Source organism: Passer domesticus, chromosome 2 (assembly GCF_036417665.1).
Source record: "Passer domesticus isolate bPasDom1 chromosome 2, bPasDom1.hap1, whole genome shotgun sequence".
NCBI lineage: Eukaryota > Metazoa > Chordata > Aves > Passeriformes > Passeridae > Passer > Passer domesticus.
The window spans coordinates 63,362,385-63,632,806 of record NC_087475.1 but is presented as its reverse complement, the minus strand read 5'-3'; the positions used below and the strand labels follow the sequence as shown (position 1 = coordinate 63,632,806).

The window sequence follows — 270,422 nt, the reverse complement described above, 5'->3', positions numbered from 1 at the left end:
AACCATGTTTCTGCTTATCTACTATGAAATAATACAGTTTAGTGTTGTATATTTATGGTTCACCCACTTTTGATCAAACAAACTCCTCTTACTTGAGGCAAAGAGAAAAGTCTATTAAACACAGATATGGACAAAAAAAGACTTGTGAAATTTGTCTTTTTCAGCAATAATGTTAAGAGTGTGGAGCCAAAACTTCATTCAGAGGCTGCCCTGAGGCCCTTTGAGGTTACATTTTTTTAAAAAAACAGCCAATAACTCTCGCCTCCAGAATGGCAAAACTCATTTCACTGACTCATCTTTCCAATAACAGTCACGTCATCCCTTTAAAAACAAGCAAACCCAACAACCAAATCCAAACAATTTCCCTGAATGGAATGTCAGGGAGAGACTCAGCTTTTATTTTACCTACTAGCTCTACAGTGACAGTCAGAGGTGTCTGGTGGGCACCTCAGGGGGTGAGGGAATACACATGAAATAAAATCATTGTAGGTGCTACCTTATGGCATTAGTATCCCTATACCCTTAAGCAAACCCTGCTGTTATCACAGGGAACTTTTGCTCTGCATTGCCCAATGCATACCATTTGCATTCCAAATAGCCATTGCATAAATACTTGTCATCCTCACTTGTTTTGCCAGAGCTGGGTAAGCTCTTTGGGGCTGTGCCTCGTGATCTGGACACTGGGTTCATTTAGCTGTGTTCTGGTCCACTTCCCATTGATTTCTCCCGTGACTTCTGACTGTTAGTGAAATTTCTCTATACTACAGCTCAAGACTTATAAAATAGGACCCAGGGCTCTCGCTGGGAAAGAAAAAGCCATTAACCCCTATGAGGATGTTGCACACCCAGATAAGGGGCTGTATCCAGAGGATTTTGGAAGACCCGTAGAACTGTTAGAATAAAGCACTGACAATGTTGTGTAAGGTCAGACACAGCCCTCTCTGACTGGGTGTGTCCCCTTCACCAGGCACACACACAACCACATGCAATGAGGAAAAGGATCTTCAGTTTCTCCCTACAAGGATATGTACATGCATCAACACTTACCTGTAATACATTTAATAATAATTAATACACATACTTAACATTAATACATACCTACCTACCTGATCTAGTGGAAGATGTCCCTGCCCATGACAGGGGTTTTGGAACCAGGTGATCTTTAACATCCCTTCCTACCCAAACCATGATTCTATGATTTCTCAGCTGTCTTTAAAAAAGTTATAGAAATAGACATTTTCTATGGCTCCTGTCATCCAGTTAATATGGTTCTGAATGCTATAAAATGCTCACGGTTATAAAATGCTCCAGATAGAGATACTGCAAGTTAGATATAAGGTATAAGAGGTATGAGGTTGCATGCTTTTTTTTTTTGCACAGTCCAGTATACCTGAAAGAGCATCTTTAACCAAACAAAAGGTTCACATTTACCACAGGCAGATCAGTAGATGTGTGGCTGACACGTATACATAAGGACAAGCTGCTACATCACAGGAAAGATTTAAGGCTCTTTGTAATCTGGTCATGTTAGTATAATTTGCTCTTGGCCTTGTGGAACTGAATAATAACTTGCCTTACAGAAAGGATGCTGTGAAGATATGCTGTTTTTTAACCACCTTCACTAATGCATATGAAAGATAAGATGATATCTCCCACTATCATTGTAGCAGAAATCAATGAACTTACATTTCTTCACTGCGGTATCTGCTAGCACCAAAATACAGAACACAATTGTTACCCTCTCCTGAGCTGTGTGGCCATTTTCACAGTGATATTCCTTGAGAATAGAGAAATTATTTTCAGGGTATTGAGGTCTTTGTCATCATTCTTCTTTTCCTACAGATTTTTCTTTGAATTTTAAGTTCACAAAGTAAGGTATGAGAAGCACCACTGGCACACGGAGAGAGCAAAGGCATTACTTTTTCAGTCTCAGGGTCTTTCTCAAGGTATTTTAAGAACAAGATATTTTCAGTACATGGCAAAATAATTGGAGGTGAAGTTTATAATTTTTAGAAATTTTCAATGGGCCCTGGCTATTTCCATAATGCTTACTTTAGAACTGAGCCAGTTCCATGCAGAAGAAAATTTAAAATAAATTTTTGTCTCTTTTAAAAAAAATGTTTGTCTCTTTTCTCAGTGCCTATTCTTTTTTAGACTTCAGGGAGGGTTGGCTTGAAACATAAGGATTTTGCAAATGGCATGAACATTATGTCATCATTGTCAACAGCATATGATATCATTGTTCCTTGTAAGGGGATTTTTTGGGGCTGTTTGTGTTGCCTTGTGGTGCCCCTTAGTCCCCACCCACACCTGGTGCTATGTCTGCTCTGAGGGATGGAAAGATTGATTTTGTCTAATTTTACCACCCACTCTGAAATTGTCATAACCTCTGCTGAGTCTCTCTGCTTCATGCCAGATTTTGTGAATGGCAAAGAAGCCTAAAAGCCAGCTTTTATAGTGTTAAGCCCCTTTGTAGGAAATTCCTTACAGAAAATCAAACCAATCACTCCCCGAACTCACTATATGTATGGTGGTGGCCTATATGGTTTATTTAGTTTTCCTTTTTTTTCTATCCCTGCTCACACATTTGTATATATGCACATGCACATATACATAAACACACACATTTTGAGGACTAGCAGAGCAATTCAATGTTCTCATTTTTTATCCCCTCTCTAAGGTGTGAAATTGTTAACAATGTCAATTAAGTCAATATCACAGGCATCTGACTGGGAACCACTGAAACTGAAACTCAAAAACTCTAGTTTGGTGCTTCACAAGCTCCTTCTCTTTCTGTATCAGGCATCCACATGTCATACCTTGAGGTCATTCCAAAGGCACTGCAAAGACAGGACTTGCTTTTTAGAAAAGAAAATAATGCAAGAGTGTTTTTGAAAAAACCATTAAGTTTACTTGCTAATGAAATAAAAAGGCAGAGGCTGGAGAATCTCTGTAGTATTTATCCGCATCCAGGTCCTGTTCTGTGTCCCTTGGGAAACAGAGGTCGTGTTGTGTTTCCTGAAAGCATGCACCACACTGAGTACAATAACATTTCAGCCTAGGTAGGAGCTGCTTGTGTGTGTCTGACTCTCAACTCCAGCAGCCCTGCTCCCTGTGCCCTCCCTTGCTCCAGGGCAGGCTGCCTCTGGCTCTCTGCTGCTACCCTGCTGACATCACTGCAGGAATCCCCACTCTGCCAGACCTATGTAACCCTAGAAATGAATGAGAAGGGAACAGAACAAATCCAGAGCTTGGTAATCTGGGTCCCATTCAGCCTTGCCTTTTCCTGGCTGAATATGGTTCGGTTCCAAATGAGTTTATTACAAGTGTCACAGGATGTTTAAAGGGCAAACATTAGTCATACTAGTGTGGAGCAGTGTGGTGAGACTAATATGAGGCTTGATTCATAACCTGGATTAACTGAGGATACTTTTCAATGGGAAGGTAAAAGGGGGCCACTCTAACATGAAAGAGTACATAACACTTAACAACTCTTCCTCTCCTGCAGAGAAATCAATTTGTGGTATATGAAACTGGATTAAGATGAGAGTGCCTGTCCTCATGTGAAATAACATGTGACTTGGTGTTGACAGTTATCTCCATCAAGGACAGAGTCCTCATACGGATGTTCTCTGCTTTATGGAAATCTCAAAGCATGTGAAGTTGGGGAAGATGTATAAAAGTCTCTTGCTTTGCAGAGGAAAGTTTCACGCTAGAGCTGTTGGCCTGAATGAGAGACAAATAATAAAAGTTACTTGTTTCAAAGCTCTAGTGTGAAAAATGCAGTAACAGCTTTGCCCTGTGCTTTGACCAGTTCTACAATGAATGGTGACATTTGACAGTCTTCTCACTGTGAAGGGAAATTTAACACAACTGTGCTGGTGTCTTAAAGGTCAACTGTCCCTCTCCCACATTCCGTTCTTTAGTAAGAGAGCTGGCATCACTGCATGTGGGAACAGTCATGCTCATCTCAGGGTCTGCCCCTAAACAGCCTGCACTATTGTGCACAGTTGCATGAGTCCATTAACACACCCCTCTCAAATGCCCATCATTTTAATTTCAAGATCATTTGAAGGTCAAGTATATTTTAGTCCCATCCAAATCTTCATTCCCTTTCATTTTTAATGTGGAAAATTATTTGCATTGGAAATATACTGAGATTGCAGGAAGAGCTCACAGGATCATAGAAATGTTGGTTGTGAATGGCTCTAGTCTGACCAACCACTTAAAGCAGGAATATCATTGATGCTGGGTCACATGAGAAGCAGGTTTGTACAGTCAAGTCTTGAAAACCTGCCAGGCTGGAGATGCCGCGGGGTGTCTGTATCCTTGTTCCAATACTGCTCTACCCTCCAAAGGAAGAAGTTCTTTATGCCAGAGGCAAGAAATTCCATAGCAATAGAAGTTTCCCTTGTTAATGGTGTTTTTGATTTGTCACATGGCTAGAGTCCTCCATTTGGCACACAGTCAGCTGACTGGTATGAGTCGATGTTTCCCTTCAACAGCGTGAATTACAAACCTGTTATGAACTTAGATGACAAAATTCATGCCTGCAATGATTTGTAGCAAATTAGCAGTGCAATGACGTCATTAAGCCACACTGAGAACTTCTGTTGGCTTTTCACTGCCTAAATAGGTGGAAGTCCTTGGAAGAGAGCATGGAATGCAGTAACTTTCTACAGTGTGGAAAGCTTAGGCTGCTGCTGTTTCTGTTGCAGGGGGGATAGGAAGGCACCTGACTCCCTGTCTCTTACTCAGACCTTTCACTGGGCCAGTGTTTCCCTACAGAGCAAAAAGGTGCTTCTTCACACAAGTATCTAACCAGGACCCTGCGCCTAAGCCCCTTGATGGCTTCACTGGTCACCACATACCAGCTGGGCTGCCATCATCTGTGCACATGGCTTCATACGCATGATGTTGTCATCTTCAGCCACCACGTGATGGGATCCAGTGGCAGCTACTGCTGGGTGGCATTACTTGCCATGGGGGTAGGCTATGAGCACTCTGTGGTGTCACAGCGCTCCTGCTGCACTGTGGTGTGGGGAGGTGCTGGTAGCCCTACTGGAGATGCTGGTGGGTCTGCTGGTGGGTTTACAGAAGGGTGTTTCATGTCTTGTCTGTGGTTTTGGAGGAATATTGCTTGCACTCTTAAACAGCTGCAATGCAAGAGGGCTGTGTGTCAGTGGTGAGTGAGAGCATCTCTTTGTGCAGCTAAATCTTGCCAAACGCTGTGGAGTTTGTCACAACACTTAATTGCTACCTTACACAGACCAGTTACTCAGCACAGTCCATGGGTGATTAAATTCAAAAGTTCCCTAAATACTTCACCTGGTCTGACTGGGGGAAAGAATCAAGAGAGCGCATAAAGCAATGTAGTATCACTGCATGTTATATAAATCTTCCCTGTCTGATGCACAAAAGATCTCAACAATCTTTATTTGTTGCTTGCTCGCATCTATACAGATGCTTCTGCTTCTCTGTTAGGGGAGGAAGTGCCAAACTTCTTCCCCTGCCTGGCACTTCCTGTTTATTCCTGCACCTCTCCACAGAGGAGCTGGTGCAAAATTTCTTCTGAGATGTCAGACCTGGGGTTTTGCACACATAAGATTTGCAAGTCTTACTGTTTGTAAAGAGCATTAAGAGTTGCTATGATTTAGCCATCACAGAGCTCAAACTTTACAAGTTTTCTCGTAGCTTGTGCTTTAATGCTCTGTTGAAGGACTGTGCCTGCTCCTGGAGCCATGTGTGCAATTCCTGTTGACTTTAATAAAAATTGTACTGGGTATCTGAGACAGAAGTAATTTCATCATATTGTTTTCCTTTCTGCCCCATATTGCTGTATCCTGTAGCATCTGTTTAATAAACTTTCTCCCACTGGAGATTCTCTTCAATCCACAGTGGACTGATGACTGCAAGCCAACTGACTTTTTTCATTTGAAGTATTTTAGCTGAATATTTGAGTCACAAAGAGTGAGATCCCAGCCATGATTTTGTTTTTTAGATGCCCACCTGCCTCCACTGAATTCTTCACCGGATCCAGCTTGCGGTGGTCACCTGCAAAGTTCATGTTGTCCTTTTTACTTTCTTTTTTTAATGGCAGGAGAGATGGCTGCATCCCATTTAAAGGTGAGTTTTAGAAAAGTTGCTTATGAGATGAAATTCCTCCATGGCCACACCACGATTGCCAATGTAGGCTACGAACATGGGCTGTGTGGAAATTGTGGGTTTGCTTTCCCTGGGAGCATGAGACGGGATCACAGTGGTGCAGGTGTCACTGTGATGTAGAATGCTCAGAGATGAAAACAACAGCCCCTGTGCCTTGACCTCTGCATTTGTCAGGGAGCAATGGGGTGTCGAAATGGCAGGGACACATGGCCAGGGTGGCCACACTTGCTGGAGATTAGAGCCTTGTCACACTGGGCAGCCTCAGCTCTGCAGCCGCTGTTGGGTGGTATTTGTGCCCTAGGCATGCAAGGAGCGATTGATTATTCCAGTATTGAGTAGGCAGCTGAAAAATATTTCAGCCAAGATTTCAGTTGGAACTTCTTGGTTGTTTTTATTTTATTTCCTCCATTTATGAGCACAGTAATGCAGATGTTAACTTTCAGTCATACATCAACCTGAACATGAAGTTTTAAGGGTGTTTGTGTGCTCAGGCTTGTTTGTTTCTGCTTCCCTTCTGTCCTACCCTTCCTCCAAAAAGTCTGCTCTCCTTGGGAAGACTGAGGGATTTTCCTGGGCTTCCTCTAGAGGAAATGTGTGTAAAATCATAGAGATATAAGCACTCCCTGGGACCGATCTCTGCTAATTCAGCTGTCACTTTCTTTAGATAGCAGCTCTTTCTGGGTTGTTGTCAGGGAACCAAGCATTTCCTTCCCTTTCATCTCTTCCCTGCAGACCCACTGGAAGCAGATGATGACTACAGGCTAACAGAAAGCTTTTCAAAGACAGGTGCTTGCTGCCCTGGGCACGAAGCAGGCTAGATTTCACTGGAGGCTTTACTGATGCTCACAATGAACAAAAGTTCAGTTTGGAGGAGGCTTTCCTTCATATATAAGAAATTGGCTGCTCTCTAAATTGAATTTATTTTGTATGGAAATGTCATTTCTGAGGGTGAGTGGCTGATGAAGCCTTTTCATCTTCCATGACTAATCCTAACTCTGCCCACATCTGTTGTGACTGAACATTCTACCAAGTCACGGTTGCTCAGTGACTTATTTTAAAAGAGTGTAGGTGACTCAGTTCTAGCGACCTCATGGTGAAAGGTTATGCCATGGTTAGCCTCAATTAAGTGAAATACAGCAGGGGTGGGTGTATCTTTTGGAGTAAGACCTCCAGTCATGGGCTACAGGGGCCAGCCAGGGCAAGCCAAAGGAACTTGTGGTGACAGTATTAATGCCAGATCACCACGGTAGTCCAGGAGATGGTGGTAATCCAGTGTCTGCCATATGCATTGCATCCAGCTGAAATGATGAGAGAAAAAAAAAAAACTCTTTGGAAGGACTTTTGCTGGGTAGCACAAGACCAGGGATTCTACAGGAATGAGTCTGTGTTCTCCTTCATCTCTCTTGAAGCCTCATGGAAGCTGCTCATGCCAGCTGTTTGCACTTTTCCATCAGAAATGTGAATCTGTGCACTTTTCCATCAGAAATGTGAAGCTGTGAGAAATACAAACCTCTCTCAGCTTCTGTACCAACTGCATGCCAGTTAGGAGTACAGGGAAGATTTATTTTGCTGTGTATGTTTGAAGATTGTTGTCTTTGTTTAGAAATAAATGAACTTACAAGAAATAGATTTTAACCTATGGGACAGCTGAGATATTTATTGAATGCTCCATGATTTACTCTACTTCGTCATGGGTAGTTTTTCAGAGTATTTCACAGTTTAAATTCATAACGAATGGAGAAAAGCTCTCATGAACAATGTATGTGATCAACATGCACTGAGGGGGTGGAACACCTTCTTAGCACCCTTTAATCCCAAAGAGAGGTTAGGAGTCAGAGGCGATCCACAAGGCTTCACTGCTGCTAGCAATGTAGACAAAAATAAAAGCTTGCAGGTCCTACTACAGAGGGTAGAAAGGAAAGGTGTGCTGCAGATACTTTCTGGTGGTATACTGGGAGTTGAAATCACAGGCAGGAGGAGAAGGAGGACAGGAAAACAAGGAATAGGAGGCCCTGAGCTGGGAAATGCAGAATTACTGCATGTGCTGCTCAAGGTCAACATTCACAAGCAGGACTGAATTGTGCTTTAGCCTAAAAAATTATCAACACCCACATTCAACTCTGTAGCTGACTGCAAGCATTTGTAAGTTAAGGTTATCATTCTATCAAGATCATATGGCCTGAAGATCTAGGCTGGTCCTAGCTTCAGCCCCATATTAGAGTGAGCAATGCAAGGGTGCATGGGGCTCTCTTATTGGGCAAGGCAAGTCCCTAATATGATAGTTCATAATATTTTAGAGATGGAATAATAGCTATAGGACTTTGCCTAAGATTTGATGTTGTTGAGAAACATGTTTATCTAATTGCTGTCAGGCAAACTTTTGGAATATAAGGGAAGTCAAATGAAACATTCCCCTGCTGACATTCCAACTGTTTAGCTCTTGCCCTGTTATTATCTAAATTTATTTTGTAACCAAAGCAAAGCCATTGATTTTCTTAAATCATTCTCCTGACTAAGGGGCTCTCTTATCTCAGAGCCAGGGAAGCATTCTGTCCGTATCCATTCTGGACAGCGCAATGATTCATAGACATCATAAAAGAGAAAAAAGCTCAAAGTGAGCAAATTAAGTTAAATTCACAGGAATCAGGCTGAGCTAGCTGCTTCAGGTCGCTAAGGTGTTGATGTGTTGCTCTGTGTTACTGAAATAATGGATCACAGCTTTAAAGCTTCCACATTCTCCTAATTTTGTCGTTCCTCCAAATCAGAACCACAGGTGACTTCTTTGTAATGGTTTCTGGTAGAGCTGCTGCAGAATAGGTGTTCAAAGTGCAGAACTAACTGTACAGCTCAATGCTGTGTTTAAGATCTAGCTTTTTAATAATCTGAAAAAAAAGCAGTCTATTTATCTACAGACTCTAAAAGGCTTGAAATCCACCTTAAAACAAGTATCTCAGTTTTGTAGCTCCAGCTTCTTCCTGACATGATCTCAAAAATTGCTGTTTGGTAATTATATTGCATGAGTAGCATGATGGGGTTTCCTTATTACCCAGAATGTCTACGACCAGATGTGTTTCTTTCGTTACTTGATTTTAATTGACTTCACATTAGGAACAGGACTCATGTGAATTTGCCCCAGGCACTTGTAATCTAACTTGGGTGTCACTGCTGTGACACTTACAGGATGTGGCAGGAGCATAACATTGACTTACATGAGACACTCCAGGGAAAAGACATGGAGGAGACTTTCATAGTGCCCAGCTTGGAAAGGCAGAGTCTTCACGTTGTCTCATGCTCCATGGGCAGCACTGAATCCTCTCCTCAAGTCATCTCCTGGTGCTGTCAGGATGTGCTCACTGGATTTTTCAGCAGAAACCATGTTGGTTCAGAAGAGCCAGCTACAAGTCGCCTTTCCTGTCTTAAAGGTCAGCAGGATTCTGAAAGCTGAGGAGTTGTAGACTCTTGACTTTGAATGCCCCCTTTTTCCCTGCATAGCCCTTGGCAGAGACTTTATCCTGAGATCTGTATCCACTCAGGATGGCCACAGACTAGGTGTCAAAACCCTGCCTGTTTCTACACCAGCTCTACAGCTGTAACATAGCAGGACTCAGAAGTCTGTACTAGGTTACAGCAGCAACCAGAGATTTCTTCTGCTTCTAACACATTTCCTGCTTCATTTGAGGATGGGTAAAACAGGGATTTCAGCTTCCAGGGGACCATATACTTGGGTGTTTCCTCCTGTTTTTGAGGACCAGCTTTAGCCATGGACCCATTCAGTAAGGGCCATTCTCAGGACTCCATCTAGAGTGAGGAGCTGGCCAGACCAGTAAAAGAGGAAATATTTGATCCAGCTGATCTCTTTCTCCCTCTCTTGTGATCATGGTTCAGATATGTCTCTGCCAGACAGAGCCCTGCATTCCATTTCCCCAGTAGCTTGCCTAGTAAAGGCAGAGAGGAGCATCTTTGGGCCCCCATACCCTCCATATGCAGCTTGCCCTGACTATGAACTGCTCCAGCCAAAGCCATAGGTGTGTTAATTAGCACAGATTCACTCCTGAGGTTTTGCACCTGGGACAGAAAAGCTTGTGTGACTCTCATGATGAGGACTGTGGCTAGACAGCAGCTCACCAGAAGTGGACCCCAGGCTGAATATGTCATCTGTGTGCCCTTGCAGAGACTGATGCATACTGGAATACACAGAAAGAGAAGAGCATAGGCAACAGACCAAGGGAAGAGACTAGTCCCCTCTATTTGTCACCACTGAGATTGCATACTGATTACAGTGTCCAGCTTAGGGACACTGGTGCAGGAAAGATGCTGAAAAGGTGGAGCAAGTCCAGCTAAGGACCACTAAAAAAACCCAGAGGGATGAGATTAGGCTGGAGAAGAAAAAAGCTACAGACTATTTTTTAACCTGAAAGAGAGCTACATGTAAGATGTGTCCAGACAGCTCTCTGGGTACACAGAGAAAGATGAAAACCAAGCTGCAGCAAAGGAAATTCTGACTAGACATAAGGAAAACTCCTTCAGTGGGGATGGTCAAACACTAAAACAGGTTTCTCAAAACCCCCACAAATTCTTTGTCTTTAGAGGCATTAAAAACTTCACTCAACGAGGCTGTAAGCCGGCTGACTTAACTTTGGAAACAGTCCTTGGGGTGTAAAGAGAGTAGAGGTCACCCTGGGTGATTTCCAGGGTGACACTCCAACCTCCATTCTTGCATGATTCTATGGGTTTTTTTCTCCTTCCAATGTCCTGGCTGCACTCGTGTGCTGTGTTATGGAGAAGTGTATATTTAGGCAAGCTGAGTGCAAACTCCTTGGAAAGTAGCATTCCCACAGTGCAAGGGAGAAAAGCCCCATTCATTTCTACAAGAAGCTCTCCACTGTGCTGAGGAAGGGGGAACTTATGTCATTCTCTCCCTCATCCTCTTCTCTGTAGCTCTCTAGCACAGTAATGCTTATGTGCTAAGTTTGAAGGTAACAGGAAAACTTGTTCTTATTTATTCTAGAAAGGTCACTTCAGACCTCGCATCTGGATTCTGGGAGGTCCAGCCATGACTCAATCATGCAGCCTAGCTGATTTAGGCAGCAAGGAGCCAACTGCATTGCTCATGTTCACACATCCAGCATGAGTCAGAAGTTTGGCTTAAAGTTGTAACTGCAAGCCCCTGGCTGCCAGAGCTTTAGTCTTTCACCTGAGGCCTCTTTTTTTGGTTAGACTTCACCCTGGTCCTAACTCAACTGTCAGAAACCAGCTGTAGCAGTGTGACCTCTAACATAGTAAATCTGCACGTTCCCAGTGGCTGAAGAAAATTCTGTAGAATTGCCTGGCAGGGTGTCTGTCCAGCATGCACTGACAGCCCATTCTCCATCAGCCCCTGAGCACCAGGCTGGCTTGCAGGGAGTAAAGGTGAGCCAGTGCCCTCACTGGCAGCGGGTCCAAGCAGATCTGGAGAGCTCAGTTCCAACCACAAGGTCTGACTTGAGGAGAGCAGTCACATCTGGGATAAGACTCCACTGAAATTTACAGTAGAATTTATTTGTTTGTCATGCATGGTCCTTCCACTGTGCTTTCTAATGAGCAATTACAGCCTGGGCATGATCCTTCAAGACATGCTACTTGCCTGCACAGCCCTGACCTGGGCATGTTGATTTGGGCTGTTTTCTAAGGTCATCTGATTTGTCTAGTCAGGAAGAGTTTCACGATGAATTAATGTTTATATCTGCAAAACATATCCTGAAACACTGATTTTGTCAAGGCAATCTGACTCCTTGTGAAGTAGAAGATCACTGTGTCCAGCCTTGGAGTTTTTGAAAACAAACTTTTTAATATCCATTCATTTGTCCAACCTTGGAGTTTTTTGAAAACAGATTTCATATATTTAACTTTTTTTTTTTTAAATGAGCATTGTGTGGCCAAATTTTCTTATGTCCTTTTCCCTGTTTCTGTTTGAGTAGCTGGGAGGGAGGGATTGCCCTGCAGTGCTGACTAGGGATAGGTTCAGGATTAGGCTTCTGGGGAAGCACAGCTTCTAAGATCCATGCTGGCATGGATGAGGTTGAGAAGTCATTTGACTGGACACATTCCCGTGTTTAGCCACTGGTGTTGCTCCATTTGCAATGGGCAAATAAAACAATATGTGGCTAGGAAAGGCCTATTTTGGATTTTGTTTTACAATCCAAACCCTCAACAACAGTCACATGCAGTTTCTGTTTCTTCTAAGTTAGCACAGTTTTGGAAAATGAAAAACTTGCAGGTTGGCACAGTGAATGTGAGAACATCAGTTATATTCTTCCTTTACAATTTTTCTTTCAAAATAGTCTGCCAGAAGAGATGACCTCCCACTACAGCTTCAAAATCTTCCATTTACTGGGTTTAGATGACTTTTAACCAGATCATGTTCTGCAACCCTCCCTTAAGTCATCCTCTATCTGCACAGGCTGCTGTCTCCTCTTGTGAAGGGCTGGTCTCCCTGATGATTAAACAATAAATATCATTTTTTCATAGACTGTGTAATTGTTGTGCAGCAATGGAAAGAATAGAATAAAATGGAATTATGACTCAGTGCTTGGCAGGCTGTGGAGAAGAGGGGTGTACAAGAAGTGATTAATATTTTGAGGATTTCTGCACAGAAATTCAGTTTTTTAAATACACACTTAGATGATACAATTAATTAAAAGATAAAGTGTTTAAGTACTTGACTAATCTATCTGGGACAAGGGAATAAAGCAGTCTATATTTCTTTAGAAGTGTGCAAGTCAAAATAGCAGTATCTACCACCACAGATAAATGCCTTGGCAGAATTCCTGCGATAACCCAGATTCCTAAGGCATTCTAAGTCAGCTCTTTTCCTTTCTACAGCACATAGTCAGCTGATTCCTCTGTTTTTAATGTGAAATCCAATTTTAATTAATCCATCTTTCGTTTCTAAGAACTACCAGACACATGTTTCCTCAGGTACACAAGCATAATTCCTGTTGATTTTAATGGCAGAGGACAATTAGGGAACTGAGAAAAATTTGGTAGCATGTATTTGCAAAAAAAAGCACAACAAAAATCCCTGTACTTTGAGAATACTGTGTCTAGACAAGGCTTCCAAAAAAGTGCTTTGTTCACAGAATTTCATCCCCAAAGTTAAAAATCTTATTTTCTGAAATAAGAAGACAGTCACTGGCAGAAGCATTTAACTCGCTGGCTGACTTCATTACTAAAGAAATGAATGCTTCTCTCAGAAATTTTTCCCACCCTGCATAAAAGACAAATGCCTCCAAGAAAGCAGCTGACAGTCATTTTCCTTTTCCATAGAGCCACGACTAGAGTTGGTGCCTTTGTATCCCTATAGGAGAGTTCTGCCAGTGACAGAGTTCCAGGGCAACAGTAAGTGAGAAGATGAAGACCAAGGATTCAAATCAAAACAAAATGTACTGCTGGCAAACTCATAATGAATCGAGTTAAAGTAGAAAGGCTGTGTGAGTCGGTGAGGAGACAGATTAAATATTAAAATTTAAAAATTAAAGGCTCGCCTATAAAAAATACCTGGAGTGGTAGATTCCGTTTGTTGTCTTAAAGTCATCTGCTCATGAAAAGTTACTTGCTGTTTGGGTAGCTAGAGCTCTGGGACATCTCTTCCTTCTCTGTCATTTCCTGGGATGCTTCAGCTTGTAAGATTTATTGGGAGTGTCTACCTGGCTCATGAAAATGCCTTGCTTGTGCCCAAGAACAAGTATTTGTGTACCAACCCAATGGCTTGAGGTGTGGAGCTAGGCACATTGTCCTTCTAAGTTCACCATGAGTCCCAGGCTGAGCCTCATGCAGCCACAGAAGAGGAAGAAGATCATCTGTGAAGGGCCTGGACTAGAGATAATTTCAAACAGCTTCTCTTCAGGGATGAGGGACTTGTGTCTCCTGGTGACCTTGTGTGTCCTTGACCCTTGGGGGCAGGAGGGTGTACTGCGTCACTGCAGTCACATTAATTGGCATAATTTGTATGCACTGCTCCTGAAGTTCCCATACACTCACTGTTCTGCTCTCATATCAGTTGTATTATACTCCTGATGTCACCCCTACATAACTGGGCAGTGCTCTTATATCTTTCCCAGGGTGCCTGCCCCTGCTTCCAGTGGATGTGTATCTCCTTCTTGCCCTTAAGTTTTACCAGTGGGTCTAGACACAGCCATGCCAATCTCTTGCCTTTCTTTCCTGATTTCTTGCACCTGAGGATCAGTGATTCTTGTGCTCTGTGGAGCTCTCAAGATGTGCCATCTCTGTTCTGCTCTCTTGTTGCTGAGGGCAGTTCCCCAGGTGGCCCTACTGACCTACTCCTTGAAGAGCTGGAAGTTTTTCCTCCATTTCAGGAGAGACCTGACTTTACTCTTTGCCTGACCCACATTCCCCAGGACTGCCAAGCTCACAGTGCGTGATGAGTGCAGCCACACTCTGGTCACTGGATTTGTCACACCAAGGGTCAGTAATGGCAGCTGTGAGCTACCTTTCCAGCAGCACAGTGGCTTTCAGTCCTCCTGTTTGCTGTTTGTGCAGTGTGCACTGGTGAAGAGGCACTTCAGCTGGGCTGTTGAATGTGCCACCTTCTTAGAGGAATAACCCTTAATTCTTTTGAGGTATTTCACTGGTGTTTCCCTGCTGGCTCCTATTACCAAAGGAGGCCCTGGCTCATCTCCATAAGATCTCAAGTGTGCTCCAGTCTAGGAACAGGCCTAGGGCTCTCACTAGCACTCTGCCCCTAGAAACTTGCTGTGGATATCCCCACAGCTTTTCAGGCAAGCCTCATATAATCCCCTTCAAGTCTGCCAAGGAGTACCTCAAGCTTGTGAGCAAAGATTCTCTTCCCCCGTCAGAGAGGCGGATCCCATCTGACACCTGTGGGCCTGGTGCTGTGCAGGTCAGCCCAAAATTGTGGTGGGGACATCAGCCACAGAGCCATGTATTTAGTAGACTGGGCCTGTCTGTTTCTTTCAATGTTGGTGCCCACAACTGGAAGGAAAGAGGAAAAAAATAACCTGGACTCCTGATTCCCTTGCCAACTGTCCTAACACTCTGGAGACTCTTATCATCACCCTTGGACTTCTTTGCCACCCAGATGAAGGAGTAGTAATAGCTAAAAGTCTGAGGGCTGTGCCTGTCTGGGAATTTTCTTAATGACATCTTTAACCTAGGTCCCAGGGAGGTAGCAAGTGAATGTACCTAGGTCTTTTTCCTGGGATGGGATGTCTACTTCAAACCCATTTGTATAGTAAAGATGGTGTGAAAATGTGTTTTGCATTGTTTATACTGAAATTTAGTTGGAATAAGCTTGGTGCTGCCTTTGCCCACCACAGAATCTATTTGAAGGAGGCAGCCTTTATGAACCTTGAGCTATGAGAACCCTTCTGTAATCTTTTGGCATTGGGTTGGCATTGCTGCTGCTGTAGTGTTTGCAAGAACTGTGAATTATATTGAAACACAGAGGGCTCATATGCCCCTTATAGCCTTAGTGACTTCAGTAAGGTTCTCCACATCATATTTGTATTTGTCATGTGTCCCTCTTATACTGAGAACGAGGAGTGTGACATGATGGAGCTTATTTAGGTATTTAGCTCTCTAATATTGAGAATAACCTGCTTCATAGCTCTGTTGTATAAAACCAGTCAGAAGAAAAGACCTCTGGTTTAGGGGAATTGTATGACTTATAGCAGCAGCTGTTTACTTTTTCTTTGTGTAAGCTCTTGTGACACACACTATAAAAAACACAGGGAAAGTCAATTTTTGCTGGAAAGTGCTTGGAACAGGACTGCGTGTGTGGAGGGAGCAGTTACTAGCATATATGTGGGCACTGCCAAAATTTTCTAAGACATTATAAATTTCCAATCATTTCCATCTAGAATAAAGAAGTCAGAAGGGTGGATGAGACTGAAATAGAATTGTTACTCTTGACAACAAAGTCCCACCAAAACACTGCTTAAGGAAGTGGCCAAGGCTGCACAGACATCAAAGGGGCAGGAGTCCTTTCCTTCTCTGTAGTTTCCAATGTTTGCATGCTGCCTCATAGTAAATGTTGGCAAGACTGCAGCTTTTGACAGTGGTACCAGTGATGTGTTTCATTTTTTTTCATTACAAGTGTGAATATTCCTAGTAAATGCATAGTGACTTGAGAATTTAATATGGGGAAAGATATATCTGTGTTCTTCCTGAATGACACACACTTATCCTTTAATTTCACTATGGTGTATAACAAACTGTGTTTTAATGGTGCAGGTGTGCTGATCAATCCAGATTGGTCTCTGTGGCAAGCTTTGCCCTCCCCATTACTTGTCTTCCACATTACTTACCTGTTAGTCAGTGATTGGCTTAGTCACGACATTTGCCAGCAGTGACTTTAGATATCTCCAAATCACCGTCACAGATTCTAAATAAATAAATAATGAAATGAAACTGCCACTGCTTTGCACAGAAATGTATATCTGTGCTCTCTCTCCAAGATGTTTATTTTCCATCTTTCCAAAGGAAGACCCTAAGAAGCTTTAAAATGGGAGAAAAACATCCTAATAATCCTGTCCCTAAATTAGGCTTTCCAGGAGATGTTTCCGAAAACATCAAAAGGAAACAGAAAAACTTCATGCTGCAGCCTAGAATTTTTCCCGAGGGATGACACCTTTAGGTCGGTACATTAGGAAAAAGAGAAAACCAGAAGCACTCTTTTTCTTCTCTGTAAAAGAGTTTGATCTCTGAGCTAAAGTACAAGAAGGCCAATTCCAGTCCAGTCCTCAAGAGGCTCTCACAGAATGTTTTCCAATCTCTGTGAGATGGAGAGAAAGAAAAAAAAGAAGTGAGAAACAAATACTAAAAAAATGGAAAGAAAATTATTTTCTAGTTTGATATCTTCTGAAATAATACCTAGCAAAGTTATACTTAGCAATATTAACACCTACAATGTGCTAATTTCATTTGTTAATCTCATTAACATTATATTTTCTCTCTATGTCAGTTAATTAAGAAGACAGACTTGACCTGAGAATGGTCTCCATGGTGCGTGTAATCACACTTTCCTAAACTATAATACACTGCTATTTGTTATCATATTTTCTTAGGTTTCCCATTGTTTTTGAAGACATTTTTCTCAATTGAATAAGAACTGATAGGAGATAACATGCCAAACAAGATTGTGTGAGTTTTTGCTTTGAAAGCAGCAGTAGTGAGAAAGGCATCATTAGGTAAGATTGCTGGGCAAGGGTTTCAGATAAGTACTTAACTGACAAAACACAGGCTGATGAGAACTAAGCTGACTGCAAATGTATAGAAAAAGCCAGAGCTGTCATATCTTGCAGAAAGCAAGGAAAATCATTGCACTGATCTTCTATTCCTTTAATCCAACACAGTAAGAAGTGGCTTTCCAATTTGGGTCCTGATGTATTTGCTTGCGTCACTGTTTACAAAACAAATCAAGCAAAAAGTAAGGGAAAAGATCTCACTGTTAACCCTCACAGCCTTGCAGTTTTTCCTTGACTGATTGCAAAGTGCTTTTCAAACACTAATTAATCATGTTATAAGGCCACCACATATACTGATATTCTGTCAGTTTTCAATGCCAAATATCATTGCAGCCAACTGACAAGCAGAAGTTAATGAATAGAAGAGATTATATACAGGAATAATTCAACTGGTAAAATGATGAGCAAGGAGAAAAATGAGTTCCTCTAAGCAGAGCTAAAAAGAAGGAGAGAAATGAGTGATTTTAGTTTATGTCCAGAATATTTCAGGTAGCATTATGGCTAAAGTACTTTTATTAAAAAATAAATAGGTCCCCACCTGAAAAAAAAATAAATTAAACTTCGGTGAACTAGACAAAAGAGAAGAAAAATTCACTATTAGTAGTGTGGAAATTCCCAGTGTAAAATTTCGTAAGCTACGTATGAAAGGCAATTTAACAGTGTGGCTTTGACTCTGGCTCTGTATCAGAGATATCCTGCAAACTTACAGAATTAATGAGCTATAAAAAAATCCAGGCTGGAAAGAGCCTCTGGAAGTCTTCTTGTCTAATCCCTCACTCAAAGAGCATCCAGTTACAGCAAGTTGTTCAGGGCTGTGTCTGGATGAGTTTTGAATATCTCCAAAAATGGAGATGCCAATACCTGTATCAATATTTTGCTGTCTTAACGGTGAAAAGATGTTTTCTAAAATCTGATTGAAATTCCTGGTTTTGGAGTTTGTGTCTGTTGCCTCTCATCCAATTCCTCTACACCTCTAAGAAGAGTTTGCCTTCTCTGTATCACACCATAATGTACTTGTGCTCAACAATGAAATTACTCCAACCTCTCTCTTCCTCAGGCTGTATAAGCCCAACTCCATCTCCTGTTCCTCATATATCCATGTTCTTCTGGATATCTGCATTCTCAGATGAATAGAGAGTAACTTAGACTCCTGAATTAGTTGTCTAAACACCAAGAGAAGGAGTCTGTGTTAGCCAAAGGAGAGGGCAAATCCAGCAGTGTGTGACCATAATTTGAGACCTGTGATCAAAAACTGTTTCAGAAGCCCCAAGGTGAAAGAACACATGACTGACCCAAAAGAATTCTGTGTTTCATGGTGACAACAGAATAAATTCTGGATGAGCTGAAGGGGGTTATCCAAACTAAGTTTATCTGGCAGTGAAGTCTTTTGCCTACTTAGCAGAATACCCCACTCTTGGATCATTTTGTTGGATTCAGATGGCTAAGGCAACCACCAGTGAAATGGTTAACTCTGAAACAGAAATCTTAGCAAAAAGACTTTGTATTAACAGCATTAGGAGCTCGTGACTCTTGGACAGCTGTTGCTTTTGTCTGTATAAAGATGTTGTATCCAGAAGGCTGAAGAATCGAAGAGAATTAAACTCAAACAGCTTCTGAAAAAGCTGAATTACAAATGTGTAATGGGAAACACAGCTTAGGAAAACAATTCACAGTCATTCTTTCTGAACTTGGTAACTTTCTTATAATAGGGAACAGACTGCAGAACTGAAACCAGTGGCTTGTCTTACTGAGATCTGCTCTGACAAATGGCTATGTACACTTCTTCCCACTATATGACCAAAAGGTCAGACTGATCTTGTGGAGGACAGGTTTTGAGAAGAGGAAATGATCACTGTCCAAAATACCCCATGTCATTGCAACAAAAATGTGATGAGAGAATTAGAAGCTGGTGATCAGTCTAGGGGTGAGGTAATGGGGTTAGGCAATAGCCAGATTATGCAGCATGTTTTTTTCAAGTGACAGCTAATGTACAGTCCAGCATGATTTTTCCCTCTCCACCTTTCAGTCCCTGGCAAATGACTCATGTGATGCATCAAATGATGAGAAAGTGGGAATATGACACCAAGAACAGATTTGCCTGTGACCCTGAAAAGCTTCTCATAGCTCTGCAGAGGGAACTTCATTTCAGGCATGTGTCCAGCCATCAGCAAAAATGGAGTTGTGTATGCTGTTCTGATGGAGATACCTAGTACAAATTAAAATGGGTCCTCTTAGCAGCAATTTATCCCATTTAAACTGAAGGAGAATTACTAGTTTGTTAAACTGTACAGGTCTCTGGGGACTGAGATGTTTCAAAGTCCACAGAGAACTGAATTTAAAACTTTCTCTCAAAGAAATGATTGACTACAATTTTCAAGACTCCAGACTGAGGTCCGTTATACAGGAAAATTCCATAGAGGACATTTAGGTCCAACATGGTTAAAAGTGCTATGTCCTAGCTCTTCCAAGAACTTCAGAGGGGTACAGCAAAACAACTAGTTTATGTACATTTTCACTTCTTAAAAAAGGTTAAGTGAGTTCACTTTAACACATCATAGCCTGCGCTTTTTCAATCACAACGAGCACTGACCATCCTTGTGCACAATGCTTTATCTGGGCTTGCATGGGGACAGTGGAAGGAAGTAACAGAGAAAGAGATTCTCCTTTTTTTTTGAAGTGGGTGAGATACAGCAAGGGTGATTTGAAAGGGGAAAATCTGGCACAAAGAGAGAACTGCTTGTGCCTCCGTTCTCGATGGAGTTTTGAGTCATTCATGCAGTGCTACTGCTAGGGAGCCTGAGTGACTCATACATTGCTAACTATGGAGAAAAAAAATTTCTGAAACATTCAAGCATTACTCACATTTTCACTTAGTATCAGCTGATTCTAGTAGCCTTATTCCACCTTTTGGGATTTAGTATAATGGGTTATATAAAAGACAGATTGGGCTCAAGCTTCCTTTTAAATGATGTGCTAAATATGGCATCAGACACCTTGCCTAGATTAGTAAGTATTTTGAATGCTCCTCAGTTCCACATGCCACTTATTATCTTTAACAGGGAAGAGCTGGAAAAATTGCAACATTCACATTAGAGTTGACTTCAAAACTCTTGATAATTATCTTAACTTACATGCTGTGATTTTCACCCCAAAGTCTTCTCAAATGTTTGGTAACTGGTAAACAGAGCCTATCCAGGGATTTATTACCCACTGTTAAACTAGCACAATTGCTAGGGTCTTCAGAACCCACAATCACAAAAACATAGGAAAAATTTGGGTCTTTTACAAGATAAAGAAGCCCAGCTCTCTCAGCCTCCCCTCATCTGCCATGGGCTATTCACCTGGTGAATAGCTTGGTGGATCTCCAGTGGGATTGTTGTACTGTGCCCAAGCCTTTCAGTTTGGGAGACCCCGAACTCCAACATAGCATTTTGTCCAGGTATGGTCCCACAAGTGCTGAGTAAAGGGCAATGGCCTCTTCCCTTGACCTGTGAGCCATGCCTTTGCTACCACAGCCCAGTGTTTGCTTGGTCTTTGCCCTAAGGACCCACACTGCACAAGAGCACTCAGCAGTGACAGGCACTCAGTGAAGGCACATCATGTGGCTGTGCAGCACAAAGATGCCCAGGAGATGCACATGTGTCAGGAGATCTGCATATGGCCATGCTGTCCATGATTTCATCTACTTTCTGAGAGACTGTGTAGACTATTTGGTAGATCCCTGGGAGTGAGACCAAGTTTGACTTAATTAATTTCCTGATTTATTAGATAAAAAATGAGTCATTTGGAAGAAAAGTTAAATGATATAGACCTGTTTTGCAAATAGTTTTGAGGTTTATGTAGAAGTGCTGTGTAAGAACCAGACACCATTTTGCACAGTTTTTTGTGAATGCTTGTGTGAGGTAGGTCCCTGGTACAAAATTCAATCTACGAGTTCAATGAGTTCTGGAAAGGCTGAGGATACTAAATACAAAGCATGTTTGTACTCTGAATGAAGAGGAGGAAAAAAACCATTCCTGTTAGAGTATTTCCACAATGGTCCAATTTAATTTTGTGCTTCTTCCTCTGAAGTCCCTGATAGCCCTTCTCAGGACTACGACATTGACATCAGACTGGGAAGGTTCAAGATTTCTAATGCTGAGAGACTGAACTATTTCACCAGACCACTGACAGCCTTCACTTGTGGCTGAGACTCAGGTCGCGTGTACTGTGGGTTGCCCACATAAGAAACAGGTGGACAGACTGATGCTGAGCTCTCCTTAGCATGCCTTCTCCAGCCCTGGTGTCCCTGGTGATACCACTTTTGTAGCTCTCTGAACTGTTACCTTAACCCTGATGGAGGCTTGGGATTGACACTGATGTCCCTGCTACCATGAGTCATCAAGATCAGGAAGTTGTGCACAGAGCAATGTTGGTGCAGTGACGTGCTCTCCTTGACGTGCCCTTTTCAGCCCTGGTCTGTGGATCTTGTTAGCATGGTGGTTCTACAGATCCATACCCTAACCCTTAACCCTAATGGCAGCTTTCTGCTGAGGCTGAGGTGCTTGGACCAGGGGTGGCCCAGATAAGAAATATGTGGAGAGGTCAAAATTGGTGCAATGCTGTGCTCTATTTGGCATGAATTTTCCCAGTGCCTCCCTATGGCCCCTTCCTCTACTCAACACTACTCAGCAGCATTTTCCTGCAGTTGAATGAGGAAGAACCAAAGATTTTGAGATGCTGAAGCACCAAAAAACATGGATTTTTCTCTTCCGATTGCCTAGTGGAACACACAGGGAAATATGGGCATGGATGCGGACGCAGCAAGCTCAGTCTGGCTCTGTACTGTACCAGGTTAAGTTAGATGGCAATCAGCAGGGCTAACACAAAATAAGCCTAATTCCAGCTCATGATGCATTTGCTTAGATGCCATTCCTTTTCCTGATAGATAGATAGATAGATAGATAGATAGATAGATAGATACATACATACATACATACATACATACATACATATGTACATACATTGATACATCAATTTTTTGAATTTAATTAATAATTTCTAATGGATTGGACTCCTTTTAAAGTCTGGGTAACATTTGTTGAAGCCAACAGGTTTCTGTGGGGTAAAATAGTGCTTCATCCTCAGTGTGGTGATCTCCAGTGCTCAGGACTGTCACAGGGGAGGCATAGGCAACACCAGGGTTTAGTCAGGCATGTTCTGCAGTGTGCATATTTCAGCTAGAGACAGATGGTTGTTTGCTCACTAGAAATATGTAGGTTAATTCCATAGAGGAATGCTTATATCTTTACCTGATTGCACTTCAAGGGAAATTTGAGTAGAACAACTTCAATGGGAATTGTGGGAAGCACTGAAAAGTCAGGTCACATTTCCTGTGGACTGAGATGCAGTATTAGGCAATGCAGTTTGAAACTGTTAGCCAAGATGTGAGATAGTGCTATTTCAAAAAGACTTAAAGATTTTTTAAGGTTATTGTTAGGAAATGAGTCATGAATAGGCCAAAACCAGTTATGTTACTAAGTAATGAGTAGTCCAACTGTGAATGCAGCATGCAGTGGTTTTCCCCCATCTCAGAGCTAGAAAATTTCCAGAGAAGGATATAAGTATAAAGTGCTTTCCTGACTAAAAGAAGCAAAGTGGATCAGGAGTCTCCACCTTGGGTTAAAGGCAGCTGAGGTTCTGTAGAGGTCTCTATGTCCCGTTGGGGCCTATTGAACTTGGGATGCCGTAGACAAGGGTGAAAGAAGTAAAGATCATTTACTATTTCTCACCTTGTAAGAACTAGAGAGACTCCAGCCATCAAGTTTTGTACAAAAGTACAAAACAAATACTTAGAGTGCTTTTTCCTTAGAGTACCTATAAAATTATGGAACTGGTTGCTGTACAAATTGTGAAGGTGGAAACCACACAAATATTCATGACAGACTGAACAAATTACCTCTGACTGTGATTATTAAGAATTATATTGCAGATAAAATCTCCAGCTCAGAAGATCCCTAATTCCTTGCAGTGGGTTTGCACTGGCCAGATGACAGGTGTTCACCTAAGTTGCACCACTGCTTCCCTCCTCAGCTGGGCAGGGAAGAGAAAATATGATGAAAGGCTCAGGGTCAAGATAAGGACAGGGAGAGGTCATTCAACAATTACCATCATGGGCAAAACAAATTCAGCTTGGGGAAATTAATTTAATTTAGTGCCAATCAGATCACAGTAGGGTAATGAGAAACAAAACAAAATCTTAAAACGACTTCCCCTCAGCCCTTCCTGGGTTCAGCTTCACTGCCAATTTTCTCTACTCTCTTCACCCCAGAGCTGAAGAAGAATGGGGAATGAGGACTGTGATCAGTCACCACATGTTTTCTCTTCTGTTCCTTCTCAAGGGAGGACACTTTACACTCTTCCTCTGCTCCAGTGGAGGGTCCTTCCCACAAGAGACAGTACTCCATTAACATTTCCATCATAAGAACTTCCCATGGGCTGCAGTTCTTCACAAGCTTCTCCAGTGTGGGGAGTCCTGATGGTGGTGGAACATAGTGAAGGAAGGATCACAGGGAGTCAAGGCTCCTTAGGGCACTCTGGAGAGGGACAGCCTTGCAGGTGTTGTGGAATGGCCCAGCCATGCCCCTGTGCTGGCCCTTGTCTCCCACTCCTTCTAAAGGGAGCTCACATCTCTTTCATGACAGGGAAAAGGTTTCCTGCATCTGAGGACATTCAGCTCCCCATCCTGCTCAGGATCCCAGCGCTGGTGTAGCCAGGGCTGTCCCACCGTGCAGGTCTCCAGCAGTGCTGAGCAGTAGCAGAGACCAGGACCAGTGCTGCCAGGACCTGCACTGTCCTTGCAGCTTCTGCAAACCCAGCTGATGGCAGTGGCACTGGGGACACCCTGCTCGTGACTTACCCTAGGGGCAGCTGTGCCCCGAGAGTGACCAGCCTGCATGCCCCAAACACCCCAGCCATGGCACAGGTCACCTCTTTATCCATAGCCTCCATTTTCCTTCTGCCTCTGCCCTGCCTTATGCCATGGGCCAGCAGGGATGGACATAGCCAGGAAAGGAGCTGTGCAATGGTCCAGGCTTTGCTTTGTCAAACGTCACCATGCACACGTTGGGCAGTGCTGTGCAATGGGAAAAGGAGGGCATCCTCTCATTGCTCCCAGCCTCTTCATCACATTAAGCTTCTGCTTTACAGTGGAAATGCTGGAGTACACTCTGCCATTTCCTATTATTCTGTGCATGACTTGGCACAGTAAAGCCCTCTGTGGCAGGTCTCCAGGAGCTATTGTAACTCTGTATGCACCCTATACATTCTGGAGGAACCACCGGGGAATTAACACTGCTGTTTTCAGCCTGCTGTTGCAATGCATGAATAATCACAGAAAAAATTTGCATTCATTCAACAGTGTGTGGGAATGTTTAAAATATTAAACTCACTTTAATTTAATTAAGGGGGAAACAATACCAACAAAAAAATCCTCCTTTTTGTTAGATAGTCTGAGATCCTTCATTTGCTTTAAATGAAAAGGTCAATGTCAGATTAAGTTCAGTCTAGAAAGATGAATAATTTGTTTGATCACTTGAGAAACAGAAGATCATGTTGCCCAGTAACTTCTTATTATATTTCAGCGATAGTGTCTTTACTCGAGGTTAACTAGAGTTACAGAACTGACAAAGCACTGAACTGCTGTATCTCCAGCTTCACATCCTGTGATAACTTCTGCTGAAGCAGAAGATGTTCTCACAATGAGACACAAAAATATGCAGGAATAATAAAGGAAAAACTTTCTCTTCAACCTCTGTAAAAAAATTTGCATTTATGTGAATTGGCTGTATTTCTTATTAAAAAAAACCCTAAAAATGACAATGTAGGAATTCACAGTGGCCAATTATTTCTTGGAATCGCAACCTTTTGATCTAAGAAAGACCTTCAGGGAGTATTTTCATTTTTCTGTTAATGGAAGAAGAGAATCTCATTAATATGGAGACTGTCTTCTCCTCTTGCCTGTACAGTATAGGTCAGTCACATCCTCATCCTTCAGCTGGAAAATGCCTTAGATAGAGGAAAATCCCAGATGTAGGGTTTTGGGTTCCTCAGACGTAAGGTCTGTGACAAAGTGATGGATGTGCAGCTCTTGCCAGCCCATCTGCTGACGTGTCAGAGCTGTGGGACCCCAGTGGGGAGGGTGCTGCAGGTGTGGATGGTGGCAGTGGACACAGCTGATGCTTACCGAGGACCTCTCCTTCTACCTTTCCTGAGCAGGATTTGTCCATCCACTCCCTTCTTGTCAGGCATAAGTGCAATTGTAGGCTGCAGTTCCACTCCTCCTAAGGTAACCCTCTAAATTTGGACCTATTCCACTGCAAAAGCACTGCCTGTATCCCAGGAGAGCTGTGGGTGATCACCTCATGCCCTCTCAGCAAGCAAGGAGTCCAGGGAGTGTGTTCAGTCCTGCCTGGCACTTTGTGTGCTGCCAGCAGACACAACATGCCCTGAATTGGACAGCCTTTTTCCTGCATATGGCCTGGTCAGCCTGGCATTTACAGCTGCAGGGGAGAATGATGCCAATGGGCAGATCCAGACACTGATGTGCCCTTTGTTCACCTCTCTGAGAGCCCTTCACACCCAGGTGATAATTCCCTGATGCGTCACTGCAGCCCTTCTCCTCCATCCTGCCATGCAAACAAAAGTCATTCTGTGAAAGGTCATGGTTTTCTCTGGGGATCTGTGCACAACTGCTCCCTCCACCCCACTGCCTGCTGCCAATGTTGCCACTGCTCCCTGTGCTTATGCTGCTGGGACATAGAAACAAAGGACTGGGTCTTTTGTTTCTAATGGGAACTGCTGGTTTCTGGGAAGCACATAGAGTGTGCTTCCTTACCAGAAGCAGTCATCGTGGTCTGGGGAGGGACTGCTGCTTTAGTCCTAGGCATTTTATTAACTAGAAGAGAATTTGTATGAAGACCTCAGGCTGTGGGCAAATCTGGATTTGTATCCACTGGCGTATATCCACTGTATCCAATGAAGCAGGTCCAGACTGTGGCTGGTGTAGTCATGGGCTCAGGAGGACTCTTCAGGCCTTCTCCTTCATGACACATCCTTTTCAGGATCCTCAGGCGACTTCTCCACCCTGGAAAGGTCCTCAACTAACACAGGACCTACTTGTCATACCTAAACACTCAGGAATCCTTTGTTCATACTTTTTCTTTTTAAATAATCCTCCCCAAGTCCCCCAGCCTTAGGATATGGATACTACTCTGAACTTTCCTCTTTCTCCTTATCCAAGTACTGCAATTAGAAAAAATTAGTCCCTCTGCTCCTGCTCCTATGCTCTCTCTTTGCCATTTTCCTTTTCATAGTATTTCACCCATCTGCAGTGCCTGATGTGTGCCCGGTGAGCTTTTCACAGCACAGACTATATTTGGTTTTTTGCATCACTTGCTAGAGAAGCTCCTTCAACCTGACCCTTTCCTCCACAGGCTGCTGCAAAACAAACTGCTGTGAAGTGTAGGAGGAAAAGCAAGGTCCAGCTGTGTAGGTGGACCAAAGGTGCCTCACTTGATCCACACCCAAATAAATACAGGTTGGTGAAGCTTGTGCATTCACTGCGCAGCGTGGATCTAGCATGCAGTACTGGGAATTTTCTGACAGCCTGCAGTCCCATCCTGGGGCTGTCTCCTCCAGGCAGCAATGTCAGGACTCCTACACAGCACTAACACATCAGCCCTGTTGTTGCTGTGGATTTCAGGTGGAGTGGTGGCTGTTGTATGAAAAACTGCCACTCAAGAAATCAAGTGGAGGCTGATAAGGAAAGTCATTGCACAAAGCTGTACTTCCTAGCACATAAAAAAATATTTTCTGGTTGTCTTTTCAATGCTATTTCACCCTGAGCCTCACTTTTCATTTAAGAAATGTTGCAACAATCAAGGATTTTTGAACAGTAAAATGGTCTTTTTTCCTACTCCAGCACTATTCAGAACAGTATCTCACTGCAGAGCAAAGGGTTTGTGAACTCTAGAAATAGCATCAGTACCAGGGAAAATGAAAGGGTGAAAACCTCAAACCAATGTTTGTGAGACTGGGCTTCAGAAATTTGGGTGGTAGTCCAGCTTTGGCTTCCTGAACACATTGTCTAAATGTGTCTGAATGTGTCTGAGAGGTGTTACACAAACATGGAGAAACGTCATTCAGATATATGTAAACCAACAGACTTCTTGCAGTCAGTCTTTTTCAAACACTTGTCTCGGCTCTTCTATAGCTGGCATTATTTTTCCTGACTTCATAATTTTCCTTTTAGCTTAAAATTCATTGGGTGCATTCTAAGTTTCAGTGAAGTTATCCAAGAAAGTAAAACAAATTCAGCTAGAAGTTAGAAGGATGTGACCAGATGAATAAAGGGTAACTAAAGCTTTCCATTGAGTAGGTGGAATGAAAGAGCAAACCATCCTTAAGGATGGTGTGTGAAAGGAGTAACACAATGCAGTTGCCTGAGATAGCCCAGGCATCCTTTTAGGCCCTATGATTCACATGCATCATTGACATTTGTGCCTTATTCTCAGCTTCTCAAATATTTGTCTTTTGCTGCTATTATTTTTAGCTTGGTTTGCTAAACAAACAAGGCTGATGATGCTGCCCATCTGGCTGTCTATTGCTCTCACCTGCCCATTCTCCCCAAACCCCTGTGACCCTGTTTCATTCCAGTCTGATGGTAGGATGGACATCTCAAGGTGAATTATTCTACCCGTACCATGAAAATTGGCTGCTCCTCAGGGAAGGATGCTGGAGATAAGGGCAGAGTGAATCCAGTTGTTGGTGTCCTGTCAGTCACAGCATCTGGGTGGGTGCTGGGCATGTGCTTATTTTTCAGGCCACTGGGGCACAGAGCACTTGAAGCCTGAAACACATCATGCTGTCTCTTGCCTGTGGCAGGGTGTCCTAAAGGCCACAGGACAGCTGGGTTACTGACATGCAAAGGCAAGGGGATGAAGGGCACATTTCCCCAGATAAACAAGACTTCCCCGCGTCTGCAGCTCACTGAGCAATTTCTGCGTCCGTAACCCTGGGTAACTAACGGCTAAAGGATTCAGCTCTCGGGATGCAGCTGATTTTGAGTGTTTGCTTGTTGTTTGCTGCTTTGTGTGAATTGCTTCAGACATATATTTGATGTGACTCCTGAAGCTGTGCATGCCTTGTTTACACCACACACCTACTCTAGTGGGAGAGGAACGTGAGGTCTCTTTGGGGAGTTTGCCATCCATGCAGGAGCACTGAGTGATCAGTCCCAATTCTGGATTGCCAGAGATGCTGACTAGACCACCTTTCACATTGCCAAGGTGGCATTTAAGCCCGCAAACAGATATGGTAATGTGGCAGAAACATAAATGTGTGCTCAGATTTGTTCGATGGGGCTGCTCTGCCTCTAACGTTAATTGCGTGTCTTTGTCACACAGAACGAGACTGTTCTGTGTGACAGTCTCATGCCTCTGAAAGCTTTCAAGATTGTTTGCATTTCCTTTACCAGGCTGTCTTAGTCGTCATTCTTTCAAAGCCACATTTCTTTTTCTGCAGGGCATTTCCTTCCTTCTCAAGTTTTGCCTTGGCTTTTTGCAGATATGAAGGAGCACCCACTCAGGTGCTCCCAGGATCCCTGCGTGACTGCAGACAATGAAAGATCTTGTTTAATTTTCATGCTTTTTTGCTTCAAAGTGACTCAACAGCCTCTGCAGATCCTCACCTCCTCAGCCAAAGGGAGCTTGTCTCCTTTCCATGCCTTTTTAAACTTACCAAAATTAAGTCCACATGTTTAACAAGGAAAGCAGTGCAGGGTTATGTCCTGGCAAGGTCACTAATAGCAGAGGCAGGATCTGGAGAGAGGGAGGCAGCTTGTGCCCTGCTCCTTTTTTGCCACTTCCATTAGGATCCTGCTCTGTAAATGTCACGCTTAGTGTTTTGATGCCTAAGTTTCAACTGCAGCCACATGATCTGCTTATCTATAAGCAAAAGACTTGCCTTGTTTTAAAATATGGATTAAAGTCATGAATTCACCCTTGGCTAAAGTGCATGTTTATTCCTATACTATGAACTCTGCTCCTGCAGAGAGGAAATCATTATACACGTCAATGCCCCCAGAAGCGGGGGGGTCTGAGAAGGAAGTAGCACAAACATCAGGAAAAAAGCCTAATGTGGTTGTTATGAATAAAATATCCAGCCCAGCTTTAATCACGGAACAGAACGGCTCCAAATGGCATTGGAGGCCTGGTTTATGAGGCATAGGACTGATACTTCCCCCTCCTGCCATAAGAGTTTTATCTTAGGTGATAAAAAATAGTGAAAAGTCAGGGTAAAGTGGAAGGATGCTTTGCGGCACCCGTGTCAGTTCTCATCTGTGCGGTGTGCCGCAGAAATGCAGTTTCACCGCAGTCTGACCTCGCTAAAGCTCCATTCCCAACCCGGGCTGTGCTGGCACTCAGGAAGGAGCCGCTTGCAGGGGCTGGTGAGCCCGCTGTGCTGTGCTGGGCAGGCACAGGCTGCTGGGGGATTCTGCTGCTCCCTCCTCCTGTAGCCATCCCTGCGCAGAGAGGGGGCAGGTGTGGAAGGCAGCGCCCTGCAGTGCAGCGGAGCATTCCCAGTTGTTGGGGACGCCTTCAGCAGTTTCCTTCCTGGCGCTGCTGGAGGACGCATAGTGACTGCACGAAGCATCCGTGGGTCACCAAAATCTCCTCCCTCACACGACAGGCTGACAAGGACATGGCTCCAGAGGACATGGCTCAAGAAGACACGGCTGACATAAGAGATCCTGAGCCCTCTCTTCCCTTCCAAGGGTCAGTTTTATTTCACCGGGAATTGTTGTAAAAATACCTTGGAAGTGTCTTTCTGCACACCAGCGTCCGTGCACCATTCATAGCACTGAGTAGCATTTACGCCCTGCATCACAGCAGTGCTGTTTGGAGTGTCTCTTCCCAACCACATCTGGGTGGTGATAAAGGCTTGGGGCACCTCCAAACAGATAATTTACCACTGCCATTCCTCAAAGGACAAACAAGGGGGATTCCTTCCATTCTGGTTCTTCTTCTAAACTGGCATTTGTTCTATGGCAATCTCCTTTATTGTGTATGAAACTGTAACCAGCTTTGATAAATGACTTTAGTAATCCAGCTCTTGTTTTGTTTTAGGGTTTAATGTAACAACTATTAATTACATTGCCTACAAAAACCGTTTACCCTCTTATTAATTATTAGTGTGAAGGATAAACACTTTTAGGTTTTCAGCTCATTATTTGGTAGGTTTCTGGTGAGCAGGTTTTCCTCAGAGTCACCACTGGGTTATGGGGAGATATTATGGAACTGGGACAAAGTCTTAGGCCAGCAGCAGCCCAATAGCAATGTCCTTCAGTGTTCACTTAACATCACTGGCTGGCCCTGAGTTCTTTCTTATCAATAGAGAGAGCTGTAGCAACACTGAACTATGTCTGGAATCAAAACTTGGAGCCTGAACTGTTGACCTCTCTGTAGCACCATTAACTTGCCCAGTTTCCATCAGTAAAGCTCTGCTACAGCTTTCACCACAGTGAGAGCAAATCTATTACTGTTTTCTTCTTTTTGCTGTCTTCAGGTCAAGAGGAGTCAAATACAGCTTTTGTATGGAGTTGAAAGCCCATAAGGACTTTTGCACCTGCCTTGCAAAGGATAGACAAGGCAAGGACTTTGCCTTGGCTATCTGATCCTATCCAGGTGCTGCCTTTGGGAAGACCTTTTTGTCTTTCTCTTGGACAGTCTCTGGGGTCTCTTGATTTCTGATACCTGCATGATTCCACATGTCAGTCATTTTGGGAGCAAGAGGAGGGCAGGACAGTTTTCCTTGGAGCACACCGTACAATTCGCTGGCTGCAGCTGTGTACATTTAGCAGCATGTTGAACTGGCTGGAGCAGCATTCCCAGATCACATTAGTTCCTGAAGTCGGCAGCAATGGCACAATTCCCCCTACAGATCTAGGAGCTGCCAAAGAACTTGAGCTCAATGCATGCTTGCCTGGTCCCAGCTTGCTGCTGGCTTGCTGGCTGGAAGGGCAGAGATTCAGCTCTTAGTTGAAACATGCCCAGTTGTGCTAGCAATTTTCTTCATGGATTTAGCACATCCACAAATGCTATGATCTATTTGGATGAACAAACACATCACCCATGGCTGTCCCCTCACTGGTTTAATATCTGTCTCTTGTGTTGGCAATAGCAATGATGGGACCTGGCCGAAATGCTTCTGAATTTCTCAATCAGCTCTGGCAGACCTCAGATCAAGGATGCAGGAACCCAGCAATCCACAGACAGTTTTACCACTAAGGGAAATAATTTTTCTGGACCAACAGTACCACTAAATACCTTGAATCTGTGCAAAGTCTTGGATTTATTCAAGGTACTTAATAGAGAGAGGCCTGAAAAGTGAGTAATGAGCATCTCTGGCAGCAAGAAAACTTATAACCATGTGTCTAAATCTGAAAGTTGGCAACTGTGGAGACGGGGCCCCCCTTCACCATGCCTCCTCTGCCACAGAGAGCCAGCAGGGCTCTCTGCCACCCTGTAGTGACCACTGGGATGGAGCTGCAATGCTCCACCTCTGGCTCTCCCATAGGTGTTGCTGCAAAGAACTCATTGACCCTCACCTCACTGTCAGTACTGCACCTTCTGAGACTTCTTACAGGTCATCAGCCCACTTGCATTCAGCTTTCCGCCTCTCCTGCTCAGTATTTTGCCTAGCTGTCAAGCTGGGGGTTAATATATCTCAAATTAGCTGTAAAAATTAATATGAACATTAAGTTCTTTAAACATCCTGTTCTAGTATTTCCTTTGTTTACAGTAAAATCCATTTCTGGCCTTCTTTCAGATGTCAAGTGTTCCATGTATAGCATCCTTCTTCTTCAGTGTAATATGCAGGGAAATCCTGTCCCATACCATCAAGTTTTCTTGTATTTGCACTGTCTTTTTTTCCCGTGGCAATCTTGTGCTTGGATTACTGAAATGATTTCTTACAATTTCCAACACAGGGAGATAAAATTGGTGCATAGGTTCAGCACCCTGTTTCCCAGCCTCCTGCCCTTCTGTAGGGTGACTTTCTCATGCACATGTCCAAGTTACCAAAGCAGCTCCCAAGGAGATGACTCCTGCCACTTGGCACTGAGTATTTGCTGAAGCCTTTATTAACAACACAGAGAGAAAACTCTTTCCTGTCTGGTTGGGTGTGAAAAGAGAATTGCTGGCATGAGAGAGGGGCCACTTGTCCAAATAAAGGGAGCTGGTACACACCAAAAGCAGTGTGCCCTGCCAGACCGAGCAGGGGCAGAGATATGCCCTGATACTCTCCTGGCTCAGGGAGTACCTTGTCCTTTATCCTTGAGGAACTGCTTTTCAAGTAACTGGTCTGTAAAATAGGGATAAACCTGCCTGTCATAGCCATTCCCAAAAGTTCCAGTAGTGTTTTCCCCAGTATTTTCAGTATGTGGCAGTCCCTGGGGGAACTCAGGGCCTTGCTTGTGATAACAAAGTCCAGCTCTCCCAGCAAGACCTTCAGCTCTGACTTGGTGTGACTCTGTGACTCAGCTCTGAAACTGTGGTTTTCCACTGATAATTTTGATAAGTATAACCTTAAACTGGGCTGCATTACAGATGAGAACCCAAGAACATTTTTAATCTCCTGTTATTTACTGGTAACATCACGAATCATAGCATTTCACTGTGTACATGATATTCTCTGATGGTAAAATTACAGAGCTCTCTGTATACTGTGCTTTCTTAATTCATTGTATTCTACATGCACCTTTCAGCAAGGCATGCTCTAGTTCTCAATATTACTCAGTTTGAGACTAAACATGGGAATTGAAAACAAGACTCCAGATATCCCAGCCATGTCACAATGGCCGTGTGTCTGCTGTGTTTCCCAACCTCACTGTAGCCTTTGCTCTCTTCCCACACTCACTGGATAGTTACAGGGTAGGTGCAGCTGTACTTTAGAATGTGTGACTGGAGCTTGTTCTCAGCCTTATCACCTGGGTTGTGTTTGCATGATGAAAAATACCTCTGTGGCTGTTGTCAGTTGCTTGTTCTTGACTGGGAAGGTCTCAAAGTTGTGTGCTGGCAGTGCTGGGTAAGGTGGGGAGTTGGGTACCTCACTGGTGCCCTTAGCTCCCTCCTTGAAGACAGATACATAAAAAATTGTGAGGAGTACTAAAATAAACGATTTCCCACCATGCCTCCACACATTGTGTCCCCTAAGGTTAATCGGGAAGTGAAGTTCAGGGGCTTCACAGACTCAGGGGCCTGGAACTGTGAGTGTCCAGGGCAAGGAGAAGCTTATTATCCCATCTCCAGGCATGACAGACTCCATCAGGATAAGCAGGGTTCATGTCCACTGGACAAGCTCCCATCCCTCCCCAGGGATTTCTGCTCTCAGACCATTACAACTGATCTGGATGCTGGTTCTGAGTTCATCCAGCACCTTCACCTTCTCCTCCACCGCTATTTCCCAACTCATATTTCTACTGTGAAGTTTGTCAGAAAGAAGGACAGCAGCCTTTCCAGGTCCAGGGTGTATGGTTCCTCATCTGAGGCTAGTTCAAGAAAAGCTGAAAGTGCTTGTTGAGGCTCAGTGTCGGATTTAAATGCTGCTGGTTACTGAGCTGCAGTGGGTTTGCCTGGAGAAGTGCCCTTGAAATTCCAAGCAGCAGCATATCCAGAGCCTCCTCCAAGTGTGAAAGTCAGAGGGGCATCTGAATCTGTGTTGAACAGGAGCCAATCTGGAACACTTCCTGCAAATTCCAGAGAAATGTCATTTGCTGTGGTAACCTTTGCTGAATCAAGCATTGATGATTAAACAGCACTCCAAAACCCAGGCCTTTATCCCAAGCTTTCTTAAAATTGTAAATGAATTGTTGGACTCTATGATATCAAAGATCTTTTCTAACCTAAATGATTCCATGATTCCTTATCTGCTGCATTCCCAGCTCTGCCTTAGCTCTCCCTTTGGAAGTTAAAAATACAAAGGTTTGCCCATAATCTAATTATTTCTGTGCCTCCAAACCTTGCAGGGAAGATGCCAGTGATTTTCTAGATTTGTCCTCTCCACAGTTAGCCAACACCAGCTGCTGCCTTGTCACTGAGGGGCCACAACCACCAAAAAGGTGAGTAAACAAAGAGTAGGCCATCAGCAAACTGCCTCATGGGTTCTTTCCCATTGAGAACCATATCCTACGAAGCCTTGGATTTCCTTTTTTTTTCCTTGCCTTCTCCCACATCTGATTTTCATACTTACGAACATGCAAATGCAACAGGGAAATTTAGGAAATCTGTTACTAAGGCAACTGATTAGGTGATGATGCAATTACCTTGTTATTTGAAAGTCAGGGTGCTGTGTGTTGCAATAAGCTCCTACCAAAAGGGGAGAATAAAAGTTTTCATGATACTTTCTCACTCAAAGGCAGCACAGCCCTAAAAATTACTTGCCTTGAGGCTGCACCAAGAATACCAGAAGTCAGCAAAATCTGGCTGCCTTTGTTGTAACAGGAGCTGAGGCAGAATCTTCTCCTTTCTCCAATGCCAACAGGACTGAGGAGGGGGTGACTCACTTTCAGAAGGTGTCAAGAAGTCCATGAGAAAAAGCACTCATGTGACATGAGCAATTAACAAGACATCCACCATTACATTTAATTATGAAGGAAAGAAGTCATAGCAGCAAAGATTTAGGTCTTTGAACACAAATGTTGTACCTAAATGCATTTATAGAGATGACATTGGACTCCAGCACCTCAATGCCTTCTTTGCAGTGAGCAGCCCAAAACTGGACACAGGATTCAAGGTGTGGCTTCACAGGGCCAAGTACAGGGGACAATCGCTGCCCTGTGCTGCTGGCCACACTATTGCTGACACAGGCCAGGATGCCACTGGCCTTCTTGGCCAGCTGGGCACAGCTGGCTCATGTTCAGCTGCTGCTGACCAGCATCCCCAGGTCCTTTCCTGCTGGGCAGTTTTCAGCCACTCTGCCCCCAGCCTGCAGTGCTGCAGGGTTGTTGTGACCCAAGTGCAGGACCTGTTACTTTTGCTTCTTGAACCTCACACAATTGGCCTCAGCATATGGAACCAGCCATGCAGCTGAGTCTGGCCTGGTTCTGCTGTTTCAGACCCTGTCTTTCCCTGGTTTGACCTCCTGTGGCTCTACCACAGGCTCCTCTCCTGCATTTTCCTTCCCCCTTCCTGGTGTCTCCACACACACTGCCTCCCACCCTTCTACCCAGTCTTGGGCCCATGCAGCACTTCTTTCACGTGACTGGTGCCCAAAGGTTCTGTCTCTGCATCAAATCCTTGCCTTTGCCCTCAGCACGCATTGAGCTGGGGACAGAACGGCCAGGAGGCAGCACTGGTGATGGGACCTGGTCAGCCCCCAGGTGAGCATGGTATGTCCTTCCTTTTCCTCCATGCCTGTCCTTAGTACATTCAGTCTCTTCACTGCCTGCCACACCAGGATTTTCAGGCCAGGTACCTGCTGCCTGTGCTGATATTCCTCACTGGACGAGTCACCTCAGGTCTGCTGCTTGCCTTGGGACCCCACTCAACCCAGTGACGCATACAACTTGGCTGCCTCTGCCAACTCCCACTGTGAGTTTCCATGTTTCTCTGCACAAATCTGGCTCCTTCCAAATGCCAGGAGTCACATTCTAAGCCTTTTTTTTTAACCTCTGTTTTCAATGTTTTTCTTAATAAGTCCTCACAGTACTCATTTGCTCACAGGAAAGCCACAACTGTTATTTCTGGGGACCAAGAAAAGGTGGTGGAAGAATCAATAAAAGTCAGCAGATGTAAATTTGAGGTGGTAGATGTTGGGAGGACTGCTGGGGTAGCCAGAGGCAGGGAACCTATGCTGTTGGACAGTGCATGCTAAAGGGAAAAAAAAATAAGATAGGGAAGAAAGCAAGCCTGCCAATTTTAGTCCAAAATACCAGGAATCTTATAAAAGAGCAAGAGATGTTGACCTGCTCTTCTGGACTCAACATCACCTCTTTAGCCCACATTACTGCCCTTCTGCAACTGCACAAGTGCATTTGAAGTCATTGCTTTGAATAGCTTCAGAAGAAAAAACACACTTGAGTCAGGGCATGCACAGCAAGTCTGGTATCACGAAACACCACATGGGTCCTGAGATGTGTGTTGGGGCATCAGGCTAAAAAGCAGCAGGCTAAAAACCACAGGCATTGCTTGTCCTGCCAGAGTGCCTGGAGGTGATGGTATCCAAAAACACTGTGGAGAAACCCCTTCAGTGGGACCAGGCTGGAGGAGGTGCAGAGGACCTGTTTGCACTGCTTTGCTACCCAGCAGCTTTCCAGGGCCAGACCAGAGTTCAGAGGATGCCACAGCTGTGTCTGCACCATAGATCTCCACAGATGTCAACTTTACCCCTCAGAGCACTGCTTGCTGCTCCCTTTCCTTGACTACATCGTCCTGGTCACCTCTTGTCTTCCAGGTGTGGTGCTGAGAGGGTGCCAGAGCTGGCAGCACCCATGGGCTACACCGTACCAACACATTGCTTCTGTAGGCCATCAGTCTTGGAAGTGGTGTCATGGTCCAGGAAAAGCTGCTTTCCCAAGGACAGTGGCTGATTTAAAGATACAAAACATATTGTTCCTCCTTCTCTGTTGGGAAGGTGTCCCACAAAAGTGCCTAAAAAGCATAGGACAGAACTCAAGAGGGCTGCATACAGCCTTCAGACTTAGGGAATGTGCCATGGCTAATGCCAGCAGAGGAGAGCTACTGCATGATCTTCTATCAGCCATTTGAACTGAGGCCTGCATTTGGCTAAATCCACCATCTCTGGAATTAATTTGCCATTGAGTCTTCTTCTTACGGTGGAAAGGCAAAGCCTTGGTGGGAATCCCTTTGCATGAAGACTCCTTGCATGATGCTGCAGGCACCTGATTTGTGGGTGCCCTCTGTCCCCATCCTCTGTTCAGGGCTGGCACTGGCCCCTGCTCTGTGTGTGTGTGTGTGTGTGTGTGTGTGTGTGTGTGCAGCTCTGTGCTTACTGCAGTGATTTCCCAGTGGGCCAGGGAGGAAAAATGAAAAGGAAAATGAAATTGCAAAACCACGTCTGCTCTGTGGGAAGTGCTCAGGTAGCATGAATTGTCACAGAGATGAGGCAACCCCCTACCACTTCCTAAATAGAGACAGCAAGGGTATGCAACACTAGTAAAACTAAAATGATCATCACCTTCCCCTTGAAGAATTCATAGACTTCTGAATTTATCCTCCTGATTGCTGTAAAAGATGCTCTTTTTTTCCTTTTATTTTTATATTTGTTTGTAAATATAGTAAGTTGTACCACCCTTTTACAGTTTTATAAGAGAAGGCATCTCGACCACAAGTCATTGTGTGGGTGCTGAAATCCCATACAGCAGGCAGGGCCACGGCAAGGTCCTGTGGAGAGAAGCAGAAGTGAAAAAGTCAGTGGAAAGTGAAAAGGTAGTGAAAAAGTGGGGGACGGAACAAGGTTGCCTGTGGGAAGTGGTCCCATGCAGGCAGCCTCCTTGGTGTTTGCTGCTGTCCAGGCAGTCCCTGGGCTCATGTATGAGACATTCAGATATGATCCCCTTAACAGCTTCGCTTCTCAAAATCTCCACACCTCTAACACCATGCCCCCACCAAGGATTTACTTGTGTTTCTGAAATGCCTTTCCTCTGCGACATCCTTGAGGAATAATATGGACTTCACAACATGTGAGATGAGAGCAGCTGAGTCATGTCTTCCCTCTGTGCTCCCCAAAGTGGGAAGCTGCTCAGGCCCGGAGGCAAAAGCAAAATTTGGTTTTAGCTGCCTGAAACAAACCTGTTTTCCCTCCTTGCCCGTGGTGTTTACTGAGAGTTCTATGCCAGAGGAAACAGGGTGCAAGGCCACGACCACACCAAAGAGTTCCCCCTCTCTGTTGTCCTGGGAGTCAGAGCAGCAGCGACAGGGGCTCACTGGAACGCTCCTGCTGGGGTCTCATGGGCAGCTGGAACAGCCACCAAGACCCACAGCCCCCAAGTGTTCCACCCACCCCATCTTGACAATGAAGGGGAGCACCCCAACCCTTGAACCACAGGACCCCAGCACAGCTTGGAGGACCACTTCCACCTATAGGCAATGGAAAATCCAGGCACAAAATCAGTTTAATTCAGGTCTGCAAAATGGTGATGTCAGGATGTCACGATGTCAGGATTTTCCTTCCTTTCTCAGTCCAGCTGTAGGCTCCTGCCCTCACATAACCCTCCTTAGCAAGTTGCTCCCTTAGCCTTTAGCAGCAGTGAAGAATTCACTCCTGCAGTCACTGTTCTTCCTTCCCAGAGGCAAACATGGCTTCGTCCTTTTGCATGCTTTCTGGGAAATTTTGGCTTTGGCTCAGTCAGAAGGGCTCTGTGGTGCCTTGGCAGAGTACTCCAAAGAGATGGAGATCCCCACAGTGTCCAATCAGGCCTTTATATATTTATTTTCCTGATTGCAATATACTTTTATGGCCAAAAAGAATTGGATACTTCAGGTTGAAGTCACTCTTTATTTTTATTATAGTGTTTTATATTCACAATTAATTATGAATTATGGGTTAATTATGATGGTCAGTCTGCTTTCAACTTTTTATACTTCTCCAGCAACTTCTGTAACAAATTCCTTACAAACATGGAGCCATGTTGAAGCTCACTCTGAAGAGCTTTGTAAAACTGTACAGTTACAGGATTTTTTATGTTCATTTTTATACTGTTTGGGAGTCAGGTCTGAACTGAGGGTGATCAATGGAAATTCACTGTAATTGTAATATCTTTCAGTGCTGAGCCCTTTACAAACCCTTCAGCCCACCTCTGTCTCTTCTATCATTTCATTTGTCCCTCTGTTTTTCAGTTCAGGAGTTGATATTTTCACTGGGCTTTTACAATACAGTATTGTACAATATCATGACTGCTTTCTGTGAGAAAGCACTAAACAAATACAGCCATAGAATCACATTATTGTTAAGGTTGGGAAAGGCCTCCAAGACCAGCTGTCAACCCAGCACTGTCGAGTCCACCACTCAGCCATGTCCCTGAGTGCCACATTTGTACATCTTTGTGTCTCCACACACGATGACTCAACCGATACCTCAGGCAGCCTGATCCAATACTTGATCACTCTTTCCATGAGGAAAATGTTCTTAATACCCAATCTAAACCTTCTTTGGTGCAACTCGAAGCCATTTCCTCTTGTCCTATTGCTTATTACTCGGGAGAAGAGACTGATCCTTTCCTTGCTAAACTTCCTTTTGCATAGTTCTGGAGACCCATAAAGTCTCCCCTCAGTCTCCTTTTCTCCAGACTAAACAATCCCAACTCCTTGAGCTGCTCCCCACATAACTTGTGCTTCAGAACCTTTACCTTCAGTCATGGAATCACAGAATAGTTGAGGCTGGAAAGGATGTCTGGAGGTCATCTTGTAGTGCATGAAGTCTGTCTGACAGACCAAAAGTGTGATCCTCTTCCTGCTTGTGGCAACTTAGATCTGAAGTTAACATTTTCTGTTAGCTTTATTTTCTATTGCAGACCTGTGGTTAAGCCTGAGTTGATTTCTTTGGCAATGTGCTTGGATTGTTTTGAGAGGCAAACTCCAGAACTTCCCAGAGGATATCAGAAGTAAAGCTTTGTCTGTTCCCCCGGGGCTTCCAATTAGGATAGGATCCATTTGCCCTGCAAAATACGAACTCTCATTTTGCACAGCAGGTGCAACATTACTGACTTACAGAGCCAGAGAAGTACTCAGGCTAGGTAGGGCCACTGAGGCTCATCCTTCCACCAACTTTCCACAAACGTGGGTGGGGGTGCAGTCCATCCCCTTCCCCAGGCCAGTGAGAGGCATATGAGAGGAGGATTGCAGAAAACAGGAAAACATCTCCTGAGTGTGGAGGTCAGCCTGAAGTCAGGAGGTACCTCAGTGTAGGGAAGGAGCAAACCTGAGCCAGGATTTGAAGTAGAGGCAGCCCAGCTGACAGAGCCACCGTTACCTGCATGTAACAGCAGCACACTCATCAGCTGCTGCCAGCAGTGCCAAATCCTATTTTCCAGGTCATCAATCTTACCAGTCACTGCAAAACATTATGTAACTTCACTCTACTTGATATTCAGCTTTCATCACATCTCTGTAAGGCTTAAGCCAAAGATCTGGGCAGATTTTGCAAAATCAGATCCAGTCAGTTAATGGGTGCCTCATGTTTTTGTTGTTGTGGCTCAGCGTGTGTTGCTCCCTGCCTCTGAGACACTGTGTCTCATTCACATGGGTTGTCCAAGGGCTGTCAGGCGTCCCCCCAAAAGCTTACTAAAGCGTGCTGCCGAGCTTAATGGAGTGGGCCATGCAGTTGAATGTCTGGGAGAAGCACATATCCATGTGATGACATGAGTTACTAGGCTTGGCTTTGCTGGAGTGGCTTCTGTAGAGCTGAGCCTGTGGCAGGACCAGCACTGGCTGGCAGGACCCCAGTCTCGCCCTCCATCCTCGCTGGTGGGAGAAGCACACAGTCCAGAGTGAAGAATAAACAGGGTGTGCTCAAAAGAAGGAGCTCATCACTTTGAAACCCCAGTAAAAGGCTGTGTGTCGTGTCAGCATTTCCCAGAGCATCCCTTAGGGCTGCCACACAGCCCACAGGGTTGGGTTTTTTGCTCCTTGCATCAGCATTGCCTAAAATATTAATTCACATTAATTTCTGTTCTTTCAACCCACAGTCCTCAGTCCAATGTCACCCAACCACACAAAGCTTTACAATTCCCTGTATCTCTCCTCCACCTTATTCTATTTGAAAATTTTGCAAAAGGCAGACTTTCAAGATGTGACAGACCAAGAGGTAATAAAATGAGGACAGCCTTAGTGGGCCAGACCAGAAGTCTGTCTAAGCAGGAATTCTGATGGTCTCTGGATGGAGAAGGAAGTTAATGCACGGAAAGAGTGAGAAACAGCATGGGAGAACCCATTGTACAGCTTTCCAGCTGGATAGCAAGCCTACTGCAGCTTAGATAAGCTAATATCTAAGACCATAAATGTAGAAACAATCACAAATCTTCCCACCCCCTGTATGTGAGATGCATTGCTGACTTTTTTCCTCAACATGCCATGTGGGTGTGACAACAAAAACCAATTAAAATGTTAAAGTAAACTTTCCACAAAATTCACCATAGGGCTGCTAATACAATTGTCTCCTGCAGGACCAGCTGGGGGATCAGGCACTCCTGAGAGATGTGAGTTGCTTTGCCAGGGCACCATTAGACAGCACTTGGATTTGGACAGTCATGGCCAGCCCTGCCTGGAATTCAGATGTGGCTCCTATTCACAAAATTTTTCCCACCTGCTCTTTGCTAACATTTAATATCTGTGCAGTTCATGCTCACAAACACTTCAAAACCTAGCTAGTCACCACGGGCTAACTCTGCATTTAAATATCTGTGGAGGACAAATATCCTTATCATTGTATGTTTAGGATAGGACAAATGGCTCTCTGCCTTGAGTTGGTTAGAGGGATGACTGGTTGGTATGAATCACAAATGCTGTAGTGCAATACATAATTCCAGATTGAGCACGGTGTTATGGCACATGGTTATGTTCCCTGATTTGATGGCTTATTTAACTAATCAGCACAGCAGGAGCAGTTCGTTTCAACTATTCCAATAAATGAGAGCTCTGTAATTTGCACATGCAGCTGTAATAGTTGTAATGCTTCATTCCTGCTGTGCTGCTTAGTTACATAAACCATCTAGTTGGAATCAATACTTATTTACTGTACCTAATCAGCACAGTTTGAATTATAAACTTTCAGAATTTGCATATAAGGTGAGCAGCTGAGATTTCCCCCAGGTACAAATATCTGAGAGTTTCTTAATCCGTTCAAAAGGTCAGGAGAAACGGATGTAAAGAGCAGCAGAATAACTAACAGCCCATGTGAAGGCTTTGTTAGGTCTTTTCAAGGGAAATGCAGGGGTTTGACATTCATAACAAGAGGCTGCTGGAAACCATGAAGGAAATACACAAGAGCAGCCTCTCCTGTGCTGCAGGAACTTTGACCAGTAATTTTCTGTCAGCTTTCAATTATCAGTGGATGGGCTGATGGGCTGGAAGCAGAAGGAGGAAATGAAGGTCTGGATCCCATCACGAAGCTGGTGACATTTAACAGCACCTGGGGTGGGCAGGGGCTGGTGAAAACCTCCATGCACATCAGAGCTTCTGACTCTCAGCTGTGAACCCATCCATTTCTTACCTGATATCTAACAGATAGCAGAGATTCAATGTCCCTATCTCAGGCACACAAGGCTCATCCTGTGTAACACTGCTTCTCTTCAGGCCCCCTCAAGTCTGAGCTCTTGCCAAAACTGGTATTAGCAGCAAAAGATAGCTTAAAGGATGGCTGACCACACACTCCATAGCCCATTCTGGCATCCTCCTTGAAATGCTGGCCACAGAGTACCCCCGGTGCCATTGGGGTGAGCTGTGCAGGAGGCAGAGAGGTCTCTGCTTTCATGGGCAGAGGGGCTGCTGGGCCAGCTGGGGGCCAGGGCTCTGCTGGACTCATCAAGGTGGCAGCCAGGATCTGCCCAACTTCCCCTCACAGTTCACACCTTGAAAGATTAAAAGAGCACTGTACCCTATGTCCATTTGAAAAGGAACTGGACAATTTTGATTACCAAGATAATTTTCTCCTTGTATAAAAATAATTGAAGGAAGAGAGGGGAAGCTGAAAAGAACTTCATCCTCAAAATGACACAGCTTAGAATTCCTAGTTCTCAAACAGGTTTGTCTTGTCAGTTCTGTTTTGATTTCAATTTAAGATATTTGTTTTAATAGAATATTCTCCTGGATGAATGCACAGCCAGTTTGTCACAAACATGTTTAATCAGAGCAGATGGAAGGCAAAAGCTGGTGATTGCTGTGAGCTCGTGTGCCTTCACATGGTACATCTGGGTTTGCCTTTCAGAACTGGCTCCAGGCTCCACAGTGGTCTACGCAAAACTGAGTTTTTCAGCCCAAAGCAGGCAGATGAAATGAGCTTGCCTGGGGAGACAGATTTGCTGCCCTGGCTACCCTGGTCTGGGAGAAGTTGTTGTCTCTGCTGGTGTCCCAGCACAACCCTGATCCCTTTGGGAGCAGCAAGCTGGGGAACACTGCTTCTTGTGTGTCAGTTCTTGGTGCCTCAGCCCTCCAGCTGAACACCCCTCTTAGCTCACCTGCACAGGCACCTGATTCTGCTTTCAGTGTTTCAGCACACCTGAGCTGTCTGTTTGAAATAGCTGCAGTGGCACAGGTCATGGGGCAGCAGCTGGAGGCAGGTCTGGTTCATTGGGGTATCTTACATACTCATCTTTAAGCATTAAGCACGTGTTTTAAAACAGAGGTAAAAAGAAGACATTTCCTGGCAGACAATCTGCTGGGTGTTATATTCCTGTATTTGGAAAGCACTGAGATACCCGGAAAAGCTTGTGGACTCAAAATGTTTCCCTGAAACGGGGTACCTGCACCATGGAAAAAATATCCCAGTACCATGGCACCAAAACACCTCACAGACCACAGCCCTCTGGGCATCAGCTTGCTTTGTGAGTCTCCCTCTGGCTTTTCCAGCCATGCTAAAGGAAATTACATCAAACATGACAGCCTGCTCCCCTAGGCTTAACAGGGCAGGTCCCTGTAAAGTGATAAAGGCTCTGAATGGGGGCCATCCCAGCAGATGAAGGCCAATGCCCTGATGAGGGTGGGTTTTGTTCCCAACATACTGAAAGGCTTAATGAGGCAAAGATACAGCCTCTGCATGTGCTTTCCCCAGTAAACCAGGGTGAGATCTTTTTATAGGACAAAGTGAAGTATGTGAGCCTGCAAGATCAGAAATCTGTGCTTCTAAAGCAAATGCAGCACACCAGTGAGCTACACTGGAGCTATCTTCTAGAAGATACACGAGTATCTTCTAGAAACAGTTTTAAGATCAGCATGTAGAATACTATGTCCCAGGGTTAATTTTTGCTATTATTGGAATCCGTTTACTAATAGGAATCCTCTGACATACCTAGAACACCTTCACCCCCACTACCTGTGACTGCAGAGATGGACATCTGCTCTGAAATTCAACAGAAACCCCTTCAAAGCCCACAGTGTTGTTAGCAATATTTGCATCATGGCACTTGGTTGCAGCATGCTTTTCACAGCATCCCATAACCTGAATGTATTTCCTAGCTCAGCTTCGTGGGATGCTGCACAAAAAAGTATTATTTGAGCACTACTCAGATCTCAGCTTGCCCTTGTATCCACAGTGTGCAAATCCTGTGACCAAAAGAAACAGATTGAATACAAACCTGTACAGATTTTCCACCTACAAGTCCATTCACTCTGATGGCATCTGCCTGAGCCTGGGGAAAATCTGGTTAAGTTAAGGAAATTGAATCTCAGTATCACTTTGGGCATCAGAGGATCCCCTCCCTTAGGATACAGGTACCAGCAAAGACATGCAGTTATCCTGGTGCACAAAGGTGCTGCCCAGTGTAAGGGCATACCTTTGCACATGTGTTCCCAGTACAGGAGTACCGAGGAGACCTGGACTGAGCTGCCCAGGAGGTGCCTGCCCCTCTGCTCCTCCCCACTTTGCTTATTTGCTGGGGTTGCTCTGCACTTGCCAGTTTTGTTGTTCTTTAAAACACATCACAGTTGCTATTGCATTTGCAACCTGAGTTTGTCCCAATGAACTCAGGTTTTGGCTTTGCTGCATTGTCAGGGGGTTCTGTTGGGGTGCCTGTTGCTGTGTTCAGGTTATGGGTGGAATCTGGCAGAAAAATGCAGGTGTTTCCCCCTTCACTTTTTATTTCATTCAGAATATGTTTTCAGTCATTAGTTATTCTGTGTCCATGAGAGCTTCAAATACCTGAGTAGAGGTGGATGCTCAGATGTTTGAGTTGGTGCTTGGGTTTACTCCACCACTTCAGATGCAGACAGCTGAAATACAAGACTAGGAAAAAATCAAAGCATTTCACAATGTTTCCATTGGGGTTTTTTTGTTGCTCAACAAAGGGTGTTATGTTTTCCTGATATGTTGGTCCCAGATTTTAAGTAGCTGTCTTCCCTCCTGACACAGCAGAAATTCTATGGTGTGAAAGACACTCCTTTCATTTTCATCTCACATTTCTGCCAATACCCATATATACACCTACATTTAGTCATACAGCTCTCTCCATGACAGGGAAGAAAGCAATTCTGGCATGAATATACTTGTTCACATGCTGAATTTTCATTTGCTTGAATAAAATTCCCTCTCCACACATCTGTTTATCCATCCATCCAACTAATCATCCATCCACACAAGCAGAAAAACCCATAAAAATATTTGCAGAAAAACAACCCAAAAGGGGTACAGTTGCAGCTGTAACAAACTGTAGGTAATGGAGAATCTTATTTTTAGATCTTTTTTGACAACCTATCCCTCTCTGATTTATGCTGTGCTGCCAGTATATTTATGATGGGAAAACTAGTTAAAGAAAACAATTAGTTGTTGGCTGAGTAGTTTTTAAAACTCTGCTTTAGTGCAGCTGTTTACCTTTTGAAATATTAGGAAATTATCAGGAAAGGTAACTTGGAGAGGAATTTTGCTGAAATCTTTCCTCTGGTGTGTTTTTTCAGGCAGGTGTACTAAGTAATAAGAGAGTTCTGCTTTCTGACAGAAGGCATGTAGGTTAGAAATGCAAATGTTTAAGAATGAAATTTGTTTAACCTCGAGAGGGGGAGGCTCAGGGGGGACCTTATTGCTCTCACCACCTCTCTGAAAGGAAGGTGTGGTGAGGCTGATCTCTTCTACCATGCCTGCAGCGAGAAGACCAGAGGAAATGGCCTTAAGCTGAAACAGAGGAGATACAGATCAGATACTGGAAAAAATCTTTCACTGTGACAGAGGTCAGGTCTTGGGAAAGGTTGCCCAGGGAGGTGGTGAAGTCACCACCATGCCTGGAGGTCTTTAGGAGGCATCTGGATCTGGTGCTGGGTGATGTGGTTTAGTGGTTACAGTGCTGGGTTGATGGCTGGACTGGATGATCTTAAAGGTCTCTTCCAACCCTAATGATTCTATGATTCTACTGTCATTATAATGAACATGGTACTATCGAATGATGGAGGGAAGAGCTCTGCACAGTAATGTTCAGGTAGATTTTCTGCTTAAATCTTCCAGGTGCAACTTCAGTGATCCTTTAGGAGTCAGAAATAGATGTGAAAGAGGTTACACAAAATTAAGTCTGACAAAGGAATATATCTGCGGAGAAATATTTAAATATTTTTGCTCCTTCACATTGTTTTGGCACCACAGGCAGTAGATCTTGCTGTGAAGGTATGAAAATTACTTATTTTATTCCTCTTTGACTGGTTGCAAGTTTGTGATACAATATAGGATACCCCAAGAATACCTAAGCAGTGCTAAATAAATGATCTTTGAATGAAATAGTCAATTGTTTCAGCATCCTTCACCATCTCCCCTGTCTTCCTGCATGCCTCATAATTTCCTAGCTCTACCTCCCACAAAAACATGACCAAAAATTAATGTCCACTGTCCCTCACCAGGTCTTTGTTGCTTTAGCTCCTCCTTGGGCTTGACGGATTTTGCCCAGCCATCCTCCCTGGAAAACAACATCTATCCAGCTCTGTCATGCAGTACTCTTTTGCCTTTGGGTGGTCCCTGCTTATCCCTTGGAATCCAACAGGAAAGGTGCAGTAAACAGCAAGTGAGGGAGGTTCCTGATGGGAATTTCCCCCTTGATCAGCTCCACTGAAGGGTCTTGGCCAGGTCAAACACAGAAGCATTTGCAAGCATGTGCTTCCATGGAGACGGTCATACATCTTTTTTAGGAAAACCTGACATCATAGGAACATCAATGTCAGCATGGGACATGCCAGCCTACAATCCTGAGCTTGTGCTGCTCTCTTTCCCTTACAGTCACTCAGGAGGTTTTCCATTATTTGTTCCTTACACACCAAAGCCATTGATTGATTGATATCTCCATCCTAAGGAAGTGTCTAGATTCCCTGGGGCTTTGATACCATCAATAATTTAGATTTTGCTTCAGCTGTGAGCATCGCTTCTGCTGGTCCCCAAGGACTGTGCCCTGCCCTGGCCTGCTCTGCCCTGGGCATCCTCATTATTTTACAGAGGGCAGTTCATCTATAAAAGCTATTGACAAATCCATGTCAAAGGGAAAGCAGAAAAATCTGTAGGCGATCAGATTTCGATGTCTTTGGTTTTAACATTAAGGCTGCAGTTCATTTCAACACCATGGATTTTGTTACCACTAGAAAGGTGTGTTGAAGCCTGTGGACTGAATAATCTTACAGGGTACTGGAACTTAGCCTCTAAATTAGGGAAATTGTGTAGTTCAGTTGTAAAAATGGAATGTGTTGAGCTAACACAAGGAAAGTCAATTCCCTGTTAGCTCCCAGCATTTCCAGGTCAATTTAGGGCATGCACATGACAGAACGTGACAGTGGGGAGAAAACGGGCATATTTCATTCCCTGCCTTTCAGATTCCAATAGCAATGATGAACTCTGGCCAAAGCACTTGTTTGAGAATTCATGATCAATAGAGGTTATTGGGCCTTGGCCTTAGGTCAAGCAGGTCCCTAGGGGTCATTAATATCTATTAAACGCTCTGCATCTCTTTTATTGCAGTTTAAATGATGAGTAACTGTGAGTTACAAGAGTGTTTGCCATATATCAAGTGTTTCAAGATTGCTAAATCTGAAATACATTAACAGGGGCAAACTGAGCTCTAATTAAATGTTTGTTACCATTGACTTGTACTTTCTGTCACAGACCCGATGGTTGGGCTGTACTGAAAGCTGATGTGAAATAAAACTTACAATGCTTTGCAGAAAGAAGGAAAAAGAGATACTGGAAGATACAATACAAAGTTATCTTCTGCAATGCCATTTACTAAATGAGGTCTTTAGCCTCTTCTATCTGAGATACACTTTATATTGGCAGCATGAGTCTTGGAGGAGGCACAAAGATGGGGGAAACAATGAGAGAGGGAGTGTATTTTACATACGTCTCATTTTCAGAAAAAGAGAAAAGAAAACATGAAATGAAACAGTTTCTTAATAGATAATGTATTTTCAATAACAAAAAAAAAGCATTCTGAAGAACTTTATATTAAATTGACCACAATGGACAAAGTAATATTTTCAACATGATTTGAAGGGCAAAAAAAGAACCAGTGTGAAAGAGAAGCCGCTGTGAGCCACACAGTTATTTTCTAAAATGAAAAGTCCAATACATCTCTCAGGAAAAAAAACTAAGCATTTCTGGGTATGGGAAGTGCTTCTGGCCCTAGACTAAGAAATCCATATGAAATTTCCCAATATTGGGTGTAAACCTTTGCCTGAGGCATCCATCTGCACGGTGACTTTTTCTGGTGCAGGGTTGTGTATTCATGCTGGACTGGACACAGGGAACAATTTTGGCAGCTAATATACCACTGACCTCTGCTGGGAGTAATCAGACACATTTAGCTTCTGTCCTGGGTCCTGTGCTGCTCAGATGTGGTGGAGATTCCTCTGGAAGAGGCTGATGTGTGTGCATACATATATATATATATGTATAGATAAGATATGCACACCTGTGTGTAGCTGTATGCACCCCACATCCTTCCATCCTTGCTGTCTGTCACTGCAATTTCCCAGGTGCCAAGTGGTTCAAAGAAGTAAAATCCATCCTGGACTTACAAAATGAAACTTTCTTGGCAGTGAGGAAGATTTAGACCTAAAGAGAAGAACCCCTACCAATTTTCTCTAGAATATAACATCATACACACATAAACGTACAAGATTCATGGATGTTTGAGTTCCTAAGGGTTGAAGGGCCATGACAGGATTCTAAAGGCCTGGCCTGGAACTGATGTGGCTGAAAAGCAGAGGTGTTTGTAATGATTGGCACAATTTCCAGTTTCCTGATGGACACACTGCAAATGCACTGAGAATGAGCAATACAGTTCCAGTTAAGCAAAGGTTTAAACTGGCAGTGAACAAAACAGAGACAGACTGTGCAAACAAAAGAGCTCAAATAAAGAGGTGTTGTAGAGGAATCGTCACCTTTCCCATCTATGGCTAGTACTGAATCATCTTGTAAATAAAGAAAAAAGATCTTTCTCTCTGTGACATCCATATTCAGTCAGTGGCTCAGAGAAGAACACAAGCTGGAAGCAGCCCATTGGAGAAAGTGGTTTGACAGGAAGTGTCAGAGATTATAAACTGAATTATTTTGTTCCCTTATAGAGAGTGGAACAAAGCAATTACTGTAGAGCAGAAAACAGATCAAATGACCATACAATGGGGTAGTGAAGGAAATTCAAAATACCACATGAAATTTTGTTCAATCATGTTGAAAATTGGTACTGGCCATACAATTAACAGCTCACAGAACAGGGCTACATCTAAAGTCTGCTCTGTCCATGAAAAAAAGTCAGGCTATGATAAAACGACAAATCATTCAGATTGAACAAAAAAATATAGACCAGCAGGATTTATTCCCATAGTGAAACACTCTAGCAGCATTCCAGTTATCTAGGTATTACAGGAATTTATTGTCACAAGGACAGAAGATTAATCAGGTGTTAAGACTGGAGACAGCAGTGAAAAAAGACTGATCTTGATTATGAAAAAAAAGAAATTACAAGATTTAATGAGACACGATCTAGTGTAGTTGAAGAAGAGAAAAGAGGCCAGATTACAGGACAGAGACAAGAACACAGAGTTGTCCACAGTGACAGATAATACAGAAAAGGCCAAAGGGAAGACATCTGGGTTTCATTGTAAGGAGCTTACATTTAGATGGTGAATAGACATGCATGAATGTAGAAGGAATTAAAGGCAAAGCTGAAAAAGAGAAGTTGAACTGGGTTAGAAGCTGAGCCAGAAAAACAATATCTGAAACTCTGGGAGAAGTTACAGTTGCTATTAGAGAGTATACAAGCAGAGAAAACAGAAATGAGAGGATGAATCAGGAGGGGGGAAAATATTTTAAATATATATAAGGAGAAGTATTTTTTCTTTTCTGGATGTTTGGATGATGTTTGGATGTCTGGCAATATCTTCACTCAAGTTGTCTCTCTAATATGGAGGGAAGCTGTCAGAAACAGAGGACACCAGCAAGAAAGGACTGGAATTAAAAAGATCTGGTTAGACTGCACCTCAAAGTGCAGCAGGATTTAGTTCCATTTTCAGACAGAAAATAATGAAGGTACCAGCTGCTAAACATTACTGATCAGCCATGGAGATCCATCCTGTGCTAACAAAAATTTCCATGTGACCTTCAAATAGCCACACAAAGTTGTTCAGCATTCTCCAGCTGGAAGGTGGCAGAAAAGACAACTGTGGCAAGTCCCACATGAAAAAGGAAAACCACATCCTTTGAGCTGTGCAGTCAGAAAAGACAGACGGCTATTTCTCCTTCCTTCAGGCTCTGTGGGCTGGTTTTTTTAAAGCAGCTCAGCCTTTGACAAACAAGAGCCATCTGTGGGCTGTCATTCTATCCCTCCCAGTTGCAATGGCCATACAGATGCTGTCAAACTCCCACTTTCACCTCCTGGTGGGTAACACTGGTCCACTCTCAGATAGCACAACATGGTCTTTCACCCACCTGTCTCTTCTAAAAACAAACAACAGTTCAACATCTTTATATATTTTCGGGGGTTTTTTGCTTATCTGAAGGAAAGAACACTCACTTTAATCTTCCCACTGCTTAAAATTCCTAAACATTTCTAGATAAATAATTTGGCCTATCCTTTCTGACCTTGAAGGACTTTTAGGCATGGTCATGGAGGCAGCTAGAACTAAGACTATCTGTCCTTATACAGGCCAGATGGTAGTATTTTTTTCCCATGTACATTTTTGTCATATGCCATATTAAACACATTGTTAGAGAGCTCTGCATTAGTACTGTAGCTTGTCCCTGTGCATATTTCTGGCAGCTCCTACGTTCTTATGAACATCCCAAATGAGACAGGAATGGATTTGCTATGTGAGATTGTCAGAGTCACTGGAGGAAAGATATTTTGCCAAAACCAGGTGCACAAAAAGATCTCCCACTGGGTTTTGACTGTGCTGAAATACTGAACTTACCACAGCTTTTGGGAAGTAACTTTGGAGCAAGGTAAGTAGCACAAAGTACTGGAACCAAAATTTCAGCAAAAAGCCTACAGCTTTTAAGAGCATAAAACCTGATATTAATGTGCACCCAATGTCATGCTTATTAATAACAGATATGGAAGAGTTAGCACAGAAGGAACACAGGACTAGCGAGGCAAAAGTTATTTTAGATTTGCTTATTTGATTACCTGGAACACAGTAAGGGTAGAAGCAGTAGGTGCCTTGTGCAGACAGAGCAGCGTAGGTTGTACTCATCAATATTGAAGCAATTACCTGTACAGATGTAATACCAGTGATCTGTTACAGCACTGAAACAGAAAGTGTTACTATATTGCTATTACACCTTGTTTAATGACCAGGGAAGGATCCTGGATGGGCAAATGCCAAGACCCTCTCTTCAGTCTTTATCTTAGGAGGTAATAGCTCAACTTACCAATTTGATTTGGTGGATTTCAATTTGGGAAGGAGAAAAATAAAAGTGCTTGAGTGAGCATTTTGTGGGTTGATTTGAGGCTTTGCTGATATTGATCAAGCTGTACTGGAAACCCAGGGGAAGAACTGCGGTTGCAAATTTCTTTGTGATTTAGATATTTGGGGTGGGATCCAGATCCAGCTTGGATTCCTCCACCTAGGTGTCTACGCTGCCAGCTCCAGCCGGGTGAATTTCTTCCCCTGATGCCCTCTGAGATGCCCTGTGGTCCCATGACACCTTCTCAGAGCTGGCAGAGAGGGCACAGTGATTACAGTGGGTCCATGCCCTGTTACAGCCGGCAGGAAGGATATCCTGCCCCATTTAAATCAGCACCAGGTTGACACCACAAATTGACTCTACATAAAAGCAAAGTTTTCAGCAGCTTTTCAATTCTGCTGCCACTTCATCTCTCAGGTGTGGTATGATCTGAAGCTGCAAATTCCTTAGCATATAGCAAGTTTTAAAACTAATGATCAAGTAAATTATCAACTATCCTGTTAATAATAGGTGGGTGACTTAGCTGGCTATATTGGTGAGTCTCTTTGTTTAGAGCACAGACAAATTGTTCTCTTGAGTTCTTGAGTTTTGGTCCTTGGCAGGTGGGCAGGTGTGTGTAAGCTGGAACAAGTAGAGGCATGCTGAATGGGTGAGACATATGGAGATGTGTCTGACTCCAACCAGACACCACAGATGAGAAAAACATTTTGAATTGCCACTCATGAGACCTTAGTTCTGGGCATGCATGAATGTGTGTGTGAGCAAGAGAAGGATTTGAGACCTTTCTGTACAATCCCCATGAAGAAACCCTTCCAGGCTCCCTCCACCTAACAAACCAGTGACACCCCAAATAAACAGCAAAGCATTCTGATTTTTCACCCCTTAATTCTTTACCAGAAAATCACTTTTCCTAGTACTGTGGGAAAACAAGTTGTTTTATAATAGGAAGAAACATTGAATCTCTTGTTTTTTACCACAGGACCTACAGATCCCTGTACCCTGCTCCTGTTCCCAGGGCACAAATCCTACACCCTTTTGTATACCTTACTGTAAGATAATGTTGATGCTCTAGCTGGAGGACAAGTGATGGCAGCCTTTTGCTCTTTTGGGCAGTGAATCTGGGTGACTCCTTTCTCCCCAGTGTCATTATAAAACAGACATGCCTTTGATATAAATACCTATTTCATAAAACCTTCCCCCCTTCATTGTCAAATGGGGTCATAACTGACTTGCAGAAGTCAGTGCAGGGAAATGACAAGCTGGTGGTCATTTAACTTTGTTTTTATAGTGAAGCAGGGTAAAAATACAGATGACAGCAAACACTCACTGGGCTGAGCTCCTGGGGAGAAGCAGAGGTGATGGTGGTATTGTCAGAGCAGGGCAGAAAAAAAATATTATCCCCAGAGGGGCTGCTGGGGAAACACCATCAATTCATCTCCTGGGTCCTCTGATTTCAGCAGCTCTGGAAGTTTCTGGAATGTAATCACCAGCTGCAGTAGGTGCTCAGATGCCTCATTCATCCCTCTACATCCTCTATTAGATGGGCTCATCTTTTACAAGAGGTTGCAGCTGAGGGGCACCCGTGAGTGTCTTCACAATCTTTAACTGTGAGCAGGTACCAGGAATGACCCGTGAGCAACTGAGGATATTTCCATTCAACTCCATTTCTTAACATGCTCCTTCTGCTCCTCCTCCCTCCAGGCTGTAGTTTGTGAGTAATGGGATTTGTCTGTGATAATCAATAATTCATTGCCTTATACATTTAATCTCTATATTTTCCTTGCAGAGTTTCTTTGCATATGGCTGAAAGCACCAGAAGAAAATAACCCTAGAAGTGACTGTAACAATGCATTTCTCCTCCCTGATCATTTAATTTTCTGATGAGGAGTCTTTATTCACCTGGGTGCTTTCCCAGCTAATGGGCTATTAAAAAATCCATCACTAATATAGTGAAAAATATGTTTTCTCCCTTCAGAACAATCACCAGTTTTCACATTAGCTGCACCTGGTGATGGCTGATGCAGCTAACCCTAGTTTTCCCTACAGGCAAGGTCACAGGTAATAAAGCCATAATCCTTACAACTGGTTATTATTAATTGCAGCAACCTTTATAAAAGGGTTGCCTGCCTGCCTGTGCAGCTCCATTTTCTTGTATCTGACCCCCATATTCAGTCCAGTTCTGCAGCTGTCGTTCCAGGAGCTTGAGATAAAACTGAACAGCTCCAAAAAGACAGGTGAGGGAATTCAGCCATGAAAACATCCCAGCATGTGGGGGATTTCCAAGTTGTCAGGTTCTTGTTTCTGCTGTCAGTGGGGAGCTCTAGAGATTTGTCCTCCTTTTTATGGACAGAGTCCTGTGGACCTTACCTCTGCTGTTAACCATGGAAGTCTAGGGATAGGGCACAAAGAATAAATTTCTTTATCTGTGTATGTAGGTATATGAAGTGAAAGAAAGCCTTGTCAGGCTAGGGGGCTGTCGTGTACGTAGGAGGTCATGTTATTCATGCCTCTGGCAGCCACTTCACTGAAGGACTGATTTTATTCCATTTCCATGTGAGGCAAGGCTAAAGCCATACACAACAGGACAGAGATCCTCAGAAATGGAACCTGAACATAAAAATCTCACATCTCCCAGGTTGCTGGGAAGGGTTCTTGCCTAGTCAGGTCTCTGGTCTCACCGTCTTCAGACAGTTAATCTCTTTGGAAATGCAAGCAGGTAATGAGGAAATCTGGGATTTTCAGGATACCCACAGCACCTTCACCCAGCTATTTTGGGTCCAAAATCCATGACAGCCATGGAATAGACTGCCAAGGTCAGCTCTGAAAATTTTTGCTGGATAATATCACATCATCTCACCTTCCTGCTCCTGCGCAGGACCATTTTTACAAGGCATGCTTGGATACAGCCCCTCTTCACTGAGAATTTATATGGGATAATTTTATGAAACAAGGAGCTTATAAATCCAAGCCAACACATGTTGATTCTCCTGTCCCAGCAGAACACAGTGCTCATCCTCAACAGTCATCCTGAAACATCTACATTCTCAAAATGTTTTCTGAACTTTGAATCCTTGCTGTGAATTTCAGCTCTTTTTAACTTTCTGTATGCATTGACATTTCCAAGCTTTGTGCTGTTCGAGGACTCTGATTGCTGGCAACCACCTCTCTTCTTGTCCTTTATCTGGAGTACTGGAGACTGAAAATGTGAGAGCTCAGCCCTACACTCTCAGATGTCCCAGTGCATCACCACCAGGCCATCACTGTGGAGTGGCTCTAGCATAGGAGGAGATGGAAAAGCCCAGTAGAGCATCTTGACAGGACTGGCAGATATTTTTAATTGTTTAAGATCATCACTTCAACCACCTTAAATCAGTCAGCACTGACACAGGACTATATTTGTCCTCAAATCCAGAGCGCTCTCTCTGCATTTTAATGTGTGTGCAATTTGCTGGTACAGTGTATTTTTAGCAAGAAAACAGGCTTTTTTTTGTTTGGCTCAGATAGGTGAAAGTTTACTACAAAGAGCTGGGTGGTGTCGTCTGTACCTAGGGATTTACTTGTACAAGCTTGCTCTTCTCTTGCTTATGTGATGGCTGCATTTGAAAAGCTTGCATTGAAAAAATCATGTTCAGGAATGCCAGGCTGCATGCAGTAATTATTAGCATGAAGTTGATCTAAAAGTCTACATGTTGGGGCAGGATTTGCTTCATTTTTATTTATTTTTATTTATATTTATTCACTACAAGACTGCTCACATTTTGTAATCAGTTTCACCAATAGGAATCTGAAGCACCATTGACCTCTGTGGCACTAAAGAGAATTTATACACTGGTGCAACAAGGTGAAATTATTACTACTCCCAGGGCCCTACTTTCAGCTGAAATTCTTCAAACACTCATAAAAACCTTTTTTAAAACGTCCTCACTTGCAGTTTAAGAATGGGGATATTAGAGCCACAGCTGCTGTTTTAAATCATAAAGGTGTTTGTAGTACTTGTTGCATTTTGTTTATGGGAGAATTAAAAAGCTGCACATTTAAGTGAATGGCTCAAACTCACATGATGGAGAAGTAACGGAGTTTGCTGGGGGCAGAAGAGCAAAAGGGGATGGTACAAAGTGCACCAGGACAGTTTCATCTCTCCTTATTTTAGACATCTCCACTGTAATCAGTACCCCAACCTAAACCTTCCCCTGATGTCACTGTCTGTACCTCCATAGCACTAAAGAGAACAGTGCAGGGTCTCTTATTTCACTCTGAGTGGTGCAACATGGCTTGTGCCCACATGTTAGAACTCTCTTTCTCCTTGCTTCCATGTGAGCAAACCCTTTTAGACTGGTGTCTCAGACCCTCTTGCCCTCTCTACCTCTCTACCATGCAGCCTGTCAGTGCTGAGTTGTATTGGGTTTATGTCATAGTGTGACTGATGTATATTCAGCTTTTCCATAGTACTCTAATTGCAGAATGTATCTTCCTCTCTGTCACTGAATGGCTTTCCTTCTTTGGACTTCAGCAACAAGATTTTCTTTCTCTCTCCTTTCCCCTCTCTCTTCTGTCCCTTTTCTTTTGCTCATGCATTTCCATATTGCCCAATTTTCTCCTTTTTCTCCTAGTCCTTATGTTCACACCAATATATGCTTTCCTTCCCTTTGCTTCCCTCTTCCTTTCCTTGGGTCTGTGCCCCACTCCATTTTTCTGTGGCTGCAGAAACAACAAGTTTGCATGGTGCCAGAAGTTGGCACCAAAACACAATTATAGCCATGCTCCTAGAATCAAGGAGCTTCTTTCTGTATCCATTCTGGTACAAAGATCTTACTCCTCAAGATATTCAGTTTATCAACATCATCTTTCCCTGATCCTCTTCACTGAGGCCAGGTCCTGGCCCTCTCCCAGCAGTAGCAGCAAGGAACTGGAGTCTGCCTGGCTGACTCTTCACACTTCCTCTCCTGGGACAAGCCATTCATTCCGACACTGCCACCCATTTTTCATCTGACAGAAATAAGGAAAGCCAAAGAGAACTGTCTCTGGACCCGTGAGAAAGGTCTAGGTCTGGTGCCTTAAGCTGACTCATGCTGTGATTAGTTATTCCTCTAAGTTTCTATTTCTGTTTTCTTTCCTATTTCCCTTTGTCCTCTCCCTTTCTCCTCACCACTCTTTTTTCTTGCTTCTGTTCTCCCCTGCTTCCCTCTCTTCATATTGCTTTTTTTTGGTGCATATTGGTACAGCAGACAGGAAAGTCCCCACTTGACCTTGTTGATCCTTGGGGTCTTGCCAGCAACCCCCTCCTTGCCAAATATTTTATAGACCGATCCCTGACTGGCACCATTTCAGGCTCCTTAAGTTGGTGTGATGACATTCACATGTTCTGATGTCACCAGGAAGCAAAACATTTCAGTATCTCCCTCAAGTGGGGGAGCACTTCATGACCAGCAGTCAGTACTGCTAATTAAGAAGGAGCAGAAGAGATAGAGGTAAATGAGTACAATAAAAACTAACAGATTTTTTCCTTCTCTTAAGAAAAGTCACTGAAAGCAGTGCTGGGGGAAGGGGATTAAAGCTTGAAGGACCTTCAGACCCTTCAGAATCAGAAATGAAACTAACCCTTTTTTACCTTATTGTTGACAATCCTAGCAAGTGATTGGCAAGTGATAGAGAATTTAAAGCAAAGAACTCTTCCACCCTATAAAAAAACCTGTGGGAAATGGAAGTCAGGAGCAACTTTAGTAGTGCACAACATGAAACCACATACTCTTTAAGCGTCTCCACATCACTAAATAAAAGAGAACCAGGCCAAGCCCAGAGGCTGATTATCTGCTTCTCTGCACCCTGTTATTTCACTCCCAGCTCCATTTTGGAGGATGGCAGCTGGTTCTATCCAATGCACTTCTACATGACAGTGTGGGTGGGAGCTGATCAGGGCTTCTTGGCCTCATCTTTATCCAGCAGTGTAGGAATTGCCATAAAGACTAAAGACAAAAAACAATCAAATTATTTTTCTCTGATGGAGAATAAAAAGGTGGAGTGTATAGAGGTATGCTAGGTAGCCACAGGGAAAATATGAGCCCCAAGAACCTGATGTAACCATGAGGAAATCCATTGTGGTTTGGAGATTTACCAGTCAAGTAATTTCTTGAAAAGGCAAGAAAATAGGCCATTGCTGATTTTTCTTTCATTTGAGCTGAAACACCGTGTACAGTTCTAAACACACATGTCCAGGAAGATGCACTCAGCCTCAAGTGGAGGATGATCAGGATGATCAAAGCAAATGAAGAAACTGTGCCAAGAGTAAGTGACATGTTTAACCTAGCAAAAACTAAACCAAAAATGTGTCCACTCAACAGTATACCTGGCAGACAACCTCTAGATGGGGAAAAACATCTTTGCAAAGCACAGGAGAGACTCAAACAGGAGAGTGGGAACTAAAAAGTTATTTCTTGCCATTAAAGCACTGTCACCTGGAAAAGCAATGTCAAAGAAATCTTTTCTTAAGTAGTGTAACCCTTTTCAGGCCACTCTGATTAGTTTGTGTAGATGGACACACAGTGATGTTGTTGCTAGCAAAAAGCACCATTTCCCAGAAGACCTCTTCCAGTGCTGTGCCTCTGCAGTGGTCATGAGTGACAACTGGAAGGTTTAAGATGGGCTGTGTTGCCCAAGAGTAGTTATTTCTAAGGTGGACAAAAGGATGGAGCTAATCACCCTGAGCTGCCATGAAAGGCAATGGGAATGACCTGTGTCAGGATGACTCAGGAAGCAGCTGGGGACACCTTGGCTGACAGCAGCACCGACCCAGTATCTGTCCCCAGCCAGGGATGCTTAGCTGGTGGAGCAAGCACTGCTGTGCTGCAGCAACTGCTCTGGGCAGAGATCAAGGAAAAAGGAGTCAGCCTTTGCAGGACATAGCAAAATCCTTCTGGAGGGCCAGAGCCAACCTGAAGCAGTTCTTGCAATGGGATGCACTGGGGAAATGCCAAGGAGCTGGAGCTGGTTTCCTGCACTAAAGATCTGGGGAAAATGATGTCTTATCTTGCACTGAATTCAGTGTTAAGAAATGACACCATGTTTAATGTGATGGATGTTTGCTTAAAACATACTGGGGCTTCCTTCACAGCTGTCCAGTTTGGGACATGCATCTCCAGCCAAGATTATCCAAGGTGAGTCTCCTGCACTGGAGCTTTAGAGCTGACCATGAGCAGAGGTACTTGGAATGCTTTAAGTCCACATCCTTCATTATGTGACCTCTTCTCCTCTTATGATTTCTATCTTAATATAGTTTGTGAAAAGGAAATCCTTGCTCTTCAGGGCACTGTCTTGTGGATTTCCACACAGTCACAGTTCAAAGTTTGACTTTGTTTTGACACCCATTCCATATAGCTTTACTGTACACCACAATATGGTACAGAAATATTGAGGTCTAAATAACCTGACTAATTCTAATTAATCTTGCTTAATTCAGTTCAGGAAGGTATCTGACCACACCAAGACACAACTTCATGCTCATGAATTTGAATTTCTGCAGAGTTACACTCTTCATACTCACTTCTCTTCCGACTCAGACTTAATTTTTTACAAATCTCATCCCATAGAAATTAAGATAATGATCAACATCCTTTTCTATGTTTCTTGAGTTTGGACACTTAGTTACTAAATACTCTGCTTGGAGTTTGAAAATCTAGCATCAATGTAGTTTGTATCTTATTTTATATTTTTCCACAGTTGCTAGAGGCAGCTGGTTAATCCCACAGTGCCTGAGAAAAAGTCCCCAGAGCAGCAGAACAATCTGACTCTGTTGTTACCACCTTCACTTATGGTACATCTTTTCTGAAATGATAAAATTTGATTGCTTCTTATACATTTGTGTATGAGAAGAAGATGTAATACTGTATTCTATTGGAAGATTACATTGGCCTTCAAATCAATTTTAATTTCTCATGAGTCTTCAATATAATTTTGTTTCATCTTTATTTTTGGGTATTACATTTTCATCACTTCATTCCACTTTAAAGATTGGAATTCTCCTGATGCTCTCCACAATGATAAATTAGTTGCAATTGGGAACATTGCCTTCAATGGTAGAGAGTGGGTTTAATCTTAAGTATTTTAATAGGAACCTTTTACTTTCTTTAGTGGGTTGAAGGGTTTGAATTTTGCTAGATTTCTTTCTTTTCCTCATACAAATGGAAATTCTCAGGACCCCAGCCAGTGTCCAGTGATCTCCCCAGGAACCTGTGTAGAATTTCTCAAAATGCAATGTCAGTCTTGCTGCTCTTACACTCTTGTTTATGTGTGCTGGTGGTGCTTGCACAGAACACAGACCTTAGCATCTGGGGAAGGGACATGTCCACATTTGGAAATGATGCTTTGTGACAGCTTTCTGCTTTGCTCTGAAGGTGTGAACCTTCCAATAGCACATTTAATCTGACTAACAACAGATTTGATGTTTTTTCTTACACACTATGGTCTGAGAAGAATCTGTGGAGCCCACCAGCCTGCACACCACAGGGTAAGAAACATTATTTTACTATATCAGCATCAGGCCAAAAACCTGTTCTTAATTTCACAGCTGTCAGTAGAGATTTTGAAATCTTTTCCACATGGGTTTCCCAAGTGTGAAAAATAGACAGCTTGTCAACTTCTTAAAAAAGACAGCATGTCAAAGGTTTTACCTGTCACCTCAGGCCAAAGGGAGAGTCACAATGAAACTGGAAGCAGAAATTTTCTCATAATAGGGATGTCAAGCAAAATTTAGCAAGATGTAGTACAAGAGGTATTTAGGTTTGAATTTTCCCCTGTTGAAGAATGCTCATCAGAGCATGTATGAATTTTGATACATCACTTAGGGAACAAGTTTCACTTTCTTATACTTCAGATCTACATTACAATTTCATAGTGGAGCAGAGTTAGTCCTGAATATGTTCTTTTTATAAATCCATTACTGATATATTAATGGAATAGGGTTATACAAGACATTAGTTTTGAGAGGTTTGACACTGATTCCTAAATATGTATTCATTATTCACTTGCAAATTAAGATCTGTGGTCATGTACATAAACATATAAACACATAAAAATGTTTAAAAATTATTAAATAAATAAATATGAGAGTATGTACCTGCATTTGTATATATGTATACATATATGTGTGTACATGTGTATATATATGTATATACTTAACTGTCTTATTGTGGTTAAAGTATTTTATTTTTTCTGCTACTGTCTTTAATTACTGGATGTGAAGTATAAAATCCAAGACTAATAAATCACGGAATCACAGAACAGATGGGGTTGGAAGGCTCACCTGGAGCATGTTACTCAGGATTGTATCCAGACATATTTTTAATATCTTCAATGAGAAGACTTGTACAGGCCGTCTGCTCCAGTACATGGTCACTCACGCAGTAAAGAAGTTCTTCCTCATGTTCACATGGAACTTCCTGTGTGTTGGTTTCTGCCTCTTGTCCTATTGCTTGGCACCACCAAGAAGAGCTTGGATCCATCCTCTGGTATCTCCAGGGCACTGACATCATTTAACAGCAATCCCAAATTTTCGCTGTTCTTCCCTTTGTTACTTGACTGCTTGAAGAAATAAGGAATCAGGATGGCACTCTGAAGGCAAGTATATTATAGTACTGTGTGATGGCGATGGTAATGTCTGCTATAAGCCACACATTAAATATCTTGAAATGTACTATGTGTGCAACAAAGAAAGTTCTTGGCTGTGAGACACACTCTTTGAGCAACAAAGACATAGTTCTTTGTGACTTCTGAGACGACTTCCTGGTTCAAGGAAGTTCAAAGTAGATGAATTTCTGAAATGGAGATTCGACCATGACGTTCTATCCACAGAACACAGAATCACAGGAGTTGGAACCATCCTTGAGTTGGAAGGGACCCACAAGGATCATCAAAGCTCAACTCCCGGCCCTGCACAGGACACTCCAAGAGTCACACCACATGCCTGAGAGCATTGTCCAAATGTTTCTTGAACTGTCTCAGGCTTAGTGCTCTGACCACTTCCCTGGGGAACCTGTTCCAGTGCCCAACCATCCTGTGAGTGAAGAACCTTTTCCTGATACCCAGCCTAAACCTCTCCTGACTCAGTTTCTTGCCATCCCCTTAGTTCCTGTTGCTGGTCAGAGAAGTGGAGATCAGTGCCTGCCCCTCCTCTTCCCCTCCCGAGGAAGGTGTCACTGTGATGAGCTCTCTCCTCAGTCTCCTCCAGCCTGAACAGACCAAGTGACCTCAGCTGCTTCTCACGTGGCTTCCTCCCAAGGCCTGTCACCAAATTTGTAGCCCTCCTTTGAGAACTCTGTAAAAGTTCCATGTCTCCCTTACATTGTGTCACCCAAAACTGCCCCCAGCACTCGAGGTGAGGCAGCCCCAGTGCAGAGCAGAGTGGGACAATCCCCTCCCTGGCCTGGCTGGTGATACTGTGCCTGATACACCCCAGAACAGGGTTGGCCCTCTGGGCTGCCAGGGCACTGCTGACTTGTGTTCAACTTGCTTTTCCAAGGTGCTGCTTTCCAGACTCTCATTCCCCAGTCTGTCTGTACATCCAGGTGTGCCCCTCTCCAGGTGCAGAATCTGTCACTTGTCTTTGTTAAACTTCATATAATTGGTGACTGCCCAGCCCTAATTGTCAAGATATTTCTGCAGGGCTTCTTTGCCTTCAAGGGAGTGAATAGTTCCTCCCAATTCCTGGAAATATATATAGTATAGATATACTATATATAGTATTCCTTGTAGAGCTTTCATAAGTCCCTTTTTTGCAGCTTTCTGAGAAAGTCTCTGGCATTCATGCCCTGACTGTCGGTTTCTCTTTGCTAAGTGAACCTGGTTCTCTATGAAAAATGCAGCTGAGTCAGTCACAGCCAAGCTCAGGTCAATATTTTCCCTCTGGTTCTCTGCTCATTGGACTTTCAAGGTAAGAAAATTGTCATGTATCTGTTTGAGTGGAGAGGGAGACAGGGAAGACGGGCATGTGTCAGGGTATTCTTGATGGTGAAGTAGCTCAGGAAGGATTTTTGTCATTGTCCCTTCTCTTCTGATCAGATACAAATCCTCAGTCAACGTGTCAAACTGTCTCCAAAGATACTCACATGGGCCCTCTCCTTAGATGAGGTACAGACTGTAGGGGTGGAAACAGCAAGGTGTACTAGACCAGGAGAGGCATAGGAGAGGGGGTATTTTTGTTTGGTAGCTTCCTTTTATCAGTGGGTTTCTCTGAATCGATCTTGCTAGCTTGCTTGAGTGGGTAGCTCTGTGTACACTTTTGCTCTAGAAGATGTCTTAAAAGAGCACAGTTACCTAAGTATTTTCAGTAAGAGATCCTGTGGCTTTTAAAAGCTGTTACAGATGGCTTGTTTGGGAAAAAAGGCCTTATTTGGGTAGTGGTGCTGGTGCTGGGAAAGGCTTGTTTAGATGCATTCTGTCTTTGCCTCACCACGCTGGTGACCATGGTGTCAGCTCCTTTGAGGACGGGTTAGGAGTAGCTCCACCCATGGGCATTTGCAGCGCCTAGGATTAAAGCCAAGGGACATGCCTGTGGTGGATGGTGGCTTTGAGGGCCTGATTATTTTTTTTTTCATGGCTTTGAATAATCCCAAGAAAATATGTGGGAAGACAGCAATAATACTTTTCAGTATTAAGAATGTTTTGACCTTTGTCAGTGTAAAGTACATCACTGGAATTGGTGTCTGAAGCACATCCAGCACTTCCATATTTTTTCTTTCCCACAGCACAACCCAAGGAACATGTTCTTCTCCCCACTGCCAGGCTGCCTGTGTCATGTCCTCCTGTGCTGTTGAGCTTTGCTGATTTTGAATCAGGTGTCCAGGATCCCTCCAGAAAGGCAGACCATGCAAACTCTAGATCAGATACTCAGAGAATAACAAGAGACACCACAGACTGTGCCAGTAGTCCCTGAGCTCATCTTGCTCCTTGCAAGCATGAAGATAGATTCTCCCTGTGAGAGCATGGGCTTCTAGATGCTCTGTGATGGCTCTGATAGTAAATGTCACAGTGAGAGATAGTTCTGCAGGTGGGCATCAGCTCCTTTGTCTTTGGGCATTGGCTTGAAGGTCCCATTCCTCTGAGAATGGGGAAGCATGTTCTCCTATGCCATTCCCAGCTGGGCCATATGCCCATCCACTCTTACCTTTCCCAGAGCAAACTTCACCTACATAGTCCAGCTAGCTCAGGTGTCACTAGATGTCATTAGGAATTTGAAGGGAAAGGAACTGGGAAGCACCAATCCGGAATTGTACAAGTCAGTGGAGGTGGCATGGCCAGACACATCAATTAGGCCTGTCACTCCTGCTGGTGACCTGCTGGAGCATATCCTTCCCATCTGGTCTCTGCACCTGGCTTTCCTGTCCATGGCAACCAGGACCATGGCAATAGGTGTGGGAAGGGCTGGGCTTATGCTGGTGTGGAGTCAGGTGTATCTGGACAGCTCCCAGGCCTCAGGAAGGTTCACAAACCTGGCTGGCCATGGAGCATCCTGCTGCCCAGCTCCACAGGCTGCCCCAGTGACTGTGTGCCTGGGAAAGGCTGGGCAGCAGCTCTGAGCCACGTACTCCACACACCTCCTCCACTTCTGGAGGATCCAGGTGTGCCCGTGCTGCTGATAGCAGCTTTACCAGGGAAATTCTACAAACTTCAATGTGTTCAGTGGTTAGGTGGGTGAGATTCAAAATTAGGAAAAGAAAAAACATAAGCCTATCTGAAAGTACTGTTTTTAAGAGGATAGTCTCATTCATTATCTGCATTTATTTTTTCTTTTTTAATGGTAAGGAACCACCAGAAGAGATTGCTCCAGCTGCAGTAATAAAGATCAGAAGAAGTGTGATGGCTGGCTCTTGAACTGGATTATTTTTCTCATTCCTTCTGGATTACTTGTCCTCGCAGTGGCCAACAAAAAGCTAACTTACAGCATGTAAGGAGTATCTCACCAATGAGCAAAACATCTTTAAATATCCTGAAACTCTGGTGGGAGACTGTTTGCAAGAAGAAACTAAACACGAGAAGGTATTTATCTTTTATGGAGGGCTTTTTGGGCTGGATATCAGAAGGGTCCTGGAGCTGGCCTGCCAGAGACTGTCAGGCTCCTTGCTTCCAGAACTGAAAGCTGGTTATAATGTAAGAAAAATCTGCAGAGAACAAAGATCCCCTCCTTCAGGGGTTCATTTGCCAAAATTTCTGTAATGAAACACAGCTCCATGCTAAGTGTATCATCCCCAGTTGCATCTCCCATGGCTGCTCAGAAAACATGCTATCATCCCACAGTTAGCATGATCAGCATCTCAGCTTCTGGAAATGCAGAGAGCAAACATGACAAGCAAACCTGCCAGCCACCACTCTGAGCATTCAAGCTTTGAGTGATGCAATATGAGAAATGGATTAAGGTCCAGAGCTTTATTTCTCAGCTTCAGAAGTTAAGGCTCACATTTTGCTCCTGAACAGGAATGTGACTTTTGTGACCGGGTCCCTGTGTTAGGCAGCTTCATCCTTTCAGCTGCAAAATCAAAAGGAGAAGCAGTGGTGGAATTCTGGACAGTTTTTCTGAAAGGCAGAAAAGGAAATTGGGACAAAGAAAGTTACTTAACTTCTTTGGCCTCCTTAAGCTGTTGACTGTGGATGAACAGATGTAGCTACATAACATCAGCTGAATGCAATTAAATATCCTGCTTGTCTCTGCAGATGTCCAGGAAGGTTCCTGTATGTACACAGCACAACATGTGAGAGGGACAGGACAGCATGTTGGGACAGTCACAGTGCCTGGCAGATCATGCTCGGTGCTGGCCAGGAAGCTGAAGCACATCAAACAATACTGGACTCTCTCAGGAAGTCTGTGATTGCACATCATTTACACTGTCTTTTAAATAGACCATCATTTAAACTGCCTCAGATATAATGCAAGAATTCAAAACACCAGCCCAGGGATGGTATCACTGTTGAAACAGCATCTGAGTCCTCTTGACTGTGATTACACTTGGTTGTTTTGGCTAGATCTTATTTCCACTCCTATCATCAGCAGGAGGTTTCTATCTTGCCCATCCCAAGTGACCAAGAGAAGTGTCAACACCTCTAAGATGAAGGACAAGTCTGCTGCCTGCTCTGCTGCCAGCACAGCCTGCTGTTATAGCATAAAGGAATAGGCACCTCAGAAAGGAGGTGCTGATCAGCAAAATCTGCACTCCTTTCTCCCAACACACTTAGGAGCCAAAGCAAAATATAAGCTATGGTGACATGATGTATGTTGAGAAGGGCAGAGGATGTATAATGAAAATTAGTCAGATAATGTATTGATTAAAACAAAAATAATAAAATCATAAAATGATAGAATGGTTTGGGACCTTAGAGATCATCTACTTTCAATCTCCCTACTGTGGTCAGGGATACACTTCATTAGACGAGTGTGCTCAAAACCCCATCCAGCCTGGCCTTGAACACTTGCAAGGGTGGAGCGTACACAACTTCTTTGGACAACCTGTTCCAGTGCCTCAACATCCTCACAGTACAGAATTTCTTCTTAATTTCTAGTCTAAACCTGACCTCTTTCAGTTTCAAGCCTTTTCCCCTTGTGCTAACACTACATTGTCAAAAGCCCCTTTCCAGCTCTTCTGTAGCCACCTTAAGGTACTGGAAGGTGCTATAACATCTCCCTGGAGCCTTTTTTTTCTCCGGACTGGAATATCCCCAACTCCCTCAGCCTGTCTTCATGGAGAGGTGTCCAGCCCTCTGACCTTCTTCATGGTCCTTCTCTGGACTCACTCAAACAGGTCCAAGTCTTCCTCATGTTGGAGGCCCCAGAGCTGGACAGAGCTCTCTTTGTGGGGTCTCATGAGAGCCAAGTCGAAGGGGAGGATCACAGTCATGAGATGCTCCCCTGCTCACTGTGACACCATCGGGCAATCACAGCCACACATGGTCTCAAACTGGGCTTAAAAGCTGATGTGAAGAGTGGCATTTCCTTCTGCTGCCTCTCTATTGAGAGTAGTGTAGTTTGAACTGAAAAATTAACTTTGTCTAGAAGTACCAGGGGTTCCCTGAATGACAGGAAAAATGTGCATATGAAGGTAGATCATTTGCTGCTGCTTAAGGGTCACTTAAAGACTTCATTTCCTCTTGTTACGTCTCCTTCAAGCTCACAAGTTTACTGTTTCTTTTACTTTCTATGTACATAGCTGTTCTTAGATTTTGCCTCCTAGAAATTTGAGGAAACATATCAAAGTACTTTTTAAGGGGAATATGGTCCCTTGAGAGACTTAGAGGTGTTGCAAGAAATTTAACTGTCAGGAGTTTTACATTTTAGAATAGATATGTTGATGCTTTTTTAACTACATTTTTTACTATAATACTTCCACAGTGAAGAACCCAAATCTTGAACTCCATGAGTAGAGACATGCAAGAGCAATAAATGGAGAAAAGGCAGTAAATGGGAATGTGGCATGTTATACAAGTGTTTTTGAAGCTTCATGAGAAAATCCCTAGCAAAGATGGTCTAGAATTCTTTCATAACTAAACCATAATTTTAAAATTTTATTACTTTATCTGCACCTCTGATTTTGACTCATGTTCCCCACTATTTTGTCGGCAATGTGAATAAGGCAGCAGGATGTTCTCAGACATCCAAGAACATTTCAGTCTTGTGAAATGATGGCCCACTTACAGAAACTCAGTATCTGTTTCTTGTTCCTTCTCCCCTGCACTCAGAGGAGATCCCTTGTTAGCTGTGCGATCAATAAAAAACATTTCTTCAGCCACAGGTAAATCTAGTTTATTAAAACACAGTTCTGACAGTTAATTCAATTGCCAACAAAGTGGTAGCGTGATCAATACAAAAAAAGTGACCTTATAAGTGAGATACATATATCCTTTAAATGCAAAATTGGGTGCACTGGACAGATACAGACAGAAGCATGCTGGTGAGATTAGACTGTGGTTAATTTTTTGCATTCTCTTGCAGTATTTGAAGTGGGTGGTGTTTCATGAGAAGCTTCAAGCTTGTCACTTGTTGCTGTTCAGGTTTCCTCCTGATGGGTGAAAACCACAGAAAAAGAATTTGCCCCTTCCTTCCACTTGTGTGCCTGCTATATCTGCATGGTTACCATCTCAATCAAATTCCCATTGCAAACCATTGCTAATATTACCTTTTTCATCAACAGCAGGGGATCAAGGAGTTCACGTGGCATCATTAGGTCAGCTCTCCAGTATGCTGCTGTGCTATTGAAATAAGGATTTGGAGAATGAACTTTAGTGAAGACTTCTGATAGAACTCTGTGCCTACATTAAAGGCAGCATCAAATGACTGCAACAGATTGAACATAACCCTTAGATAGCCAAGAAAGAATATGTCTTTTCCAGTGATTTGCCAAGTACTTTTCCACCTGACCAGCAATTATTTGTTTTCTGCATATTTCAGACAGAGCTAAAAATAGCTTGCTGCTGTTATTTTTGTTTGGGAGCAATAACATTCAGTTTATGGAGTTCTTTCTCCATAAAAAGTTCAGAGCATTGAGAAGTATCTTCACAGAGAGAAACCCTCCTTTCGTTGAATTTCATGGTGAGGGAAGGCTTTGAGCATTTCTGTTAGTTTTCATATAAGCCCAGCTGCTTTCTTGGAAAATAAGACTAAACTTCTTGTCTGTTTTTAGTAAAAGATGAGGTAATTAAACCCAAAATCTAAATATGGTCTAACTTAGTTTGGAGCCTGTTTTCACTTAGGTCTAGTTTTTAGAAAACATATTTTAAAAAATATTCGGAGACTTACAAATGCAGACAGCCATTTGATGAAATTTTCCAAAGTACACGCAGGAGTAGATTCCCATTGCTTCCTAAAAAAGCTCTCCTCCACCTTCTCTGTTGCCCATCTTTCTTCCTGTGCCTGGGTTAGTGCTTCCCTGTTGCATTTTTTTATGTTTGATGTAGGAAATTCAAACCGACAGGAAGTTAATCCTATGAAAAAAGGGATCAATTTCCTCCTCAGAGGAGACTGAAGATGAGTGATTGGGAATGCCTTTGGCAGCTGTTTGGTGTAAGACTGATTTACCTGTGCAGAGGAAACCACTCCCTAGCAACCTTTTTGGACCAAAATACTTTTAAAAGTTTGTCTTTGTATCCCTGCATGGGAATGGAACTGCTTAGCCTCAACTTTGTGAAAAACACTGGCAACACTGGGCATAAAAAGTGTTGCAATGACCTTGAAGGAATTGACACCACATGAAGAGCTGCAGGACGCAGCCCAGTGCTCTGGGCGCCCACATCCTGCCAGCAGTCATCTTACTCACAACACTCCAGGGCGATGCCACTTGCTTGAAATCATTCTCTCACTTGGCAACCCATGAATTGTTAACAGAATACCTTGGTGGCTGGCTCAGAGTGGAAAATTTTAAAATGTTAGTGACTTCTGGGCAGCCTGAGCCAGTGCTGGGTCCTGTTTGCGTCTCTTCCTGCTTTTTAAGTCAGCCTCAGTAGAAAGTAGTGCTTTATATTTCTTTAATGTGCAACCCCTTTGACAGTGTTTGCAATGGGAACTGGCAGGGTACTGTGAATGTGTAAGGAATCACAGTGTCTGAACCCCTGCACATGCAGGGAAATGGAGCACTGAGAGGTTCAGGCACAGACACTGAAGTGGTCAGGTGAGCAGTTTCCCTTTCAAGTCACTCAGTATTGTGAAATGAAATAAAGGGACTCCAGTAGCAAGGTGGATTCATTTCAATGGCTTGTCCTGGGGAGGGTGAACAACAGAGGTATCTCTGCTAAAGAGAAGACAACCAGGGATCATAGCCAGCCACCTGTCCTGAGATCATCCAGACTCAATTTTGGTCACACACAAAGAGCTCTGTCCCAGATAGTTCTGCTCCAGAGATGCCTGACAGTGAGCAGTAGAGCTGCAGGCTGGCCAGCAGCACAGCACACAGCCTCTGTCACTGAATAGTATGAGCCCAGTCTAGAGATCCCATCAGGACTGTATATATATATATATAATTTTTATTTTTTTTTTTTTGCAATTCTGCACCAGCTACCAGCAGCACAAACTTCTGATTTTTGCTTTGAAATTTTCAGCGGCAAAGTAATAGAGGAAGGGATCGAGGCAGCTGTTTGTGGCAGCGAGGCAGAGAGTGACCACCAGCGCCTTGTGCAGGCTGGCCTGGCTGCAGCTGCTGTACATCAGGTGGACAGTTCTCAGGATGTGATAGGGCAGGAAACAGATGAGGGAGAGGATGAGAGTGATGACAATGGTTAACAGCGCCTTCCTGTGACAGACTGCCCTCCTGCTCTGCAAAGAACTGGACTTGAGCAGCGCTCTGATGGCAAAGACATAGCAGAACACAATGGTGCAGAAGGGCAGAATGAAGCCCACGACGAGGACAAAGCTGTTCATCATGAGGAGCCTGTGCGTGCTGGAGGGGTGGAGGTCCAAGCATTTGTCTGGGTTTCTGTAGCCAGCGATTCCCTTGTTTAAGAGAGGGCTGGCAGCTACCAGCACAAAGATCCATATGGCCACACAGGTGATCCTGGCACACTTCATGTTGGTCACTTTTGCATGTTTGAATGGGTGGACAATGGCTATGAAACGAACCACGCTGAGCACGGTGAGGAAATAAATGCTGCAGTACATATTCATGTACAAGGTGTAAGTCATGATCCTGCAGAGGATGTCACCAAATATCCAATGCGATCCCAAGAGGAAATATGAGGCCCGAAAGGGCAAAGTGCTCACAAACATGAGGTCTGAAATAGCCAAGTTCTGCATGTAAATGTTTATCGAGGTCCTTTGCGAAGTCTGGAAGAAAACATAAATGGAAAGGCTGTTTCCAACAGCACCCGGGAAGAAGATAAAGATATACGTGATGGGATAAATTACTTGTTTGAAGCCGTCAATTGTACAGTTGGAGGAGCTGTCAGTGAAGCTGCCATTTAGTGCCACCTCGGAAATATTCATAGTCTGAGCCAGCATCTCCATTTTCCTGCCAAAGAGAAAAGAAGTGGTGTGAGTGCTGGGTTACAGGCTGGGCAGGGAGTTTGGCTATTTGGGACTGTTTCACTGAGGGCAGAAATTGCAAGATTCAGATGACAGTGGGAAGTAAGGATTCGTTAACGAGTAATTACTTGTGATGTCCCGGTAAATACACATCTCAAGACACAAAGCCCCAAGTAAGCTCTAATGAGTTTCAGCGCTACAGCAGCTGGTTGTGTTCTCAGCCTGTAAAAGTGCTGCCTTTTAGAGGTGCTGTGTGTGTGTTTTAATGACAAGTCTCTGATCTTTGCTGTGCAAAACAAGCCAACTTGCTGTCAGCCATTTTGTGGCAGGGAAGTTTTGAGTCCCCAGTCACCTACCATGGAAACATCAAAACCTGATCAGAAAAGAAATCAGTGCCCACTGCTAGGCCTGCATTTCAAATTAGGATGGAAAGCCAAAAGAACTGAATCTGCCTTTTGGAACTAGGTAAATTTTTCTGGTATGTTTTTGGCAGTATTTCCTGAGCAATACCAGGCATATTTTGATACGTGTAAAAATTAAGGACATTTTGACCTTAAACACTGTGCAAACACTGTGCTGATTATGCACAGTTCATTTTTTAACTCCCTCCTCGCACTGTATTTCTATTTTCTTGTAGCTTCTGGTGGCTTTCTATGTCTGTTTTTTGTGGGGTCTTTGCTCCATGTACCACTATCGTAACCTCTTTTGTGCTCAGCTGTTCTGCACCAGTCAGTCATCCATGCACACTGCAGCTTCCAGGGCAGCCCACATTTGCAGCCCTAATGAAAATGGCCTCTGAGAAAATGGGCTGTGCTCACAGAGAGAGGCATTCCTCCTCCTGTGAGGCTATAATTCAATCAAATCAAAACCACTCACCACTAAAACACTCTAAATAATATTTTTTGTCTCATTTGTGTCTATTTATTTTCTGAACTCTTGATTTCTTATCTCAGCTGTCATGCAGCTAGTAGTATTTTCAAAGGAAGGTGTCAGTATTGTTTCTTGTTTGAGAGTGGGAGCAATTCCCTCTTTGTATCTGCAAATATATTCCAAAGATGGGGCGTGGAAATTTTTAGCCTGAAAACCACAACTACATGGCATTTCCAGATGCATGGAAAAGAAGCTTTTAATTTGCCCCAGTGTAAGTGATAACATGCCCATGGTACACGACAGCATCCTACCTCTTATTCTGAACCTCACTGGCTTCACAATTTGGAACTAATTTATCTGTACAGGTGGAGCCTCCTTGGGGGTAAATTTGGCTTTACATTTGGGTACTTCGAACACCCAGCTATGCTGTGAATGGGAGCTAATTTGTGAACAGAAGCCATGGTGGGGGAGCCTGAGCTATGTTCAGAGCAGGCCATGGTATCTCCAGGGTTGTGTCCCAGAGTCTGTCTGAGTCCCTTAAATACAGCAACCAGATGTGCCCTAGCAGGCATCTTTTCATCCAGCCCCACTGGGATGGGAAGCGTGGGAAGCACAACCCCAGGCTGGTCTCCCAAGGAGCCCTTCATGGATATTGGGTCTCAGCAAAGCACTGGACTGATTAAACACATGCTCCTAAAGTTAATTTCCTCCTCCTTTGGGATCCTATTTCTTCTCAAAGGAGAAGGAAAAGATATTCTTCTTAAAGACAAATCTTCGGCAATCAAAGGACGTTTAATTGTTTTGGTTTTCTTTATGGAACAACTGCCTGATACACACATTTTCTGTATGAGATCAAATTCAGCTTTTCTCCAAAATGAATATGATCCCCCTATTTTTCAGGAAAACATTACAGCCTGAGGTACAGCAAAGGGAAGACACTTCTGACTCTGTTTTCCTGCGGTCCAAGCATCCTTGCCTTTAGAAACCCCAAAACACAAGAAAATATCAGTAAAGAGGTCTGCCACCTGTGGAAGCATTCTTGTTTTTTGTGAAAGCTATGAAGTAGAGGAATCAAATGAGGGTGAAGAACTTGGACTGTGGACAAATTCCAAGCCCTGCTCAGCACTATGGGTGATGGTTTGTGTCCAATGCTATCTGATGAAGGATGGGATTGGCAAAGAAGATTCAGTTGATGAAAAGGCCTTGGGTCCCTGCACCCTGGGGAGAGAATACAAGCACGGGGCCTGAGGCACTTTGCTCAGGCTCCTCATATGAGGATATTTAGCCAACAACTACCATTCCAGCTATTTTGTCCTCTAACTGCACAAAAGCTCCTCAATTCTCTTTCCAGCTAGACTGAGACTAAGAGTAGAATAGTGCATGTGCAATTGAGAAAATTCAGTATCCTTGATCCTAGCAAGAAAATCAGTTCTCAGACTCCTCTCCAAGCTATTCCAACATGAGTTTCAAGCTGTTATGGCATGTCCAAGAGAAAGAAGCTGGAGACCAGTCAACTGAAAGCTCTTAAAGCACCATGGTGCCTGCACTCAGTACAGGGCAAACAATAACCCATAACATTTTCATGTGTAGATGCTCCTGTTAGCTGTGTCTTGACACACAGATCAATGTGGAATGGAAGGTGAAGTGAAAGAAATATTTCATGTGGGACTACCTCAACCAACCACAGAGGATAAGCAAAGAATTTTATCCTCCCTTGAATCCAAGAACTGTTATTAGCCAGCTAAGGTTAGGAGATGGCTCCTAGATATACAGAATAAATGATCTATCTAAGGACAGGTCATAAACTTCATTTTCAGCAAAGTATCCAGATGGTCTCCTGGGTCAGGAATGAACAGGATGGGTTAAGGCTGAGACACTGGACCTACAGGAATTTTCTGTGTCTCCCAAAAGAAGATTTTTAGTAAGATCTAACAGTCCCAGCCAAAAAAAAAATAAAAAAAGGAAAAAAAAGGATGAACTGAAATGGGATTCTCTCTTCAGTGGTACTGCAAGACTCCTCTGATAGAAATTCTCTAACAGGAGATTTTTTCTATATATGAGTTTCACTGATGGAAGCTATCAAATGGAAGCAGCTGACACATGTCCTGAGGCTCTGACAATCTCCCTGGCATGAGAAAGAGAAAATCAGCTGAGAAAGAAAGAGAGCCTTTTCTGAAGTAATTGCTGCATGAATAGATTAGATGTAGAGTTTGGATGGGTTTTTTATCTTTTCTTCTGTGAAATCTTTAAAAAATATTTACAGCTTAATTAGCATGGATTTTATTAAGAAATATTTCTCTTTCCTTACAAATTACATTTATGTTATAAATTATACATATTTATTATGAATATATATTTTTCCTTTTATCTTAGCCTTGCTTGAGTGCAATTCAGGTAAGATGATAGCAGAAAGACATTCCTTGCCTAAGGTGAATTTTACATCTTTAACAAATGGATGGGTGTGCAAGACAGGTAGGCTAATAGAGCAAAAGTAAGAGGGGATTTGTTTAATTGAAGAAGATACTAAGCTAATAAAAATGCCCCAAACCTCTCATATTTTAATCTCAGGATCCAACTGCCTGCAAATCCAATAGACTGGCACATGCTATCTTGAATGTCTGATCAAAACCAAATCTTACGTGTAATTCTTCACTGATCTCAAACCTGAAAAAGAGACAGAGCGCCCATCAGCCTTGGCATGAGACCAAAACCCTGGTACAAAGGAAATCTCAGAGACCTGCAGGAGAAAGGATAATCAATAGGAGCCTGTGTTGCCATGCTACCAGCTTTATGGTAATGATACTGTAGGATGCTCAGGTGGAGGAGTGGCACTGTGCAGGAGGGACTACATAACTCACAACACTGTAAAAATATTGTGGCTAAAGAGAAGCACAACAGTGCTTTTGTAGGCAGACTTAATAATAAAAATATACTGCTAGGAATGCACTATTGAGCTCCTTAGCAAGTTATGACAATTGCCAGAGCACATTAAGTAAGGGTAGGAAGATGAAAGCAGGTAGCAATGGGAGGAGGTTTGGGGTGTCTTTATAATGATGCAATGCTGCAGTAGGATGAGATGCTATGTCCATAAGCAACAACTTCCTGATTCCTAGAATAATTAGTCCTGTAAAAAAATCAGCATCACAAGATGCCATTCTACCTTGGCATTCTACCTCTACAAAATGCCATCTATCTTTAGTGCTGCACAGGTTTTGGTGGAGGTAGCTCTGTACTGTTAATCACAGTAGAGCTGAGCTCAACAGCATTGTGGAACAGGGAAGCAGTCCCACAAGGAAGAAGCCTACATAAATTTGGGGTTTGTTTCTGGAAACAAACAGAAAATACAACAAGCCTACGTTCCAAAAGAAATAGGCATTTTAAGAAATATTGAGCCCAATGTCTATCAGTAAAATAGTTACCAAGACTACTCTAAGGAAAATATCTCCATTTGGAAAGCAGAAGGCTTGTCAAAATGGGGAGAACAGGAAAGTCTGTATCATGGCAGATCAAACATGGAGAGGAAACCAGGAGCATTAAAGAAAAAAAATTAGTGAAGAGCTTCTAATAAAGGATGGGATGTTCTGGGTTGACAGTAAGTTTTGTAAACCTACTGGAAGATGAAAAACCACTTGGGAACTGGCAGGGGAGTTTGGTGGCAAAAGATCTCTTAGGAGCAAGGTCATAGCAGGAAAACTCTGGGAATTCACTCTTCCCAACCAAAGACGCTGGGCTATTTTCAGGGCTGGTACAGTAAAAAGGACAGAGGAGCCAGCTCCACTCAACAGATGTGGGCAGGAAGTATTAAACCAACTAGATAAGTGAGAGTCCAAAAAGTAATTGAGACCAGATGGCACTCATATCAGTGTCCCAAAGGACCTCAGCCGTGAGACTGCTGGCCAAGGCACGTAACCCACCATTGCAATCAGGAGCTGTGCCAGGGGACTGATGTGTCATCTGTGCAGCTCTCATTTACCAGAAAGGCTTGATAAGGCTGATCAAGGCTGTGAGCTCGTCATCAGTCCTGGGAGCCACTGACCACCAGGACCAATTTCCTCCTCTGGGACATTTTGGGGGCATCTGTAATGAAGAATGAAGTCACTGAGCTCATTGAAATGCCAGTCTGCTGAGAAAAAGTCATTATGTCTTCTGAAAAGGGAGATCCTGTTTGGCTTACCCACTGAAAGGCTGTGATGACAATGGATGAAGGGGACCCATATATATATATGGATGTACATATATGGCTGAGGGAAGAGATTTTCCCCTCTACTTCACTCTTGTGAGACCCCACCTGAGCACTGAATTCAGCTCTGAAACCCTGACATAAGAACATCATGGACCTACTGGAGATGGCCCAGAGCAGGACCATGAAGACAGGCTGAGAGAGCTAAGGCTGTTCATCCTGGAGCAGAGAAGACCCCAGAGAGTCCTTAAAGCATGTTCCAGTACCTAAAGGGGCCCTACAAGATTGCTTGAGAGACACTTTTCACAAGGGCATGTTGTGACAGGGCAAGGGGGAATGGAATCCCTGGCAGTGTTCCAGGCCAGGTTGGATGGGGCTTTAAGCAACCTGGTCTAGTGGAAGATGTCCCTGCTCATGGCAGGGGGCTTTGAATGAAATGATCTCTAAGATCCCTTCCCACCCAAACCATTCTATGATTCTGTGATAGGTGTGCATTTATAGAGTTGCATTTGTCAAAGCCTTCAACACAGCTCTACAACAAAGGTTTCTTAAGTACTTAAGTTGCCAGAGAGCTGGAAGGCATGTTCTTTTGTGGGCTGAAAGCTGGCTGAAGTGCAGGAAGCAAAGTGGGGGCTCAATAAATAAGCAATGGAGTCCTCTAGGGTTTGGCACTCAGACTAGATTTATCCAGTGTCTCTATCAACAGCCTGGACGTGACAGCTCTCCATGTTGGCAGATGCCATGCTGGAAGGGGGGCAGGTGAGAATTAGTATAATTTAATGTAAGGTGATACATGCTGGGGAAAAAAAAAATCTAAATTGTGCCAATTTATATGAACTTTAAAGTGGCTGTTGCATTCAGGAAAGGGCACTTGGCACTGGCATCATTGACCATTTGCTAAAGTCACTTCTGCATTGGCTACAACTGCAGAAGAACCAAAATTATCAGCAAAATGAGGGGCACCGTCAAGTAGGGTATCAAACCTTGTATAAAACCTGATGCCTTCCCATAGTGGACAGTTCTTGTCTTCACACTAAAACCAGAGATTATGGAGCTTCAGAATGTGCAGAGAAGGGCAAGTAAAGTCGTCAGCAGCCCTGGGCTACCCCTGTTCTTACAGAGGGCAGTCAATCAAATGATATGGCATCCCAGCAGAGAATGGGATGGATTTCTGTGCCATGTCTGGACAGAATGACAGAGACCTTTTTAAGATGTGTTGTGGAGGGGTGCTGCTGCTGAAGGGCTAAATATGAAATCTCCACTGTCTCTAAAGGCATAAATAAACACTCCATTTCCAAACTGTTGATCTGAGATCTGCTGCTCTAAAACACTGCATTCACTATAACATGAGGAATGACAAAACAACTTCCCTTTAATAAGATGTTCTCTGTATGCAAAGTTAAATAGGGAAATCAGGCTGTTCCATCAAAATATAATACTTTGCTATGTAAAGGGAGAAATAGTTAGAACCTCTTGTATGATCTTTACATCTATCACAGTAACCTTTTGTCTAAAGAGAACCGCAGACACCTGAGTCTGTTTTTTATTTCCCAAATAGGAAGGCAATTATAATATTGCTGGTATATAGGAGCTCATTTGCATTTGCCACTGCACTTCCAAGAAAAACAGAAGTTCTCATGTTTTTTTAAAGTTCCCACTGGCTTTCTTGCTAATATTCACTTTGTGTTTCAGGAGCAGCATTACCAAGAATAAATGAAAACAACTGCAATATTTAGAATCAACACTAAATTCATCAAAACATGGCATGTTATTCACCTTTCTAAATGCACAATAATGGAGAAAACCCCAAGAGTCTGACATTTAACACCTTTTATTTTTAAAGTTCTCCATAAGCCAAATACATGTTTTTCATCTAGTTAAAAAACAAGGCTCTCTTAATCAGATCCACAACTTCATTGTTATCTTCCATCTGGCAAACAATCCTAGTTACATAAATCTACCCTTTTTTCTGCCAAAAAAATTTCTCAACACCAGCTTTGTCATAGAGAAGTTTGGTAAACTATCACTGTCTCTGGCAAGTAATACCCTAACTGCAAATACTGAGAAAGAAAAGTACGTTGTATTTTAATCATTGCAACCATTTTATCTACAGCAGAGAAAGTAAACAAATCTTGTCTTACCTCAGCTCATGGGTCTTCTGGCGTATTCAGTATTTCCTTCTTCTGCTTGCTGTTGCTCACAGACTTCAAAGTTTTTAATGAAAAGGAAACCCACAAAAACTTGGTGCAAAACCCGAGTGCTACTAATGCAGAAGCCAAAGAAAAACCATGAACAGGGTAAAGGGAAGTAAATCCTGATTAAAAGTTCTTACATATTCTTAAAAGAGAAATGTTCTCAGCTCAAGAAGTGGTGCTAGCAATCACAGGGCAGTCTTTCATTATTTTCACCCAATGAAACAGGTTTTACAGCTACATGACATGTTGAGAAGTGTTCTGAATTTCTGTGTTTGGACCCACACTTCTATATATGTGCTTTCATTAGTCAGAGTTGCCCAAAATATTAGTGGGATGCCCAAATAATCTTCCCACGAATCATGAAAGATGTTTTTGGAATTAGGGAGAGGATATTTGGTTTTGTTTACTTCCCAGAAAACATATAAATAACAAAATCGTTGACAGGCTTCTGGGATTTGGTGCATAATCTCATTCAATTCATAATTCAAGGTTGAGTTAACAAGCTGAGGGACTAATTTTCCTTGAATTTTTATAGGAACAGATAGAGCTCTGTTAGGCCATGAGCAAATGGCTGCAGTGAATGCCTTACCCCATCACAAGCTTTATACCCCTTCTTAGTGGAGCAATGCTAACTGCACAGATGGGTGCTCTGAGCCCACTGCTGTTGTAAAACTGGTTTCTATACACACTGTAGACATAAAAGCTTGATCATTTCTGTTCTTGTATGTGCTGTCAGACCAGACACGTACAAGTTCTTTCTGGTTGCTGTGCTGTATTTCACATTGGCAGCTGGTCAGGAGTCCACACAAGGCTGCCTAGCTCAGCAGATGAAGAGTCTCCAAAACAACCCAACTTTTTTGCCATTCACACTTGTTATCTATATCCCAAGGTGCTTTGGATAAAGATTCTAATCTCTCCTCTGTTTACCACTTGTATCTGTCAACTTGAGACTGCCAAAATAGCCCTTTGGGTGTGCTCCTCATGTGGGGTCATGGTGGCAACGTGCAGTGGCTGCAAAGACTTGTGTCACCAGAGCTCACAAATCCCTGGACCCGCAAACAGCTCTGTGGGTCCTCTTTTTTAGCATGGAGCTTAAAAATGACATAGAAAACTAGATTAGCTAAGAACTAGTCTAACTCGTTTGGTCTCCAAGGTGGGCACGAAAAGCGGTTTTTAACACTTGCCTGCATTTGAGTTGACAACGCAAAGTCAACTTAAAAAGCTTCCCAAGAGACACCTACATCAAGTGAATTTTCAAGGTGCAGCACGATGATGAATTAGGACCCTCTTGAAACCACTGTTTGCCAACTCTTGTGGCACCTAAGCCCATGGATAAGCATCCTCTTCCAGCTGTGGTTGTGCTGGCTGCTTTGGCTGCTGTCCTGGCTGTTTCCCTGTCTGCCAAGGTCTGGCTGCAGAGTGGCTCCTGGGTGCTCCCTAACCCCACAGAGTCATTGAGGCAGGTTCTGTAGACACCTGAAATAGAATGTGTCTTCTCACCCAGGTCACATGGACTAAAGTGGGATGGAAGTTATCCTGTGAGCATCTTTATGGACAGAATCCTTTGGGAAAGAGGCAAGACATACAACAGGGACTGAGGCCACATCAGCCAGTGAGACCACTGCCAAAAGGCAGCTTTGGCCTCAGTCTTCACTTGGGCAATGCCCCAGTAACTCAGACTGCATCTTTTCTGCAACTGGCAGACACTAATTTAGGCATTGCAGTAGCAGTCTGATGACATCCCCATCACAAGGCATGTGGCAATAATCACTTTGGGACTGATAAGCAGGCTGTTCTCAGATACAGAATCAGAGACTGAAACACGCAGAAAAGTTAAGGCATTGATCACATTTTATTTTCCTGAGCTATTTTGAGAACATCTTTTTCACCATGTGATATGACTATCTTCATTGCCTGGGTAATTTCCCACATTCACCTTCTTAAACACCCTGCTTTCTGGAGAGTGCTGCTTCCTCCCTTTTATAAAGTAATTCTATGTTTTGCTTTAAGCCTGGCTTTGAATAAATGAGGTTGGCTGCCAACTCACCCTGCACCTGATGAGCTAGATCCGGAGTGACTGCTTGGAATTTTTTAGAAACATTCGCTGTATGACTCAGCTTCCGAGGGGAGTTTATTACATTTCTTACTAATAAAAACTTCAGTAATTCTGGAGAAGACATCTCGGAATATCATGAAGAATCAAAGACTTTCATCACAAGATACTGTGTGCATATCACATATTTAACAGTTAGGAGCCTAGACTATTTCTGAATTTTGAGTCCCTAAAATGCATAGATGTTTGAGGACACAGCAGGGTGCAAACCACCCCTCTGGGCTGCAGTCTCCATCCTCCCCCTGTCTCTGTTTCCTTTTGCATTTCTGGCTCCACAACAGCCCAGTTTCAAGACAGAAACCAAGGAGAGGGTTACTCATCTTATTCCTTCCCCTTGGTCATAAAAACACGCCCTCCAGCCCCACACAGAGGTACTGCCCACATGGGAAGGCCCCAAATGTGTGAAGAAGTCAGATTTTAGTCTGAAAGAAAGTAGGCTAAGTAGAAGCAAAAATTTGGATTTTCCTTCCCCTTTTCAAAATTTCCTGTAGGCTAGTTCAAGTGTCCTTGTGGGCCGAGCACTATCTGCTGGGGGTGCCAGTCAAGGAGCCTGTGCACCACACTCCCTGTATAGGGCACCTTGGGCTTCCCAAATACACATCATGCCATCATGTGCTCCATAGGCCAGGCCCCCTCCTCCAGCCACCCTAAAGTCAGGTGAGTGCTGTCTCAGAATGGTCATCCCTACCCCGTTTTCTGGTGCATCCCTCCAGCACTGCAGTCTCGCTGGGCAGTGCTCACCTGATTCACACCTCAGCAGAGGTGCTGAGAGCACCTGAAGCCCACGTGGGTCTTGCTGGATGCACAGAGCCCAGCAGGGTCCTGGAAGCTCATCAGCTCACAGAGCATGGACAGCCTCGTGCAGCAGCTCCAGCGTCTCAGCCTCCCACAGACACAAGGACTGTGCATGGGAGACATGGCAATCCCCAGCACCAGGAGAGCTGGGTGAGCTACCAGGTCTCCCAGGCAACCCAGGTGAAGGAGCCTGCATATTTTTCCAGCTGCTCAGTCAATGTTTTGCTGTCTGGAGGCACAAAATTCTAGTGGCAGAGTTTCACTTTTTTTCCTGCCAAAAGATTCTTGGTAAAAATGGATCTGTCAAAAAACCAGAAGGGATTACCTCCATTGAAGATTTTAGCACTGCATGACTTCAACACGGCAGCTTAGCCTACTAACACATATCTATTTCCAGAGACCAAAATTACAAGCCTACATTCATTTTCTGTGCAATCTAGAAAAAAACCAGCATCCAATGTTAGTAGCTCATCTGCTGTCAGCCATAAGGCTGGATGGATGGGAAGACAAAAGTGACAGCTGCATGAAGAAGGGGGAAAAAGCAGGAACAATTTTAAAAGGAATTATACAGAAAGGAAAAGCACAGACGGTTTTCAAGCTGTTTCTCCTGCAACATTAGTAATGACATCCTTTTTAATTGCCTGTGGTCCATTCTTATTTGTTTGCAGTTCCTCATTAAAACACTGTTGAGAGTGGAGGAGCATTAATATATAGCTGGAATGGAAAAAGACATCTAATGCTGTCTTTAAGTAAAATAAACTGTTCTTTTTAACTGTGAAGCGTTAAAACTGTTAATGTGTTTGCCAGCTCCTTCAAAGGAGGCTGTGGGCCCTGGCAAAAATTTATTGTCTCCAAAAGCTGTGGAGCTGATGGCAGCTGGGAGCATTATTGCTCTTCCCAGAGAATAATCGATCCAATTCTTGATTCTGAAAAGACTGAACTGGAGCAGGACAAAACACCAAACATCTTCTAAGGCCTTCATCTAAAACCCATTGAAGTCACTGGAAAGAATAGTGTCTTTTGGGCTTAAAACCTAAGACAGACAGACTCAGAAACTGTGACTGTAAAAAAAAAAAACAACTCTTTTTTTTTTTTTTCTCCAGCTAGCTAAAAGCATTTCAGATCTAGCATGTGCAAGCTTGTCAGCACTTCAGGTATGTTCTGTCTTCTCCATGTAATGTACCTCTCAAAACCTTTCTGCAGCCATTTCTCCACCTTCAATCACCATGGTGCTGAAGTTACGTTCTGCTTGTGTTATTATTTCTGGTTTGCATGTGAAACATTGCAGGACTGCAAACTGGTGGGATAATGAAAGTGTGGAATTGAAGGATTTGGCAATGAATCTAGTTACCTCTGTCTTAAGATTTGGTTTCCCAAAGACTTGTCATTTGTATATGTTGGCACATATATGCATGCATGCACACAGTGCTGTGTTTTGGTCTGTGTTTACCACATATTAAATGTTCTGTGAATCCTGAGAATTCTGCTGAATTCTCCTTCCTCACAAATATAGAAACTCACAGCAAAACAAGCTGCCTTTTTTCTTTTTCTCACAATATCCCTGACCCAAGAGCTGGATAAAATCCAGTCACAACATTCTAAAATCAGAATGACCAGATGTAGATGCTCTGCTTCTTCTATCCAATGGCCAAACACCACTATAAGATACAACCTGCAAGACCTTCCACACAGCCCACTACCACCAAGTCCACTTTCATATCAATGTACTCATTAACGATAGTCACCAAAAACTTCACGACAGACCATAATGTCCCTCTTGCACAATGTGAGACATAAGTTCCTCAATCTTTTCACCTGAGGCTGATGGGTCCTACCTGCCAGAAGTCCCTCTCCCTGGGGCATGTGGGAAATTCTTCCTCCAGGCACTGGTTGCTGCCAACACAAAGCAAGTTTAAATTTTTGCCCTCAGTCTGGATTTTAATGATGTTCTTTCAGATAAAACTCAGATGGGATTAGATCTCACTGGATATATTTTCTATCCTACTGACTTTGGGAAACGGTTTATTGTTTGATGTTTTTTAAACCGTATTTTATAATGCCATATAAAGTTATCTATAGATATGATTCTGAAAGACATCATAACATGACCTTTTGTCCCTTTTTTTCCACTGGGAATTTCAGGACAATTTCCGTGTGTATATGATGGGGCATAAATACATTGAAAAAAAAAAAAGTCCATTTATAAATGAAATTTCTAGCCATGAAAATTGCTAGGATTAAATATTTCTTTCATAATTAATTTGCAGCTAGTGTCCCCCAGATAAAAATGAGGATTCACTTAAGCTCATCTTTGTCACAGGCTACATGTTTTTGTGATGTGATCTCGCACTCCTCATGCTAATGAGTCCACATGTTTTTTTATCCCTCTTATTAACTTTTTTTCAGACAGGAAATCTCCAGCTCTCCAGGCTGTAATCTCCTCTGCGTTTTCTGGTTACTCCATCATATCCTGGAAGGGACATAAAATTAAGATCTTTGACTCCCTCAAGCTTTGTTTATTGAAACTTACTGGGGTAAGTTTAGAAAACTTCAGGTTTTGGTGATTTAATGATCAAAGTAACAATAAGAATATGTGAAAAAGAAACTTAATTTGTGCTGGCTACAAGTGGGTGCTGCTTATGAATAATAAAACAACTCATTTAAAATTAATTGGGAAAGTTATATAATTTCCAATATCAATTCCAATATAATTTCCAATATTGGATATATTCCAATATCCAATCTTTGTGGTTGGTTGTCATCAGGTGACCTTGTTCACCAGTTCAAGCAGTGTTGGGGATCAGTCTGGGCAGCTCTGAGCTGCCTGACATGGGCTGGCTCCAGAACTGGGTAACAGTCAGTCAATCTTGCATAGGGTTTTACAGTGATGACTAAACTACCTCATGTTTTGCTTTCAGAGTCCTCAGTGCAATGTGGAGAAGCTCTGCAGAGTCTGATTGGTCTTTTTCTGAAGGAAGAAACTAAAGAGAAATACACAGTTTTATTTGGCAGAGTGTTTCTTCCACTTTGTTGCTATTGCTACAAGACCAGCACTGTAATTCTCTGGAAATATAGAGCATGCCACCAGAGAAGAATTAGCTCAATGGTTTTAGTTTTACACAACTTTCTCAACACCCAGGGACTGATCATTTAGAAGAGAATAAACAAAATGAAGTCAGCTGTTTGTTCAGCATGTTCCAACACCCATCCATCTGCTTCCTTTTGTACTCACAGTCCCTCAGCCACAACTTTTCTTATCAGCCACATTCAAAAATATGACTCATTTTTCACATAATAGACTGGGTGGAAAGTAGAGAAGTTTTTATATGTAATAAAGCTTTCTCTTGCCCAGGATCTCCTGCATTAGCTCATATTCTATTTCTCATCACAGAGAATGACACAATGAAAACGTACTCTTTCTAGCCCTAGTCAGCTGCAGCAGGACTCACTGTCTGTGCCACAATTAGCTCTTCTTGGCTCTTCACAGGACCAGGTACACGAAGCTTTGGTCTACCTAATTCTAGGACAAGGGGACTAAGTACAGCTTATACTCAGTCTTTTCCTCTCTGCACAGGCATCTTGTAAGCTCAGCTAACACACTTTCATGGCTGCAGGGCAGAAGCCACTCTGAAGCGTGAATATTGGCCAAAACATCTGCCCACTCAACTCCCTCAGGTTTTGAATCTGTGTTGCAACAGCATAAAAGCCATATCCCCAGGCAGATGAAGTGGTTCATGGGAGAGGCCTTCAGTAACCATCCCTTTTCCATGGTGTCATGTTGTACTCTGCTGGCAACAAGGCTGATCCTGGATTCCCAGGTGAAGGCTGCGTTTCCCTAGCACATTTATCCCAGCTCTTGCTTTCCACATGCTAGACCGGTTTTAACAACATCTTGCCTGGCTGAGAGACAAGAGGCAAAACACACAGCAGGCTGTCAGGAGATTTCCAGTTCAGATGAAATCTCATGGCTTTTGTCACACAGATTTTGTGCTTTGTCCCAGTGAGACCCTCATCAGACAACCACTGTTGCTGTAGAAATGTCTCACAAGCTCAGCCGATTTCCCTAGGATCAGAACATCAGTGCTGGGCTAAGGAAAGCTCTTATCAGTGTATATTATGTGTCTGACTGACAAACTGATGTTTTGCATTTCTCAGTGTTGACCAATGTAATTTTTCTTTCTTGCTACAATCACAAGTACCCATCCACAGGACAAGAGTGGGACTAAGGCCCATCATATCTGATTGAGATGCTCTAACTTTGCTAGGTCATTTTGTGATGCTAAAGTTATTACAGAGAGTCAAAGGCTTGTGTAAAGAGGAAACAAGATGAAGTTAATATGCTTTAAAATCAAGGCAGCAACTCACCTTTTGTATCTGATAATGACTTGATAGAACTACATGATGCAGACTAAAAAACATCACCGAGGAAAGTTCCACAGAACAAGACCTTTAATATGTCTTTTGCACTTCATTTGCTTCATTCCACATTTTAATTTCCTAAGCATCTCCTAAGTGCATTCAGTAGGATAGTAAGTATCATTCCTATGAGATAGCTAAATTACTTCTAGTGAATTTGTATCAGCACTTATATTGTATTAGCATCATTACACTATAATTTAAACCTTTCATTTCACCACTAATCAAAGACAATTTTTGCATATAAACCAAATCTTCTAATTTGCCTAATTCTCGTGTCTTACTTTCTTTTTTCATAATTAAGCATGGTCACTATAGTCCTCTGTAGGTAATAGAGTAGCTTCTACATATAAGCAACATTGCCTTTTGTCAAGCAAAATTCCTAGGTCTAATAGCCTCTGCTTGCATCTCTGCAAAGCAGCATTATGTACAATATCCACCAGATATAACACTGGAAAATTCTGCTTCCCTTTGACAGGCAATACTGAAAACATCTGCTGGTGTAAGCAAATTGGCTGAGAAAACTGCATGCTCCCACTTTAGGAATGTTTTCTATTCATTTTTCATCTCTCTAGTGCATAGATCCATCACTTGTATTGCTGACACATATTAGAACAGAAATTGTAACACTAAAGTGCTGGAATTATCCAAAAGACGAAAGCACAATTTTGCTATGTCAAGAGTTTGCAAATGGCTGATAGAGGCTCTTTGCTATTTGAAATGGCAAACTGTAGTAAACCTAACACAACCTTAAATATTCTAAAATGAAAACTTCCTTTGCTTCAGCACAAGAAATCTTAGCCACTGCTAAGATCCTCATCAATAAAGACACCATCTAAATTACATTTGACTCTTTCTTGAGATGCAATATACAATGTCTGCAGGCCATAGCCATAGAAACATAAATATTTTGCTTCCCTTTATGCAACTATTCAATGGAAGGAAAAACGAAATCAAACTAATGATGAAGAGCTGGTCTCTATGTATGAACTCACTCCTGGGTGACCATCAGGCCATGCTTGTGTTCGCCAGCAACAGGAGAGACTGTAGCTAGAAAGCAGGGACTGCCTTTGATAGTGCACAATAGTAACTTTCTTTAAACCATCCAGAATTATAAGCTATACAATAAGAATTAGCCTTATATCTCCACCATTTGTGTGTGCCTGGGAAAAAGCTCTTTCTGGTGTCAGTGATGAAAATAAAAGAGATGATGTATCCAACATACTGCTCCCAGCTGACTGTTAAAAAAACCAAGCTTTATTGTGAAGACCAGGTTTTGGAAGATCAAACCTATGGATGTACACACACATTCTTCACATCATTGCAAGAGCAAGTCAAATGTCAAGAAAGGCCACGCAAAATCAGTCAAGATGCTTGCTTTGCCTGGCACCCTGATTGTAACAGGGGACAAGTCAAGGATGCCTGTGGAGCAGTTCAATAAGAAACAAGTATGTAGTGATGTTTTCCTAGAATAGTCGTTCAGCTGTCTACAATTCTTGCTTAAAGATTTGCTGCAGGAGAAAAGTCTGGAGATTTAATATCCCTTGATGGGTTTTCCTTCAGTGAATGTCAGCCTTTGGCAACACAACATCTTGCACAGAAGAATTCTTTGGAATGAGTACACATCATGGGAAAAAATGTTGCAGAATTAGATCACATACATTATACACAGATGCATTAGAACTACCTGCATGAAAATCACTTCCTTTCATCTTTACTGAACCTGCTGACTGTCACCTTTCTTTGAGACTCCTTGCTTCTTCCACTGAAAAAGGAGAGGAAAAAATTGTTCCTTCCTACATGTGAAGAAAACATTGCCTGGTTCAGAATGAGGATGTACCTAGGGCAGCAACCAGCTTTTGTGTGCGTGACAAAGAAGTACAGGAACAAGGCAAACTTATATACTACTTCCCCCTAGTATTCTCCTACCTTGAAATTATTTTTCGCATGGACAATTTTGTTTGTTTATTCTAAATTATTTTTTGGCCCCTTGAGACAGAACAGAAAATCATGGTGCACATGACAGAAAGCATGCATCTTTCTGGCTTTTACAGTGGTGAGAGATTTTCTTTGATTTCCAAACTTGGTGTGAGTACAGTCAAATTGTAATCACCCCTTCCAGGCTGTAGACCTTTGACACAACTCCAGGTCATTTCTGGCAGGCTGGAGGGTCCCAGCCTCCACATTCAATCCATGCATGGAACCCAGGTTGTTCACCTTGGTCATCTTTAACTGTAAATCTTATTGGAGTTAATAACCACTGAGCAGGGGCCCTCAATGTTGCACAGAATGCAAAAAACCCTCTGAATTTACCCAGTGGTGTGCAGTAACTTGGGGGTTTTTGTCTTTTTCTGAACTCCTAGGTCTCCATACAATGAACTTTTGTGTTTGAGAGACAGATGTGCGCTCAGAGCTTACACCTTTACCTTTATCTTAGGGGTAAGAGAGGCTTCTGATGCACATCATTTTGCATCCATCTCCACTAAATTTCATGTGTCATTTAATTACTCTGTTATTCATACTCACATGGTGCTTTTGCAGCTCTTCAAAGTCAATCCTCATCTTTGCTGTTTTGCAGAACAGCAAAGTATTCTGCATATCATCTTTAAATTTTATCTCCTCATTTTTTACCTTCCTTTCTAGACTGTTTTAATCTGTGGAACAGCTAAGTCGCAGTAAAGGCTTCTGGAACACACCGGTAGCACCCCCTTTTTGCCCTAAAAATATTATTTTCTTCTACCTCACTATTAACACAAGGACCTTACCTTGTATTAGGGTAAGCACCAGCTTACCTTAACACAAGGTGCCTTGTGTTAGGCACCAGCTGCTCAGTTGTTTGAAGGGTTTAAGTTTAGATTCTTCAATATTATTTAGATATCATCAGATAGGCTGAATCCAGACCTCGTTCATTCTCATAACTTTTCATTCATAGGAACCCAATATGCTTTTAGTGACACAATCTACCACTGAAAAAGTTCTTCCTCACTAGAAAAAAGTTCTTCCTCACACTGTCTGGTTTATGCACATATCCACCATTCTCTATGGTTCTTTAAGAGCATTACTAGTCATTTGCCCAGTACACATGCCAGGTTTCCACATTAGTGGCTTAATTTTTCACATTAACTTTCTTCCATTCATTTAGTAGCAAGACAGCTCTGAGTGCAGTGTTATACATTACAGTGAGAAATGCAGCACTTTCTGCCTGGAGCTTCTTGGGTGCTCTTTGGATAAAAACCATCAAGTAATGGGGACTCATTAATGTTAATACTATCTGCTTGTTCTAAGACACTTTTAGTTAAAATTGAGATGTTCCATTGATACGTTCTCTGCAAGAAGGGGTATCCAGACTCTTCTTCAGTGGATAGATCCAAAAAGCATGAATACTTCTTTTTTTTCTGTCTGTGGCTTTTTCTTCCCTGCATGTTTCACACTCCACTCATTGAGCTACTGAAACAAACCCCTGTCAGGCTTTCTGACATGGTTTTAGGATTTATTAATTGATTTTAGTAAATAATTCCCTGGGTTATTTGAATTTGGGAGGGGGATTTAGGAGGAAGATTTTTGGCCTGCCTTGCTACACTTTTGAACTTAATTACAGCAAACAGATCTTCCCATTCACCCTGTTTGGGCACAACTTCAGCTGCTCAAAGGAAGTCTTCTTGTCTGTAACAGCATTCCTTTCTGTGGTGTGTATGTATGCTACCCTCCTTCTGTGCTTTCTCAAATCTTTTTTGATTAACAGAAAGTATTTTTTTTTCTTCCTTCACTGTGGAACTCTTACCTGGTAAAAGTTGTGTGCAGAGATTCAATGCCCTTGTAAACGCTTAATAAACACACACTCCTTTATATAGCTCCCCATTGTAAAATTTAAAAGCTGTAAGGGTTTGTCGCTTCTTTGAGAGTTCTTTCTTCTTTTGATCCTGCAAATGCTGTGAACTCATGTACATCAGGGTCACAACTACCAAATGGCTCTTCCACAGTAAGTGGCTAAATGCTAATATTGTTCCTTCATGAAGTCCCAGGTAATCTACTCCAGCTGAGGCAGAGTGACTGGACTAGACAATATCCACATGTGCCTACAACTGTGATATCATTACAATATCTGTGATATTATTAAGTAATATCATTTAATAACAATAATATACCCAAAATTAGTGTAATATGATGCTGTGATTTAACCATGATGTTGTTGGCTAAGAACAGTACAATAATTGAAATAAAGTCAAATATAGTGCTACTAAATAGCAATTGTAAGGAAAAGAGAGAATGCATAAAATGAGAAAGTAATAAAACAATACACAATACATTTACTTACTGCCCATTGACCAATGCCCAGGCAGTCCCTTGTGCAGCCATCAGCCCCTACTCTCTCCCCCCAGCTGGAATTACATCTCTGCCTCTTCTTGGCCTTGCACAATGTGTCAGGAGCCTTTTGGACAGTACAGCCAGAGAGATCCATCCTGGTACTCAGCTTCCTGCTGAACACAAGTACCAACACCTCTCCAGTATTTCCTAGAAGCTGGTTCAGATGCATTTTGAGGTTCACTTGCCAAGGAAGCCACTGCTATGAGTTCAGTTATTTATATGGGTGATGATCAAACTGGCCACTGTTACAGCTTTTCCTCCCTTCCATGGGCATCTCTGCCTCCAGAGGGTTTACCTTAAGCAAGCAGCTTAATTCTGATATATAAGACATGGGGGAGGGAAGGGAGTGATGGCAGCTACTTCATTCTGATTAGTAAGGGAAATACAGCAATATCAGGGCACCCCCGGGGAAAAATTCATCTACTTGTGGTTTCCACTGTAAAGTAGAAATATGTCAGTATTAAGTTACTCCTAAAACAGTTATTTAAGGAATTAATAAAGGACTTAATTTCTCAAATTAAAGATCAGGGGATTAATTTTAGCCTGAAAAGAATATGTCTGATGCAGGAGAATCTGTTTTTATTGAAGCCAGTAGGCCAGCTAGTAGGCCACACTTGGGTCATACTGGAAATTAAATGCCTTCCTAAGTGATATTAAAACTCCATGGCAAAAGAGGGGAAGGTTTAAAGACTGAAGATTTAACTGAAAGTCTGTAAGGGGGCTTCTTGAAGCACAGGAAGACCTAAAAGGAATCAAGGGGAAAGGGTGGTTTTAAGTTTGTTTCTTAATTTCCATAGCACAAGATTACTAACTCAGACATGTTTAGTACTTGTCAGACCATGACTGGAAGGGCTCGGAAGATGGGCAGAGATGTCTTCATCTCTCCCAGTGGCATCACTAATCAATAGATAAAGACAGGCTGAGAGCAAAGCACACAGATCAACACTAAGACCTGAACTGCCAGAGACAAGGAATTGTCTTGTGGGAATTCCGGTTTGTTCATATCAATGATGCCTGCTTACACTTGGAAAAGTATTAATGTGGACAGTAATATGTGGACAGTAACAGAATGTGGTGGATTGTTGCTAACACAGCTGTGTAAGAGTATTGATATTGCAAATGCTTGCTTCTCTCCCAGGAACTGTGCTGACAAAGCTGGGTTTGATGGAACCTTGAATACTGTCATTCAAAATAGTGCTGGGAGAGGATGAGGCCTTTGGTGCCCAGACATTCATTAGGAGCACAACTCAGGTCCTTTGAAGGTTGTCTTGGGCTTAAGCAACCAGTTGCTGCATGGCTAAAATTCAGCTCCCCAGGAGGACAAGACTCAAGGTATGCAATTTGCTGAGGGTGACTTTCTAAATCAAGAAACAAAGGAGAGTTTTGTTAACAGACTTCATCCAGTTGTAGGAAGGATATCAAGGTCTGCAACAGATAGATAGGACTGGGTACACCAGGAGAATAGAGTGAGAAAAGAAATATCCTCAGCTTCTGAGGCAAGGGAAGAGTGTCAACAGGGTCACCAGTGTACTGTGTGCACTGAAAGCTGTCCCTGGGATCATCTCCTCAAACAGAGGTGATGAGGTTCTGGCAGCAATTACCAACAACTCTGTGTATCTAAGATGTGAGATGAACAGTAAACACTAGCAGCATTTGCAGTAGAAAAAAATGCTAACCTTAGATGCTATTCCTGGAAAACCCCCCACTGAGAAATCTCATAAATGGATATTTCTAGGAAGACCACGATTCTATGGAACAGCTATTTTAAGACATGCAGGCTAAAATGAGAATAATGAAATGATACATGCCCAGAGACATTCTCAGATGTCAGAAGTGTTCCCAGACAGTCTACAGTGCTAAATGGTTAAAACAATCTGATACTGGGAATGCCAGCCTGGGGTCTCCCAATCTCTGTGTATGTTTTGGAAGTTACCAGGGTCACTATGATGGGTCATTTGGAAAACAGAGGGTCATAACATTTGAAGCAGTCAGTTTTGCAATGTGTGTATAGGCCAGTGTTAGAGGATGGTTCAGCACACTTATTAGTTTAGCCAGAGTCATGGGAATTGCAATAGGCCTGGGAAGTGAGATGAAAAATAGGAATGACTATATCTTTTTAGAGCAGACTCATCTTCCCTGCTAATTCAGAGATTCAGGACAAGAGTTGAGGCATGATCTGGTTGGGAAACAGGAAATTTCTGAGTAAATAAAATATGAGTTTATAAGAAAACAGACAGATCTGAATTGAGGGAGAGGATCCTTGGCTGCAAAACCAATTTAGAGTGGTTCCCAAAGCAGGGAAAAGACATTGAAAAATATACTAACAATTGCCTACCATGCAAAGGCACCAACACTAATTGTAATGAACTGAGCATTCCTACTTTTAATATAATATCTTGTCCATGGAGTAGATTACAAGGAGATTTTACAAAACCACTGCCACTTGGCAGGCATACGTACTGATTCAGCAATTACAGGACTTGAAACACTGCCCATTAAAGGCAAAAGAGAGAAAAACCTACGTGGAGATGTCAAGAAGAAGAGAGACTTTGCCAGACGAGTTGCTTTTTTGGGAGACATTACTAAATTGTACCTCAAATCCATGATGATGAATGAATTAGCCAGTGAGTCCCTATTCCCCTTTCCCTCAGTGCAACAAACCTGCAGAGAACATTTGGGCTATGAAATTTTTGATTCCACTGCAGCGGAGAAAACAGTATTAGAATACTGGTAGACAATATTCCAGTTAATTTAAAGGGTGACTGTTTTTATTTTGTTTCTGGTGATGCATAAACACTTGACTATTGGCATAGAGTGCTGCTTGAGTCTGGTTAAAGAATTATTTGCCTGAGCCAAGGTAATCCATGGAGCTGGGGTGTGCAAAGCCTTGCAGAAGAATGAGCAAAATGTGCACAAAGGAAAATGATGACTGGTCTTGCAACCCATCCATCTGTGTCTCTTCTGTCCAAAGACCAGGTATTCTATTGATGTAACCTTGAGTCCAGAGCAAGCCTTGAACTGATGCTTTGATGTCTCATCTTTGTGACTGTACCTCTGACAGGTGATGCAGTGATATTGCACTAAGCAGGGTGTGTGCACAAAGTTCACTTGATGCAGATGGCTTTCTTATATAAACTATTGTAAAACTCCCAAAATAAGCTGAAGGAACAGCCTGAGTTATTTTAGAGTGTATCTGACTGAGGACATGGACTATCTATGCTAAACCAAATCTTTCTCTACTGAAATTCACTTGGATATATTTCAGTTTTAAGACTGGTTGTTCTTGGCAACTTATTAGCAAAAGCAACAAAAAGCTTTCAGAAAATGGCTTAAGGACTTTGATCTAAGCAGTCAGCAATCTAAAACTACAAATGTCTAGTGCATGCACGGACGAAAAAAAAAGGGTCTTTTTCACAGCAAAATTACTTACCTATGCAATAAGAAAGGATCTTTGAAGTGAATCACTATGCATTCATTTCTGATACACCTTACAATTATGGCTTCATCAGTGAGAAAATCATGACAGTGAATAAAAGGAAAGGTTATTAATTTTGAAATAAGTTTGGGCTGTTGTCTCATTATGATTTTATGCCAGAAGAAAGTAATGTTCGAGGCACTTTGTGGATCTTGCCTATCCAGCCTACCTGTGAAAGGAACTCATTCTAAGCAACCATCTTCATAAAGGTACAGAAAATAAGTCTAGAAAATACCAAGGAACAGCTAAATTATACCAATTTAGGGAAATATCTATAAGAGATTTCACTTAGAGCTCTTCCTTCCCACACTCTGGTATATTGGTAACTGCACTGCCTACCCGAAGTGTCCACAAAAATGAAGATTGCAAAATACAGAAGTGTTACTTAAGGTACAGTGACACTGATTCTCAAACACAGTATTTTCTTTTCAATTGTATGTGTTTCTGGTTACTAGCTATGGGTAAATTATATGGCACCTAAAATAGTCCCTCTGATACTGTTCTATTGCAAGCAATGGTTGTACTGTGCCCAGCGTGTCAGCTCCCAAGCCAAGGCTTCAGGACAATGTCATAAAGTGCACCAAGTTCATTTGGTGCTTGATCTCTTTCCTTGCCAGGTGCTAACGAAGAGTGATGGGCTTCGCTGGGTTTATTGTGGCTGAGAGATGATATGCCAAGAATGATCTGAGAGGGATTTGTCACCTGTCAGAAGGGACAGAGTCTTCAAGGATTGCAGGGGTGCTGCATCCCAGGGGCTAAATACCCCAGCAGAACTGGAGTGCTCCAAAGAAACTAGACAGTGGAAATTACATTTTAAAGGGCCAAAATGTGGATGGTCCCCTCTTCAACACAGTGCTCCTTACATTTCAGGTCTCTTGTTCAGTAATATCTCCATGTGGACAGAGGAAAAAAGAAATCTGAAAAACAAGCCTGAGCAAAGAACTGAAAGCAGAGTTGTGATCTCAGAAGACACATTTTAATGTATCTGCCGTTTTATGAACCACCAAAACAAGCACAGGCAGACACTGCATTAAGAAGTACTTCAACACCCTCTACAGGAACCAGAAATGAAAAAGAAAGTAATTTATACCTGTAGTTAATTCTGGCAAAATTTAAGAAAAATACTAAAATGATTTTATATTACTCAGCCAGTCTTGGAACTCTCATTTTCCTGACCAGCTTAATAAGTGTGTTATATTCTAGAAGCTATTACATGTCTTGTTTATATCTCAGAAAATATGTTGCCTTGAAGGATACAAACCTTCCTCACCTTATCACTTGTCACTTTCTTCTTTCTTGGTTTTAGGAATGGATTGTTACCACCATGCACTTTCTGAAGAACTTTATCATGTTAATGCTTGAAAGTAAATTTAGTCCAATCAGTCCACACTGTATCTAGAAGCCAAATGTGCCTCTCAGCCAGCATCTATAAACAACATTGTAGATAGTTTCTGTGTAAAATTCTAAGCCCTAACTTATTTTGGAAGTGCTGGGAAGGATTTACTTCATTCCTCTTAAGTCATATTGTGCCTCAGCACATGAAAACATTGTTTTCACCAAGGTGGCTTCCTTCTGTCACAGACCAAGAGAGAACAAGATCAGGTGGTCATGAGATAATACAGACAGACAGACAAACCACCAGCACACTGAGGCCTTCTTCTGGCATGGGGTAAGGTCCTGAAGGCTTTCTTCCACAGAAGAAGCTTACAAGCCTCAGCCAAAAGCAGCACAACTCAGGACATGACAGACCACATGCCTAGGCCATGGGAGATGGGGATCAACTGTCCTCGGGGATTTATACTTGGGTGTGATGAAGGAGTGGTGTGTGATTTGGGAGCTTTAACACAACAAATAAGGATGCAAGCCACACACAGTCAAGCAATACACATTCCATTTCCACTTCCCCTGCCAGCCTTAACACATTTTCCTTCCTCACTCACAGACACTGCAGGGCTCTCATGGGCAGTCTCCTGAGAAAGCCCTGCAGAAGCCACACAAGCCTGGGTCTGCAGCCTTACCCCACAGTGCCCAAGGGGAGCCTGCCCAGGGCACTTTAGCAGGAGAGAAGCAGCATCAAGAGAGCTCCTGATGGCCACAGCTCCACAGCTCTCACTGTACCTCTAGTCTGTAGCACAGTGAGGCTGCCCAGAGAAAGATGCACAACTCCCTGTGTGGCCAAGTGTGGGAGAAGTCAGACACATGTACCCTCAACCCACATTCCAGGGGAAATCACCAAGGCAAAATGAGGGTTTCAGCTCTGTTGTTTGGGTTTTCTATCTCCATCTCTTTTTTAAATCGGGCCACGGGCTGCAATGTTCTGTGCCCTGAAGGTCTGTCAGTCTGTGCTGTCTCTGTCAAAATGCTGGGAGGGTGATGACACACGTTCAAGCCAGGACAGGCTGTGGCTGCAAGCAGCAGCTACTCAAGCATAAAATCTCTTCAGGCACATACCTGTTGTGAGGTAAATTTGAGTCCCTTGGCCGTGGGGCAGCACTGAGGCCGGAGATGCCATTGAGGGGTGGTGCAAGGTCTGAGCAAGGCCAGATGTGCCAGCTGTGTCCTACTGGGCAAGTCTGTCCTTGACAGCAGAAGAGAAGGAGCTCGGTTATTCTGGGGTGTGACAGCACTTGGACAGTGCTGGAATGATGCAGGATTTGGTCTGGGGTACTGCTGACAGGGTGATACCAGTGTAAATATAGGCAGAATGCCAGGACATGCAGCCACAGTGCCCACAAGCTTAAATACCTCACACAAAATTGGATAATTTGTTAGCCACAAGCCTCTTGCCCCTTCTTGTACCTGACTTTATTAGCCCCTTCTAACAGATTTGATGTGATTCAAGACATGGGATGGCAAAGCCTCTATTAGCCAGAGCTGTTCACAGTGAAGCTTCAGTTCATCTTTGAAAAGGTCAGACTTCTCACTTGCGTGTTTGGAAAAAGGAACAATTGTGTTATAGAAGAACTAAAAATACCTAAAAACTGACTTGGAATTACTTCTCAAAGAGGTGTCAATCTGCTTGCTAAGTGAATTTGTTTGAATAGGGAGAATTGGTGTGAATAGAGAGAGCAGAATTTCAGGCATGCTGGTTCTTGCAGTCTCTTAATGGATGCCTATTTGTCATATAATTTTACCATTTTCTATTTGATTAAGGGGTTTTTAAATTTTCCAGTAATCTGCTGAATTATGTGTGATCTGTGGGTGTGAGCATTCTTTGATCTCCATTTATATCTACAGAGTTAGCAAAAGTCCCTGCCAGTTCCTGTTAAAGGAAGAAAGCAAGTTCTTACGTGCAGAGTGGTTCATATGACACTTTGCAATCATCTGGATTAAAAACAGTGCCTTTTTTTTTTTCTGAAGTGGCTTTAGAATTTAAATTCCTCAATTAAGCCTTTTTCAGTCTGAACTCAAAACTTGCTTTTATATACACTTGTATTTTCTCTCTCTTCCATGTGTGTCAAAAGAGAGAGACCAGGGAGTTTTGTTCTTTCTTATGGTTGAAGCATGTGGGCTATTTTTAGGAACAGCACAGTGCCACTGCAGGATGGCAGAGGACTGCCATCTTTGTGCTTAGGATGCACAGAGAATGTTCCAAGAGGTGCACATGCAGTTCTGTTTGCAGGTCCTGCTGATGATGGCTGACATCCACTCTAATGCTGAAAGTTTGTTTTTGGGAGAAACAAAAAACACCACAGGAGAGAGAAGGGAGAAAGGGAAAACTGTCTGAGTGAACAGTCAGAGCAGGAAGAGCAGTGATGGGAACCCAGATGAGAATCCTCCTCTGGTAGCCCCTTAGGTGCCAGCATTGCATGTAAATTACTGGACAATATTCATTGAGTATGAAAATTATTTCTGTCTACTTTACCAAAAACTATATTTTGGATTTCTCTAATTCAAACTACAAAATGAGAGATAGGGAAAAAGGGGAAATAAGGAGGCAGACTCATGCCAGTGGTAATTGTCCCCTGTGAAAATACATTATAACCGTGTCTGGGTTTGCAGATACAAAACCATGAAAAGAGCATGAAATACAGCACGAGGATGAGCCCAACAAGGAAAAGGCACCACTTCAGAAGCTCTGAAATCTGCTACCACAGCAGCTGTGGCTACACAGAGGCTGTAGAGCTGGGAGCAAAATGCAGGCTGCAGGGAGGCAAATAGCAGCTCCTCAGCCCTACCAAGGCAATTGAAGGTGAGAGCAGCACCCATCCTAGGAGCTGGGCAGAAAAGCTTCATGTCCAGACACAGACACCTGCTACAGCAGGGCTCTCTCTTCCCTCTGCCACCCAGGCAGCTGCTGGCTGCTGAAACAAATCTCAGCATCAAAGCTGTGAGTCACAGACAGATGTTTTCAGTTCAAGGTTTCCAATGGGGAATGAAATCCCGAAGGAAATCAAAATGATAAAAGCTGTTTTTAACCTTCAGCTATGCCACAAAATCCTCCTTTTTCTTTCAATATTCCTACTAGAAAAGCCAGAAAATCCCAGTTCCACTGAGGGCATTTGGGGTTTTGGATGATACATGCTATAGAAAATCTTGTGACAGGTATGGATTTTGACTAGCAGAGCAATATAATAAAAAATCTGTTAGGCAGGGTGGGTAGACAAAAAAAAAGTTGGTCCAGACTTTAGAAAGCAACAACACCCTTGTACCAAAAACCCATTACTTTAAGGAATAGCTCTTTATACCTATCATCTCCTTTTCTTTGGTCTGTGTATGATTCATCTGAAAGTATAAGGCATCATCTTTTCTTGAAACAAGTAAGTGTGGAAAATCATGTTTCTTTGTAACCAGAGACATGCATCCTGCAGGAAGAACCAATTTAAATGCTTTGCCACCAATTAGGTGATAAAGCATTTAAAACTGCAGTGATATAGAGAATACAAACTGAACTGCATCAGCTACACGTGAAAGGATACCACAAACCCCCTGATTTCTTCCTCAGCACAAACAGGCTCCACTCTGCTCTTAGAGAATGTCTGTTCCTATGGGACTGCTCCCCTGAGGGCCCAGGAGCATGGAAAAAATTGGACTAACGTCATTAATCTTCTTTCATATTTCATGTTAATTGGCACGTTCCATTTAACAACAATAAGGCATAAAACAGGTGTAAAAGAAATACTAAAAAAATTAACACCTGCAGAAAATATTCCATGTCATAAAGTCAAGACTGTGTAAAAAATAATAGCCACTGGCAAAAGTTAGCAGAACAGGATGCAAACCTGGGTCTTGGCATACACCTATTTCAGTCCTTTACATAAGCAGTCATTAAAATAAAAACATAAAAAAAAGATGCATGGAGAGAGCAAGGAGCCATCTCAGTAATGAGACACTGGCGCCATCTAGAAGAGGAATAAAACACACACCTAGAAAAAGTGAGGGGGAGCCTAAAAAGCAGCTCAGCCTGGTTTACAGAGTGTAAAAGGCATTTCCCATCCACAGTATTTTTATGAATGACAAGGAGACATTTCAGTGAAAAGTGTTCTCCCCTTTTCCAACTCTCAGTGACTCTGAAAAATACTTAAAAGTGTCTTAATCCTGTTTTTATGCATATTTTTCATATGACTTAGACCCTAGATGTTTCTGCCCCATGCAGCAGGAATTCTTAGGGAATACTTAGGCAGCTCCTGTCCCCACTTTTCCTGTCACTGGGAGGGCCACAGCAAGGCTGAGAGAAGCACTGTGAATTGCAGTGGTCTGTGTGACTGTGGCTTGCTGCTGGGGAAGCTTAGGGAGGAAGGAAGGAATGATGGCTTTTTTCTTTCTTGGCCACAGCAGACAATGTAGAACAGATGAGGAACCATTTCCAGATGGGAGAGCAAAGGTGGGAAACAGAATTGGTTTTGCTGGCATGTTGAAAATTAACTTTCAGTGCTGTCCTAATTGCACTCTGGTATTCACAAACATTTTGGACATTATTGAACCTTGTAGCACAACAGTAACCACTCAGATATAGAATAGATATATGGAGTCTCTCCCTTCCTTTTATGAGGGATATGTTGCACAACATTCCTGCAAGAAGGAGATACAGCAGATGCAACTTGTCCTTTCTGCTAATAGAGCCACACAGGAGAAAGACCAGACCAGATGAGCCATGGCACAGCTCAAACTGACCACTAGGAACCAGAGGTTCAGCTATCCAAGATGTCCCACTAACTGCGAATTCCCTTCCCATGGCAACTGCCACATCTTGAAAGCATCTACCTGAGCTGTTTTTACACACACATCTCTAATTTTGCAATCCCATCTTCTTCATGTGTTGTTATACTAAAGACAAGAACTGACTGCCCTTCTTAGCTCCACTTTCCACGAAGAAACTGTTCTGTCCTTTCACTTATAAAGGACAAATCAAGGGCCTCAGCAGATGCCCTCTTTCAGGTTTAAATTCCATCTGACATCTGCCTGTGTTCAAATGACTTTTGGTTTGATTCTGTTTCTTTTGTGTGCTTGAGTCGACAAATTTCATAACTGTGGTACAGTCTCTAGCATGTTTCCACGAGACTAGACAGGCCATAATTTCTGAGTTCAAAACCTGCCTATACATCCATGTTGCTCAGAGAGTGTATTCAATCCATAAATTAGCTTAAAAAAAGGGAGAAAGAAAACACAAAAGTATTGTAATTTGTGGTTCCAGTACAGAACATTTAGATAAGATGGTACTAAACAAGGAGAGCTTTAAATGCCCATTTACCAGAAGATTTATGTGTGATTTATGTGCCTCGTGCATTCATTCACTCAGCAAAACCCAGGGCAGAAGCCCTTCACAAGAGTCACATTATTGAGTCACAGAGGTTCACAGAGTCAGCCCCTGGAAACACCAGGGACAGTTTGACCAGCAGTGCAGAAGTAGCTGAGTGAAAGCATGTGGGTATGATGCATGTGTCTCTGTGGCTGCCAAACAACAGGCTGGCCAGGGCTGTGGCTTTGAGCTGCACATTGCTGACCATGCCAGCTGGTCCCTGCTGCGGGGCACGCCGGGCTGAGACCCTGCTCGAGGTGCTCTAAGGGAAGCATCAACTATCTGTCTTTGAAACAGCAGCTCTCATGAGACGTGTAAGGTCACTGAGAGCATTCAAAATCCTAATATAGCCATAATGACATAGACATAAATCAACTGATGCTTGACCTGTGGGGAACGGCCACAGAATAGCCAGAAAATTACAGGATTTGGGCAATGGCTGAGGAATGCTTTTGGAAATGCCCCCCAAGCTCATTGCCCCTACATATGCTCTTTCTCTTCTTCTGGCCTGAAAAGCAGCTTGTGAGCATGAAAAGAATAATAAGCTAATATAAAGTTATTCTTTGTGATTTTATTTTAATATATTGTAACAATTAAAAGCATTAACTCTACCTCCTGATTTCTGTTTCACTAAGCTTCTGACTTCAGTGTTGCACTCTTGGAATGAGTTGTCCAAATCATTCCCAGCTAAAATAAGTGTTCTGTTGGCACTATGTCCAAACTCAATCTAATCAGATGTAATTCTGTGTGTTTAATTCCAAGAAAACTGAAATTACATTAAAATCCAATAGTGGATTCCAGACCTTCTGGTCTCTGAATTTTCAAAACATTCAGACTTGGATCAAGATGTTGATATGGAAAACCTGAAATGTAGGAAAGTTGTCAGTCGTGTTTGATTCTGCCTCTGAACTTTGAAGGCTGGCAAGCTCCTTTCCCCTGTGGTAAGCATAAAGTAATAGCAGTCATGACATGGCACAAAGTCCATAGGGCCAATATTTTAATGAGGTCAGGCTTTTCTTTGGATGAGAAACCTACAAGCAAAGCCAAAATGTGACAAGAAAAACTACTGCGAGTGGAAGATAATTTATCTGAACCAGAGTCTCAACTCAGTGCTGGAGCTGACCTATGCACTGCTAGATAATCTGTATTTCAGATGTAGCTTCAAATCAGAGCCAAGATGGTTGCTTAATGCCAAGACATTTTTTTTTAAGTAGCTTCCTGTAAAGAGCTATTCCTGGGAGACCCTTCCACCGTACTGAGGTAGCTGAGGAAGTTTCCTGATGTGGCTCAGGGGACTGAAAGCCCAGACTGAGGTAGCTGGAGAAGTGATGGGGGCCAAGAGGAAGGCAGACCTGGAGCAAGAAGATCTGAACTAACAGAAATTGTAAGACAACTGATGAATGAGGTAAGGGAAGGAGAAGAAAGCCATGCAGTTCAGCTGACAGAAAAATGCTGTGGAGAAGGAAGCTCTCTTTGCAGGAGACAGCATCCTGAATGATGCTGAGCAGATTGTCTACTCAAGACCACTCACAGTAGCTCACAAAGTGCATTTCTCTGGGCTTGCCCTGAATCCTGAGGTGATCTGGACTTCATGTATCAGCACAGAGCTACAGCCAAAGGCAACAAGAACTCCCTCTTAATTTATATATAATGCATAGTACATGGAAGCCAAAATTGACAGGTTTTTTTTTTTTTTTTGTTATTCAGAATATCAGCTCTCAACAGACAAGTGGGAGTTGTGTCATCCCCTCATTTTACAGGACCATGAAAAATGGTATCATTTGGTAAGCACTGAGCTACTGAACCAATATGTATAATGGCAAATCACATAGGGAAATTAACCATTGTTTGGAGAAAAGGAACAAGGCTTATGGAACAGCTTTTTTTCATCTAAACAAATGCTGATTTGCATGAAATGCATGAAATTCATTAAATGCATTAAATGCATGATACAATCACTTATTCACCTTAAACTCCCTGCTGCAGAAAGGTGAGAAAGAAATGTTTCCAGAAAGTAACTCAAAACCTATGCTGAACTGAAAAACTCTGAGGAAGCACTAATGTGTCTCCACTGACTCCAGAGGGAGCTTTGGACAACTGTCCTCTAATTCCATTGCCAGTAAATCAGGCCAAAGGCTGAAGGCTAAAGCAGGATAAAACAAACTGAGGAGCAGCTCTTGAACACGCAGCACTCTTCCTCTTTGTGCAGATGAAGGCAGAAATCCTTTGGAGGGAAAGTAACAGCTAAAGCCCTGCAAAGTCTGTACAAAGTGGGGGGATTTAAGGTTGCCTGTTCATTTTTTTTCCCTGGCATTTCTTAAATTTTTAGAGATTGGGTCCAAAGCATTCATGCTCTTTTAGCACAGCTTGGTGTGCCAGATGTGCAGGTAGCTGTCATGTATTCAGGCTGTCTCTGTTGCCACATCTAAATACATCAGTCTCAACTTACTGGCCAAAATGGCAACCAAAGACCAGTCATAATACTTGGCCTTTTTTCTTCTTGTTATCTTTTAATTTTCCGTTTTCAGTTGGATACAGGATCTCTTTGAACTTCAGGATTGCTCTGTGAATGTGTGAGCTGGGTTTTAGATCATGCAATCTCTTATTTTAAACAAAATATGCTGAGGTATATTGTAATATTCAGTATATTTAGGAGTAACATTAGGCAATAAAAACATGCCTGAGTGAAGAGGATATTTTAGAGGAAATAACAATTCTTCAGTGATGACTGGATTCTGGCTTTCCTTGTTTTTTTTTGCGAGAGGAAGAAATGTGGCTTTGACAGCCCCCTCTTCTGTACCTGTGTTAAAGGCAGCTGAGATACTCCCTTTGTGAGGCTGAGAAAGAGGTTACAAACAAGTGCCCTAATTCAACGACAGATGTTTCCAGAGAGGATGTAGAGTTCATTTCTAAAAAGCAGTGTTGAGCAGCTTTAAAGGGAGCTTTCCCAGGAGCCACAGAAAATTTCAGCCTGCAGCAGCACCACCAGCAAAATGCCTTTGGCCAGAACTGCTGGTGAGGTGCCACTTCTCATCTTCCCCTTTTCCTGCAGCTCTGGGTGGAAAAGCCACATCAGTGCATATCTGGAACATACCCAATTGTATATGGAAACATTTATAGAGTACAATTATGTGAGTATCATTGCCTTTGGATTGAATTGCATACAGTATCATTCTTCCTGTAGTTCTCCCTCCTATGGCAGTTAGCTGCTGCAATGATTTACACGACTGAATGGGAATATTTGAGTTAAACCTTTGGTTACTACTGTCATGTTAGGAAAACAGCCATGTTACAGCAAGCTACTTTGGTGAAGTTTCACTGGAATAAAAGATATTTTAGGAAAGAAGATTTTGCTTCCATTTCTAACACCTCCTATCAGATATAAGCAGACAGAGTGACAAGTTATAGCTTTTGACACATGACAGGACCCACAGACTGGTACAGCAAACAGTGCTGTGCTTCACAAAGCAAACACAGCTGCACAGTGTTATGCAACCTACCTGCCCTGCTCCTTCTTGGCTCTTCCAGGAACACAATAAGAATTATCAAATTACAGACAATCCAGAATAAAATCTAGAACCAATTACAGACCTCAGTAAAACTAAGGCTGACCTCTTCCTGTATTTATTTTCTGAATCTACTTCCCTCTATGGTCTGTCACAATTTTTCTCCACAGTCTAATTACTGGCTGATTTGTCGCCAGGAATCAAACTTCAAAACCCTTTTGCTTCAACTCAGTAATTTCTCCCTCTGCAGTAGCTCGAAGTGTTGGCACTGCTCTCTTGTTTTCAGTTATTTCAGACTGAATATCTTATTACATCCATGATCTGATTCAATTCATGCAGCATTGGCTAGGGTCACAGGAAATGTTGGATGTGCCTTTTAATTCCAAGTGGTAATTTCAATCTAAATATTGTCTTACTGTAAATTCCAAGCAAGCTGGAAGACACTATTATGGTAATACAAAAAATTAAAATTTGGTTTTGAGGTGGCGCTGTTTCCGAATTAGAATTCCTATTAGTGCCAAATTGTACACAAGTTACAATCTGTGTAGTTTTACCTATATCCCATGCTTTCTTTACAGTAAAAGGAAGTGAGCAGGCAGGTCTGAGGCAGTGCATCTGACCTAGTTCAGACATTTAAAAAGGAATCAGGCCCCAATATCACTGCTCCTCTCTAATGACTCACAGCCAGCTCAGACACAGGCATTGACACAATACAGTCCAATTTGCTCAGAGGGATCCTACACAAAAGCTTTAACTTAAAAAGTCAGTATATCAAAAGCTTACACCTACATGAAAATAAGACCTTGACTGTGCTTATACAACCTGCTGAGAGCACAGGTAGAGTGTGGGTGCAGAGCCCAGGGAACAGGAACTGGTTGCTGTCAGCAGAACTGCTCCAGACTACAAGGACATGATGGCTCCCTCTTTTCTCCTACGTGCCACAGTCACCTAGATCCCATGAATTGTGCCTTTCCATCCCTCCCTGTCTGTTTGTTCAAAATCACAGGTGCTGGACCTAACACCTTGGGCATAAATGCCACCAAACCCAATGTTTGTAATTATTTTTCACTGGCATGTGGCCTGTGAGACCAGAGATGATGAAATACCATGTGTCTGATGTACTTTGCTATGAACAAATGCATACATATCATGTGATTCTCCCTGAGAGAACAGGCTCACAAAAAAATTGAAAGCAACAACTTCCTGATTCTTTGGTTCACTTCCAACACATCTAAAATTAGTCTGCAGATTGTCTTAATTTGCAGTAATCAGCCAATGTCAGCTGTACATTGCAGGAGTGGGACATAATTCTGCCACTCCTCGAAATAAAAAGCCAGCACAAAGAGGAGTTGAATTAGGAAGCTTTCTCCATAATCTTCCCTCTATTTAAATAGGCTAATCCACACTAACTTTTTCTCCAAATTTTGCCTCAGACTTTCTTTTCCAATCCAGATATAAATTTTGAGGTTATAAACTCATTAATCACACTGTCTGCCTTGGTTCACTGCAAGTCTGGGTGTCCATCAGTCCAAACACAATGATCTGCCTTACAAGATGTAGTTCAAAACATAATTCTTTGATGGCTGAAGTAATTACAATCTATGAAACTGTCAGAAAAAAATAGCTTATTTCCATTTTTAGGAAAAAAGGCAAGTTTTTAAGTTTAAAAGTGCTGTAAGTACTCCTAGAAAAGAACAATAGGAAAAGGATATTTAGGCTTCAAAACCCAGCAGCACTTTACTGGAAGATTGTGTTGATCCCACCAGCCCCAGCCACCATCCCTGGAGGTATTTAAAAGATGTGTAGGTGTGGCACATAGGGACAGGGTTTAGTGATGGACTTGGCAGTGCTGTGTTAATGGCTGGACTCACTGTTCTCAAAGGTCTTTCCCAACCTAAACAATTCTATGATTCCTTGATTCTATGCTATTAACCAAATACCCAATTCACCCCCATACCAGATCATGAACTTTTAAGAGATAGGTTTCAGGGTCTATATGTGATAAGGAGTAAAAAACACTATTTTTGTCTTTCAGAGGCCACAAACCCATCTGAGACTTCAACAAGTAGTAAATGTAACACTTATTGCAGTGTATCCACAGTGTATGTCATTCTCTAGCACAGAAACAGCAGCCCCGATTCTGAGTTCAAGGAGTTCATGTTAAAACTTTGAGATCACAGATCACTTTTCCTGGAATTTTACATACTCTTCTTGAAAACACCCTGAAAAGCTTATTCTGAGGCAATGAACCAAGGTCAGATGGATTCTGTTTTCAGTCTGTTTGCATATTTGCACAAGTTTAGAAAGCTCTTATCAGTTCATTTAAACAGGGTAAAGTAAAGAAAAACAAACCAGAGGGCAAAAAAAGGCCCCTTCAAAGAACCTGATTCACACAAGACACAAGTAATAGGTAAATCAGATTTCTTGATTTGGGTTCCCTACTTTTATGTGCACTTAAGTGCTACTACAGTAGCCCAAATTCCCCCCAGGTTCCCTTGGAATCCTCCAAGGACCACAAAAATAGTTGCCTATGGGGACAAAGCAGTGCCATGACCTAGGTCTGCTTGTTTGTCTATCAGCAGAGCCCTTTCTCCAGCTCCTTCCTCTTCTCAGCTGTCAGTCTTCACAGATCTGGTAGGAATGTAATTATTCTGAAAACCTTTCTCCCTCTGTTTCATTTGGTTGAAACAGGACAAGAAATGTAAAAAGCATTTGTTGAGGGGATGGGATGGGGAGAGGTCAGCAAATGAAGTGGTCATATGGACTTGTACTTTTTTAGAAAAGCTGGCTTAAAACTCCAGGAAAAATTTAGACAGTGAGGAACACCCACAAAATAGGAAGGGAAAGAAATAGCACTAGGATTATTATTAGCATGACCAAAAAAGAGAGAGCTAGTCAGTGACAAGAATAGATATCAATAATTAAACCTTCAGGTTTAGGAATTTTCAGAAAGCAGTTTTCATTTTAAGTAACCCAGTACATAGTGAAACTAATAATATCCAGTATTTTTTATGTCAATGTTCTAAAGAGGTACTATTATTTTTTAAAATTATGTTGTTTAATATCTTAATTGTAATTTAAATGCCCAGAGAAGTTATTAATTTGAAATTAAGCCTGTGGGTTCAAAGAGTATGTTCAGCTTTTCCTGATGGAGTGAGAGAACAGATATTTTTTGATTCTTTTGCAGATCAGAGTAAAAAAATGTGACTTAAAATGATTTGTCTTGCTGAAAATCAACTGAAAGCATTGGATATCATTTGTAGTTCACTAAAGTGTTACACACACTGCCAAAGAGACAACTTCAAGTTCTGATGATCAAAGATTTTCCAGAATCTCAGTGCATTTCAGCAGGTTGTCATGCTGTTACTTTGTGAACAGCCATGTTCCCATGAAGGCCCATAGCCAGTGATGGATTTACCCCATCAAACAAGGACTTTTGCCAGTCGCCATCCCAAATTCCAACTATTTTAGGAGAGAGAAAGAGCCACTACCAGGATTTAATTCACCTTGTCCTACAGGAGGCATCTAAACTCAAGTAAATCACCCTTCACAATGGGGATTGTTCTTCACTGATTAGGAGGGACTCATGAGTGATTGCATAGGTCTAACCTGTGGACATCTAAAGGTAGGAAAGATGCTCCTACTGTGATGCCTGCTTGTGTGGGGACTGGATCTGGCCTCACTGAGGAACACAAACATTGCTCTCAGCTCATGTCATCGTGAACTCCAGTCCCTGCTTAAGAGATAATGGCATTTCACAGCATGAAGGAAGGAATACTTTAGATTCATAAACAAGGGAAGTCATTTACACTTCTGTGAGGCTTCTTATTTTTGGAGAATAGAGCCAGATTCCTCTTGATATCTCACATTATAAAAAGACTCACTTTTAGCCTGGCATTCTTCAAATAGATTAGCTTCTATCCATATTTATTTGCTTATGTGTTTTTTGCCCATCTCTGAAACATTTTCCCATAGGGTAGGTGGCAAAGAATGTATGTGCTGGGAAGATTAAGGTACGATTTGAACAGCACTTTTTGGTTCATATTTTAATTCCTAATTACCTTGCTTCATAGAACTCCATCCCATCAAGATTCCTGTTACTCAAGCAGAGCAATGAGCAAACTGAAGCTTCAAATATAATTTAAAGCTTCCTTAATTTAGGCTGTGATACTGAAGTTAAACTGCATCCCTAATTTAGTACTCACAAAGGCAAACCAGTTTGGTTTTTTGCTTCACTGTAACTGATTTTTCTCAGTTAAATTTCAGGTTTGATTAGCCACTTGGGTTCAAAGAAACAGGTAGAAAAAGTTAAAGTTTGCTTCCGGAAGATTGGGTAGAGGATAGAAGAGAACTTTTTAGATAGGATTGTAACTAGAGGTCTTCCTTAGAAAGAAATTCCACTAAGGGGGAATAAAAAACAAAGAAAGAGATTCTGAAGAACAATTCCCTACACATGAAGTCCTTGTGGGGGACAAAATTGCACTAAAGGAATACTTTTGATAAACTGGAGCTGGGAGAAACTTCTCTTAAAATTTTAAATAGTTCCATCCCAGGATTCTCTACATGAAGCTTGCACCCAGTGAAGAAATATCTATTTTGACCAAACCCCATTTTAGCCCCATTTTGCTTCCTCTTCTGTCCACTGAGCTGTGCTAATCTGTACCCTGCATGTTCTGTCACTTGTCAGGCAATATGCTTAGAAGTCTCCAGCCTTGCTTCAGTCCCCTGGCAGCAAGTCAACCAGTCAGCTGGCAAAGCTGGATAATTACTGCTTAGCCCTAAAGAGCTTAAAGTGTGTTTGCATGGACCTGTGTCCTGGCAACACCAAAGCATTGAACCAGAGGGCAAATTTTCCTTCCTCTGAACAATTTCTGTAAGGGAAGGAACACGGGGCACTTTCAAAGAGATGCTAAATGGTGGTTACCAGGAAGGACTACCAGGGACTACATTCTTCCTCTCTTCCTTCCTTTAGAGAAAACTGCACAGGGCTCCACTGGCCTAAAGGGTTTTTTGGGAACTGAGTTTGTGGAAGTACGTAGAAGACCTGAAAAGCAGGCTGTGGTAGATGCAAGACAGACATAGACAACAGATTACACATTCTAAGTAAAGCTGGTGTTTATTTATTCAGTGTAATTTGCTCGTGATAACTTCTGTCTTTTGAGATTCTCCTGATTGTTATTGTTGTTTTTCATGGCTGAAGCAGCTTGACTGGCTCCATGTGGAAGAAATAACACACAGGTGAGGATGATAAGGAATGTAATTATGTAATACTAAGCCACATTCAGCACTGCTCCTCTTGGCTGGCTGCTCTGTGGTGTCTGTGTACAGTGTGTAGGATGCTACACTGGAGCACCACCAGCAGCTGCAGAATGGCCACCCTTCATTTCATAGTCATGCCTGAAGTTAGGAGATCCTAGAACCACAGAATGGAAGCCCTAAAGTACTTCCTTTCTCACTAAATCATCTTGAAATTGTTGGCAATCAGGTTATAGGACCCTGCTCATGGTCTGAATGCAAAGCATTAAAACCATCTTCAGTATTTGACCTAAGGCACCCTCATGTTTCAGTTGTGCTGCTTGTAGCCACATAACTCCAGTAGCACTCATGCAGTTGCATTTGTATTGCAAATTGATAAGCACTGGTGTGAGTCAAAGCTGTGTTAAACATGATAGATGCAGGGAGAGAATTAGCAAGACAGTCTGGAGTCCCATGTAAGCACCACCAAAGTAATGAGGGGAGTTGCATCCTACCTCATTATTCAGCACTTGTCTGCAAAACCAAACTCAAACTGCTTCGGGACCAGATTTGCTGCTTGGTCACAAAAGATCTGTGGAAGTCTTCCGAAGCAGCCTAAACTGTGTGTCCAGAGAAAAATATACTGCTTGGTCAGGGGGTTCTCTGGGTGATTTTCATCCCTATAAACCAGCCCGGCTGTGCCTGACCTCTCCAAACAATTTTGGATCACATGGCTGAGTGACAAACCACTCTGTGGTCTTTCCTGGAGGAACACTGGCCTTGCTGTCAGACAGGGTAGATGGAAAGTATAAGAAGCCTTAAACTGGGATGAGAGAAGAGTAGATGTTCAGGGAGATGTTTAAGAAATGCTTTAAGCTTTGGGTTTGCAGCAGAAACATAAAGAGATCTTTGGAGGGTTTCTTAAGACTCAGAGGCTGTGGTTTGGTGTGCACCCCTGAACCTTGAGCATTAGGTACCACAACTACATTGTGCCTAAGCATCTTAATCCAAATTTATTCTTGAACTATATTCTACCTATGTCCCCTAAAATGTTAGATGGGCCACAACTCTGAGGAGATCAGAACTTATTATCTGGCAAAAAAATGGCACCCAGCATCTCAGGGATCTGATTAGTGATTTAGAGATTCTTTTCATGTTTTTATGTGGTTGTGATAATACTTAATATGTGATGTTCCAGTGCAAACTTCTCTTACAGCAACAATACCAATCACAGCTTGCAATGTTATTGTGTTTGTCCATTAACTGCACATTTCTTTTTCCTAATTCAGGTGGGGAGTTTTTTGGAAAAGTGTGCATGGGGCAGTTGAATTTTTTATGGATAAGCATCTCCAAAACAAACAAAAAAATTTTGAAAATGTGCTAAGGGCAAGTCCGTTCTCTAGTTACTGATGCACTCCCTTAAGTCTGTCTAGCAAAATAAATGGCATCTTAATATTTTTTTTGTTTACTTAGCAAATTCTGCAATCCTGATGTGATCTTTGTTCTCTTGGCTGGTTAAACTATGGTAGCAGAAACATAAAACTGTAGTGCTTCCATTGATGATGCATGGGAGGGAGTGACAAGCACTTCACTTGGAGAACCTCAGAGGGCTTAGGTACTGAAGCTGGGACTTGGATGGAATGTCAGTTCCTGATTCCACTTTGTTATGAAACCTGCCAAAAAGCCATTGCCCAGCCTCAGACATGAGTGTCCTGGGGAAGTGAACGCATCTGGATACCGGCCCTGTTGAAAGGCCTGGGTTCTCACTTGTTTATTCATCCTGACCAGCACTCATAGGGACAAGGAACAACTGGCTGGGCACAGATCCACATGGTCATTTCAGGGATTCTTTGGGTTTGCTTGGTCCATCTTATCCCAAAAAGAAAGTAGCAAGGGACATGAAAGATGAATGAAATCTGTCTCCCTGACATGAGGAAAGAGGTCTCCAGCCTGTACTAATCTGCAGAGCTCACAGTCAGACCTCCTTCACTCAGGTGCAATCACACAGGTCAGGTCTGGAGTCTGCACTGGCCCAGATGTCAGTTGAGAGAAAGCCATTGGATACACAGGCATACAGACCTGGAAATGGCATTTGGACTCTGGTTGGGAAATAGTCAAATCCTTGAGAAACTAGACATTTGTGCACTTTCAGAAGTTATTGAAATTCAAATATTCATTCTTCTCCTTGCCTGGGGAAAGAGAATGCTCCTCAGGGAGGAAACTGGTCTCATTAGAGAGCTTCTGCAGCTGAATACACAAAGAGCCGGCCTCTCCTGGCTGATGGTCATTGTCCAAGGGAGCCTTTCTCCTCACACCCTTTCCATCTGCTACAAGGATGGTGCCCAGAAAATTGGGAGTGGCTAGAGCAAGCAGCTAAACTGGGCACCACTCTGCTGCTTATCCCCTTTCCTCCAAATGAGAACTTGACACTTCTTTTACACTTGATCTTGCTGCAGCTCATCCACCCAGGCCATGGGACTTGCTGGGAAAGAGCAAATCAAGATGTGATCCAGCTGTATCCTGATGTCCCTAGAGATTGCTGTTCCTGTCTGATGGGGTTAAATAACTTCAGGGCTAACATAAACCATTATGGTGTACCCAGTTACCTGGCAACTGGAGTCCTACCATCCAGTTACATCTTAGCTTTTATACACAGGTTTTTATAATTTAATTTGGTTTTGCTTGTTTGTTTGTTTAATCTGCCCCCATTAAATTATTTCATGAGCTGTGGGCTAAAAGTGTGTTCTGCCATTAAAGTCCTCCTTCACATGAATAGAATACCTTTAGTCATGGTAGGCCTGATTTACAGATAAGAAAGGTGTGGGCATGGAGCAGTGACAAGGACAAGTCTGCCCTTTGAAAATGGAGTCAGTGGAATGCATAGCTATAAGGTGAACTTCTGAAAGTGATACATGCAGGAGCTCTTAAGGATTTCAGTGCTAAGGTGGTTGATCCCTTATCCAACTCCCAGCCTTTTACAAGTTAATATGTAGAACCAACATCTACATAACAAAGCAGTTCACCAAATGTTGATAACTCTTCTCTGAAGTTAGAAAACAAAGGAAAGACTGAACAGGCTGTACTTAAGGCATTGAACTTTCCCGCAGGAGGCCTTATTACATTCCTGGCTGCACCTGAAACCCTCTGTGATTTTGATCAATGTATTTTCTACAGTTTAGTCTCTGTATTGGATTTGAAAAAGAAGAGGAAATAGCTCACAGCAAGGATGTTTAACATTGTAGGATCTTAAAGATTTAGATAGAAGAAATACTAATCCACTGATGGAAGCTAACTTGCTTAATTTAGGGTGATTAGACTTCTTCCAGGGAATCCAAATTCAGACACATTCCTTGGATAGTCAGGACCAGTTGGGACCCTTCTGTCTTTATCTCAAACTAATGAAAGAGAGAACACCACTGACCACAAGTAAAATTGTGGTGAACACAAAACCATTGACCTCCACGACTGAAAGAATTGGAATTGACCATCCCTTGAACATTGGCCTAGGAGAGTTGTGTGCCCCAAACTTGACCCCAAGAATTGTTTATACCATACACCAGTGCTTATGCATGATGCCCAGAGGAAGCAGCAAAGAGGAGTGACATCTGAAATGGTAATTCTGTTTTGGTGCTTAATTACAGGTCTGGGCCAAGCACTCTACTGAAGAATGTGATTTACATATCAAAAGCACTTCCTGGACTCCTGCATCTATTGTTTTAACAAGTGAGTTTTGTATTGTAGAAAGGGGTCAGAGCCCTGCTTTGGCCATTTAATGACCAGGCCAGAGGCAAGATTCAATTGAAGCAATTTCACCCCATTCCTGAGATTTTCAAGAAGAAAAATACAGGAAAGGTAGGGGGTTGAGGAAAGAGAAGGGAAGGAAAACTGTTGAACATGTGGTGTTTAAATGAGCAGTAGTAATAAAAAAACATAGCCCTTAAAGACAAACAAGTGGAACAAAAAAGATACATAGTTCCCTTTCCAGGCACATGAAGAATTTGAAATTAATTATTCTGTTCCATTGCTAAACTATAAAGCATGATTTGTATCTATGACTCCAATAAATTAATTTTACTTAAAGTTTTATGACATTAGAATTAGGAAAAAATTGCCATTTTGGCAAGGCTTCTTTATTCTTCCAGCTTCTCTCACAGAAGCAAAAGCTCCCCTGAATAGCAGAACTTCTATCACCTTTTTAGAACCATCTTCATTTTTCCATGGGAAGAGAAACTGACAGGGTGACTGATGAATTGTCACACACCATGACTTGCACTTAGAGAAACATGAAAAAGCTGTGAAGCGCAGTGTGAGTGATTTCCTAGGCTACAAAAAAGAACATTGAACCTTGTGGTGATCCAAAGACTCCTGTCACTGGGAAAGATTAAGGGTTTCAGGAATATTTCAAATGAAGCTGAGAACTCAAATGGTCCATGTCCAGTTTATAGCTCCAGCTTTTTCCCCTAAGCAGCTTGTTTATTTTCCTTTCCCCATGTATTTCAAGAACTAATGGTTACACATCACTTTGGGGAAAACGAAACACAGTAGACCCAGATTTGTTGCTTAATTGATTCATCTTCATTTCAAATTCTCAGTCTATTTTTTGATGTTGCTGTTTAATAAACATGACCATCTATCTCCCTTAACTGTGGTGCTCTGTAAATCATCTGTAGAGCTGCTATATCACAGATTAGTGTAGCATTTAATGTATATCAAGACCTATATATGGAGTAGACTTCATAATGAGCATATGGTAGAATACTACAATGCTGCCAGTGGCAACAAAATGCATTCATACAGAACATACAGTATGGTTTCTTTTCAAAGCTATTTATTTCTGTATGCTTTAATATAGGAGTATATAAGACACCTTCAGTGTTAGATTTATTGTGGGTTGGGGCATGCTTGGCTGCCCAGTTGGTCTTACAGGGAATTTCCAACTTGTCCGGAATCTTCAGTCCCTCTGACCTTAACAAAGAATAATCCTTACATCAACAAACAGCAACACTGCTTCCATTAAAAACAAAACACAAAAAAATACTCCAATCCCAGAAAGCATTGAGCATTTCCTCACAGGAAATAAAAAGTGCATATCAGTGTTCTGCAGTGTCAAAAGCTAGACACATACTTCAACATCCTCTGCATAAAGGCACATAATGGGAAAAGTGCCATAAAAGGTCAGGCCTTCTAACAAAATCTGCTCTCTGGCAGTGAGTTAGAAAAGAACAGGGTAAGTAAATATGAAACTTCCTTTAAATATTATCCTAGGCTTTGAACACTCATAGCTCAGAGATTTCTCAGTGGGAGACCCTCATGAGCAATCTCAGTCAAGTGCTCTCCCTTGACTTGTTCATGCAATTTTAGTGCTTCCAGAATCTTAAAAGAGAAAGTTCTGAAAGTTGAATTGCAGGAGGAAAACTACTTTTTTTGCGTTCTTAGGATTAAAGTTGTACATTGTAACAAAAAACTCTTCTCTTGACAATTAATTTTATAAGTTCACATTTTGACGGCAATCATAAATAATGTAATGTTGCTCTGGGCTTCTGATAAAATGGGATGCTTCTATCATCTGTAACAATCTTTCCAATACACATCCAAAAAGCAATTGCTTGATTTTATGTAGCTTTTCAACAGCCCATACAGTGACTTGCAAATTATTTCCAACAGAAAAAATGCAAACTGTTTTTAAATTGTTTGCACCAAGTAATAGAAATCCCACAAAACCTGAGATATAAGTCATTACCTCTTATAAGGTTAATGTGTATGTTCCTTCCCAGAAAGATAGCTGAGAGCAATTTGCTAAAGCATTTGCTTAAAATTAGCAATTACCTTGTCTTTCAATAACACAATTACACAACTAAAGGCAATTTGGTGAAAGATGTTACACCTCATCAAACACATTCTACCATAAATTTTACATTTTTAGTACAGGAAACTGCTTTATTCCTGAGGGTCAAAGACAATGTCTGCTCTACAGAAAGCAGATGGTGATAATGGATACAATACACTATCCATAAATAGCATTCACTTTGCCTTACTTATTATTTATTGCTAGAGTCCAATAACAGAAAATCAATCTACTTTAGCCTCACCATTACTAGACTCAGTGCAACCAATTTTGTATCCTTTTGGAATTATATAAATCAAGGTTGTAAGTTCATTTTCCTGCTCCACAAACACTTCATATTTTTATACTCATCCTCAGTGAGTGACATGTATGATTACACTAATGTCACCTTCTTTCAGATGCCTTAATAGATTGTGCAGTCAGCACTGGGACCAACTCTTTGTAAAAATACTTTATTTACTCTCTTCCAGTCTAATAAAAAGCAAACAAACAAACAAACCCCCAGAAGACACCACCAGACTCTGTTTCCTTGGGTATTTTTCCAAGAATACATTCAGGATGTGCATGCAAAATATAATTATCCACAACACACCAATATATTTTTTTTTTTAATTCAACCCTATGCATGTAGGCTTTTCTCAAAGCCTTGATCTCCAGATTCTTCTTTCCTCAGGGCTTTCCAACAAACATAAAGCTTAAGGCAAAATGTTACTTAGACTCCATAAACTCCCCATGCCTGACCACTTGACCTCTGATCACCCAGGCTGCTGCTTAGCTGATTTCCCAGCAGACTTGGCCTGTGCCAACTAGAACAGTTCAAGGGTAGTGCACGTTAAACACCATTTCCAGTGGCTCTATGGATAACCCTGCTCCAGGTCTGCTCTCTACAGACTCCCTCAATGCTATCTCAGCAGGTGTTGCACCCTCAAATACTACATGCTTTCATTTAAGTGACCTAATTTATTTTTTTTTAACTGTGGAAAAGAAAACTGTGGAAGTGAAACTTTTAAACAAAAGGTACTGAACAGCCACTTTCAAATACAATGAACTGGATAAAAAACCTTGCAGACATAAGCAAGTTTTGTTTGAAGGCCAGAGGATGACAAAGAGCACAGGGGAGGTCCAGGGCCATTTGAGATGTAGTGTTGATTGGCCAGTCTGATCTTAAGGGGAATACAGCTCTAAATAATATGGACATGAGCTAGGCTATGCCTCCAGGCAGGGAGAGAGGCTGTGTCCTGGCCATCTACAGTTTAGCAGAGGCATAGCTAAATATGCCTCCAATTTTTGTGTGACTGAGAACCAGACTGAGCTGTATGATAGTGATGCTCTCACCACTCACAAACTTAAGTAGGTGGGTACAAAAATGGCAAAAGCAGATCTGCTGACTGAAAAGATATTTTGATAGCTGAAAAATGTGATTCATGTCACAATTCTTGAATGAAGTCTCCTTTGCAAGGACAATGCTTCAAAACTGCCTAGAAAGTGACAAATTTCTTCTGGTATTCTTCAGGTCAATTCAAGTCCAAGTCTGTATTAAACAACAAGATCCTACATGAAGTCCCACCTTCTCATCTAAAGTTATTTTGGAAGCTCACTGAAACCACTGGGCTCACAGCAGACAATGCTCTATTTGGAATATTGAGGAACCTCCACCCTTCTGGGAATTCCCCGTTCCCAGAATGCTGCACATTTATTGCTCCTTCATTTAGTGCACCAGACGAAGTTGAAATGAAGGTAAATGGACAATATAAACTCTTGCATGACATTATAATTAAATGGGTGACTTGTCAAAATTTTTGTTTAACAGGATGAGCACACTTAGCCAGATCCCATATGTGTGTTAATTATAGCAAGAAAGCAAACAAAATGTCAATATTTAAAACAAGTCCTACCAACAGGAAATGGTTATCAAGCTGTGATAAAATGTTTATCAGGAAATGTTTTTACACTATCCAAAACATTTCCTGTCTGTAACCTTTTTTTGTGGGAAAAGGAATATCTGTGGTGCTAGAAATAGAATCTTTGCAAAGAATTAAATGACAGTGCTTATAGAAAATGATAATAATCACAGATCTAGCTTCTTTCCTGTTTTCTTCCTTGTACATAGTATGATGTAACTCCAAAAGAAAACTGTTTTCAGAAGTTACATGGGCATCACTAAAGTTTGTACTTCACAGATTTAAAAATAATTCAAAGCAAATTTTCATAGGTAATATCTAAGCAATGTAATAATGGAGGGAGTGGAAACTTGAGCCTTTGCTCCCTGAGACTAACAATGAAATAGTATTTCTATTAAAATATCTGGAAAAGATCAAAAGAGATTAATTAGGCTGAAAATACTATTGAAGGTATCAAAAGATGATACTCAAGGGGAAGGGGAGCCAGAGATTATCTGCTGAAATGCTTACTCAAAAATCATGAAGAATTATATTTCCATAATCATGACTTTTCAAAACCAGGAAAATTCAGATTTGTTGCAAACATTATGGGTAGTGTCACAAATTTACAACAGAGCTTGCATTTAATAAGCAAATACTCGTCAGGATCAACCTATAAGACATTACTGAAAATAGAAGCATGATAAACAATTCTTCCTAGATTTTTTCTATCAGCCATACGACATCTAACTTGTAGTCTGTTATTCCATTCTTAAAATAGTCCATCCTCCCAAAAAAGAACAGTGAACTTTAATGGCTTTTTAAAGGGAATTCAGCCACTAAAATGGCTCAAGTATTTGGAAAAATTAGGTTATTGTGAAATAATCTTTTTATTAATCAACACTTATATAAAAGACATTTTGCTTTGATAAAAACTGTTATTTTTTCCTATTTTAACTGCAGGTTCTATACCTCATATATATTGGGGTTTTCTTTCTTTCCTGTACATGGAAAATGCAATGGAACTAATTTCTTGTACAATGGAACTAATGATAAAATCCTGAAAGTGGAAAGAACTTCAGCAGGTCATCTGATCAATTTTCATGACCAGAATTAGGATCAACAAAAGTTACTTGAATTTTGATCTACAATCTCAAATCATGGAAACTGCAACTTCACCGGGCCATCAACTCCCAACTTCCTTATTATCACTGTGAGAGCAGTTTTCCCTATTGCCAAAGCTGAATCTCTTTTGCTTCAATATTTTTCCTGATTTTTCCTGATCCTGATGCAGCGATCAAAAATTATCCTTACTCTTTGCAGTAGCATTTTCTCACAACCCGGCAACATTTCTTTTCTGCCTTAAGATACTATTTTTTGACATCCCAGTATGAGGTTTACCTGTTTTGATGTGATGCTACTGTACAAGCTGGACTGCCTTGCAGTGCACCATCAGTCCTTCCTGGCTTCATGTCAAACAGAAATGGAATGAGCACCATCCTAGTCATTAATTGAAATATTGGAAGGATCTACAAGCTGCTTGTAAGATGAGACAGGCACATATTAGAATCATACAATCATAGAATAGTTTTGGGTTTGAAGGGACCTTTAAAGGTCATCTAGACTAACCCCCTGCAATGAGCATTCCTTTCCATTCCAGTTCCCTTTCATTCATTGCTGCCGAGTTCTAAATTTGGCATTACATTTAGGAAAGAAGAAAAACAACCCAGGGATAGTTTAAATGAAAGGAAGAAAATGAGACAGGAGTTCAACAAATGGCATGTAAGGAAAGGCAGAAATAACTGGATCAGGTTTTTACTTGAAGGCATAAATAATGGAAGCCACTTTCCACTTTCGCTGTCAGAAATTTGTGCACCATTTCTTGTTTGAACTCCTGAGGCTTTAATATAGCTCCACTGCTTTTTATTATGGTTTTTTCATTTCCATTAAATTAAAATGCCACTCAGTACCTAATATTTTCTCATTGTAAGGAAGGCATAAATGGCAATTACCTTTAAACTCTTTCCAATAAGCTAAAAAAATAATCCCTTTAGCTGTGTCTTATTTTCAAACCATTGATCATCTTCATGCAGCCTATGCCACTTTCACCATCCCTATCCATATGTATTTGCATTATATGCAGCATCTTAATAACTGGCCTAAAATACTAATTACTAGATGCAAATTACCTTTCAATTACTGTTGATTCATGTCTTGGCACATTCATGAATGAAACTAGCCTTTTTCACTTCTACATGCTCTGGCATTCAGCTGTTGTTCACTGAACTCAATCCTTTAGCTAAATGTTTCAGAATGCATTTTGTCTGCTTGTAGATCCACATCTATTGCTTGTAGATTTAGGGACATCATCAACAGAGCAAGTATGGAGAACATACAAGTATGGGACCTCTGCTTCTTTGGTAACTGTAAGGACAGGTTTTTGTAACTTTAGGTACTTACACAAACCTCCTTTTTGGACAGCCAAAGGCTCGCATCTGAGTACATCAATCTTTAAAATGTCAAAACATCCTTATGAAGCTGTCATTCCCACAAGAAAAACTGAGGTCATAAAGAAATTGAATTTTTGATGGGCGTTCCTTAGCTCCAGAGCAAACTTTCTCCTTCTGAATAAGGTCTCCACTGCAATAATGTAACAATATCATGGATATGGCAGCAAGGGTCTCTAAGTATTTCCCACAGCAAAACAGCAGGCAATTGTCACACAAGGTAAGAGACACAACCAGGCATAACAGCCAGGTTATTGCTTTTAGAAAAACCTATCAAATGTATCTTCTTTGGGGGTGCCTAATCAAGTGTATCTTCTTTGGGGGTGCCTAATTTTAAACATAAGCCATAGGAGATAGAGAATACTTAATACCTCCTCACTTCCTTTGGGAAAACAAAAATCAAATTATTGGGGGTTGGAATAGCAATATTTGACATTCCCCTTTGACCATGTGTCTTTCCGTGTGTGCTTGACACATGTATTTTGGCCCAGGCAACAGCCTGGAACGGGCTGCCCAGGGATGCTGGAAGCACCGTCCCTGGAGGTGTTTAAGGAAAGACTGGATGCGGCACTCGGTGCCCCGGTCCAGCTGTCACAGTGGTGCCGGGTCACAGGCTGGGCTCAGGAGCTCAGAGGTGTTCTCCAAGCTCATGGATCCCGTGATTCCGAGGCGGGAAGGGGTGGTGTCGCCCTGGGCACGACTCTTCCCAGCGCAGCCATGTCACGCCCGGGGCCCGGCCCTGGCCGAGCTCCAGCCTCCCCGCAGCTCTGCCCCTCAGCCGCGGGGCCCTGCCGCGGGCCCGAGGACAGCGGCGGCCGCTCCCCGGGCGCAGCTGCAGTGGGTGGATCCTGGGAGGTGCCAGCCGCTTCCCTCCCCTTCCCCTGCCCCTGCGGGCTCGGCGGTGAGGAGGCGCCCGAGCGCGGCAGCATCTTCGCTCGGCCCGCCGGCGCGGGGGGAGGAGCCGCCGCCGCCGCCTCGGAGAAGGAAGGTGAGATGCGGAGCACGGGGGTGGGAAGGGGAGGGAAGGGGCTTGGCTCCCCCCCTTCCCTGTGCTTCCCTTCGCCGGGCGGCCGGCGGCGGGAGCGGGGCCGGGGCCGGGGCAGGGCGCGGCCGGCCGCGCTGGGCCGGGCTGGGGCTGCGCTCCGCGGGGCCTCGTTTGCCAGGCACCCGGTGTGTAAATGGCCGATAGCGGGGATGGCGGTGTGTCTGTCTGCGTGTGTGCGTCTGTGAGTCTGTCTGCGTGTGCTCCGCTGCCGCCAGGGGTCCCGTGTGTGGGGTGCCGTGCGCGCTGCCCGCAGGTGCGCGGGGTGGTGGCACTACAGGAGAGCTGAGCTTGGCCCGGCTATGGTTTTAAGGAAAAGAAGGGATGCTTTGGAAGCCAGTCACTGTTTGTTTATTGTGTGGGAGATGGAGGGATTTCATGGCGTTTCCTTGGGCAAGTGAAATTGCTGGTATCAGGCACAGTCAGCAGAGAGGTTTTACTCAGGTTGCGGGTGGGGTGAGGTCTGTAGGGAGTGATGCTTGTGCACCATCAGAAACTATTCGGGCTGATGAACCGGTGTGCTTTCAGTACGTGAAGGGAACTTACAGCAAGGACTATTTACAAGAGAATGTAGTGAGAGGACAAGGGGGAACAGATTCAAATTGAAAGGGAGTACATTTGGATTAGATGTTAGGAAAAAATCTTCACTGTGGTTGGTGACGTATTGGAACAGGTTGCCCAGAGAGCTGTGGGTGCCCCATCTCTGGAGGTGTTCAAGGCCAGTTTGGATGGGGCTCTGAGCAGCCTGGTCTGGTTTAAGGTGTCCCTGGCCATGGCAAGGGTTGGAACAAAATTGTGTGTGTGGTCCCTTCCAAGCCAAGTCATTGTATGATTCCATATTGGAGGATGCGAAAGCAAACACAGGGTAAAGGAAATGTTTAGAAGTAATCATCCTGCTCAGTGTTGATAAAATAGATAATTACTGCCCAGATATAGGAAATAAATGTGACAGAATTACGTAGGATGTGAATGATGTGATGGACCGTAAAGCAGCAGGAAGTGACTGTGGATGAAGAGAAATAGTCAAGTGTATCATTGCTTTGAGACAAGAAAATTATAACGCTTTTGATGGTGTCTGTTATCAACCACAGGAGTTGGATTTGTATAAGAATATCACTTACTGAGAGATACTGTCAGGAATTATGTCACAGATGGATTTCTGTCTTAGGCTGTAGAATCACAGAATGGTTTGTGTTGGAAGGGACCTTAAAGATCATCTGGTTCCAACCTCCCTGCCATGGGCAGGAATACCATTTACCTGGACCAGGTTGCCCCTGGCCCCATCCAGTGGCCACGAGCACTGCCAGGGCTGAGGCACCCACAACTTTTCTCAGCAAACCTTTTGTGCCCTCCCCACCATCTGAGTAAAGAATTTCTTCCTGGGGTCTGATCTGATTCTGTCCTCTTGTAGTTTAAATCCATTCCCCCTTGTTCAATCACTCTCTGCAGTGTAAAAAGTTACTCTCCCTCCTTTTTATAAGCTCCCTTTAAATACTGAAAAGCCACAGCGAGGTCTCCCTGGAGCTTCTTCTCCAGGCTGAACAGCCAAGAGATACAGATGATGGCATCATTTAGACACACAAATGATCCAGATCTTGCATACAGCTGCTGTAAGCTTGCCCAATAAGCACTGAATGGCCTTAGACTTGCTCTCAGGTAAGCAGTGTGAAAATTTTGGGAAAAGATGGTTCGTTAGTCAGCTTGTGATCTTGGATCACATTTTTAATTAAATTAAATAAATAGGAATAAAATAGGTGACTAAACAGGTTTGAAATTCTTAGTTTTAGAAGCTTGGAAAAATCAAGAGGATTAATTAGTGCTGTTTGTACAGGAATCCTGAGAGCCCTAGTAAGTAAAGAAGGTAGAAAGCTGTTTTATGCCAAAGGTAAAATCCATTTAGGATTTATGTCCAAAAAAATTTTTAAAGGTCAATTGAAAACAACTTCTAACCATCAAAAAGGATTTTAGAAATAAAGACTAGAAAAATGATAGTTAAGCAAAGTGACAATGAAAAGGTAAAGTGCCAGTTTGACAGTAAGAACTGGCAAAAGTAATTCTGAGTTAGTTACAGACAGTTGCTTTTTAAAGTTTCTTTAATCATGTAAATGGAAACAGTAATAGAAATATAACCACTGAGTGATACATTTGAGGTAAAATGGCCTTGGCATCATGATGCATATCATCTGTTTCTGTTTGGAGGTGGCTACTGCAGTGGATGTACTTAGTGTCAGATGCTCCAAATTTGCCTTGAAAGAATAACAAGGGTTATTCTTTCAAGGGTTGAGAAACCTCTGTTTGTTATGTCTGATCCAATGTTTTTGCCACTTAATGTCCAGTAGTTCCAGTACCACAAGACTGGAACAGTGCATTTGGGTATTCAACAGTATCATTTACTGGTAGAGGAAGTGGGATAATTTTCTTTCCTGTGCACATTCTATTTACTGTTTTCTCTCTCTTATGTAACATGCAGTATCTTCATAGGCAGACAGCATTAAGAGTATTAACAAAACTAATAAAATTCTTAACTACAGGTATACAGTACCTGTTTGATGGATATACCTAGGTAAATTCTGGCTTTGTCAGGCTTCCACATGCAGGAACAATGCCACCTGATATCTGAAGCTGCTACATGGTTTGTCCTGAACAACTGACCTGTTGGTGCTTCTTAAGTTCTTAAAGCTTTAATATTTTCTGTACTACAACTCCTTAACTTTTTTTTTTTTTAAAGACTATTTATTTTGCATATTTACTGCACTATTCTGAGTGGTTTTGTTCTGTTGCATGGTCAATATTTTAAAGAAAGTGTTTTGGTTTTTTTTTAAGCTGAATCTTTGGATTAATTTTGTTTCCCTAAAGCTGGTTTCTTGACCTCTCATGTTGGAAGGTCAAAATGAAGTTGTCAATTCTACCAAATCAGATGTATAGTAAATGAAGTTTTATGTCGCATATAAAGTGGGCAAGAGCCAACAATTGCATCAGTTGTATTTTATTATTTTTGTGTTTCTGTATGGATTGCAGGAGCTGAAGTGTATTTAGAGTTTGGGTAACAATTCAGCAAAGAGGAACTTTTCAAGTTTTTGTTTTTTTTAAATCTTGGGTTAGCCATATCAAAATTGCGAACAGGTGTTTTTCTTTAGCACCTCAGGTTAGATTTAGATTACATTTGATGCAGGAATGGCATCTTGTTCCCAAGAGACTGGGATTCCCAAAATGTTTGATTATTTTAACACATCTCAAGGTCTAGAGATAATGCTCATTATGTCTTTTACTTTTACTGGAGAAGTAAACCAGCAATTATGTGAAAGTGACTCTAGCATCTTCCTATAATGCTTTTCAGCACTTAAAGTAGTTCTTGCATTGTTTCCATGATCTGAAACACTTGTTTGCCTTAAAAAGGTATTTTTGCATGCATAGAAGGAAGTGTAAATACTTTTAAGTGAAAATGGGTTTTGATTGACATTTTCTTATTGGGCTTTTTTAGCTGCTGACTTAGACATTTCAGTAGGTTTATTGGTGGCTTAATTTTTTAATAAACACTACTATGTGTATTAAAGTCAAGTAGATAGATAGCCAAAGGTGTGGTATTATTTTTTCCAGATTGACTCTAGGGTTTGTAGAATGAGAAAAGGATTATTTTTTTATTTCTGCTTTAAATATTTTCTTTCTGGTGGGTGATGATAATTTTTTTTCCGGTTGCTTCCTTTCCTGTTGCTGGCTGGTCAGCAATCCACCATTCTACATCAGTAAAGGTGATAGGCATTTCTAAAGGAGGAAAAGTAAGTGGAATAGGAATGAGAAAAATGAAGAAACTTAATCTGAGCACTTGTCTTGCCATCACTTAGAATATGCATTCTGCATATGAACGTCTGGCAACTTCAGTGGGGTCATGCTGGAGCTCCCTGGAGCCAACAGGTGGAACTGGATGTTGTGCCAAAAGACAGGTGGTGTCTGACAAGGTGCTTTTGGCTGAAGTTTTACTTCTGGAGATGGAGCCAATAAAGAGTTTCTTGGATCTAGCCTCCAAACTGTGGGTTGGTTTGCTTGTGTAATGAGTAGGCACACAGTGGAACTTGCATCAGGAGCAAAGAATTCAGTCTGGTGTCATGGAGCAAGAAATGAAGGAGAGAAGATTATATTTTAGTTGGAGTTTGAAGTTTTCCAAACAACCACTTGTCAAGGTCTGCAATTTCTTGGTAATGGAAAATGCCCCATCAGTGGAAGAATAAATGATAAGCTGAGTCCTGTCAATTTATTGTCAGCACTGGGTATAGTACTGGAAGAAAGAAGATAATTTTGGAAATAGTCCTCCTAGAAGGGAATGTGACCTGTTCAAGGAGTGCATGTTGGCAGTATTGGTGATCTGATCTCTCCTGCAAAATTGCTTGGACAAGTTAGCATCATGTAATGATACTCTGGTAGGAAACTGCTGAGAAATCAGGAATGTCAGAGAAGGTTAAGTTCCTTTTCTAAAAGTCTTATCAAGTCCCTTTTCTCTGTAACTTTTGCTTTGTAAGCTTTCCTAAGCCTGTGGTTAGAGTCCTTGGGGGAGCTGCCGACAGACGTTTGAATCAGCAGATGAGGTTCATAAATGTTCAAGTTAAGTGGGAGGAAATACTAAGTGGAGTTCTGAAAATTTTTGTTTGCTTGCCAAGTTCCTAGAGAGAGAATCTACAAGAATGTTTACATTCACACGAGTCAGTGAACCTGTTTAAATATTTAGGGTTAAATGGTCTTGGACTGCTAATGAAGCTTGGCTACCAGATTTAGTATTTATGTTCCTTAACTCAGTCTTACGTGTGCTGCAGAAATGTGTGTCTTACTCAAAGACCTATCGTGGTTGGACCAAAATGATGGTCAAAGCTTCCAGTCTCCAAGACCTAAACTCAGACTGCCAGAGTATGCTGTCCAGATTCTTAATTGTACTTGGATTCCAGAGAAGAGATTTGTGGAAGCTTAATATAAATATTTTTGCATCAAAAGGCTGTGCACATCCTCAAGAAATGGATGTTTACAATAATGATGTTTTCTCCTTTAGATTTGCACTTCACACGTTTTTTTGGGAAATACAGATAGTGAGAGTTATAAAAAGCTTTCAGGCATGAGAAATATTTCTGGCTTACCTTTTTACTTTCTAAAATAAGTATTGCATTCTTCTTACATGCAGTGGCTAGCTATTTTAAAGTAATGGGTTTTGGCAATTCTGCACATATTATAAGATTTAGTAGACAGACAATCACAGTAACTTGTCGGAAATAGCTGGGATATGTTTTTCTCCTGTACCTGATTTACTCAAATATACAGGTTTTTGTCTTTTAATTTTGATGAAAATACTGTTTTTAATTTGCTTGACTGCCTTCACAATGGTTATTTTTCTGGAGAAAAATTTGTGCATAACTCATTGCTAATATCATTGCTGATATTTTAAACTTACATGGATAAGAATGGTTCTTAAACAGGCTTATTTTTTTTTTTCTGTCTTTATTTTTAGGATCCCCAGGTGGATATATTCTCAAGTCGATTACAGGTTTTTAGAAAGAACAACCTTGCAGATACAGATATGTGGCACTCGATATGTACTTTTATTAGAAGACATGAATTTGAATGAAAGAATAAACTGGCATAATTTGAGTCACCCAGTGTACTCCTGTGGGATTGCTCAGAAATAAGATGTCTGTGTTTGCAGAGCAAACTGAAAATGGAGTTGCAGGGTAATTTTCTCATAGTTATATATAAGATAAAACACGTTCTAACTTTTGAGTTGGGAGGCCATGGAACTGATCTTTGTTACAGAAAAGTCAAGGCAAAACTGTCGGGAGTCTGAAAAGTAGTGAAGTGGAGCAGTTTTTATTAATTAACTGAGGGGGTTAGATCCTAATGTATCTTTATGCTAACAAATCAACTGCTTTTAAGTGGAACTGCTTTTGTCTGAACAGGTGCAATTGAAGTGAAGTATTGGAACCTGGAGAATCATGGGTATCAAAAGGCTTGAGGAAGGAAATATGGAATTCTACATTTGTTTGAGCTAGAAAATTCAGTTAGTAATTATTCCTTTGGGATCTGAGTGTAGGCTAAAGAGGGTCAAAAAATGGGTAACATGTCAGCATTGCATGGGAGTGCTGGAACTTGGTGCTGCAAAATACTGGGTAGCCTTGATAATCAGTTTCAAAGAAGGACTGCTGGCATACTTGAAATTAAATGCTTCAGAGCAGTTCAGTAGTACAGGCAAAGGCCTTAATTAGAGAAGTTGTTTCTGCTTTAACTAGAGATAATGTACACAAAATCAACTGTTGCATTCTTGTTTTTTTAACAAGTATGTTGAAGAAAATAAGCAATTGCTTAACAGCAAGAGCTCAGCAAGTTCCCCCATTTCCATGAAGGTGTAAAGCTTGATAAAAGGCTGTGTGTGCTTATCCTCTGCTCAGCTCCACAGGCAGGACTGTCTGGTGCCATTTAGTTCTTGGCTGCTGCTCCAGCTTGGCATGGATGTGTGGATATCCCATGGGTCCTGTATCATATCTGCCAGCACTGTTTGGTGTCAGGGGTCCCCAAGGTCATCTCAAATACCAGCAGGTGCTGATGTGTAGGTGACTGAGTTAGCCCTTTTGTCTGTTCTAGTTGAAGGGGAATATAACTTGGCTTCCAGTTGTTCCAGTTTGGTTGTGTGTTTGAGCCTTAAGCTCAAAGTCACCATGGACTTTCACACATGAGCTGAATTCTTCATGTAATGTCTCAACCTAGGTGTATAAAATGCACTGTGTGTATGTGTAGATTTGTGGGTTTTGTTGAAGCTTAAGCTTAACAGTTGTGCATATTCAGTATGGTCGAGCTGCAGCAGTTGTTCAGGTTTTTATTTGTTTCAAGAAAATATATTTTTTTAAATTCAGTAGATTACATGTTGAATCATTAACATTATCATACTTAATTCATACTAATTTCATATATTTTGTGTAATTGGGTTAGGTCTTGTGGCATGAAGTCTTACATAAGAGATGTGTTTAGGAGTAAGGTAGGTAGTTTTATGCAGTTACATTTGATACTGGTTTTAATGTGGTATTAGTCTGAAAATTAGCTCAATAAAATGGTAACTTGTTTGTTGGATGTTATTCTGCCTGTAGTCAGAATTTTAGAGATGTGATTTTATGGGAGAAGTGAACAGATTTTAGCTGTGTCTGAACCAATGTACCGCAAAGAAAATGATGTGTACAGTCTTCAGCACTGTTCAGTAAAAGAGGCTGGTACAGCTTCAGAGCTGCTTCTCATTTTTGTAGTTTTACTGAAAACAGAGTTGCATGGCTTTATGTTAGGAAATAATTTTAGGATAGTAGAGTTGTGCATATTTGGGAAGAAACATCTGCGCTGAAGATCTCTTTCTGTTGATAATGTATGTCGTAGGAATTATAAAGGTAATTTACAGGGCTGACAGTATTTTCTCAAGCAGAATGAATTTTTTTAGCAGCTCTCAGTAACCTGAAAAGACAAAAATGTTTTTCTAGCATTGTTTTCTGAATGGAACTGGAATAAGTAAATTTGAAGGCTTAAGCCAGAAATTGAATTCTCTGAGCAGTGTGCTTTTTCTTTGCTGAAAGAAATCTCTTAAGGCATTATGTCAGGAAGGTTCTCAATTTATTTTTACTGCAATGAAAAGACATTGGAGTATGGTGCTCATAAAATATCTTCCTTTCCAATCACAATCTGATTAATTTTCGTATTTGTTTTAAAAACTGTTTTACCCAAGAATGAATATTTTAGGTAAGAATACAGAAGAGCAGAATCTGCCTAACTGGTCATTGTATAGTTGTATGTAAAAGCAAAACTGAGAAGGCTTTGCATTTCTTGTTTTCTCACCCCACAGAAGAAGATAGTTCTGGCTTGGTATTAAGTTTCAGAAAGTATTGTTGCAGCAATATTGTATGATGATTTTAACCACAGCTCTCTCTCTGCAGGGGGACACAAGCACAAATCCATATGGAGGATGAACCTCCTCCTCAAGGAGTCAGTGCCAAGGTCAGAGTATCGATTTGTATTGGGAATTCTGTACTGCTCTGCTCAAAAGGTTCCATTTAGCAGTTGCTTAGAATGTGCAAGTACTTTTCAAGGTAGACAGAAACAAAAGCTATGGTTAGAAGAAATTATACTAGCTGAAGAAATCATGCTTAAGTCATCCACAACATTTTAAAAGAACAGTATGTTCATATATAATGTCTGAGATTCATGTCTGAGTCTGCCTTTCATGACTTCATGCAATATAATGAGGGAACTGATCACTTACGGGATATAAATATTGGTAGGCTAAGAGTTGAAGTTGGTTTTAATATTTTTGAAACAAAATATAACGTGGAACTGTGCGAGGGGAGAAAGTCTTGAAAAGTAGAAGAATATCTTTTACTGAGTGTAACTAATAATTCCAGAGACAGGATTTAGATTATGGATTTTTTTGCCTGATAATGTTTTGGTTCTTTCTTTTATTTTTTAATCATTATCATAAGTATTTCCTTGGGTGCTTTTAATAAGAGTAGTTGGGAATTTTTTTCTTTCAGTGTATTACTTTAGTGTTAAGAAATGCTACAGTTTGGGGGTTTTTTTTTAAACCTGTTAATTATGAGGATATGACATGAGTGCTTTGTAGAATGAGGTTACAGATTAAAAACAACTTTTCTACATAAGATGAATGGGTTCTGACCGACTGAGCACTTGGAATTTAGAGCCCACATTACAAAGAAACCAATATGTTGTTCCAGTAAAGGAATCTGTATAATTGAAGGACACCCTGACTGTCCTTTTGAATTTCAGGCTTCTTCAGTCTTGGGCAAAAGCGGGATGCAATTTTTTTAATGCAGTTGGAAGAATAGTCTGCTTTCAGTATTGATTATCATATCTTAAGAGGGCCTAAAATTCTCTGTAGAATACATGGTAACCTCTTGACATAAAAGAAATTATTCTGTAAGCAGCAGATGAACGAAGACTGATTCCATATGGATTCTGGTCCTTCATCCCTGATAACCCTGCTACGTGTCACAGGGAACAGCGTCTGCTAGGATTAGCTTGGACCTACTTGCTCAGTGACTTATTTCATAACATAATGTCTGTTTGTCCAGCTGCCTGCTGCCAAGCTGATTGTGTCAGCAGAATCTTACTTCCCTTTCACTTGCAAATTTGGCTGAAGTTGGTCAGTTATTTGCTTCGAGGAGATGGGGAAAGAGCTGGTGTGATCAAAACCGCAACTTTTTTTTCCTGTGAAGATGGCCAGTCCTTCTTTCCCCTCCTCTGAAGTAAATAATAAAGAAATGGGTGAATAGCTGGTATTTGTCTAATGAATTTAATTTAGGATTAATTTAGGCCATTGGTTTTGATTTTCTAGTGTTATGTACATCCCTGTGTATATTTTTTTGTAGTCACTGATACTCATTGAAAAAACTATATTCTTATGGCTGATATAACATGCTTCAGACTCCAAACTAGAATTTATTCACATCTTTTTATAATTTGGAGGTAGAAAAAATACATACATGAAAACCAATATGCATATTCCTCAAAGATAAATGTATTCTTGGGCAGAGTTCTTTTATGGTTTCTTTTTTTATCAGCAATTTTAGCACCAAGAGAAAAATACACAGATTTCAAATTTTGAATATACACTTTATATCAGAATGCTGTCTTACAGAATTCAATGTATATTGAGTTCTGTAAGATAGCACTTATGTTGTATAAATATAGTGAATATATGACCTCATCCTTTAACCTCCTACATGGTACTTTTCTCCATTAATGTTGATCTTTTATTTCTAGATCATTATATATTTTATGTGTTTATTTAATGTCTTCCTTTCAAGTATTGTAGAATTCAAATACTGGTTTGTGGCTGAAAAAGGAAATGGTGGTGTTTATCTAATTTTTTGCTATGCAAAGGCATATATTTTTTCTGTGCAGATATTTGATAGCATTTTTCATAATACCAGGCCCTGGAGGCAACACTCTTGTCAGCCCTGAAGATGCTGGATGTTGGGAAATGGCCGATTTTTTCTCTCTGCTCCCCAGAAGAGATCAAGTTAATTCGCCAAGCCTGTGTATTTGGCAGTGCTGGTAATGAAGTGTTGTATGCAACTGAAAATGGTGAGGTAATTGTCCGGGAGTGTGCATGAACGTGACATGTTTAATCAGTTATGTGTCAAGTTATTCTGAAGGCCAGTAGTATAATAGTACACCTAAAGAAAGCTGCATGTAAAAATGTCTGATGGTTTTGTTTGCTACTGAAACATTTTCAGTTTAAATTAAAGGCTTCTTACCACAATCAGAGAACAAAGAGAAGATGGAGTTAGGCATTTGTTGCAAGTGCATAGTGACAGGATGAGAGGCAGTGGACACAAACTGCAAGATGGCATTTTCTGATTCAGTACAAGGAAAAAAATGCTCTAAGAGGGGTTAAATCCTGAAGCAGTTGTGAGATTTGTTTTCCTTGGACATGTACAAGAATCTTTTGGACATGGCCTTGAGTCAACTAATCTGTTTAGATCTTTGGTAAGCACAAGGGTGGACTGGTTGACCTTTGGAGGAGGTTCTCTGCTGCAACCTAAATTATGAGTCTGTGATTCTTTTATGACAGGTTTTTGTGCTTGGCATGAACTGCAGTGGCTGTTTGGGAACAGGAGACATGCAGAGCACTATAGAACCAAGGAGGTTAGATTCCCTGTGTGGCAAAAAGATAGCCTGTCTGAGTTATGGAAGTGGCCCTCATGTTGTTCTTGCTACAGAAGGTAAAGTATGATCTGACTATTGCTTCTTCAGAGAGTCCACTTAAATTCATCCAACAGGTGTGAAAGGTCTGGGCTGGTAACATAAGAGAGAGAGTTGAGTATTCTGGGCTGCTAAGTCAAAAGTATTTTAATTGGCAAATATGTCAGATAGCTTGTTATTTTCAGAAGTTTTTCAAGCCCTACTTTGATCTTGTTACGACTTTTGGAAGGGTTTTTTCTGTCACTTCTCAGTTAAGTTTGAAACTTCTGATTGCTCTTGAAATGCATTAGTGGCTACGTTATGCTCATATGTTCTTGTGCCAACACTGTCCTTCAGCTAAAATGCATCTTTTCCCTCCAGTACCTACTTTTTGATGTGCTTTGAAGACCCATTATGTTGCCTTCCAGCCTTCATGCTTCCTGCACTGACACTCTATTATCCTCATTGTGGTAGTGGTTTTATGTTCATAATTAAGTATGTTACACTTACAATTAGTAGTATTGTGTTCCCAGTGAGGTTCTGTTAGAGCCTAATAGATGATATTCACACTTACCTGTCTCTGTTAATGAGAGGAAATGTTTTTCAGTATTCTAGATTATGACTAAAAGTAGGTGAGGGGAATTATGTTGTAAATGTGTTCTTTTACATTCGGTTGTGTTCCATCATTTCCTCCAGTCTTCATGGTAGACCATTCTGCGTGCTTTTTTTATGTATGCATCTATATCCCTCTGATCCCACTGACACACTCATACTTGTTAACCTGATGATGAAGTACTGCCAAAGAGCAGGTCAAGAACTGATCCTGATGATTTTTACTCATAACTCCATTTGCTTTAATAGCTTTTCTTCAGCACAGCCTTTTAAACTTACCTTTTAGAGGGCTGTTATGTGTTACACAATTCCTGTGTTAATTATTGTCATTGGCACTTTGCTGTATGTTTCTGTGCCCTATGTTTCACATGTTTACTGAAATTTGTATTCACATGTTGGTGAACTGAGGAATAGGTTGTTCACTTTTGATAGGATGAAGTAATTAGATTTAACCAGTTATTGTAGAGAAGTATTGGTTTAGTGTAGTATATTTTGTTTTTCTAGTTCTGAGGGAATCCTCCTTAGGGAAAATGCATATTGTAAGGGAATGAAAGCTTATTTTTTGAATTTTCCAAAATGGGAAACAGTGCCAGGGCATAGACAAGAAATTCTGATTCATTGTCAGTAACAGAAATTGAAATTGGGACTCTGACTGTCATTTCATCCTTTTCTCTTCTGTATTACATCCCTTTTCTTTCAGCAGTATGTTTTCCTTTGCTGTCATTATGTTGATACTATCCATTTGGATTTATGGTCAACACTATGTGAGCCTGGTAGCATTGGTACGTCCGTGGGCTGAACAGCCCCATAGGTCATACATGTATTTATACACTTAAGTATGTATATTTTTACTGAATTTGGCTTTTTAGTTTGTAATTTTATTTGTGTACTCATTGGAAAAGTAGAGATTTTTCAACCAGCTCTTTACATTTTTCTTGTAGAAGGAGAAGTGTATACGTGGGGTCATAACGCTTACAGTCAGCTGGGCAATGGTACAACAAATCATGGCTTCGTTCCCTGTCAAGTCTCTACTAACTTGGTGAACAAGAAAGTCATTGAGGTTGCCTGTGGCTCTCACCACTCCATGGTGTTGACCTCTGATGGAGAGGTGAGTATAGTGGGAACCAGTCTGTTTTCTTGTAATGAAACTCACATATGTGAGAAACAGGAAAACACTCTGCACCTCTAGCATTAGACCTTGCTTCCTCCAGTCCTCACAGTGCTGATGTAACACAAATGTTTCCAAAAAATTGAAACTTGTGAGGGTGTAGCTGTTTTGAAGTGTGTGCAGAGCACTGATTTTGTGCCACATCTGCTCGTAATAACAAATTATGCTGCCAGTTCCTTCCTATGCTATACTCTACTTTAAATGCTTAGTGGCATTAAAGCTGATGTTAATGTAAATCACATTCACTGTAAGCAATTTTACCTGCCAAAATAAAAAGTTTCCTGGAATTTGCCTTGAAGTGCCATTTGTGCCACTTAGATATTCTAGTCTGAGTTCTGGAAAAGTAGCAATGGATTCTTCCAGCATTAACTGCAGCCATCATGTTTCCTCTTGCCTTTGAATGGAGGAATATAAAAGAATGGAATATCTAAATGCTTAGATTGGCATATTTTTGTTAGAAACAGTTCACTTGTAAACCTATGTGTCTTCCTAGGTCTGTAAAACAATACATCCATTTTCACATTAAAAAATTAAATTTTTTATTCATACTGTTTTTTCATCTCTTGAACATGTACTTTGAACTATAAATTATAAAGCCATCTTTGACAATTCTTTTGCAACAGGTATACACTTGGGGTTATAATAACTCTGGCCAGGTTGGATCTGGTTCAACAGCAAATCAGCCAATTCCTCGAAGAGTTACCAGCTGCCTACAAAATAAAATAGTCGTTAATATAGCTTGTGGACAGATGTGCTCTATGGCTGTGGTGGAAAATGGAGAGGTAAGAAATTTCAAGTGAATATTTGGACTGAGTTTTACTTCATATAATAACTTGACATGTAGATAATTTCAAACCTGACAGTCATGAGCTATTATTCAGGAAGCTTTCCAAACTCCCTCGAGTCTAGCTGCTTATACTGCTCATAACAATTTTTGTTATCTTACCACTGCTGTCTTTAGCATTCATAGACAAATTATTGTCTATACTAGAATCTGAGAATTCAGTGAGAATAATCACTGAATGATATTTTAATTTTCAGTGCTCATATTCACATGTCTTAAGAGAAAACAAAAGTACATTGCATATATTTTTTGTACTGGAGTACCTCTTGGATCTCTCTCATACTCTTTTTATCTTCTTTGCAAAGATACAAGGAGGTTGTAGAGTTCTAGATTTTGTTCATATGAGCTGATGATGTTGGGCACTATACATCTTGCTAGCTCTATTTCTCCAAGCACTTGAGTTTAGAACTAAGTAGCTATTGACTGCAGTAAAACAAAATGTCAGTGAAATTATCAGTACTCAGTGTTTTCCCTTTTTCTTATATTTGGCGTAAAGCTGCCTACTCAAACTGTTGTGCACAGCTTCCATTTTATAATTGTTCTAGTGTGTTTTCTGTTAGAAGATTTGGGAATGAGAAATCTGCCCTTTGAAGAAGGGAAGTATTGTGCTGGATTTACTCTGTGCTGGCAAGCAGCCATATGAGTCACTGATTTTCTGTTCTTCCTGTTAAAATATTGTAGCCCTACATAATCTAACTCCTAAAGAGAATGAATGTGGAAGTTAAGATTTCTAGATGAGTACGTAACTGGCATTTTAAAGAAAAACGTGTATATGTATATGTGTTTAGATAGGTAGGTATATGTGTGAATATGTTTGTGTTTACCTAAAACAAAAAAAGAAGTGACTAGTAGCAAGCAGCCTAAAGTGCCTGTCTCTGTTTCAAGGTCTATGTCTGGGGCTACAATGGGAATGGCCAGCTGGGGCTGGGCAGCAGCGGGAACCAGCCCACGCCGTGCCGGATCGCAGCCCTGCAGGGCATTCGTGTGCAGCGGGTACGTCTGCGCTGCTCCCCCTCAGCCCCTCCGGGAGCCTCTGCAGGAGTCCTGTGGACAGCGTGTGCTGCCTCTCCAGGAGATAGTCCTTTGTTTAAAAAGTGACATCAGAATAAAACACATGTGTCCTAAAGTGGACCTCTCCCAACAGGGGAGAAACTGTAACTCTATGGAGTTTGGTGGGAATTTTGCCATTGACTTCAGTGAGGTCAGGATTTTACTTAGAGGACTAGACCATTAAAAATGTTTCTTTTATCTTCTTCTTTTTTTTCCTGCGAAAGTTAATTAAAAATATTGCTGTTATTTTAGTAAATAACAGAGTCTTTCTAGTATATTCCATTCTTCATTAACCCCTACTTTTTTTTTTCTGGAAAAATGCTGCAGTTTAGCATTTTGTCTGTCTTGCAGACTGAATTTCATTTTAGAGCTGCACTCCAGCCACATTGACTTACTGGTGTTTGGACATCACATACTGAACAAACTGCCTCCCACTGCATTTGGCTAACATTTGGTATGATTCCACAGTTAGCCTTGACCTTTGGAGATTATTGCACTTTAGCAAGTAGCGGGGCTGCCATCAGTGTAACTAGCAAACTGATAACTTCTTTTGTATAATAAGAAATGTTTAAAGTGACTGCAGGACTGTTTCTGCAAGTTTTTAATTGATTCCTGCAAAATAGAGGTTACTGACAGGAAAGCTATTAGAAAACATGGGTTGTGTAACCTATTGAAAATTTGCAAGAGCATTTTGAACTTTTGATCCTATTTATTTCATTTACTTGGGAAAGCTATGAATTTAAGTCTTTTAAAAGAAACTTATTTAATTACATAATTTTATATTCAGAGCCTAGGATGTAGACAGTAGGTTTGCTGGTATCAACTACTGTTGTATAGTAAGATAATAAAGTATGATGTACCCCTGTATTTATTCTTCTATTTAGAGAGTGAATGCTCTAGCAAGTTTGGCTTAGATTCTATTTCCATTCACTTCCTTTACTTGATATCGATTGTTGTAGATCTCCACTCTGTAAATCACTTGATGGTTTATTTCACTTAAAGTACATCACATGCTTCATGGATGTCAGTGGAGTATATGTGTTTATGGTGTATCTTTGCAGATCATATGAAGATAGGTGAGCTAGTTATGGGCAACGTAAATTGGTTTTTGGTAGCCATCTGTCTCTGCTAAATTACACAAACTTCTGCAGACAGGACTGCTGCTGGTAGTGTTGCCTCTGTGTATCTGTCTGTATGTGGGGCATGTGCTGCGTATATGAAGTGGAATTTTTGAACAATCTGATGTGAGGAGGCAGCTCAGCAGGACCAAGGGGGTTTCCGTGAAGTTATGAATTGATACAGTTGTGTGAGGCCATCAAAATGGAGAGTTTTGTCTCTTTCCTGGCTGATTGCTCTTGTTGATAATCTTGTGTGGCTCTCAGACCACACTGTGAGAGTTTTCTTGCATAAGTTTAGAGAATTACGGAATGGTCTGAAAGGGACCCTAAAAACCACCCAGTTCCATCCCCTGCCATGGGCAGGGACACCTTCCACTGGACTGGGTTCCTCAGAGCCCCAGTGGACCTGGCCTTGAGCATTTCCAGGGATGGGGGTGTACCTCAGCAGAGGATCCTCTGAGCACGAGAGCTGGCACAGGGAGGGGGCAGTTTTGTGTGGCTGTCAGTCAGGGATGAGAGGGTCAGACAGGGAGACCTCAGCTGTTTTTCCAGTGGTGAAGCTATTCATACTGGAGCAGTTGTCCATGGAGCAACATCAATGCAAGACAGACAACCTTTTTTGCATATTGTTCAAAATTGTCATATAGCTTCCCTTCTTTCTCAGTTTCCAGCTATTCTTTTTGCTCTGCTCTTGAAATTATCTGTCAGGGTTTCCCATTGGTAAATGTTTTTCCTCAAAGTCATCTCATCTACCTTCCTTCCATTTTTAATAAACTTACCAGTATTTTTAATTTTTACACTATCCTAGAATCAATGGCATTAACCCACTGCATAAGATATATCTATCTGTTTTAACTTACCATTGCATAAAAATGAGGTTTTCTTCTTTTTATTATTCCTTGCAGGTTGCCTGTGGCTATGCTCATACATTAGTGCTAACAGATGAAGGTCAGATATATGCCTGGGGAGCCAATTCATACGGCCAGTTAGGTACTGGGAATAAAAGTAACCAGTCTTACCCTACAACAGTTATTGTGGATAAGGACAGGTAATGCTTACAGTCTTGCAATCAGACATTGGTTGACATACTCACAGAAGAACTACATAAAATTATGGTATTTTTAAACTATTTATTTTTTCAGAGAAGGAGCCTAATGTTTTTGCAATGGTTCATTTGCTAAATGTGAAGAAAATTATCACTGATAGTGCTTGAATCTGTCCCATATCCATCCCTGTGAAAGAGAAACTGAACATTCTGAGCCTGAATATGCTATTTTCTGCTTTGTCTCTCACTGTACTTTAAAGGCCTTAACTGCAGTTTCCCTTCAGTGGTGTAGTTGCATTGCTTGAAATCAACAATAAAGGCTTTATTATCTGTGAATATAAATTGTATTTTAATATGCTACTTTTGACAAGAAGTGTACTCAGAAAAAGTGAAGGGTGGACATCTGCAATTTGTGTTATTTCTGCTATTAAATCTGGTTCATAATCCAGGAGAGAGAAAGGGAGGAGTTATTTCTTGGTATTGTTGCCTAAAAATAAAGTTTAGATTTTTGCAAGTTAAATATTTTCCTCTAGGTCCTTGAGGGACAGTGGGGTGGTTGTTTCTGTTGTAAAGCCAACTATGTATATGATCCAAAATCTTGATTTTGGGCTTCTATTGTGAAAAAAAGGAAAGTGAGATGTCCTTCTTAACCCTGTGTCTGAGTACATCATTGTGAGGAAGTGGCATCTCTGCTCTGGTGATGAGACATGGCCTGATCTCGAGCATTGCTATTTCTATGTGTGTACTTGTGGTTTTGCTTCAAATGTTACTGATTTTTTCCCCCAGACACTTTTAAAATGTTACAATAAGAATTTAATACAAGTTTTAATGTTGCATGCTGCCTTTGGCTTTTGTTGGTCGGAATATGAATCCTTGGTGTCAGTGAAAATATTGCCTCACTAAAGCCTGCAAGATTTGTGCATACAGCTTTAAGCAAATTGTTTCCCTGCCATTATCCCCAGGCAGCTGAGAACACAAGTAAACAAGCAGTAGTTCAGACTGCAAAACAGCGGATTGTGTAATGCTGTACACAGTGGGAGTTTTGAAGTCCTAAATCAGTCTTGGGATTAGAGACATAGCCTAGCTAAAGGACACTTAGAAACAGCTTTAAGTGCTGTTTAGTTTTAAATTTTAGTTTGCAAAATGGAAGTCCTTTAAACATAAATAATAATAATTATATGAGTAAGAAGAAGTATGTTTAACTTGTTGGTTTATAATTGTTGCCAATGAGCAAACAGAAAAAAGAATTCCATTGTCTTTCAATTATAAGCCAAAATGCAATTTTCATTTTTTAAATGCATCCTTATTTCCTTCTTCATCTTCTCCAAGTATTTGTTCTCTACAGCTTAATACAGCTACTCCCCTCACTGCCCAGCACCACCAAAGACATTCAGAGACTTGGAACTCATCATAGCTTTGCTTGAGAGAGCTGAGGGGTCAGCAGAATATGTGCTGCATACAGGGAACAGCTCTGGCTGGTCTCTCCCAAGACGCTTTTCCAAAGAGAAACTTGGATTGCACACTGTTTGCAGAAATACTGCCAGCCCTTTCAATTTTGCTGTGTGTGTCCAGAAAGCATTCTTGCTTAAAAGTATGTCTTGCACTAGAGAAAGACAGGAGGCAGTGAGCTTATTCACTGCATTTGGTTCTTAATGAGAGCGACTTGCCTTTCTCCTTTGTGATGAATGCTTTGTGGTGTGCTCCCGGGACGAGTGGGAGATGAGAATCTCAACTCCATGTTTCAGAAGGCTGGTTTATTATATTATGATCTATATTATATTAAAATTATATTGTAAAACTATACTAAAAGAATAGAGAGAAAAGGATTCATCAGAAGGCTAGAAAGAACAAGAATGGAATGAATAACAAAATCTTGTGAGTGCTCGCAGCCTTGACACAGGTGGCTGTGATTGGTCATCAAGTGAAAACAATCCACACGGACCAATGGAAGATGCACCTGTTGGTAAACAATGTCCAGACCACATTCCACAGCCATCAGATAGTTAGTTGTTCACATTTCTTTTCTGAAGCTTCTCAGCTAGGAGAAAAATCCTAGCAAAGGATTTTTCCTAAAATATCATAGTGACACCCCTCCTTTTGTTGGCTTGTCAATTCAGGGTTGTGGAGATCGCCGCCTGCCACTCGGCGCACACGTCGGCGGCCAAGACGCAGAGCGGCCAGGTGTACATGTGGGGCCAGTGCCGGGGGCAGTCCGTGACCTTCCCCCACCTCACACACTTCGCCTGCACCGACGACGTGTTCGCCTGCTTCGCCACCCCCGCTGTCATGTGGCGCCTGCTCTCCGTCGGTGAGCCGAAACGGGTTCCGTTCCGATAAAATGGTTGCATGTGTTTGAAGCCTAAACGTAGTTTGTCACAAAAAATGTACACAGGGAAGCGTAGTCATTCATAATGGCATGTTGTATGTGTGTTTAAGTGGTAATATGGAATGGTGAAAAACTGCCAAAGCCTAATGGCAGGGCTAAATAATTTTCTGTTTTATTGATGTGGCCCATTTCTATGGGAAATGCCTCAGGTTTGGGAAGGGGTTTTTTGTGTAACCTCTGGTTGTGACTGTCCAGTGGCTCTGGGTGGAAAATCTGAGTTTGAATTTGGAGATTTGAGTTGAGAAGCTCTGAAGCTTTCTTAAGATTACTAAGAATTGAGGGATCCAAATTCCCATGTTCTGAATTGGCCACAAGCACTCAGTCTCATCACGAGTGATCGTGACCTGGTCTTCTGAAGAGACAAGTTGCTGCATCTCAGATGTTTGATTAGCATTAAGATCTGTCGTGATGGTCTTGAGTAGAAAGGGTTAAGTATGCAGCATTGGCTACCAGAGAACTCATTCTTCAGCTACAATTTAATCCCATAATGGTTTCTAATAAAGGCTCTGAGGCGTTGTTGGATTTTTTGTTTGGTTTCTTGGGGTTTTTTTTTGGTAGATTGTTTGGGTTTTTTGTATGTTTGTTTTGGCTTGTGGGTTTTGGGTTTTTGTTTGTTGTTGTTTTTAGGGGGTTTGTGTATTTGTTTATTGTGTGTTTGTTTTTTTTTTTGGGGGGGGGGGTTTGCAATATTTTGACCTTGACTTCCAGGTCATTTTGGAAATAGTGCTATAACACTGTAGCAATGTTGTACCAAAGCATAAAGTGAAGCCTTACAGAGGAAAAGGTTACTTTACTTTTAAACAAAACAAGTTGAAGATGTCCTTTCAAAGCCACTTTTTCATATGTGCCAAGTAGTCTCTTCAGCATCCTGGCACTATTTAGGAGGTCTAAACAGGTTTCCTTGTGATGACATGGAGAAAGGATGCTGGCTATCAGGCCCTTGTCATGTCTCCTGGGTTGTTTTTAGTTAGGTGACTCTGTGTGGTGTCAGTTGTGCCTTTTTGCACACTCCAGGAGCTGAGGGTGCCTGGCCTCTTCATCCTGTCCCACTCTGGCCAGCTGTCAGGACTGAGTCACTGTTGTTTGTCTTCTGATGTATGCGTGGGGAGAATCCTCAGGCAGCTGTGTCCTGGGATCTTACATCTGCTGTCTTATATGCCATGGACCTCTGCCATGCTTACAGCCCTTCTCTGTCCTTCTCATTCTGGTGCTTCCACACCCAGGCATTCTCGTTCTCTCCATGTTTGTGACAGTTCTAACATTTCTAATACAGTTCTTAGGCTGCCAAGGAGTTTTCTTGGCTTTGTGCCTTGGCAGTGGGAATGGCCTCTTCATTTCCTTCCTCAGGCTCCCCTTTCACTGCTGTAACAGATAAAAGCATCTGGTTTTTCTCTAAGAGTTTCAAAGCTGCACCCCGCTGTCTTCAGTTTTCCTCTGATGGCTGTAAAGTCAACTGGAGATGTGTCTTGTGGACACCTGGATTGCCAGTTAACTGTGAAGAATGTCACCTTTGCATTAGTTGCTAAAATGCTTACTTGTTTAGCTAGCAGAGGTCTGAATAAATAAACCACACATTGTACAAAGAACTAACAAAGTATTTTATAGTATTGTTGTTTCAGAAACATTTCTTTTTTTTTATCATCAGTATATTGGGTTTCTTTCCCCCATCCATTTTACCTGTACCTACCCAAATTGGGTATACCTGATGTTCTCTAAATGAAGTGCAAAATGACTGTGCTAAACAAAGTGTAACAGTATCAAAGTGTATGTGTGTGTGAAGCTTTTTTAGAGCTTGTGGAGAAGGTCTTTCTATTTCCAGCAGAATACCATTCTAATTCCTAGCTTGATAGACAGAACCTAGCATTTATGTAATTTTCTGTAGAGAACAACTAATTACTGACCCACAAGATCTGTCTAAACCCATAATATGTATTTATATGGTAAGAAGACAAAATGTTGTCACAGTTAAAAATGAGGTTTGGGGGTAGAGTGGGTTGTTGATTTTTTTAGTAGTATTAAAGAAGATGGTTCTCTGAGGCTATGTGATGGAGATATGGATCAGTTCAGTAGGCAAAAAATTTGTGTGCAGATAATGGAGGACTTTTCAAAGCTGTTTGGTAACTTTATAATGCAAATATCATGTGCACTGTGGGATATACAGACATATGACACAAACAGGAGTATGCAGACCTTGACACACTGTGCTTCTAGCACCATTAAGTCTAGGGAAAGCTATTCTTTTAGAAGAAACTTGTAAGTGTTGGGGACACTTTACTTTTAGGGACATTGCACTGGGCAGTTTTGCTGCCAGGCAATACGTTGTTTCTGTAATAGATTCATTTTTGCTGTAATATAATGTCTCCTTATGGGAGCATTTCAGAAAATTTTATTATAATTTTTTTATTGATCTTTTGAGGCTCTTATAATAACTAACAGTTTCAATTTGATACAATTTACTCACTAATGATTGATAGCATTTTTTGTCATATGGAGCAGTAAACTTCTGAGACTTAACTTTTTTTCTGGCCTTCTATAGTGGAGTTAGAGGAGTGAAATTCACACATTTTTTAATAGAGATATTTGCTTGGAGCAGGAAAATAGAAAGGACTGAAGAAAGCTGTCCTTTCTTTGCTTTTCTGGCCCAGACAGAACATATAGGCTGCTGGGGGGTTTTACTAGCTTTAAGGAGATGTATTTATTAAGAGTGTTAATTGCTGACAGATACCCAGAATGTTGTAGTGGGAGATATTTGTATTGCTTACTACTTTGTCTAAGTCCCCTATTTATTCTAGAGCCTGATGACCATCTAACAGTAGCCCAGTCACTAAAGAAGGAATTTGACAACCCTGAAACTGCAGACCTGAAGTTCCTAGTGGATGGAAAATACATTCATGTTCATAAAGTTCTTCTTAAAATTAGGTAAGAAACAAACAGTTTAAATTGTATAAACTAAACTGTGCAGTGTAATCCACTGTTCTGAGTCATCACTGTAAAAAAATTCTTGACTTATTCTTACAAATTCCCTTTTCTCTGAGTCAGGGACTCATCTGCTGTTTTTCACTGTTACTCTTTCTGCAATTATCAAACATGTTGCTCTACTACCTGCCTACACTTCCCTCCATCTGACATTTATCCTCCTTTGTGCTCCTAAATGGCCTCAACCTTGATTTCCAATAACCTTTTGCTGCCAAGGAAAAGGCTCACTTCCTTCTGCTGTCTTCTCAGAAGTTAACATCAGGTTTTTCCTTCTTTATGTGCTTGGCTTCTTCCACCAGAATGATTTAAGGGGGTTATGTTTATTCTTGGCACTCTTTCCTTCCACAGGATCCTTCAGTTGTTTTGGCAGCTTCTGTAGGTGCTATCCAGATGATCTTTTTTTCCCCTTTTATGACAGATTTCTTGTTATGCATGTTGTAAACATTCTTATCAGTGAGTTTGACTTTTAAGCTGGCTTTTTTTTCTGTTTTTACAACTTTTTGCAAGTTAAGACCACTTTATGGTGAGATTTTACATAAGCAGATCTACAGAATGATTTCTTTGTTATTATCATGCAGAGAAATTAATTTGTTACTGCTAGTGTGGTTTCTCCTGTGATATTCTAGAGACACTGCTTTAGATCACTTCTGCCTTGCCAACTGCTTCTGCTTCATCCTCCTCATTGTTATAATATTTTTTTCTTTGCTATTCTTTTTCCTCAAAATGCTTGTCTACCTCAGCTTATCACCACTTTCATCTTCCTGCTTTTGCTCCTGAGTCCTGTTAGTGATTTTTTTTGTATACTTCTTATGAAATTAAAATTCCCTGTTAATTCTTGTCTGTCCTTGTTTTGTTGGTTTTTTTTTTCTACTCTCCTCTTACTACTCTGATTACCTGTATTACATTTGTCTTCCCATTACTGGTTCCATTGCTTATTCATTACATTCATGCCTGTAGTCCACCCTCTTCATTTGGAATGCCATGTGTTCTCCATCAAATACCACACCAAATCTTGTGTATGCCCAAAATGTTCCTGAGGTTTGTTTTCCTGATAATCAGACTACATGTAGCTTTTTCTTGCTCTATTTTTCTCAGATTATATGGCATTCTGTGAAGGAAATGTCTAATTCTAAAATGGATTTACATATATGGTGTTACCAAAATTCTGTAAATCAGGCACAGTCTGTAAAATTAATATTTTCTTTACTGTCATGGTGCAGCTGGATCAAAGTGTGTAAAAATGTTTTGCAACATTTGGCCTGGAGCACTGTCATGAAAGCAGTGCTGCTAAAAGTTCCTTTTTATTGTTTAGTCATTTCTTTACTGCTCATGAGGACTTCTTTCCATCTTGTTCCATTCCTCTTCTTGAAGTGGATCCCATTGTTGGTGGTTAGTGGCTGGCTGGAGGAATGTCAGGAACACCCAGCTCCTGGGAGCAGCCCAAGGCCAGTGCTGCCTGCAGGAGCAGACATCCCAGTGTGGGGTGGGATTTAGCAGCTCTGCATCAGCCTGCCAGGGCTGCTGTCTGTGCTGGCTCTGCTTGGGACAGTGACAGGGAGAGACACTCCAAGGGATCAGTCACTCCAAGACACTTTGCAGACTGGAGGATGTGTGCTAACCAGTTTTTATTTTCATTTCCTTAGTTTTTCAGGGATCAGTGTGTACCACCTTGTCTCTGACTTTTGTGTGGTGCCATTGGGGCACAGGCCATTCCCAAGGTCTGATCCATGCTGCATGGATAACGTTGTCACCACTGCTTAACGTGGGGCTCTGGGATGCAAAACAATGAGGTTTTGTCTGCCTCTCCCAGTGCTAGAATGTGGTAAAAGATGTGGCAGAAGTTAAATAATGACTTTTATTTCTTTATGAATTTGACAAGACGTTCCATTATCCTATTAAAAGCCCCAAAATACTAAGGTAAAAAATTCTTTCATTAACAAGTAAAAATGTGAAGAAATTAAGTCATTAGTTAAATAATTCTTTTTCATTTGTATTTAAGTGATACTGTATTTAAGTTGTAGTTTTGTCTCAGAGACATTAAAAGGAAACCATCTTACTTTTTACAGGAAAGTTTGAGTAAAAGAACAGAAAATTCAGATGTGGGACAGTTACAAATTAGCATAGTACAAAGAAGTATGATTAAATTGTGGTTTTTGTAGGAAAAGTTATCAGAAGTGGAGATGTTCATTTTTATCAACAAAAAAATTTGAAAACAATGTGCATGTTAGGATGCTTTTTAGGGAACAGTAAGTTACAGTGAATTGTAAATTACTGTGAACTGGAAGTTGCAGATTGCAGCTACCAAAGGCAGTGCTTTGTCCTTGTTTGTATCTGTCACAAAAGTATTCAGACTTGTAAGGAAAATAAGATGAAAGATCTGAGTGAGAGTGTCTTCACTTTCAGTAATTTAGTCTTTGAATGTAATGATTATTGCTAAATTGTGTATGGACTCTGACACTGGAAAAAATGATATCTAAAATCATTAATAATTTCCTTCTTCATTAAGAAATGCTGGAGAAATCAGGGTCAAATCTCAGAAATGTCTAAGTTAATGGTAAACTTTATGTGCTATGAGACAGGTAATAAAATTGATTGTTAATGTATAATGTATTTTAAAAAATGGCATCAAAACCAGATGGATAATCCTTGTAGATATTGTAAGTAAAAATGGATTCTGCCATAAAATATTAACAACAGGAATAAAATTCTGAATTATATATATCAGGCTTATAAGGCTTAAAGAAATGAACATGTTCAAAGCAAGAAATCATGTAGCTAGAGGTGCTGCTTTTGGATTTAGTCTGTAGGACTGACTTATTTTTTTTACCAACTTCTTGCTGCAGCTCATCTTTCAAGCTTAACTCTTTGCAGTGTACAATCTTTATTCATGTTTTGTAGGTGTGAACATTTTCGCTCCGTACTCAATAATGATGATGAAATTATAGAAATGAGTGAATTTTCTTATCCTGTTTACCGAGCCTTCCTGGAATATCTGTATACAGACAACATTAGGCTCCCTCCTGAAGATGCAATAGGTATTTGCCATAAATGGAAATTACTCCAGATTATTGTTTTTGAAAAGTTCAATCTAGGTGTCATTACAGAGTAAGGAAAGCAGGGCTTGTTGGTTTTAGTTTCATTAGCAAATAAATCTTCAATTTGGCAGGTGTCAGGAAGAAAGGATGCAGTAGCAGGAAACATGCCCAAGGAGAATGAGTGGTGGACATGCAATGAGATCAAAGGTGAAAAGTTTTCAGAAAGAACTCATTGTTGCTATTACTAAGAACTTTCTTTTATTTAGAAAGGCACTAATGCCATCCTGAAAGTTTACTTGTTTGAGTAGCTGTACTGATTTTTGATCCTGAATGAAAAGGGAGCTCTTCCCTGTATGAATTTGAGAGGCTGTAAGTCAGTAATTCATGTCCAGAATGAGAACAAGAGAACAGAACACTTGCATAGTAATAAAATGGTTCTTTTTTTGATGGTTCTGTAGGGGACCTTAAAAAATGCAGACATCATCTAGGGGAAAAAAAGCCAGAGCAAGTTATTGATTAATTCAGCCTAAAACAAAAGGGCAATTGATTAATTTGAAAAGCCACTAATATATTTTGCACCAGAATAGTTGAAGCTGTATAAATTTTCACAGGGCTGCTAGATTTGGCAACGCTGTATAGAGAAAACAGACTGAAAAAGCTTTGCCAGCAAACGATCAAACAAGGCATTTGTGAAGAGAATGCCATTGCTCTCCTTTCTGCTGCTGTCAAGTACGAAGCTCAGGTAAGAACTTCTCTTCAGGTAAGCAGCTGTTTTCTGAGAAATGAAGCTGCCTAATGTAAACATGACTGTATTTAATTGATGAGGCATGATTACTGTAATTTCCCTTTCTGGCTTAACAAATGTTTCTTTTCCCCTTTTTAAGCTGTTAAATAAAAATTTTAAAACTCCCAGTTTAGTGTTTTCTTCCTGCCCTTTTGGCTTGCCCCTGTGAGTCAGGGTTTTTAATCTTCTTCCTTCCTCGTCATGTGGCACTGCAGAGCTTGGCATGCAGATTTCTCACTGCCATTTACACCTCTGCCTTTGGATTTTGCCCTTTCACTTCCTGAGTTCTCCACCTGATCATTTTGTCTGCTGCTGTCTGATACAATCACTCTGGTGCTGACTTTTACAGGCAGTGGGAGGAGTTGCCTGTAAAGTCCCTTCATATTTATACTTGTGTTTTTATTTTAAAAATCCACTTTTGCAATACTGTTTACAATGAAATATGCTGACATATAACAAATTACCTATTGTTAATACTCCCCCCATATCCTGTCATCTGGTCTGCCCATGGTTCTGGAATGAGTCACTAGCACTCAACCAGTTATCCGTGCTTTTTTGGTAAAGAAATACTTTCAAAGATATTTTTCTTTTCTCATCTTCCTAGTGCTGTGATGATTGTGGAAATAACTGTGTGGTGGGTTTTATTATTCAGAAAGTCTGCTTATGTATTTCAGATGTAGGGGACATGGTTATAAATGCCTTTCAGTTATGGGAGGCAAGTAGAAGAAACTGAAACACTGAATTAAAAATATTGCAGTAGTCCATGCAGTATGGAGACAGCAAACTACCGGAGATGAATTTGTGTAGGAGTTGCAAAGAGGAGACTGGAAGTCAGAGAGTTCTGTGCATGAAAGAGAGGATAACAAGCAATCAGTAGATAGTAAGAGTGCCAGCTGCTAGTTACAAGGCATTTGTAACCCAGGTATCTAAACGGGGCATGGATGGCTGGGTCAAAAAACGACTTGTGCTCTCAGTGTGCTGTGCTGCTACAAGCCCAGCATAGCAGGGAAAACTCTACATGAAGGCATGACCCAATGGTTTCATGCTCTTAACAGCAGATTTTTCATTAAAATTTTATTCTTTAGTTTCTCCTCTTACAAGCTTTCCAAAATGTTTGAACATCTTCAAAGCAGAAGTATTTTTGGTTGGTGGGTACCAGGTGAAGGAGTTAAAGATATGTTTAGGTGTGTTGTGAAGTAGTAAAACTAGCCTGAACAAAGTACCAGAGTTCATAAGGCCTGAGACACAATAAAAGGGATTGGCTGGATAACTAAATACCTGTTATCCTCCTCTTCCTTCTATGATTCAGTGTTTTGTTCTTTCAAAATCTGTAACACAGTTTAACACAATTGTCAGATGATGAATTGGTTCACTTGCCCTGGCTGCAGCATGTGCCAAACTCAGGAGTGGATTGTTGCCCTCCTTCCTGCACCCACAGCTCAGAAAGGTGTGGAAGTGCAGCAAAGATTTCTTTATCAAAGGAATGGGGATAACCTCTGTCTAAGGAATTGTGGAATAAACCAGGATCTTCTAGTGTACTACATTACTATAGTAACTCCTGGTTTGAGAACCATGTGCAGTGTGTCAGGACTTCAGTAGAAAACTGCCAAAGGAAGGATTATGAAAGAGGCCTCATATTTTGGAAGTTTGAAAAGATATAATTCCTTTTTTTTTTCATTAAATGTGAACGCAAGGGAAAGATTATAGTGGTACGTGACATGCCATTCACATTGCAAATTAAATGAAGGCTAACTTGACTACTGTACACATCTCTTAGGATTTAAGATGTACAAAAATATTTTTTCCTATCCTCAGAAAATACAAAGAGTTTCTGCTATAACTTATTTAAAAACCTATTTCTCGTACACACTGTAGCGAAGTTTAGACTAATCATCTGCTATAAAACAGAATAAAAAAGACAGTATTTCTTGAAACTGCAAAATCAGTGGCCAGGATTCTCTATAATCTATGGTCCTATTCATACCGGCATCAGAAAAATTAGCTGCTGATAGTTTTAACTAGCATAAAAATTCACACATTGACTGTAAAGCAGCTCAGGTTCTAACACTACCATTTCAGAAGTCTGCTGGAACTTAAGGTGCCACTGTCTTTGATTGTCTACATTTTTTATTTCCTCTGGTTTTTTGCTTCTTCTATTCTCATTCCTTTTCTACTTTCACAATAGTTGTTGATGAGAGATACTTGCTATACCATATTTCTTTAAGGATATTTTATGCTTCAGTTGATGCTTTAGTTACGTCTTGAAACACAGAATCTAAGGACAAGTTTTCAAAAGGAAATGCACAGGTAGTCTGATGAGTATCTTTCTACTATTAATCCTAGGCTGCAATGTTTGTGTAGTTAACATAGAATCAAATTTGCTGTAGCACTTGAAGAGTTTTATAGTTTATGGATCACTTCTGACTGCCTTGCTGCTGGCTCCAGCTCTGGCTGCAGAAGGTAATTAATTTTTCTTCACAGCAAGTTGTTGCATAGCAGCCAACTAAAGCAGACTGAGGCAGTGCATGGAGAGAAGGATTGCCACTGTTGTGGGGAGTTTGAGTGGGAAGAATTTGCTGTGTGCAGTCCTGGTTGTTTGGCTTGATAGCTTGTAGCCATCTTGTGCTGAACAGCTGAGCAACCTCTTACGGTGAGACCAGGACAAGACAGAACCTTTTGTGCTACATGGGACTCCCGTTAGACAGCAGGATTAAATTCCTAGGTTTACCATGAAAGACACATGCATCCTAACATGCAGTTTGTGTTCAGCAAGCATCATCCCCTTTTTCAGCATGTTTTGCTTTTATTTCCAGCATGACTAGCAGATCTGCTGTTTTTCACAGGACCACTACTGAATGCAGTGCAGAGAGGACAAGAAATGAGTTCATGATGCTCTAGTACTGTTTGGGGCAATCTGATAGTTTCATCTGTTGGTAACTTTTCTAATGAAGGTGTAGTAAATTCTGGTAAATGTGATGGAGTTCTAGAGTTGATTTAGGTGGCTACTCCTGTTTTCTCAAAGTGGGTTTATTGAATAGTTTGTATGAAAAAACTTCATCCTATCATTTGTGATCTCATCAAAAGGACTGGAAAAGGGATTGATAATGGGAACAATCTGGTATATTCTCTGCTAATTAAATGACAGATTTGAAACAAAGTAATAATGTTAATAATTTTATCAGTCATTCATATTACAAATTACTCAAATTTGTTCCTAGGACTTGGAAGAATTTTGCTTCAGATTTTGCATAAACCATTTGACTGTTGTTACACAAACTCAAGGCTTTGCAGACATGGACCATGACCTCCTGAAAAACTTCATTAGCAAAGCCAGCAGAGTGGGAGCATTCCGAAACTGAGGTCTGACTACTACCAAGCTGAAGAGCACGTCCTCTTCCCTTCTGGAAATACCTTTCCTTTGGAGAACTCCTCTGTGGTCAGAATGTGCAATGGTTTGGAAGGACAGTCTCGGTGTCCATCAGCTTAGGGAGTGTGCAGAAGTCCACTAACATGCAGGCTTTGTTGTAAGGATGGCTACAGTGTAGGTGTGTGGTGACTGTTCATTGCCAACAGCCAGAATTTAACACAAAAATCTAATGTAGTAACTACCCTTTCCCACCCAAAGTCAAGCAAATTAAGCTTGTCATTATCTAGTCTAATATTTTTTTTAAGCAGTCTGTGTTTGAATTTTATGGGACAGTGACCTCTTTGCTGCTAAAACGTTGATAGTGTATGTTAATATGCCATAATGGGCTTCTTTTTATAATCCAGTGAAGATACAAACTTATTTTTCTGGACATATGGTAAAATACCTTAAGTTCTTTAGGATGAGAAGCTTTCTGGTTTGTAGGAGGGTATGTCTCACTTGTTGCTTATTTGGGAGTTAATTTTTGAGGTGCTTCAGCAGGGTCTTACAGTTTTGAGTTCCCAGTACTTGTCTCATTGTTTAGCCAGAATGAAAAGGATCTCCCTATCTATTACACCACGCATGTCCCTGGCACCCCAATGGAAGCCCTCACCAAGTTTGTCTGGGATGTTAATTGTCATGCTGAGTTTTACTACTAAAAAAACCACCTAGTTACAAACCCAAACAAGCTTTCTTCAAGTTCTGCTTGAGGCTTATTTATTCCTGTTTTGCTATCTCTCCTCAGACAGATCAACTTCAGAAAAATGGAGGAAAAGGTGATTTTGAAGTGGTAACTTCAAATTAATTAAAGAGTGAACTGACACTATATTCCAAATGGTGATAAAGGTATCTTGTCCAAATATGGCATTTCAGATTCTCCTGTGGCCAGAGCTGTGAGGTGACCATTCCACTTTGCTGTCAGGGCTGTTCAGGAGAGAGGAGATGCCCTCTGGACACACCTCTCTCCTAGCACTGATCATCAGTGGCTAAGGTAGAGTAGATGCTTCATTCCTTACTGGCTGAAGTGAATTAAGGTGAAAAACCCACCCAGTGATGCACAGAGAGAGGTTTGCCCCATTACAGAAGATGTGGAGCTTATGGAGCATTTACTTGAATTTTCTAACAGGTAACTGTGAATTAACCCTGAGAATTTCAGATTTTGACTGAGTGAAGTGACTTCAAGTGCCTTTTGCAGTATTTTACAAATGGGGGAAGACAAAAAGCTGGATGGCCAGGCTCAGTACACTAATATAATTACGTAAGTAATCATGCAACCTTCCTGCAGGTCCCTGCTGTGCCACAGCATCCTTCAATGACCTTTTCTAATCCTCAAATGGGGTTTCTAAGAACTGAAGTCCCTTAAATTATCACATCTTCATGTCTAAGGTGGAAACAGCTGTTCTTTACTGTATTGGAGGCTCATTTCTCAAACAGCCCTGTTCTTTGAGGAAGAAAGGAGGAAAAAGAGGAAGAGGAGTAGTGAGTAGTACCCCCTTCACCCCAGGCCCTGTGTGTGTGACTGGAAAGGTGAAGCATGCAGGTAGCAGAATTTACTTAGCAAGAGGGTGATGAGCAAGTATTTTAGGAAATGCTGTGGTAAATATTTACTTGTGTTTGAGAGATTTGCCTCAGCCCCTCACTAGAAATATACTGGACTATCTACTGCTAACAAACACATTCTGCCAACCCCTCAGTGATGACTGCAACTTCCTCCAGCAGCGTTATTCTGTTCTTAGTAGCTGTGTCAGTATTTTGTATTCAAACAGAAGTGGTCAAAACCTTTCCAATACATAATGCAGATTCATCAAAAACACAGCTTTGCTGGGGGAGGAGATGAGTTTTGTTAAGTTGGTGTTGAGAAGCTTGAGAAGCACTTGACACCAGCACACAGACAGAGGTTACTGCAGACAGTGAAACAGTGTCACCGTAGGGCACAGTTTCACTGCCAGCCCTGTGTGCTGCAGCCCAGCACTGATCATACCAGTGTGGCACAAGGGATTCCATTAAGCCAAGGCTGCATATCCCTGGGTAAGCTTGAGATGCCAGATTCACCTGCCAGCACTTCCATCAGGGTAGCAGTGCAGGGAACAAGGGTGTACCACCACATCCCAGCCTCGGGGCAGCAGCTGGCACCAGCCCCTGTCCCACCCACCCCAATGGCATCACACTGGCACACATCCAGTCTCACTGGGAAGTGGAACCAGCTGGGAACCCCCACCCTTGGTGCTGGCTTGGCAGTACTGGCTTCCAGCTTTCCTAAGGTGTGTGTTATGAAAGGTCTCGCCACACGTGTCTGTTGTTTTACTCAGAAGAATCAAACAAAAAACTATAAATGTGAAATGATGGGCGTTTTTTTGACTCAACATCCGGTCAGAAACCTCTGGCTCTCTGGGGACACTACTGCATGGAATGGTAGCACTGGAGAGGGACACCACTCTCCTCCATTAGCTCAAGTTCATAACAAAGTAGTTGAACAGAGATTGCAGCTGAAATGGCATGCTGCTTGGAACAAGACATTTTTGGCTTAATAGAACAAAGTGTTATTTTTTTCCAATTTACTTCCTTCCTGCTCATTATTTCCAGCTAACCATACACATTAAAGCCTACTTGCAATTTCAGAGTAATTGACAAAGCCTGTAATTTTGAGAAAAAGCATCTCTGGACTGAATGACGGCAAGTCTAAAGATCCAGTGTGTCAGCACTGGCTTTTATTCTGTATTTTGTGACCTGGATGTCATAGTGTTACATTCATAGAAACATTTATTTATTTAATTTTTTAATTTTTGTTGCATGTGTTCAAAGAAAAACCACCCTTACTGGCTTAGGTGGTTAAATGTGAGTGCATGGATGTAAATATGTGCTTGAAACCCAACCATGGGACACTGCAGAAGAAATTAGGGATGTGTTTTACTGTGGTGAGATAGACTGCAACAACCTTGTGTTTGTGTATCTTGCAGGTTAAATACTTAATAAAGTATTGTTCTGTTTTAGGATACCACAGAAAAAAGGTATTTATTAAAAAGTGAAAATTTGGTCAAGCAGAAACTGTGTCTGGGGTTTAAATAAAAAGCAATGTTCTGCTTTCCAGAAAGGAGTCTGAAAAGAAAAAAAAAATTACATGGGTAGGATCATTTGAAGGTTCTCTTAAGTTACTGAAGCTAAAAGCCAGCACTGCCTTGTCATCTAGTATCCACCTGTAGAGTTCTGTTGCAATGCTTGGTAACAATGTAAACTGCTGCTTTTTTTTTATGATCTGAACACTTTCCATGGGCTTTCCTTGTAAAACACAGCATTTATTTGCCCCAGAGAGGCAGTATTCATTGGCCAACACCCAATGATGTAGAAAGTTTACAGCCTGATTTTACAGAAATGATTTTTTTGTTCTATATAAGCTTACCTGGTTTAATAGACCATTAATAAAATGCCATAATATTTAAAACAGTTTGAATGGGACTTTTTTCCTTTCTTTTCAGTAAAAATGAAGAAGGTTTGACGCTTGTAGACTGAATTGACTGTATGTGGGGGAAAAAAAGGTAAAGCAGCTAATATTTCACAGAGGTACCTTGAAGGCTAATTTGTGTTCTTAGGAAATCACTGTCACCAGATACCACATTTGTAAGCTGGAGAATTTCTTCAAGTGTATTTCCACCTTTAAAAGAAATCAATGTCCTGGTGACTGAATAAACTGTGATTAATAAAATGGGCCTCAGAACACCAATCATTGTTTTTTAAGCAAATGCATATTATGACAAGCTTGTTACATTTTGGAATATTTCAGCTTGTAGTCACTCCTGTTCCTGAAAATGTGCACTTGCACATTCCTTGTGGCTGTTCTGGTACCTGTGAGGAGCCTGCTCTTTAGTACACCCCCTCTGCACCAGCACTGCCTCAGCACAGAGTCCTTCACTTGCAAGTCCAAAGGCAGTGAAGAAGAAACAAGCTCTTGTGACATGTAAGAACAAACAGCATTTGGAAACAGTGCAGAGCAGGAAGAATTTAAGGTATAAAACATCAAATGAAGAGGCTGGGAGTCAGCTCATCCAGCCTCACATGGCTACAGGGCCAGGCTGATAGATTCCGTTCCCTTAAGCACCAATGGACAGAAATGGGCCTTTAAGGGATACAATTTACCTGACCTCATCTTAGACCCAGGGCTTCAGCTTTCTACAGAAATTGGTGCTTGGTGTTAAGCACCTAAAATGGCCATCACATTTTGTGCCCAGCTTCTGCTGTGATTCCAGATTTTCTTTTTTCCTGGAACAGTTTCAATATTCCATGCCATTTTTAGTACAGCAAGGTCCCACTCTTAAGAAAAGTGCTGTCAAACACAGTAATATTTCCATATCTAATAAAAAGCTCTTAGTTTCAATATGTATTTATTTGGATAGGTACCATATGAAATCACCCAATATAAGAAAATCACTCACTGTAAATCCTTTAAAAGCTATTTTATTTATCTTGAAAGGCGAGAAACTGATTAGTTGTATAAAATAATATTGTATATTTATGGAAAGCCTTCAGTCTGTTTGAATAAAAAAAATACATTGTCACAGTAAAGAAAGAATCTGTTTAGATACTGGACTCTGTATCCTCCTTCTAGCCAAAGGACTGCTGTAACAGATCTTAGTGTCAGTGCACCCCAATGTTAACATATATCCTGTCTGTAAAACTGCAAAAAGTGAGCAAATAAACATAAGGTACTCTGGAAAGTTCTGGAAATTTTTCAGTAAGGAAGTTGAAGCCATACTGAGTCTAAAACACCCCTCAATATTATTTTTAATTTAATTTACAGTTTTTGCTGCTCATAGAATTTTTAGTAGTTCTAGGGTTAGCTTTGAATCAACACAAGACTGGATCTTTAGAAAACTTCCTACTCTAAATACTCTAGGATCAGCTAAACAATCTGTAAATAAGCTCCCTGGAAGACATTGGTTTACAATGTTTGTGTCATTAATAGCATGCTTTTTTACTGTACCTGTTCTTAATTTAAGAAGCTGCAAAAGCTAAAATTAATAAAAACTGGTAATTTTAAAGCAGGAAATTGATTTGCTTATATTTTAATCCACTGGAAATAAAATATGTGCTTTTGTTAATTGGCTATTTTAAAGAAAACTTTCTTGTTGCAAGAAAAGTTCCAGAATCTGAATCAGTAGCTTACAAATACAAAATATGAAAAAAGTATTAGATGGTTTTGTTTGGGTTTTTTTGCTAGTTGCAACCATTCACAAGTTGCCCAATAAACTGCCTTTTCAGTAAAGGCAGATGGATTTTCCCAACGTGGGTTCACCACGTTCAGGTTTTTGCAGATGCAAAAGTAAGGCAAATAGGGGATGCCCTGTGCTTTTAGAGACCAGGCTGCTCTTACCTGGAACCCAGCTGGAGACACTCAGCTTCCAGCTGTTTCTCAAGCTGTTTGGCTCAGCTATAATCAGGTGAAAATTTGAAGAAATCAAGAAAATTTTGCATCATTAGAATTTTGAAATCTTGTGTGTACCAGGCAGGTATGGTTTAGGTTTGTTGGGTTTTTTGGTGGTTTTTGTTGTTGTTGTTGTTTTTGTTGGGGTTTTTTTTGTTTTTTCTTTTCATACTTGAGACTTTCCAAGACAAGAAAGGGCACATCAGTTACTCTGCATCTGGGAAGAAGCTTCAGCTTCTGGGAAGATGCAGTGTGAGATTCTGGGATGAATCTCTATGGGATTCATACTCCATGAAATTCAAACTGAGGGACAGTGTAACTGCCTTCAAAAATGACACTGGGGTGGGAGCTGGGGAAGCAAAACTACAAAATGCCAAGTGTTGATTTCAGTAGTAAGGCTATGAAATGAGTTCACTTTGAATTCAGGTTGTATTCCTGAGGTGAGGCCCCTTCTCTGCAAGGCCCCCAGCTGCTGTCCCATTTAATTTAATGGGAATTTGATGTGCTAATTATGAACAGAGATGGAAAACTTTGCAGTAATTGGCCAACCATTTTCAAAATTTGCAAGTAATGAAAATCTAATAATCAAATCTAAGAAACAAAATTAGTGCATTTCAAATCATTCTAGCTAACATTTCATCTTTAGACATAAAGAATTCAATCCAACGAGACTGAACTGGCTTAAATCAGTAATGCTGCAACAGGAAATTTAGACACTTTCCAAGACTTTTTAAAAATCCTCAAAAAATATATAAATTAAATTCAGTGGCTTACATTGTATATATGCTACATCATAAGGCAAAGTATCATGGAAAACATTTAACAATTTAAAAAGTACAAATGCTTTCAACTAGCTGTTTGGAATAAAAAGCAACTAAAAAGCAACTCTATTAATGAAGGCTGTAAAACAAAAACAATCTTAAGAGGGCCAGCAGTGCAGCCCCTGGTCCTGAGAAGTATCTCACTTTTCTTCACTGGCTGAGGTATCATTTCCATCATTCAGCTTCTGCTTTTGCATTCTTGTTCGAGTAGATGCTACAAAAAACCCCAACAAAGAAAAAGAATGAAATATTTTCTTCATAATTACTTTGGACTGATTATTGGAAAATTTTGTAAAGACACAAGGAACAGAAGTACATTGTTCTATTGTAAGCAAACCAAATCCCTCATTATAGGATGAACACCTAATTTTGTGCTGCTTCAGCCATACTTGCTCAATCTTACAGATCTTATGAAATTCCTTCCACCTGTTCACTCCAGTTCTCATTGTCTCTGTCCCCTCATTGTGTCCACTTCCATCCCCCAGGTGGGCAGATGCTCTGTGTCACATCAGGAATCTCGCCTTGCAGCCAGGCAGAAGCTGTGGTCTGAGCAGTGCCCACATCCCAGACACAGCCTGCCCAGGAATGCCTCTTCCCCTCAGTGGCACACACCAACACCTCTAGACACGAGACAGAGCTCTCCTTCTTAACCCCTGCCATAAGTCAACACTGAAACATTTTCCATGCCTTAAAATAGAGGTGCCTGGATCCACACTCTATCTTGATGAACAATGTAAGACTTTTTAATGGGCAAATCTGCTCAGCTGCAGAGCTCAGACTCTCAGAGAGTGAGAATGTCTGGCCAGGCCAAGTGTGCTCCTTCTCACAAGTGGAAAATACAACTCAGATGTGGGGTTGGGGCCTTTTTGCTTTTCATGAGCTAGATTTCACTTTCTTTTCAAAAAAGAAAAGTGATGCCATAAGATCTGAAAGAAATGCTGACCCACAGTATAAGGAAAAGCAGTCTCAGACATTTCCCTATAAAAGCAAAGCAACAAAAAACCTACATACGGTTTTCCTGGGTACATAAATTTCCATTTTGTAATCTGCATTTTCAAGATTATATGCAGGAAGTACAAAAGCTAAGCAAATGACCCAAATCACATCAGTGTTGAACAATGTTTTCATCTAAGTGGGCCCAAGCTCTCTTATCCAAGGCACTCAGTGCTCTAAAGATGATGAGAAAAGTAATACTCACTCATTTCTGCAAGCTTTTGTTGGAACTTGGACTCCTGGGGTAGGTGTTTGCTACAGAAAGAAAGCATAAGGTTATGTTAATAAAAATATCTTTTTACCTTCATAACCTAAACTTTAAATCAAGGGAGTCGCTTTTTGACATCAAAACATGTAACTGAGGAGCTTCATGCTTCCATCTCTCATTTGTTACAGCTGCTAAAGCTCACAAATTACCACAAGACAGGATATCAGGAAGAAGTCAAGATGAAGGCCCTGAGAGCCCAATACATGCAAGATCTCTGAAAAGCTCAGGGCAACCTCTCACCTTCCATCTGCCTCGTCTGTCCCCTCTATATCGAAGCGCAGCCTCTTCAGTGGCTTCGGGGCAGCAGCTCCTGCTTCTGCACTGCGCTTCAGCTGGCACTCACTGTTGCACAACATCTGGTTTATTTTTTGAAACTTTTCAGAAGTCTGAAGTGACAAGAAAATAGGGCAAGAATTGCCACCACTGAAAACACACCAACTTTCCAGATTATCGACAAAAAATTAGGAGTTGCAAAACTCTGGAGTTTTAAGGACCCTTATCTTGTGCCAAAGCAACTAAAATAAAATGCAACACATTTTGAAGGTGAAGTCTGGATATTTGAAAGAAATTAACAGACCTTCCCTATAATTACTCTATTAAATCAGGTATACTCATTGGCCTGCTCTAGAGATGTGAGCAGGCTACCCCATTCCTCCAGAAGTTACATGCACTTAAGAACAGACATCAAAGATGTTAAAACTCACCCCAAATGATTCTCCAATGGACACCAAAATTCTGCCAAATGAAGAAGAGAAGTTTAAGCTCCATTTAACAATGACAGAAGCATTGACTAATTTGCACAGGTTAGCACAAGGCATTAACAAGGTCTATTCTCCTCTCTCTCTGCGTTAACAGTGCAAATCCATACTGTGCTTTACTGTGCTGAGACATTTCTCTCTGAGCCACTGAATGCTCAATCACCAAATGAACTGAATCACACAGAAATGAAATTGTGGCTTGAAAGAATCAGAGGCCCCCGTAGTCTGTCCTGTATCAGCAAGAAGACCCTTCAGGGCTGGGTGCCCAGACAATCATCCTCTCATCTCTACCTTTAGGTGTCTGCTAATCAAAATCATGCAGGACTTCAACCCAACCCAACAACATTTAAACTTTTGTGCACAGTGGGACTCACTTGATCCTAGTCTGGAAAAGCCAGTGGAATCTGGTACATTTACTGTTATCCTCATCTGCTAAGAACCAGTAACCAACAGTATGAAACGTTCTGTTCAGCCAGCTAAACAAACATTTTGTTGCAAAAAAGTATTTTGTCTTTAAAGAAGCTGACAAAGCTCATCTGTGTTTTTCAGGAGTGTGATGCAGGGTCAAAGCCAACATTTATAGCAACTAGGTCAGGAAACTCCTCTTTGGTGGGGAGTTAAAAAAAAAGCGGAAAAACCAACAAAAAACCTCCTTGAGCACAGGAGAAAAGCATTGAATGATGACTAGATTCCAAATACAGGGAAAAAAACTATTAACCCGAAATTATATGATAGCCACAGACTACTGACAAACTAGACTGCAGTTTTTCAATTTGCTTCCACTAAAATCCCCCCAAATACCTTAAATTTAGTCAAAAAAAATGCTTGTCAACAACATACCTAGACCTTGGAGTCATCTTTGTGGGTGACTGAAACCCATCAGAGAATTTGTATGGGCTCTTCAGAGGTGAGATGTAGATGTTATTGCCAGCAGGGACACGCCGAGGAGAGTTGGAGAACTGGTACGGACTGCGAGGGATGTGTGGGATTGGTGACAGAGTGGGAGGCTATAAAAATAATAAAATAATCCTAAGCTTTTATTGCCTATATATTTCTAGTCTGTTGAATAATGGAACAGAGCTAATGGCTTACCCTGCTGGAAGCATACTGCAAAATGTTTGTTTTCAGCTTCTGCATGAACACTAAGTTGTAAAAGACTATGATGGAGTCATATTGTTCTTCTCGGATAAGAACACGTTTGAAAGTCTGCATAGAGTGAGAAAGTCATACACAGATTAAAAAAAATAAAAGGAATGAAAATTTTATATTTGACAAACTCATAAAGTCACTCAAAGTCTGTGTTAGATTAAGAGCTAGGATGGCACATGAGTTGTATGCAAGCCATTGTAACTTCTCTAAACTGCTGGAGATTTTTCCAAATGTGTTTGAACACCAGTACAAGCACCTACTTCATTAATTGGCACAGCCCTTTGGTGTGAACACAGTTCTAACATTTTCCAAATTTAAGAACTATTTGCTTTCACACACATGTGTCAAAAAGTCTAGACTACTGTGCATGCCTTGGAAGGCTAAAAAACTCATTACTGACCTGATGGGGATAAAATAGTTCTATAGGCTTGGAGACAGAAGTCTGGAGTTTAGCCAAGATCCACAAATATGCTATGAGAAATTCTGCTACTGAGAGGATGCTACAGTTCCATTAACTGTGAGGCTTTTTCTATAGATTTCATATACTGTGCTGTGCAAAAATATCAATTGAAGTTCCTGTGAAGGAAGGAGCTTCTTCATGTTAGAATTAAGCCTGCAATTTTAATACATACACAGCTGTTTGATATATAGCCATACATCTCTATTTGCTGTCAAATTGTGTTTCTGTTGAAAGCTTCAGTAGAAAATAATCTGCTTCTCTTCCCTTAATGCTCCAAGGAACTTAGACAACTCATAAAGAAACTTGTGTTACTTTTGAAAATCTTATTAGCGCTAGACATAAATTTTTCATCTAGATTCCATATACAGTCATAAACCATTGTGACGTATTTTTCAAAAGATGGAATGAAATTTTTTTTCTGAGGAGAGTTACCAAACTATTTATGCAAGATATTTAACAGATATTTAGTATTAGAGTCAGTTTTCTCCTCCACAAAATGGAGATGCAATGCAGCAGAAGTTTTCTTTTGTATGTTCAAGTGTAGTTTATTTTTATTTCAGGGGAAAATAATTAAGTTTTTAAGATTTTTATGGAGGAATAACATTTAAGGACTTTCATACCTCTTGATTTGTGTTGCAAAGCTCCTTGTATGCTGAAACTATCATTTTAAATCGAAGATCTACATTCTTTACTTTGCATATGCCATACATGGAACACATCATGATCTATTAAAGAAACAAGACAATTGAAAATTAATTCAGGTTCTTCATTTCAAGTTAAGAAATAACTTTCTTTTACTGATTGTGCCCTACAAACTAGCAGACAACTCAAATTAGAAAGAACTTCTAGAACATAAGTTAACATAATGCTACCTCCATTTCTATGTGACAAACAACTAATTGGAGCTGATAATAACCTTCTTAAACTCCTACCATTTGCTGCAATTTTAGGGTAGAATAACAAAAAAATTTATCAGCCACACATGTTGTCTTCACAAAGAAAATCACTGTACTTTTAGGCAAATGATTAGAAATTGTGGTCTGTCTTTGTTATTTTGATAAAAGCTCAAAATGGTATATGAAGGTGCCATATCAAGTAATTGCCAGTGCTTAAAAAACTGAGATGACAGACTTCAGTCTAAACTAAGGCCTCCTTTCAGTGATCAACAGATTAATAAGAACCTCAGAGTACAATTTCTAATGGCTAAGAACATACAAAGAAGATTTTGTTCAGGAGAGTCTTTTTAACTTTTTAAAACTTTTTTTTGTTCACGTTACCTGGTCCAGGTGCCTGTCTCTCATTAGCTCATACTCATTTTGCAGTGTGTGCTGGAAGAGGGTCCAGATCAAGGGCTCCAGGTCAGGATGGTCGGAGAGAAGGTGAAGGAACAGGGTATGGAGTCGACGATAGGCCAGCAGATACACTTCAGAAACAAAGTAAAATAAACTGAAATTGTTGTAACAGGGGTATACAAAATGAAAGGAATGCAATGAAGGAGGGACAGCATTGTACTGCTCACTGTTTCCAAGGAAAAAACTACCAGACATCAAGTGAAGATAGTAGAAGCCAGGCTCAAAATAAATGGAAAAGGTTTTCATACAAGAGACAGTGGACAATATGGAAGGCCACACCAAACACCAGTGCACACGTATGTCGATGTCAATTCAAACAAGCACCTGGAACATGAAACTGCTGAGAGTTACTAAGCAGACACAACACAAAAGGTTCAAATCTCCCAAGTGGGATGAAGATCAAGCCTGGGAAAGCACCAGCCATGTCTGCCCAGTTGTCCGGGTTGACATGACATCTCTTTATGGTCACTGCTGGGAAAAGGATGCTATGACAGAAGAGCCCTCCATCTGAGCCCATATGGACATTCTTACAGCCAGGAGAGGGAAGTCTTCACTTCCAACTCACAGAGTGCACACAGGAACCACCTGCTGGCACCATTTTGCCCTTTCTTCCAGAGGTTTGCCTGGTGTTCACTACAGATTCTACAACAAACTTTTCAGAAATGCTGCGTGCCAAAACCCAGAAAGGATAAACTACAAGAGATAACTTTGCAATGTCAGCACATGCAGAAGGAACAAACCTTTCTTGTAGAACAGAGAGAGGGAGGTAGATTTCTGTGGTTTTTGTGTTTGGGGGGTCACAGCAGGCTGACCATCTGGAGGGGAAGTAGCACTTAGAGGAGCCTTCTTCTTAGGAGATTTCACAGGAGAAAGATAGCTGGAGGTGCAACACATATTAAGCATTTAACATCACAGGATGAAGAAATTTCATTATTCAATTCTATATGAACAGTACTTGCAGGAACTCTTCCCTTTTCCCCATTAGAAGAAATAAATGGCTGTGACCTGTTATCTCCAATACCTGATACAGGGACTTGTTTATTCCTAGGCAAATAATGTAACAGCTTACAATTGCATATTGTATGGGGCTGGGGAAAAATATTTCAAATATTTGAAATATTTAACTTTCAATGTATAATAAATACCTGCAAATACAATGGTTTAACAAAACTTAAGTACCAAGCCTAAGAAGTAGGAAAACAGAATACAGCTGGATTTGAGTACTAAGGACAATATCAGTTTCACATTTCCCTAGACCTCAGGCATTCACTTACAGGTCTGCAGCAGTGTGGTTGTGCTGGAAAGGCATATTGGGAGTAGAAGTGGGTTCAGGCTGATCAGCTTGGCCTTCTCGCTCTTTTGACTGCTTGATAAGATCAAACAGAGGCGACCCCTGGAAAAATGACAGGAATCCTGCATCACACTAAGAACAGACAACAACTCTGAATGAATTTCATTCCATCTCTAAAACCAACCAGCAAAACGTGAACCTCAACAGAAGATTAAAGCTTTGAAGTACTTCAGAACACTCCTACTTTACAAGATGAATTTTAACCATTTAACTTTGAGTTATTAAATACATCAAATGCTTTTTTTCCTGTTTCAACAGCAGTCCATTAGATATAGGTTAACTGCAGATTTGAGACAGTTATATTAGTTGTATTCTAGAGTCCCTTACTACTTCTTATTAAAGCCATTTCTGAAAAGAAAAGCAATCAACACAAGAAAACACACAAAAGGTCACATATCAAAAACCACAGAACAATACAAACAAAAAATCCTCCCAACCACCCTAAAAAAATCCAAAACCAAACCATCCAACACCCAAAAAACAGCTAAAGGAAACCTCAGCCCATTACCTACTGTCAATCCATTTTTGCTACAACATCTACCCAATATTTTATACTTGATAATATAAACCACAGTCACTTAATTGCACTGGGGACTATTCAGTCTCTGCAGTATCAGGTTCCAGAGCCACCCCTGAAAAGAGTTAGAGTGACTCTGGATACATTAAGTCTCTGCCCTCATGGCCCAAAGCAAACCCTAATTTTGATTTGAGTCTAACTATCTGTACTTTAACCAAGTCCTCTGGAACACATCAGAAACTAAGAGCTCGAGGTAGGAGGTGAGAGAGCAGGAGCAGAGAGGATGTAAGTGGGATGGAGGAGGTTCTGACTGAAACCACCCTTCTGCTGACATTAGCAATAAACAGCAGTCCTGCAGAAACAAAATCTCAGCCTGCCTGCGTGTCACACACAATAGAATTATGCTGAGACAGCAAGAATACTGAGAAAGTATTTTGACACCATATTTATTAACAGATTTGAAAGCACAGGGTTGATGGCTTCTGTTTGTTTTATTTTCTTTAAGCAGGAGACTCATCCTTGATGTTGCCTCTCACCAGTTCAGCACCAGAATTCCTGAAGCAACAGAGAACATTTGAGCAGCAAATATGTGCCTTCTTGAGAGTGAGAGGTGAGGGAAGCAGTGCCATAAAACTCAGGATTAAGTGGGCAAAACCAGGCATGCAGCAATTTCTTCTAATGATCTTCCCAAAAGACAGCAGTAACATCTGTCAGCTCATTGCTCTGTAAACAACACACTGTCTCATGGTTCCTGGTCTGTTTGATCTTCCACATGCACATTTTAGATATTAAAATGCACTGGCACAGATGACAAATCTATAGCTATGAACAGGAGCACAGCATGCATGTAAAGCATGCAGCATCACCTGGCTAAGGCAACAAGAAATAGCCTAGTAAAAGTAGACTACATTTACTAGAATTAAAACTAGCAGTAAGACATTCCTTATTTAGACTTATTCCTGAAGAAAAGCACCTTTTTTAAGCGCATCAAATAGAAATTCAGAGTAACAAGATGAGAGTGACAAGATTTACAATTTTTCACACTGCAATTTTTAAATTATAATTTTGGCAATACTGGAGCTGTTTCATCCATAGCAGAAAAAAAAAACCAGTTAGTGATTCATAACCACATAGCTGTTTCTCCATCATTTCTCAACCAGTTCAGCTCTTGGGCTGGTTTGCATCATTTTTCCCTTCATTTAGGAGTGCATGCACTTCTCACTTGTGTCTCTCAGTGCTGCCCTTGCAGGCACATGACCTCCATTTCTCATTCTTCTGGCCACTTGGCCTTTTCCTTTTTTATTATTCCCACCAGCACTTCACTTTGCTCTGAGGAATCCGAATTTCTTTCCAGAGCAATCATTGCTGAGATATCTTGACTAAGAGTTGACATATCTTGACTAAGAGTGAGCCCTGCTTCATTCACATCACATTTTAGTGATTAATGACTGGAAAAGTATTGTTTTTAGTGAAGGAAGAAAAGGGGTTGATGAAACGGAATGAGAGGTCTAGAAAGAGAAGCAAAATTTACTATTCTTGAGTTAGCACTTGAGACCAGCAGTTCCAGGTCCTCTCTCACCCCTGCTCCAATTTTGCTCACATTATTCTGAGTGTGATCCCACTAGATAAGGTATGGGGACACAGCAGTTTGCTACACACGGAAGGGATCTGCCTATTTCTGCATCATTTCCACTCCTCTTCTACCTGCCTCAACAATCAGTCAACCTCCACAAAATTCAACTAAACCATCAGAAAGCTGACAGAGAAAGCAAACCCAGATTTAAGTCTGCTCTGCAGAGAATCACAGAGCCAGAACAAGCAGTAAGAACAGACAGGGCAGCCACACCACGAAGGCTGGGAGCAGAGCAGAACACAAAGTACAAGATGCTGTGCATTTATTGACAACAACCTACTCCATAACCTGATTAGCATGTGGAATTTTATCTGACAGGAAGGTAGAGAACTGACTGCTGCTTTCCATCAGTTAGCTGGGCTATCTTCAGCAAGAGGATATTTTTTGTGTAGAAACATCTACCCATAGAGCCCGAACAGCAAGATGCAGTGAATCCCACACATCTCTTTTGGTTCCCACAAATACTAATTGATGCTGTGGTTAAAAAGCTGGCAAGAAAAGAGGGTTCTGCAACCCAGCTGGCCCCAGCAGTGCAGAGCTGCCAGCACCAGCAATGGCAGGGTGTGAGAAAGCCCCATTCAATGTATGTCCCTGGGCAAACCACAGCCTTGTCACCTGTGCTGGCTGCACACACTTGTCAGCCCTGTGGCTGCATGAGCAGAAAGAGGTTATTTAGCTTTCAGACCTAGTGACATTTAAAGTAGGTGTTTTGTTGATCACCATTTCCACCTTCCTCTCAGACTTCAGGTGCAGCTCCCTCTGCTCTTTCCCCAGACCCCTACCACTCTCACGGGTGCCCTTCCAAGTGCACGGCCACGTAGTTGGAGAAGTAGGTGCCGCACTGACAAGACTGATGCCTCACAAAAAACCTGTGCAGAATGCAGAAACACAGAGATGTGTTTTCTCAAGTGCAACTACCCTCACACTGTAAACCTGATGGATTTAATTACAGCCGTGTCTCCTTTCTTTATACTTGAACGTGAAAAACGCTTCTATTCCACGAATTCAAAGTGCATTCTGCAGCTTGAAGGGCGTTTCCAAGCTTATCAGGGCAAATTTCAGCTTCAGTCCACAATTTGGTATTCAACACTCAAATGAGAGAAATACAACATCATTTACCAGGCAATTACCAGTCCTCTAAGTAATAATCACAAAAGAACTTTAACCCCCGGGTCCAGCTTAATTGAACAGGAATGTTTATCAGGAACTTGTTTCTAAAGCGATGTTATTCACGCTATCTTTTACAAATTTCATATTGCTTTTTAAAGCTTTTAAGCAGCACTTCAGGTGAACAGGTCACCTCCAATGCATTGCTTTAACATGAAAGAAGATTTGCAATTTTTACATTAATTTAATGCTCAGCAAGTGATTAATGTTACTAGATGCAGCCACAGAATGAATTTCAGTAATTAAGCAAAATGGTGATTTTCATTCGAGACTTCTCTGTGATGGCTACAGAAAGCCCATTTTTTTAGTGCAAAAAGTGAGAAAGCAAGAAATGAGGACTTAAAATTTCTCAGGGTCAAAAGGCCACTGGAATTAGAATGAAGAATAGGCTGAAATTTAACTCAGTTCCCTCTCAAAATACCCAGAGCTAACTAACTCTCCAAGGCTAAACTCTGTGAATTAAGTGGGGCTTTGCAGGATGCTTCCCTGCAGCAACACTTCCATCACAAGCATCTGCAGTGATTTTTTTCCCCATCTGAAAGCTCCTTTTATAGAAAAAAACAGGCAGAATTTCTTATTTGTTACTCTTTATTTGGCTACAGTTAAACTACAGGACACACAGGTGCTTCCCTGTTTCCCAGTCTTTGTATATTGGCTTTATCCCAGCTACATGTTGGATTGGACTTTGATTTCCATGAAGACTTTAAAAAACCCTAGATCCTTATATATGAGGAAGAACCACCCTGGGATTTGGGTGTATCCACAGACTACAGAAGAAAAGCTCTGAGCAGCTTCACTCTAAACAGTGCTATTAGTAGGTCACTATTTAAAAAATCTCCTTTTGTCTTTGTTTTCTATATGCTTTATGTTTTTCTTCTTGGTAGTAATTTCCTAATGTATTTTCAGGTTTTAGTTATCTGTTCACATTAAATTTTAATGCAATATTTAGCACTTAACTATGTATATATCTCAGTGCCAAGGTCCCTTGGGTGCTGGGTGGTTTTTTTGCCTCAGGCTTTCTTTTTTTCTTTTGCTTGTTTTCAAATTATTAAACCAGTCAATACAATACTATGTTGAGACATGTTCTTCTTCATAATGTCATAAAAGATGGCAGTGATTTTGTAAGGCAAAACAGAGCCAGTTTAGAACTGACACCTTTGGCATGGAAGTGCAAGCACTGGATCAGGACAAGCTATTTCCAACCCTTTTTCCCAAGGGAAAACTGCATGCCCAGAATGTTGGCTTTTGTTTGCAACCTTGTTTTCAGAAGTTTCATGTGACAATTAGTTTCCAGAATTCTGAAATAATTCAGACCTGCTAAATCAAAGTAGATGTCACAGTCTAAACTGAATTAGTACTGATCATGAAAAAAATCAAATAAATTAAGGATTGTGTCCTAATTTCACACAAGGGTTGTGTTGTATAAATTATGTTCGTACTAGGGCTTGTTTTTACAAAATTTATAGAGAAAAACAAACTACAGTGTTAATAGTTTAATTCATTTAAGAATACTGGCAGATCTGCTTTTAACTCCATACAGTGTGTGTTTGCTTAATACAAGCCCTATTCCTATCCCACCCATCTTGAGCATTTAAGAGTCATCCAGCTTTGTGAGGATCTCCTTTTATCTGGTGGTAAAAGAGTTCAAATCTCCCCAGAGAAGGAAAGCCAGGCTGCCACAGCCTGAATATACATCTTACACTTCACTGCTTTAAATGACGCTGCAAATCCATTCCCCTCACAGCTTTGCAACAATCTACTCTTCCTCAGAAGTGTCTGGAAAGACCTGGCAAACTTTGTTAGAAATCAGACATTATTTCAGAATGATCAATACCATACTTTTCAGCCCCTCTGCTCCTAAAATTACTCTTCACCAAATGAATGCCAATTAACCAATTTTCTATGATTTAGAGCATCTCTTAGCAAAGATCCACAGGACCCACCTCACTCTTCAAGAGCATCATGAAAATACCCTTCCTAGCAATGCAGAAGGACTTATGTGAAAACACTTTTTAGCCATAAAGATGATAGATCTTCTGTCAACATTGTGACTAAAACTATTGGTTATGTTCAAAAATATTACACAAACCAGTGATAATGCTTGGCAAATTGGGAACTTCTGACACAGTTACTGGTTTGTGGCTCAGCAACCAGCTCAATACTGAGGGGAAAAAACAAACCCTGGTCATTAGGACTGCTCCTGTTTGCCAAGCCTGTGAGACTAACCTTTTAAAAACCACTTTGAAAGGAATTTTGGAAGACAGTCTACAAGCAGAACTATGCTTGTATGCAACTGTTTTCTTTACACTGCTCAGGATGACCCTGGGCAGGCTGCTACTACAGGGCTTGCAGCTCTTGCCTCACTTCCTTCAGCAGTTTTTCTGCTCAAATCACACAAGTGCACATGCAGGTACAGAAAGCACTACAAAATACAGCAATCCTTGCTTTTTTATCCTGAACATTATCCAAGAAAATATAATTTTAGGCTCATTTGCCACACTTTTTTTCCCGGAATCAATTGCTGTGAGCATCTTCCAGAGGGATCTGTGTACTGCGCTGGCAGTGCTGCTGCAGAAACAATCTGTATCTGAAGTAATTAGCAAGTTTATCATCTAGCTCCCAGGGCAGCCAGGCTTCAGCATGACTAATTCTTGGAAAAATCTCAAGATTTCTGGGCAAGAGCCAAAGGTCTCAAGGACAACTGAATCAATACCAGTTTCCCGCCACTATCTGCACAGGAAGTTGTGTACAATAAACCAAAACCCACCTGATGTAAGCCACTTGACTGCTGGAAATGACAATATATCAAGAAAAAAAATCTTGAAGTTGAGAATTTTTCCAACAGCTTTAAGCTGTGAAAAAACTAAAGGGCGTAATGATTTTCAGCACAGGAAGTAGAGGAGAGATGCTTTAAGGGACCATTATGTTAACTAACATCACACAGTACTAGAAATAACAGCTCTACAGTTATTACTATGCAGGAAAAATTCTTACACTGGAGAGCAAAATAGCACTCAAGCACTTACTTTCTTCAGAGGAACTTCTAGGTCACAAAATGCCTATCTTGGTAAAGACAACTTATTTACATAATTACTATTGTAACAATAAAATTGTCATAGCATTGCCTCACATTTTCTATCAGTTTCATTTACACAGTCCCAGTCCCCAGAAAAACAATTAAGAGCAGTTCTGGGAAATATTTTCACAAGCACAAGTGCAAAGATGACAATGAAGTGTCTCTGAGACTTTCGGTTAAAGCCCATGATTCAGTTTCAAGTTTAGTGCTCTTTCCAAATTCTCATTAGCTGGACACATTTAGGTACAATGTACAATAAACAATCCTCTTAACAACCTAAAAACAGTAAGTGTGCCAAGAAACTTTGTAGACAGTGGTTTTTGAAAGAACAGGAGAATATTTTTTAGCAATGTAACCAAGGAGTCCACCAATTACAGACTGAGCAAAAGAAGATATAACAGATAACCTGCAGAGGATGTGACCAAGCGTCATACACAGAAAGAGCAATTCCCCAGAAAAGATAATACTAGCTAGGGGTTTTTACATGTCTTCAAACCATTAAGAGCAGACTGCTTGTGATATTTAAAAGAAAAAAAAGGACTGTAAATATCTTGCATTGTACTTCATATAATCTAGAAAGGAAAAATGGCACAAAATGAAGTTCCAAAAACAACATGCCATGTTTTGTAAGAAAACATGCCAACATGAGCATGAAAACCATTTTATGTCATGCATTTATCAACCAAATCTGGAAAACATTTCCATATGAAGAAAATTACACATGACAAAGAAGAAAAACCTGAAGCTGTAACAAAACTATCCACATCACAACATTCTGGGCAGAAACCCACCCTCTGAGAAGAGTTCTGATCTCAATTTAAGCCAATACTTGCAGGACTATCAAGATGAGATATCTCAAGCTCAGTTGTCTATACCCTGGTATGAGCTCAAGGCAGACAAGACCTGGCAGCCACCCTGCTGTGCCTGACTTTTGAAGCAGAAGCATATGCAGAGATTCTGAGTGCTCAGTTGGCAGAATTTAAGATGATATTTCCAATTAAGCACTTCTGCCTTACAAGCAGTTATTTAACAGTCAAAATTCAGCATAACAGAGATAAGGAAGACTGCACTGGAAATCAAATTAACAAGAGAATGTTAACAAAGGTGTTGGGCTTTTATTTAGAGTTCATTAAAAAACAAAATAAAAACAAAACATTTTTCCCAAACTGAAAATAAATAATTGAATTTTGACAATGTGATACAAAATAGTATAAAAATCACTAGAAATACCCTGAACTTTTCAATAACTTGTCTTATCAGACCTGAAAAAAAAACTGGGAAAGCACTGGTACCTATATATTTTTTTATGTTACACATGTTTCATACTCACTTTTTAGTAATTGTATACATCTATTATTTTGTCAATTACTAAGTGTTTTTCCACTCTGCTTTCTCTCAAAGAGTTGCAGCTGATTCTGACGCAGATCACAGAATGAGTTTGGGTTGGAAGGGATCTTAAAGGTCATCTAGGGGTCCAATCCCCTGCCATGGGCAGGGACACCTTCCACTAGACCAGGTTTCTCAGAGCCCCATCCAGCCTGACCTTGAACACTTCCAGGGATGGGATATTCACAGAATCTCTGAGCAACCTGTGCCAGTGTCTCCCACCCTTACAGTAAAGAATTTCCAACTAATATCTAATCTAAACCCAACCTCTTTCAGTTCAAAGCCACTTCCCTTGTCCTGTCACTACAACCCTTGTTAAAAGGGATAAAAGATACTACAGAGCTTTCTACTAAAAAAAAAAAAAAAGAAAGAAAAAGTATTGATCTCCTTACCACCCCAGCTTTTTTCTGGTGTTTCCTTCATGTCTCACCACTAACCTCAAGGGTAATTTCACTGATCTACAGCATTAGATGGCTTCCATAACTACAAACCATAAATTTGTATAACCATAGGAGAAACAATGCAAGAATTACTATGTCAGCAGAATTACTAGGTCAGCATTACCTTTGCATAGATCTGAAGCAGACAAACAACTGTAACTATTATTATCAAATGTAAGAGTATCCTTTAGTAAATAATAGCAGTCAGAAGTATCTTACTAAAATATGGAATAGTTGGAATATTCTTATACATGGAATATACATGAAGTTATTCTAGGATCCTTAAAAAGAAGACTAAATAAACCTTAAAACAATGCAATATACCAACTTTACTTTTTTTGTAATGTAGCTAAACTGGCAAAGAAGGGCTAAACCAATAAAAAGGTGCAAAAAAATCTAAACAATTTATCTAAGGTCTAAGCAAGCGTGTGGATGTGGTAAATGCAGACCACACTTGGACCACATCTACATCTGCAAGAAGTTTGAGCTCACATTTTTGCAAACTAGGCCAGTACTATTTTTCAGAAAGTAATGTAAGACATGATATTCAGTGCCTTTTCTCATGGCCACACTAGACTCTTTTACGAAGACTAATCAGTGATGGCCAGCTCAGGCTCTGGAAAACACACTGGAAGGTTCAACATTTCCCCCTCGGGTATTTAGAGCAAAATTATGTGGGATATTAGAGAACCACAGAATGGTTAAGGTTGAAAGGGAACACAGTGGGGCATCTGGTCCAACCTCCCTACTCCAGCAGGGTGTTTAATGCCCATTGCATTTCCATTTGGATGCATTCACAGGGATCTAGGAAAACAACATTTATCTTCTTCAAGGTTTAAAATCTACAGCTACAAAATATAAAGATCGTATTTAGTTGGGTTTTTTCCAAAACACCACAAACCAGATCCACCACCCCCCTTCACATTTGAGCAGCATCAATGCAGAAACCTCCCCTGTAGCACAGGAAACCTTTGTGCTACACATGTATGCAGTGAAGGACCCACAATCAGCATCCCACCTGCAGCCCCTTCGCCCACCCACTGCAGAGCCTGAAGCCAGAACTTGGGTTGGAGGCTTTGTGCAGGACCTGTGAGGGCAACCAGTTACCTCAGAGAGGCTCTACAAAAGCCATGTTGAGAAGTACACACCCAGCTGGGGACTAAAAAGCTAAATCTTGCCAAGACACAGGCATCTGGGTCTCAATTTTGGGGGCAAAGCTAATGAGGAAGCCAAGCCTCCTTTTAAAATAACATTTCAAAAGAAAGGATTTGAAAAACTGACAAGACTTTTGATGCCCGCTTTTTTTTTTGTGCTCAGATTCTCCTGAGCAGGGGGTGGATTTAAAATCAAGAAAATTTAATGGCCTCTGCTCTCTCCTTCCTCTGTGCAATGCGTGCTCCTTTTAATTATATGACCTTTGCATATAATTAAAAACTGCACCATGTACATAGAAAAAACTTATGTGACTCTTCCTGAAGCAATAAATCAATGACATTAGGCAATACATGAAGAGTCAATACACATCAATAAAGCAGTAAAACTGACTTAGGTGATAAGGTGCACTCAATTACTAAATGATCAAAACATGCTTCCCCAATGTCATTAAACTACAAATATCCTGCTAGAAAACACAAATGACAAATGTGAAATCCTTCAATAACAATGTGCTTTTCTATCAAAGGTCTGCATTTTTATTGTTAGAAATTCTTGGTCATTTTTAAACAAAGCAAAACCCAAGTTCAATGTTTCTGAGGCAACCAGTATGCTTTGCATCCTAATTTGAGATAATTCAAGTCTTTTAATCCTAGTTTTTTCCCTAAAATTTAAGGAAAGCTTAATCAGCTTCTTTAAACTTTTATTTCAGTCAGCCTTTTTGAAGAAATTTCATTGAAACATATTCCTGCAGATGTTTTCCTTGCCAATGTTTTCCAACAAAAGCATTTTGAACTCTCTCTGCTAGTACTACCAATCTGGTCGTAGCATCTCTTTTAAAGCAGTGTTTTAAAAGGCATCATATACTCATTTTAAGTCTTGATCACTTTATGAACTGTCATTGTGCATGACCCAAAGTATTTCAGCTCTGTTTCACTGAAGTTACAAACAACCACATCGAACTTGTTACTGTCTACTTCCTGTGGAGTAAGCAGATGCAGGAAGGCTGTGATGACTGGGAACATATCCTCTCCTTACAAGGGATTTTAAAGTGCTGAGCTTATACAAACCACCCCCTCCAAATGTTTCCGTTTAACTCTCAAGCTCCAGAGTGTGTAAAGGTCTCACATTATGTAGACAATAATGCAATTCCAAATTCTGTTGAATTTTACAGCTTCTCATATTTGCTCTAGAAAAAACAAACCTGAACCAAGCTCAGCCATTTCTCCCAAACTTGCCTCTCACATAATTTCACATGAGATTAAGAAGTCATAACTCTCATAGCTCTAGGTTGCATTTCAATCAGGATAACCTGCTGCCTCAGAAAGTATAAAGAATAAAAGGAAGACTTAAAAACACAAGGTGACCTGGAGATTTCACCACATTGCTTCTGGTAAAGAAATAGATATTTCACACTGACTTAGGTATATCTGGGCATCTATACATACACCTGATATTTCAGAGAGAGATGAACAAAGAACACTTGGAAACAGCTGCCAAATTTAAAGGAGTTATTTTGATTTGAATGCACTTTTACTCTGCTATCATTACTTTCACTGTAAGGAAAATGCTTTTGGTCAGTGTGGGATCTGTTATGGGCAGCTCCACTGCTTTCACCACAAACATACTGGTGTCAAACTCATATAGAAACTAAAACCCAAAGTGAGGCCACAAGCACAGCAGAACAGCAGTCAGAAGCCTTACATATACATGACTTGTTAAGAAAAGCTCATACAAGGCACATCAACTAAGACATTCCAATCCAGTAGGAATTCTGATATGTAGACTTCTTTATTTCTTTATTGAGTTCTTTATTTGTCATTCAGTGGGAATTTTCTATAGCTACTCTGAATCACAGAAACCAATGGCTGAGCTACAGAAAAAACAAAACAGGTTTTATAATTTACTTCCAAGGAAATAAGAGGCTGCAAATTCATGCATTCTGAGGTTAGATCCAGAAATGACAACCTCAACCTGAATGCATCTCAGGACTGACTACCTATTTTGTCCATTTTATAACTGTAGGTGATATGAGGTACCTGCAGTATATTTATTTTTCTGTGACTTTCTAACTTTTTAGACTGGTTGGCCTGAGACAATGAAAATAAAAGCCAATACCAAGAGTGAAGACAATTGGTCCAAAGCATCCAACACCCTTAAGTCAGTAAAAAAACTTACAGCATCTTCAATGCACTCGGATATTTACCTAGAAAGCTGTCATCCTTTATAACCCCATCAATCTTATGTAAGAAAGCATGACTATGCATACCATGTCTGCATTACTGCTCATTTTTATCCTACTTTGTGGAAAAATCAATTAGGCATACATGGCTCTCTTTTGATACATTATAAACATCATCATTCCAAACAGCTTACACGAAAATAAATTACAGGGTAGTAGACCAAGAGCACAGATCTCACTCTTGAGTTTAGCTGAGGCTTTTAAACCTCACACTGCCAAACACTAGGCTAAAGTCTGGCCAAGAGTCTAAACAATACAGATTTGAAAGCCTCCAAGCTGAACATTGCCACAACACTTCCAGGACTGTTTCACCACTGCCTTAAATCAGTTCCAGCATGATGGTGCTTTGCCAAGTTACACATCCGCACTTCGTGCCTCATCCCTTGCTTTAGCATTAGCACAGCTACGACTGCAAATTATGTATTTGTTAGGATTAGTTTTAAACCAAATAGCTGTCCTCATCTGCTGACTGCATATGTACACACAGCACAAAGGAAGAAGCAGAGAGGCTTAAATGGACAGCAGCAGGATTACTTTGAGCAACAGCCCACATTTAAACTGTTTAAATCAACCATAAAAAACTGTATCAGAACCCAAGGAGTTCAGGAAGTACAGAGAAAGTTAAGGGAGTATTTGTGATCAGAAGTAGGATCCTTCCACAACAAGAGGTACCTCATACCAACTAAACCACCACGGACAGCTGAAGAAGTGTTGGCAAAACCCAGAGACTCGAGCAAAGGGTGTGCAGGACATTGTAGGCTGTACAACACTACCTGGAGCTTCCTCTACCACCTTCACTGGAGGAGCAAAATACTATTGCAAGGATATCTCACCAGGAACTGCAGCACAAAGCTTCTGTTCTCAGTGTAGTGCCTTCTTCTGAGGCTAAATACTTTATCACAAAATCATAGAATGGTTTGGGTTAAAAAGGTCTTTAAAGATCATCTAGTTCCAAAACACTCACAGAGGCAGGGACACCTTTGCCTAGACCAGGTGGCTTAAAGCCCCATCCCCCCATGGGCTTGAATGCTTCCACAGATGGAGCACCTTTCTTTCAGAGAACCCACTCCCTTGCAGCAAAGGATAAGAATCCCTCAAAACAAGAGCACTTGCTCAGGGCATGAGATGTGGGTTCCAGCCTTCCCTCTCCTGCCAGGGTCAAACTAATGTCTCCCAGAAAAACACCTTGCCACTTTCAGAAAGCCTATTAACAGAGATTCAGTGAAAATGGATCATTTATGTTTTGTATTTGAGAAATCATTTCTCCAAGATTGCAGCAGAAAAAAATTTAATTATCACATAGGAAGTGTGACCTTTGTCCATCTTCCAAAATTTTGACATTTCCTTTCTTATGTTCTAGGTATTAGCTGATTGCCACACTGAAAAAGCAACTGCTAAATGTGGTCAACAGTGCAGTAAAATGGTTCATAAAGTACCAAACTGGTGCCATAAAACTTCAGGATACGGGCTGGAAGGAAAGAGAAGTTGTAAGGGAAAGTCAGCTGAAGTATTTGTAATTGCTGTTTACCAGTACTAATGATATGCTAAATAATCATTTAAGTGATCTTATCACGCAGAATTTAAAGAGGTTATTTGCTGACTTACACATTTAGAAAGTAATAGTTCTTCACATTAATCAAGCCCAAGTTCTGCTTTTTGGCAGCAGTCTTCCCCTGACAAGCATTTTCATGTCAGTATTTATCTAAACTAATTAGCTTACCAGCTTGAATAATTCTTATGAAACTTTTCTTCCCCCTTTAACTTCTTATGTTCCGGTTTTGTGAAGGAAACCAAATTAATGTCATGGGGCTTTGGTTTTTTTAAACAATATGAACTCACACAGATCTTATGGAATGACTATGGCAAACTCTTTCAATAACTTAATAATGTTATACTTTATAAAAAGCATTATAGGAATGTGACTGTGGGCTTCCTGCTGCCTCTGACAAATAGAGGTTAAAATCCTCTGTATACAAAGTCAGAGGCCTCCATTTGGCCAAAACTGAAAGAGGCTGTAAGCACTGGATGCAGTATTTGCAAGTAATTTGGCATGAAAATAATCATGTGTTCAAGAACTAGTGCAGTAACACCAGTAATCCTGACACAGAACCAGACTACCTTAATCCTGCCCAAAGAACAGATGGTGGGCAAGACCTTACACTAAAGATACCAAAAAATAGTAAGCAATTGCTTTAGAACAACACAAATTACAGATGTTCTTCTACAAGTTCTGTTACCCTGACCACTTCACCCCCTGTGCTTGAAAGAGTTTCCAAAATAACGTAAGAGGCTTCTTATTTCCTATAATTTTTAATGTTTGCTTACTATAGCAAGTGATTTTTAAATTTATTTTAGGTTTTCTTAAAACAGTCATGTTCTGCACTTGAAAAGTATTTTGAGTAAAAAAAAATTAGCCATGAAACATCTGGCAAATTTCTGCTAACTCAGACTTTGAATTCTTAATCCTGGGACTTAGAAAGTATAAGAATGAGTAGAGCCAGAACTTGCCACAGTGTTTGGGAAAGGCATTTAACTTATTTCCTGCATCTACAGCAGACAGAAATTTCAAGTATTGATGTTATTTCAATCACGTTTGCAGAGTAACTGAAAAACCACTTTTTTAAGTTAGAAAAAAATGCAAATGAAAGTTTAGGAACTCAGGTATTTTGTTCTAGTTAAGGCATTTCTCTTCCTACCTGACATTTCAGAGATTCCTTTCATTCTATTCCTATCCACTGAAAATCATGCTGTAAAGATTGTTTACAGTATTTTTTCCATTTTCCTTCCCTCTGAAGAAGGTCAACATCCACTTTTCAAGCTTTTAATCTCTATGATCCCTTCCTTCGCTGTCTAGTCCATTCCTTTTAAACCAATCAATCCCTAGATAAAATCTCAAAAAGATTTCATGTTATCTAACCTCTACTGACCTACCATGAGATGAACTAGACTTACACCATCTACGCAAGAGCAGAGGGGGAAAAGAAAGTACTCTAGCAGCCTAAAAACTCATACAGAAGGAGAGAAATTGTTTCCTCTATCTACAAGCAGGAGAGGAGCATTTGTGTCTCTTGTAAAGGAAACTGAAACAATTTCAAAGAGGGAAGAGAAGCATTTCAAATGCGTGAGAAGAAAGAAGTCTGGAATTTTATCCTGATCTTCCTTTTCCCTTTTTAAGTAATTACACAACCAACTTTTACTTGTAATTTGTGATTACATATGCGTTAAGCTAACAGGTTTCCTGACATGGAGGAGCCTTTAACAGCCACTGCAACAGCTGGAAGGGATTAGGCTGGCTAGATAAAAATACTCTGTTCATCCTAAATTTTATAATGCTCATTTGAAGACCTGCTTGCCACCAACACAAAAAAGGGAAATTTTCAGTGCCATAACAGCTTCATTCTATCTGCATAGGTGGAGACCACCACTGCATTTTAAGGTGGCAGTGAGCCACTTCTCAGAAGCAGAGTGACTTCAGAGTGGCTGAGCAGGCAGCCCCAAAAGACAGCTGAGAAGGTCAAAATACTCAGTCCTGCTTCCTCTATACCTATTTTTCCAGAGACTTATGGAGGTGAAACAAATGAAGTCTCTTAATGGATCCTTTTGCTTGGCTGGAAATTAATCTAAAAATACAAACTTTTAATGTCTATATTTTTGTCACATTCAGTAGCCACTGTAGTTATCTCAAGATGATATTTAACAGAGAGTTCTCCAGCCAAGGGCTTCAAACTGTAGCAATCAAGAGAGTCTCACATACCAGTGTGGAAGTGAATGAGCTCTTATGGGGAGGGAAGCTTGAGGACCAAGTCATAGAAAACTTTGCCAGGACTGGAACAGAAAATCTGTGGCACAGCCAAAAAGATTTCCTGGCTCTCAGCCCTGCTTCTCAACCATAACAAATTCCTTCCAGCACATACAAAAGTTCAAAGAGAAACTCCAGTAAATAGACCAAAAAAAAGCTAAAATCCATTAAAATAACTAGATAAATAACAAGACTTAGGTCAAAGAAAATGTTATCGTGCCAGGGCTTGTCTTCCCTGCACCAGACAGCACAAGTTCTTCTGCATAAGACTGCTTAACCCAAGTGAGAACAAATGCCTGTACCACGACACAGGTGTGCCCCTAAAAGCAGTAACAGCAGCTACTGAATAATGGTCTTACACAGACCACTTTGTGCACCTGACAACCCTCACTTAACAGTGCATACTCTGGCTTGGAAATACTGTAAGAATTTATCACAATGCTATTGGAGTTGAAGTTGCTTTTTCCCACCTCTAAAAAACTTTCAGTATTAGCATCGGCACAGACTGAATGCAGACCATTTCAAATGCATTTCACCTTTGACCACAACTTTGGTTTAATTCCAGCTCTGAAGGTGAGGGTATCACCAGAGGAACACACAACACTGGTCAGCACAACTCCAAAAGCTTGGAAAGCCTTCCAAGCAAGTATTTGGTTTATAAAACAAGTATTTATTTGTTTTATTTCAGTGAAATGGTTTTTTCCACTCGACTTCTGAATTTAAGGGATCCTGCCCTCTGTGTCCTAAATGACAGCAAGTAATCAACTCTGTGGCATCTTGGGAGGAAGGAACAGTGTCCTACAGCCACTCTCCTAGGACACTTCTAAGGTTATAAGCACTTTTCCTTCTAAAACCCTGTGGTGGAGCAGGCTTGCCACAAAAATCCAAAATTGCTTAAACAGGTATCTAAACTCAGAAAAGCAGAGTTATGTGGTAACTGCCTGAAGCAGTGCAAAAAACTTGCTGGCTGCTGAAGTGAGAGACGATTTCAAACATCTCATCAGCTCCTGGCTTTAAGGAGCCCATTCCTACTCTGCCTTTGGTGCCTTTTCAAGAGCCACAGGAAGCCTGTTGATGGAAATGCAAGCTTTACTCATATAGCACTAGCAACAAATGACAGGTCCTAACTCATTCCCATCCCTGATGCAGAAAGGCAGACAGACTCACATATGCATTTCCCTGCAGCAACAGCATTGTTTCCTTTGGACACAAAAAACCCCTCAGTGTACAAGGCCCGCCCTGCAGCTGCTTCCTCCTGCCTACCCCCTCCTTCCCATCCTAAAGGAAAACAGCCTGTGGTGAAGGAGTATAAACAAGGCCATTACCCTGTCAATTCTTCCACAACTGTTAAATTTCTTAAAATTTAATGGGTTGGGGGCTACTAAAATCTTTTCTGAACCTGTCAGCACAAAGCCCAACATCTTCAAACATGATCCAACAAAAGGAGAAAGCAAAATGAGGCTTCCCCCTTGCTCATGCTGGAGCCTGGCCAGAAGGAAAGCCAGTCCTGATTCCCAGCTGTTCCCAGCACACTAACACAGGTTCTTCAGCTTGGATAAGCTCACAAATTAAAACACTGCTTGGTAATAATCAGCTACATCTAAATTAAGCAAGTGGATATACAATTTGCCTTTGCCATTCACACTTTTACACTAAGACGACTCAGCCTGCCTGCTCAGTGGTAACTCTCCTTGCTGAAACAAGAAGGGAAGGAAAAACCTGTCAATTCAGGGGTTTCACGTTGTCATCTGCAGGTGGAGAAACCCTGCAGCTGAATGCTGTTTCTGGACATACACAAATATCACTTAGGTCATCAATTAGTGCAAAGTGCATGTACTGTACTGCACTAGAAGGGTTTAGGGGCAACAGAGCCCTAATGACAACATAACCATACACATAAAGCCCTAAAATAGGCTCTGAGTACTATCCATGCTTGTAACAGGAGCAACAACAAGGAGCCACAGCAAGGCAGGAGCTCTGACAGAGCAAAGGCTGAGGATGCACCTTCACAGCTGCTTTAAAGCACATTTACAGTGGTAAAACAGACCAGACATCCCACCCTGCTTCTGTGCACCCACACCTTTGTCAAAATGCCAAATCAAGTTCTAATCAGTGAGATGCACACTCATTGCCATTAGTTTCTCTCCCTAACATGAATTATTGCTCGAGGCTTTGACCTGTGACACCAAATTTCTGTGCTGCGGGGATTTTCATTCCAGTAACTGAGCCTGCCCCACAGAGCCTTCATGTGCAAACAAAGTTGGAGCAGTAAAACTGAGCAGAGCTCCTGTGACCTGAAGCAGAACATTTGCAGGAAAACCCTTCTTTTACCATGCAAGGTTGCCAGGAACAGAAACAAAATTTAGGATGTGATGACTGCTTCTGTGAGAAAAGCCAGGAAAACCTTTATGCTAAGGTACATGTTAAGTTGGACATGAGAGACTCTGCCAAGCTCGCATTTTCATTTTTGACTGACTTAGATGTCCAGGATGCACTGTGCTTTACATTTAAGCGTGGATTTCAATAGTCAGAAAGGTTTCTTGTGGTTATAGCCTATTGAAGTTAAACTCCTTGATTTCACCTCAAAATCAAGGTGAAAGTTTCACAGAAGACTAAAAAGAAAACTTGAAATAAAATAAGCAAGACCCACTTTTGCATGTTTCTGAATTTCGTCTGACATACCTTATGCTAAGAAACTGTGCCAAAATCCTGTGAAGCGCTATTATTTACTCTCCTTCACAGCAGACTAGAAAGGCTTTGCCCAGAGCCTTGCTTAGGTACAACTGATTAAAATACAGTTCAAAAGAACCATGCCACCCAGCCAGATATGAAGAGCTTTGTTATTCTAAGACGTAGAAATAGACTGGGTTTGATGCCAGAAGTGAGTCTACCCAAGTTGTTGTTTAATAAATGAGTCTGTCTAAACTGAGATTTATCTCATATCTGCCCCTAAAGGCAGTAAGAGCTGCTTTTTTTAAATATTTACTTAACAATGCAATTAGTTACAACATGTTTTTGTTTCAATTATTAGTGACTAATGGGAGTATTTTGTGCATATGTGGTAACTGTCGCCCTTGAAATTACCAGAACCAATTGCACAGTACACTATATGCATTTTGCTATATTAATTCTGTGTTCAAGAAAATGCTTTCTTTATCACAACATTTCAAAAAAACACTGGAGTAATTTTTTTTTTTTTAAAGAACCACCTTTTTGATTAGAAATAAAGCTTGGGGTGTGCCTTCGAATATGGAACAAGTTTTTAAAAATTCTCTCCTCCCACTGCAACACATCTCAGTCCTGTGAATCTCCAAGAGCAACCCTCTCTTTTTCAGTAATTATTTAGTGCAATTATTTAATTACCTATCAATGTTACTTTGTCCCTCTTGAGGATTGTACTGGTGTATTGGGGGAATTTAGAACCACTCAGCTGATTTCTGGTGATTAATGTGTTCTCTATTAAAAGCAAAGCTATTAACAAAAGGCACAATGTCAGTTCAATCCTATATAAAATCCCACAATTACTGCTATTGCCAAACAAAAATAGGAACTTAAGGGCATGAGAGTTTAGATGTTAGACTGTAAAGTCTCATCATAACTAAAGAGAAAGGTTTCCAGACCCCAGCAACACTGACAAAGGACCTCTCAGGGAGCATGGAAAGAGTTAAGAAGCAGCTGCAGCACTCTACAAGCTACATCTGCAAGGTACAGCAGAGACAGGGGAAGGCAAACAAACCAAACTGAAACCATTCTTCCGCGCCCAGCCTCTTCTTCCTGTGATGTCATGCTACAAATTGCCCGGGTGCTCTGCTCTGCTCTCCAGAAGGAGCTGGGCTGGCAAGAGCTGCCGAGGGCTGCGGGCTGCAGGAACAAACACGCTCTGGAATTCAGTTCTGCCCTGGCAGGCAGCTGCCTTCTGCTTCTGCCTCCCGCCCCATGGGGCCGGCCAGCCAGCCGACAAACTTGTTGCATAGAAAGAAGGGAGAGGGGGAAATGCAAGTGCCGACACTTCGCAGCGTCCAGGAAATCGTTTCCTAAAGCACACTCTCCCAGTACATTCGGATGGACAAGGCTTTGCCGGCACAATCTGCAGCCAAGAGTAAGGCAGAACCTTACAGAACCTACAATGGCTTCATGGAATCGAGGTGGGAAATGCAACTAAGCAAGCTTTGGGGTGACCTCATCTGCCACAAATGATGCATTTTCTGACTTTTGCAGACTGGCTACGTGATTACAAATAGCACTCGGCAGAGAAGAGAGACTTCCTGGTGATTTCTGCTGGAGATGTACTCCCCTGCCACAGAGCTCACCTTCCTTCCCTGAAGCTTCCCAGCATAACAAACTTGCCAAAGCACACCATTCAAATACATCTGACCTGCCAATTCTTCTGGAATTTCAAAAAAGTTGCAATAAAAATACCAGAGAAGACGCCAAATCACGGGAATTTTTAACATACCATTATAATGGTAAGCTCCAATTGTTCCACTGAGGACTCCTTTAAATATACTTTGTACGGGTGTATCTTTAGCATGGTGTTTGTTCTCGGCCTCATAGCGAACTGTGTAGCGATCTACATTTTCACTTGTACTTTGAAAGTGCGAAACGAGACTACCACTTACATGCTTAATTTAGCCATATCAGATCTGCTTTTCGTGTTTACATTACCCTTCAGGATTTATTACTTTGTAACCAGAAACTGGCCATTTGGAGATATTCTCTGCAAGATTTCTGTCACCCTCTTTTACACAAATATGTACGGGAGCATTTTGTTTCTGACTTGCATCAGCGTGGATCGCTTTTTAGCTATAGTACACCCCTTCCGATCCAAGACTCTCCGGACCAAACGGAATGCAAAGATTGTCTGTGTTGCAGTATGGATAACTGTGCTAGCAGGCAGCACACCAGCAAGCTTTTTCCAGTCCACAAACCGCAGGAACAATACGGAACAAAGGACGTGCTTTGAAAACTTTTCAGAGGACACGTGGAAAACCTACCTATCCCGGATTGTTATCTTCATTGAAACCGTTGGGTTTTTTATCCCGCTCATCCTGAACGTGACCTGCTCCACCATGGTCCTACGGACCTTGAATAAACCGCTTACATTAAGCCGGAATAAAGTAAGCAAGAAAAAGGTACTCAAAATGATTTTTGTCCATTTGGTGATATTCTGCTTCTGCTTTGTGCCTTACAACATTACCTTAATACTTTACTCCCTTATGAGAACACAGACCTGGGTCAATTGCTCAGTGGTGACTGCAGTCAGGACTATGTACCCCATAACTCTGTGCATCGCTGTCTCAAACTGCTGTTTTGACCCCATTGTCTATTACTTCACATCAGATACCATTCAAAATTCCATAAAAAAGAACCGGTCCACCAGACCACGGGATGTCAGATTCTCTGAAAGGCCAGTTTCAGAAAGCTTCATTCAACACAGCCTTCAGACCATAAAAATGAAAATATTTGACAGTGACTCTACAATATAAACTATATTAAAAGACTATTGGGACTAAACTGGAATTAGAAGCCTGCACATTTCTTCAGCTGTGGACATATATTCATATATGTAAAGGCTGTGCTTCCTTCACATCTGGAAAGTTTATTACAAGGCTGTAAAAGTGTTAAGCATAATAGCACACAGAAAAAATGTCTTAAAAATCTATGTCAAAGGTTTGTTCTGACAGATTGTATGTTAGAAATGAACTTTTGAGTTTAGAGGTTAACCAAAGTCCAAGGACTGTTTCTCAAGTCAAACACAAATGAAAAAGTAGGTTGTTTTCCTTGCCGAAGTTAAAACAGTTGCTCAATTTAATAATGGTATCAGTTACTGAGGATGGGGGTGAAGCTACCTGCTCCATACTGCAGGAAAACTGCCCCATATTATCATATCACTTCAGCTACCGTGTCTTCCCCAGTTTCCTCTTGCTTCTCTTACTCCTCCCCTACTGTCTTTTTCCCTGCACTTTCCTTCTTAGGGACCATTACGTTCACAGGAGGCTTCAATCAGTGGGTTACAAGAACTTTGTTTCTCCCAGCTTTATCTGATAAAAATACATGCTCTCTCCACATGCCTGGCCCCCATAAAGCAATTACGTCTCCTGGTAGTTTAGAGCATTTGGAATTGTCTCAGACAAACTGGTTTTTCTTCTCACCTCTCTCTTAGAAGTCTGTGTGATTAAAACAAAGTAACCTGTGATGACTGAAGTTAATGCTCTAGGTACAGCACCACTTTATTAAACACTTTTGTGAGGAGTTCTTAAACTCAGCATGACTTTTGAGGAAAATAACATCCTCTGAGTAAGTTAATTTGATCTCAAAGTACAGTTTCTTGGTAAAACAAGACCTTTTCTAACTAGAAATAAACATGCGCATCAAGCTGATTATTTCTTCCAGGAAAATATTTGGTGTCCCATAAAGAAATTCAAGATGCTGTAATTTTGGAGTTCAACTTCCTCTCCATTTTTGTGTCCTACAAATCATTTTAACATGAGCATTCAAAACTTCATATTCTATTTTCTTTCAAACTTTTAAAAGTATAAAAATAAAGTACGTGGGACTACATGCTGGCAAAATTAATCAAGACACTTGGAAAAGTCAGCAACATGTAAAAGGAGAAATCTACATCTATTACTGTTACAGACAGGAATACATAGACAAAACTGCTTTAAAACATCCTGTTATATATGTTTTCCAGCTACTAGAACACTGTGTACATTTTCCTCAGAAATAATTTAACATCACTGTAAAATAAAATAAAATTTAAAAGGTAAAATAAGTGTTGTTTTTTCCTCCCCAAAAACAATGGAGTCAAGAATAAGAACTGAGTCTAAACAAATTTGCACTTAAGATTTAAGGCAGTCAGCTGCAACACACGCACAGCACTGAGACATTCTGCACCAAGGCTGCACCTCCTTCATAGAAAAGTGAATCAATGTAGGAAAAAATGTATATTGAGCCATCAAACTATATGATACGTTGTTATCTGAATGAATTTATTTCCCTATGCAAAGCTTCTGTTTAACTGTTACAAATCAACCATACATTGCCTCCTACTACTGGGAAACTGAGTTACTCAATGACTGCTAGGAGCTAGTGTTGATTGAATCTTAAATTTAACAGCATTTTCAATCTTTAGCCACATAATTTATGAAAGGAAAATTCATATAGTATGGGCTTAAGCTACAAAGATAGCATATATATAAAGGTCTGCATGACATCTGAAATAAACAATTGTCTTTGCTGGGAATCCTAAACTCTTCTGATTAATCTCCAACTTCAAAAAAGTGCACAAAACTCTTGGCATGAGTAGAAATACTCTGTTTTCCATATGCCAATGACAAATCCAAAGTCCAAAACCAGGTAAGCATCTCTAAAGTCTCAATGCCTCCCTCTCTGATTCCCTTTAAGAAGTGTGAGACAAAAGCCCCTAATGCCACTGCTGGGCTGTGTTTCCAGGGTACTACTCCCCTGAGCTTGTCATAGTTGTTACTCAATTGAGTGACAACTTGTTCAGCAACACCCCTCTGCCTTACAGCAGTGAGCACCCCAGAGCCTCACCCTGATAAACAGAACCTACTCTTTCTGAGATTAAAAAACTGCAGAGGAAGAAAAAACCCCATCACTGACTTAAAAGCAGAACAAGCAGACAAAGCCACATATATGAGTACTTCCCCTTTACACCAAACTTTCCTTGGTATATTACCTCAAGTAGTCTGCAGAAGCACAGTAGCTCTGCTTTGCACTCACTCTCCAGGGCAGCAGCTCCTGCATTTTGGAACAGCACAGAGCCACACAGTACAACAGCTTTCTGATCAGTTAATAGCTCGATGTTCAGAAGCTATCTGAGGAAACTTTGTTTATTATTAAACCTTTTCACTTTTTCACAGGTGAAAAAAAAAACCCACAACAAATATCTTAACAAAAACCCCAATACGGTCAAAAGACATCATCTGTTATGCTGAGAATCAGACCATTACTTGAAAAATTCCTGATCTGACTGATTCAGAAGAGAGGGAGTAAAACTGTACCTCCCACATCAAGGTGATATAAAGACAGGGTACCAGATATTCAGGACTGGATGAGGTTTTCTCTGCCTTTTCTGGTTCTGCAACAAGATTATCCTGGAGATCTGTGGACGGAGCAATGCTTTCACTGGTGCATTCCTCAACAGATGCACTCCCTCTCTCTGCTCTTGGCTTTGATACCAACTCTTCTGTCTCTCTGGTAAGGTCTTATGACAAAATTTAAATGTAAAATCTAGATAAGAAGTTACATTCCTAAGTCATGCCAAGACATTTCAAAGAAAAAAAGGCTTACATTGTCAGAGCTCATGAGGATCTGAATGTGTTGCAACCGGTACTTCCTAAAAGTGCATTATTTTTACTCATATGCCTACCCAGGGAGAGCTAGGAGTTTAGTTTTACAACCAAAACTTTAAAAATTGTTCTTTGTAGTGTGGTTTCTTCATCTACAGAGTGCAGAAAATGCACACTTCCTATAAAAATAAAAGCAGAGCAAATTTAATTGAGTCCAAGCATGTTTTACATCTAAAGGCAGGTAGATATTGATAACTAGTAAATTAACTAGCAGTTTTAAAAGACAAGAAAAAAAACTGGCTATAAACACCTTAAACTTACTTCAACATATCATTACTTCAAAATCAAAATGTGTCCTATTTTATACTTTCTGTATTCAGATTGAAGTTTTAATTGCCAGGCAATTTTTTTCACCTCAGTACACAACTATTTTACACTTAAAGAAATACCAATACCAAGTCAAATATGTCTTTATATTTTTCATCTAAAAGTGTGTAAAAAGAACTCTATACAAAATACTTCAGGCAGGTAAGGAATCCTTAAATGAAATCAACCTCCAAGCTTTGGTTTCTTAAGGATGTAACCTCAGTCACAGAAATGCAAAAATTGAAAAAGAGCTCTTGAGACCAGGTAAAAGATAAGAATAGCTGATCAGACCCCAAACATGCAGCTAATCTACAATCCTGACTCCAACAGCAGACAAGGCTGGATGCCTGGGGAACAAGATAACAGTAGGAGAAGCACACAAGGCTTTCTCAAGTGCTGTCCCACTTCATCAATCATATCTCAGGATTTTCTGGGTCAGATATATTTGTGAGTTCAGGAAAAACTTTTCTTCTGTGAGCTTCTTCTGCCTTCCTGTAAATGTGTGTAAAGTTTTTAATGTTCACGTTAGTAAAAAGTTCACATTGTGTGTGTGCATAGGGGGAACAAAACTAAGAAACCCAAACACCCTTTTGTTTCAAATTTACTAGTTTCATTAGTGCCCCTCTTGTTTCTTTGGAAAGAGGCAGGGAGCACTAGACTGTCATTCAACCTTTCCATATCACTCCTGATCCAACAGTCTTGCATCATCTCTTGCAAATGATAAAGAGATTCTCACTTGCAATTTCAAGCACCATCATAACCAAAGATGAGACTTCTAAAATTACACAAAGAACTAAGCTAAAATTAGAGAACCCAGTGAGGTTCACTTTGAGACTGGTAATTTTGAAAATCCCACCTGAGCACAGTATCCTCTAGCCTTATTTATTCTTTCAAATTATTTTCTAAGAGTTTTATCCATGAAAAGCAATTTGTTCATATTTTTCCAGCAGTAAATGTAATATTACAAGGTTCTTGCATCGAGGCAGACCTGTGAATCCTGACAAGTTCCCTTTTTTACTAATTATCATAATTTAGACCTCAGGGCTTCTGGCATTTGAGCACCACTGACAAAATGAAAGATGATACATTTCAAAAGCTAAGGGAAAATGTAAATCAGAATGATTCTAAATCTAGAAAGCAGAAGTGCCTGGGCTGCATTTGTTATCCAATATTGAAAGCATTGTATAAACATAACTATCACTGCATTAGCACATTCACAGAACATACTCAATAGGGTTCATTTCAGATGAGCCAAATTCAGAAAGCCAAGCTTGCAAAGTCCAACACTTTTGCAAGAAGCTGCATGGAGAAGTTTTCCTTTCATAATTCTGGTCTGATATTGAAGCCTTTCACATATATCACCTCACCCCCATCCAGTTCCTGTCATACAGCTGCTCGTAAGACAGCTCTTCCCGTAAGAAAACTGAACTTACTACAAAATTAAAACAAACAAAAAGAACCTCACGCATTTTCTGGTCTTTTATAAAACCTACCATATTGTTGGAAAACTAGAAATTACAGAGCTCAGAATTTAGATTTTAAATAACTCTTTTTTTCTACTTAAGAAGCAGTCTGCCCACCCTAGTTCTATCAGAACTAAAAGCTGTCCAGCAACAAGAAGGGGTAAATTTTCTGTAGTTTAAACCTGACGATCAAACCACAAGCAACGACAAAGGAAGGCCGCTAGAAAGAAGCTCTTTTATGATGAGATAAAAAGAATATTTTTGCACACACATAGCTTTAATATTTCCCCTAACTCTATCTTTTTTAAACAGCGAGTTCCTGCCTTAAAGAAAAAAATCCTTAAATAACAATGTTAGCAACAGAAGGCACCCAAAATTAATGCATCCATCTTGTGAATCATATTAACTCTACCTCATATGAAAACAACTTTGGCTAGGTTAACTCTACTTTTCAGAAGAATTCTGCAAATCCTGCTGCTTTATGCAAGGAAGTCAATTGGAAAACTTTATTAAGTACATAGCAAAACATGGGAAAAAATGAGAATACTGACAGTGAAGCAAGTACCAAAATATCTACCTTTTCAGCCTAACAAAAAATGTTTCATCAACGAAATCAAATCCGAAAACTGCTGGCCTACTTATTTCACACTTCTTACATGTGAAAGAAAGTTTACCACATACACTGCATGTTATTGTATTTCACGCACTCCCCTGGGTGGCAAATGAAAAAAAAAAAAAAAAAATCAGTACCAACTGCTGTCCAGATAAGATCTGTGAGTTCCTCCAGCTGCTGGAAGGTGCAACAGGCACACAGAGAGCGTGCCAAGCACGGGCTCTGGTGTGGGCAGGGTGACTCCCAAAGGGAAAGCACAGGGTGCTGGCAGTCCAGGAATGAACCCGAGCCAAGCTCAGACCAGGCAGAGTCTACGTGGGTGAGCCTCCAGCCGCTGCTCAGGAGAGCACCAAGGATGCAGCTGCAGAGGCTCCACACTCGGCTGTACCACAGGCACTCACCAGCCTGCACCTTCCCCATCCTGACAGGCAAACCCAACCCAAAGGAAAAGCTTCCACCAAACCTAGAGGGATTATCTTTCGGGAGGGTTGAACACTATGCTCAACAGCTGTGAACAGGGGCATCCACATTCCCCACAAGAGCTTTTATTACTGCAAAGTTACTAAAAGATAATGATACAAACACATAACAGAAGTACTATGTATTTATACAGTATAAAAGCAGGCACAAAAGCACTTACTTGGCCTGTGAAAAAGCAACTCAAACCCCATGCTTTTATGCATGCAATAACTTTAAAAAGTGCAGCAAGAAAAGAAACAAAAACATCTTGCAATAATATATAATTTGACAGTTTGACATGATACTAGTATCACCTTAAGAGCTTGAAAATTGAGCACACAGCTAGGAAAAAAACCCAAACCTCCACATTAGAATGTTTGTTTGGCACCCCCTTTGCTTCTTAACATAAAAAAGTTTTACCTTCCATAGAAAAGTTAGCAAGAGTGAGTCAAATGACACAGCAGTAAGGAAAGAAAGAGTAATAAAACGTTGTGACAACTATTCAGGATTTTGGCTCAGATAAAATAAGCCAGACCAAAACAAAAACAAAACCAACCAACAACAACAAAACTCCCAAAACCAAACCAAAACTTCCTTTCATTAATTTTACCAGTTTCACTACAGAGATTCCTAAAACTACAAAGCTGGAGAGCATAGTGCCATCCAAGGAAGGAGCAACAGGGATACAAGTCACAGAACTTAACCCAAGCTTTATTTACTTTGGTATTTAGGGAGACAGTTACATCAAATTTGCCATAAGTCAGCAAGATTTTACAAAACTGAAGAACTGCCAAGATACCACCCTGAATTCTAATACATTTTTCCCTCATGGAAAACCTTTAAACATTCCTATAAAGTATTTACAATGAGATATAGCAGTGTTGCAGGATGAAAAGCTGAAGTTCAAACTACCTAGAAACACAGTAGGACTAAAATCAAATTCCTACAGCTGAGATATGACCACCAAAATATTGAACAGTATTAAAAATAAACTTTAAAAAAATTTTAAAATCCCAACAACTTGAAAAGCAAGGATTGCTAGAAAACTATTTCACTATTCCTTGTTACTTATAATCAGCCAACTTGAAAGAAAAACAGATTAAAGAAAAGTCTCTCATGTTAATGCAGACTTATTTCTGTGACTAAATCTGTACTTAGTACTGGTGTACAGGCAAGATATCTTTATGGTGCACCAAGAGAGCTGGCAGCTCCACTGAGAACAGCCTGTAAGTCCCAGCTGTAAATCTATAACCAGAGCAATCCTGACACAGCCTGGGTACTTGACCTCCACGTGAAAACACAACAGCAACTACAAGCAAGATACAGCACAAGCAGCCACCTAAAGCAAACCAGGGCATAATTACACAACCTCCTCTTGCTAATCTCCCTTTCATGCTTTAAGGAAGGGGGAAACACAGTTATGAAAAGTAGAATTGAGCATATGACTTCCTTCTACTAACCTTAACAGACAAAACTATAAATCTAGTTTAGGTCTGTCATTGAGACAGATGACAGTGGAAAGTGAATAATTCTATTGTAAAATACCTGTTTAAAATAGACAGAATGAACTGCTTCCTGGAAATAAAGATCTGTCTCAAGTGCAGAGGACACCTAAATATCTAAGTTATAGAAGTAGGACTCATTCTCTTAATTAGAGAAAGTCTATACCTTAAAGCACTAGGAAAAAATTTAACATTCTTAATCAAGAATGGCATCTAAATGTCACAGAATGAAAACTCTGCATATTTGCTGTGTCTTAGGTAATCCCTTTGGTCGTGTTTGTACTTGAAGCAAGAGCATCTTAAGGGTTGGGCTGCCTTGGTATACCTACAAGAGATAAACCTGTTAACACTGCTAACATAACCAAAATCCTCCAGTCCTAGTGAGTGCTTTATGCACTTTGTGAGTGCCTACCAAGAAGTGAACACTGTCAACACAGACAAAAGCAGGAAACAGAGGACCTCAGCTTTAAATGTTCTGGCTTCTCTTCCAGTAGCCTGGAGGATTTGCTCAAATGGTAACACCCAAGCATGAATAACAGCTTGAGTCATCCTCACGATAAATAGGAGTGGCAGGGAAGATTTTCAAAGTGATGGGAGAGACAGTGAAGACTATAATTCGCTATTCTTCCTGGTTTTTCAATTTGCCTTTAGCTGTTAAGGCAGATAAAAGTTTCAACCCTCAAAAAGCACAGCATGGTTTTCATGAAAGGAAACTCTTCAGGAGTACTAGAAAGGCAAGCATTTATTAAAGAGTGTGTGTATATATATATAGCTAAAATAAAAAAGCATATAAACATAAATATATTCATATATTTTTATTACACCATGTGCTATTTTCACAAATACCCAAAAAGCAATCATCTTATACACTCCTAAAACTGTGCCCTGTATGATAAAGACAAAATCATAGAAGGTTTTCCAGCCACAGCTGTGACAACTGAAATGTCATAACCTTAAAAAATTCGCAGCAGAATCAGTAAAAGCCTTCAGCACTATCACGCCGAGGAGCAGTGGTGGTCGTGACCTCTCTCATCCCACATGCTTCTGGAACACGCTCATGATGCAAGCACAAATATATTTAGTATGTACAGACATACTAAAAAAAAAGCCTCAAATATGTTCTCAGTTCCTTTCTGGAGGTTAAAGCTGCATACTCCTAATGTAACTTTGTCAAAAGGAGCATGGTGAGCACATGACAAGCCATCCTTTAGTGACCCTTAGCATGTTTTGTCCCCCGCAAGAAAAACCCTAGAAAATTCCATATTACAAATCATTGCCCATTTCAACTTCCAAGCTGAGAAGGATACTAGGTGCCTAAAATCCAGAAGCCCACAAGACATGAGTGATGTCTGCATGAGCAGTCTGAGGCCTGCAGTTCCTGAGGTGCCTATCTCTACACTGGTGAAGCTCCCTCGGTAGATTGCATCCTGCCAGTGAGCATGCTTGCGGATGCTGTCCTTCCACTGTCCCTCAGCGCTTTTTTTGTGCCTAAGGCTGTCCCCCATTCATAAATTTGGTACTCCTGTATCTGAGGGGAGGCAGATATTAGCAGGCACGGAAGGAGTACGCCTGACACAGACTAGCTTTCCCGAGAGAAGCCAGCTGCTGTGCAGAAACAGGCAGGAGTCGTGCAGCCCAGAGGGAAGCCGGCGCAGGAACGCGTGACTCATTTGCCAGCGCTGGAGCCGCTCGCGGTCGAACCCGCGACTGCTTCTGGGGTTGGCAGCACAACGAGCCACAGCCTGTCCTGAGGCCTCGTGGGCAAGTGGCAAAGCACAGCTTGCACCCACATAACTACACATTCTCCACTGCTAATCCATACCAGCAGCTGAAAATAGTCCCTGAGCTGCATCATGCCCCAGATCTTGCCTAGGCATTGTCCCGAGGAGAGCTGACAAATGCCAGAACAGGCCAGGGAACACATTACCAAGGAAACATCCCTGATGACTCTGGGGCAATACTTAACCCAAACTATTGTCCCTTTGAGGCCAGTAGTACAAACTCAGCCCCAAATACCCAGCCCTTGCTGTCTGGCCTTATTTGTCTGCCTATCAAAAAGATTTTAGATTCATTCTTTTAACACAACAGTAAACCACTTAACCAGCAACCTAATGTATCAAATGTTAACAGTGTGACCATTCCTACTTCTTCCTGATCTAAAAGGAATCACTTAAGATGTCAAACCAAAAGAGGATTTTAAACTGCATGTAGACACCTCCCTTCAGAGAAACCGTAGGACTTCAGACACAGCTAACAGAAATCCCTACTGAGACGGATTCAACCCACAAGAAAATGTATTAATTCCCCTTCCTAGATGCTTACCCTCACAAGGAGCACAGAAACCTAATTTGAAATTGTACATCCAAGGAAACAGGCACTAAACATTTGAGAACAGTGAACTCCACAATAACTGTGTCCTTATACAATCAAAGACCAGGAGGTTGCATAGCTAAGCCTGTACTATTCCAAAGCACTAAGAAGCACTTGCTCACCTGTAACTGTTCACAGCTTTACCCTGACCTGGATTTGTCTAACGCTTTTTATGCAAATCTTAAACATTTTTTTTTTTTCCTTAATGCATGATCAAAGTAGGTCTGCTGTTATTCCAGCTCAGCAGGTTCACCATATTAGTGCAATACTATATTCTTTGGGAATACATGGTTTTGAGCACGAAGGCACTCTGCTGCAGTGAGCTGCATAATTTAAAACCAACAGAAGTCTTTGGTGTGGGATGAGGTATTTAAGTATAAACACTGACTACACAATTAGTTGACAAATACTTATTGCAAACATCGAGCTATGTTAAATCAACGCTGCGTGATAAAACAATACTGCAGATTTCATTGTAAATGTTGAATTGACAATAGAAACCACAGAAAAGAAGAAGCTACAAAAGGAGAAGCATTATGGAGCACAGTTTAGGCAATGCTACATGAAAGGTTATAAATAAAGCAAAGCACACTTGTCTACTTTTACTCATTTTAACCATTAAGAGAAGTAACTTCATGAAGCCATGTTTTTCTTACATCAGTCATTAAAACTCCAAAATATACTACAACTCCAAATCACAACATATATCAATACTGGTGTTCCTCCCTCCTCATAAAAATTAAACCACTAATTAGGACAGTACATATTAAAAAGCAGTACAACCAAAGAAGGCTATAGTGTTAAAAGCTGCAGTGCGATGCACTGCTTTAGTTTCACATCTGTTTGTCATTCACACAAAAATAAACATGAAAACCACAGCTGAAGTTACCAGACCAAAGCAGGCTGGAAATCGAATTCCCTTTAGCCTGCCACAACGAATCCTCACTTTCTGTTCTGAGCTGTTGGAGGGTTGCAGGTGATGCAGCTGACCCTCATCCCTGTTAACAGCAAGAGCTACCACATAACCTTTCCAAATTCCAGTCCTAAGAGAAATACTGCTTGGAATACTCCTCACATGGAGGAGCTAACAAGGTAACAGAACACTATGGTCTGCAGAGCTAACCAGGAGAGTGTGGAGTGCTTCTGTCTCTAACTTGCTTTACCTTCCGACAAGGCTGCAGTTGGCCTGCAGCTCCAGTGCAGAAGAAGACGACCCTTTCACTACCCCAACTCTGTATTTGTGAGGGGGCATTTGCAAGGAGCACATTCTCTAAGCAGCAGCATGAAAAACACAGTACACCTTGCTTGTACCTCCTCATTCAGAGCATGCGAGCAGAATGGAAGCTGAGAGGCAAGGAAATACAGCTGGACTGCTTTTCAGATACAACAAATATACTCCATTGGCATCTACCTCCTTGAATGGCAAAACCAAGAACACCCCACAGGTATTTCACTCAAAACAGATTGAAAACTGAGAGACTTTGTGTTTGATTTGCTTGCCTGAAAACCTGTCCTTCCTTGTTTATTCCTAACAAACTTTAGCAAACAGCAACAATACTTCAGTCAAAGACGTGACAGGGCTTTCTGCAAGGGCAATTCAGATATTCTGGAATTTGTTCACATAATCTTCATTTGAGATATTCAAAACAATTACTTTTTCGGGTGGCCACAAGGGAGGTCAAATTGACAGAATTATCTCAAAGGCTGAGCATGAACTCCCAGGCTGGCAGGTAACAAGCTATCCCTTCCATAGGAGACAGATTTTAACTATGAAAGGGTTTAAATCATATTTCAAGAAGAATGATAAAAATTAAATAAAGGCTATTCAGCATATTTGAGTCTAAAGTAATTTCAGTTCCCTTTAAAGTTACGAAATCAAAATAGTGCTCAAAATCTGTGAGCACAAATTCAAAGTAAAGAATATTGTACAGTGTACTTCTATTTCGCAAATAAAAATTATGCAGCATTATTAATATATTCTAAACTTATTGCCACATAATCTTCATCTGGAAGCATCATAACCTCACTGGTAAATATTTGAGTGGTTAAATAGGAGTTCTCCTCTCAGGGTTCGATAAAGATTTAAGAAAAAAGCAGTACTTTTCACATGATTTAGTCAGTATGTACTTGCCCCTTTTTAAAATCAAGAATTATCGAGAAGAACTTTCAACTGCTTTCCACCCTTTATTTTGTCTAGCTATGATTTTTTCTTTTTGTTGTTAAAAGAAAGGATGACCTAGAAAAGTTTCATTTCCTTCCTAAAGCACAGATGACTAAATCAGCTAGCTATGCAAAAGCCATAAACATAGTCACAATGAGTAGCTAAGGAGTAATATATTATCTTCAGTAAAAAACAGAATCTTTTACATTCACTTGATGCAGCTTCCCAAGTCAGGTAAAGGTCAGATGCATTTGAGACTTTTTTTTCACAGAAATTATACAAGGCATTTTTCCTCACAAAAGCTCTGTGACAAGTAAAACTGCAATAAATTCCAGCTATTTGGTATTAAATTGCTCAATCCTTTTAAATCTCTCATCGAAGTCTTCCTTTCTAAACCAGTCAGGAGAATGAGCAATGACTGAAGCAGACAAGCCTTGTAATGAAAGTCACTACCTGGGAGGGTGGAAGACACAAGAACTAAACAAAAATAGACAGCAAGTAAGTGGGGAAATCAAAGTTGCATTTAGCAAATATTTGTAAATAAATGTTTCTCAGAAGTTTATATTCTTATTTCCTAAGCTAGATGTTTTTGGCTTTTTTTTTGCATAAGCTTTACTCATTCCACGCTTTTCTTCTTCATTTTAACTTTTTTTTGGGAAAAAAAACCTATTAAAAAAACCCCAAAAAATAAAACCACTCTCTAACCATATGAGAACACTTGAACTTTCTCGAGATTCCATCTGTCTTGGACTGTTTACAATTTTAACCTAAAGAAACTACTTATGGTGAGACATTCTTTAGAAGTAAGAAGGCATCTGGCTTTTCTCTACTCCTCTATCAAGTGTTTGGAGGTTCAGAGGTATTTACTGGTAGGAACTACACTTCTCTAATTGCCTGCCCATTCTTGAGGGAATTGCTAATTAAGCAGACACTTGCAAACCTTGTACACCATTGCATGGAGACAATATCCAGATAAGGAATTGCAGAAGAATACAGTAAACCATTCCTTTGTTCACCAGCTAAGCCTTTCTGGATACCACAACAGCATCCTGAGTCAGCTAAGTATTTTCTCCTGTTTCTAATAAGTTAAACTTTTCAGGCAAAACCAGCCGACATTCACATGTGAGGAAGGAGTGGATTTTCTGCACTAGAGGACTCTTGGCTTTACATTTCTAGGTGGGGCTTTGGGTCCCTTGCTACAGTGACCCAAAGACTGAGCAAGACATTTTGGCACAGATAATATTTCATTACTCCTCCTCCTCTCCTGAGCACTCTGCCATTTACAGCTCACAGCCCTTCCTCCCCTCGTGGGCAGCCAGAGCAGGCAATGGAGGCCAGCACAGAATCTTGGGGTGCCTGTCCTGGCTGCCACAGCTGCCCTCAGCTTTTGAGGGAAACCTGCTGTGCCCTCTGGTGCCAAGGGTCCAACAATAGGAGGCACTCACTGTCTGGAGCCTGGGGAGACCCAGACCAGGTGATATGGAGATAAGTGAAGCAGCAGAGCCCCTGGATACTTGTCATGCACATTTCTTTTCATCCCCTCTACTGGGCTTCACTCCACATCCTTCTCTGCCACTAGATGGTCTTTGTAGGCCCCTTCCAGCTGAAATATTCCATGCTATTCACACTCAAATCAGCCACCCCAAACTAGTACCAAACAAAAAAAGCCCCTCTAGAAACTCAAGATATTAAAATACATTCAAGCAGAGCACTCAAAAAACCTGGAATAATCCTGTGCTTGTTGATGGCATTATCATTTGTTTCACAAAAGCCTGCAACGCCCATCATTTTTGAAAACACAACTCTCTGGATTTTCCAGCCTGAAAGTCCAGGTCTAAATTAAATTATCCTGCATTCCTTATTTGACTTATTGGGTAAAAGCTGGTGGATTTGGTATACTGCTGATCAGCAAGCTGGCTTCAAGCTGGTTTGTAGAAGGTAGCAGGAGCCACTTCTTGCTTGCAGAGAGTCAAACCCAGGTATCTTTTGTCCTCTTAAAGTTACAATTCCCAAACACCTTTTGCATGCTTGCAAGTTTCCTAAAATAGCATCTGCCTCTTAAAATACCCCTTCCTCTCCGGAACTAAAAGATATGGGATTGGTTCTAAAATGGTTCTTTTATGTCTGGTCAAAATTACCAGCCTCTATAGTCTCCTGCTTTGTGGCACAAATAGCCTATTTCTGGTTTATAGTAACGAACAATGAAAAGAAACAAATGTTTGATTTACTGAAATACAGCCTAAAAAAACAATCCAACCTTCCAGCATTTTATTTTAATGGCATCCAAAAATACCAAAGTGACTGAAATGCAAAGGACAATGCAGACCAATATTTTAAGTACTATTAGCAAACATAACAGACACCCAGAAGTGAGAAGAAATAGCAACTGGAAAAAAAATTAACTTTCAAATAAAAACATTGAACTCATTGCTGACTTTGGTACCAAAACACAGTTAAGGGTATTACCCTTATGATTTGTGCCAGACTAGTAAAATGATGCTGGTTTACAATCACATACATCAGCAGACCTATGTTGACTTCTTCCTCTGATATGCTCCCTTTTTCTAAAACCAGAAGACATGCCAAAACTAATCCAAAGGAATTGATTTGCTCTTTTAATTTATTTTTCTAGAACCAAATCTCAGCAAGACCATTTATTCTATAGTGCTGGGTGTGACTTCTCTTTTCCTAGGTAAGCACGTTTCACAAGGGCAAATTCTAGTTTAAAGTGTTACTTACAGATTGCCAAGCGAGAGACTCCATAATTCGATGCTCACAGTGCTCCAGATGCTTTATCATTTCCCGTGTTAGGCTGGGTTCTGCTCTAATAAAGCTTTCAATCACCTTGTAGAAATCAAAAGCTTTTAAATCAAACACATTCAGAATCCATGGGAAAGACAAGTCTGTTTCAGCACTGGTACTGTCACTTTGTGAAGCATTTCCTGAAGGGAAAACAGACCAAAATTATAACATATTCTACATTCTTCCACTTTTGCTGTTTTTCCCTTTTTGTATTTACTGAATCATTGCTAGCTCAGACATTTCAGTGAGTTGTTTTTTGTGTTATGGGCAGGTTTTTTTTACTATTTATATTAGAATAGATAGTAATAACTACCAATAAGTAACAATGTAATTAAGGACTTGAGATTTAACTTACTGCCATATGTAGCCATGACAACCTCAACAGCACATGCCAGAAGAGATGTGTGGAAGATGTTATCATTCAGAAGTTTGCTGAAGAGAAAGGAAGTTATTAGTACTTGACCCAAGACTTCAAATAGCAGACTTCAATAACAAGTTAGGGGCAAGTACCTGAAATTTTGCACTGAGAGACGCTCTTCCTCCTGAAATAAATAAATCAGACCAAATTTGTGAATATTCTTAGTAATTCCAGAGGTACTGCCAGTACTGAGATAGCAGCACTACACTCACCGACTTCAGCATGGACTCCATTACTCTGTAATAGAGACGCACTCCAAGCTTGTACCTCTGTTACAATGAGAAATTCAGGAATATCAGAAGAAGTTTTGACAGAATACAACAAGCAGACTCTTGTGTTTTAACAGTCCAGAACATTCCAGTTTTTGAAAGAGCCACTATAAACAAGTTACAGTCCCCAGTTCCACTGGTCAATAACACTGGACAGGCCTCAAGGATTACTAAGGTGTGTGACTACCCCAACCACGTGCAGATTTAACCAAGTGTAACAACATGAATTGTGTTCACACCGATTCACAGCTAACAGGATAAAAAAGCAGGGCTGACAGACAGGAAGGAGACTGTCGAGTACAAACTTGGTTGGGTTTATTTTCCAAAATCCTTGTTGAAAGCACAGCTGCTCTCCTGACTTTATAAGGAAGTGAGTCACCTTTGGCAGTTTAAGGCCAAGTTAGCCTAATGAATGCAAATATATGTTTCACTTAATGCATATTGCCCAAAACATTTTTCCATTCTTCAGTAAAGTACTTCCAACATATTTCCACCCAATTCCTATTGCTCCTTACATATTAAGAGGAATTTCTTACATGCTATCTTTACAGTGCTTCTTCAGTTTGAAAAGCATACTGTTACTTTTTACCTTTACTGATCTACACTGAATGAGGACAGTCAGTGAGTCAGGTCTCACACCAGCTAGTGCTAACTAACAGAGCTCAAGTGAGTGATATTCAACCCAAATACTTACCTGTGAGCCAATTTCAGCCCATCCCTGTCCAACTGCTTCAGCAAATTTCTTTCTGAAGATGTGGTCAAAACTTTCCACTCTTTTCAGGATGCTATCCTTAGGGTTCACTGTGCAATTCTAAAAAAGTACAGGAAACAAATTAGGGGAACGAAAGACAAAGAGAAGGCATTTTACTTCAAAAACATTTCAATAATTTCAATGATTAGAAGTCCAGCTTCCCTTTGTAACATCTTTCAATAAGGTCATCAGCATAAATAAAAATGGAGTATTTAAAAGAGTGCTGTACATCTTTCTCTCTTTTGTTTCACTTCTATACCCCCTTGCTTTTCCAGTCAATACACACATAAAAGAATTTTAATATGTTGCTCAGTAACTGAAGTATTTAAGCACTTAAAAGGTTCCACTACACAACAGTTAGAGAGAAATGCTTTCTAAAATGACTGATTACATTTAAAGCAACCCAAATAAAATGTACTTTTTCAAAAACATGCATCAGATCTACAAGTGTATATTTTGCTTGAGTGGTAATTCCAAGAATCTTACACAAATCTTCTTTGTACTCACTTACATTGAAGTACTTGATGAGAGTATCTGATGGTTTATCAGCTGCTGAGTTTAAAATCATAATCAATTGCTGAATGTTATTCATTGCCGCTCTGGAAAAACACAATAAAATGCATAATAAGCATTAAGGTTGGCTTGACAGTTTCTAGAAAATGAACAGCAAATCCACACACCAAAAAATTATGATTGCAGTTCTCACTCCAGTTATCAAACAAACTGTTTGGGAAAATCTACTGCACTGTAGTAATGACTATGAATTCTAACAATGCAATTTATCTACTTATTTACACATGGATTGTGATAATTTTAATAACCAAAAGAATGGCTTAACACCTAAGAAATAGCTTGATTCTTCTATGGTATTTTTACTTCCTGAATTTTTCATTGCTGTTTCTGGTTTTAAGTAGAATTTTGTGTGTTTGTGTCACGGTTTAACATAGTTTAGTTTTTAGTTAAGGAAAAAATCCAGGAGTTACGGAAGTGATTCCCTGTAAGGACCTTGGCAGCTTCCTTTGGACCTGACAGAACCAGTCAGCTGGCTAGTTTTGAATACTGACACTCTGTTAAACCACCTAAGAGATCTGCATATGCCCCGTGAAATCACATTAAGAGACAAACAAGCCCCGGGAAAAGCTCTCTTGCTTCCAGCCTTTGCACAGGTGACCGGACCTTGGCTGGGCCGCTCTGCCGTGCGGCCGGGCCCTGCTCTGCTGCTGCCGAGCTCCAGCCACGGCTGGAGGGCCAGCCTGGCTCCTCTCGGCTTCAGGTGGAGCTGAGCTGGGTCCTGCTCTGGCCATGAGCTGCCCAGCCATCCTGCTGGCACCATGGAAAAGAGAGCAGAGGCAGCCCTGCAGCCGGAATTGGTGTGGCAGGGCTGGAAAACAGCCATGCAGCCAGAGCGGCCACTGCCCGGCAGAGAGCACATCACCATCCACCGGCCTGGGTGAGATACTAACTCTCTCAGTGCACAGGTGAAACCTGCAGGCATCAATCCTCTCTCAAGCGACAGAAAAAGGAAAGGGTGAAGACACGTAGAGAAAACAACATAGAGACACCAAGGTCAGTGAAGGAGTCAAATCCCAGATGGGAAGACAATGAGAAGATGCCTACATCTTGGACTGAAATTGTCTTGTACGGCTATGGTGAAAAAGTCTGATGTATCAATTATATTTTTTCCCTATAACTCACAGAATGCATTAGGGGGATGTTCTAACCACAGCCATGAGCACCCAAGGAAGTAACTGTGCTCCAATTAGAAGCTTGAACCAAGAGAGATGAAAAAGATGAGAAACCTTGCCCCAGGACAGAGGAAAACCTCTGTTCCCGGAGATAAAAGTAGAGAACTTTTCGTTTCTATACTAGAACAGCTCAACCTTAAAATTGTTCCCTAACAAGCTGAAATGCCCCATGATGGTGGGGAGACTACCAAACTGTGGGAAGGACTTCACAATTGCAGACTTTCCAGGTGGCCACTATTTGGCAAGAGAATTGTTTCTTGTGGAAAAATCTCCATGGCATGGCAACAGAGACTCCTCCCCTCAAGAGAAATGAAAAAAATAAGACTATTTTAGAGGTGGTAAATTGGCTGAAAGTTCTAGGTTTTGTCTCTTTACATTGTTAGTGGGAAAGGAAGGAAGAGTTGGGGAAAGGAGAAGTGTTCTGAAGGTTTATTCTGATTTCTTTTTTTTTTTCCATTCTGTTAATAAAGTTTTCTGTATACCCTTTAGAGTTTTAAGACTGCTTTGCTCTCTTCCTAATCCTTATCTCACAGCACAAAATGAATAAATAATTCTAATGGATGCACTGGCGTTTGGCTGGCCCACTAGAGTCTGTCGGTTTCAAATTTCTGTATCATTTAACCTCAATTTGGCTCATATAACCAGTCAAGTAAGTGGAAACCCAACAAAAATGCATTCCATCATTGCAACATAATGCATTTTTATTTAATCTACTTTTTTACAAGGTATCGGCAAAAATCACTTCTGCCACAACTCTCCTAATGATAAGGAAAAGCATAAGAACACTGGAAAAACATAAAATGAAAACATACAACCCATTCTCTTTATGTTAATAACTAATACTTACACCCTTTTTATATACTAATTTTCACATAAATGACCAGATGCAAATCCACTGATAAAAATTACTACATTTTCTCCAGTTTCAGGGGGCTTTAAAGCAGATTCTATCAATCTAGGTTCAGAAATATGACACTGTAAGGTAGCTCAAAGGAATAAGCATGGTGCTTTCAGCTTATACTAAACAGGGTACTTGATACAATATTTAATCAGGGAGAGATAAGGATACACTTTCCACTCTGAGCTGGTGATCAAACCTTTGCTGCCATCTACTGACACTTCTTTAGCTCAATGAAAAACAGTTTACAGCCCAAAACCATTACTGGTGAACAGGCCTACACATGAATTGCCTTAAACAGCAACAATTTTGGAAAAAACAGAGCAAAGCCCAAGTGAGAATGGAAAGAATCTAAACATCACTAGAAGATGTTTAGAAGAGCTAGAAGAACAAAGTTGATTTAGCACATTTCAAATTTTTAGCAATGCAGAAACTTCATACTCCTGGACTCTCCTAATGTCAAGAACTTTAATGAAGCATCTTTGCCATCTTTGTATCTACCATAAATAAAAAGTATCACTGATCAGACCTACAGTATAGTTTATGAGGAAAAAAACCAACAAAACCAAGGCCACAGTTCCTTAAAAATTAAAAAAAGACTACTCTAAAGATGAATATTTGTAGCTATGATATTAAACAAAAGAAGACATTCAAGAAAAAAACCCATACCGAACAGGAGTCTGTGGAAGTATAACACTGATTTCCTCATCTGGATTGTTTTTTAGTGGTGTCCTCTCCAATTGTGAGCTACAGAAATGGAAAACAAACTTATCAAAGACTAACAGAATTCAAAAGACATTGTTTTCTATAAAGACTTATTAACCTGAAGAGAAAAACTTGTAACAGATTTTTAGACGATCTAGATGTCCAATTACTCCAGTTGTTTAAATTCCCAAGTAGATCTGCTTTGAGCAGGATGTTGGACCAGACAACCTCCAAAGTTTCCTTCCAAGCTTTTTTTCTGTTCTAGAATTCTATTTACAAACAGCTTAATTTATAAGCAGAGATGGTATTAGTTGCATTTTAATCCCATTTTAAATTAGTGTATTTTCATGGCATAGATAAATTCAGATTCACATGGTGAGCTCACATTAAATTATAGAGATGTTGAATTGTCAGCAACCACTAGCATATAAGCGTAGAACTGAAAAAAAAAGAATTAAATCCAACAATCATAGAATGGTTTGGGTTGGAAGGGACCTTAGAGGGCCATCTAGTTCCATCCACCTTCAATGATCAAGGACATCTTCAACTAAATGGGGGTCCTCAGAGCCCTGTCCAGCCTAACCTTGAATGTTCCCAGGAGGGGCATCCACCACCCAAACCATTCAGTGCCAGCTGGCTCAGAGCCATAACACTACCTCTGGCAAGCTAGCATGACAGGCCTCCTCCTCATAATTCCTCATCTTTCCCTGGAGGAAAAGGGCCTTGCACAGAGGAAGAGTCAGAGCAGAGCTTCCAAATCATTCCAGGTAGTCACAGTCATATGTTCCCTATTATTTAAGTGATGATGTAAAGCAAGGCTGGTGATGCCAGAAATACCTTAGCTGAACTACAAAGCTAACAGGTCAACAGGACAGGGAGATCTCCATTTATCACACAAGGGGGCAGAGAGCAACACAAGTTTGCACTGTCTGTTATGAAATGAAAGCAGTAAATGGAAATATTACCATGCAATGACGTCAGGCTGCAGAGTCTCGTCGTGATTCAGAAATAGTCTTGCGTCTATATCTTTGTTCTTGAGATAGAGCTCGTCATACTGTTTCAAGATAACTTCAACCTCAAAAAGACAATGAAAAAACCCTGAATTTATTTTACAGGAACAAGTTTGACAATCTACTGAATAACATCAGTTATTCCTACCTCATGACTGCAATGGTGACATGCTAAAAGAATGACTGAAACATACCCAGAGGAAAATTATTGTTTATTAGAGAAAACAATCCAAGATCATGCAATTTTTTTTTTGACAAAATGTAGGTCTTGACACTGTAAAAACAGCTAGATTAGAAAACAGGCCTGCAAACCAAAGTAACATTTCCACATTTTTAAAACTTTTCTTCTAGAAAGAGGGGTGTCTCCAAGGGCAGGAAATGTAAAATGCTTGCTCTTAGAACAGCTGTTGGGCAATTGGCTCAGTCCCTGTCTTTGCTGGTTTGGACAACAAGGTCTAAACTCAAACCATTTGTTTCTCCTTGGTAGAAGATTCCTCATTTTATATTAATATATTTGCGCTGGAGTAGACATGCCTATTGCTACAAAAATATACTTATTCTATAGCCACACTGTATTATTTTTACTAACTGTTAAAAGTTTCTTAATTCACTAAATCCCAGATTGATGACTTCCATTTGCATGGAGAAGTTTATTGGATTTTTCTGAATTTTTTTTTATTACTTATTTTTATTTTTACTTTGAATGACTAACATTAACTGGAAGTCTGCAATTTTTTTTTTATCTGGCCCTCCAAATCTGCTGCTGTGCTCATGCAGAAGTATGCATCCACCTCAATTATCTGCTCCCCGAGTCCTTGAATTTAATAAATGATGCTGTGCTCTGGCAAACTCCTGCTACAAAAACAGGCAACAATGCATATGAACCCAAATTAGTCCCCTCTCAGTCTCAAGAGAGAGAAAGCTGCAAATACCTCCTACACAGCTTTGCTCCTTATCCTCTTCTTTACCCTTGTCAAATGGATTTGCTCAAAACTGATCTCACAATTAAAACTCTGAGATTAGGCCTATTAAACCAAAGACTATATTTCAATTCTCATTGTCATTATTATTTTTTAACTTAATTATATATTCATTTTTTGTTATCTTCTTAATGGCTTATGCATTCTTTTCATCTAAAATATTTCAGTATTTCATAAATTTCTAAATAAACCAGTAGCTCTTAGACAAGATGGGTGTACTAAGCTAACTTGGAAGAAACCTCCAGTCAAAAATAAGAGTTCTCTATCAATCTATTCATTAATGCATAATGCCTGACCAGTAAACATGTGGGAAAGACAAACAAAACACCAACATTAAGCCTCAAAAGCTTTTCTTGCTCTGGAAGGAACATCAAAATTTTTCAAAAGCTCGGTATTTTCTTATAAAAGTCAATTTAAATGCACCATTTAAATTGACTTTTATAAAAGTCAATTACTAGCTATTGTACTGATGATCTCATCCATGATTTTTGGTTAGCTGATTACATGTATGAACCAATTACCTCTGAAATACAGCTCTAACTTTCTGCTCCGGCACTCAAGGGTAAGGAACAAAGATCATGTGACTCTTTTTTCTTCAAATGCATCCTTTTGTAAAAGTTTCACCAGCAAGTCGTATGCGAATAGTTTTGATACTGTGCTTAAATTGAGCAGCCTTGGATGAAAACCCTCTGATTTGAGAATAAACTGTATAATGACCTTTGTCTGGAAGTTCATATAGGGTTTCCCAACTATACATACACAAATAAATTAAAAAGTCTAAACAGGCTACTGATATCCTGGAATTAATTTAGGAAGAGATTAAGATCTTCAGTGAGTCCTGTACTTTGTTCCCCACCCAGCACACTATGACACTGAACACAAGATACATTTGATTGAACCCTGCAGACTCATTGCTCTGATCAGCTTCAGAGCTGCTTATTTTCAGGTTACCACATCTATTGGTGACACACAGCTGAACTTATACTTTTAATAATGATGAAGTTACCTATTAAAATGCACTCTGGATGCAATTGCATAGTGGTAGAATCTGCTGCATCCAGGCAACAGCTGAGCAAGATGAAAGTAATTTTGCACAGACTCAACAGTCCAAACTCTGCCAAATTGTGAAACTGAGACTAATCTGGATATCTTTCCAACAACACTACAATAACATGTCTCATTTATATTTAAACAAAGGTGTGTAATTTAAGACTTTAAGCATTTACAGAGTGACTTCAGAGACCTAGTATTGTAATAGTTGTATTTTAGATGAATGGCCTTACCAAGGTCATGGATATGCAACTCTTACATTTTGCTTGGAGCAAAAGCTGTTTGCTTTGAGCATAGCCTCAGAAGATTAATTTATTAAATTCAAAAGTATAAGCTAAATATACTTTATGAATACTGGAACCCCTGCTAGCCCACATTCCTAAAAAACAGTTTATTTTGCTACATGATTTTAGAAGAACCTATTTGAACTCCACCAATAGGTAAAGGGTATCTTAAGCAATTTGGCATGAAGTAAAACACAGCTGAACTGCCTGTACTGGTTTGCATGGGAAGGTTTTGGTAACCAGGGGGGGCACAAGGGCAGCTTCTGCGAGAAGCTGCTGGAAGCTTTGCCCATGTCCACCAGAGCCAATCCTGAAAGCTCCAGGACTGACCCTTTCTCTTGGTCAAGGCTGGGCCAATCAAGAATTACAGTAGTGCCTCTATGATAACACATTTATGAAGGGAAAAAAGTTATTACACAGAAACAACTGCTGTCTGAGAAAAGAGGTGTGAAAGTACGTGAAAGGAGAAGTTCTGCAGACACCGCATTTATTTTTCTTATTATTATCCTGCTCTGATTTTGCTGGCAATAAATTCAACTAACATCCCTAAGCTGAATCTGTTTTGCCAGTGATGGTATTAGGTGAGCAACCTAAAGTCATGAACCTTTTGCTATATTTTCTTTCCCCATTCTGCTACAAAGAGGAGTAAAAAGATTGGCTTTGGTGAGTTCCTGGCACCCAGCCAGGGTCTGCCCACCACAATGTCTTAAATTCCTCCACTTACCTCTGGTAGTCCATTTGAAGCTACAATACCAGCAGAATTCAAGAAAGGAACGAAGCTTGTGAAATACACATTTTTGACCTTAAAAAAAAAAAGGAAAAAAATGTAACATTAGCAAGGTAGATAGTCAGCCATGCATACACTGCTTTTGCACCTTTAAATCAAGAAACAGAGTTCTGTACTGCACTGTATTTTGTTTTCAATTAAGCAAAACTAAAATTTGCTATACATCCAAAACACAGTGCTATGTAAGCATGCAAATACAATCCTTTGCTGGAATACTAAGTGATTAAACTGGAAAAGAACTGCACTCTTCCCTGCCCTCTCACATTTCTGCTTCCATCATCCATTTGGATATTCAAAAATCAGTCCTTTTTACTCAGAAATAGATTTAACAGCAGAGGGAAAGGTGAATGGGGTCTTTTAAGATTTTCCACTGAAGCAATGTGCTTTTTGCATACCTTTTCTCATCATGGGATGCAGCTGTGAAACTCCATCAGAGCAGCCCTGCATCCATATGCTACATGCTGTGATCAGCCTGTAACTTCATATTGTATTCTTCACAAATCAGTTACCCTGGCAAAATTATCACCCATACCAAATGGCTTATTTTGGCTGGTTTTTGTTTGTTTTTTTTACACAACTGACTAGAGAAACTATAAAATGGTAAAATACCTTCATTACTGAAGGTAACTACTTGACAGAATAGTTAAGCTGGCACAAATAATGACACTAAAAAAAGACAATTTAAATAAATACATATTCCATATAGAGTCTAGCAGCAAGTTCTATCAGACTTTGAAGTGCAGGCATTACCTCATCTAAATTACAATCATGCTCTTTACAAAGGATTTCAATAATTTTTGTGTCAGTATCAAGCTGCTTTGCAGTTCGTGAACTCCTGTTCTGACCTCTCCTTGGAGTGCGAGCGGAGCCATTTACAGTCACTGCAGACACAGAAGACTCTGGAAAGATATTCAGAACCATCACAAAGTTAGAGCCATCTTTAGAAAGAAGAAATTCAAGTTATTAAACCTAGAAGATTCTACTTCTTATATACTTTTTTCAGGTCTTCCCCTTAAATACATTTTCTTTCTCATCCATTCAGCTAGGAAAGAAACCTTCCTTACAGAAAACCTATACAAAAAGAAAGTTAATTTTAAAATTTCTGTATCAGTATTTGGACATTTTGTTTTTAAAAAGCTACTCTACACAGAATGCAACAGCACTTTCTGCAAGTAGCTTTAACTGAGAATCTGTTTTGCAAAGCTAGGAAAGCCTTATCTTTTCACAGATGAGTATCTATTTTTTCTATTTTAAAGTATAAAACAAGAAGCTGAAGGGCAATAAATCAATGCAGGACTTAAGTGATGGTGGGAACCCAGAATATGGGCCTGGAGGGAATTCCTCCTTTCCCCAAATACCCCCAGATACACAAGCAAAAACAAAAAAGTCCACCTAGAAGAAAGTATCAAAAAACCTTAATACTGTGAGGTCAAAATATTTCATTTTGTTAAACTCAAAATAGATGGTTTAAATATGTGAATTATATTAATAACATACATTAATATGATTAAATATTGTTGGTTTAAACCTGACACTGTAATCAGCATGCTGTTTTCACCTGTAACTTCATGTGCATTTGACAACTATTCTGAGAAACTCTGACAAACTACACTGCAGAGGTGGCTGCATTGTGATCCCCTCAGTGTTAGTCAGACCATAAAGCTTGGCATCATTGCTCACAACACGAAGCCTCTTGGTCACGAGGGTTTGAACAATACATTGTGTTATTTTCTCAAAGAATGCAGAGCTGTTTGACAGTTCATACACAGCTTCACATTAGAAACCCAGTGCTTTGCACTTAGGACAGTGACACCCATATCTGTAAATTAATCTCAAGTGGCAGAATTCTTTTTTCAAGATCTCATGCACAGAACCAAACTGTTTCTAAAAATGAAGTCCTATTCTGCATGGTTTCACTACGAAAAAATAAATCAGTGTGAACACAGAATTCAAAACCAAGTAGTTTCAGTTCAGTGGTTTTTGAAAAGGATCTGCTTTATAACACCTGAAATAAGCAGCAGCATATATGTCTGTCCTACCAGGAATGACAAATTTAAATTTAAAATACTACTGGAGGAAAGCAGGGATCTGCTTGTCCTATGTCCATCCTTTATTCACATTAGAATAAGACCAAGGTTATTTTTTCTTACCTGCAACAAATAATCAATCACTAGGTCAGATGAATGTCTCCAAAATACAGAATTTAAAGAATATAGTAGTGAATAACTTATTGTTGTATGACATTACAACCTAGGTAGATGTTTAGTTGCCAAGAAAGAAATAAAGCAAATATATTTAGGCTAAATATACTAGGGTTGCATCTTAACCCACCAGAGGTTAAACTAATTACTAAAAAACTGAGTCACATCCTGTGGCTTCAAATATTTCAGTATATTAATTCCATAGCTTGCTGAAGAAAATAGTTAACTCAAATAGTAAATATTTATAAAAACTTTCAAAGATAGAATTCTTTCTCTAACCTTGTAGTGAGGTTTTCCATGTTTTAGATTTAAAAACTTAATGGGTAAAAGCTTACTGCTGAATAGAAGTTGTTATAGTGAAGACCCATTATATTTTTACTTAAAATAGTGACACTTGCAATAGTAAACAGGATGTCATAAAAGCAAAGCTGTCTACATTTTGCCTCTACTCTTTTATTTTGAGCTGCTATCCAGCGTATATTTGTTTTAAATATCTATATAGTCCAGTATCTTGTACATTTCTGCTGTTGTCATACTGTTAAACATCAATAAAGAGTCCAACACATCAATAAAGTAAGATACCATCACATTTTCCTTTTGTAACACAAGACAAACCTAAATAATAGTTCTCAGTTATAATCCACCCAGAACCTGAATTCTTTTACCAAATTAGACTTGCTGTTTTAACAAGTCCCTAAACAACTAGTATGGGGAAAGGACATAGCAAAAATTATATTAAATATACTGCCACATTCAGGTAATTGAATTCAAGTTCACTATCATGTAAATTTAACTAAAACAAAAAAAATGCCTTTCAATAAGCTTAAGAAGTTTAATTATGTTAATTATGAATATTAGCATGGCTTATAGAAATATAATAAATTTATTTTCTACTTCAATTAAAAAAAAATTCTTACTGTATGGTTCCTTGAGCATAGCAGGAGGTGACAGTTTGATAAAATAATCTAAGACACAGAGCAACAACTGGAAAGAAATCACCAGGTCATCTTCCACTTGCAACACTTTACCTGCAAATATTTAAAAGGGTAAAGAAAACCTTTTTGAGAATGGCTGATGTGATTCTAGAAGTAATTTTGCAAAACAAATATTTGGAAGTTCATGTAGTAAAACACTACCACAAGAATTCAGGAAGCATCAAACAGGATGCCAGTTCTCTTTAAAGTCTATTGATTTTATAACTCATGGCGCTTCAGTTCATGGCTTTAGAGATAGCACACACACAAACAAAATTACTGTGTACAAAATCCTGCCCTTAGTGCTCAGCCTGGATTTTTCTTTTTACTGTAAAAGAATAATCTCTTACTTCCATGTAATTCCTCCCTGCTTTCTTTTTCTGTGGTTTCATGCAAGCTTTTTGAAAGCTGTTAAATATTCAGAAAGCAGGAGCTGCTAGTATACAGTGAAGAGAAATTCAAAACATGCTATCACACTGTAGGCTCAGCCTGTCAAATTTTTATGAAATTACTTAAAAGTCACACAAGTAATGGCATGATGAGCACTTTCAGAGCTGTATTACCCCAGTTTTTCCCAAATTATGACTCATATTCCAGAGAAGATCTAGAGGGCCATCCCAAGATAGCCTGCATTGCCAAGCAAAATTCAGGAAGTCGACAGTGGTTTTGAACAGGTACAGATCTACCTGTGCTCTACTTACACGTGCAATTTTTCTATTTATTTTCCATCAGAAGTAGCAGGCTCTTCTAAAGCTCCAACTATTTTCTAGTAAATTTCAGCTTTCCTTGCTCTCAAGAAAAGGCAGGCTAAAAAACCTTTTGTGGGTTTTGCTTTATGCTTACACTTGGAGAATTCTAGTGACAAAGCTCCAAAAAAAACTCAGCTAATCCAAGTCTGATTTTGATATCAGAGATGCATAAACTTCACTGATAACACACACCTGCAGCAAGCAGCACTTGAGAGACATGATTCACTCCTCTTGGTAGGAGTACAATGAGACAGGAACTCCATGGACTACTATAAACACTTCATCACTCAACATTAACTCTAACTTACAACTTTTCAAAAAAGATTTGTAGCATTCAAAGGACATGCTTTCAGAAACTTACTATAATACCTTATAATTAAATTTGTTTTATTAAATATAATTTATAATATATATAAGCTTATTTTAGAGAATATGCCCATTTTTTAAGGTAATTATCCATTATTAAAATGCTGGCAGAATACAAAGCACCTCAGAATAGACTTAAATCCAGAACAGTAAGCTTTAAAGTAAAAGAAAAAAAAAATCACAGAAATTTTAGAAAGCTTAAGTATATGTTTATATACAGAAAGCGTATCAGTGAGAAGAACAGCCAAACTGTATATAAAGAAATATTATTGAGCAGTTACAAAAGCCAGGCCATCAAAATGTTCTGGGTCTGTACAATACTTATCTGTAATAAGGATACTAGTCTCATCCTGGACATGTAAAACAAACAAACTCACTTCAAAAATATTCATCAAAATTACTGTGTTTAAACCAAAACTCACCTTTTGCCAGCAAAAAAGTAATCCAGTAATTTTTTAGGACTAATACAGAACTGAGTTCAGCAGAAATCCTGCAAGGAAATAAAAATACTTTGCAGTGATAGCTCTGCAATAATTTAAACTACAATGCTTGAAAACATGCTTCTGTCCATGGAACTATTTAACAACATGCAACATTTCCCATGGAGTTAAGTTTACTAAAAACCTCATCCCATTCCCTCTGCAGTTATGACTACACATTTGAAAAACTGAAGTCCCTGTAAAGCCATTCAAGAATCAGGAAATAGCTGTACCATCCTCAGAAAAGAAACTGAATGTAGACAATTCAGCTGCTCTGAGCTGTCTTCTCTTGTGTCTTTGACTAATGCCCTACTCCCCAGCCACAGCATGAACTCAAGCTCAGTGGAGAGCTCTTAAGGCATCTTTTGGTACACTCATTTGTTGCTGTGATTAGGAAGATCACTCTCCATCCCAATGTTTAGTTCCACCATGCTAAGACATACACCATTGGGTGGCAATACTTCATGGATGAGGGATAGATATATAAAAATAGATATAAATACAATATGATACATATCTAATTATATATACATACACACTATGTATTTTTATAAGAATATACTTATATAATATACATAACGTGTATAGATCACATACATAGAGATGTATATACAATATATATATGATTTCTGCATCTCCCATCATCTCATGGAAGTTCAAAGTCCACACTAAATCTGAAGTAAACACAGAGCACACTACAACTCAGGCCAGTCCTGAAGGGTTAAAAGATAACACGTCATCATGTTTTACATCTTACTTGACAAACACAATTTAGGAAAATCAAACTTACTCACTACTAGGTTGTTCCAGATAAATAAGGCCACAAGTCCTAGAAAACAAAAATAAATTCTTATTTTTGAATATGCTTCTGCAAGCAAACTATGCAATATCTTTGATTTGACTGCAGTTAAAAAAGAGACCAGGTCACAAAACATTTTTCTAACTTAAAAAAAAAGCTGACTCAACAGTTAACAACACATCAACTATAGCCCTACCAAGCCTGAAATAATGTTGTTTGCAAATTTATGTCTAAGCTTAGCAAAACAATTTTAACTTGGTATAATAAAATTGCTTTCTTCCAGAAAGACAAGATTTGTACATACATTGTTACTCAGTCTCTTGCACAATACAGCAAAGTGTGCTAGAGCTGCACAAAACATACCATAAAGGGCATTTAAAAATCTTTAGTATTTCTTTAGTGTCACTGCAAACCTTGTGGTATAATGTTCCTTCCCAATTATTCTAGGTACATACCATTTTAAGAAAAAAATTCAGTTTATGCAAAACCAAACTAGGATATATATGCCTTCATTCTATAAGCTAACAAAGGGTAACCTACTACCCCTTTCAAAGATTATTTAAGAGATATTTCAGAGTCTTTTGTGATTCAGAAAGCAAAATGTTAAGTAAAAAAACATATTTAGAGAGTAAATCAATCCTCTTTATGTCTGTAAAAAGTTTAAAGTGAGTAGTAATCACTTGTCATGCTAGTCTGTTTGTACTGCAACAAGGGGGTTGTTTAACAGCATTGTGATAGTTATGGAGTGAAATGTAAGAGGTGTTTATCTAATGCATGTAAATAGCTCAATTTCACTGTTCTGCAAATATTAGCCCATACAGTTTAAATGGGCTCCTATAACCCACAGTTTGAAAAATTCAAATACTTAAATGTTGACAGACAAAGGAATCAATTTCAAAACGAAAAAGCATACACTACCTTTCAAACTTGTGGTATAGTGCAAATAATACATCGTATTTCTTTTTCAGCCTTGATACAGTGCTATCAACTTTAGTGCTTACAGTATCCATGTTAACATCCACCTCTTTCAGAAATTGAAAAAATGTGCATACACTGAAAAAAGGGAAAAAAAAAGACATATTACCATAACTTGTGAAAACAAGTATTCTGAAATAGCTCTTTAAAAAGAGAGAAAATAAAAACACATCTCCATGAAAACCCATTTCTTACTTCACTAGACTCCAGCACGTTCTTACTACTATTACCAGTGACTGAACCCTTGCCTTGGGAGACATTACTTGTTTACCTTGAGCCCCACCTTTACATTTTCCAGACAAAAGGAATACTTTTCAGAGGTATCTCACAATACAGGCTCTACTAGGGAAGGAAAATTTTCTTGCCTAGTACAGATATTATCTCTGGAAGTCAGAATTTGCTAACTAGACACACCTTTGTTCTTCTGCTGCTGGTAATACCACATATATCCAACACACACCTCTCATCTCTCCTGTTCTGCTTTAGAAACACTCCTACTACTCTAAGAACTTGAATTTTGGCTCCATCCATGCTAAAGAAAAATCTAGGTATGAAAACTGAGATGAATGTGTTGAATTACATAGAATTTCAAGTCCATCTTGAAACCTCCACCCTTTGGAAATATTATTATACAAGGGACAAAGTTTTCCCCACTCATCCATGTAATATTATGGCCATCAAGGAAGCATTTTGTTACATTCATTAGTAAAATGAGCAGATTGCTAACAATTAAAGAGGAGGAAGCTATCAAATATTTTCAACTATTTCAACTGTATCAAATATATCTTGACCCTTTATCAGAATATAATATTCTGAGCAATTTTTTGATCATTGCCAGGTTAAAGATACAAGACACAAAACCAGTCAGAAGCTCATTTAAGAATGCTTATGATGGAATAAAAGATCTTTCCAATATATCTGAAGGCTCTAGAGGATGACTAGTAGAAATCTCTGCCAGTTTGACCTTATAGATGAGAATAAGCCCAGGGATAACAAGCAATTGAGTATTGCATCACAATCAGCAGAGTAACAGCTTACTGTCTGAAACCCTAAGGGAAAAATTCTCCCACTTTTCAGCACAAGTTTGTCTGTGGAACTTGGGTGGAACACGCTGGACACTGCTGCACAAATGTTCCAAGGCAGTCAGTACTGAAGAGATTAAGTCAAAACATTGGACCTGACCCTGCTCTGGGAGATGATGCAAGGTAGAAGAGGGCATGGAGAAGTCTAACCATAACAGATGACTTCAAGGACAAGGATATTCTGGCCCAAGCCAGAGGTTATTGCCATGACTGAGCCTCCTGCCCTAGAGCATCTGAAGCTCTGCTCCTGCACATGCTTTCCACACACCGCACAGAATTCTTTCCTTAGATGAATGTAACACAAGGTTGCTGTTCCCACCTAAATTTACCTTAAAAGCAGATACCATAATCTTAATTTCTGTATTATGAACTTAATTAATATACAATATAACAGTAACAAACCCCCAGCAAAAAGAGTATATGGAAGTACAAAGTTTAGCGTGGCATTAAAATGTTTGAAAAAGAGCAGCATGCTGGTAAACTGGAGATTAATGCTTCTTTTCCCCACTTCTTGATTTAGGCTAAGCCTAATGCTGGGGAAAAGGTTTTATGCAAAACCATCATAGAGGGAAAGAAAAAAAGAAATATTTTAAGTGCAATTTTCACCTACCTGAACCAATAAATACTTTACGGAGAGCAAGAACAACAATTAGATGAGTGATACAACCAAAGCCAACCACAGATGAATCAAACAAGTATCACTGCTCCCTCAACTAAAATATGACAGCAAGACTTCTAGTTTACTAATATATTCATAATTTCCATAAGTTATGAATTGTAAAATCAACTAGTCTGATATGCACAAAGATTCTCTATGCCTTAAAAACATTCTCTTTATAAAAATGTTGACAAGTTAATTGTTGAAATCTAAATTCACACACTTAAACTCACTTACCTCATGTTTATACTTTTCAAAAGCTCAGTGAAAGTAAATGTCACTTCATCCAGATCAATTGCTACAATAAAGATACATACACCCCATGTTTCCTTTTTCTTTGTGTTGCAAGCCTTTTTGAAAAAAAGAGAGGAAAGGATTTTTATTAATCAACAGAAATGGGCAATGCATGGAAGGCAATAATTTGTCCAAACATGATTAGAAATGGTTAAACAAAATAGCCTCAAACAAACATTTGACTATGACAGCCAATTGTTTTATAACAGAAAACCATTCCAGGTTTTACGGTACAGGTAAAAGACTGAGCATTTCAACTCTTATTCCTACAGCACAGGATCAATTTTACCCATACAATTCAGTAAAGCTTTGAAATACAAGTTTTGGTTCCATGACACATTTTTGCGGAGCAGAAGTAATGATTTTTTTTTCCTAAATTACCATATTTGATCAGAACAAAAAGTTAAGGAATAAGAAGCCAAGCCATAAAAACACAAATGAAATCTTTACAATGACAGGCAACAAACACTCATAAATGAGTACAGCTGTGTCAACTACTCATCACTGTGGTTTGCTGAACTACAAACCCACCTCTGCTTAGTAAAGTGTGATAGTAACAAGCACTTTCAGCCATTTTCCTACCATATATCTACCTTTAAGGTCTGCCTTCTGCTATTTAGAAGGTGCAAGTTATAACCAATCATCCTTCAAAAGAAGCCAACCCACAATGACAGACATGGCATCCATATGGAACAGAACTCCTGATGATGGTTCACAAGCCACTCACTCAAAAGCAGACAGGCATCACTTAAGACTCCAATATCCTTCCACCAAATCAGCAACTCAGTGGAAAACCCCTGAAGAACAATGGCTTGTAGAATCGTGGGGAAAAAAAAACCCTTAAGCAGGTATATCCCAAGTGTTGGAAACAAAGCTATCTTGAAGACAGAACTAGGCATGGGTGAAGGCCAAAACTGCAGAAACAGAAAATTTGTAAAATATTTTTTGGACATCCAGCATCCTTGTAAACAAAACTACAACACCACCCAGGCCCACAGCAAAGGAGCAGGATCTGAACACAACCTCCACAGCTCTAGATTGGACGTGACATCTGCTGGAGGACAGAGGTGAAATGGAGCACCAGGAACGAGTGAATGGAAACACTGCATTCCTGCTCTTCTACACTGCTTAGCTTTAGCCCACTCCCTGACCTACTTTTTTATCCTTTCCCTGATCACTCCACCTAGCTGCCTCCTAGACAACACCAATGCGAGTTGCAGGGGCCTGTTCACTCTGGAAAATGTTCCCCAAAGGCAGTAGCAGTAAGACTGCACCAGACTTAGCTCATTCCATCTTATGTCGTCTTCCAAACCTGCTCCCAAATCCTCTGCACTGTCAGCATCCACTCATGTTCTTGCTTATTCAGCAGTGTAACCATGACCAATAACCCACTGTGCCCATAAATGATACAATTTCACTAATACTGCCAACATTTTGTTTTGTTTTGTTGACAGTTGTTCTGTGTCTTTCTTGGGAATGGTATTTATACATCAGGGAAGAGTGGCTGGGGGCTTTCTCCAAAGAGGAAAAACTTTGACTGGCTTGTGCAATTGTTAAGTTATAGAACAGGCTTCGATGCAAAACTAACCAGCCACCCTCAACAATGTGACAACTGACAATTATTTAACTCACTATTTTCTTCCTGCATTCTTATTTGAGTATTTCTACAAATCATGACTCCTTGCACAAGAGAAAATTATTTTGAAATTACTCTATTAACAGACTGAAATGCATTTTGTTGATACACAAAGGGATATAAAAAATTATGAAGGTTAATGCTAGCTAGTGAACTACCAAGAGGGAAGACTACTCACACTGAGCATATCCCTACCCCTGGAGTCAGTTGACCTTGTTTATTAAATAAGTTGCTTTCACTCCATGCTGCTGCAAACTCAGGCCATGATGTTGTCCTGTAAACACAGCATCTCGTAGGGTAGGAGGACTGAGTGCTGCCAAGCAATGAAATTGTTCCTGGTTTGTTGCCTATCCCAACAAGCCTAGCTTTCCTGGGCAGCCTAGCTCAACTCAGGCAGGATGAGTGCTAGAAGGCCACGGCAATGCTTTATTTGATAGGAGTGAGGTCTGGTTTTGGAAGAACGACCTTTAAACTCCTTGTCCAGCATAGCTGGGGGTAACAACTCATTTGTTTCTACCATTAAACAAGAAAGCAGTCTCAGGGGCAGCCTAGCAACCCATGAGATTCAAACCATTACAGATGAGCAAACTCCAGTATCAGGACTACTCCCACACCCATTGCTGAAGGTACAGGATGCTTTGGACAACTTCTCAACACAAGATATTGGATGACTGCTGGCCTAACAAGAAAAATTATACACGATCCAAGATAAATAGATTATGGATTGGGGTTTTTTCCCTAGTAGCAAAGAAAAGGTGAGCAGCACCTGAGCATGCCTGCCTTATAACATAGTTGAGACAGGAAGGAGAGGAAAATATGAAAAAATACCAGACTGAGACGATCCCACCAGCTGCTCCTGGTTAAAAAAAAATAAGACATAGGTGAACTGCAGCTTTCTCAGAAAATAAGGCATCTGCCATAGCCGTGCATGAAAATGCCTGTGATTTTAATCCATAAGTATTGTTGTGGTTTAATCCCAGCTAGCAACTAAGTACCACAAGCTGCTTGCTCACTTCTCATCCCCACAGTGGCAAGGAGTGTCAGAAACCAACCATCACAGCTTGAGAAAAGAACAGTTTAATAACTGGAACAAAATAAAATGCAACAATAATAACAACAATACTAATAATAATTGCAATGGAAAGGAAAGACAGAGAGAAGCATAAAACCCAACAGAAACAAGTGATGCTCAATACATTTGCTCAGCGCACACTGACCAACGCCCAGCTCATCCCTGAGAAGCAATCAGCAACTCCCAGCAAAACTCCAGCAATTCATAAAGTGAGCATGACATTCTATGGTATGGAATACCCCTTTCAGACCAGTTCAGAACACCCGTCCTGGCCATGCTTCCTCCAGATCTTTGTGTGCATGCCCACTGGCAGAGCATGGGAACCTGAAAAGTCCTTGACTTAGGGCAAGTACTACTTAGCAAGAACTGAACCATCAGCATTGTCAACATTCTCATGCTAAATCCAAAACACAGCACTATACCACCTACTGGGAACAAAATCAGCTTTATTCCAGCTGAAACCAGAACTAATATAAACATCCTGGGGCAGGGGAAGGGGAGAAGAGGTAAGGAGATGTCTTCCTGGCAAGTCACACTCATAAGAACTCTCCTCTTCACACCCCTTCCCTCCCTAAGTTCACTTCTTTCCCGAGTTAAAGTTGACTGCTGAACAAAAAATACAGCAGCATCACTTCTTCCAACTATTTTGCTTTGTTTACAGCCAAAGCAGATGATTAATCTCAAAGGGACTTGAACGCATGGGAATGAAATGAAGACAAATTCATAGCCAGAAATTAATTTCTGAGGGTTTTCTTCTTCACCAGTCTGACTCAAGATCTTTGTTGATACAACATCACTACATAAAATGGGCAGGACAACAGCTCAACATCTGCCCTTGGCTGTCCTTCAGTTTCAGTAAGATGACTTGTGGTGACCTTAATTCAACTCATCACGAGGCAAAGCCTACCCACCAATCACTAGCCCTAAGATTATTTAACACCTAGTAGTCTACATAGATGTCTTTCTCTTTTAACCATTTTTTATTTAGGATTCCAAGGAACCTATACCGTAACTTTGGGCAATGTGGGTCAGTTCTGTTGAATCAATATAGTTTTCTGTAGGAAAAGATCTAAAACTCTTACAAAATCTTTCAAAATATTTCTCATTCTGGATTTACCACTACTTTTATTCGATCTGATTTTTACCGGATGACTAGTTTATTTAAATCTGGAGAAAACAACCTGGCTTAAAATCATTGGCTTAAAATGTTCATCCAACACTTAATTACTGTAAAATGGGATTCTTGCCTCTCTTCTTTCCAGATGTAGCTGAAAGGTGTTAAAGGCACTAAGAGGAATAACTTCTGTTCTCTGCCTCCAGAGGTTCTCCAGTTCTAAACCAGTCCTGAGGAGGAAATGGTCACAGGAAGTCTCAGCTCTAGTGTGCAGTTAGAGATGTTTACTCTTCTGCCAACACCGATAACAATTTTGATGACAGTCTACAGAAGTGACCCAGGAACAGAAACTTCAAATGATGTTGTGTAAAAGAAGGTCAAGGGAAATGTACATGAGAAATATGCAAACATAGATGGACACTTGAATCAAATGGGATATAGGATGTCTCACTGCAAATATCAAGCTCCTGATTTTTGAAGAGGAAGTATGCACCTTGGTTTCCTAACACAAACCCTCCATTACTATGTTCCAATCAATATAGAGAACTGGCTTGATGGTACAAGAACACAGACATTTGTTAGAGGTAGTCCAAAGGAGGTTACAGAGATGATCAGAGGGCTGAAGAAAATTGGGGTTGTTCAGCCTGGAGAAGAGGCTTCAGGGAGATCTTACAACATGTTCCAGTACCTCAAGGGAGCTATAAGAGAGCTGGAGAGAGACTTTTTACAAAGACATGTAGTGATAGGACAAGGGGAATGGCTTCAAACTGAAAGAGAGCAGATGATCAGAATTCAGAACAAATTCTTTACTGAGAGTGTGGTGAGACACCAGGACAGGCTGACCAGAGCAGCTGTGGATGTCCCATCCCTGGAAGTGTTCAAGGCCAAGCTGAACAATCAACCTGGGTCCTGAGCAATCTGGTCTAGTGAAAGTTGTCCCTGCCCATGGCAGGGGGCTTGGAATGAGATGACCTTTAAAGGTTCCTTCCAACCCAAACCATTCTGACTTTACATGTTTATGATTACAATGGGTAGAAGATGACTGGAGAGTAGACTCAAGAAGCTCTCACAATAGAAAACTGCTCAGAATAAAAACCTGCAGAAAAATATTCCAGGGAAAAAAACAATCTGTGACCATTATAAGCCCTGTCTACATATAAGAAGTTCTGTGTAAAGACAGATCCTTCATTTTTCAGCAATAGCAGTTTTAAATTTTCTATTGAACGTTGTCTGGGATCGAAGATTATTATTAGTTCACGACAGAGGAGATCAAATTCAAATATAATACTAGCTGAAAATAGTGAAGTCAATGGAAAGTATTGAACTAGTAAAAATAGTTCACTGATATGCAAAGTTCCCATTACACTTTTACAAGACTGGAGAGGCCATCAATCTCTCCCCAGGATAGGCAGAAGATGAGTAAAAAAAGAAACTCTATAAGTTGTCTGAGCTTTTAAAGTACAAGGGCACATGGACTTTAAAAGTGCAGTGCATCTGCTGCTAAGATACTGAATATCATCACCAAGAGGCCATGGAGATGATTTGTTTGTTTTGGGACTTTCAGTAGCTCTTCTTTTTTTTTAATAACAGAGGATCCTAAAATATCTGTAACTTTGCTCATCCATCCAAAGCTTCAATGGATTCAGGTTCAGTTCAGCTGCAGTTCTATAAATTAGAGGCAAAGTCTAGACAGAAACTACTTTATTAGCTCATATGTATTTCATGCTTTTGCCAAAAGCAAGAGGCCTCTCTGTCATTTAACATGAGGATGAGGTGGTTTTACCAATTAAAATGTTCTATTTTTAATAAGAAACCACAATCAAAAGGAATTTATTCAATCTAAATGTGAAATTCTATGGACTGGGGACACTTGGCCTGCTGAACATGAATTCTTTGGTCTATGCAGACCAACCTTCCATTTTAAGTAGTCTTTATTTCATTCCTTAACTTAAGCTACAGTTTACCTTGTACATTTTCTTCACTAAGAAAGCAGTTCAACTCCTGCACAAATCAAGTGCTCTGCAGCATCTGCATACCAGTGTAAGTCACCAGTTGGGGAGAATTTCAGGATGTAAGAAAAGTAATTAGAGACAAGAAAAAATGCCTGGAACATCTTCATATGCTAGAGACTTTCTGAAGGAAAAGAAAAGGCAGCAATAATACATCTCTCATGGGGTACAGAATTTTACACCACTGGTTTGAATTATAATAGAAACAAATTAGTACAGTACTTGGGGGGAAAAATAAATGGGCAAATAAAGCTACACTAGGAAAACCTAGCTATGCAGACTGCAGATCTTTCACCACAACAATTTCTTAATAGTGGGTTAGACAAATACTTGATAAAAATGGCTCAGGAATTCCTGACTCTGAACAGCTGAGCTGCAGCAGGAGAACAGTGAGCCACATTTCCCAAACAGTGCTATGAACAGCCAACATAAAAAATGGATCTCTTACCCACACACCACATATTACAGCCAACTAAGCCAATGAGCTGGAAGCATACCAGCCCCTATGCCTTAAGGCCCTTGGCAGACTCCAAATTCTATCAATTTCTTAAACCACTTCAATTTTCTTTGGAAAAGTTTGGTTCGAATTTAATGACCAAATGATCTGTTCCTCACATGGGTTCTTTCCAATCTATTCAGCAACAGTTTGCTCAAGCTTTTCTTTCCTGCTTATAACACGCCATATTCTACTTCAGATTCTCATTTTGTTGTTCTCTACCAAAACAAACAGTGGCAGAACATAACATACGCCCTGAGCTTCTTCACAGCAGTGTTAGTATGGCTTCCTGGACTACTTCTCATTTCCCTTACACCAGCAATCACACGCTGCTCACCAAGGTACATTAGTAATTCCACTAAATCTATTCATTCCACCTAGAATTTACAAGCACTATTAATTCATAATACAGATTTCAGGAGAGTTACAAAAAATTAAGAGTACAAGAGAAGCAAGGATCAAGAGCCAATGTTAAGCCAACAACAATTAGTGTGTAAAAGTTGTGAAACAAAGACTATAAAATCTATAAAAGATGCTGTTCATCTAGGTGGCTTGGTTTGATAAAGAAAAGAAATGATAGAGAGAAAAAAATATTTGTATGACACCAATGAAAAGCTCTTGTTTAGATAAACACTTCCATGTTCACAATAAGCTTGTATGGGAGTTCACCATATATCAAAAGAATTTAAAAAGAAACATCTTTCTGATTACACATCAGACACCTTCCTTCAGCCCATACACCAAGAGTGCTGATTCAGCATTTGGGGTTCTAAGAGATTTTGAGTTACCATTTTATTGTAGAAGAATGTAATTAAACTTGGCTTTCACAGAGGAAAGTTTTAATGTTCTCCAACTATGAAGGAAAGCACCACCATATTTAACAGAGAGCTGTGGTGCTTTTGAACAATCCCCCTTTGCTGACCTGGTTTTCACAACTACAAGTCAGCCACATTTTCCAGAAAAGTTGTGTTTCCATCTCTCTCTCTTGCCACCTTCCTCCTCCTCCACAACTCTCAAAGAGGTTCAGCTGTTTCAAGGACTCACAGCCCAGCTGCAACAGGGTGCATCTGTATATCCTTGACTTGCATGCTGTGGAAACAGATAACTGGAGAGCACTGCAAGGAAAGCTACAGAGCACAGAAAGCAAGCGCAAGATAAGAAAGCTGAAATTTCAAAGTATCATCACTAGTAGCTCAAATGCTCAAAAGAAAAAATATCAGAGTGGAAAGGTGTGACATCCTGAAGGAAAAAAAGCAGTGTCTCCTTTGGGCATTGGCATTCATTCCAGGGAGCAGCAGATAACAAACATGTCCTCTCCTCCTGGATGATGCCTGCCTGGCCAGTAAAATGTCTCACTGAAGCACAGGCACATTTAGGCTGGTAGGTCACTACATTCTAGCAATTTTTTGTGCATATGCCTGCCAAAAATAATTGCTTTATGCTTTTAAGCCACATGTTTGCAGAGTCTCTGCACATGCAACGTAAGTGACTCAAAAAGGACAGTACTACATGATGTTCTCATTTCAAGTCACTAAATATTCACTGAGCAAGGATACAGCAGATGTTCAGACTGCATCCAAACCCACATCTGCACCCTGAGTATCTGCCAGTTACAGCAGTACCTAAAGTCTGGGCCACGCTGCTTCCTAGTTACCACTAAAGTGCTCTTCTCGTCCTCAGAGATTTGGCAGGCACAATTCTAGTATCAACCACAATAAAACAAGACCAGTGAGCCAAGAAAGGCAGGGTTTCAGGTCTTCGTACTTTGTAAATGGTTTGAGAGGGGGATTCTTAGATGCTACGTCCATTTCCATAAGCAGCCTTATGATTTAAGCTTCCTCAAGTCAAACCAACAACACCGTAAAAAGAAAGTGTTCCAGTAAGTATTTGTCTCAACTGGTGGCCTGATGTTTAACTCTTTGCTTGAGAACAGAAAGCTACTACACAGCTTCTCCTCCAGCTCAGAATTGAACAGGTTACCAGTGAACCTCACTGATTAAAACACATGCAGCTGGTGCTGGCAGGACAAACCCTGGGACAGCCCCTCCAACATAATACCTTTACAAGAGAGAAGAAAAGAGCAGCCTCCTCCTGAATCCCTGCAACTTGAACTAGAGAGACATCCAGAGAAGCCAGGCTCACCATAGCAGCTTGACTTGGGAAAAGAAGCAGCAATTAGCCAGGCTGTTTATTTGCTTGACTTCAGTCAGATGAAGCTTGCTCTCAGCTAGAAGTAGCAACTCCAGCGCCTTGCAGATCCCCATGGAAGCAGATAGATCTCTAAGTTTGAGGGAAAGGACTTGGACTGAAATATAATGTAGGTATTTTTCCCCTGTATATTGAAAGGCTCTCAACAATCAATTTTAATTGCAAGACAACAGATATTAGTTATATATCATAATGAAGGTCTGGTTCTGAATAGGTAAAGGAAGCAATCTTCAGATGCTGAAAGGTTTCAAACACCATGTATCTTATCTGGCCACTGCTAAGTAATGATCAGTGAAAACAAAACTCTACTTGTAAATGAAATTTGCAGGATTATACTGCAACCTGCCTTGGTTTTTTTCAGTCAAGAGAACTGAATACTCCTGTTTTCATTCTTATAGGGGAACTCAACTATGCTTTTAGGTAAATGCTTCCCATGAACATCCATGACCAGAAATTGTTACTGAAAGAGCTGTGCAGAGTCTCTCTTCCACGCTATTATTACTTTGTGATGTGAATGCATCAAGACCTGGTATATCCACACTGCAGTTTGAAAAACACAGATTACAAACTATTAGTAGTGACAGCATAGCTGTGACAAGTCAGCTCAAGTTGCAGAAGGGTAAGCATTAGTCAGAATGTGTACATCAATGCAAGTGCCCACAGTGACAATAATACCCCAGGTGGGTATTATAAAACTGCATCAGGACTCCACAACAAAGCTTCTGCCATGATTTAGCTGTATTATAGCTGTTCTCTGAGCCAGCTTGTTGACACAGCAGTCATACTGAGGAGAAGGAAAAACAAAAATCAAGAAAGGCCCTAACACTTTATTAATCTGTTCGCACATGCCCAATGACTAACTTTGAACGGAAATGCCTCAATGATAAGCACAGGTTAACATTATGCAACAAAAAAGGAAACATTCCTGTTTCTGCAACAGTCATCTCCATACCCTTTCTGCAGCCTCATAAAGTATGCAGAGGGGAAAAAATACACAGAAACACACAGTAAGACTACCTGTATAAAGCTGACTAAGACATATTTGAAATAACTTGCAGTTCGAAGAATTAGTTGATCGCATGGGGCTGTTTTCTACCGTCACTTGTTAGTAACCTAAAAGGACTCCTGAGCACGTACCTTTATCACAAAATAGTAACAAAAAAGGGCAATCTATAGAAGCCAGTTTAGACGTGAACAACATGGCAACATCCCACTTCAGTCTACCTTCGCTTGGAAAAAGCTAAGTCACAGTACATGGGCTTTGCCCGTGGGACCCTCGGCAGCAGCGGAGTTACGGCTCCGACCGGAGCCGGGCACAGCACACACTGTGCTGCCGAGCGATGCTGCCAGCAGCAGCCACTCACCAGAGCTCCATCCGCTGCCGACAGGCTCTCGTACGTCTTCCACGCTTTCTCCCTCACGCTCTCCGACACCTTCAGCGCATCACAGAGCACGACGAAGTCCGCTTCGCCCACCTCGACCCTAGGAAAAGCATCGCACATCGCCAGCGGGGACACGGCACCGCGGGGCGACCAAGGAACCCACACCAGGCGCTGCCGGAGCCGCCCGGGCTGACACCGCCCCACACCGCGGAGCCCCGGGGCGGCCCGCCCGCCCCCAGCCCGCTCCCGGCCCGGGCGCCGCTTACCGGGGGGCGGCGGGCGGCGCGGAGCCGCCCTCGGGGCTGGGGCGCTGCGTCCTGGCGGCGCCCGCCCGGCGCGGGGGCTTGGGCGGCATGGCGGGAGCGGCTGCCGGGAGCGCCCGCCGCGGGCGGCACTGACCAGGGCCCGCCGGCTCCCGCTCCCGGCCCCCGCCCGCCGCCCGAACCGCGGGAAAACGGCGTCACCGCCACCCTCCGTCACTTCCGCACCGGCGGCCGCGCCCCCGCCCCGCCCGCGGCCCCGGACGCGGGGCGGGACCGAGCGGCACAGGCGGCGCGGCCCGGCCTCACGGAGCCGCCCTGGCGCCGCGGCCGCCACAGCGACGGCGGCCCCGCCGTGCCTGGCACTTCGGTACTCAGCGGATACAGCCGATACATCTTTGCCGTGAGACGGGAAGGGACGCGGACCTGTGTGTAGGAATAACTGCACAGAATAACTGTACAGGTGCAGAGCAGGGCAGGAATTGCGGATCCTTTAGGATCTGCTGGTTCGGTCAGACCCAGTGCCAGGTCCTGCACTTTGCAACAGCCCCTGGCAGCGCTACGGGCTGGGGGCAGAGTGGCTGGAAGGCTCCCTTTGGAAAAGGACCTGGGGGTGCTGGTTGATAGAGGCTGCACATGAGCCAGCTGTGCCCAGGGGGCCAAGAAGGCCACTGGCATCCTGGCCTGTGTCAGCAATAGTGTGGCCAGCAGGACCAGGACAGGGATTGTCCCCTCGTACTCAACACTGGTGGAGTTACCTCTCAGTTGTGTCCAGTTCCTCATGAGAAGAAAGTCCAGGGAAGGGCAGCGTAGCTGGGGAAGGGTCTGGAGCACAGGTCCTGTGAGGAGCAGCTGGGGGAGCTGGGGTGTTTAACCTGGAAAAAAGAGGCTTGGAACACCTCACTGCTCTCTGCATCTGCCTGAGCAAAGGCTGTAGTGGGGTAAGGGTTGAGGTAAGGGTCTTCTCCCAGATAACAAGTGACAGGACAAGAGGACATGGCCTCAGACTGCACCAGGGGAGGTTTAGGTTGGACATGAAGAGGAATTTCATCATGGAAAGGGTTGTTAAACATTGGAATGGGCTGCCCCGTGGGCAGCAGTGAAGTCACCATCCCAGGAGGTGTTCAAGAAACAACTAGATGTGGTGGCATTTGGTACCACGGTTTTGTTGACAAGGTGGTGAGTGACCAGTAAAGGGTTGGACTCGATGATCTCAGAGGTCGTCTCCAACCTAAATGATGCAGTGACCTCTCAATCTGGCATTCATCCAAGTCCTAACTGAAATGTTATTTTTAACACTGTGTGGTAAAATTAAATTTAATGTAAGAAGTTCAGGCTGTGGGCATCTCCTGGATTTTAAGTCAATGAGGTTCAAATTGCCAGTGCTCTGATTCAAAGATCTTAAAAATCTGCTTTGTTGTCTGCAGTTGCATACTCACATTTAGAAGGCCAATCTTTGCTGCAAACAAGCACATTTATTTTCAGACTTACGTGATGACAACTTCCTAGAAAAGGAAAAAAAATTGTATGTAAGGATTCTTACTACCTGCACATATCTGACATTCGTCTGTAAAGCAACTGCTTTAGTGAGACTGCTGTCAAAATTCTGGATTTAAGAAAAACCCAAATAAAAATCAGCATGAGCATTAATATGTTATACAATTAAAATTCCCTAGTATTTTTACATTCACACATTCTAGTAATTTGTCAGGCTTGTCCTTTATATTCATTAACTTGAAACAGGAGAAACAGTGTCTGGCTTTCTGCTTTATATTTAGAATTAAACCAATTACAGAAAAGTGAATACAGAACAAGTCAAAATACATAAACTCCAAATTTAATGTTTGAGTTGTAGACTATAGTGGGATTTGGACATTCCTGATTATGATTCTAGTAAAACTGTGGCAGTAACTTTACCTTGCTTTTAAGCACATTTAAATACTTTTTGTATTCAGATGGTACCAGATGCTGTGGAAGGTTTGGGTTTTAGGATTATCTGTCATCAACCATTGAGCCACAGACAAGTAGCTAGACCAGCTTGGAAAAGTAAGCTGAACCCCTAAACCACAGCTGAGTCCATTGCCTCCTCCTCACAACTGGCTTTAAGAGCACAAAAGCATTTAAAATGAGAGAAAGCATCTCAGAAAACTTGGTCCCAGCCAGTGGAGACCATGCCAGCTGTCGGCAAGAGGGAAACAAACACACCCTCCTGGGCTGCTTCCCTCACAGCTGCTTTAACAGCCCAGCCCTGCATCGTCCAGATGGCAGGCAAAGAATTTGTCTCATGGCCCTCAGTGCATTGCTACTTTTAAAAAGTTCACAAACCAGCCTCACTGTAAATACTAGAGGGTTTGTTTTTTTTAATTTTTAGTGCACTGAGCACCTTCTCAAGTCAAATTTTATGCACTTTTTCATCAAACAAGGCTCTTAGGACTCCCCTCCATAAATAGGGAAAACCAAAATATAGTCTCAGAATGCTTCAAGTTACAGCTGGAGGGAGACAAAGGGAGCAACAGATGAATCAAGCAACAATAACCTCTAATAATCCATCCTAAAACCTTGGATATAGTAACTACATCTAAACTGCAGTAAGAAGAGGTAACATGTATGTACTTCCAAAGAAATGCACATCCTTGAGTAAAACCATATTTAAATTGCTGCACCTTTTTCCCCTTTTAACAGTACTCATTTGAATGTTCAAATCCTGTATTCTAAAACATCTTCTAAATGAAGCCTTTAGACTTTTCAATAAAATTACAAAGGAAAGAAAAAAATTAGCTCCTACTGGGGGAAGACAAAAGAAGCAAAGGAAACACTGCAATGCCAGATAAAGTATTAATGATAATTTTTGCATCTGACCTGACAAAATCTTCATTCTAAATATCTTGCTACAACTGCTTTTAGAGTATAGGTCATGGACATATGTGAAACATTGTCCAGTCAGGCAGTCCTGACTCATTGTTTCCAGCTGCTACACAACCTTAGGTAATTTTATTATCCTAATTTTTTCACTTAAAAGTATTGCTGTAGTTTCATGGTAATTGCCAATGGGAATTAAAGCCATTATTTCAATTATAGTAAAATCAGTTTTCTGAAGCTGCATGACCAAAATGTATGCATTTAAAAACCCACTAAATTGAGAACTTCTGGATATTAGTCCAAATACTAAATATTGGCAGAAATTCTGCTTGAATAAAGCCCATAGGCTGTAGAACTTGAGGATCATGAAGATGTCTGCATGTATCACACCCATTTTCCTGCATGTAACAGGCAGAATTAACCAGGGAGGGGACAGAGCCTTTCCTGGCCAGCCTTTTCTGTGCATTCACATTCCTTGCACTGTGTAGCAGCTGCCAGCCCTCTGCCATCACTGTCACCTGGACAGAGCCCAGCTGTCCCTCTGGAGCCCCAGCACGAGTGCTAACAGGAGCAAGGAGGTGACAGACCTGCAGGCCAGCTTTTCACCAGCTGCTGCCCTACAGCCCCAGGCCTTAAGAAGAGCCTCACTGGAGAAGCACCTGGTGCAGCAGGCAGACCCAAGTGACAGTCTTGCTGCAGGAGAGCCTCAGGGACACTGAGGCCATGGCTTGAAAGGGCCCACTGCACTCCCCAGCATCACCTCCCCTGTGATTGCGTTGGACCAGCTCTGCTTTTGAAGCTGGAAAGGGTTTGCTGTGGTGATGGGGTGAAACTGACTGGTTGTGCCTCTTGGTGGTGGTGAGCCTGACCCCTATGCCATTGTTTCCTACACAAATACACAGCTTGAGATGTGAGGAATAAAAACCACTTCTGTAAGTTAATATTCCTACAGTGATGTCAAGTCCATAGGGACGCTATAACAAACATCTACCCATTTCTCTTTAAGATGAGAGGCATTTGCCAGATGTTAACTTCTAACAATTCAAAGCCTCTCTCTATACATTGACATTATTAATAAAAAGAATATTTTTCACTCCACAGTTACATGCATCAGTGGCTTGCTCTTCTCAGAGCACTACACAGGGCAGGCACTGCTGGACTCTCAGGACTGCAGTGATGAGTTTAAGGCAGGAATCTCTGTCAATAAAGCATTTGACCAAACTGCCAGTGGGATCTGAAAGGACACCACTGTTACTGAATGGGGGAATGGCTATATGTAAATGATGCCTATGTGCAAAACCTCAATCCTTCACAGATACTTCCAGGTATTTTTCTTGGACATCAGAGAGGTTTTGCATTGATCAAGCTTTTAGACTTGAGTGTAATTTTTTTCTCTTTTTGCTCAGTTGTATTTGTTTAGAGAAGAATCATAACTACTTATACAGACCTTCCACATTTCTTGTTCTCTGTGAGAATGGCTGTCAGAGCTGTGTCTGTTTTAACAGATTTGCAGTAGTGCTGAGAAGCAGGGTGCTAAAAAATAAAATCCCTGACTAATGCAATTTATCAGATTAAGCCCTAGTGACAGTGCAATTACATCATACAAAAATGATCATTCCTGGTATGGCTTTCCTTGCTTACAAAGGTTCCTGGATATCAGTATAAATCATGCCCTTGCATGCACAGCTGCATCACACCCTGTGCTTTGTCACACAGGTACCACCCTGTGTCCTTGGCAGGCAAAGCCCTTCAAACCCTAGGTATATTGTGCCCCAGGAGGGTGCAGGGAGGGCATCCTGCATCCCCTCTGCAGGGCAGTTCATTTCAGCTGGTACTGAAATGAAATAAAAGTAATGTAAAAAAAAGTACTGGTAATGAAATAAAGTTCAGCAAGCAAACCACAGCCCTCTTGTTGCAATTACACAACCACGTTAAGGACCCTGCTGCAATCCCTCCCTTCCTGACCTTCTCAGTCCCAAGTTCTGCTTCCTCTCACCACATGAGAAAGTGTGCTCTGGCACAGGCAGCACCCTATCCTGCTGCTGGCCATCTCCCCAGAGAGGATGTTTCCCATGCTCTACTTCCAAGATTTCCTAAGCCCACAAGAAGCAGAACGCACTCTTCTGGAAGTAGTTCTTAGGAATCAAATTAATCTTAACCAACAACCTGAAAACCAATTGAAAATTAGCAACCGTAGCCTGTAGTGAGTGAGCAGAGGCATTTCTCTGAACTAAACCAACCCGTGATCTTGTTTACTTCTTTCTGCTACAAGTGGGTCTAAGACAAAGGCATGCTTTACTAATCCATGGCAGTGAAATACCCTAATTAGGTGAAAACATTTGTGTATAGCATTCCAGAAAAACTCCTGGTGTGACAACAGTGCTGTAGGCTCTTCTATGTTGCTTCTTCCATAGCAATAAAGTCTCCTCCTACGCCTGGAACAAGCAGTGTCAGTGAGAGTGCAGCTCTGCTGATGTCTCTAAACCACAAGCTTCTGCTAACACTGATGTGTCAGATCTCCATCCTCCCACCCAACCCATGTGAACAAACACACGTACGCACCTTGACAGCCATCAGGTAACCAAACTCTTGCATTTTCGCTCTTGCAAGCCCAAAGGATTTTCTTCATGCCAAGACTTGCCCTGTGCCTCTACTGAAGCTGCAACACTTCAGCTGGAGGAGAGAGGCCTTGGAGCTTTTACTGTGCTTTGAAAGCCCAGACTACATCGATCACACTGACTGTCACAACAACTTTACTCATGCAAAGAACAGCTGAACATCAGAGGCTCTTTGGAACCCACGAGAGTGCAACACAGCCCCCTCCACCAACTAAACCTGGTGGCACAGGATAGTGATTTTGCTGCTCCAGTAATGAAGTTTGTCTCAGCATTAGGATTGATTTTGTTTTTTATGAGGAGTTTTAAAACTATTTCCAAAGATAATTGTCCAATGAGGTCATTTTTACACTAACCCTTTTCTGGAATTCGCTGGGCTGGAAATGTGGTTTCTTCAGTGCAGCACAGCCATCTTTGATTATTAGACTCTTAACTATTATTATACTTTTATTATTTAAAAAGGAAAAAAGCCCAGGCATCTCCAAGAGCTATTTCTTTCCATGGATTTGTGTCCCATGCTTCGTTGACTTGGTCTAAGATGGCAGAAGTTCCAACGTGAGCTTTAACTGCACTCCAGGTGTTCTAGGTTGTCTTCCTACACAAACTGTTTGGCATTTAATAAGGCTGGGAGCTTTTCCTCAGTGCACCTGAGTATCTCCCTCCTTCCCCACACTCATTTTACATTGCTGATCCAAGTAAATTTCCTTCTAACAGGTTCAAAAGCTACTAGAGACAGGCATACAACATGATCATGGAAACCTCCCATGTGTAAGAACAAATCCATTTTCCCACTTCACCACCACCCCTGCAGCAGCCTCGTTTGCTGATGTCTCCGTTAAAGGGCACACCACAGATCACCAAGTCTGGCTACTCAGTTTTATTTTGAAAACAAGTTAAAGACCGGACAAAGCTTGCTTACAGATTAATAAGTTTCATGTTTAACTTAGGGAAAATAGGAACAGAACGCTCCTGAAAAGGTAGGAAACATCCTTAAAAGTACTTCAGCGTAAATCTTGCGTCATACAGGGCTCCAAAGAACGCACCAGCAACCTTGTGCTGACATATACTTGACCTTTGTTGCAAACACACAATTGCAACATCCTGAATGTCTGCAGCTAAAGTTTTCCAGCTTGCTTGCACATATACTGAGCAGCAGTGTAAATATAATTTATACATTAACATCTAGGCCTTATTTGATGTTCATGATTGCCATGCACCATCAAACATGGATTTTAAAAGTCCAGCTTTGGCATATAGCAGTTGTACTTTTCATTTTGCATATAATGCACTTACATCAGGACCAATCCGTAAATTAAGCCACATGCAAATGAAGAAAAAAAAAAGTATTGTGTATTTAGGAAACTTCCTTTAAAACAAATTATTTTATCTCAGTCCAAACATTCACAATAGCAGGAAGCTGGATCATAGCATGTTTACAGCTGTATAATAGCTCCAAAAACAGTGAAGCATCCTCCCACTGTATTAAGAAAAGAGCCTTTAAAAGATGAAAAATAAGATTATTACAAAGTCTCTTGACTGAATTAAAATAAGACACTTATTTGGACACCTATAGTGTATATTATTTAAAAATAGATTAAACAGTGTTCTGTTTTTTTTTTTTTTTCAAATATGCAATTATTCTATAAACATTCCTACTTTTCTGATCAATCAATGCTCAAAATTTGGCCAGAAGACAAGTCAGTTCCCATGTCATGGAAGCTGTCAAGTGGATCTAGGGGGAGATTTTCCAGCCTTGTTTTTTCAAAGTTACTCCCTTTTTTTCTGCCCTGTATTTTTTCCTGCAAACAGCTTCAAAAGAGCAAGTACATCTCATTCATCTTATACTACCTTATTCTGCACTCTCCCCTAGAAAAGTTGGCATTACAAGGGTCCAAATTGTATTACAAAAAAAAAATCAATCTTGCTTTAAGAATAGCAGTTTTAAGTGTAAATGGCACAATACAGAGTGGTAATTGGTGATATTTGAGCATGCCTCAGATTACCTGACAAAACTCAGTGGCACAGGCTGGCAGGAACACCACGATGGAGAACAAAGGGAATGGAAAAGTCCTGCAGGTAGTGAACACTCCTGGCTCTCAGCTGGGTCAGCCTCACTCATGGGATATGTTGGATGATGCCCATCATTTCACAAATATGCAGGACAGGGATTTCAGACATTACCAACATGTTAGATCAGCTTTGTGATCATACTGATCACATGTATTGTGCAAATACCCATCCAGAATTTCAGCAAGCACCACAGTATTGCCTTTAATTGAAAAGGGACAGAAAAACATGTTTCTCTGTTCATATTTCATTTCTCAGCCATCTAATCTATCTTTAGAAACACCACTTCAGGTAAAATGCATTAATTTTAACTGTAGTCCCTTCTTAAAAATAATCCAGTAGATTATTAGATTATTATTACACTGAAATTCAGAAGAATACACAAGACTTTTAGACAAACAGGTTTATAAGGTTTATTTTCCATTGCACATACATGGATTATATACAAGTTAGTAACATAAGTTACTTCTTTATTTTCTAAAAGATTGTTACAGCAAACGCCATCTTAAAACATCAAGTCAGAAATCAATCTCAAAAAGGTAAATATGACAATATTTTAAGAACAAAACAAATTGCACTTGGTTAGGAGAGTCAAATACAGGTTTGTCTATAAGCTGTAACAAACTATATAGCAGATAATATTACAGTTAGAAGTAGCTCTTGCAGTCCATTTGTACATTAGTAATTTTTTTCAATTTTACTTATTTAAAAACTGGTGGATATTTCAAAGATTTCTTCTTCTTCCTAGCATTTGAGATTCACATGAAATGCACTAGCAACTAAGTCTTTATACAATTCCTATTCAAATATAAGAAGAACACCACACCTGAAAATAAGGAGAAAACTAAAACGTATTGATTTTACATGTGTCATGAGATGAGAAGGATGGAAGGTGTGTTCAGCAAGAAAGCCCTGTCCACTACTTACATCAAAGAAGATTTTAAAAAATAATCACTGCACACAATACAAAGGGTGGGGTCATACTGTACTTTTTAAATCTCCTGTAACAGTACTATTCCTCATTACTGTTCACAGATGAGTGTTTCCATAGCAAACTTGTTCTCAAAGTGTCGAATCTTTCGGCAGTTGATGGCTTCACGCTTCTGAATTCCTGTTGTATTGGTAAAGAACAACAGAGTGTCAAGAGGAAAAGGGCTGAGGTACATCAGAGACTGAAGTTTTATGTTTGCTATGATAAGATGTCACCAGAAATCAGAACTACCCTTCTCCAACCCTCCACTCCAACAAAACACACACAGACATTCAGACACTGGAAATCAATTAGCAGGGAATGATCCTGAAAGTGTGGTAACCAAATTCCAGTACTGGTTTAGTGAAAACCAACCTGCCAAAACCCCCCACTGGCTAGTTTTTAACTTAGATCAGTTCCCAATCTCCCTCTCTGTGCATCTGTAAAAACACTTGTGGGGACATTTATTACTACAGGATAAACATACTAAATTTTTAATTGGATTTTGCTATTAAAACTTTTTCATTTTCAAACATCAATCTAAATTGCTTTTATAAATTGTATTTCTTCTCTTTGTTTTCCCAAGCAGTCAGGTCTCACAATATGACGCAAGCAATTAAACTGCTTTGGTGTGCACTTGCACACCACATGCAGATTACAAAACAAGAAATCAAACAACCAAAAAGCAAAAAAATCAAACCACTAAAAAGCAAATCTGAATGCAAATTTTAAGGCAATATTTAACAGCTCTTCAAGACTCTTCGAAATAATGTTTTTCAGCCATTTTTCCATAAAAAAGTACCAAGCACTACAATTTTCCTGTGAAGCCAAGCTCTTACTGGCATTTCACTGACACAAATAGGAAGACACCTTACAATGTATAGATGGCTTTAATGACAAAAAGAACCCACAATTCTGTACTTGGACTACAAGGCTAAAGCTTCTCCTCTATTAAAGATTTTTCTTTGGTTTGGGATGGGGTGGGTGGTTTAGGGTTCAAGATTGAAGGACAGCATCAATGAAAGCCTGAGCTCCAGAAAAGACACCCATGCACACACACACACACACACACACAGACATTTTGGCACTCCTAGGTCACTGGGGCCTCGAGCACTTTTGCACCATGACACGACTTATTTGCACACCTACACAAGAAAATATCAGACCCAGTGAGGCCCACAGAGCGGTCAGTGCAATAAGCAAGCCTTGCTTTAATTAGAGTCATCTCTGAACACACTCAGGCGTCACTGAAGCTTTTGCCACCACACCAGACCGCGGGAGGAGCGTTTACCTTTCATGGCTTCCTTGCGCTGTAGCTTGTAGGTTTCCTTGCCGCGGCAGAGGCGGTAAATAAAGAATCCCAGCTGATCCACATTTTCAATGCGATCAGTAACAATCATCTGCTCATGAATCAAATAGGACTGAGGCAAGTATGTTCCAGCCTGTTGAACAAAAACGTAACAGCTCTGTCAAAAGCCATCTCTTCATGGTCTGAGTACACAAGAAACACTTTGCAGTGTTTTTCTTCAACATGCCTTCAAATTACTTCAAAATATGTATTATCCACTGACTTGCACTCTAAATGTGCAAACTTTACTGCAGTACAGAAACATGTAACAATTACATGCAAAAAAGTCACAGAACTTCCATTGATGCTAACACCCACTGCTGTCCTGCTACAGTAACATCAGCCATCAGCAGGTTTTTTTTCTAGGGGTACCCAGTGTCACGGGCCAGTTCAGAACTTATCATCCAAAGTTTTCACTTAATTAATAACAGCCCATCAGACCTCAATGGGAACAGGAGTTGGCAGAACCAAAAAGGGGAGAGCCATGCTGACATACAAAGGCTTTCCAAGCCCTCTCTAGACCCTCCAGTATCATTCTGCCACATAAGAATCTGGCTCTGTGCACACCTCACTGTACATGGCTGAAGAAGCACAGACTTAGCTGCCAGCCAGTTTTCTACCACCGCTATTAAATAATCATCCATTGTTAAAAATACTAAGAAATCTCGTTAAGAGTGGTTTTAATTTATAGCAGTGTAAAGAGGGCATTCCTTGCATTTAAAAATAAAATCATCAGCTATTGTGAAAACAAATTCAGATTCTGTTGTGAAAGATCTCTGTATTTTTTAGTGACAATAAACAACTTGAAATTTCTGCTGTGAAACAAGATCATCTTTTCAGCTCCAGTGACATGTTGAGAAGCTGACTAAATGCTATTATCCCCAGTAAAGAAAGGACTGCATAAAATTCACTTTAAATTTTGCATGAATGAATAAACTATGAATATTTTCTTCAATATATATTGTGCAGAAAACAACAGCAACCTTTTTTTCTCTAAGTAACAGCCTAGCAAACATCACTCTCCCAAATTATCCCACTCATTATTTTGTAATTAAATCTCTGCAAATTACTGCATCTTAACTCCTGGAACCTCAGGAAGGAGCCCTGAGGGAGTGCCAGAGCACAGCAGGGCACTGGCAGGGTGGGCAGCAGTGCTGAGGACTTGGGGGGCAGCCTGCAAGGACACTCCTGGGCTCATGCCCTCCAAACCACAGGACCTCCCAGCCCAGCCCAGCCCCAGCCTTCTCAGTCCTCCCTGGGTGGCACAGGCAGAGAGGAAACTCAGTGCAGCAATCTCCTCTGCCCAGTTGCTGCAGGAGCAATTACCCAGCACTGGGATCCAGCATAGCCACAAATATCATCATTTTTGAGACATCCTTGTGCACTGTGTACAGTTAAAATTAGCCAGTTGGCTCAGCAGCAGGAATGAGGTGGATGAGCAAATATATCTGGGTTTCAGTTTTGTTTCCTGAAGAAACAAAGGAGGCCTTTCATGTCTGCACATTGAAGCAAACTGTATCAATATATAGAAATGTGGAACTTTAGGCTAAAATTATGGTATTTCTTAAACACCAGAACAGCCCAGAGCTCCTCCATGTACATAAAATGCCCTCTGCAGGTATTCAGAGCTCATTTTCATGAAAATAACACATTAATTTCATACTTTTCTTTTGCTGGTGCAACCAGGGTTACTGCAGGACAGTATTTATTCACTTTACGTATCTGCAGCATAGTTTTCCAAATTCCAGTTACAAACGTTTAGCCTGATTTTCTGTGACATCAAATGCCCACAGCATTTGTTAATACAATGAGAATTAAGCAGATGTCTCATAAAATTAGGGCACCCACTGTTGGGGACAATTATCAAAACTGTTTGCTTTTGCACGGATTTTCAGTTAAACGTGTGATGCCTGGTTATCCTCTTACTTGTAAACCAAGCATATTTGATTCTGTACTAATGACAAACTAGGAAATTAACAGATTTTAACAGTGGAATTTGTGTGATCTAAAATTGGAAAGAAAACAGCACAGACGAAGTTAAAAAAATGGGGTCACTGAGTTTTACAGACACCACATCATCCTTATGTACAGGAAATGAAAATGTGGTTAAATAGCCAGTCTCAAAATAGGAAGCAAAAAAGCAGCAAAGGACTTACTTGTGGTAAATTTTCACATGAAATTTATTTATACATACAAACCACTCAGAGATGGCTAAAATGTTTCCTGGAGTCCTAATTCCAAAGCCTTTTTTGAAAGATGCAAACCCAAAGATGATGTAACTGTTCTAAAGTTACAAAAGCCCAGTAAAATATTAAAACATTCTCCCCAAACCTTAGCCACATTTCATCAGCTCTCTTCCCCACTGGACTGTTTTGCTGTTCTGTGAAGAAACCAGAAGGCCAGGACCCAAGGTAAATACTATTTAAATCAGCAACTGAAAGCATACATTATGTAAAGGGCACAGCAGATCCAACACATCTCGTGTGTGTATCACCTTCAAGCCACTGGATCAAAGTGGGAGCCAAGCCCAGGCTTTAAACAATGCCCCTGTAAAAAGCATTTCCCAGTCTTATCTACTCCGTGCCTCTCAGCTAACCAGTCTCACTCCAGTGCTTTATGGAAACTTCAGTCACAATGGATTACAAATTAAAAAACACAGACTACTATCAAAGTGTCCAGTTACATCATATTTACATGGTTTTGTCAGCCAAATTTTTAGGACTGAAGAAAATCAGATTTTTTTGCCTTCCTCTGAATTAATGATTCCTTCATGACTGTAGATCATTGTCTAAATAGGTTACAGACTTTTCTTCTCTTTGCAAAGACCTCTAGCAATCATGTGCCTTTTGTGAATGTCAGAGTTCTGCAGAAGTGAAAAAAAACCAAAAAAACTTCTACTTGTTCGTGTCTTAAGAAAAAAATACTTGTGATTTAATCATACCTTGATATTGATGAGCAGCTCCAGGAAATTTTTTGGTGGCATAACAACTGAAGTGTTCAGAGGAATCACATAGCACTTATCCAGGCTAAGGTCAAGATAGGCAGTGAGTCTCTATTGAGAAAACATTTATTTTAATCAGAATAACAAGAAGATCAGAAAACTGACACACAGATATTGCTGAACTGCTATTGCCTTGTGCTGTTCTTCAAATTATTCTTTTGTTCACTGTAAAGTCCGTCCAACAAACTCCAATCTAAGGGCAAGTAAAAGCACAAACAAAGGGCAGCCTTGATGAGAGTTTATATTTTTGACAGAGATTTGGGCAAGGCAGCAGGCCATGAGGAACTCAAATGCACCATGCAAGGAAACTACAAAGGTGTACCCGAGCTGTTATGGAAACAAGAGGAGTGTTCATTTATGCTTAGTGCCTTCATTGTGAAACAACAGGGTAAAAACCTAGCTCTAATCTTCACTCTTTTATATTTTGTTATAGTCTACAGAGAAAATGCTGCTGTAAGAACAAAACACAAAAGGAAAAAATTGCTACAGATAATGCAACAAAAGTAGTTTTAGGTTCAAAAATATGACTGACTGGCAAGGTTAATGATTATTCATAGCTGAATTATTATCTTTATACAGTACCTGAACTGCAGTATTTGCCATTATTTGATAAAAAGCCCAGGGAATTACCCTGATGAATCCTGTAGCTCTGTTCACTGAGCTGTGTTTTACTGCACCTGTTCTTGCTAAAGAAGATGTTATCTCTAGCTGCTGAAAGCTCTGAGGCTGTGTATGTATACAAAATAAAGAGTACCAGGAGCCCAGCAGTCAAAATCATGCCAGGACAGCAACCATCAGTGCAGCCAATCTCATTACATGGAGCAAGTGCTGTATCTATGGAAAATGACCCTTGCACTGACCTTTAGAGCAAAGCCTTTAACTTATTAAATCCAAAAGTAAATTTTTAATATTATATTGTTCTTACTTGCTTCTTAGGTGCTGCTTTTTCATTTTCTGGTTTTCCCTCTTTGGAGTCTTTATTCTAATTCTTAACAGAAGGTCCCTAAATATATTCTGAGATATTATTTGAATCACATAGCTTGAGCAAGCAATGTTTTCCTCCAAATCTGGCTATGAATATTTGATAGATAGCACTTTAAACTCTGAAGTTTGCATAAAAAAATAGGACATTTCCCTATTCTTTTTCAGCTTAGCTTAAAAAAAGCTGTTCAGCGAAGTCTTCAACTGTTCACAGAGATTTAGCTTCCTGAAAACCAGCTGTACAACATTTCATTGCCATCAGACAGCTCCAACCATGCTGATACAGAAAAGGAAGGCGTCTAATTGTTTTGCAGCTGCTTTTAACACTGAGAGCTGTAGGCCTGTCAACTGCCTTAACAGAAATTTATTACCATGATTTCTATCAATCAAGGTTATTTCTCCAAAAAAGGAAGATAGCTTTGAAACCCCAGTTCAGTGCCTCCAGGAATCGTAGTAGCCTGTGGTGCACAAAGAAATTAAACTTTGGCTTCCTGGGGCATGTGGGAAATGAGCTGTCTTCTGTGGTCCTTCTCCTGCTGCTGCTGCTTTGGGGGTTTGAGCCATGCTAGGAGAGCACCTCTAGGAGTGCCTGAACACACCCAGTGACATCAGATGAAATCAACCCCTCCAAGCTGATGTCAAAGCTACCTCGGTCCTTTCCAAATTTCCCTTGGCACCACAGCAGCTGGTCAAATTCTGGCTCAGTGGATTCAGCAGAGCAACAACAATATTCTCTTTCGTTCCTCATATGAAGGAGAGCAAACAGATCCAAGATTTTTCCCTTTCTAAAAACAGAACTGTATTTACAAAAGGTGGTTTACACACTACCTGATGATGACTCTGTGATGCTGTACTTTATGCCCAGTTAATAACTGCTTGCAGCCTGCTGCTGATCAAAACATTTCTGCTGCCTCCCCCACCCTTCTGCTTTCCCCACCATAATAAATGAGTATATTTATCGGGATGACTGAGGGGGAACATTTTTCAAGTTTTAAATGCTTTCAACTTCTTCAGACATATTTCTTACCCGGTGGAAGTCATGGACGATATCGGCAGGATCGCTATCAGCAAATTCAGGGACTGGCACACTGATAAACTCAACATCTTCCTCCTCCAGGATCTGAATATTTTGCTCAATTGTGTGGTAGCGAGCAGTCTGAGCCTCTGCCCCAGGCTCAGGTAAACTTAAGCCATCTTCAATGTACTTTATTCCACAGAAATACACGCCACCCTGCTAAAAATAGAAAACAACCCAGCAACAAAAAGATCAGTAATGTAGAAGTTTAAAAGTAATATTCTCTGAAGAAAAACTTGTCAGACTAAGTGAAATTTTTTGCCTTTAATTCAATTCATACACCAAAGCAGCAGCCAGTTGTTATCAACAACAGGACCTCAACTACATTCAACCCAGAAGGAGTTCGCCTGAATTCAAGGAAAACAGTATCCCATAAAGCAGGTTCTTAAAATCCAGTCTTCCATATATTTTTAGAAAGATAATGAAGTTCCTACAGCTACACACATGTCTAGTATTATTATTATTCTTAAATTATGATTAACTGTAAAATTATTAAATTCTAATTTAAATCTGAACAGTTAAATCTAACTGTTCAATTATTAAAAGTCAAAATTATTAATAAAACCATTAAAACTACTCATCCAAATCACCTTTAAAAAGCAAGTCTAACTCTAAATTTGGTCCTGCTTGCAGTAGAGGATTGGACTAGATGACATCAAGACTTTCCTTCCAAACTCAACTATTCTGTGAAGTTGCTTAGTTTTACAAGACTTCAAGAGTCTGGAAGGTCAGTTTTTAAAATAATTTTAGAACATTTTTAAGAGACAAAAAGGTAAAAAGCTAAATTAAAACAACTAATTTGTATCCTTCTGCCACAGTACATGTGGCAGGCTACCTAAGTGAAGTGTAAAATACAGTTCTGAGTGAGAGGAAGTCATGTACCAAATTTACACCAAATAATTTTAGAAATACAGAACTCTGCATATGCACATGTCATCAATTAAAAATTTTACATTGAAAATGTGTCTTCAGTGCAATGTCAGCTCAATTCCTGAATGTTTCCTTTAATGCAGCTCTGACTCATAAACAAGCAGCACAGGTTTGAAGTAAATGGCACTCTCAGTTTCCTCTCACTGGCAGGTGAAAGGTGGAGCATCCAGTGCTAGGCACAGGTGAAATGTGCATTAGAAACACCAGGGCCTTCAGCTCCTCAGCTCGTTAATCCACCCACTGGGATGAGCTGCACTGTTTAAGCACCATCATTTGCAACACTACTTATCCCCTGTAAATTTGGTTAATGTGATAGCCAAATAGACTACAAACTGCAAGTTCAGCTAGAATTTCTCAAGTTTAATCACTTGGCTTTCCACATTAGCAGCTACGAAAATGGGAGAAAAGCAACAGTCCTGCTATCAGGGACAAGAACATGATTTTTTATCTTATAATTAGGTACACTAACCAGTGGGCTAGAGAGATTCATGTTTCGCTTACCCTCTCCCTTTCTGGCTCTGTGATCTTGCAACCCCAGCAGTTTCTGAAGCGGGGGGGGTGTGCTCCCACCACTTGGGCAACAGCCTAGCACATCCAGCACTACCCAGTGACAACCCCCCCAAGGGAGACAGTATTTAACTCAGATCTCCCCTGTTTCAGGTAAATGCTCCACTTCCCTGGCACTGCTGCCTTCACAGAGCTCCTCTTGGAGCAGTGCTATTTGTTAAAAGACTGAAAATACATTTTGTTAGAGGACTAATCTTGTCAGTGTGGATTAGACTTGACAGGGCATGTTTAAACCACACTGACTGTGCTTTTCCCAAGTCCCCTGCAGGGCCCATATTTCTTATCCATGTGGAGGCTAGGGAAGGGTAGAGTCGCCACGGTGCTTTCACAAGCAGCTCCTTTCCTGTACATTAGCAGTGCCTCATGTGTTAGGAAACTGGGATCAAACAAGGAGGCTTTCAAGGGGTTAATCCACCTCCAGTATTTGGCACTGCAAAAAAGAAAAGAGAGTAGATAAAAATCTGGGACACCACTGGGGCTCCTAAACCCAAGTCCTATTTAGATACAATCTTTTCTCTGCAAAGTGAGGTTTTCAAAACTGTTGCTGTCTTATTTGCCAGCTTCACTTCTGCCCTCCTCTGCCAATAGGTAACTTCAGAGAAGGTAAAACTCTAGCCTTTAGAAAACCTGAAGTTTTGGAAAGAAAAAACAGTTTACTTCCTTTGGTTTAGTCTGTTCCTCCTCTTCTAAATGTAACAGAAAAAGAACAGTCTGTTGCTCCTCTTCCCACAGAGAAAAACAGCCCTCTCATAATGAGTATGTGACTTACCTGGAATGCAAAATATTTGTACAGATAGGCACCACCCAGGAACACACCAGCCAGCATAAAGGCCAATCCAAAGCACATGCACCAGCACCAGGCCCTTCTCTGTCCAACAGGCACAGGGTCCTCAGGGTCCTGCAAGGCATCAGAGAGGGACCTCAACACACTGTTCCCAAGGAGGGGAGAGAGCAGATACTTCAGGCTCAGCAAACAGAAACACTGCATCCACCAGAAAAGGCTGTACACACTTCAGCACCAGTGTTTAGAAACTCAGCTTATTTGGTAAAATTTAAAACAAAAATTTAAGTTGAGGTTTAGTAAAACTTGGACTTTTAATGCCATCATAACTGACTAAATCAGCAAACTTAAGAGTAAAATGTAACAAAATCTACTGAAATACCTAATAATACACAGTGAGCCACTTCCCAGGTTGCAGAAAGAAAAATATGCATTCTCAGGCAACCTCCATGCAGCAACAGCAGAGCAAGGAAGTCAACTCAGAAAGGTCAGATTCTGTTTTACCTTAGTATATGCAATACGTGAACCCAAAGAACCAACAAAAGATCAAAGCTAGTAAGAGCAAAATATATCCTTTCCTATGTTGTTCCATAAGAACAAAACAGCCCTTACCACAACTTGGCTGGAGAATAGCAAGGGTGGGAATGAAAAAATATAAAGATGCTTTGTAAGTTGTTGTTAAGGAAGCTTTCTGCTCTCTCTGCTGTTCGTGTAATACTGAAGGAATGACAGGATATTTCCCCTTCAGGGCACTAGTTTGCATAACCATGCAGTCCCCACAGGCATCCTAAGCAATAAACTGCTGCTTGCAAAATCTTTCCTCTATCAGCCACATTACAAAGCTCTCTCCTCCCCCAAAGTGTTTGTGTAACTCATATACGGAGTAAAAAAGAAAATAATAACAACAACAACGATAACAATAATTATAATACTAATTATATTATATTAATTATAATAATAAAATTTAAAAATCCAACTTTGAGCTACCCTGTTCCAAGCCAGGATAATCCTGGGAAACACCTGAATTCAAATAAATACAAAGAAATTCATTACCCCTTTGCAACCACAAAACAACAATGTAGAAGGATAATGGGACAAAATCATTATGACTGAATGAACAATAAAACACCAAACCAGAAAACTGAGGAAGAGCAGGACAGAAGTGCTTTAGAAGGCTTTGACAGCCATAGTTGTTAGCCAGTGTTCTGCCTGATGTGTTGGGTCTTTTTGCTGCACTTGCTAATTAAGATGATACCCCACTTGAACAAAGGTGTGGGGACAGTACCCAGCTGCCTTGGGAAGGAATTCCCCTTATCTGGCTGAAGCAAGTCTGACACCAAATGGAAAGGGGACCCTCCCTGTAAATGGTGGGAGAAAGTGGCATTTCCTGGGAATGACTCAGCTATCCCAGAGAAGGGTAAGTACCATGTTGGAGGTAGTTACTTATTTTCACTGATTACAGGGGGAAATTCCTTGGTTAACAAAGTAGGTGCCTAATTCATATGCAGCTAAAATTATGTGATGTGAAACCCACCTTTACAGTACACTGCAATTACCTTTCATACAGAAGAGGCAATGCAGCTTCTTTTCCAGGCAACGGCTGCCAAAATCTGATTCAGAAATATCTGGAGTCAAACTGAAGATATTTCACACATTTTATTTTACTTTACCTTGCTAAATACCACAGTAAATCAGATTGTGAAATCTCCATCTTTGGAGGTTTTCAAGACTCAACTAGAGAAAGCCATGGCTAATCTTGCTTTGGCAACCATCCTGTTTCTAAAGGGAGTCTGCAGCAGATGACTTCCAGAGGCCCCTTCAAACCAACATTTCTGGGATACATCACAAGGCAAAGTGAAATCAGCAAATTAACATTCACTGTGGACTGAAAAGACACAGTGTAAAGACAAGAAACAACTTTTTAACACTTTTAGAACACCAATTATTTAAGGAATTCAGTGTAAAAAATTACAGGATTACTAGCTGCCTGATTTTTAACCTGGCTCTTTGCAAAGACTGAGAATAGGACATAATACCCATGCTAATCTAATTAACTCTCAGGTCATGTTGAGAGTCACTGTGGATTCTTCCATAAATCATCTCAATTATAAATCTAAACCAGGTAAACCAAGGATTTTTATTTTTATGTTGCCCTGTATGATTAGGTAACTATTTCCCTAGATATTTCAAAGCACTCAGGACATCTGATTGAAACTTTTTGTAATAACAGTCACTTAAACTGTTCCAAGTTACAGCCAGAAAAAGGGATAGCAAACTGCCTTTGGGATACAATATCAAAATATTCCCCAGTGAAGAATATAAACAGTATCTTTATTCTTGAATAGACCTGCTTTCATCCCCCACACCTTTTTAACTTCAACCAGAATTATCCATTAACGGAATAACTGCCTCTTCCATTTTTTTCACTATTTTGTAAGTCCAGAAAGATAAAGAAAACATGCACCTGGGAAATGATGAGGAAGGCCCACGGTGTATGAATACCTACCTGGAAATGGGGGTTAATGTCAGATCAATTTTCCACAAGCCACCAAAATATTCAGAAAAAAAGAAAGTAACTTTTACTCTTTAACTATTCTAGGAGCAACCTGAAAGACACGTTTATCAGTATTCCACCTTAAATAATTTTCCTCTGATACATGAGATGACAGATGTAAACAATGGGTTTAATACAACTCTTTTATCCTTTACCACTAGTTAAAGACTATCATTATTATTTCTGAAGGTGTCCCTTGTGGTGACACATTAAGCTATTTTGTATTTGCAGTTGCCTATTACTGATATGTCCCCAGCCTAACAAAAACAGCCCATTAAATTCAGATCAAGAGTTCAAGCCCAGTTTAGGCTCCTGCTTAGGAGAATGAATGAAAGAAAGCACGGCACCTTAGCACAGGTAGAACCTGAAACTGACAACACTGAAAAGATTTTATGCTACTGAAAGAGAACAAAGAATTTACTTCCTAGCCTGAAAACTAAGTACATTACCAAGCAGTTTAAAACCAGCTTAAATTAAAATATTATAAATAATTTACTGAAGCCAAATGATATATGTAGCTGACCCACGGCTAAGCTCTCTAAGCTTTAGTATTGTTGCCATAACAGCTTTGTTTGGGCTGCATTGACCCAAAAGAATAATTTGTCCCTTGCTATAAAAATCTGACCCTCTGCACTGCAAAAGAAGGAAGTACAATGGATGCTCACCCTCCTTCCAGGTGACTCATGCTCTGAAAAAAACCCCATTAAGTGAAAGCAGATCCCCACTAAGAGGGACAGTGCTGAATTAGCGCTTCTCCCCACATGGTTACAACAGCACTTTGTTCCCCAGCAGCAGTGCTGACTTCTGAAGCCAGAGCACAACATGACACTGCAGCCTCAATGACTAATTTTTCTCTAGGCCAGCTTTCCACTGCCAGAGGTATCTCACAAAAGAAAGCATCATGTACTTGAGGTGAAGACTGACCTCTAAAAATACGCCTCTCTACTTCTGTGAGCAGTAATAAATAATTACTGTCCTGGTCTCTTTCCTTCCTTTCTTCTGCTTCATCCCTGCCCCATGTACTTTCAACTCCCTTGTGAATCCTCAGCCTTAAGGTGATGCCACAAAATTAATCTCTGATGCAAAATGCCTTAAGAGGAACTGGATGCAGGCACAAAATTGGCTTCTTTCACTTGATGAGCTGATTGTTCTAATTGGAAAACATTTGATTAGCCTATTTCCCATGGATAAGACATGAAACAGAAGCATCTCTCTGCCACTTGTACACAAAATCCTACAGTGTTGAAATTAAATGGTTCAGGACTTCCCAACCTGAATAGCTTCAAGCTCTGCAGTAGTAAATTCCTTTCAGATAGAAAACAAGTATTAAATTCTCTATTATTTGGAACTAGCAAGATTCAAATCTAGAGTCTTCTCCCAAAGAAGTGACAAGATGACTGCAGTTTTCAGAACAGGTCCCTTCACTGGTGACCACAGCAGTGAATGTAAAACTGCTCTCTGCCTTCTTACTAAAACCATGAAACACTTCTCAGATGGGCACATGATACCACAAACTATTTATCAGAACATTCTCAACTACAGAGAGATGTACACAAGAACATCTTTATGACAATTAGCATTAACTGTTCTGCTAGTTAATTAAAAAAAATACTAGTAAATTAAAAAAAAAGGAAAATGTTAATACCCCATAAACCTGCAAACACTAGCACTTATTAATGCCTAGTGGCCATATATTCTCTTGCTCTTTTCAGTTCCATTTTAATGATACTTTTTTTTTTTTAAATAAATGCTGTATTTTAGAATGGCCAAATTCATGTTTGGGGTAATATCACAAATGTATTCTAAGAAGCTCCAATGCTGAGCCACAAATGTGTATAATTAGACTTGATAATTACTTAGATTTTCCCCTTGTGGCTTTTTGTACATAGTGGAATATAATTGCTTTAACATTATAAAAGTAAAGCAGTCTATAAACTTACAAGGCATATGTCTAGTTCATATTAAAATGAGTGAGAGGATTATCAGACCTTGTTCCTTTGCAGAAATTAAGGACACATCTATCTAAACTAGATATGACAAATAACATGTTGTGAGTAGTCCAGAATACTGTATGACTGCTGGACAGCTATGCAAAAGATAACGTCCCAAAATTAAAAATAGCTAAGATTGCAATAAAAATAATTTTGGGAGGGGGAGATGTCTTTTGGAACAAACAGTCTTTGATCCACAGAGAAACCAGATGCAGAGCATTACTGAGTATTACAAACATTACTAAAAATGTCTGCAGCATAATACACAAAACATCCATAATTATGCATGTGAGAATAACATCTACTACATATACACAAACACATATATAAAAGCTTGCAGTTAATGTGGGTAGAACTGGCTGGAAGCTGTTCAGAACAGTTTTTCCTCCAAGGTCCTCTTTGTGCCACTTAGCTCACATGGATGGACAGAACACAGTAGGACAGACTGAGTTTCCTGAAGGCAAATATTGACCAACTGCAGCTTTAATTAGTGGAAGGGGAAGAAAGGAAGTTAATGATAACTCCCTACAAGTGTTTTTTAATGAGAGAAGCTAAAAAGTCTTTAAATAAAATACTGACCAATGGCTGTATAAACTGAATTCTGTTGGTCAGGCTCGCCTGCTCTGACTTGTAAATACATCTGTAGAAAATCCTCACAAAAGAAAGTCAATTTAAAATGATCTTAACTTAGAAAGAGCTCTGCATTCCTTCGATGGTATTCCTGCCTGAAGACTGCTCCAAGCCTGGTATTCTATTTATTACTTGTTGCAGATGGGAAGTTAATGCAGGCTGTTGCAAGACTCCTCACTTGGCAGATGCTGCGAATCTGGAAGGCGATCATACTGATCTGCCTCTAAAACAGCAATTCTATGCTTACTAATAAAATTAAATTTAAATTTTAAGTACAGTCATCTTTTAACTTGCTAGTTGGAAAAAAACCACTCTATATACGATAGATGCTTCAGAGATTTCTCGCTTGTCCAGAAAACAAGCTATGGCTGCTTATATACAGCTGATATCTGAACATTGCAACCTCTCAGTGCCAGCACTGCCAGCAATTTGGTCACAATGGACAGGGACTTGTCCATCCGACCAAAGGCTCTCTGCCTAAAGAACAACATGAAAACACGACCTCAGTTGTGCTGCTCTTCACTGTAGTCGCATAGCCTGAATAGCCAAGGAGATAAATCAATTAGAACTACCCATTAGGCAGTTGGTACTATTAACCCCTTCTATTTCTTGCATCTGTATATGGTCTTTGATATAGTATTGTAAATACAAAATCTTTTAGACAGCACTAGGAAATCCAGAAGTAAGAAAAAACTAAATTCCAGGAGCTTTACAAGTTCAAAGTCCAAGGTTGTTTTAATTGGTTGAATGTTATCTTTGACGAAATAAAGGGAGAGTTTTATTAAAATATACAGTGTCTGTCAAATGACTCATTTCATTGTTCAAACATTGTAACTATAACAGAATAAAAACATCAGTATAAGCAGCCAGCTCAAGATCATCTTAAAAGGGGAATGAGAGCTGGTGGGTAGGAAGGTAGCTGCAGCTGCAAGTATTGGGAGAGACAGAGGTGAAGAGAGAACAAGAATTGGAAAACAGGCAAGAGTAGGGGAGCAAGAAATAAAACTCAGAAACATGTTGGAACATGACAAGTTCAAATTTTCTGCAGGAAGTAAAGGAATATTACAACTGTAAAGTGAATGTTAAGGACAGGAATCAGCAGTTCATGCACAGCTATATGATAGAGGGACAACAAAAGAAGCATACCCTGGAGAGCAATCCAGCAACTCCCAACCATTAGTAATCCTGATTTACCTAAACACTGCCTTCATTTCTGAGATAAGAGACTGCAAAACCTGATGGCAGTCAACAATTAAAGAGGATGGGTAAAGAAGGAAAAAGCCTCTAACTATTCAAATTGCTGTTTTGGTTAAATTTTGGAGTAGCATTAAGATGAGTCATTGTTAGCTCTGGTCTTACATGGATTAGAAAGTGACAGGGTACTTAAATGGCCTGAAAGGTGATTCACCTGCACTTTTGGCTATATCCTCATCCCAGGCTGTCTACAGCAAGTGCACAACTAACCACACACTGTATTTGATACTTTCTTCAAACTGTGTTCCCCAGGTTGTTCCTCTTTGTCCAGTTTCAAGCCCTACCAGCTTCCTTCCCTGGGCACATATCCTATGTCTAAGACCCCTGTGTCTTTCCCCACCCAAAGCAGAGCTCTCTGGTATCTGCCACATGCAGAGTAACTGGGCACTCCTTATCTCCATTTCCTCCCTTCACCGTTGCCCCAAGATAAACCACTCATCACCACGCTCTGGTGAAGAGGAGCTGGGCTATGGCCACAGGACTTTGGTCAGCCACATCAACCAGCACAGCACTCCTGTGCCTCTTGGCCTGCGCTTTCACTGCAAACACTCGGGGCAAGGACTGCCCTCCTGGGTCTTCTTCTGTACAGGTATCAGCACCACAGGACCTTAATATCACCTTATACTCCTACTGAACATGACCAAACACTTCTTTTACTGCATGACCCCAAACACTGGCACAGCTTGCCCAGGGAGATTGTGGAGCCTTCCATCCTTGGAGATACTCAGAAACTGACGGGAGGTGGTCCCAGCAACCAGCTGCAGGGGAGTTAGCCCAGATGACCTCCAATGCCAGCCATTCTGTGATACACATCTACAGTTTTTAAGTAACACTAATACTATAGAGGATGAGGATTAACAAATAACTCTAACCACTTGCTTCATTTAAGGGGAAAAAAAAAATCAGACTTCCAGGAGAGCTGGGTCTGTGCTAGACAAGTAATAAAGCTCCACACATCCTTTACTTCGCTTTGGAGTTTTATAATTCTTCTGCCTTCTCCCCACTCCCTGCCATGAAAACTTCAACAAAACCTACAATATTTGGAAAATGTCTTGCCTCTAAATGTCTGTATGCTTGGGGTGGAAATCAGGTTTATTTAGAAAATATATTAATGTTGCTGAATTTCTCTACGTATTTTCACAAACTGGAATGACAGAAATTTGTTCTGCATTCTACACTTAGTCTTCTCACATATTTAAAGGAAAGAGAAGTGTTCTGGTGCAAGTTTGCAAGTGACAGACCAAAACATGCAGGTGGAAAGTTTGTACAGGTATCTGGCAAGAGGGATTAATTTTTTAAACAAAACCCCTCAAGCCTAAGAAGTCATATGGGACATTGTTCAGAATGCATTTTGCTTTCAGAAAACAAAATCACCACACCCTTTACAGTTACAGCATACCAAACATGGCATTTCATTAAACCGTCCAATTTTGAAAAATGCTTCATTTTTAAACATTGCCAAAATAAACCCTTTACCCACCTGCACTTTTTGACCTACAAATGACTTACATCCTACCATACTCACAAAAACTACACTAAATCAATCTATAACTTTAATGAAGTATTTCTTTCATCTTTATCCTGAATGAGATCAGTGTTTGAAAACAGGAACTTAGAAGGTTCCTATTCCACTTTAAGTGGATCAATACTAAATTATCTCTTTGACCTTGATTGTTCCAGTCCGTTTCTCCCTTACCCGGCTCAATTCTTATATCCGAAATTTCTTTTTTCCTATGACTGCCTGATTCTCAGACATCAGTATGATGGAACGCTATGTGAATTTAACCCAGATTTCTCTCAAGGCTATTTTCCCAAGTGGCATTGGCTCTTTCACCCAAGAGATCTCATTAGCATGCACATATGCACCACTGAGCCTCAGAATTTAATAACTCTATTCCCAGTTCAGCCACAGATGGTATGTCATCTCAAGCACGTTACAAAGGCTGTGTCTCAGTTTCTCTCAAAAGCAGAATCAAGCATCACAAAACCCTCTTGTGAGGTCTGTAGTCGCTTCAAAGGAGGCTAGACTCTGAAGCCTGTCTAGGTTGCTCAGGGCTCTTGACCAGTCAAGGTTTGAAAACTGCTAAGACTGACACTTCAAAGCTTCTCCGGGTAATTTCCTCAGCAGCATTCAGTTCTCCTCAAGACTGAAAAATATTTTGCTTTTATCAGTCAGAAACTCTCTTTTTTAAATTTATGACCACTGTCTTTTCAGTCACCTCCCCAGGCACTGGGAGACTGCTGTTAAGCAGTTTCATCTCTGGGTTGAACAAGCCCCACTCCCTTGGCCGCTCCTCACAGGGTGTTACTTCCAGCCTCTGACTATTGTAGTGGCCTCTGCTGGACTTTCATCAGTTTGTTGCTGACTTTTTTTGGACTGGAGAGCTCTCAGCCTTCAGTGATGCCAGTGACTAGCATCCAGCTGACTGTCCACCAGAAGCCCTGGGTCTTTTTCCAAGCAGAGCAGCTTCACAGCCAGGTGGTGCCTTGTGTATCCTGATGGCTGGGATGAGGCTGCTCCAGGTATAGGACTTGGCATTTGCTATTTCTGAAACTCATGAGATTTTGTTCAGCCCATTTTTGTTCAGACTGTAGTCTGTTGAGGCTCTTGTGAATGGCAGCCCTGTTCTCAAACACATACAATCTGCTAACGCATGTATTAGTGAATTAGAATGCATAGTACCTAAACAGCAAGCACAGTTCTCTGAGTGGAAACCATTCTATATGCAAATACAGAATAGCATTTAATTGTAGCGGTTATGAGTATCAGCACAGGAGAGCTGACCTTGGAAGGCTGACGTTTGATTATACCCTCTTTCTAGACAAAACTGTTGTAACAAACTGAAGGGCTTCAGTGCAATTAGACTATTCCAAGTCTGAAGTGAAGCACACACTCCAGTGCCCAGCACCTGGCGGCATCACACCCTGCAGGATCACAGACCCGGCCAGGTTCAAACACCTCACCAAGAGCTTCCCAAAACTGCTCACTGCACTGTGCAGCAGCCTCCGAGTCGGGTTTGGCCTCACAACCTCGCAAGACTGCTATTTTCAAATGTGTAAGTGCAAGGGTTTTCTATTTCTGCGTAGGCTTTATCTTTTAAAATAAATAAATAAATAAACAAGCAGGCCTTAGTGATTCAGCAACTATGTGAGATCCACCCCAGAGATCACCCACCCCTCCCAGTTATGATCTCTCCAGCCTCCTCTTTTTTCACAGTCACTCCACCATCTCATTCTACCCACAAAAGAGCAGAAAGCTGCCATCAAAGCAGGAGTTTGCTGAACACTAGGACAAACACAACCACAAATTAACCAAGGACTTGCATTCAAGGAACTCTATTCTTAAAATGCCTGTGGGTTTTATTTTTATGTGTGTTTATATACATGAAATTATATGTATTGCATAGTTAATAATATATCAACTTTAGAAAAATTTAGAAAAATATTTGTGTACGCATACACACACACTCTGACACTACATGGAAAGGACAAACAAGATACCAATTTATTTTTTTTCAGGATCTCTATAATAACTGTTGGGTAAATATGACTTTGGCATTTTGTCATGATGAATTTTCTACAGCTGTTGCACAGAGGACCCTTGCTTGTAGATGACACATGGATCACTCAGGAATGACCTAGTGCTTTTCTGTATGTCCACTGTGGCCCAAACCCTACCTAGATCACATGATGTCTGCCACAAAACCATTTCTGACTTCACTGCAGAGCTCAATCTTAGTAATTATCTCATTCCTTTGGTTTACCACATCTGTAAAATTAGGACAGATATCTGAATTTTATAAATTAGCATGCTTTTCATCTGTAGATTCAAAGTAATTTCCACTGAGGATAAAAAGCAATACATAAATAGGAAGAAAATGAATGTTGTATTATTCATACAGATCAGGAGACTAACAGCAGATAATGCTAACCTTTGTCAATCATAGCACAAGGGGAGGAAGGGGAGAAAAAAATAGGGAAAAGAAAAAGGAATCTGTGCAATAAGTAACAAAACACATAATTACTTATCGCAGCTGTAGTTACATTTTTTAAATGTCATAATGTTTTTGGAAGTAGAGAATAAAGAATATTTAAAATTACTAGGACTTGAAAATGCAGTATTTGTGTTTGAAGGTATTTCCTGAGGGTCACAGAGAGGGCTATTTTCTTTTTATGAAGAGCTATCTGATGCCTGTAGCTACTGGCTAGAAAATACATATAAAGCTGATAAATATTCCAAAACCACAACTGCAGAACAGTTACCTGAAAACATTACTGGAGGTAAGTATGCTTACCATTCTTACATACTCCCCACCCCAAAGACTATTAGTGTCAACATTTACTAAAATGCATTTACTGTTATTAGCATCAACATTTACTAAAGAAAAAGAAAAAAACCCAGGAAAAAACCTACATAAGTAACAAAGAAAATAGATTTATAGAAAATAGTCTATAAAACTACCAGTGTTAGGTTACATTTGAAACTGCAAACATTTCATTAAAATACTTAACAGAAGAAAAACATATATACACATTACATTTTAAAATTAAACTTTCCTTGAAATAGACGTTCACATGTTGGATTAAATATTCATTATAATGGAATGAGTCGAAATCATTTCCCTTGAAAATACTGCTGATTCCAAGAAAATTTTCTTTCAAATGATTTTCACAGGACAGCTCAGCTTTTCATTTTGATCCACATCTTCAGAAATTAACTAATTTAAATTGATCTTTCCCACTGAACAGAACTTTCATTTCAACAGCCTCTGTTTAAGTGGTATTCTTCATACTGCTATGCAACATTAATATCAAAACTAGTTTCTTGAGGCTTATCAAAAAGAGCACTGCAGCACAGAAAGACAGCAGTGAACATAAGAGAAGTACTTCTGGCATTTACTGTAAAAATACATTACAGTGCAGGATAGTTTTTCTAGATACTGCACTAAATAAAGCATAATCTAATTACAAACTCTTCCATATGATGATATTAAGGGAATAAAAGTTCTCCAAATACATTTTTAGGGTAAGGGGTTTCAGCCAAGTGAAAGTTTGGGAAACTGAAGAGAAACTATTTAGAACTGCAAAAGTATTCACGTTTTCTCTCTAGTCATCCCTGCACTGAGTTCACACGAGCTGTATGGCACAGCCATCAGCTCTTGCTCAGTCAGCCAAAAACGTGAATGTTACAAACAACTGACGAAGCAGTTATCACAAAGGTCTGGCAGAATACATCCTGTTTGAAACATTAAATATAATTCTTCTGGGAAATTTCTCAACCACAGCTTTGAATTTGTTATTCAGGTCAGGAGGTTATGAGAGACAGAAAAGGAAGTGAGATATGGAGCACTGACAGAACTGCTCTGTCCCACAGGTTCGTGCCCATTGCTGGGGGATGACAACAGCTCCTCCAGATCACATTTTGGATTTTGTAATTCCAAACCCCTGAACTTACTTAAAAATAGCAAGAGATTGTCAAAGGAGCACCACAAACTTTCAGAGATCTTGGTTTTTTAGTATTGTCTCAATTGCTGGCAGCCTTTAAGGAATAGCCTTAGGAGCCAAAAGTCCCAAGGCCACAGTTACCTTATGTTCAGGAAGCTGCACTACTTAACCAGTAGCACAAATTCATCATGAAAAAAAATGCAGGGAAAGGTATCAGCCACAAGGCTTCTTTTCTTAGAAGGAGTTCCTCATTAACAACACAAATTTTATTCAATAAAACCCAATTTACCCTAATTTATGCTTTTGGGTACCCATTCAGTCAAATAAAATAACAGAACGAGCCCTGGGTACTCTTTGTGCCTGAAACTGGAGGGTTTTCATCTATGGCTTGGGGGATTTTCATTAAAATTTTAGCAACATCTGAGAGAAGGGGAAGAGAATTTACTCTGTTAGGATTTTTTACTTCTGGTCCTCTTTTAAGTAATCATGTCTTAATCTCCACAATGCTCTGAAAGATAGCAGAAGCTGGTTGGTTTAATGACCTAGTTGCATCACAGAAAATAGAGGAAAATACAAAGACTGCTCTTTCCCCAATGGCATTTGGTGTAAGGCCTATAAGATTTGGCTGGAGAAAGCCTATAATGGGAATACAGAAACTCCTGAAAGAAAAAAAGAAATGAAAACCAAACAAAACAATGCGAAACCACCCAGCTACAGGGACATTCCATCAAGTGGGAAAACCTGCTTTCCTGACCGCAAAATAATAAGCAAAAGACTATTTATTAGTGGATACAGTAACTTTTGTATACATATATATATATCTAGATATGTAAAAAAACCTGTAAAGTTAATCCCTTTATTTCAGAAACATTTAACACAAATTACACAAAATTTGAGGGTTTTTCTGCACAGCAAAATAGTGCTCACTAGTTGTTGCTCAACAGCATTTCCTAGCTGGATCCCTTTACTCTGTGTTAAAAAAATGTCTATTTTAGTATGCTTTAGCAAGATTAAGCTAAAGTGAAAAAAAGAAGGTTAATTTTAAAGGTCAGAGTAATAATGTTCTTATAAGGAATAAATGCAGAAAGCTGCTGCTTTTAAAATTCTTAACATTTTCACTTTCACGCTGAACACTGTGCACATGCAGTTAACCAATGGCCAGCCACAATACATGCACATGAATCCACAGCTTCTGTGACCAAAGCTGAATGTGGTAAAGATGCACCATGTTGAGCACTCCAAAAAGAGAAAAACAGTTTTAAAAGGCTGCCACTGAACCTGGCAGAAGGGAGCAACAGCTGAGTCACTGAGGGCACGAAGATTTTTGGGAAGGCCATCTACTGAATGGCCTCTATAAAATGTCTGAAGACTTCAGCTATGCTCAGAACCATCTCTGGCCCTCCAAAGATCTATTGCAGGGAGAAACGTTCAAAGACCGCACATTGTTTGTTTGTTGGGAAACTGGGTCATAAAACACTCTATTGTAAAGACAATGAGCAAAATGGAAAATGAAATGTGGCCTAAAACCCTTCACTAGGAGTATTCTGTATTTTGGCCAAGAATTATGGCACAGAAGTACAACCCCAACAACAAAAACAGTTGTAATGGCTGCCTACAGTAATTATGGAGACACTTTCGCTACATGCCATAATACCGAGCAGTGATTTATGCAAAGACAGGATTAGCACTCTAGATTTTTCAACTCCTTTTTAAGTAACATACTCCAAAGCATAAGACCACTGCCTTCTGCAAAACCTTTTTTTTAAGACTTTGTTTCTGTGACACATACCCTACTCTTCTTGCCTCTTCCTGTCCTACCTTCCCTGATTAATTTCCGATTAGTATCTGCATCAGAGGTTACTGGGCAATTTTTGGCAAAATCAAGAGTATTGCTATGCTGCATCATCAGCATATTTTAGCTGCAAATGCTCTTTGCTAAGTCCTTGGAAGATTATGTATTTGAGAGTAATCCTGCAATGGCAGAGCGGCAGTCTTCAAGGCACTGTGCTGGGAAAAGCCACAGAACAAGACTGTCAAAGAATTAGCCCAAAAGCTCATTCCATGAATTTTTATTTTCTTGACATTTCAGAGTATTTGGCTTTATTCATTAATCTTGACTAGTTTACTGGTATCTCTACCTCAAATATTTTTAAGCTCTTGGTAATAAAATTGTGATAGTGCAATTCTGTTGAGCCTCTTCTTAGGGTTTTCCCTTTACTTCAGTCCAGAATGCCTTCCAGGACTTTGTTCGTAAAAGCAAGCTTCATAAAATGTTGCAATATTTTTCATGTTTACACTTGTGATCCAGATCTAATTATTTTCCTACAGAAACAATGTAGGAGAAGGGAAAACAAATGTCCCATATATGCTGTTTTGGAAATGTGACCTTTTTCAGTCTACCAGAATTCTTTCCTCCAATATACATTCCCACACTGCCTCCAAACCTCACCTGAAGCGAAGGGTTTTCCAGCAGCGACGTGATGTGAATAATGCATTTGTCAGATGTGGTTTATTTTCTCCCCTTTCCTCCAAAGAGCTGCATAGGCAATTGAAATTGTGGAGGGGTGGGGGAAGATCTGTTTCTAATGCACTTGTATTTGAGAAGGCAAAGTTCAAAGCGTGGATCTTGCACTTACCTCAAAGGTATCAAGTTTTACAAGGGCCCTCAGTTCCTTTCCACCTGCCCCCCCACACCCAAAGATCTGAGAATAAGCTCCAGTCTTGAACAACCACAATACCTCTAGAGCTACATGGCAGTGCTCGTTTCATTACTGTTAATCCTGCATGGATTGCACAGCCTGTTTTACAAAAACTACAGACAACGCTACTGTACCAGGTCTGCTTTTATTGATGCTTTAAAACACAAAAGATCAAAAAAAGCTTACTCGAGAATTTTGCACACTGTTAGGTGCAGGTCTGCAGTTCTGCAGACAAAAGATAGAAATGTGTCAAGGAGAATGTCAAAGACTCATCCCTCAAGAGCGCTTGCTTGTTTTTGGAATTTTCATCTGTACTGAGCATCCCCTCCTAGCAAGCTATTTTAGGAGTGTTTCAAGCTTCATTCAGGCGTGTTCATCCCCTGACAGCAGTGCAAAAACTTTTAAGGAGCTACTGTGAGATCAGACCGCCTTTTGACCTGGTTAATAAATGTTTACAAGTCTCATTTCTAGGCAAGGAAACCAAAGTTAGGGCAGATCTTGTATGTCATCCTCAGCTGCTAGACTTTGCAGCTCCACATTAAGGAAATCATAGTCAAACGACATGCTTCCGTCAGTATCTGGACAGGGTCGGGAGGATTTGTTCCCCAGTGTACAATTAGCCAGATGTATTTTGTTTGTTTAGCAGCGGAAAAACAAGCCCAATTTGGTAGGCTATCTGGAAACAAACATCATCCAGGGCAGGTCTGGATTCCAAGGAAATAAGAAGAACCCATTTTCTGGAACATTGTAGCTTGTGTCTTGCTTATGTGCTTGGTGTCAAACTGACCACCAAAACTGGGGTCAGGAAGGAATTCTACAGCTTAATGTGGGCTCAGGGAAACCACTACTTCCTAGAGAATAGCACTCCTTTAGGAACACGAGCATCTAATGGATTTTGTATAATTGCAGGCAATCTGAGCAACAATACTGTCTCGTCTGCTGTGGCACACTGTTCTAGAGACTTAAATACTCTGGTCAGAGTTTCACCTGAAAGCGCAGTATGCTCAGAGGAAGTGTGAAATTTAACCACTTGCTGTATCAGGGAGATGTCACTAGAAGCACCTTTCTGGTTCCCCTCTGCTGTGAAATGACAGCGGATTCTGCAGGTGAAGAACCCGGCTCCATCAAAATCACGGCAAAACCTGCACCAGGGCACAACTTCACGCCACAAACTGAACAGATACTGTCCTCCCATACAGAAATTCACCACAAAGATTTAGGAAATTAAAAAACACTATCACTGTTGAAGAGTCAATCTGGTAAGTCAGAGGCCCGATGAACAAGAGACTGTGAAAGCAAATGAAAACAGCAAGACACTGTTTATGTGCAGCTGGCCATTTTTCAAGTTTTCATTCCCTTCTGAAAGAGCTTAGAGCAAATTACACTACTCCGAATTAAAAACTGGTTTTGATTACGGGAGCACAGAAATTGCAACCAAAAACCTTTATATTCTAGGCAGTTCTGTACTTCAAAAACTTAAAAAGCCGCTGATGTTTATGCTTCGTTGCTGTTCGCAGAGGGGAGGCGACAGCAGCGCCCGGAGTTTGGGTGCTGTTTTGGGTCGGGGGGAGGCAGCTCTTTGTTCCTTTATTTAAGTTCCGAGGCGAAGTTCTCCGCACCGCACAACCACCACCAGGCTCTGCGAACACGCTGCGGCACAAGCGCGGCCGAGCCCCCAACTTCACCCTCCGAGCGCTCCCTTGCCCGGGAGCATCCGGGCTCCGGGAGCTCGCCAGCAGCCGGCCGGGCCCCGCTGGGCGGCCGGAGGGAATCGCAGCGGGGGGAACGGGGGGCACGACCCGCCCTGTCCACACAAACCCGCTCCCAGCGCCGGCCCGACACAGCCAGGGGCTGCGGGCGCGCAGCCGGCCCCGAGCCGAGGTGGCCGCGCTCCACGCGCTGTAGCGGCGAACAAAAAAAAACCCCTCCAAAACAAAACGCCAACAAAAACCCCCAACCAAACAAACAGAAAAACGGAACCAGCACAGAGATCCCCGGAGTCGGGAGAAGCGGAGCCGAACAGCTCGCCCTGTCAGCCATTTTAGAAGCGTGAGGCGATGGGGCGGCGGGGCGCACCGCTGCGCAGCCTTCCCCCGGCCCGCCCGGGGCCATGGCCGCGGGCAAGGGGCGTACAAAGCACGGCAGCGTCCCCGCCGCGCTCCCCTCCCCGGGCTCCGCGCGGGGCGGAGCGGAGCAGAGCGGAGCAGAGCGGAGCTCCCGGCGCCGCCGGGCCCCGCAGGGTCGGTCCCCCCGCCGCCCTCACCTTGGCGTCCGGCGGCAGGATCAGCACCTGGCTGTTCTCCTCCTCCTTCTTCGCAGCCTCCTTCTGCGCCAACGCGGAGTTGAACGACACCTTCACCATGGTCGGTCCTCAGCACCCCGCACGCAGGAGAACGAGGACGAGAAGCAGCCCGCACCGGCAGAGCTTCGCGGGCTGTCCCCTACCTTGCCACCCCCCGCTGCTGCCTCGCCGCCGCTGCCGCCCCCGTCCCCTTGTCAGGCGGCTGAGGAGGAGGAGGAGGAGGAGGAGGAGGAGGCGGTGCCTGACAGGGCGGGCGGAAAGAGGGGAGGTGGTGGCAGCAGGGCCTCGCCCTCCGCCCACCGCCTGGCCCGGCGCGGGGGGCTCCGGCTGGCGGTCCCGGCTCTGCGCTCGGTAGCCGCGGGGCTGCCGCTCCGTGGGTGTGTGGCCGTGCCCCGGGCGGTGTGTCACTGACCTCGGGGCAGAGACCCTCGGGGCTCCGTGTCCCCCAGCCCGGGCTTGGCTCCTGCGCGCGGAGGAGCCCCGGGCTGAGGCGCTGCTGGCCTGCGCTTCCCGGGGGCACGGCTGGCACAAGCGGTTCGGCTCACCCCGCGCAGTGCCGGCATTTCCCTGGTTGCCATTTTAATTTGGGGTGCTTTGCGAAATGAAAAGGTTTGGGCCTTACGTCCGTGAAGAAAATCCCCAAAAATCCTGTATAGGCAGCGTGGAGGTGAAACCCTTAAGTTGTTAAACCCTTGGGGAAGGATGCGAGGAGCACCGGGGAAGGCGGAGGTGTGACCTTCCCCCTTCCTCTCCGGTGCGGTGGGGTAAGAACTCAGTGAACTCGGCACATCATCCCAGCAGGGTGCTCTCCAGTAAAGCCGTGTGATGCATGTATTCGAATTTGCACTGGGGGTATGGTTGTAGTCTGCTCCAAGAAGTTAATTTTGGTGACTCATCTGGATAGAGTTGATTTCCTGGTTAGAGCTTGGCAGTGTAGTGCTTCTGTCACTCTCTGTGAGACACCAGGCAAGCAAAATGCAGTCCTTCAATTCAGTGGGTGCTCTGCTGCTAACTTAGTCAAAATCTGGTCCTTGTCCCTAGAGCATTAGATGGCACCAGGACTGAATTGTCTTTACGCTTTGTACCTCATCATCAGCATCCTTTAAAATTGTTCACCTAAAATAACTAACAGAAAAGTTAACTTAACCTGCTTCATCCTATCATCCTGAAGTATTTAAAGATCTACAGATAATTTAAGAATTTTTTTTCTAATGAAGATATAAAATTCATAAAACAAATCATAGTAATTGTATATCCTCTAAAGATAAAACAGCTGATGGCACAGCTTGCACCCAAGTCTGTAAATTGCCCAGATATTACAAGAATTTGATCTAACTACCTTAAAATTCAACGGAGGTTGACTGAATTATTTGCAGATCCTTCACTGAAGTAGAAAACGTCATGCACTCTAAGGAAGACAAAATACAGAGATTTCCCTAGGCAATTTCTGACCATATTTGGTATGACCCTGGAGGTTTTACTTTAGTAGGAACTTTCATTAAAAGTATTTGAGCATTCTTCATGAAAACGATAAAGTACTTTAATAAAGCTATCATAAGCTGCAGTTTCCCAGGCTTCTACTATGGATTTTAAATTTTTTTTCTTACAAGTGGGACTTTATTTTCTCACTCCTAGATTGGAGAAAAGCAGTAGGTGACACCTCTGCTCCCATTTCAAAGGGAATCAGTGCAGGCGCACTGTGTATTCAGGACAATATTTAGCATGCAAAGGCTGTAGTTCAGAGTTTTGCTTTGCTTTGTTCTCCTTAATGACATCTTCAGATATTCCTCACAGGGAGATGGGTATGCAAAAGACAGTCAAGGCTAAGGCATGGCATCTTGTTATCTGTGTCAAAGTACATCTAACTCTTTCCCCAGGCAGCATACACTCTTATCTTTCCAGATCAAATATACTCTGTCTGCCTTTTGAATCATGTTTACAAACCATGGTGGCCGACTGCAGCTGGGTTAGAGCAGCACCTTTATGTGTTGCCAATTCTGACCTTTTTATTAGTGAAAATGTAGGATATTAGGATTATTTCTATTAGAGACCAAAGTAAGGATAAAGCATGAGGAGAACCTCCCAGCTTACTTCCTGACTGTACTACGCTTCTATGTGCTTTCAGGCTGTGGTTTCACAGACAGCTGAGCTGTAGGATGGCTCCATTCCTCCAAATGGAAATCTTGCCTCAACTCTTCCTTCTTTTGTCCTTCATCATCCACCTCATGTCACTCTTCATACATCCCTCCTTTCACCAGCAGTTCCTCCCAGTGCCTGTGCTAGATGTATGACCCATCCATACCTATGTTTTTCTGCAGTAGTTTTCTGCTGGCTTGGTGAGTTACATCACTTGAGAGAGATATAAGGACCAGCACCAGCATGATCAGTGGACCTGTAAGACTATGAACAAGAAAGAAAGGGCAATAGATCCAAGCAGTAAATCAGCCCATCACATCTCTCAAAACTACAGTGTTGTTTTTTCTCAGACAAGTAGGTTTATATCCAGATGACTTTCTCATTCTCTCTCATGTTTCTGTCCCTTTCACATACAAATCTTTATTTCTTTTCCTTGCCTCATTCTTGTATCAGATATCAGGACCCCTCCCAGGAACAGATGACACTGGCTGTGTCCTTGGGTACATGCTTTCCATTGTTTCAGCTGACACTAAAAGGGGGGGAACTCATTGATTTCTTGTTTACCCTGAATGGAAAATGGCTATTACATCTATCAGGACTGGAAGCTGCTTTCTCTTTCTGTTTTCCCTCATAAAATGTCACAATGCTTCAAGCAGTACCTCTGCTTACCCATCTACAATTCAAAATCAGCCTACTTGCTATCTCTTACACCAGGGTTATTAATTTCTAATGCCTGTACTAGACATCTGTAGATTCAAACATGTAAAACTGGGCGGGTAGTGGGGGTGGTGTTAAATATTGATATTGCCTGCCAACAAAGAACACTGTTTTGAAGTGAAGATAATGTAGTTGTTCAATTTAAAGTTTCTTTCATTAAGCTTTTGAATGCAACTGAAAATGGAAAGTTCCCTATCATATCATGGTATTTTTTAATTGTTTCTGCTACTCCTTGTTTCTTGTTAACTGCATAAGATTGTGATAATGGTGTGTCTTACTTTCCCCTCAACCACTCTTCCCAATTTTATGTCTCTCTCTACATATCCATTTATCTATCTCTGTCTAAATATGCATATCATTCTCATTTCTTGGGGGAAGAAGGAGACAAGAAGAAGTTGGTCCTGTGACAGACATTTATTCAGCTTTCTTTCTTAGCCAGAAGTTCAAATCCATTTGCGCTGTTTCAAGGCTTTTCACACCGTGGCTGGCTCTTCCTTTCCGCCTTATTCTCCCTTCCACCTCCCCATCTTCTCTGCACAGCCCCCTCAGCTTCATCTGAGAGAAGTCTCATCTACCAGATACTTACCCAAATGGCCCACAACATACGTGCTGTCACAGTGTTCCTTTTGTGCAATCCCTGAATTAATTCACGAGGACTTGTACTTAATCCTAGATACATTAGAACGTAGGTAAGACTACTAGTTTTATTTGTATAATTCCAGTGACAAAACGGGAATGCCATTTTTATCAGCAAAATTAAGGGGTTTTTTTTGGTTGGGTTTTTTTTTTTTTTTTTCATTTCTTAATGTGTTGATATGGGAATTCTTTTCCAGATTGTTTTTGTTAGATGGGGGAGTACGGCCATGGCAGCATTTTTTAGCTTTGTCACCAGGTAAATCTGCTACCACCCACAAGTCTACCTTTTCTTTAACAACTCAAAACAAAAAGAACAACCTGAATTCCTGAAGGCTAAAGCAGAAAGGAAAAGATGGCACTTACTATTTTAAACAGAATCGGATAAGAAAGAGAACATACCAAGAGCCACATGAGCAAGTCTGTTTCTCAGCCTCTATATTCTTCTAAATATGCCAGAGCCTGCTGAAGTTGGCAAACCAAATGCTGCATAAATCTTTGCCATTCTTTAGCTTGCAGATGATTGGGATTGCAGACTGTTGGTGTTTTCACAGAATTTTGGACCCGACATTTACAGCCAAATCTCCAATTTTTATTAATCTCTAGGCAATACTCTAATCTGAACCTTAGAAATAACATAATTTTCACAATCTATCTAAAATGCAACCACCACAACAAAGCATGAAATAAGCCTGACAAATCTATTTCAACTTGGCTTGTGCCTCCCGGCACCTCAATCATCCCTGCTGTGAATAAAGCCCTTTAGAGTGAGTAAGCTGTACCACAGTAATGAATTATGCCTTAATCCAGCAAGCTGCTTTGCATGGCCAGGTTCTGCACCCACGTGGAGCCCTGGGGTCCACCAAGATGCAGCAGCTTGCCTGACTGCGTCTGCAGTTTGTCTGGTGTGAAATTGCCATATGCAATATGCAGAAATGTCCCTGTGTGTACAGTACCCAATTGCATGCTCTGAATTTCAAAGAATTGTTTGCAACATGAACCAGAACCTCCCTTGTTTGAAGGCAGCGGAAGGGCTCTCATGCTCTTCCCTTGAAGCTGATCCTGTCAGTCTTAACTGGTGTCATCTATTAAATGCCAGACTGCAGACAAGAAACCTTTATATGAATTTATCAACACTTTATTTGCTCATTAAACATCATGATTTGGCCAGTACTGAAGAAGACTCAAATTAAAGACCACTGCTGCCCTAGGGACTTTATAATCTAAATCAGATACAGAAAGAAAAAATTCTCAGGGAAGCTAAGGTCATGAAATAACTTTGAAGGCTTCACTCTCCCTTAAGCTCTTTTCCTTCTCTCATTTCTGTTCACAGAAATTAAAATCGTGTGCAAGCCCTTGTCCTCTAGTATTCCAGCAGCTGCTTCCTTCTCCTTACCAGCCCAGCAATGCTATTCCCCCTTTTTAATACATTACTTACATTCTGCAAATATCTTTTGTCTTTTGGGCTTTATTGAGCTGATCCTATTGCTCCTTTTCACTTTGCCCATTAGCACCCAAGACTTCCAGAAGTGCTGGGTGCACATCACTAATTTACCCTAGGACACCAGCTTTAGGAAATTAAAGACAAATCCAGCTTGGTCCATTACAGTATATCCTAGAAGAAAATGTCATAGTCTCAAATTTCTATTTAAGCCTCAGGGATTTTTTTGTACCTGTCTTTTTGTCTCCTTTTCTGCTGCATCAAACGCAAACTTCCTCACTTGGCCTTCCAGGACTTCCCCAGCTGGCACGTGGCTGTCTCTATTGGCTGTTAGCTCTTGTGGCAGGTCCTACACTTCACTACTGGTGCAAACCTTTCTTTTCTTTGACCTTGGCTCACCCATACAAGGAAGGAGCTGTCCTGTCCATCACAGCCCACAGCACTGCTAAAACTATGTGTTCACAGCCCAACAGAAGAGGCACATCTGTGGCAGCTGGGTCACCACAGATTTGTAAAGTTGCCCTTGTCTCGTACTTCCCAGCAGATCACCAGGATCTCACAGGCTTGCATTTAATGCAATGTAGCATTGCTCTCCCTTGGGCAAATAGTGGCTTTACAGGAGAGAGCATGAAGCTACACCCGAAGCCTCAAGTCTGCTGCATGGACTCACACACTGTGAGACCCTCCTGCTACTGTTCCTCTGCAGTCCCAGGGGTCAGGATACAGCCTCCTGTGCAGGGATGTGCAGGTGAAATGACAGCCCTGCTGAGGTGAAGTGATAGGCTGCTCACCTGACTAGTCATTGACCTGACCTGATCCTATCATTGCGGTGCACTCTTGCCTTCATCCCTTTCTCCACATTTGCTGTGTATCACTATGTTCCCCTGGCTTTTCTGGACCCGTGGTTGTGTTTTCATAGACCCTGCAGAAGTGTGAGCATGCACACAGTGCTTTTTGACACCAGCTAACTCATGGGCACTCCTGTAGTACAGACCATTCTGATAGCATCCTTGCTATTCATTTGAAGTAAGACGGGGGGTAGGATGTCAGTGGTGTGGGGCTGGAACAAAATTCTCGTTTACCAATTTTGTCAAAATTTCTATTAGCCAAGGTCTTTTTTAAATTGGTTTTGGGGTTTTGCTGTTATTTTTTAGTTTGGGCTGGGTTCCCTCCAGCTTTTGTTTGCCTTGATGATTTTCAAATCTCTTCTGTGTTTGCTAGCATTCCACAAAGAAGGGAAGAACTGACTTTTCCAGTCTCATGATGTAAGACTAATTCTACCTTGCAACTGGTGGTTTTTAGGATAAACTTCTGCAAAGCTGCATAAGTTGCACACTGCAAAGCATGAATGGCTCTGTCCTGTTTAAACAGGTTTCAATGTGGTTGGCTCTGGATGCTGCTCAGAGAACAGTAAACCATGGCTTGTGTCAGAAGGTTAATTTCTCTGCTGACTGCTCTGCCACATCTCAGACAAACCTTCCCAAATAGCAGGAGTCATAGGCTGCACCCAGATGTGCCTGCTTAAAACATCACCTGGTACCCTCAGGAGAAGTTTCATGTTACACCAAATTTTGGACAACTCCATCTATCTGCTACAGTGACAGCTCTGTTGCTTCCTATGAGTTAGGCCCTGGTGTGATCAGAGATAAACTGGATCAAAGAGCAAGATGCTACTTTTTTATTACTATTTTTTATTAGTAATTTATTATTTTTATTGGTGAATAAGCTCTCACTGGATCAGCTCTGAGGTTCTCACTGCTCAGCTGCACCATCCCTGGAGCTGCCTCCAGGGAAGCAGCCAGAGGTGGCTGTTGGGAGTGGAAGGGGAAGGAGCAGTGGAAGGGCTCCTGGCAGGCAAGAGCCACAGTCACTTCACTTTGGATGTAATACAAAACCTCATTCTTATTGCAACTGACATCCTCAGTCTGGCAATGAAGACACTGGGGGTGTGGGTGGGTGTGTGTGTGGGTGTGTGTGTGCAAAAATGGCCCTGATGCTGCATCTCTGTGTACAGCAGTTTGGGGGTTTTGTTTTTGTTGCTTCTGGCAAGACAGAAGGACCAGCAACATGAATTATGAGAAGCTGCAAGAGAATACTGTTAAAAGAAGATGGGATCCACCACTAGTCTTGTGGCAATAATCAGATGTGTTTTTACTTCTGCATTTGAGATAAGTTTTGAATATGTTTTAAGACTTTTTAGTGCAAGACGTTTTAAGTTTTAAGACTTTCTATTGAGTTTATGAACTTGTAAAATACCCCACCCCATTTTATATATATTTTTAAAGCAACTGTAAGTTCAATAAGGTCACTTGGCTTAATATGACCAAGAAAAGATCTCCCCAGGGATGCTCAGCATGAGGGAGGTTTCCTTTATGATATCTTAATTCTAGTAAAGCAGAGCAGTAAGCATACACCCCCAGACTCATTCTCATCATGCAGCCCAGACTTTTCAGTACTGCTCACAATTTCAAGAATAGAAAAAAAATGGAGAGGAGAGGAGAGGAGAGGAGAGGAGAGGAGAGGAGAGGAGAGGAGAGGAGAGGAGAGGAGAGGAGAGGAGAGGAGAGGAGAGGAGAGGAGAGGAGAGGAGAGGAGAGGAGAGGAGAGGAGAGGAGAGGAGAGGAGAGGAGAGGAGAGGAGAGGAGAGGAGAGGAGAGGAGAGGAGAGGAGAGGAGAGGAGAGGAGAGGAGAGGAGAGGAGAGGAGAGGAGAGGAGAGGAGAGGAGAGGAGGAGAAAGAGAAGAGAAGAGAAGAGAAGAGAAGAGAAGAGAAGAGAAGAGAAGAGAAGAGAAGAGAAGAGAAGAGAAGAGAAGAGAAGAGAAGAGAAGAGAAGAGAAGAGAAGATAAATTTAAAACCATGGGTTATAATGATAGCAGGATTTGGAATAGGCTGCAGCATGCTGCTTGTTATGTGTTGTCCCTGGGTCAAAGAGATATATCTGTCAATAATTTAAACCTGTTTTAAAATTTCCTTCAGGAAAATTTCATAAGGGACCACCTTCTCAAATCCTGAATGGATTTGAGAAAATATGTTTACTGCTCAGAAAGCCTCAGTGTTTGCCTCATTATAGAGACAAAAAAATTAAATAACATGCAATATCTGTCCAACACTTTTCAGGATTATTTAAAACTGTATAGCTAACAAATCAAGTTTCCTTTATATTTTTGAGACTGATAGCGGGGTAATGATATGATTAAAAGGATGAGAACTGAAAGAAATGAAATAGATATTTCTTAGTTTCTCAGGAAAATCTCCTCTATCTGCCCTAACACAGCACTGATTGCACCAGCACAGGGTAGAACAAGCTGTGGTGAGGTGACTACCAACCTATGCAGGGTGGCTCAGACTCTGCCCTAGGGAGATAAATTGTGCAGGAAAGATAAAGGTAATAGTAATTTGTAAGGAAAAATCAAGACTCAAAGAGAAAACTGTAGTCTCAATCTAAGAATTCTCAACTATGTCCTCTGGGGAGGCTTAGACACACAAAAAAAAAAATCTGTGTTCCTGCCTATGACTTTGTTCAATAGTTATTGAAGTCAAGAGCAATATTCCCATTAACTGAAGATGTGCAATTATGAGTCTTGACTGCCTTAGAGGTAAATCATCCATCTTCACTCTGCTAAAAAAGGAGTTTACAATCCCCTTTCAGGATTAATAAAATGTATATACCAAGAAACATCTGGCCATTTCTGGGAGCAACAATGAAGAGTAGTTTTTTGCAGAAATAGCACCACTCAAATGATTGACAAGAAGACATTTTCAAAGTTTTTACACAAAAATGTGTAAAATCTGTAAAAACATATGTACCGTGCCAGCAAATCAGTTCATTTTCCTTCTGTCTTCCATGATGCATAGCAGAAGGATCATATTCCTAAGTAATACTGCCCCTTCTGAATAGAAAGCATTTAAAAATAGGTTAAAAGCAGTATATTTTATGAACAGTAGATTCTTTGCGTAGATTATTAATGGAAACACAATATTTAAGCAGTCATTTGTGGTGAAATCTGAGACTACTTGTATATTGCTGAATATTCCTACCATCATGCACCTTGTCAGAGAAGCCACAACAATCCTAATATGAAAACCATGGGTCATTTCCATTGCCTGTTCCCCAGTAAGATTGCCATTTGTTTTCAGTAAATAACTGCCTGAGTAAAGACAATAGAAGCAGGTCTCATGTTTGAAAAATAAGAACAAACACAACTAAATATGAACCAGGAATGACAGAAAAGCCAAAAATAAATATTCAGAGAAAAAAGAGCAAGAGGAATAGACAGTTTAATGAGACAGGGAGTGTGAAGATTAAGACAATTTTCATGCTAGTTTTAAACCCAAATTAAGAAGAAGGTGGTTAAGTATTTTATAAAAAAAAATTGTGTAGGCATGTTTTGGTATATCATTCTTTTCTCAGTATGTACGGGGGCTATCAGCTTGTTTTAGTTTAGGGGACCTAAAGAGATGTCTGTCAGTGTGAAAATGTCTTTGAATAAGTCACATTATCATATTTGCTAGACTGTGTTTTCTCCTCTGTTTTGTACAAATCACAGGCTGAGTTGTGAGCATTACACTCAAGTCAGTGAGCTACTTGTGTCTTCTCTAAAGCAACAACTTCTGAACACAGTTTCCACTTATTTCTCAGGTTTCAAGGTGTGTTCCTGGCACAAGTGGGCAGAACTCTCTTGCTTTTAGTAAATATTTAATAATGTAGGAGGAACAAAAAATTAAGAGGGTAGAAGACCTTTTCCTTATGTTTATCAGAACTACAGTCCCAGGCAGTTTTCTAAATGTATAGTGAACGAAAAAATTCCATTAATACTTTCCTAGATAACAGTGCCCATCCATCCCCTTTGTTTGTTCTGTCCACACAGCTGGGACACACCCACACTTTGAATAATTTCTGTCTCAAAAATAAAATCTCATATTAGTACTGGGGAAATGAGTGTGAACCCAGCCATGGAATTAGGGAGAGAAGGGAGTGAGAGGAGCCTGAATTGTAAAGCAAAAAACAGTATCAAGTCTGTAGCACAGACAGAAAGGGCATAAAGTCCTTCCTCCATAAGGAAATTTGGGTCAACTAACCTAAGAGTGGGACAAAGGAGAGGAAGACAAAACCCTTGCACTCGTAGGAGGGTTGGTGGTAAGGGAAAATTATATGGGCAGAGAGCGTGTGGCATGTGAAAAGAATTGAGATCCTGGCAGAAAAATTGGGGCACGCTGGTGTCCGTGTCTCAAGGTGGGAGCGTTTACAGTATCTTTTCAATGGGGAGCAGGTGAAGAGGGACGCTGAGCCACTGAGTAGTAAAATATTGACCACATGGTGCCTTAGGTATGAAACAGAGGCTTGAGGGAACCTGAAACAGGAGGTGGCATACAGGGGTGTGCTTTGTATACAGTATGAAAGGTGACTTTAAAAGGGAAAAGGATTCAAGAGTGAGGCAAGACAAATGAGGATTCAAGTTAAGCTGGGTGTTCAGGAATCGGTTCCTCTGGAGTCCCTTTGCATAAATTCCCCCACTTTGCCTTAAGGAGACTGGAGACAGGAACCTGCTGTCCTCAAAGGACTCTTCAGCCACTGGGGTGGAAAGAGTTGCCAGGCAGGCTCTTTTGTGAGAATGTTAACCCTTGACACTTCTACAGCCACCAGAAATGTGTACTTGCCTCCTGGCTGTCCATCTCCTCTGGGGAGCCATGTGTCACTTTGGAGCAGGGTGACCAAGGATATGCTCTGCTAGAGCAGCACATGCTCATGGCCTGGACAGCAATTTTTTAATGAGTAATGGCAAGTTGTGTTCAGTCTGTCCAGCATTTTGGGAGTGCCTTCATGCAACAACAGAATGAACAGGTGCTGAAGAGACAGTTTACAGGGAGCAATTTCTCATTTCTCCACAAAACTGTGACCCTGCACATATGGCCTGTCCACCCACACCCCATATATGCCCCATTTTTCTCTCTCTGGAAACATAGAGGCATTACTATCTCTCCAAGATTCTTTTGCATTATTGTTACATAGCAGTTTGCATATTTTTCTAATCTGACACTTTCAGTTTGGGTATATAGTTGCATTCTTACTAAAACACATCCAGAACTGCACAGCTTCAGACAGCTTTCTCTCCACCACAGAGCTGCTACCAAATAGCAGCACAGGAACTTTTTTTAACACTGTGGTTGTAGCTGACTTCATCTGGCAGGTTCATGTCTGCCTCAGGAAGCACCAGCACTGGAGAAGGCTGTGCTCTCTGTATCTCAAGCTGTCTGTCTTGTGTTTGGGAACAGGTACAGGAAAGGCAGACCTGGCTGGGGACTTCTACTGCCAGTATGTGCTACAGACAGAGGCTGCCCATTTTGGGGTGAAGCAGCAGAAACCCTTAGGAGTAGTAAGTTTGAGTGGCCTGTTACAA

The 270,422-nt window shown here is 41.0% G+C and overlaps 5 protein-coding genes and 6 long non-coding RNA genes across 20 annotated transcripts; 4 read left to right on the top strand and 7 right to left on the bottom strand.

Annotated features, from left to right (window-relative positions):
- Nucleotides 1-45,270: 45,270 nt before the first annotated feature.
- Nucleotides 45,271-53,513, bottom strand: LOC135295479 (uncharacterized). The gene is made up of 3 exons (XR_010357590.1): nucleotides 53,392-53,513; nucleotides 51,784-51,868; nucleotides 45,271-45,422 (listed from the first exon to the last, which is right to left on the bottom strand). It is a non-coding gene; the product is annotated as an uncharacterized LOC135295479 (long non-coding RNA).
- Nucleotides 53,514-62,271: 8,758 nt separating this feature from the next.
- LOC135294034 (uncharacterized) lies at nucleotides 62,272-66,303 on the top strand. Of its 2 annotated transcripts, XR_010356139.1 has the most exons (5): nucleotides 62,272-62,636; nucleotides 62,834-62,985; nucleotides 63,800-64,101; nucleotides 64,857-65,090; nucleotides 65,763-66,303. It is a non-coding gene; the product is annotated as an uncharacterized LOC135294034 (long non-coding RNA). The 2 variants fall into 2 exon arrangements; XR_010356138.1 differs by having other exon boundaries at nucleotides 62,272-62,985.
- Nucleotides 66,304-70,086: 3,783 nt separating this feature from the next.
- On the bottom strand, nucleotides 70,087-78,532 carry CYSLTR2 (cysteinyl leukotriene receptor 2). Its single transcript, XM_064411229.1, has 2 exons — nucleotides 78,241-78,532; nucleotides 70,087-71,035 (listed from the first exon to the last, which is right to left on the bottom strand). Exon 2 carries the CDS (start codon nucleotides 71,029-71,031, stop codon nucleotides 70,087-70,089), a length of 945 nt encoding a protein of 314 aa, XP_064267299.1. The 5' UTR covers nucleotides 71,032-71,035; nucleotides 78,241-78,532.
- A 2,834-nt stretch (nucleotides 78,533-81,366) lies between these two features.
- LOC135295478 (uncharacterized) lies at nucleotides 81,367-83,598 on the bottom strand. The gene is made up of 3 exons (XR_010357589.1): nucleotides 83,502-83,598; nucleotides 83,038-83,095; nucleotides 81,367-81,502 (listed from the first exon to the last, which is right to left on the bottom strand). It is a non-coding gene; the product is annotated as an uncharacterized LOC135295478 (long non-coding RNA).
- Nucleotides 83,588-100,183, bottom strand: LOC135295477 (uncharacterized). The gene is made up of 4 exons (XR_010357588.1): nucleotides 100,150-100,183; nucleotides 95,910-96,036; nucleotides 84,103-84,183; nucleotides 83,588-83,672 (listed from the first exon to the last, which is right to left on the bottom strand). It is a non-coding gene; the product is annotated as an uncharacterized LOC135295477 (long non-coding RNA).
- Nucleotides 100,184-100,284: 101 nt separating this feature from the next.
- On the top strand, nucleotides 100,285-117,162 carry LOC135295475 (uncharacterized). Its single transcript, XR_010357586.1, has 4 exons — nucleotides 100,285-100,322; nucleotides 101,412-101,602; nucleotides 112,580-112,661; nucleotides 116,297-117,162. It is a non-coding gene; the product is annotated as an uncharacterized LOC135295475 (long non-coding RNA).
- On the bottom strand, nucleotides 113,782-119,696 carry LOC135295476 (uncharacterized). The gene is made up of 3 exons (XR_010357587.1): nucleotides 118,853-119,696; nucleotides 118,065-118,199; nucleotides 113,782-113,903 (listed from the first exon to the last, which is right to left on the bottom strand). It is a non-coding gene; the product is annotated as an uncharacterized LOC135295476 (long non-coding RNA).
- A 314-nt stretch (nucleotides 119,697-120,010) lies between these two features.
- RCBTB2 (RCC1 and BTB domain containing protein 2) lies at nucleotides 120,011-155,282 on the top strand. Of its 6 annotated transcripts, none has more exons than XM_064408783.1 (14): nucleotides 120,025-120,158; nucleotides 125,701-125,920; nucleotides 128,156-128,216; nucleotides 130,169-130,327; nucleotides 130,813-130,963; nucleotides 132,476-132,642; nucleotides 133,326-133,484; nucleotides 134,432-134,539; nucleotides 136,620-136,762; nucleotides 138,877-139,067; nucleotides 141,938-142,064; nucleotides 145,020-145,156; nucleotides 145,768-145,898; nucleotides 149,159-155,282. In XM_064408783.1, the coding sequence occupies exons 2-14, from the start codon at nucleotides 125,880-125,882 to the stop codon at nucleotides 149,297-149,299; spliced, it is 1,716 nt and encodes a 571-aa protein (XP_064264853.1). In that variant the 5' UTR covers nucleotides 120,025-120,158; nucleotides 125,701-125,879; the 3' UTR covers nucleotides 149,300-155,282. The 6 variants fall into 6 exon arrangements, with proteins under 6 accessions (XP_064264854.1, XP_064264853.1, XP_064264851.1 ...); XM_064408781.1 differs by having other exon boundaries at nucleotides 144,993-145,156; XM_064408782.1 differs by lacking the exon at nucleotides 120,025-120,158 and adding an exon at nucleotides 124,645-124,664 and having other exon boundaries at nucleotides 144,993-145,156.
- On the bottom strand, nucleotides 153,780-225,234 carry RB1 (RB transcriptional corepressor 1). 2 transcript variants are annotated; one of them, XM_064408779.1, is made up of 27 exons: nucleotides 225,035-225,231; nucleotides 224,751-224,868; nucleotides 214,795-214,907; nucleotides 212,761-212,895; nucleotides 211,834-211,872; nucleotides 210,987-211,054; nucleotides 209,393-209,503; nucleotides 207,025-207,173; nucleotides 206,212-206,289; nucleotides 203,129-203,238; nucleotides 202,128-202,205; nucleotides 199,327-199,414; nucleotides 198,759-198,875; nucleotides 198,008-198,064; nucleotides 197,888-197,919; nucleotides 197,733-197,809; nucleotides 197,315-197,517; nucleotides 161,838-161,956; nucleotides 161,304-161,440; nucleotides 160,489-160,634; nucleotides 159,832-159,936; nucleotides 158,695-158,808; nucleotides 158,443-158,609; nucleotides 157,549-157,579; nucleotides 157,085-157,230; nucleotides 156,782-156,831; nucleotides 153,780-155,797 (listed from the first exon to the last, which is right to left on the bottom strand). In XM_064408779.1, the coding sequence occupies exons 1-27, from the start codon at nucleotides 225,121-225,123 to the stop codon at nucleotides 155,724-155,726; spliced, it is 2,751 nt and encodes a 916-aa protein (XP_064264849.1). In that variant the 5' UTR covers nucleotides 225,124-225,231; the 3' UTR covers nucleotides 153,780-155,723. The 2 variants fall into 2 exon arrangements, with proteins under 2 accessions (XP_064264849.1, XP_064264850.1); XM_064408780.1 differs by lacking the exons at nucleotides 153,780-155,797; nucleotides 156,782-156,831; nucleotides 157,085-157,230; ... (5 more) ...; nucleotides 161,304-161,440; nucleotides 161,838-161,956 and adding an exon at nucleotides 194,960-195,028 and having other exon boundaries at nucleotides 225,035-225,234.
- Nucleotides 181,141-184,734, top strand: LPAR6 (lysophosphatidic acid receptor 6). 2 transcript variants are annotated; one of them, XM_064408778.1, is made up of 2 exons: nucleotides 181,141-181,425; nucleotides 181,545-184,734. In XM_064408778.1, the coding sequence occupies exon 2, from the start codon at nucleotides 181,790-181,792 to the stop codon at nucleotides 182,810-182,812; it is 1,023 nt and encodes a 340-aa protein (XP_064264848.1). In that variant the 5' UTR covers nucleotides 181,141-181,425; nucleotides 181,545-181,789; the 3' UTR covers nucleotides 182,813-184,734. The 2 variants fall into 2 exon arrangements, with proteins under 2 accessions (XP_064264848.1, XP_064264846.1); XM_064408776.1 differs by having other exon boundaries at nucleotides 181,141-181,471.
- A 7,723-nt stretch (nucleotides 225,235-232,957) lies between the features above and the next one.
- On the bottom strand, nucleotides 232,958-259,309 carry ITM2B (integral membrane protein 2B). 2 transcript variants are annotated; one of them, XM_064408775.1, is made up of 6 exons: nucleotides 259,059-259,309; nucleotides 242,211-242,339; nucleotides 239,897-240,100; nucleotides 237,829-237,939; nucleotides 234,831-234,981; nucleotides 232,958-233,680 (listed from the first exon to the last, which is right to left on the bottom strand). In XM_064408775.1, exons 1-6 carry the CDS (start codon nucleotides 259,155-259,157, stop codon nucleotides 233,592-233,594), a joined length of 783 nt encoding a protein of 260 aa, XP_064264845.1. In that variant the 5' UTR covers nucleotides 259,158-259,309; the 3' UTR covers nucleotides 232,958-233,591. The 2 variants fall into 2 exon arrangements, with proteins under 2 accessions (XP_064264845.1, XP_064264844.1); XM_064408774.1 differs by having other exon boundaries at nucleotides 239,897-240,103; nucleotides 259,059-259,306.
- Between the last annotated feature and the right edge of the window lie 11,113 nt (nucleotides 259,310-270,422).

Coding starts and splice junctions, on each gene's coding strand:
- CYSLTR2 (XM_064411229.1), bottom strand. CDS start 71,031: ATGGAGATGCTGGCTCAGACTATGAATATTTCCGAGGTGGCACTAAAT.
- RCBTB2 (XM_064408781.1), top strand. CDS start 125,880: ATGTCTGTGTTTGCAGAGCAAACTGAAAATGGAGTTGCAGG. Junction 125,921..128,155: donor ACTGAAAATGGAGTTGCAGG/GTAATTTTCTCA, acceptor CTCTCTCTGCAG/GGGGACACAAGCACAAATCC. Junction 139,068..141,937: donor GTGGCGCCTGCTCTCCGTCG/GTGAGCCGAAAC, acceptor TATTTATTCTAG/AGCCTGATGACCATCTAACA.
- LPAR6 (XM_064408778.1), top strand. CDS start 181,790: ATGGTAAGCTCCAATTGTTCCACTGAGGACTCCTTTAAATATACTTTG.
- RB1 (XM_064408779.1), bottom strand. CDS start 225,123: ATGCCGCCCAAGCCCCCGCGCCGGGCGGGCGCCGCCAGGACGCAGCGC. Junction 161,957..197,314: donor AGTCTCTCGCTTGGCAATCT/GTAAGTAACACT, acceptor TCATTTTTCCAG/GGGTCGCCTCTGTTTGATCT. Junction 156,832..157,084: donor ACAGACGAGGCAGATGGAAG/GTGAGAGGTTGC, acceptor TTCTTTCTGTAG/CAAACACCTACCCCAGGAGT.
- ITM2B (XM_064408774.1), bottom strand. CDS start 259,157: ATGGTGAAGGTGTCGTTCAACTCCGCGTTGGCGCAGAAGGAGGCTGCG. Junction 237,940..239,896: donor TCGTCCATGACTTCCACCGG/GTAAGAAATATG, acceptor TTTTCTCAATAG/AGACTCACTGCCTATCTTGA. Junction 234,982..237,828: donor AGCTGCTCATCAATATCAAG/GTATGATTAAAT, acceptor TTTGTTCAACAG/GCTGGAACATACTTGCCTCA.